A 272,474-nucleotide genomic window follows, 5' to 3' on the forward strand; every position below is an offset into this window, starting at 1 on the left:
CTTGAGCGGCAGGAGGCAGGGGCTGTCCCGGGCTAAGGCAGGCGGAGCTACGCAGAGTTTGCCCTTTCCTTTGACCTCAGCCATGTTGACCTCTCTACAGATCTGTCCTCTCCCTTCTTTTTATTGTGGTAAAATTACATAACATAAAATTTACCTTCGTAACCATTTTTAAGTGCACATTTCTGTGGCATTAAGCACATTGACATTGTTGTGGAATCATTGCCACCATCTGTCTCCAGAACGTTCTCATCTTCCCAAACTGGAACTCTGTCCTCATTAAACCCTCACTCCCCAGCCCCCGGCACCCCCCATTCTACTTTCTGTCTCTGTGGACCTGACGACTCTAGGGACCCCCTGTGAGTGGAATCACACAGTGTCCTTGTGTGACTGGATTATGTCGCTAAGCGTAATGTCCTCAGGGTTCATCCACGTTGTAGCACGTGTCAGGATGTCCTTTTTAAGGCTGAGTCATATTCCATTTATGGGTAGACAGCATGGTGTTTAATCATTCACGAACTGATGGACACTTGGGCTGGTTCCACCTGTTGGCTGTTGTGAATGATGCTGCTGTGTATATGGGTGTGCCCATACCCCGAGTCCCTGCTTTTAGGCCTTTGGGGTGTATACCCAGAAGCAGAATCGCTGGGCTACATGGTAATCCTGTACTTAGCGTTTTGAGCACCTGCCATACTGTTTTCCACAGTCCGCCTTCTTCTTGAATGTCCCCTTCACAGCCCTGTCCTTGTTTCCCTCCACCTCCCTGGATGCTCCTTCTCTGTCTCCCCTTCCTTCTCTGCCCCTTGAATGCCAGGGTCCCTCTTCTGTGGTCACTTTCAAACTGCCCTCCACTCTGGCTCTGGCTGGCCTTCCTGTGCTCCCATGAACCTCCCCTTACCCCCAGGTCACTCCATTCCTATCCCCAGCGCCTGGACAACCTCCTGCTGGCTCCTGTTTCTTCTGCCACCGGCCCCAAAGGTTTTCTTGTGTCTCTGGTTTTCATCCTCCCATCAATATAAACACATCAGGACAGCCTTTGGGTCTGGGCTGGGCCTCTCTTCTTCTCCCACATCTGGCCTCCCTCATAGGAGGCAGAGGTGGGAGCCAGGCCAGGGCTGGGGGTGGTGGCGGGGGTGGTGGGCAGCTGCAGCAGAGGCTGTCCCAGCTCCCCAGCAGCAGGTACCCTGAGGGAGCTGGGGGAAGGAGCCTCATCCTTTGCTTGGGAACCTATATGTTTCCTCCAAAATTTCCTGGGTGGGAAAGGGCGGGAGGCAGCCCCAGGGGACCTTTCCAGGCATCTGGCTAAACAGTATGCTGGCCCTGACACCCCGGAGAAGGTGCAATAAATCCAAGCTCCTGCTCCCTAGATGCTGGGGAGCCTTTGGGGATGGGCTCCCCCAACTCAGAACCAGAGGCGAAACATCCCAGGATTCCCCTTTCTTCAGGAGGGCGTATAGTGTGCAGTTTTAGACAGCTCCATGGATAAACTTTTTTTTTCGTTTTTGGGCAGCTGGCCAGTATGGGAATCTGAACCCTTGACCTTGGTGTTACCAACACCACACTCTAACCAACTGAGCTGTCTGGCCAGCTCAATAAACTTTTATCTAAAAAAAAAAAAAAAAAAAAAAATATATATATATATATATATATATATATATATATTTATTTATTTATTTATTTATCTTGTTGTGTGTTGGAAAAAGATAACACACAAGCTACTTTAAGCATATTGTTTCTCTGGTCCTATGTTGTCATGTAAAAAAGTGACTCGATTCAACAAAACAGGAAACAATAGGACATATGGTTCTTAAATGGCTGTCGGGGAGACAGACCTGAGGGAAGATTTGCATCCTTGCTATGTCTTTTATTAGCTTAGTGTGACCTTGGGTGAGTTCCTAAACTTCTCCAAGCCTCAGTTTTTTCATCTCTCAAATGGGCATATTGCTGCCCTCTTGCAGGATTGTGACGCAGGTAAAATGAGATGATGTCTGGGCCTCGCCCATGGCAAGCCCTCGATCAATGGAAGAAGCTATTGTTGTTGCTTTTGTATCTCAGGTTTTCATATTTCAGGAGTCAGGGCCCTTTCTCTGGGCAAGTCCAGGACAGCCCCAGATGGAATCACAAGATCCTCTGTCCTCATGCAGCTAATGGAAGGAGACAGACGATTAAACCCAGACATCGTCATCAAGTATGACAGAAGGTTCTGGGCAGTGAGCTGGGGAAGAACTGAGGGGGGACAGCTGACCCTGTCTGCAGAGTATCAGGGGGGCTTCCTGGAGGAAGTGACAGTGAACGAAGACTGGGGGAATGAGTCGGAGTTGGCTAGGCAGGCACTATGGATGAGAACATTCCAGTTGACAACAGAACAGGACGTCCAGAAATCTGAGAGCTCACAGTGTCCTCTAGCAACTGGCAAAATTTCCATATGGCTGGAGATGTGGAGGGTGGGAGACAGGGGCCAGATTGGCAGGCCTGGCAGGCCAAAGCAGAGATTTTATCTTGAAGTTTCCACCAGCGGTGATAGGGAGACCAAGGTGGGGGTGGGCTGGGGGCTGGCAGCTGTGATTTGTCTTTAGAAAGATTATTCCAGTTGCAGAGCAGGGTTGGGCTTGGATAGGTCTGGGATGAAGGCTGGTGGGCCAGTGAGGGTCCCTGTGCGTTTGTGATATCACCTAGGTAAGCCATGATAGTGGCCTCCCCTAGTCTGTGGCCAAGGGAGGGAGAGTCATGGGCAGAACTGAGGGCTCTTCAGGGGTCAGTGTTCACAGAAGTTGGTGACTGGTGGGAGATAGAGGGCGCAAGGACAGTGCCCAGGTGTCTGTCTCTGGTGACCAAGTGGATGACCATGACAGGGACACAGGAAGAGGGGGCAGATTCGCTGAGGGGCAGAGCCTCACTGGAGCTCCCTGCTTCCCCAGGGACCACCTTCCCTCCATTACCATCTTATTGATTCATTGTTCCTGTTCCAAGAGGTCCAGCTCCCTGGCAGGACTCAGAACTAAACCCCAGTCCTAGTCCTACAATTGTTTACCCCAGACCCTCCGTGACACCTGGACCAATTCTTTCTCTGCTTGGGTCTCAGTGTCTTCTACTATAAAATGACAGCAGTGGACATGTGGAATGCCTGGTAACAGATACTCCTTTCTTAGCTTAGTGGGCATTGTGAAATGCCACCCACACCCCCAGATTGGGGGCTAGGAAAGGGGGAGTGTCAGGTGTCAGCCCCCTGCAGGAGAGCCACATCCCTTCCTGGGCAGCCCACCTGCAATGACTGGCTGATGCAGGGGTGTAAAGTCCTGGCCATAGCAGCCCAGTCCACCTGCATCTGCTTCCTGGAGCCCCAACACGCACCACTTGGCCGTCTCTGTCCCTGGCAGAGCTGGGACTGAGCTATGGTTGCAAGACCTCTCTTCAGCCCCTGACCTTTCAGGATGACCCTCCTAGATGCCTTGTCCCCCCCCCGAGGGACCTTTCCAGAGGAAGGCTGGGCCTGTAACAAGGACCTTTGCCAAGACCCCAGCCCCACACCACAGGGCTTGAAATTAACCAAGCCTGCACTCCATCCAGGGGCCTCAAACCCTCAGGGTCTTCCCTACAAGGCTGGAGCCTGGGGCCCGGCCTCATCCACAGGCTCCTGAGACAAGTGCTAAGAGAAAGCGTAATGAGAGTAGAGGGTGAGGAGACAGGCTGTGGAGGCAGACTGGGTTTGAATCCTGACTCTGCCACTACGGGAACTTGGGCAAGTCAGCCCACCTTTCCAGGCTGCGTTTGGCTTTAATCAGTCTCCTTTCCTCCCTTTTTTTCCTTCCTTCCTTCTATCCATCTGTCATCTGTCCATCCATCCATCCTTCTATCCACCCTTCTGTCCAGTTCTCCATCCATCCATCCATCATCCCTCCTTCCCTCCCTCTTCTTATTCTGCAAAGAATTCCAGTTTCCTCATCTGTAACACGGGATAATGACTACTGTTCTCAGGGACAACTGTGTGATCTCAGAAAACCCTTATCTGCACTTGGCAAGTGACTTTGCCCCAGTGTTGATGAGGTTCCCTGAGATACCGCATGTAAAGTGCCTGGTAAATACGCCGGTGCTAGACAAGGTGGACTTTCTGCCTCTGTGGTCATCACTTCTCAGCCACCAGAAACCTGCCTGCTCATCCTCCATGGTGCAGAAGAAGTCTGGGTCCTCAGGCCTCCAGGGTCCGCTGCTGCTCTTGGTGGCCAAGGGTGCAGCTCCAGAGTCAAGGGGCTGGACACATGGCTTGGGCTCAGAGCCTGGTGAGAAAGGAGGGACAAGGTGTCAGGGCTATGCCGGGAGGGCCAAGGAAGCGAGGACCTGAGTCCTACGTCTGCCCCTGCTTTCCCTGGACCTCAGTTTTCTCATCTATAAAATGAGGTCTCAACAATCTTGAAGCCAACATACGTGCCACCTCTTCCCCATCCCGAGCCTATGCAGATGCTTCTAATCGATCTGGAGGCTCTTCCTTGCTGAGCCGTGTGTCCTCAGAATTCTTCCCAGGACACCATTTCCGGAAGCATCAGCAGTGGATCCAAGTTGACTTGTGGATGAAATTGATTTGTTATGTCTGTCTCGTTTGATAGGTGGTGCTAATAGGTCCGTAGACTAAATGTGAGTGCCTGATAACCACTTTTGGAGGAGAGTCTTTAATGGTGGAACTTCAGGCTATTTCTTTTTCTCTCCATATCCTCATCTCCCTATTAACCTTTGAGTCCCAAAGGCCCCAGAGTTTGGGGGACCTCCAGGTGGCACAGTATAGAGAAAACAAAGCTGTTCCTTCTAGGACCTGCTGCTACTGGTTGTGCAGGTTTGGGAAAGGCACCTCTGTGAGCCTCATGTCTTCACCTGGGGGGTGGGTGTGACAATGCCCACCATCCAGGGCTTTGGTGAGGATCAAGGGGCCCACAGTGCATCAAGCATTAACCCTGGGTATTTGGCCACTGTTGGCCACCTTCCTTGCCCTCTAGGTCAACAGGGTGTCCTGGCTTGATCCCAGGTCTTGGACTGAGCCCTTTTCTGTTGGAGGAGTGGGAGTCCCCTTCTCTGTCCCCCAGCCTCTATCCTGCAGCCAGAGCACATCAGCCCCTGCTGATTTGAGTTTCCATGGAGACCCCTCACCACCTGCAGGAGGAAGGGCCAAATCTCTTGGCCCAGCCCTTAATGTTTCCCAGGATCTGCCTCTGTGTCTTGCTCTTGTCTGCAGGACCTGCTGCCTGAGCCGACCCACTCCCCAACCATTCCTGCCCTAATGCCCTCTGTGTGAAGACCTCACCTCACCTCCTCCAAGAATCCCTGCCCACCCCCCTCCACAGGCCCTCATGTCTCTCTCGAGTGGGCATTTTGGTGCCTTGATATCTGGTCTCTCTTTTCCCCCTCCCTCATTCAACCCGTCCCACCTCCCAAACAAATCCCAGGCCCTGCTGAAACCAGGGAGGATAAATAAATGGAGGGACGGGTGTCTGGAAGGATGAATGGATAAACAGAAAGATGGATGGATGGCAGGAAGCATGGGTGGATGGGTGGGTGGGTGGATGGATGGATAGAAGGGTGGATGAATGGATGGAAGGATGGGAGATGGATGAATGAATGGATGGAGAGTGTCTGGAGGTGGCTTAGGGAGGTGGGTGAAGGGGGCAGAGAGGGAATAGACTGACGTTAGGGACACATGTAAGGACTGACCAGTTCATAGTAAGAGCAGTGACTGCTCAAGGTGGGCAGAGACGGGGGTGAGGAGTGGGATGGCAGACACCTTAGGAAAGTGCCAAGTTAGGCCCCTGTTCACTCTATAGTCGGGTTCCCTTTGGCCAGGTGACCCCATGTCATACTTCTCTGGGGAGAGTCCTAGTTCATGCTGCTGAGCTAGGGTAATTATTGACAGTACCCTCGGGGTTTCGCTCTCCAAATGGTGTAGGTTGGGAGATATATTTGGCAGCCACCCTGCCTATAACCATTGTTGCTAGCTATCCCAGTGTGGGGCGAGCAGAGCGAGAGGGACAGGGATGGGGCTGCCTGTACCCACTTCACATTCCCTCTCCTCTCAGCTGTGCACGTACAAACACTGCCCCAAGTTTTGGGGTCCTAAAGCTTATACAATGTGGGGAGGGCCTTCACTGAGAAAAAGAATCCAAAATTGCTAGGGCCTTTGGGAGGTACCAAGAACAGCAGAAAATAGCCAAGGCAGAAATAAACACACTTCAGAAACAGATGAATGCAAAGGAGTTACTTGAGCACATGCATGTATATGAAAAAATCCCCCCCAAAACAAAAAAACACCCAAGAAGATGGGGAAACAGTCTGGCAGTTTCTCAAAAAGTTAAGCATGGACTTAGCATATTCAACAATTTCCCTCCCAGATAGTTACCCACAAGAATGGAAAACATATGTCCACACAGAAACTTTCAAGCAATTATTCATAGCAGCATTATTTCCAGTAGCCAAAAGGTAGAAACAGCCCAAATGTCCATCAACAGAGGAATGGATAAACACATGGTGGTATATCACGTGGTGGAATATTACACAGCCATAAAAAGGAACGGAGCACTTACACATGCTACAACATGGATGACCCTTGGGAACATGTTAAGTCAAAGCAGCCAGTCAGAAAAGACCACCTATTACATAATTCCATTTACAGGGAATGTTCAGAATAGGTGAATCTATAGAGACAGAAAGTAGATTAGGGGTGGCCTGAGGCTGGTGGGAAGTGGAGGACTGTGGGGATGACAGCTAAAGGATATGGATTTCTTTCTGTGGTAATGAAAACGTTCTAAAGTTGATGTTAGAAATGGTTGCCCAACTCTGTGAATGTACTAAAACCCATCAAATTGTATGCTTTAAATGGGTGAATTCAGTATGAATACCCAATTTTGTACTCCATAACTATATATGATTATTATGGATCAATTAAGAAAAATAAAAAGAGAAAAGAAATAAAAGAGAGATAGTATAGTGTTTACCAGAGACAGGGAAAGGGAGGGGAGAGGGTTGATGGGGAAAGGCTGGTAGACAGGTACAAAGTTGCATAGTTACAGTTAGGTAGGAGGAGTAAGTTCTGGTGCTCTAGGGTGACAATAGCGAATAATATTTATTGTATATTTCAAGATACCAGAAAAGAGGATCTGGAATGATATAACCACAAAGAAATGATACATGTTTAGGTGATAGATATACTAACTATTCTGATCGGATCGTTATGATACATGCATGCGTCGAAACAACAAACTGTACCCCATAAACATGTACAATGATTGAAAAAAAGAGAGAAATGGGTGAATTGTATGGTATGTAAAGCTGTTACCCAAAAAAATCACTGGGGCTGTTTGCAGAGCTTGGGATGGGGCAAGTGCATCTGGGGCCTAAGGCTTCAGCTCCATTCACTTTACGGTAAATGCATCTCTGATGCCACCTTGCATCAACAGATGAATGGATAAACAGTGCCATGACAATGCCACCGCTTCCACCATCACCGCTTTCCCAGCTACCCTTCCAGGCTGGTTGGAGGGACTCTGGTCTGTGTCCTTGTTAAGCCTTGCGTCTCCTTTCTTCCCCATCCTGAAGCCAAAGAAGCATCTATGACTCAGGGAAATGTTGGAAAAAAACAAGCAGGCCGTGAAGGAAGAGGAAAGCCAGATGTGGCCATGGGTCCTAGAGGCTGATGGGAGCTTGGGAGGGGAGGGACCTTCCCATCCCTCAAGTTCACTAGAGGCAGCAGGAGAGGTTGCAGGGTTTGTCTGCTCCTCTGGGTGGGGCCTTTGCGGACACCTGAGGCCTCCCACAGCCTTCAGAGGTCAAAGGCAGAAACTCAGGCCCTGTATCTGTGAACCCTGAGTGTCTGGGGTTCAAAGGCCAAAGGTGAAAGGCCAGGACTGAGTTTAGTCTTTATATGAAAGCTTCTGACCCAAGAACAGGCTGGGCTTGACCTGATGATGGACTCAACACTGATCCTAGTTTCACAGTTTGACCCACAATCTTTGTGTCATAGACTGAGCCCTGATCCTGGTGTCATACACTGAGCCCTAATCCCTTTGTCATAGTCTGAGCTCCCATCCCAGTGCCACAAGCTGAATCCCAATTTTGATCACACATGGAACCCTGACCCTGGTCACAGACTGAGTCCTGACCCTGATGTCACACACAGAGCTCTGATTTTGGTGACAGACTCTCTTGATCTCCAAATTTTTGTCTTCAGTGACCTCTGGTCATTGCTGCCTGACATTCCCACCCACACCCCTACCTCAGGCTGTCAAGACCAAACCCATCATTTTCCATCTTCCTCCTGCATCCCCATATCAGTGTGACTGCACTGTCCTCCCAGTGAGCAGCCCTGTCAATTTCACCTCCATGACATTTCTCTACTCCATTTCCTCTTCTTTACGCTGTTGCTGTCTCAATTTCAGCCCCTATTATTTCTCTCCCTACACAACTACAACTGTCATTGTCATAGATGGAGCCCTAATCCTGGTGTCATAGCTGAGTCTTGACATAGTGTCATAGACTGAGCCACAATCCTGGTGTCACAGACACCCCCAATCCCCATGTCACAGACTGAGTCCCAATCCTGATGTCACAGACTAAGCCCCTATCCTGGTATCCTAGACTGAGCCCCCATCCTGATGTCATAGGCCAAGTCCCAATCCTGGTGCCATAGACTGAGCCCTGTCAATTGCCACCCACAATTGTTACTGACCCTCAGCCACCAGTTTCTTCCCTCCAATCCATCTTCTGTCCTGAAGCTGGTGTGTCTTCCTGGCATGACAGTCTGAGGGTCACTCCCCTTCCACTCTCCCCACCATATAGACTCCAGTCCCCTTAGAACGACATTCAGAGCCCTTTCCAGCCTGACCTCCAAGCTCCCCCTCACACAGATGAGCCTCCAACTCACCGTTCTCCTGTGTGTCTCTGTGATGTCCCCACAACTCTTTCCCACCCTTCCTGCCTGGCAACTAAGGGCTCTCTCAGGCTCCCTGCAGCCAGTTTAATCAGATGACTTTGAATTGCTCTGCACTCTTTATCCACACCTTGTTGCACTGTAATGACTTTACTTTCTCTCTCCTAAACCAGGGGTCTGCAAACTATGACCCATGGGCCAAATTCTCCACACTGCCTGATTTTGTAAATAAAGTTTTATTGGCACACAGCCACGCCCATCCATATAGTTACTGTCTATGGCTGCTGTCGCTCTACAACAGCAGAGTTCAGTAGTTTCATCAGAGACCATGCGGACTGCAAAGCCAAAGATACTTTCTCACTAGCCCTTTACAGAAAGGTTTGCCAACTCCTGCCCTAGAGCATGACGTATGTGAGGGCAGGGACTGTATCTGACCCACTGTCACATCCCCAAGCCCCAAGATCACTTCCTACATGCCTGGCCTAGAGCTAAAACTGTCATTTACTTTTCCTTCTTCTATCCTCGCCCAAACCTTGGATTCCTCACTTTATAGAAGAGGAAACTGAGGCTTAGAGAGGTGCACTGACTTTACCTAGGTCACACCAGGCTGGTACGAGCAAGGCAGAGCTAGGATTTGAAGCCAGGTATTCCAAATTCAAAGCAAGGGCTCACAACCACCAGGCTATCCTGTGCTGTGTTGGGTTGGGCACAGAAGCAGTGCCCATAAGTTTGCTGATGAACGGATAGATGGAAGTATGGATGGATGGATGAATGGATGGTTGGACAGATGGATAGATGGATAGATAAATAAATAAATGGATGGATGGATGACTGGATGGTTCGATAGTTAGATAAATGAATGGATGGTTGTTTAGTTGGCTGGCTAGCTGGATGGATAGGGGGATGGTCAGCTGGTTGGATGAATAAATGGGTAGATAGTTGGATGGATAGTGTCCAGAGGCAGGGATGCGTTACACTCAGGGGGAGGCATTCTGAGGGGATAAGTGTGTCTGCGTGTGTATGTGTGTGTGAGGCTGGATGTAGAACGAAGGGGAACAGAATTGTGGAAGAGAAGCCAGACAGGAAAGAAACCAAGGAGAGACACAGAATGCACTCAGTACATATGCACTTACTATAGATTGGGGAATGAATGAAAAAACATGGGCAGAATGGGTAAATGGAGCAGGCGAGGGAAGGGGCAGTGGGGAGGTAGGGACCTTCACTAAAGGACTCAGTCCTCCTCTCCCAAGCCTCTGCCCAACCCAACCCTATCATTTCCCCAGGAAATCCTTCTAGGCACCCAAACAACCAATTACACAGCTTAAGAGGGGTACACAAAGGCCATTCTTCCTTGCTTTCCAGGGATAGAACCTGAAGGGATGCTGTTAAGGAGTCGCTCTGCCCAGGGAGTTAAGCCAGAAAGACATGGGGCCTGAGCAGGGAAAGGGCTCTGCTGGGGACGGATCCTGCTCTCCACCCCCATGCTTCTCTGTAGGGAACTGCCAATCAGCCTGGATTCAGGTCCCAGGCAGACTCCTCCAGCACCAGACCCCGCAGCATCAGCCATAAAAGGGTGTAAGAGTCACCGTCGGTTCCCACAACTCACTCCCCCACCTGTCAGCCTGTAAATCACAGCCTCAACCTGCCTGGACAGAGACACAGGGTGGTCTGGACGGGTAGGAGTGGAGCAGCCTTTCACGGGACTTGAGTTCCAGGCGGGCACCTTGTTGATACACGGCGGATGCACAAGTTCTCCAAGATTGCCATCCACTGATCGATTTAAAAACCCTCCCCAGGCAATCCAGCTGCCCACCTCAGCAGCTTTGTCCACTGGTCAGAACACACCACAAAGGTGGTCTCAGAAAAAACTGGCTTCAGATCCTGGCTTCTCTGGGGCATACTTGCTGTGTGACCTTGAGCAAGTCACTCAAATTCTCTGAGTCCCAATGCACAAGGGCTCAACAACTGGCGGCAACTTCCATTATTAGGACTACTCTTTCTTCAATGGCATCTCCATTTCCAGGCCACCCTCTCTCTCCCCAGCCTCTGGGTCCCCTGATACTCCCATTTATACCTTGACCCCAGCACGATGCCGGGTATACAATAAACTTTCAAGGACAATTTGTGGAATGAACGAGCTAATGAATTGTCATACAGGCCCTTCCTTCATGGAAACTCATTGCTACCTTGAACAAAGTCTCATGCAGGTGACGAGATAACCCAGGAGGCAAGGAGTACATGGCCAGCTTCTACACCCCTGTCCCACACTGTCCCTCACCCCCACCCCACCCTGTGGACTCAGACAACATCTGGTTATCTTCAAGGGATAAACTCCTCCTGAGATTTAAGGAGAAGTGTCTCTTTGCAAATATAGCTTACCCAGGCCTTGGGGGACATAAAACAAAGGCGTCTCCAGCCCCCACAGAGGTAAACTGGGGCCCTGGGACCCTGAGGGGGTGGGTACCAGCCAATGTGTGTGTATGTATGTGTGTGTTTGAGGGGGTGTCTCTTCTGCCCGAGAGCCTCAAATCTCCCCATTTTGCTGCCACCCTGAGCCTCTTATCCTGCATCTGGTCCAGGAACGACAGCATCAAGGACCTCCAGGAAGTCACCAGGCTGCCCCTAGGGAGCTCAGCATCTGTGGTGGGAGAGTCGGTGCTCCTTCTGCAAATCGATCTCCTAAGACAAGTTTCTGGCCAAGCCAGGACAAGAAGGAGCTCCTAAATCCATGATGTCTCACGGGGGCCCCGGGAAATCAGGGGTCAGGGAATCTGGGGCCAGCTCAGGCAGTCTGTGCCCCAGCCAAGGAAAAACTTGAGGGGGAAAGGTGGGCAGGCTGTCCAGGGGTCCTCGCCTGGGGGGACGGTGCCTGGTCACTGCCCACTCCTTACCTCTCTTGAAGGCCCACCGCTTCAGCCACAGCTTGGAGAAAGCCGGCCAGGAGTGGTTGAGCATCGAGCCAGCCATGGGGTCTGCGTGTGTGAGAGTGTCTGTGCAGGGGATCACTGGAGCCGTTGCTGGGCTGAGGATCCCTGCCAGGATGGGGCTGCCAGCAGGAGGGGCGGAGACTGCCGCCAAGGTCTGCCAGACACATCAGCTGTTGGGAGCCTGGGGCTGAGGCAGGGGGACTGGGGTTTCCAGCTGGGGGGCCCAGGGACCCCCAACTGCGGGAAGAGGGCAAGTACTCCTTGCCCGCCACACCCCAGTCTTAAGGTCTGGACAAGATGTTCCCAGGAGAAAAGAAATACAGCCTAAGTCCTGAGGGGATCCTGGGTGTGCATGAATGTCTGAGTATTTGTGTGTGTGTGTGCCATAATCTTTTTTTTTTTTTTTTGATTTAAAAAATTTTGGGCGGCTGGCCAGTATGGGGATCTGAACTCTTGACCTTGGTGTTATAACACTGCACTCTAACCAACTGAGCTAACTGGCCAGCCCTCGTTGTCTCTGTGTGTTTGATGGCGCATTTATGCATTGGCGTATAGGGTGTGTGTTCTCGGCTCTGTGGGTGTGTGTTTGCATGCAAGTCTGTTTTTTTGTTGTTGTTGTTGTTGTTGTTTTAATAAGAAGTATTTTAACGTTTACTCGTACATGGGGGGTTAACAGTGTGTTGTTTCAATACATGTGTATGCTGCACAATGATTCACTTAGGGTAGGCAGCATAGTTTTGTACCTGTCAGTCCTGCGTGCAAGTCTTGAGTGTCAACTTGTCTATGTGGGGTTTATATTCGACTCTCCGGGTGGTGTTAAGAGGCTCTGTGATCCTGGGTGTGCACGTGTGTGCTGCCCCCTGGTGGTGAAAGCCCCCTTCCCTGCATTTTCACTTGTCAAAAATTCCTGGCTTTGGTCCTTGTTGACCCTACCCCACCACTCCCGGACATCCTTTCTGTGACTTCCCAGCTCCAAACCACCCTCACTGGTGAGAAGATCAAGGGCCTCTCCTTGCTCACCTCCTGGTCCGCCCTTACCCACTCCAAGGAAGAGCTATTGCCTCTTCTCTCTTCCATGACTCCTTAGTCCTCTTCCCTTCTCAAAGAGTTAGCGACACTCCTATCTTTACCTGTTGGACTCCACAGCCCACTGCAGTATTATTTTCACCCTCTTCAGTCTTATGGATCTCTGTAGCACTGAATCCAATGGGCACTTGTTAATTTCTCCCTTATTGGACACCTCTGACTCTTCCCTTCCTGAAACCCACCCTTCTCTTGATACCACATGCTCTACCTTCTTCTGCAGGCTGCTTCCTGACTTGACTCATCTTTCTTTCTCTGCCTGGACTTCATACTCTGTGGTCCCAGGGCTCTGTCCTTGGCTCCATGATCTCCTCACTGCCCCTGCTGATCCCATCTGCACCTTCCCCGTGACTTCAGCTATCATAGTATAAGCAGATGACCCCCAAATTGTTCTCTCACAAAAAGACATAGAAACACACACTCCATATTCCAACACCCAACACACTCTCAAGCACATATAGACAATGGCAGACACACACACACACAAGTAGACATACATTCACAGCCAGATACACGCCCACACACGCAGTTATACGCACACACATACATGGAAGTTCAGGGGACAGCTCGTGGAGATTTAAAAAACCACTTCCTGGGCTGTGCAATGGGTTTCAATTCCCCATCTCCTGCCACAGTCTTTCCCTGGACAAGCGACTTGAATCTTCCAGAACTCTGGATGGAAAGCAGATATGAGAACCCTAGGAAGTCTAGGGGACTAAAGGGGGACCTCCATCAAAGATGGTACCAATAGCAGAGACCCAAGAACCCAGAACCAGGGAAAAGACAGTGAATTTAGAGCAGACTTAACAATTGGGAGGCTTGCTCAAAATCTTACTTTAAAAATACAGCAGGGGCATCTATTTCTAATGATCACAGGCTAGCTTATTGCAGATTTACCTTTCCACTAAGAGCAACTAGAAATGCTGGACAAAATTGTAAGGGGAAAAACCCCACCCTCGATTTGAAGGCATCGGCAGCCAGGGCTTGGGGGATCAGGATCCTGGAGAGAAAAGAAACTTAGAGAGGTGAAGGTGACATAATACAGTCCTTTTTTCTCATAAATGAGTTGTTGATTTGAACAAATTTCTTGAGTAACTAGGAAGCAGACCAGAAAGAGGCTGAAAAGCTGAGTGTCGCTTTTGGAAATCTTATGGGACTGGGAAAACAAACATTGGAATTCAGGTCACACAAAGAGGAGAGGGTTGGGACCCCCAAAAGACTACACCCTAGAAGTAAGGAGAGTCCAGACATGGACCAACCCTCACTAAGACCAAAATCCATCTTCAAATCAGCTCACACCCCGAATAGATTAAAGAAATCTGCCTTTACTCTAACTGCCTGCCAGAAGCAAAAGTCAACCCTCTCTGGAGGAAAATAACACCAAGAGCCACAAATGATCTTTACAGTTTTTCACAATGTCTGGCATTCAATCAAAAATTACTAGGTATACTCGGAGACAGAGCCTCATAACTTAAATCCAAGAAGAAAAACAGACAACAGCAACAGACCCACTGGAGATGAAGATACTAGACTTAAAACAGCAAAATGTGACACAAAGATGGGTTAGTATGATATAAAAGGTCATGGGGAGGGGATAATTTCAGATGTCCCATTTATGCACAGGGTTGAGTGTACCCACCTACTGGACAGTTTTGATGTACACACACATATATAAACATTCATATATATATACATACATACATATATATATATACACATACATACATACATACATACATATATATATATACACATACATACATACATACATACATACATACATATATACACATACATACATACATACATACATATATATATATATACACATACATACATACATACATACATACATACATATATATATATACACATACATACATACATACATACATATATATATATACACATACATACATACATACATACATACATATATATATATATACACATACATACATACATACATACATACATATATATATATATACACACATACATACATACATACATATATATATATATATATATACACATACATACATACATACATACATATATATATATATATATACACATACATACATACATACATACATACATATATATATATATATATGTATGTAGCAAGTGGTAGAGGTGGGAGGTGGCTTCGACTCTGGTTCTATGGTCCAATTCTTATTTTACTAAGACCAAGAATTGAGCACAGCATTGCTAGAGAACTAGATCAAGAACATGTGGTTTCCACCTTGAGCTGTTGGGCTGGTTGTGAAGTTGTGGGGAGGAGAAGTATGGTGAATATGCTTGGATGGGGATAATTGGAGACAGAGAGCCCAGGTGAGGAAGACTTTGTGACTTTTTTAACTTGAATGTCTCAAGTTAAAATTTTCTGGTTTTATTATGTGTATGTGCCAGAAGAGAACTCCATGACATTTATGGCTTGAATTGTCTCCAAACCTGATGCTATTTATTGTCCATTGTAAATAACCACTTGGCCTGCCAAAGGGTGATCTTCTGGTCCTGAGTGTTATTAGTTGATGGAAATAGTAGGTGGAGGGTCTGGAAGGGGGTGCAGGGTGTGGAATATGCTCCATCTTGAAGAAAGTATCCACCATCTTGGAGAGGGCATCCACCATCTTGGAGAGGGCATCCACCATCTTAGAGTGGGAATCCACCACCTTGGAGAGGGCATCCACCACCTTGGAGTGGGAATCCACCACCTTGGTGAGGGCATCCACCACCTTGGTGAGGGTATCCACCATCTAGGAGAGGGCATCCACCACCTTGGAGAGGGCATCCACCATCTTGGAGTCGGAATCCACCACCTTGGAGAGGGCATCCACCACCTTGGAGAGGGCATCCACCACCTTGGTGAGGGCATCCACCACCCTGGAGAGGGCATCCACCATCTTGGTGAGAGCATCCACCATCTTGGTGAGGGCATCCACCACCTTGGAGAGGGCATCCACCATCTTGGTGAGGGAATCCACCATTTTGGTGAGGGCATCCACCACCTTGAAGAGGGCATCCACCATCTAGGAGAGTGCATCCACCACCTTGGAGAGGGCATCCACCACCTTGGAAAGGGCATCCACCATCTTAGAGTGGGAATCCACCATCTTGGTGAGGGCATCCACCATCTTGGTGAGGGCATCCACCACCTTGGAGAGGGCATCCACCATCTAGGAGAGTGCATCCACCACCTTGGAGAGGGCATCCACCATCTAGGAGAGGGCATCCACCACCTTGGAGAGGGCATCCACCATCTTGGTGTGGGAATCCACCATCTTGGAGTGCGAATCCACTATCTTGGTGAGGGCATCCACCATGCTGATCAGTGCATCCACCATCTTAATGAGAGTTTCTACCATCTTAGTGAGGTCTTTTATCATCTTGTTGATGGTGACTGCCATCTTGGTAAGAGTAACCTGTCTTGACACAATGGTTTCCCAGTCTGTGGAAAGGCAGATTCCAGAGAAACCCTCATGACAGGGTCCCATGAGTTCATTAGTGATCCCAGCAGAGACTGGCTGAGTTGAGCCGGCCAGAAGAAGCCCCCAGCTGACCCAACAAATCACAAGCTAAACGAGTGATTATTGTTTTAAGCTACTAAGTTTTGTTTTCACAGCAAAAGAAAACTGATACACAGCGGCAATGCAGAACATTCTGGTTATCTATTGCTGCATAATAAATTACCCCCCAAACCTAATGGATTAAAACAACAACACCTTTTTGTTATTTCTGAAGATTTCTATGGGATAGGAATTCAGGTGTGGCTTGACTGAGTGGTTTTCACTTGGGATCGCTCACGAGATTCTAATGAGACATGGGCTGGGCTGGACCATCTCGAAGGGGTCTTCACTCATGCGGCTGGCAAGACTCAAATGGCTAGGGTTCACTGGGCATCCCTTTTTACCTCTACATGTGTGGTCTTTTCTGATGGAGTCTCCAGCATGGTGTCTTCTGGGAGGCTGGACTTCTCACTTGAAGGTTCAGGACTCCAAAGATGCACATTGAAAGGGAAAAAGTCAGGAAGATGTCACCTTGTTTTTAATGATCTAGTTTTGCTTCTGCTGTACTCTATTCATTGAGAGAATCATGAGGTTTTGCCCAGGCCCAGGGGGAGGGGACTCTCCTTTCATCCCATCTTTTAATGAGGAGACAGAAGATTCTGGAAGACATGTGGGTCTTGAAATATTATTGTGGTTAGTCTTGGATAATATAACCTGTGCCCCAGGGCCTGAAGTTCATGAGGGCAGGCAGGTAGGTCTAGGCAGGGGTAAGACCCTAGGCAATGGGAGGGGTTGAACAGAAGATGCCAATTGAGAAACCAGAAGTGTGGGTCATGTCAACCTAAAGCCCAGGGGTGAAGTCATAGCAACACAAGCTAACGTTTCACAAGAGCTCAGCTTGTGCCAGGTGCATAAATAACTCAGTCTTCACAACCACTCTACGATGAGGTAGCAGTGGTGTTTCAATCACTCCCATTATACAGATGAGGAAACTGAAGACACGGGGAGGTCAAGTAACAAACATCTTAACACAGTGTCGCTCAAGTCAATGAATTCCTCCTCACCTCTGTTTTCATCACACAGGTCCAGACCATCACCTTATCCTGGACTCTTCCTGAAGCCCATTCCCACCCCATCCCCCTGCCAGGAAATGGTTCCGATCCCTGTCCCTGGGTATGCTTCGCTTTCTCCATCTGCATTGCCTTTGTCTAGACCTGGTCTGGCCACCATCACCTCCTGAGAAGGTCTCTCTCTGTCCCTAGTCTCTCCACTTCAATCCTTGGGGTTCCAAAATCTCTTCTTATATAAACCTCATGATTGTGTTCCCAACCTTCTGTGGCTGCTAAAACCCCACCTCTTTTGAGGAAGAGCCCACCTCAGGCAGGTCCAAGGAGCTGGTTGCTATCCCTGGTTAGGGATGGGACTCTTGAAGCAGCCCATCCTAGCGTACTTGCTTAGAGACTGGATCCAACATGAGTCTTTCTTTTGAGGTGTGGCACAGAAAGTTTCTTTTATTATTATCACATTTTTATTGTAACATAATCGATTGTATTTATCTGTAGGGTACAGGTTGAATACTAATACCTGTGTGCGACAGGTGATGCTCAAATCCGGGCAATGAATATGTTCAACATTATAGAATGTAATCATTTTTTGTGGCCTTTTACCAATTCCTCCCTTACCACCCTGCCCATTGCCATTTCTGGTAACCTCAGTTCTACAGAACAGAAAGTTTCTGATGGTACACACAAGTTGCATAAGTGGGGACTACTCAGGAAGCAAGGCTTGGGGACAAGGATGGAATATGAAGGATAAGGCAATGTTGACAATGTTTTCTGAGCTCCTGCTGTGTGCCAGGCACCACATTGAGATCTCACAGCAAGGCCTTATGATAACCCTTTTATGGATAAGCAAACGGAAGCCCAGAGTGGTTAAGTCATTTGCCCACAGCCACACAGAGGCAGAAAAGCCAATATTTGAACCCACATCTGTCAGATACAACCAAAATATCATCTACAACAGTGTACTGAGCATCAGCATGTGTCCAGCTCTGTGTCAGGGACTTGGGGGGATGGGGTCCAGGGAGACATGTGGACAGCCCAGACCAGACACACTAAGGTGTTGCAGTGGACATTTTACCAGCTCTTCAAGGCCTAGAGAAAAGGCTGCCTTCACCAGGAAGCCCTCCCAGAAGGACTCACAGTCATGGTGATGGAGCTCAGAGGTGGCTGATGGTGGGGGCAACCCTCCCCTGCCTTCCCTTGGTTGTCAAATCCTTTTCTTGGAACTGCAAGTGACCTGGCCTTGGAAAATTAGCCACCTGAGTGCAGCATTTGTTGCTCGCCCCCAGTATAATTCACCAGCTCTGTCCTCCTGGCTCCAGCCTTCCACTCCAAATTCACCACCTCCTGCCTCCAAGCCACTTTCCCAGAACCCAGAGTGCCTGAAGCCCGCCTCTTGGGTGTGCAGCGCTGGGGGCCGGGAGGAAGGAACCGACCTGGGTGTGCCCAGCACAAACCGCAGCCTTCCTCCCTGACCTCGCCCAACCCCAGGCAGCTGGGTGTAGGAGGCTCCCCAAGGTGGGCCACAATGGTGGGAGCCAAGAGGGTGGCTCCCACCTGGAGAGCTGCCTGGGTGGAGGGTGATTCTTTATGGAGGACCTTGAGATCGGAGAGAGGCCCTTCTCAGGGCTGGTTCTCAGAAATCAGCCTTAAGTGGGAGTTTGTTTTGAAAGTTAGATTCCCCGCCCTGCAGAGTCTGCCTCAGGGAGGTGCGTGGGGGACCCTGGAATCTGCAGTTGACTTTGCCACAGGGTGCCCAAGTTCTCGCATTGATTCTCTGACTCCTGTCCCCACACACGCCTTGGCTACAAGGGGCTTCATTCTCCTTTTCTGCCTACCTAGTTTTTCATCATGGACCCCGGCCCCTTGCCCTGGGGTGAACTCTTATGATTACAGACCTCCGTAGAAAAAATACACAGGTCAGATGGCTTTCCCCACCCACTGGGGAAGTGGGTTGACGGGAAGGTGGAAAGAGACCATGACGGTCTGTTTGTCCACTACCCCCCCACCGCCCCATCCCCGGCCTCCACTGCCGCTCTGTTCTTGCTGGTGCACCTGTCCTCCCCCTGCCCAGGATGGTTACTCACCGGATGGAGGTTAGTTTTCAGTGCTGTGGGTGTCCAGCCTGGCTACCAGCTCCTGCAGCTCCCATGAACCATGGCTGGGGTTTCAAGCCAGCCCAGGGGGTGCATTGGCCGGCCAGAGCTTGGTGTAACCACAGAGTGACCCAACACTACCTCAACTTCCTCTTCCTCAACCACCTGCCCGCGGCCACCTCCGTCCCCTGCTGTGGGCTGAGTCTGAGACAAGAACAGAGGACAGGGGTTCTAGATGCAGGGAACCCTTCCCCCACCTCTCAGCCCTGGGTGTGCAGGTGTCCTGAAGAGGGGGTGTGGAGAACTGTGGGGAGACTCTGCACCGTCTTCCCCACCCCAACAACTTCCTGCCGAACCAACTGCTGAAAAGGAACAGGGTGGGGTGGGGGCTCACTGGGGCTCTGGGTGCACAGACAGAGACACACAGGGACACACAAGTCACATGTATCCACAGAGATGCAGACAGACAGGCACATGAACAAACACTGGCACATGGGTACACACGGGGAGACAGAAATGCACATGGTTATGTGGACACACAGAGGCACGTGGATCCATGTGGTGTGCCAGTAACTGTTTACCAATCACCTCTCTGATTGGGAGCATTGGCTAATTCTCCTGGTGTAAATAATCTCATCATGGCTGATTTCAGCTAGCCAAATAATGTCACTGAGCATGGATATGGAAGGTAATGCCCAGACTTAGCTCTTGAGCTGGCTCCAGCACGTCACTGGAGTGGGCACTCAGACACATGGGTCCATGCAGAGAGACATGGTCCCCCTAGCACGCAGGGATGCAAACACACATGGGGCCAGGCAGATGGAGCAGTGTGTACACAGAGACCCACCACTGGGTGCACATGGGCACACGGTCTCCTTGAGAATCGGTGACAGGGCATGCCAAAGTGCACACGGGGGAGCAGACACAGCATCATGCCTGGAGACATGTGGGGCCACACACATGAACACACATGAAGGCCAGAGAGGATTAGGAGACACAGAGACCAGCACGGACAAGGGACACAGGTCTCGGCAATTCCTCAGCATGTGTTTGCACGTGGTCACACATGAACACATCTGCGTGGACCTGCAGAGACACCGGAGTGCGGATTCACACTCAAGTGCATCAAGGTCACAGACTCATGAGGCCCCCGCCCAGACCCAGCACTTAGTGGCAAATTGGAACCAGCTCATCTCGGCTCACAAGAGCTGATTGTTAAATTTGAGGAATTTCTCAAGCAGGTTGTTAAATGCAACCGTCATTTAAAATGTAATTATAGAAATTTACAATTAAATAAATTATGTTAGAAATACCACATGATCTCATGTATAGGTGGAATCTAAAAAAGTTGAACTCATAGAAGCAGAGAGTGAGATGGTGGCTGCCAGGGACTGGGGTGGGTTTGGGGATCCGGAGATGTTGGTCAAAGGATACAAAATTTCATTTAGACAGGAGGAATAAGTCCAAGAGATCTATTGCACGACTGACTGCAGTTAATAATAATGTATTATATAACTGAAAGTTGCTAAGAAGGTAGATCTTAAATGTTCTCGCAACAAAAAAATTTGTGAGATAATGAATATGTATATTAGTTTGATTCAACTATTTGCGAATATTAAAACATCATACACTGTAAATATATACAATTTTTATTTGTCAACTATACCTTAATAAAATAATGCCAAAAACCAAAAATCAATAAATTATATTAAAAACAAAAACAGTAACCACTTAAATTCATCACCATGTACTTAATGCTAATGAACTATACCCTTAAGACTAATTAAAACAGTAAATTTTATGTTACGTATATTTTACCACAATAAAAAAATTCATGATTATTTTGCTGTGTTTTTCTGTTGGCTATGCTTTTGAGGTTACTTATGTCTACTTTATTTCTACTGAACTTGTTTTGTGGACATAATACGAGGGAACCTCAAAAAGTTCATGGAAAGATTTGTATTATCTTTCAAATCTATTTTTCCATGTATTTTTTTTTGATAGAAATTAATTTTCCATGAACTTTTTGAAGTATGCTTGTATATAATGAACCGCACCCCATGGCACATCTCGTCCCAACTCTGTGTTCAGTGACATCACACTGGGAGCTTGAAATCGGCCGTGGTGAGAACATTTACACCACGGGAATTGGCAAACACTACAAATCTACACTCCCCCCACCTGAGAGCTGGTTGTTAAACATTTACCGGAATGCCACTGCCCACAGGTGCACACACACGGACTTGTGACACCAAAGAGCCACCCACAGGCACAGGGGCTCACACAGGCAGGCGCAAGGGCCCATACATGGATGTAGGGATCCACATACACACATGGGGGAGGGTCCTACAAGGAGATGCAAACACAGACACATGCTCATGGGCACAGGTTTACGCAGGAGCACGCACCATCATGTGGCCACACAGAATGGATGTGGGGACACACACACAATGAATGCCAGTGGGTATACATGTGGACTCATAATCACAGCCCCACAGAGACTCGAATCCATACACACGCACACACACGGGCAGATGCTGGGCACCTATGAGAATACCTGTAGAGACACTGACTTGCACACTGGTTGCCATGTGACCCCCCCAAAGTTACAGACCCAGAAGTCCCTCAACACAATCACTCACTCACCCATAATTACACATGTCCCTAGGACCATCCATAGAAACTTAGAAGCAAGACATACATGGGACACCAGGAGACAGAGTATACAGATCTGCACATGCACATTCTGAAACCAATTAATTATCTCTTTAATGCAATGCACATTTATTGAGTGCCCAGTGTATGCTGGGCACTGTGGCAGGCATGGGGTCACAGTGAACCAGAAACCACATGACCCCCTGCCGTGGAGGAACTCACAGTCCAGTGGGGGAGGCAAATCATGAACCAGGAAACAGACCCAGGAGGTAAATTCAGATGGTGTGAATTACCGTGACAGGAAGTAAACATCGTGATGTGACAGAGGCTGGGTGGGGGAGGCTGTTGCTTTAGCCGGGAAGCTCAGGGAAGGCCACTTGAGCTGAGATCTGAATGCCCAGAAGGAGCCAAGAATGTAAATCAAGATCTGGGGAAAGGCATTCAGGACAGGAGGCAGGACCGAGCTTGGGGTGTTTGAGGAACAGGAGGTGGCAGCATGGTTGGAGCCAGGCTGGATGGGGACAGTCACAGGACTGCTTGAGGGTGTCGTCCATGCTTCCCCATCCTCTGTCCCCACTGCCTCATCAACCGCTGCTGACATCTCCACTGGCCTCCTGGAGGCTGAAGCCAGTGGCTGTCCTCTTGGCTGTCCTCACCTGGCTCCCCTCCTGTTCCTTCACCACCCTGTCCCACCTCCAGGGAGTGTCCCTCTGCCTATCCTACCATTTCCTGCTTGTGTTAGTGGTAAAACACACATAGCATGAAATTTACCAGCGGAACCATTTTTACGTGCACAGTTCAGTGGTATTAAGCGCATTCACATTGTTGTACAATCATCACCACCATCATCTCCAGAACTTTTTCGTCTTGCAAAACTGAAACTCTGTCCCCATTAAACACTAGCTCCCCATCCCCGCTCCCCCAGCCCCTGGCACCCACCTCTCTTCTTTCTGTGTCTATGAATCTGATGACTCTAAGGACCTCCCATAAGTGGAATCACACAGTATTTGTCCTTTTGTATCTGCCTTATTTGACTTAGCATAATGTCCTCAAGGTTCATCCATGTTGGAGCGTGTGTCAGAATTTCCTTCCTTTTTGTGGCTGGTTAATATTCCATTGTATGGACGGATCACATTTTATTTATCCATTCATCTGTCAGTAGACGACTGGGTTATTTCCACTTTTGGCTATTGTGAATTATGCTGCAAAGAACACGGGTGTACAAGTATGCGCTCGAGTACCTGCTTTCAACTTTTGGGAATATACTGCTGGAGAGTTTTAAGCAAGGGCCTGGGAAATGATCCTGCTTTTAGCTTTAAGAGATGGCTTTTTCTTCTGATCGTAGAGGCTACCACTGAGTTTGCCACTAGAGGACAGCGCTTTCCCATGGCTTCTCCCCCGGGTGGGCTAAGACCACAGTGAGAAAACAGAAACACGTCAGGCTTGTGTGGAAAACCTGAAAGTTTATAGGGACCGGGTGGTAACCTGAGTTAGTGAGAAAGGTCCGTGATATGTGACACACAGGTGGCCCACCCCTATGTTGACAAGGTAGAATGAAATATTTCTGTGCTGCAGGAAAAAACTGAAAATATCTAGATGGGTTAAAGATGAAATATGAAAAATAAACCCATATAGATCATAGAAGGAATTTACAAGTCTACTTTAACAACTTAGAGTTGAAAACTTGTTTATTTCTTTTTTAAAACTAAGAGATGAAACCCAGAAGCCATGAATAAAAAGACAGAAATGTCTGATACATAAAAAAATCCATATAATCTTATCATAAAAATATAAACTAATTGAGGGAAATAATTTTATAAATTATTAAGGAAAATAATAATAGAGAAATATTATAAACAAAACCAATAAGCAAAGATCAACTGGTTATCTGAGAAGGGTCTGAACCTTTATATGTAAAGATTTTTTACACATTGATAAGAAAAAGGCAAACAACATAAATAGAAAATTGAGAAAGGATATGAGCAGGTGCTTCTCAGAAGAGCACAACAAAGAGCCAAAGAATGTATGAGAATAAATTCCCCGGGAGCCCAGAGAGTGCAAATTTTAGTAACAATGAGCTGTTCGCTTCACATCCAGGAGAGTGGCGACAGTGACCACAAAAACGAGACAACATATATCTGATTATCCTCTTATTATAGTTGAAATTATGTTGGAAATTAGAAAATTTATTTGTGAAATTTACAGGAAATTTGGCTGCAATTTCCAATATTTTCTAAAACTGAACAAAAATTTTCCAGCCATTGTCATAAAATATGTAAAACATAAAGTGATGTTAAAAACATCAAAAAGTGATAACACCTACTGCTGGCAGAGATGCAGAGAAAGGGTATCGGCACATAATGTCATATAACAGAAATCCTCCCCCTAACATGTACAAGCTATAACTGTTCTTAACTGAGGCTGTCCCTTAGCAGCTTCTGCTCTGTGTCACCTTGTTTATGAAGTCGAATTTACTCTTTAGGACTTAACTGTGATTTCCCATCCCATCTCGCGTAAGGTCCAAGCAAGAAAATACCCAGCAGGGTCCCATTTTCTGAGTATAAACCTTCTCCTTCTTGTGGTTTTTTTAAAAATTGAGATATGATTTACACATAGCACAATTCTAACTTTTTAGTGCATAGTTCTATGAGTGTTGACTAATCTATACAGCAGTGTAACCACCATCACAATCAAGATATAGAACAATTTCATTCTTCCCCCTCCCCAATTTCCTTATGCCCTTTTGTAAGCATCTTCTTTCTCTACCCTTGGTGGTCAATGATTTCTTCTCTGTCCTGATAGTTTTGTCTTTTTCAGAATATTGTAAATGGAATTGTATTATTTTTTAGCTTTCAAGTCCGGCTTCTTTCATTTAGCATAATGCATTTCAGACCATCCATGTTGTTGTGTGGATCTGTGATTCATTTTATAGCTAAGTGGTATTCCACTGCCTGTGTATACATCCACCCATTGAAGGTCATTTACATTGTATCTAGTTGTTGGCAGCTGTGAATAATGCCACTACAAACATTTGTTTCAAGGCTTCTGTGTAAACATAAATTTCCATTTTGTGGGGGAGGGGATACCTACTAGTGGGATTGCCGGGTCATTTGGCAAATGTACATTTTGCTTTTTAAGAAACATTGAACTTTCCCAAAGTGGCTGCACCATTTTGCATTCCCACTAGAAATGTTTGAGAGTTCCAGTTGCTCCACATCCTTGACAGCACTTAGAATTGTCATTTAGTAATTTTAGCCATTCTTATTGGTGGTGCTCTCTTGTTATGTTTGGGCCCCTTTATAGCATCAGAAAACTGATAGTGCATCACATGATCATCACTGAGGCTTTTAATATCCCTGGATGGAGAAGGGGGCACTAGAGCCTGCAGGGACTAAGAGTGTAGGGGTCTGGGTTCAACTCCTGGTTCTGCCAATTTTTTGTTATGTGTCCTGTGTGGGCAACTCTACCTATCTGAAGTAACTTCCTCTGGAATGTGACAACATTCCCATCTCATGGGATTATGTGAAATGATGCAGGTGAAAGCTTAGAAAAGGATCTGGCACATTGTATACACTGGCCAGGTCTTCTCATGGTTTTTCTCTGCCAAACTCTTTCCAGCCTCAGGACCTTTGCACATGAAGTCTCTTCTGCTGGAGTATTCTTCTTCAGGTCCTGTTTCAATGTGTGTGTGTGTGTGTGTGTGTGTGTGTGTGTGTGTGTGTGTGTGTGTGTGTGTGTGTGTGTGTGTAGACAACAAGCTAAGATTAGTTCATTAATGCCTTTAAATCCATTTGTATTTCTAACACAAAAGAGCACCTGATCACATTAGAAAAATAGACCTACATATGTTCAGGAGATATTATTCATTCAGAGAAGAGAGGGTCCCTAGTATACCTGTAGATTTAGGGATAGGGTTGCCAGATAAAATATAGGCAACTGTATGCCCTATATTCTTATTTGCCAAGTGTGGCAACCCTATGCAGGGACGCTTTGTGGTAAGCCCTGGATTCCCAGGGCATGTTTTCCCAATTAAGACAGTAACACGGGCTGGGGGTGGAGGGGGCTACGTCCCTCTTCCCCATCTACTCTTTGCTGAGGACCCACGCTTTTTCTGGCTGCTGGACCCTCAGAGAAACCACAAGGGACTTTAGAGGCTTCAACCGGAAAACCACATCTTAATATAACCCAAGAACTCAACATCCTTGTAACGAGATGTCCACAAAAGCGCACCGTCCTTTTCTTTCATACTTCCAATGGCAAGCCACGCCTTGAAGTGACTTTCAGGGCTGGCTCTGAATCGTAAGAGAGGGGTCACCACTTTCTGAGTGCTTTCCGTGCCGTTTTATTTAATCTCATTTTATCTTCACAACCATCCTGGGAGATGGGTGCTGGTGGCCCCGTTTTGCACATGAGGAAGCTGAAGGTCAGTGATGCAAGACTGTGTGACACATGGTCCTCCAGAGGACGCAGTGTGCAGAGCTCCTTAGAAGATCTGCCTTGTTAAGGACATGTTGAAAGAGACAACCACTGGACAGCTGTGCTAGCTGGGCACCCATATTGCTAACCTGCCTGCCTCTGCTAGTGACCTGGACCCATGTGCATAGTGAAGTGGACACTTTCTACCCATCACTGCACCCATGGAAGACACATCAGGGGACACAGGGCCATGCCGCAGCAGTTCATGAACTACATCTGGTTAAGATCGACAGCCTTCCTGGCATGAGGCCACAGGAAAATACTGAGCTATTGGGGACCCTGAGCCATGTCTTACCGCTCAAAGTCCCCAGCCCGGTGGCTGCTTCTTCCAGCCAAGACTCCCTCTTGAGGTTTGTCTGGGGTGTGGCACGGGCCATCTTTGGCTACTGGGTGGGAGTACACAGAGGCTGGGGAGATATGGTGCCAAACCCTGCTTTTTAGAAGTCAGGGTCGGGCTAGCTGGTTAGCTCAGTTGGTTAGAGCGCCACCTTATAGACACCAAGGTTAGGGGTTCAGATCCCCATGCCGGCTAGCTCCAAAAAAAAAAAAAAAATTAGAGTCATCTAGCAATGAGAGACAGTGAGCCCCTGATACTGGGGTTATCCAAGCCCCCTAGTAGAGGGAGTCTGGCTTTCAACTTCTAGAGTCGAATTCTGCCCTGGGCACCACTGAGAAGGTTTCCTTTTGGCTCATGAAGCTTATCTTGGCTAAGAGATGAGTGCAGAGTCATCTATGTCCACCTCTAATGTGAACCATGAAGGGCTACTAGTAAGTCCTTGGTAACTACCCACATCCTTCCACCATGGAACAGCAGTTAGGACACCAGCAGTTTGCCCCCTGCCTGTCACAGTCAGCCTGAAACCCATCTCCCCACTCAGGATACAGCATGTTAGTTGTTGAACCCCGACACTGAACCAGGCGTGGGAGGCCCTTACAGAGCTCATGTCTCCTGGGGAGACAGACAGGTAAGTACAAAGCATATGGCAGGTGCTGTCATGGGAGCCCAGGTAAGTGGCCCTTGAACCACAGACTTGGGAGTCCAGGGAGGCTTCCTCAGGGAGCAATGCCCAGTAGACACCTGAAGAATGACTGAGGCAGGGGACCTTTGCAACAAGCAGAGGGCCACAGAGGAACGATTAGTGGAATTTCACCTGTCCGCAGCAAGGAGAACCACTAGAAGGAGTGACCACAATGCAGGAAGCCAGAGACAGAGGCCACTGTGTGCTGGGTCCGAAGACATGGATTTTGAAAGAGTTTTAGGTTTTATACTGAGGGCAGTGGGGAGCCATGGGAGGTTTTATGCAGAGGGGTGGCAAGGTCTGGGCTTTGTTTTGGAAAGCTCTCTCTGGCTGGGAGTGGGGAGAATGGGTAGAGGGTTTAGTCCTGGAGGCTGGGAGGCTGGGACGATGGCTCAGTCATGGGAGGGAGAAAAGTGGGTGGCTTTGGGGGGAGGGGCTTCAGGAGGTGGGATGAGCTGGACATGGGGGAGGGTGAGGATGCTGCTTGGCTCTTGACCTGGTTCTCCAGTGGACAGGGCCTGGGTAGGCTCCAGGGCCAGCACTTAGGACTCATGCACGGCCTCAATTCCCACCTGCCTACAGATATAGCACCCCTGCCTGCTTCTCGCCATCTGCCTGTTTGCATTTCCCAAGCTTGGAATTTTCCAGCCATTCCTCTGGTCACCCTGGAAGGGTGAGGGCTGGGAAGAAGGTCCCCTACACCAGCAGCTGGCCCACAAGGAAAGGACGTTCCTTTTCCTCTGGGGGTGGGAGACTGTGCCAGGGACTCTGGGGACCCCAGAGGAAGGGCAGGGTGTCCAGCAGGCGGGCAGCTGGTCACAGCCACGGGGACCTCGTTTCCCATGCCCACATGGACTCAGAACCCTGCCAGGTGCCAGTGGATGAGGGCTCAGGAAGCCCAGGTCTCTGGTGGGGGGTGGGGACCCACGTTTGGGTCATCTGTACAGGCATGTGCCTGTCACCATGGGAGCAGTGAAGGAAGGTTACAGTGAAGGAAGTGATGGAAATATAAAGGAGATGAGGTTTCCAGGCACAGGAACAGCTGGTGCAAAGGTCCTGAGGCAGGTCTGTGCCTGGCATGTCAGAGGAACAGCTAGTAGGCCCGTGTGGCTGCAGCAGAGCGAGTGAGGGGGACGGAGGGAGCAGGAGAGGGCAGACAGGGGACGGGGCAGGTCGTGCAGGGCCTCATGGACCGCGGGGAGGACTCGGGCTTTCACCCCTAGGGAGGTGGGAGCCATGGAGAACTGTGGGCAGAGGAGGGACGGGGCCTGACACGGGTGCTCACACGCGCCCTCTGGTGGTTGCTTCGGGGAAGACAGGCTGTGGGGGCGAAGACGCAGCCCGGGACCAGGGCGGAGACTGCTCTGGTCCAGGTGAGCGATTTGGGGGCTGCCGCAGGTGAGGCAGTCAAGGAAAGAAGAGTCGTTGGATTCTGGATATATTGTGAAGATTGAGCTGGTGGTAAGATCTAAGACTGGGTTCAGTCGAGGATTGCGGACAGACCGTGGGGGCGAGAGAAAGCGAGGAGTCGAGGGTGACCCTGGTGGTTTTCAGCACCTGCGAGGGTGGGGGGAGGGGATTAGACTCTGGGTTTTAGCGTGTTGAGAACTCCACGCTTGGGAGACCCCCACGTGGAGGCGTCGCGGGAGCAGGAGGCCCTGCGAGCTGGAGTTCTGAGGAGCAGCCCGCAGGTGCCTTTGTAAGTCGTCAGCTCCCCTGACGTCCTCTGGGCATCTTTTTGTTACTTTGGGGATAAATTTTGCTCAGAGAAGTGCTGGGAGAGAGGGAGGTGAGGGTATCAAACGTGTGTTATGCGCCAGTCTGAAAGTCTCATTCTGACATCACCTTTTCTGATTCCTGAATCGAGTTCAAGCCCCCAGCCCCAGCCCCACCCCACCTTCCTGGGAATTTTTTTTTTTTTTTTTTTTTGCAGCTGTCCAGTATGGGAATCCGAACCCTTGGCCTTTGGTGACACCACACTCTAGCCAACTGAGCTAACTGGCCAGCCCCTGGGGGAAATCTTTGACAGCTTGTGTCCTTCTAGGCTATTCTGGCCAGTTGAGGTCTGTGTTGGCGGGTGGCTGGGTTTGCAGCACTGGCTCTGCTCTGTGCACTCCCCTAGAGCAAGATCCACCTGCTTTTAGCTCCCACTCAATCTCCAGAGGCCAGCACAGAGTCCGCCACAGTATACACAAGGTGCTTAATAGACAATAGTTGACATAAATCTGAAAAGTTGGTCCCTAGGGAGCCAAGAGGATGTGTGCATGGGTCTGGACATGCCTGTGTGTGTGCCACGGGTGTATGTGTATGTGCTGAGCATGTCTGTGTGTGCCTGAGGCTGATTAAGCATGCATGCTCACATGTGTGCACCTGTGCGCACATAAGTCTGTACCCGTGTGAACACATGCCCATACCTGAGCAAACCTGTGTGTGTGCCCACATGGATGTGTCAGTGCATAGCTGTGTTTGACCACATGGGCATTCATGTGTACCCCAGCATGTCTGTGTGTGTACTGACATGGGTATATGTGTACAAACGTGTTTCGGCATGTCTGTGCATGTGCTCACATGAATGCATACGTGTCCTCAACATGCCTATGTGTGTACACACGTGGGTGTGTCTGAGAGCATCAATGTGAGGTGCCCACATGCACCTTCAGAGCTGGGTGGCCTGGTCCCTGGGTCTGCATGGCCCTCCCCAGCCTTCACTCTGAGCCCCTCTGGCCTCCCCCAAAGCCAAATGCACCTTCAGAGAACCAGGATGCAGTAGAGGAAATCCCTCCCTGTGGCTTCCCGCCCTCCAGGTGGTTCCCATGGAGGGGTCCAGAGCTATCTGGAATGGGAGCAGTCTTCTTGGAAGGGGCCTCTGGCTCCCAGGGAGCAGAAGCTGGTACGTTCAGGGGCTGGCTCCACCGTCTGGAACAAGCTCCACAGTTCCAACGCCAAAGTTCAGACATGGAACCGGATGATAGCGATCTGTCAATAGATGGTGTCTATTGGATAGCTGGTGTGTACCTGGATAGCATGTTCACAAGGTTATGGCACAAGAATCCTGAGCACACACTGAGGAGCAGTGTCAATGCTATCCTCATTTCAGAGCTAGGGAGATGCAGAGGATTTAAACCCAGGCCTGGGTGGCTCTAAGCCAGTAATTCTCAACTGTGGGTGATTTTGGCTTCCACAGCACATTGGTCAATGTCTGGAAGTGATTTTGGTTGTCATACCTGGAGGGGTCAGGGGTGCTCCTGACATCCAGTGGGTTGAGGCCAGGGTTGCTGCTAAACTTACTGCAAGGCACAGGACAACCCCCCATGAAAAAGAATTATCCTGCTGCAACTGCCAAGAGTGTGGATGGTGAGAAACCTTCCTGGAAGTGTTTTCAAGAGCATCAAGGAAGTCAGACGTGACCTTGAAGTATGTGCTGACTTTAGAGACATAAAAAGTATCAGGAGTGCAAAGGACTTGAAAGATGCTTCATACACCCACAGAAGGGACAGATGAACAGCCAGTGAGCCCACAAAAAGATGCTCAGCACTATTAGTTATCTGGAAAATGCAAAATATTACCATCCACCCACCAGAGTGGCCAAAGTGAAAAATTCTGACAATACCAAGTGTTGACAAAGTTATGGAGCAACTGGTACTCTCTAGTTGTTGGTGGGACATTAGATGGTACAACCACTTTGGAAAAGTTTGGCATTTTCATATAAAGTTAAACATAGTTACTCTGCAACCCAGAAATTCCACTCATAAGTACTTACCTAAGAGAAATGAAAACTTGTGTTCACACAAAGACAGGTATGTGAATGTTTACAGCAACTTTATTCATGAGTGTCCACACATGTCTGTTCACAGGTGAATGGGTAAACAAATTGGTATATCTGTAAATGGAAAGTACAGCAATAAAAAGGAAAAAGGGCTGGCTGGTCACCTCACTTGGTTAGAGTGTGGTGCTGATAACCTTGATAAAATCAAGGGTTCAGATCCCCATACCAGTCAGCTGCCCCCCAAATAAAAATAAATAAAATAAATAAAAAGGAACCAGTTACTGATACATGCAACAACATGGATGAATTTCAAATGCACAATGCTGAGTGAAAGAAGCCAGGTATAAAAGACTACGTATTCTGTGATTTCTTTTATATGACATTCTAGACCAGGCAATGCTTATCAGAGGGAATAGAAATCATAATGGAAACATAAAATACTGTCCAAAAAAAAAAAAAAAAAGAAGGTACATTTATAGCTTGCTTAAGAGTTTTAATAGAAATAAATATAAAAATAAACATTAAAGAAAGAGAGAAAAAAAAGAAATCAGAATGGGGGTTCTCTGGAATTGGCAAATGGGATGGCGTATATCTCTATTTATCGGTTGACGGGAGGGGACATGAGGTTAATTTCCCTTGTTAAAGAAACCTATGATATTCTTCGATATTCTGTATTTTGGTAGGGTTGTGGATTACATATTTGTCAAAGCTCCTCCAACTGCACACACAAGATCAGTGCATTGTATTGGTATGTAAGTTATATCTCAATTTTGAGAATGTGCCCCTGGGGATGAGATAGCCCACAGGGTTCGTCCCTTCAGCAGTGCAGGACTGACCTTGTGGATAGGTGACTGTATGGGACAGACTGGGAACCCCGAGAGGCTGGCCTGAGGGTCGAGCCTCTGCTCAAATCTCCAGAGTCCTAGGCCTGCTTGGAAAAACCTGATCCTAATCTAGACGTGAATGCACACCTGTCCTGTCTCCGTCCACCCTTATTTATTATTGTCATTGTTATTTTTTTTATCATCATCTTCTGTCCCTTCCCTAAGTGTCAATTTTCCTACCTGCTCAATGGGGCAGATATTGTTGCTCCCATGTGGTAGAAAGAATAATGTCCCTGTTCTAATCTCCCAAACCTTTGAGTAGGTCACCTGACATGGCAGAAGGGACTTTAAAGATGTGATGAAGGATTTTGAGATGGAGAGATTATCCTGGAGTATCCAGGGGGCCTAATTCATCACAAGGGTCCTGATAAGAGCTGGCAGGAGGGTCAGAGAGAAGGAGATGTCGGGGTGGAAGCAGAGTTAGATTTGAGGATTGAAAATGCTTAACTACACAAGCCAAGGAATGCACATCCTATATATATATGTATAGGTATGTGGCTATAGATATATGTGCATGGAGATATAGAGATACAGGTACATAGATACACAGACATGTATGTAGATACACAGGTACACACACACACACACACACACACACACACACACACACACACACACACACACACACACACACACACACACACACACACACATATATATATACCTGGAGAGATATAAGACAGAGATGTAGGCATATGAATATATAGAGAGATACACATACATCCATCTACCTAATCTATGTCTGTCTGTCTATCCATCCACCTACCCGTCTGTGTTTGGTTCTATCTATCTCTCTATTCTTCTATCTATCTATCTATCTACCTATCATTTATCTATCTATCCATTCCTATCTCCTAGGCTGTCATTCATACAATGTCATTGTCAAACCAAGTCATGAAGTCACAAGACCAGCTCAGATTCAAGGGCTGGGGATGCGGAGTCCACTTCCTCACCGAATTGCCCAGAATTATAGTCATATTTTCTGATCAGCCAGAAGAGCCCTTTCCCCAACTTCGTCACCAGGGGCTTGGGGGCTTGTGGTGTTTCCCACAGGGAGGAGCCCAATTTAAACGCCTTTACTCCAGGATTCAGGGTTTTCTACCCACGGTTGGCACGAACACGTATGAAATATAAATGGCTTCAGTTTCTTAAGAACCCTCCCTCGGCGGCAGTCATTGCAGTGTGTATAACATATGGTCAAAACATGCAAATATTTTGAATAAATACGAGTTTTGAGCAGTTTCTCTCTTTTTTGGTTGTTTCCTTTCCAAACATGACTATCGTGGGAAAAAAAAGAAAAAACAGTCACTGTCATCTGGTGGAGGTTTCTTCCGAGAATGGGAAGGTGGTGCTGAACCTCCAGCCTCTTTCCTGGCAGGTGGGGGTGGGTGACCCCAGGGCCATGAGGAAGGACCAGAGGAAGGATGACACACTGACTGGTCAGGGTCCTTCCAGGAAGGTCCTTCCTGAGCTAGGCCTGGCGGAAGTTCCCACTGTGAACATTTGTGCTATGGCCACATCTGAGGGCCAGGGGACTTCCCAAAGCCCAGCCTCTGGGGCAGCTACAGCAGCTCTCACCTCTTAGAATAACAACTGTCACATTTATTAAGCATGGGCCATGTGCCAGGCCCAGGGCTGAGAAATAGTAAGTGTTGTTTTATGTCCTCCTCTCAACAAATTGGAACTCTGTCCTCCCACCCACAGCACTCCAGTCACACGCAAGCTGCTTCTCCTTTTCCTTCAGACAGACCTCTCTACAGTCCCAGGGCCTTTGCACATGCTGTTCCCTCTGCCTGGTGCTCTCTTCCCTCTGCCTTCCAGATCTTCCCAGCTGGCCTTTTCTCATTCTCCAGGCCTCAGGTCAAAAGTAACCCTGGACAGGTCTGCCTGAACACCCCCTTCCCTTCTACAATGGAGTCCCCCACTCACCCATTGCTCACTATCATGTTACATGGCACTGTTTTCTTTATTATATTTATGACACTCTATGAGTTTATTCATTGTTACTGGGCTTATTCTCTCTCTCGGCAGCTGGAGCGGAAGCTTTGCCAGATCAGGAAACTCTCTACTCTATTTCCAGCAGAATCCCAAACTCCACTTGTATCAGGCCCTTTCTGTTATTTGTAACAGAATCCCTGAAACTGGGTGATTTATAAGAAAGTGAAATTTATTTCTTGCAGTTTGGAGGCTGGGAAGTGCACAGTCCAGGGGGCATACATATCTGGCGAGGGCCTCCTTCTGGGTGGGACCTCTCTAAAGGGTTCTGTGGCGACTGGGGTGTCACATGGTGGGAATGGGCTAAAAAAGAGAGCTAAACTTCTCACTCGCTCTCCTTATAAAATCATTAGAACCATGCCCATAATAACTCATTAATTCATGAATGGGTTAATCCATTCACAAGGGCACAGTCCTCACATCCAGTCACCTCTCAAATACCTTCAGTGGATTTCCCACCCTCTTAACACTGTTATAACGGAAATCAAGTTTCCAATACATGAACTTTTAGGGGGCACACTTGACCCAGAACACCCCTATTTACCACCTATGTGGGAAAGTCGATTAACACCTGTGCCCCCTTTTTCTGGTCTATAAAATGGGTATGATATTAATTCTTAATTCAGAGTAAACCCACGTTAAGTGCTTAGAAAACTGTGTCTGGCATATGTGTGTTCAAATGGGATCCACGATTATTTGTTATTAAGTACTGAAAAAAAATCTCCATGGAACACTGCAAAACATGTACCAGGATGTCCCGTGCTGCTGAAGAGCTTGTAGATAATATGGAGCGTGGAAGAGATTCCAGGAGAAGAGACATGAGCAAACATCTTGGTTTACCAAAAGGTTTCTGGAACCTGTCAGTGAATCTCACTCACTCTCACTCTTGAATAAAGTGTTTAGAGTTTGTGGGGAGGAAAGAAGTGATCGCCAAAAGGAAACATGGCTTCATCAAGAACACACTAGGCTACATTATCCTCATTTGCTTTTTGGATATGGTACAGTCTAGGGGAAGAACGGAGCATCTGAATTTTAACACGTGTTTTGCAGAGTCTCCCGTTTCATCCCTCATGGACAACTGAAGAATCAGGGCGGGACCCAGGAAGGGATTTGCTAATGGATGTAATGGTCATTATAGTCATGGAGATTAGCCCCCACCATGAGTACAATGGCTTTTAAACTAATCTGGCTACTGTCACCAAACAATGCATTTAGTTCTGAGCTTCCTGGCAGCTAAAGCTTATAGGAAAATTACCCATCATTTGTCATTCATGTGGCTTGGCGAAAGGAGCCTTCCGGATTTGTCAGGAGCTACGAGCACATTCTGGGATCAAGCAAAGCTAAGAATGGGAATCAGACTTTTATCACTCCCACCCAGAGGAAGCTCTTCCTTCTTTCCCACTTGTGTTGATTGGCATTACCAACCTGCTGATCCCTCAAGGGAAACCTAGATTTCTAAAAGTTGATCTGACCACAAGACCAACCTATTGAAACACTCTCAGCCATTTCTCAGTTCCTCATTTCCAGACTCCACAAGCTTGGGATGCAAAGAGCATGTACTTTAGACTGACCACCTTGAGGTCCGAATCCTGGCTCTGCCACTTTCCAGCTGTGTGACTGTGACTAGAGAAGTTTTTTTGTTTATTTTGTTCTGTTTCTTTTTCATTTCTCAGAGTCTCTGTTTCCTAGTTGTGTTGCTGTGAAAGTTATAATAATGGGTAAAGCACTGAATCCTGAGGTTGGAACATAATTGTTGCATTTATCGTTACTACATCTACCAGCACCATCATCACCACCACCATGATCATCATCATTACCAACATCTTCCCCATCTCTCTTACCATTATCTTCACGATTATCATAATTATCATATCTACCACCACCCTCATCACCCCCACCACCATCATCACCAGCATCACCACCACCCTCATCACTACCATCATCACCATCATCACCACCATCACCATCACCATCATCATCACCATCATCATCACCATCATCACCATCATCATCACCACCATCATCACCATCACCATCATCATCACCACCATCATCACCATCACCATCATCATTACCACCATCATCACCATCATCATCACCACCATCATCACCCCCATCACCATCATCACCCCCATCACCATCATCACCATCATCACCACCATCATCACCACCATCATCACCATCATCATCACCATCATCATCACCCCATCATCACCATCATCATCATCACCACTATCATCATCATCATCATCACCATCATCACCATCACCATCATCATCATCACCCCATCATCACCATCATCATCACCATCATCATCACCATCATCATCATCACCATCATCACCATCATCATCATCACCATCACCATCACCATCATCACCCCCATCACCCCCATCACCCCCATCACCATCATCACCCCCATCACCATCATCACCATCATCACCATCATCACCATCATCATCATCACCATCATCACCATCACCATCATCACCATCATCACCATCATCACCATCATCACCATCATCATCACCATCATCACTACCACCATCATCACCGTCATCACCATCACCATCACCATCATCACCATCATCACCATCATCACCCCCGTCATCTTCACCACCACCACCATTGTCATCATCATCATGTCCTCTGCTGCCACCCTAACCACCATAGTGTTCACCACCAACACCATCATCACCATCATCACCATCATCGTCTCCACGACCATAGTCATCATCATCAGCATCTTCACCAGCATTATCACCATCATTGTGATCAGCACCATTATAATCATCAGCATCACCATCATTGTCATAATAGCCATCATCACCATCATCACCACTATCATTTTCATCACCAACACCATCGTTACCACCATCATTATTACCATAATTATTACTATTGCTGCTATTATAATGCTCTATCATTAGGTTCACAATGATCCATTTTGTGACAAGATGTCACACTGGTGTGAGCTGCTGGCTTCCTCCCCATGAAACCAACACAGGAAACACCACAGAAGAGAAGGGGAATCAAGGCATTGAAGAATTAACATAAAAACCATGAGAAACCCTGCTGGTGAAAAGTTCTGTGTGTTTATGGGGCTGCGACAGCGTGTAGGTCAGGAGGGAGACGAGGTGCAGTGGGGAGGTGGGTGGAAGGAGACTTGCATTCTCTTCGTACCTTTCCCCAGTATTGTCCTGGGAGGGCCAATGCTAGTCCCATGTCTCTGGAAGCAGACACAGAAACAGAGTTGGGGGTGCAAGATGTTTATTAGAGATCAACATCCATGAAAGGAAGAGAGAGGAAGCAGAATGGGGTAGAGGGGGAAATCAAAGTGTCGTGGTGATGGAGTCTAAGCCAACCCGGTGAGGAGCTGTGGAGTAAACACTGTCCATTGGAGTTGCCCTGTGGTCCTGGCAAAAACAATCAAGGCTTTACACTCCCGCTTTGCTCAGGCGCTGATGTGATCTGCCCAGGGGAGGGCATGTCCTAGGGCAAGGTGGGTCTCTGCAGCCTAGGCAGAAGAAGCTGAGAGTGTGAGGCTTCTGCCAACCACGCACCCCACAGCTGGGCGATGAGTCCTTCCTGGAAGCTGGACGTGGGTGGTACATCTCTGTACTATCTCATTCTGTCGCCACAGTTCTTGACTGTGAATGTACTCAAGTCCAGGATGCCTAAAGCTGGAGAAGGGACGTGAGGCCAGATGAAAACCCTGTGCGTAGGAGTTCAGGACAATGAGTGCAGGCTTTCTATTCACGCTTGGGCTTTCCTTTCTCCTCACTGTCTTCTCCAAACCCTAGAGATGGCGGAGCAAACCTGGAAAAACATCCCCCTTCCAGGGCTTCTGTTTGCAAAGAGTTTATAGGGGAACCCTGCCCACCAGAATTGCTTGGTGGGAATGGCTGAAAAGATGGGTTTGGGATCTGGGACTTACCCCTTCTCCTTCTCTCCCTGAGGAGGGTGTTATGCTAGTCTGAGCCCTATCTTCACTCCACATCTCCAGTCGGGGAAGCTGATGTCTCCAGGGGTACAAGCAGCTCACAGGTTAAAACAGCTAGATGCCCAAGGATTGCAACCCTAAGAAAGAAAGTCAACCAATTGCACAACCGGAAGCAGAATTGTTGACACAGACAGGTCAAGAATTTAAGATCAGCATCATCAATATCTTTGATGAATTAAGGGAGGTACTGGTGACGTGAAGGAGGACCAAGAAGTCATAATAAAAGAGTCCAGTGGAAATAATTGCAATAAAAAATATAATAGCTGAATACCAGGGTGAGTATAGTTGAAGAAGTTATAACGGACCCTACTTAGAGTTCCTTCCCTTCAGGAGAGAACTGGTTGCAAGGACTGAAGTCAGCTGACAGCCTCCAGATGCAGTGTTTTCAGGATCCACTGCAGAGTTTGAATAGAGGTGATACAGGAGGTGCTCAGTTTCCCTGGGTTCAGGTTTCAGGACACACCTCTGGGTTTCCAGCCACTCCCTGAGGTCTCAGGCCCCCTCCTCTGAGTTCTCTCCTGGAGGAAAGTTACTGTTGCTAGTTAGACCTATTTTTAGTACCAACACAGGGAAAATGAGACCACAGGGGGCTGGCTTATACAATCCAGTGGCTGAGCACGCTCAGGAGAGAGCACAGAATATTCTGGTACATATAACTGGAAACCACCCTTTAACTGAATATTCATTAGCAAGAGAAGCTATAAATGCCATATCCCAGGCGAAGGCAGGGTTGTTGCTCGCTTTCCTGCAGGCAACCCACACCTGGCTGGCTGAGGTGTGTATGCTTTACTCTGTATCGAACTTTCTTTCAGCAAGCAGCTGCTCATTCTCTTGAGCCAGCCTGCCCTTTGTACTGAACTTTACGTATGTTTTTCTTGCTTTTGTGTTAGACTTGATGTCTGTACTGAACTTACTTTTGTGTTAAAGTTGGTGTGGCCCCTGCTCCGTCTCTGGAGCTAGGCCACACACTCTGTGTGGAAACTGTATTTCTTAACTATTTTATTAAACTTGTTCTCACTTTCTTCTGTGACTCTGCTCTTGAATTCTTTCCTATGGCAGAGTCAAGAACCTGGTAAGAGGACAGGGTGGGTCGAGGCTGACTACCAGGACCCCTGGACACAGAGGCTTTGCTCTCCCAGATAGCTCCAAGCCAATGGGTGGGCATGGTGGGGTTACTGGGGTCTGGCCATTTCTACTCAATGTGGGACTCCTAGTTTGGCAATATTTGTGCTGGAGCTCCTCTGTGGTCTTGCCAAGGCTTTCTCTGAACTGTCGCCAGTTTGAGGTTCTTCCTGCCCAATTCTTCTGTTATCAGTTGAATTGTGTCCTGCACCGCCCTCTGCAAAGTTTATATGTTGAGGTCCTAACCGCTAGTACTCCAGAATGCAACTGTATTTGGAGATAAGATATTCAAAGAGATAATTACATTAAAATGAGGTCTTTGGGGTGAGCCCTAATCTAATATAACTCATGTCCTTATAAGAAAAGGAAAATACAGATACAGATATGTACACACAGAGGGGGGACTGTATAAATACACACACAGAGAAGAAGGTTATCTACAGGCCAAGGAGAGAGGCCTCCAGAAGAAGCCAACTTTGTGGACACCGTGATCTTGGACTTCTGGCCACCAGAATTGTGAGCAAATTAATTTATATTGTTTAAACCGCCCAGTCTATGGTATTTTGTTATGGCAGCCCTAGCAAACAAATACATCTCCTTCCTCCTTCTTTTCCTTGCAGAGTACCAGAGGTCTTCTGCTTCTAATTTGGAGTTTGCTTCCTAAAGGACCCGCCTAACACAATCAGCTTGAATAACTCTCCCAAGGGCAGCAGGAAAGGATAAAAAGCAGAAAGCACAAAAGGAAAACCCAGAAACATGGAAGACACAAATAGAAAGAATAATATTTGGAGAGTTGGAATCCTGGGAGGAGGGAAAAAGAAGCAATTGAAGGAAGGAGATATTTGAAGAAATAATGACAATAAATGTCCCAGATTTTTAAAAAACGGATGAACAATCTCACAGAGGATCAAACAAGATAAATAAGGGAAAAGTCACATAAGACATGTTACGATGACATTTTAAAAAATCCAAGAGACAGAGAGAGAGAAATTCTAAAACCACTCTGGAAATAAGAGAAGATCTAGAAAGAATTAAGAATTAAAAATTAAGAGTGAGATAGATAACATCCTTCTCAATATTGTGGCCTGACAATATTGCAATGACTAGAAATCAAGAACAAAAGGAGCTAAAAAAAAAAAAAATCTCTTATACCTGGAAACTAAAGAGAAACTATTAAAAACAGGAAAGAATGAAAAGGATATGCATTAAACACATTGGAATGGATACCGATTGAGGCAGGGATGTGCATGGAGAATAGAAGTAATAGAGAATTAAAAATGTATAAAAGACTGCGGACAGGTTCAAAAACCGGCTCTGGCGCTGCTTTCCATGTGACTCTAAATAAGCGACTTAACCTCCCTGAGACTTGGTTTCTACATCTGTAAAATGGGAATAATAATTTATACTTTATCGGGTTGCTGTGAAATGAAGACACTATATAATCGAAGTTTAGCCCTGGAACATATTAGGTGCTTTATTGCTACTTTAATTAAAAGGACTATAGTGTCATTACTTAAACGCCCTTTGTGAACTGATCTTGATATAAATTCCCAGTTTCATCTCTCCCCGTGTCCCCTGTATCCTCTTCCCTAATTCTACATTCCAGCCACATCAAATCACTTATAGCAGCAATGGCAGCAGCAGCAAACACAGCAACAAAAACAATGACTAACTTCCGCTGAGAACCTCCCCTGTGGCAGGCAAAAGCTAAATGCTTTACATCAGGGATCTGCAAACTTTTTCTATAAAGGATCAGAGGATAAACATTTTGGGCTATAATATTTTAGCTGTATACTCTCTGTCACAACTGCTCAACACTGCCATTGTAGCTCGAAAGCAGTTGCAGATACTATGTAAACAAATGGGTGCAGCTGTGTTCCAATAAAACTTTATTTACAAAAACAGGAGACGGCCCAGATATGATCCGTGGGTTCTAGTTTGCTGACCTCTGCCGGCGAGAACCAGCATGGCCTTGATCATCAGGAAACAGAGATGAATGAATGCATTTTGGCTCCAGTTCTGGTCCTGCCCCTGGCCCTTGCTGAGGCTCAGTTTTCTCATCTATTGAATGAAGTGATCATTCCCAGTTCCTCACAGAAGCTTTCCCATCTACCCCTTCCAAGGTTGCACCTCCGTTTCTTCTTTGTTGCATTTAAACCAACCCAGAATTATGTTCTGTATTTCTCTGCTTAGTTGTTTAATGCCTGATCCTACAATTGCAGTCTCTGTCTCGCTCAGTACTGTACCCCAGGTGCCTGGGACAGTGCCTAACTCATACTAAGGGCTCAATAAATACCTGTGGAATATTTTCAGGACTGTTGAGAAGATTCTGTATAAGCCCCTGGCACTGAGTAGATCCTCAAAGGCACAGAACAACTGGGGAGACTGAGATGATAATTAAGCCCAACATTCACTTTACCGCACTCCCCTGGCATTCAATGACAGCTGACCTCAAAACAGAATGAAGAAAAAAGCAACAACAGCAAAAACAAACAACCCAATTCAAAAATGGGCAGAGACTCGAGCAGATGTTTCTCCAAAGAAGGTATACAAATGGCCAGCAAGCAACGTGAAAAGATGCACAATATCTCTAGTTATTAGGGAAAAAGAAATCCAAATCACAGTGACATACCACTTCACACTCATTAGGATGGCTACTATAAAAAAATTAAAAACAACCAAAAAACCAAACCCAAAAAAGCCCAGAAATTAACAAGTTTTGGAGAGGATGTGGAGAAATTGAAACCCTCATGCACTGCTAGAAGGAATGTAAAATGTTGCAATCACTGTGGGAAACAGTCCTGTGGTTCCTTGAATATTTAAACGTAGACTTGCCATATGATCCAGACGTTCCACTTTTAGGTATATACCCAAAAGAATTGAAAGCAGGGCATCGAAGCGATATTTACATACCAATGTTTGCAGCAGTATTATTCACAATAGCTAAAATGTGGAAACAACACAAATATCCATCAGCACATGAACAAATAAACAAAATGTGGTGTATGCATATGATGGAATATGATTCAGACTAAAAAAGGAAGGAACTTTTGATACATGCTGCAACATCAATGAGCCTTCAGGACATTATGCTTAGTGAAATAAGCCCATCACAAAAGGACAAGGACTGTGTGATCCCACTCATAGGAGGTCCCTAGAGTCATCAGATCCGTAGAGACAGAAAGTAGAATGTTGGGTTCCAGGGGCTGCGGAGGGGGATGGGGAGTGAGTGTTTAATGGGGACAGAGATTCAGTTTGCAAAGATGGAAAGTTCTGGAGATGGGTGGTGGTAATGGCTGCACAGCAATGTGAATGTGCTTAATGTCATGGAACTGCATACTGAAAAACAGTGAAAATGGCAGATTTTATGTTATGTATATTTTATCACAATCAAAAAAAGAAAAACAGAATGAGGAGGCATTGTTGCTCAGGTTCTGGGATCTGCCTGCTTCAGGAAGCTTCTTTGGCACATCATTCTAGGATGTGTCCTGCTTCTGGAGTGAGGCTACAGATCTGCACACCAGGCTCTGCTGGGCAAAGGAGGTAGGAGCTGATTTCATGGAGACCACTCCCCACCCGCCACCTTCCTGAGTCTTTGAGAGTGGATGATTCAGCTGGAGGCCACATCGAAATCCCTTGGTCCTGGAAGATGGTTCTGAAAAAGGGTCCCAAGAGTGTCACCATGTGGACAGAGTAGGAGCAGAAGTGGAGAGAGGAAAAGGCTTCTATCACCCCCAGAGGCGGGTCTGAGCTCAACTCAGAGAATGCTCATTGACTCTTCTTCCTGCCTTGTGCTACAGGAGGGAGGGACATTGGACACCAAGGGAGGCTTCCTGGAGGAGGAGGCTACAACTGGAGCAGCTTGGTGTAGCGTGAGTATATCATGCTTGGCTATATGGTGAGCTATGTGATCTCAGATGTAAGTAGCATTCCTGAGGCTCTATGTTTCTAGCTATATCCCTGATGGAGTGTCTTGGCTGCTGTGTTTGTGATTCTTATGCAAAACAAATTTTAAGCAGCGAGCTGATTTACAGAGGCGAATGGACTTTAGGGTGGCCTGTAATAGCTGCCTCCTGGGATTCATGCCCTTCTGCAATCCCTTCCCCTTGAGTGGGAGCAGGATTTGTGACTTGCTTCTAACCAATAGAATAACAGCTAAAATGAAGGGATGTACGTGATTATGTGCACGTGTTTATGTTACATAAGAGGGTACCATCCTGGGAAACTTACTGTGCCTTGTTGCCTTTGAAGAAGCAAGCTGCCTAGTTTTAAGCTGCCCTTGTTGGGCAAGGAACTGAGGATGACCCCTGACCGACAGCCAGACAGAAACTGAGGCACTCAGACCAACAGCCTGCAAGAAACTAGATGCTGCCACACCAGGATGGAATCAGACTTTTCTCCAGTCGAGCCTCAGATGAGAACGCAGCTTTGGCCAGTACCTTGATTGTAGCCACATAGGTAAACTGTGCTTGGACACTTGACCCATAGAAATTGTGAGCAAATAAATGTGTATTATTTTAAGCTGCTAGGTGTGTGGTGATATTGTTACATAGCAATAGATACAAATTAGTACAAATACTCCTGTTGAGGGGTGGAGAACGGATCGTAGAGGTGAGGTTGGAAGCAGAGAGACTTGGAAAGAGGTTGCTGCATTAGTCTGTTGACGTTGGTGAGGACAGGGGGGTTGGAGAGCTGTCCAAAACTTGTACTCACTTGTTTTTTAGGGAAATTCCATTTTATTTGCAGCTAATCAATGCAATTCTTAGAGCATGGGCTTGCATGAACTTTTCTCATGAAACTGATAACTTTGGACAGAAAACACACCATCTACCTTTTTGGGTTTTTGTTTGTTTGTTTTTGCAAAATGAAGACAATATGTGTCCAAAGTTTAATGCCACGCCTGCACATAGTACGTGCTTTATTACTAATAGATTGTTGTGGGTCTGAGCTTCTTTTTCTTTTTTATAACACTGTGAAAAATTATATAAGCAATATATATCTATTGTGCAAAACCTAGAAATGCAGATAAAAGGAATAACTAAAAACCACTTTTGATCTTTCTGTTAACATTTTGGTATACATTTCCAGAGTTCTTATCTATGTCTGTATAACATATATTTAAACTCTCTTTAATTTTTTTTTGTAATAATTTTAGATTTACAGAAAAGTTGCTGCAGAGGTAATACAGAGAGTTCCCATATATTCTTCACCCATTTTCCCCTAATGTTACCATTGTACATAACCACGATACATTTGTCAAGAGTAAGAAATAAACAGTGGTTCATTACTATTAACTAAACAACAAATTTTATTCAAATTTCACCAGTTTCCCCACTAATGTCCTTTTTATTTTCCGCTTCAGAGTTGAATCCAGGATCCCATATAAATATCCCAAGTTCTATTCTGCCAATCCTCAGTTCTTGTACATTTTGCTTGTTCTAAATTATTCATTTTTATATACTATGCTGTGATCATTATCTTTATACACAACTTTTTACATGCATTATTCTTTAAGATGGTTCTTTGTAAAATTAGGTTTATTGAGGTATAATTTACATATGGTAAAATTCTCTCATTTTAGTCTGTAATTTTTTGAGTTTTCACAAATACATACAATGTATCACCACCATTATAATTAAGATACAGAATGTTCCATCACCCCCCAAATTTCCTGCAGGGTCCTTTGAAGTTAACTCCTTCCCCATTTTTGTGTGTATCAGTGGTTTGTACATTTTTGTTGTTGAATAGTATTCCAGTGTATGGACATACCAGTTTGTTTATCCATTCACCAATGGAAGGACATTGGGTTATTTTCAGTTTCCGGCAATTATGAACAAAGCCACGATAAACATTAAGGTACAAGTTTTTATTTGAACATAAGTTTTCCTTTCTCTTGAGTCAATACTTATTGCTGGATCATAGATATGAATCTTTGAAAGATTGCAGAGTAGCATGGTGTGCATGCTTTATACATAAAATAAAATTGACCTCAGAAAAGATTGACCTAATTTATTCTCTCACATGCATTGAATGCAATTAATTGATTCTCCCTATCCTCACTAGGATGGTTATACACTATGTTTTTGTTAAAACTCACCAGCACTGGGTATTGCCTTTTCCTAAATTGATTGGCAAATATTGCATATCATTTCAATTTTCAAATCTTTGACACCTGGTGAAGTTGAACATTTTCATTTATTTCTTAATCATCTCTTCTTATTGATTTGTAACATTTCTTACATATAAAGTATCCCTTGGCAAATATGTTTCAATTATTTTCTGGTTTTTCTTTTCTCTTTTAACTTTTTATTTATTTTTTTGTCCTTTTTTTGCGACCACGCTCAGCCAGTGAGCCAACCGGCCATCCCTATATAGGATCCGAACCCACGGCGGGAGCGCTGCTGCGCTCCCAGCGCCGCACTCTCCCGAGTGAGCCACGGGGTCGGCCCTCTCTTTTAACTTTTTAAAAATGATTCTTGGTCCCTAGAAGTTTCAAAATTTTGTCTACTCAGATGTGTTAGTCTTTTTCTTTATGATTTATAGCTTTGGTAAATATTATTTCTTTTAGAAGTGTGTTATTTCAGGTTTTTTTGCCTGCAACTTTTTTATCCATCTGGAATTTATTTGGTTGTGTTGGTTGAAGTAAAGGTCAAACCTATTTTTTTCCCCCAAATGATTAATGAGTTGTCCCAGATTTATTGAGTAAGTAGCTGTTTGCATTCTGATCTGAAGTTCTTTGTGTATAAATACCATCTGTTTATCTATATTTGGATCTGTTTAAGGATTTTCTGTTCTCTTCTATAAATCTTTCTACGTAGATGTACCATAGTGATAACTTCATAATATTCTTCCATCTAGGAATATTTATTGGTTAGTTTTTTACATCCCTTAAAAATTATATGATTTTATTCATATTAATTCTATAAATTGTCATTAAATTTATTCCTAGACTATACATATTTTGGGTTAATATTATACAAGTGGCCATTTCCCCATTATGTTTTCTGATTATTGCTGGTATTGTAGGAGAGCCATTAGTATTTAATATATTTATTTTGTACCTTGTTGCTTTCCTGAATTCCTATTAACGCTAATAATCTTTCAGCTAGGTTTTCTAGAGTAAATAGGTGAATCATCTGCTATAAGGATTAGTTGAGCTTCTTTTCTCTTGATACTTATTTTTTTCTTGTTATTACCGTGGTGATCAGAACATCCAAATATTAACTAATAATGACAACATATTTCCTTAATAAGAAAGCAGCGTTTCCTTGTTAAACATAATGTAGTGTTGAGATAGAACAATTGCTTATGAGGAAAGTATTAATTTTTTTTCATATTTAACAATTAATAGCAATAGCTACCATTTACTAGGTTCTTAGTATTTGCCAGGCACATTTCTAAGCACTTTGTAGAAATTATCTCATGTAATTCTTTCAACCAGCCCTCCCAGGGCTATGTAACTTCCATTTACAGAGGAAACTTAGGTTCAGAGAACCCAAGAAAACCGAACAAATGGAAAAATCAGGATTTAAACCTAGATAACAGAACTTTTGAGCCTATGTGTTTAACTGTATGGTATATCACCCCCCAGACAATAAAATACAGGCTTCCATTGCTAATTTAGTAAGTTTTTATATCAGGGATGGATAAAGATTTTACCAAACAACATGTGCTTTTTTTTTAATCATCTACTGACAATGAGTTTTATTTAAAAGATTTCACAATGTTTGGTAGACTGCTGGTGAATGGGGAAAAAAGTCCCAATTTGTAGCATCTGCTGATTCCTGTGGTGCAAATACTCCCACTGTGAATGGTTTCAAGCTATCAACGTGACATCACTGAATATGGAGTTGGGAAAAGATGGTCCCTGTTGGCTCGGGTGACCTATTCTGAGGCAGTTATAGTACATTGTTGTCCACACTGACTAATACTTGTGTTCCAGCATGAACCTCTATGGTGATAGAAAATGATTATTTTAATGCACATGCACATACACAATAGAGTGCATATACTAGATTACCACTTAACCCCCTACTGGTTTATATAAGAGGACCCCATCATAAAGCACATTAATATTTCAGCAGCAAATTGCATCAATAGTTATGTAAATACTATCAAGAAGCTCACATCACTTTGAGTCAAGTTGGTCACAGACTTAGTTTTGATGCCAAACTTACCCAAAAAACCCTGTGTGCAGAACTTTCTGGTTTTCAGCACTGTGGATAAGAGTCTGTGAACCTGTTTTATTTAATCCTTTATCTCTTGTGTGTGTGCGTGTGTGTGTGTGTGTGTGTGTGTGTGTAAGAGCTTGGTCTAACATTTTTTTTGGCAGGTTGTCAGATTTCATATCAAGGTTGGGCTGTTTGTAGAATGATTAGGAAATTTTCCATCTATTTCGGGAGTCTTCATCTATTGCTTGAGCTTTTGAAGGTTGAATGATGGCACAACCATTTGGAATCGGAGGGGTTTTTTTTGTAATATCTTTACTTTTTCCTGTTATTATTTACCCATCCAGGTGCTCTACTTCTCCTTGACTTAATTTTGGTCATGTATATAGTAGAAAGCTCTGTTTTACTGAGATTTTCAAACTTACCAGCATAGAGTTGTATGTCGTATTTTTAAATTTTAAACATCTCTTCTGTATCTGTGTTTGTAGCCCCCTTTCTATTTCTGGTTTTAGATCACTGCATTTGTTTTTTTGTTTGTTTTTGTTTTGTTTTGCTGTCTTTTGTTTATTGAGTAAACTGGCTACAGATGTGGCTATCCAGTTCCCAAATTCCTTTCATTCTAGCATTTTTATATGCTCTAAATGATGAAGTTCCACTTTTCACACTCATTATAAATTTGGTTCTCGGCTTTTTTTTGTTTTTCTTTGTGACTTCTTGAGTTGAATGTGCCAGGGTTTTATTTACTTCCATAGTAGCACAGTGAAGGGAGGAGTTCATTTGGGGAAGTGTGAGAGAGAAGAGGATCAGGGCAAGTAAACTTTAAGCTGGGTTTTGACAGATGAATAGGGTTTTCCAGAGGGAGAAGAGGTTCCCTTCAGTCGAGATAACTGCTGGCCACAGATGGATGAATGCTCTGCCATGTTTTAGAAAGGCGTACAATTCAATGTATAAATGAATGGCACAGACCTTTATTTGTGAATGACATATTTATTTGTGTGGTCATTTGCTTGAACTGTAAGCTCCATGAGGGCAGAGGGCATTGTTTTCCAGTGCCAACTCCAGGACCTGGCTGGGACCTCCCCAGCCCAGCGTGGGAAGGGCACCACATGGATTATGTTGTATTTAAAATAAAATGTCTTGGGCTGGCCACTTAGCTCAGTCGGTTAGAGTGTTGTGTTGTAACACCAAGGTCAAGGGTTTAGATACCCTCACTGGCCAGCAACCAAAAAATAATAATAGTTTTTTAAAAATAAAATTAAGTAAAATCCCATGGCTGCAGTGCTGAGAATGGACTCCAGGGGACAGGAGTGAACACTAAGAGGTCGGGAAGGAGGCGGCTGTGCAGTCTGTATAAGGAGATGAAGGATTTACAGAGAGGTGGACCTTTTTGGGCAGCTGTGTGTGTAGTGGAAATATTTTGGACCAAATGGTGACTCCATTGTTTTTATTTTTTAGTGGCTTTGTTGAGGTGTAATTGACATGCAATAAACTGCCCATATTTAAACTATAAAATTTGATGAGCTCTGATAATATTGGTACACCTGTAAAACCACCATCACAATTAAGATAATGGGCATATCTATTATCCTTAAAACTTCCTACTGTCCCTTGGTAATCCTTCCTTCCTGTCTTTCCTCTCTCCCCCAAATCACCAAAAACCTACAGATCTGTTTTCTGTCACTGTAAATTAAATGGCATTTCTAGTATTTTATATGGATGGACTCAAACCATATGTGCTATTTTTTTTTTTTTTTTTTTTTTGGTCTGAGCATGCAGTGTGTTCACTGAACATGATGATTTTGAGATTCATCCATACTATTGTGTGTATCCATAGTTTGTTCTTTTTTTTATTGCTAAGTAATATTCCATTTTACAGATATACCATATCTGTTTGTTCATTCTCCTGGGTTTTTCGTTTGTTTGCTTGATTGTTTTTTGGCCAGCCTTTTGTTATTTTTGTTTTGGTTTTTTTGGCAGCTGGTTGGAATGGAGATCCGAACCCTTGACCTTCATGTTATAAGGCTGCACCCTAACTAACACAAAAGCAAGAAAAACATACTTTAAGTTCAGTACAAAGTGCAGGCTGGCTCAAGAGAATGAGCAGCCACTTGCTGAAAGCAAGTTCGATACAAAGTAAAACATACACATCTCAGTCAGCAAAGCCCACGTGGCATCCAGGAAAGTGAGGGACAACCCCACCCTCTGCTGGGATTCGGCTTTTATAGTTTCTTTATCTAATGAATATTTGATTAAGGGGTGGCTCCCAGTTATGTGACATTTAGGCTTGCACATGCTCAGTCGGTCCCTTCCTGGAGCATGTGCACTGGTCAGACCCTATCACATGCACCAGCCATATTCGAGAATGTCTTGTGCTCTCTACTGCACGTGCCCAGCTACTGGATTTGCACCTTGTGGTCTCATTTTCCCGATGTTGGTGCTAAAAGTAAGTCTAACTGGCAACAGTAACTTCCTTCAGGAGAGCTCAGAGGAGGGGGCCTGAAACCTCAGGGAGTGGCTGGAATCCCAGAAACACGTCCTGAAACCCAAACCCAGGGAAACTGAACACCTCCTGTGTCACCCTGCTGATGGACAGTGAGGTTGTTTCCTTTTTTCATCTCTTTCAAGTGATGCTGCAGGAAACGTGCCATCTTTCAAGGTTTGGCAGTGGTACAGATGGAGACTACATCTCTTAAAAAGGTCGATCTCATAGAAACAAAGAGTAGAACGGTGGTTACTGGAGACTGGTAAGGGAAGGGAGGAGTGGGGAATGGGGTGGGAGTGGTCAATGGTTACAAAATTGTGGAGATATAGGAAGAATAAAATTTAGCATTCTACAGCAATATAGGGAGACTACTGTCAACAACAAATTACTGTATAACTTCAAGTAGCTAGTTGAAAGGATTTTGAGTGTTTTCTCAACACAAAGAGGCGACAGATGTTTGAGATGATGGCTATGCTAAATACCCTGAGAGGATCATTGTGCATTGTATAAATGTACCCACATATCACATTGTACTCCATAAATATGTACAATATGGATATGGATATATGGATATAGATATTGTATACATGCAAATGATCATTGGTCAATTAAGAAAAAATAAACTGAAAAGAAAAAAAAGACAGAAGTAGATTAGAGATTACCAGTAACTGGGGAGAAAGAATAATGACAAATTATTGCTTAATAGGTAGAGAGTTTATGTTTAGGATGACAAAAAGGTTTTGGAAATAGATAGAGATGGTGGTCACAGCGTTGTGAGTACATTAATTCCATGCAATTGTATGTTTACAAATGCTTAAAATGGCAGTCCTTATGCTATTTTTGTTTTACCACAATAAAAGAAAAAAGGAGACTGCATCTTTATTTTTATTTTTTTTATTTTTTTAAATTTATTATTTTTTTTTTAAAGATGACCAGTAAGGGGATCTCAACCCTTGGCTTGGTGTGGTCCGCACCATGCTCAGCCAGTGAGCAAACCGGCCATCCCTATATAGGATCCGAACCCATGGCCTTGGTGTTATCAGCACCACACTCTCCCGAGTGAGCCATGGGCCAGCCCTATTTCATATAATTTTTTTTTTTTTTTTTTTGTCTTTTTGTGACTGGCCGCACCACGCTCAGCCAGTGAGCGCACCGGCCATCCTTATGTAGGATCCGAACCCGGGGCGGGAGCACTGCCGCGCTCCCAGCGCCGCACTCTCCCGAGTGCGCCACGGGGTCGGCCCGGAGACTGCATCTTTAAATCACCATTCATTAATCAGGAGCACCCATTTTACAGATGTGGAAACTGAGGCCTAGAAAGAGACTGTCTCATAAGTGAGCAATAAAGATCTAAAATGTTTGTATTTATCTGTTAAAGCAACTAATCCAGTATTTCTTAACTGGGGGTGATTTTGCCTCTCAGGGACATTTGGCAATGTCTGGGGATGTTGTTGGTTGTCACAACTGGGGAGGAGGTGCTACAGGGGTCTGGTGGGTAGAGGCCAGGGATGCTGTTCAATGTCCCAAAATGCACAGGATGGCCCCTGTACAAAGAATTATCTAGCCCCAAATTTCTGCAGTGCCCAGGTTGAGAAACCCTATTCTAACTGAATGGACTCCTCAGTTGGGATAATTGCATTTCTTTTTTCTTGTGCTGGTGAGCACACTGACATCTCTGGGCCAAGGAGAGGTGAGTGCCTTTTCCTTTAGGACAAGGCAGGCTGAGTGTGGGAACCTACTCAGAATACAGACGCCTCATCAGCGACAGCTTGTTTTGGCCTTGCCTTACGGGTGGATAGAGGATGTGACTTCAAAACTGACCTTCTCCTGGGTTTGGATCATGCGTTGAGATCTCAGAGAACTGGAAAGAACTGGAAATGTGGGGCTGGGTTCTAGGAGCTTTGTTGACTGTTGGTAATCTGGTGGTGATAGGGGAAGAGGGTGGTGTTGTTACTAGGGCTGTTTGTGGTGGTCCATTTTTCTTTGCAATTTACAGAAGGCTCCTTTTCTTTCTTTCTTTCTTTTTTTTTTTGTTGTTGATCTTGAGAAATAATTCCTGGCCAGTGTTTCTTGAACATTTGCTAAATGCCAGGCTCTGCGTTAAGTGCACTGTCATTATCAACTCATTTAATCCTCAAGACAGACATAGGAGGTCAAATCTGAAGTCTTTACAATGGCCTATGAGAGACCACATTGTGTCTGAGGATCACCCCTTACCTGTTTCAACTTATCACCTCTCACCATTTATTCTACTTTGGCCACACCAGCCTCCTACTGTTCCTCCAACACACCAAGCACCACCCTGCCTCAGGGCCTTTGCACAGGCTGTTCCCTCTTCCTTGAATTCCTTTTCGTGATACCCACATGACTCCCTCACCCCCTTTAGATCTCTGCTCAAATGTTGCCACATCAAAGAGACCTTTCTGGATCTCCCTATTTTAAATTGCACCTCCTACTTCCCCACTGGCAACCTCTATCCCTGCTTTATTTTTCTCCATGGTGTACATTCAAGGCAACCTGGCCTCAGTGTTCACACATTAAACTTCATGCTACAAAGTAAATGGCTAGATTGTTATTTTCAGGTGTAATAGAAAAATACAACTTACATTGATAGTGGTGATATAAGGTTTTTTTTTGTTTTTGTTTTTGTTTTTAATTTTTTAGCTAAAATTATGAGTTGAGTTAAAGAAAAATTCGGGCCAACAATGGCCCAGGTGGTGTGCAGATAAGGCAGATGCTGTGATTGAAATTTGGTGCCCTGGTCATGTGCAGGGGGCTGTGATAGGAAGACTGAGCTTGGACTTGAATTGCATGGGCAAGGATGTACCCTCAGACCACATTGGGTCTGCAGGATGGCAGTGATCACTCAGCAGACCCCCCTAGTCTCCTGCAGACTTCTGGGGACTTCCTCACTTCTGAGGCTTTTTTCTCATTCATTGACCAGAGGGTCTTACCAACTTGGTTCCTTCTGCTGAAGGAACATGAATGGATTGAAGGACCCATTGAAGACAAAAACAGGCACCACCCTTTTTAGATATTATTATGGGCTGAATGTTTATGTCCTCCTCAAATTGATATATTGAAACACTAACCCCCAATGGGATGGTACTTGGAGATGGGGTCTTTGGGAGATAATCAGGGTTAAATAAGGTCATGAGGGTGGAGCCTTCCTGAAGGGATTAGTGCTCCTATAAAAAGAGATTCAAAAGAGCCTCTCTCTCTTTCTCCCTCTACCACATAAGTACACAGTGAGAAGGCGGCCATCTGTCAGCCAGGAAGAGAGCCCTCACCGGGAACTGAATCTGCCAGCACTTTGGTCTCAGACTTACCAGCCTCCAGAACCGTGAGCAATACGTCTGTTGTTTTAGCCACCCAGCCTGTGGTATTTTGTTATAGTAGCCCAAGTGGACAAAGACAGGTATCGACTCCAGGGTAGACTTGGGGGGAGTTTACCCATGAGTGCTAAAAAATGAGGAAAAGGAGACAAAGAGAATTGCAGTTTGTGGAAAGAGTTGAAAGTTTTTCATGGGGAAGCAAAAGGAGGCAGGAGGAGATTCTTTAAGACAATGAGGGTGTTTGGGGAAGGCAGGTAGGCTCTTGGGAGGCAAATGATGGAGATCGGTGAAGGAAGAGGGAATAAAGATGCTTGGAGCATCCTGCCCTGTCCTGGTCACCTGAGCCCAGGTGGGAGGGAGCAGATTTGAATGAGGCAAGAGAAGCTGCTTTTCTGGAGATACCAGCACCATTTTTTGAGCTACATGGACAGTCAGAAACACACACAAGGTATCTTGGGAGCCTCTGAGAACTGCTCTGCTCTCCTCTGTCATCTTATGTCTGGTCCAAGCCGTTGTCACTGTCATTGTCATGGGAATTGTATTTACAGACTGCAGTGGGTCACCCTGATTTGACTTTTTTTTTATTGTGGTAGAATATGCATAACATGAAATTTACCATTTTAACCATGTTTAAGTGCACAGCTCATTGGCATTGAGCACATTCACGTGGCTGTGCAGCCATCACCACCGTCATCTCCAGAACTTTCTCATCTTCCCAAACTGGAACTCTGTCTGTCCCCGTTAAACACTCACTCCCCGTCCTCCTCCCCAGCCCCTGGCACAACCCATTCTACTTTCTGTGTCTGTGGATCTGACGACTCTAGGGACCTCCTGTGAGTGGGATCACACAGTATTGGTCCTTTTGTGCCTGACTTTTTTCACTTAGCATAATGTCCTCAAGAGTCATCCACGTTACAGCACGTGTCAGGATTTCCTTCCTTTTTAAGGCTAAATCGTGTCCTACTGTATGGATGGACCACATTTGATTCATCCATTCATCCATCAGTGGACACTTAGGTTGCTTCTAACTTTTGACCATTATTCATTATTCTTTTGTGAACATGAGTGTACAGATATCTCTCCAAGACCTTATCTTCAACTCTTGTAGGTATATACCCAGCAATGGAATTGCTGGATGATATGGCAATTCTTTTTTTATTTTTCAATTCTAATGGGATATAAGTGAAATATTGATGTCATGTCTATAAACTGAAGATATTGTTAATTCTGAGGATCTACCTTTTTTTATTCAAATGTATTGTTTATGGGGTATGGAGTTGAATATCAATACAGGTATACAATGTGTGATGATCAAATCAGGGTAATTAGTAAAGTCATCATTATAAAACTTAACCATTTCTTTGAGATAAGGATATTCAATCTCTTCTAGCCATTTGATAACATGCAGTAAATTATTTTTAATTATAGGTTGATATGTCAATTCTATGTTTAACTTTTTGAGGAATCGCTGTACCATGCTCCAAGTGGCTGTTCCATTTAAGCTGATTCCATTCCACCAACAGCCAGAGTGACCTTCGAATAGAAATCATCCACCCATCCCTCAAGTGCTTATTGCCTACCTACTATGTTCTGGGATTAATGGAGCTCGGAACGGAGGATGCCAGCCCTTGCACAGCTTATGTTGGAGAGGAGGATTCAGGTGACAAAGGATGAAATAGGAAAACAGCACATTCTAAGGGTGATAAACACAAAGGAGAGAAACAGAGGAAGGAGGATTCAAACTTCTACGGTGAAGGGGTGATGCATATTTTAAATAGGGTAGTCAGGGAAGACACCTCTGAGAAGGTGACATTTGAGCAGAGACCAGAAGGAGGGGAGAGAGAGCCATGGGGATGTCTGCTGGAAGAGTGATCCAGGCAGGGGGAATGGTCAGCCTCACTCCACTCCAGCTTCAGTGCTGATCCCTACCCAAGCGTTGTCTCTCTTTATCTTTCCCAGAGCCCCAAGGCTGGCTCTTTTCTAATTCCCCACTTTAGAGAAGAGGAGCATGAGGTTGTGAGAAATGGATCTGCAGGGCTGGAATTGGAGCCAGTCGGAGCCCACAGCTGGGGGATGGAGCTGCTGGTGCATGAAAGACAGAATGACTGGTGGGCCATCCTGAAGGATGCAGAGGGACCGGGTCCAGGTGTGGGGGAAGGGCTGGCCCCAGATGGGAACAGGGAGGAAGGAAGTCCATCAGGAGGGTGTGGACCAAGATCCGGGTACAGGTTGGGAGGGCATGGGATGGCCCCTGTGACTTCTCTTCCTTTTGGGAATGAGAGGGAAAGCCACCAACTGGGTGTGTGTCAGGCAGAGGTGGGAGGTCGTGGGAGTTGAGAATGGAAGACATGAATCAGGTTGTGAGGACTGAGGAGGTTAAGGCTGGAATTAGAAAAGAACGTTCCTCAGATCTGGAGGTCATGTATGTACACTGAGCTGCAGTGTCTTATGCATCCCTGACAGTTGGAAGTCTCCTTTCTGGGCTTTCTGTGGCACAAAGGCATTCAGAAGACTGAGCCCACAGGAAGGAGGCAGGGCAGTGCAGTGGTTAGGACATAAGCTGTGGGGTTTGACTGTCACCTGGTGGGGTGCTCTGGAAGCAGACAGTGAGAAGGAGTTGGGATGCAAAATGTTTATTAGGGTATACAAGAAGACTAGGATGTGGAGAAATTGGAATCCTTGTGCATTGCTGGTAGGTATGTAAAATGGTGCAACCTCTGTAGAAAACAATGCAGTGGTTTCTTTAAAAATTAAACATAATTAGGGCCGAGCCCGTGGCGCACTCGGGAGAGTGCAGCGCTGGGAGCGCAGCAACGCTCCCGTCGCGGGTTCGGATCCTATATGGAAATGGCCAGTGCACTCACTGGCCGAGTGCCGGTCACGAAAAAGACAAAAAAAAAAAAAAAAAATTAAACATAATTACTGTATTATCTAGCAAATTCCAATTCTGCATATATGCACACAAGAATTGAAAGCGGCGTCTCAAAGAGATACTTCAACACCTATGTTCACAGCAGCATGATTCACAATAGCCAAAAGGTGGAACCAACCCAAGTGTCCATCAATGGATGAATGGATAAATGCAATGTGATTTATGCATACAATAGAATATTATTCAGGCACAAAAAAGGAATGAAATTCTGGCACATGATACAATGTGGATAAGCCCTGAAGACATTATGCCAAGTGAAAGAAACCAGACACAGAAGGTCACATATTGTTTGATTCCACTTATAGGAAATATCCAGAATAGGCAAACCCATAGAGACAGAAGGTAGATTAGTGGTTGCCAAGAAGGAGGGTGGAACGGGAAGCAACTGGTTAATGGGTGTGGGGTTTCCTTTGGGGGTGATGGAATGTTCTGGAACTAGATAGAGGTCATGGTTGCACAACACTGGATGTGCGAAATACCGCTGAGCTGCTCACTTTAAAATGGCTAATCTTCTGTTGTGGACATTTCATGCCAATTAGCAATGCACGCACACACACGTGCACATGTGTATCTGTTCCTTGGTTTGTCTAACTTTGGGTGGAGGTCAAGAAGCACTAATGGACTAAGGTCCATTTCTGTTGCTTATAACAGAATACCTAAAACAGGGTGACTTATAAAGAAATAAAATTTATGTCTCACAGTTTGGAGTCTGGGAAGTCCAAGGTCCAGAGAACACATCTGGTGAGGACCTTCTTGGTGGTGACTCTACAGTGATGCGGGGTATCACACGGTGAGAACGGCTCTCACTCGCTGTCCTTATAAAGCCATCAGAACCACGCCCATGATAACTCACTACTTCATGAATGGATTAATCTGTTCCTGAGGACACAGTCCTCACAATCCAATCACTCTCAAAGGCCCCATCTTTCAAATACCATCATCGATCTCCTACCCTCTTACCACTGTTTCAATGGGGATCAAGTTTACCACACTTGAGCTTTTGGGGGGCACATTTGGCTCATAGCAACTGGCTTTGCCTAAAGAGGTTTTGGCCACATGAAATGGAAGCGGGAGCTATTTCAAGGAGGGTGTGGACAATGAGCTACAGATGCTCCTTCACTTGCAATGGAAAGACGCCCTGATAAACACCCATCATAAATTGAAAATACAAGTCAAAACTGCATTTAAAACACCTAACCTACCCAATATCACAGCTTAGCCTAGCCTGCCTCACACGTGCTCAGACCACTTGCATTAGCCCACAGTTAGGCAAAATCGCCTAACACGAAATTTATTCTGTAGTAAAGTGTTGGATGAGTCATGTAATGTATTGAATGCTGTACTGAAAGTGAAAAGCAGAATGGTCGTATGAGTACTCAAAGTACAGCTTCTACTGAATGCATATCACTTTTACAGCATCACAAAGTCTAAAAATCGTTGGGTTGAACCATCCTAAGTTGAGCATTGTCTGTTTTTAAAATGCTTCTGACAGGCTGAGATGAATAAGGATCAAGACGTATACACTGGATACAGCAGCTATGACATCCTAGGTGGCTTTAGGAATAGGGCCCTGTGGTGCAGTGGGTTAAAGAGAAAATCAAAGGTGAAGATGTGTAGGCCGTGAGTGTGGACGACTCTTCAGAGAAGTTTGCCTTCGGAAGGGAAAAAAAAAAGAAGCTAGCAGGTAGAGAGGCTGGGCCAGGGAACGAAGGCAAAATTTAAGAATGGGACCCCATATTTATCTAAAAGAGTTGAAATCAGGCTCTCAAAGAGATATCTGCACTCCTGTGTCCACTGGAGCATTGTTCACAATAGCCAAGGTGTGAAAACAACCTACATGTCCATTGATGAATGAATGGAAAAAGAAAATGTGGTCCATCCATACAATGGAATGTGATTCAGCCTTTAAAAGGGAGGGAATTCTGACATGTGCTGCAACATGGATGAACCTTGAGGACGTTGTGCTCAGTGAAAGAAACCAGACACGATAGGACAAATACTGTGTGATCCCACTATAGGAGGTCCCTAGAATCGTCAGATCCACAGAGACGGAAAGTAGAATGGGGGGTGCCAGGGGCTGGGGAGGGGATAGGGAGTTAGTGTTTAATGGGGACAGAGTTTCAGATTGGGAAGAGGAATAACTTTCAGAGATTTGCTGTATTACGTTATTTCTATAGTTAACAATACTGTATTGTGCCCTTAAAAATCTGTTATAAGGATAGATCTCGTGTTAAGTGCTCTTACCACAATAAAATAAAATAAATAAAAATGGGACCATAAATTCCATAAATGGTATTCTGGACTGAATCCTCAAATTAAAAAAATGGACATCGGTAGAAAAACTGGTAAAATCTAAATAAAGTTGATAGCTTGACTGCAAAAATTGTGCTGTTGATTTCTTAGACAAATGTACTGCAGTTATATAGGATATTAACAGAAAGGAAGCTGGATGAAATGAACATGGGGACTTTCTGTATTATCTCTGCAACTTTTCTATGAATCTAAAATCATTTTTTTTAAGTTAAAAAAAAATTTTAAGGGGCCATCCTGTGGCTCACTCGGGAGAGTGAGGTGCTGATAACACCAAGCCAAGGGTTAAGATCCCCTTACGGTCATCTTTAAAAAAAAAAATTTTTTTTTAAAACCTTAAAGCAAAGGAGAGTGACTGGAGCCTTTTTTAGCATTTGAGAGGAAAGTCAATTTGGAGAGGGAGTCGCCTCCAGAGAGGGTGGCGGGATGCATGGAAGGCTTGAGGCTCCCTCCCTCCGTGCGAAGGACGGGGCTGTAAAAACAAAAGGACAAGAGCAGAGTCTGAGGGACTCAGATGTCTGGATTCATACTCCAGCTGTTTACTAGCTGTTGGAACAGCACCAAATTGAGTAATTGCTCTGTGCCTCAGTTTCCCCTCTGTAAAAAGGAGATGACTGTAATGCTGCCTACTTTGTTGGGTGACTCAAAGGAATTAAAAGGGCTGCATTTGTAGAGAGAATGCCTGGCATGAAACATGCACTATAAAAGTATGGGTTAAATAAAACAAAATCAAACTTGAAAAGTGCTGGAGACTAAGTATGTGTGCCCCTCCCCGCAAATTCGTATGTTGAAACCTAATCCCCAAGGTGAAGGTATTTGGAGATGGGGGCCTTTGGGGTGATTGGATCATGAGGGCTCCACCCTCCCATCCACTAATGGGATCGATGTCATTGAAGAGACCCAGAGAGCTCCCTCGCACCTTCCGCCCTGGGAGGACACAGCAAAAACACTGCCATTGAGGAAGCAGGAAATTGGCCTACGCCAGACGTTAAATCTGCTGGCATCTTGATCTTGGACTTGCAGCCTCCAGAACTGCTAGAAGTAAACTTATGTTATTTATAAGCTACCCAGTGTATAGCATTTTGTTATAGCAGCCTGAACGGACTAAGACAGACAAAAAGATGCAGTCTTTTACTCTCCATCTTACTGAATACTGATCAAACAAAATCTGTGGGCAATTTTATTTTCCCTACACCACTCATTCATTTAACTGAGTTGTATCAAACTCCAACTTTGTGCTAGGCAGGGTTTTAGGCACCAGAGAGGCAGCTTTAAATGAAACAAACTTGCATGTAAAATATTAGAGATGGACCAGGGGGATGGGTAGGGTAGGCAGAGTAATGGTCTTGCTCAGATTTCCAGAACCTGTGAATACGTGACCTTATGCGGCAGAAGGCACTTTGCAGATGTAATTAAGTTAAAGTAGCTTGAGGTGGGAGGTGATCCTGGATAATCAGATGGGCCAGTGTCAACACAAGGGTCCTTATAAGAGGGGCTACGAGCCAAGGCTGCAGGTGTCTCTAGAAGCTGGGAAAGGAGGAAACGCATCTTCCCGTGGAGCTTCCAGAAAGAACCAGCCCTACTGACACCTTGATTCTAGCCCAGTGGGACCTGTGTCTGATTTCTGACCTCCAGAACTGCCAGATAACGTGTTGTCTTAAGCCACCAAATGTGTGGTAATTTGTTATAGCAGCCCTAGGAAATGGACACACTCAGCATCAGTTTTCTGTTCTGTAAAATGGGCTCATACTAGTCAAACTCTGGCGAGTCACTATAAAATTCCATTTAGTCAACGCACACACGGTGCGTGTCGAAGACACTCAAAAGTAAGTTTTTTATAATTATTATTGCTCATGATAAAGCCAAAACCTCATTCTCTTTTTTCAGTGCTAACATTTTTTCAAAACCACTTTGGGGTTTAGGGTTTTTGATGCTGTCCTTATCGATTTTTGCCACTCTCCCACATTCATCCCTGTCTGTATGCCCTTGTTTCCACGTTTCCAAATGACTTTTCAGATGGGAAACATGCAGCCACTCCAGTTTCTATTTTAAGAAAGATGTTTTGCCCACAGTTCACCCTCGAAAATAAAGATTTAGAATGAGACATTTGAAACTATAGGACAATGTAATTTGGGTTAAAAATCATTTTATTTTGAAATGGATGTGGGTGCAATTGTATAAGATTTAGAAAATGGAGAAAAGAGCCAAAAGCTACCCATGCTTCCACCATTTCAGCACAGTTATTGTTAGTATTTTGGTTTATTTTCCAGTACCTCTTTCTCTCTCCAAACATAGCTGCAACCACGCTTTAAAATCTTTGTGTTCACTTAGCCTCATAGCACATACTAGTTCATAGCTGTCAGTTACCATGGCTATGGAACATTTCAGCAAGCGACTCTTCTGCAGTCTACCTAACCCACTGTACATACTCTTGCCTTGAGCTGACCAATTTTCCCAAGACGTGGTATTTATCCCAACCTCGCAGATAAGTGGCCAAGTCCATGAGAGCAGGAACCTTGTCTAATCACTTGGACATAGTAGCTGCTCAGTATATATTACTTGAATGAATTGAAATTGTGGGGTATTTTCCTCAGCCTGATTTCCTAGGGGCAGGATTCTATAGCAAAGATGAGTCTTGTTGTTTTTATTTTATTGTATTGTATTTCCAAACTGGTGGTGGCAACATTGGTGTAAAAGCAGGGAGCAAGAGGATGCCAGATTTGCACTAGATGGGCACACCACCAGAAGGTCCCTGGTGGTGTGCCGCAGGGCTCTTCCGCAGCCCCCCTGCATGTAGTATTTTTATTATCTCTGATCAGATCCTGTTGTTGTATTCTGCTCACAGCATTCATTGCTGTCTGCAGTTATCTTTCTTGCTCCTCCCCATGTTTATTACCTGTTTTCCATGACTAGAATGTCAGCTCCACAAACAACAAAAGGATATTGTTTGTTTTATTTAAAGTTACATCCTCAGGGCTGGCTGGTGGCTCACTCAGGAGAGTGCGGCGCTGGGTTCGGGTTCGGATCCTACATAGGGATGGCTGGTTCGCTCACTGGTTGAGCGTGGTGCTGACAACACCAAGCCAAGGGTTAAGATCCCCTTACTGGTCATCTTTAAAAAAAAAAAAAAAAGTGACATCGTCAAAACGGCCGCAGAATGATGTCCCCTCCAAAGATGTCCGTGTCCTAATCCCTGGAAACTGTGAATATACTAAGTTACATGGGAAGGGGGAATTATGGTTGCTGATCTGCTGACCGATGGGGAGATTACCCATGTGGACCCAGTGTAATCACAAGGGTCTTTAAATGAGGAAGAAGGAGGCATGGGATTGAGAAGCACGGAGTTGGCGGTGTGAGAAAGAAGGGTCCTGACATTGCTGGCTTTGGAGATGGAAGATTAATCCACCAGCCCCGGAATGTGGGCGCCTCTAGAAGCTGCAGAAGGAGGAAACAGATCCTCCCCTGGAGTGTCCAGAAGGAACCAGCCCTGCCCACACCTTGATTTTAGCCCAGTGAGACCCATGTCAGACTTCTGGCCTCCAGCACTGTCAGATGATAAATGTATCACTTTAAGTCACCAAGTGTTTGGTAATTTGTTACAGCAGCCACAGGAAACGGTACACTCAGCCTGGCACTTAGTAAATGCCCAATACATATTTGTTAAGTGAATAGTCTAAGGGGCGACCTCAGGACTGGCAACTGGAGAGGATGGAATAAACTTTAAGTTAAAAAGGGTGGAAGGCAGCCAGGAGCGGGGTGGGGATCTTGGAGTCAATGAGGGATGCCTGGTTCAGGGCAGCCCCTTAACCTGGGGCATGAGGGAGTGTGAAGATCCAGGTCAGAGCCCGCATATGACAGCCACATGGAAACAGGGCAGAAACAGGAAAGGGGCTTCCTGATCAACTTCCCCACACTTGAGTGCTGTTTTCACTGTATCCCATTGATTCCGGGTGGCTAATGTGTCTGAGACACGCTTTTCTTTTCTATTTCCTTTTTGAAATGAATAGACTTTATTTAGAGCTGTTTTAGGCTTGCAGAAAAGTTGATCAGAAAGTTCACAGAGTTCCCATATGCCTTCCCTCTTCCTTTCTCCTCTGTATTATTAGTAACATCTTGCTGGTGCAGTACATATGTTATAATGGATGAATCAATGTTGATACATAATTATTAACGAAAGCCCATAGTTCACATTAGGGTTCACTCTTGTATGTGCTGTGGGGCTTGACAAATGCATAATGACACGTAGCCACTTTGACAGTATCACACTGAATAGTTTCACTGTCTAAAAATCCTCTGTGTTTCCTCTGTTCATCTCTCCCTTCCCCCTAATCCCTGAAACCACTGGTCTTTTTACTGTCTCCACAGTTTTGCCTTTTCCAGAATGTCATACAGTTGGACTCATGTGACCTTTTCAGACTGACTTCTTTCATTTAACGATATGCATTTAATTTTCCTCTATTTAAAAAAAAATTTTGGTAAAATATGTGTAACATAAAATTTACCATTTTAACCGTTTTTATGTGTGCAGTTTAGTGGTATTCAGCACATTCGTATGGTTGTGCAGCCATCACCATCATCATCTCCAGAACTTTCTCATCATCCCAGACTGAAACTCTGTCCCCATGAAACACTCACACCCCATTCCCCTTCCCAGCCCCTGGCACCCCCCATTCTACTTTCTGTCTCTATGACTTTGGCGACTCTAGGGACCTTGTATAAATGGAATCATGCAATATTTGTCCTTTTGTAACTGGCTCATTTCACTGAGCATAGTTCATCCATGTTGTAGCATGTGTCAGAATTTCCTTCCTTTTTGTGATTGAATAATATAGTCCATTATATGTATACATTACATTTTCTTTATTCATTCGCCATTGATGGACACTTGGGTTGTTTCCACCTTTTGGCTGTTGTGAGTAATGCTGCTGTCAACACAGGTGTGCGACTATCTGTTTGAGATTCTCTTTTTAGTTCTTTTGGGTAGATACCCAGAAGTGGGATTGCTGGTTCATATGGTAATTTTATGATTAATTTTAAAAATTGTTTTCTAAACTGTTGAATTTAGTAGATGAGCAATGGCACCCACCTTAGTTGCTTTTATTCAAGTTTCCTTAGTTAAGTACAAAACTGAACATGTGGCCCTTGGCAGTTTTGTTCTCTTTTGGGAACAGTTCCTGGATACCTTTTGCTTGTTGTCTGGTGGGGTCTGTTTCTTCCCCCCCTTATCAAATTGGAAACACTCTTCATGTAATAAAGATCTGAACTTCCTCTGTGTCATGCATGTTGAATATATTTTCCTATTGTTTTGCTTCTATTTTCATTATGATCGTTTCTTTTTGGGTATGTTGACATTTTTATTCTCATGGAGTGAAATCTTGAAGTTGTTAACATTTCTTTGGTCACTTTATGCTCAGCAAGTGCTCTCCTTTGGAAGATGCATAATACCCAATTCTATATTCTTCTAGTTTGTTCTACTCTTTAAATTTTAATCTGGACAGTTGTATTTAATTATTTTTAATTGACACATACTAATCATACATATTTATGGAGTGCAGAGTGATATTTTGATACTTGTATACAATGTGTAATGATCAAGTCAGGATAATTAGCGTGTCCATCAATCACCTCAAACGTTTATTGTTGCTTTGTGCTGGGAACATTCAGAATCCTCTCTTCTAGCTATTTGAAAATATGCAATCAGTTATTTTTAACTATAATCACTCTACAGTGCTATAGAACACGAGGACTTATTCGTCCTATCTAGCTGTAGCAAATTATGTGAACATGCACTTTTAGATCTAGTTTTAAAAATCCATTCACGAAAGACTCAATAGATTTCCCTTCCAAGGTTACCAAATAATAATCCCCATCCCTTCTATTGAGTAATGGTGTTGGAGAAGATTTCTCTCTTTCTAACTGAGTGGGAGGCACCTTTAAAAAACAAATGATTAGAAATTGGGGTCTTTTTCTAGGTGAGCCCTTCTGATATATTGCTTCAACTGCCTATACTTGTGTTTATTTAAATTTATTTTAGTTTTATAGAATTTTAATATTTTAATATCTGAGAATGTGATTGCTTTCCCCAGTTCTTCTTCTGTTTGAGTTCTTTCTTTTCCATTCTGATTTAATTGTTCTTTTAGACCTGTGGTTCTCAGCTGGAGACACTTGGCAATGTCTGGAGATATTTTTAGTTGCTATAGCTGGGGCTGTGCTATTGGCATCTAACGGATAGATGCAGGGATATTGCTAAATGTTCTGTGATGCACAGGACAGCCCTCCATGACAAAGAATTATCTGGTCTTAAGTGTCCGTAGTCATAAATTTGAGAAACTCTGGGATAGATGAACTTCAGAATAATTTTCTAATAATCTTTTAGATATAGATTTTGATTTGAGTTGGATTTATAAATTATTTTTTTTAGTGGGGAGGGATGGCTTCTATACAATATTCTGATCTACCTAGAAATAAGGTATACTTGTATTTCTTTATTCATTTAAGCCTTATTTTATGATCCTCTATAAAGCATTATAGTCTTTTTCTTTTAATTGGGCGAGAGCCATTACTGTTAAATTCTTTCCCCTGTATTTTATGTCACTTTGTAGCTATGGTAATGCTGTTCTGAAAAAATGTAGCTGTTGCATGCTGATTTTTAAAAAGGGAACGAATGTACTGGTGAAAACAACTCGAACAGACAAAAAAAAAAAAAAGATTACCGGTTTCTTATGCATTCTTTAAGCGATATTTCGTGAATCTAGAAATATCTGTGAATGCATATATGTTAGTGTATGTTTCCACCTCCTTCTTCCCTTTTAAAACACAAATGGCAGTTTTCCATTTGTGTTTCTTCGTTTAATTTTTTTGTGTAATAATTTATATTTTGGAGGTTCTCATCTCAGGACGTGTAGATTTAGCTTGTTCTTTTCTTGAAAGGTCACGGTGTTCGACTGAATATTTTTCCAGTATTTATTTATGTTGGAAACACAATTCTACTTTAATTGTAAAATTTTACAAACTAATTTTTCTACCTAGATTCAGGCAACTGCCTCTCTCAGTGAGCAGGAAAAGGTCGTGTACATTTATGACAATGAAAAGAAATGCTTTGGAGAAATAAAAATATTTTGGATGGGTTTTATCTTTATTTTTCTTGAAAAGTACACTGGGAGTAGGAAAATAAAAGGGAAGGAAGATACCACAGTGGTAAATAATACTTTCCAAATAAGTCAGTAATTCTTCCTTCATATTTTTGACCTGATTCAGGTACAAATAGTTCTACACAAAAGCTTTTTCATCTTCTAAGAGTTTTATTCGTTGAGTCCATTTGATATTGAAACTCTCTGAAACCCTTTAAGAAGGTGTCTAATTTTGAACAAGACCCTGGCAGTATCAGAATTTATTTAAGTCTTATTTATGTTCCTCTATAAAGCATTATAGATCATTTTATTTTAATTGAGCAAGAACCATTGCTGTCAAATTCTTTCCTCTGTATTTTATGTCTCTTTGTAGCTATGGTAATGCTATTCTGAAAAAATGTAGCTGTCTCGTGCTGATTTTGGAAAAGGAGGTTAATATACGTGGTTAAGACAAGAGGAAGCCCATCATGCAGAACTTCCTGTGGGTTGCACTTCAGCCACAATGCAGCCTTCAGAAAGTGTGGATTCAAGTGCAGATTCAAGATGGGAGTGTGGAGTGGGTCTGATCATTCAACATCCAAGGGATAATGGATGATCATTCAGCCATAATATGGAATAAAGCTCTGACACACGCTGCAACATGGATCTACCTTGAAACCTGCATGCTCAGTGAAAGAAGCCAGACACAAAAGGTCACATATTATATGATTTCATTTATAGGAAAAGTCCAGAGTAGGCAAATCCATAGAGGCAGAAAGGGGATTAGAGGTTGCCAGGGGCTGGGGGAAGGGGGATGGAGAAATGGGTGCTTAATGGGTACGGGGTTTCCATTTGGGGTGCTGAAAAAATTTTGGAACTAAATAGTGGCAATAGTCGCACAACACTGTGAATGTCCTGCATGTCACTGAATTGTGCACTTTAAAATGGTCTCTATGTTGTGTGTATTTGACCACAAGAAAAAAATCAAACAAAAACAAAAATCCAACTTATTCAAATAAGAGCCTGAAAAGGAGATTTTAAGAATAAGAAAGTTCTGTGGAAGTGTTAAATATACCCCCTCTGGGAGCAGAACAGACAGACATCAAGCCATGTAAGTATAACATGCCTGTTTTTTAAATGCCAGTTTCACACCCTGTCTTTATATCCCTAAAGTTCCAAAAAAGAAAAAACCCATGAAAAAATATCAGAGAATATTGCATGTTACTATAATAAGTTGTTGATGCAAGTTATGCATGAGTGGTGTCTGAGAAGGAAGAAAAGAGAGACAGAAAAGGGAAAATTAAAAATATTTAAATTGATAAGGTATTTTGAAGAAAAATGTGAAGGTCTCCCTATTTCCTGGGGAAGACAAGGTATTTAGGCTATTTCTAGGCTCTGCTGCAATAAATATCCTTGTGAATACTTCTTTTTACACCTACGGGAGTCCGTCTGTGCAGTATAGTAAATTTCTAGAAGGGAGAAACTGGTGGTTGAACGGGTTAATGCAATCTACATGATGTAAGTCATTGAGAAATCACTCCCGCTGGTTGAACCAATTTATACCAGTGGAGAGTGTCTGTTTTCTCACAAACCTTCACATTGTATTTCCAGTTTTTCTGATTGTTGGCAAACTCCGGCCAGAAAGAGTTTGCTTTTTTTTTTTTTCCTCATGGAAAAAAAAATTAATCCTACGTACTATATATTGTGCAACATGATATAATGTACGACCTTGATCTGCTGCTTCAGTCACACATATTTTCCTCACTTTACAAAATCTGTCATTTGACTTGATGTATGACTTTTTAATTTTTTACTCTTTGTATCATCCTAGTTTCCACATAGCCAAATTTGTTCTTTCCGAATTTTAAATTGGGGGTTCATGTCTTGCTTAGAGAAACCTTCCTCACTCTGAAATTATAAAACAAAATTTCCATAGTGGAGTCTTATGTTTTCAGTTTTGAATAGCTGTGGAATTCATCAGATACATTTTAAGTATCGTGGAGATGTGCAGCCATCTATTAATAGACTGGACTCTGAATAGACGTCCAAGTATCGAACCATCTTTGCACTCCTGGTCCAGAGTTCTATCCTGGTATTGGTGCTGTGTTGTTTGAATCTTCTGCCTTGTTCTTTTTTTTTTTAAAATTAAATTTAAAAAACAAATTTTTAAAGTAAATTCTCAACTCTGGGATTTTGCACTGTTATTCATGAGTGAAATCAATCTGCAGGTCCCCTCCCCCTGTAAATTTAATGTATCAAAGCAGATTTCCATAAGGACACAGGGGTCAGGATTAACATCTGGTTTCCTGCTTTAATGAAATGGAAAACAACTCCTTTTAGGGTGACTATGCCAAAGGGACCTGCTAAGAAAAGGCCCCAGCAGTGTGCTGGGGGGTTCCCCTCAGGTCCTCCTTAAAGTGCACCAAAAGAGGAGTATTTGGTGCCTGTATTCGTGAATGATGAACTGGTCTCTTTTTCGATCATGCATTCAGAGCACAATGTGCTTAAATGTCGAAACCAAAGCGAATCTAACAAACTAAACAAAAAGCTCCAAATAAAATTTTCAAATTTTTTCTTTTAACTTTAAATTTTGACATGATGTCAGACTCCTAGAAAGGTTGCAAGAATAGTATGATCCAGATCTATGTGCACACTCTTCACCAGGATCACCAATTTTATCATATTCGATCATATCTGCTTTGTTCTCTCTCTGTCTCTCATTTTTTTTTTCTGAACCGTTTGAGAATAAGTTGCAAACATGATGCCTTTTTACACTTACATGCTTCAGTATGTATTTCCTAAAACCAGGGATATTCTCCTATGTGACCTCAGTACAATGATCAAAATTAATATTGCTTCACTACTGTTATTTAAGTTGACAGAACTTTTCCCTAATTGTCCCAGTAATATCCATTACAAAAGAAAATCCAGCATCAGTTGTGGTCACTTACTTAAGGTGGCGTCTGTCAATTTTCTCTACTCTAAAGCTACTAGTTTTCCTTTCCTTTGTTATGAAGAGTCTTGCAGAGATACTTTGGAGACTATGTAAATATCCCATTACTCCATGGTATGGTTTGGATGTTTGTCCCCCAAAGCACATATTGAAATCTGATCCCCAGTGTGTCAGTGCTGGGAGATGGATCCTAGTGGGAGGTGTTTGGATCATGGGGGTGGATCCTTCCTGAACAGATTAATGCCCTTCCTGGGGGTGGCTGGGTGGGTGAGTTCTCTCTTAGTTCCTGCCAGAGGCGGCTGTTAAAAAGAGCCTGGGCCCTCCCCTCTTTCTGTTGCTTTCTCTCTCACCATGTGATCTCCTTGCACATGCCAGCTGCCTTTCCACCCTCCACCAAGAGTGGAAGCAGTCTGAGGTCTGTGCCAGATGCAGCTGTCCCAGAATCATTTGCCAAATAAACCTCTTTTCTTTATAAATCACCCAGTCTCAGATATTCTGTTATAGCCACACAAAAATGGACTAATACACTCCTCATCGATGGTTCTTGCCTTAATTATTAGGGAGGAGATTGCAAAATGGTGATTTTCTACTTCCATCCCAATTATTTTAATAAAGACAGAAGTTGACTTGGGTTTTAGATTTTTTGGGGGGGTCGGGGCATCGGGAGTCTTTACAAAAGAAACACTCGGTCATTTTGGGAAGTGGTGGTGTCTTAATTTTCTCCCAGCGAGTCACAGCTGAAATCCTTTTGATCTTTTGACTTCATACCCGACACAGAAGTCCTGTGTTGTGAAGAAGTCGAGAGGGACAGCGTGTTCCCTTTTATGCCTTTTTCAGCACATGCTGCCCACCTGAAATTGTGGTGGCCTTTGGGGATCCTGTGGGTCAAGGCAAGCCCACCACTGTGGACAGGTTTGCACAAGAAGGAAGGGGACCGACATTTATCATATCCACAATTTTTGATGTCCTGGGGCTGCAGCTGCCTGCTATTTCTCCCCTGGGTCCATTCTTGCCCTACTGCAGACAGTGATATGTTATTGGAAAGAAAATCTGATTACATCACCTCTTTTATTTCAACCGTCTAGTGACTTCCCATTGCTTTTAGGTTAAAAGAACAAGAAAAACAAAAACAAGAACCTTAAAGCAAATCTTCACATGGCATATTCAAGGTTTTTCAACTTCTAGTTTCTGCCCTTGGATTCCGTTTCTCCTAGTCCTACAGCTACACTGCCTGGTTCAGTTGCAAGAAAGCCTGCCCGTCTTCCTCTGAGCCTTTGCACATGCTGTTCCCTGTGTTGAAACACTCCCCCACCCCCCAGGCTTCCCTTGGCTGGCTGCTCCAAATCACCTCCTCAGCAGACTCTTCCCTAATTCCCTCCACCTCCCCTCAACTCATAGCACACACGATTGATTATTTAATGGCCTTCCTCCGCACTAGATTGTAGGCACGACAAGGAAACGCATCATGTTTATTTTGCTCACTGTAAATCCGTTATTACTTCTTGCTTGTTGATTCTTCCGTTCAACAAATATTTATTAAGCAACAGACATGTCCACACTGGGGTAAAGCAATGAACAAGACTGATGAGATGTCTGCCTTCACGGGGAGGGGAGAAGAGACACAAAACAACTCCTAAGAATTTCAGGTAGAGATAAGCGTGGCATGCCGTGGAAATGACAGGGGACGGGAACAAAGGAATCAGGAGGAGGGATTGGCAAAGCATGGTCAGGGCAGGCTCACTTGAGCAGAGAGGTGAAGCCAGGCTCAAGGGTTCCAGGCAGGGGAAACCACCAGGGTAAAGGCCCAGAGGCAGGAACAGTTTGGGGTAGAAACAGGGGGCCCAGATCCTGGCAAACTAATATTTGTTCAATAGAGAGGATGAATGAATACCTTGGGTCTAGGGTTGTGCTGGGCACTTTCTCCAATTTTATTTCCCGTGCACCTCCCCAAAGTGGGCATGCAGGTATTGCCAAACCCGTTACACAGACGAGGCAGACCCAGAGACAGTAAAGTCACTGGCCCAAGACCACACAGGAAGGGAGGGGTGCAAGGACTCTATTCCCATTCAGTTCTGGCTTTGCTGTCCTTAAGGCCCCTTGCCCCCTTCAGTAAGGTGGGTTGACCATTTGTCATTCGAATGACGTTGCTAGACATTCAGACACACACGGACTGGTCTGTGCATTGAAAATCGGGTGTGTCCACTTGCGCCCTCTGTGAGGTCTCCAGAGCCTGCTTTGCTCTTTTAGGAGCTTCTGCACACACTCCCAGGTGTCGTTTCTTCAACTTGAACCATAGGCCACGCCGAAGGGCCCGGATCACTGAACGCAGGAGTGCACAAGGTGCGCGGGCACGTGGCTGTCCCCAGGGCCCTGGCGTGGCTCGCGGAGCTGGTCGTGGGCGCACGCGGGACTGGACCTGTGGGGGTGCCCTTGCGCTCTAGCCTGAGAGTCTCTGGCCAGGCCGGGACCAGGCGGAGGCGAGTGAGTCATTGCTTGCCTGGGCTGCAAATGTTAAGGGAGTGTCAAAACACCGGGTTACCGGGATTAATATTCTAATCCAATATTTTAAAAAACAAAAATGGATCCCCCAAAGTCCACGGTGAACAAAATAGCAAAGCGGTGAAGAAAGGCTCCTTCTCGTCGGGGCTGCATCTGGGGCGCCCCCAGGGGCTGAGGCTGGAGTCGCCGGGCTGCCTGGGGCGCCTGCTCGGCCCCTGCGCGCCCGGGGCCTCCAGCGCGGGGCCCGGCACGGGGAGGCTGGCGGGCGGGCGGGCGGGGCGGGGACGGGCGGCGCCTCCCTCGGCCCGTCCCCCACTGCACCCCCCTCCCTGTCCCCGGGCCTCTCCCGGGCGCCAAGTCCCTTCCGAGGCGGATCCGCGCCGCCTTTTCCTGCAGCCCGCACGGGGCCCAGCTGACGGGCCGCGTTGTTTACGGGCCCGAGCAGCCCTCGCTCCCGCCACCCGCCCGCCACCCGCCCGCCCAGGTGCCCGCCGCCGGTCCGCGCGTCCGTCTGTCCGCACGTCTGTCTGTCCCGGAGTCCGCAGATCGCCGCCCAGAGCGTGCGGACGGACCCCACCGCCGCCAGGCCGGGCGCAGCGCGGAGCTCCGGGCCCTGAGATCGCGGGAAGGGGCCCGGGCCGCAGTGGCCGGGGGGTCAGCGCCACCTCCACCGGGCCGCGCCACCGTATTTGCAGCGGCCGAGCCCGCGCGCCCTTCCCGGGGCTGTCTCAAGGGCCCCGCTCGGGCCGGGGCCGAGGTCCGCAGGCCGCCGGCGTGGAAGAAAAGGACGCGGGGTCCCCAGCGCCTCTCGCGGGCGGCCGCCTCGGAGCATGACCCCAGCGGGCGGGCGCCGCGCGCTTTGATCCGCGGGTCCCCGCGCTGCAGCGGCCATGGGCGCCAGGGACCCGCGGGGGGCGGCGGCCGCGCCGCTGCTGGTGGCCGTGGCCGCGCTGCTGGTGGGCGTCGCGGGCCACCTGTACCCCGGAGAGGGTGAGTCTGGGGGCGCGGGAGTGGGTGGGTGGAGAGGAAACCCCCCAGCCAAAATGAGAACCCTCCCCGGGGAGGGGAGTGGCGGTGGCCGGGATGGTCGCTCCGGCCCTGTGAGGGGCGGGAAGCCGCTGACCTTGGCCTTTGCCCGGCCAGGCTCGCTGCTCTGCGCCTCGCGTGCCTGACCTGAGCCCCGGGAACCTTGCCCCAGTGCCCGCCCCGCCGCGGGGGCCTCTCCGGAGCGCGCCTCCGACCCGTGCCTGGCCCCCTCCCAGCCCAACTCGCTCCGGAGACGCGACACGCGTCCCCTCTGGGTCGTCTCCGGTTCACTGGATCCGGACAGCCTCGACAGCCAAGCGCTCGAGCGCACACGGTTGGAAGCCACAGCCCAGGGTACCCTACTGGTGGGTGACCGCACCCCTTTTCCTTGAATCTAGGCTCGTTGGCCACCCCGGACTCCAGGTCCATGTTTACACTTTGGGGTTCTGTTTCCCGATGTCCCCAGGCCAACTCTAAAGCTTGGCAACAGCAGCAATTGTAGTAGCAGACTTAATGGCAGTTTATGATCATGATTAGTGTAATTAGTATCACTGTATGGCACAGTGCTGGTCCATCTTATCTCTCTGGACCATCACAGTGGCCCTGAAGGCTAATACTGTTGTGAACCCATTTTACAGAGGAGAAAACTGAGGCTTAAGTAGGACACATAACCTACTTGCCCTAAAGTCCATGCCAGGGTGAGGACTTGAACCTCTTTGTGTCTGGCTCTGCCCAAGCTCTGCCCTTCATGAAGGGGTCTTTACCTGAGAGGTCTTTGACCTTGAGTGAGCCTCTCCTACCCACTGACCTTATGGACCTTGTTCCTGGGTGTCCCTGTGTGGGCAGCAGACAGAGGAAGATCCCAACCCCAGTGTCCTCCTCAGGCTTAGTAGCAGGTACCTTTCTGGTTGTGGGACAAAGACTGAAGAATCATTTAAGAAGCTATAGTTTGGGTTTCCCACCCAGGGGGTCTGAAGCCGTGTTTTAAAAATATATTGGGTTACTGCTTCAGATTTCTCCATAAAAGGGAATTAATCATGATGAGGAAGGGGTCGGGGAGGGAAGGAATGGAATCTCCTAGATTCCCTGACAGTGAAAGATGCATGAGAAAGCACAGGCTCCGGAGTTGACCAACTGGGTTTGCTGAGTGGCTTTGCCAATTACCCAATGTCTAAAGGCCCCTGAGTGCCGGGGATACAGTAGGTGCTCAATGAAGGGTGGCAGGTGGTGTAGGTTCTTATTAGGAAAATCCAAGACAAGTTGTTAGACCTAAGCCAGACTTTGTGTGTGTGTGTGTGTGTGTGCGCGCGCACGCACGCGTGTGTGTGGTTCCTTGGTCTTCTGTTCCTTGTAGCTTTGGTAATTAATTGGGGATCTATGGCTGGGCTTTCAGGGTTTTACCATTTCTTTACATGCTTACAATTTTCACAAGAGCCAGGGGTCATGTTTGTTTTGTTAACTGCTACATTTCTAGAGCCTAGAACAGTGCTTGGCGCATACTAGGTGTTCAGTATTTGTTCCTGAATGGGGCACAGGCGGTAGAGCCCTTCTAGGTGCACATCATCTTAAGGAGCTCCTTATTCTCTGGATAATGCCTTACTAACAATAATAAGAGCTTTGCATATATAATCAGTTCATCCTTACCACAACCCTGTGAGATAGGGTTTATATCCCTTTATGCCGGTGAGGAAGCTTCACTAGATTAGAGCCAACAGGCGGCAGAGCTGGAATTAGAATCCCCACTAGTGTGGCTCCAGAGCACTGATTTCTTAACAAACCATTGTTCTTTTGGGTTTGAGCCTCCCCATCCCTGCTTGGAGTAATGGTTAACAATATCCTATCAAATAAATGTGATGTGGTGCCTCTGGAAGGGTTGGCGATGAGGCAAGGAACTTTCCAGATCATTAATCTCTAATGTTAACTCATATGGTATTTTGGTTGGGGTGGGGGATGGAGGGAAATCAGTGCAATTTTCAAGGAAGGAAGGACGCTTTTTGGGGATGTCATAGGAAGATGCACCAGGCCAGTTCATTCTTTTGTGGAGTCTTCATTGCTGTTCAGAAATGGGCAAGGGTTTCCTTCTGCATTTCTCTCTGGATTAGCCGGCCCTGGCCCAAGATTGCTCGTGGACATTGCAAAGTCGAAGGGTGAAGGCAATGAAGGATTAATGAAATAGGAACCCACACAGTTGGGAGTTCGGGAGGGAGGGTCCAGCAAGTCAGCTCATTAAGGCTTGAGATGCTCACATGCAGGTCCCCCTCATTTCTTACATCACCTCCCTGGGGGTATTGTAACCTTGCTTCTCCCCTGGAGACCTGCCCCTTGCCCCTTCCCCATTCATTCATAGAAACCATCAGGGTGAGCCCCCTAGGGTCCCCACCTCACTCCACTGCACCGTTGACTTTCATTCCTGTTTGGTTTGAGCAGAACTTCTCAACCTTGGCACTGTTGACATCTGCAATCGGATTGTCCTGGGCACTGTAGGGTATTGAGCAGCATCCCTAGTCTGCACCCACTCGATGCCAGCAGCACTGCCCTCGCTCCTGCTCGTGACAACCAAAAATGTCTTCAGACATTGCCAACCTTCACCAGTTGAGAACCCATGCACTGGGGCAGTTATTAACTTTTTCCCTGTCTGAGACCCTTACCCACCTGGGCCCTCACACTCTCCCCTCTCTTGTTCGTGCATCTTCATTTACCCACAAGCCTCTCTCTTCTTAGCGTATAAACACTCAATCCCCCCGAACCCCGTTACCCATACTGACCTCCAGCCTTCCCCTTCCAGACCTCCCCTGGCTGGCCCTCACTGCTCTTGCTATTTTACCTTTCACCCACTGCTCTGCCCACGGCATCTGGCTTGTGTCTGCACCGCTTCGCAGGTGGCTCTCTTGAAGGTAATCCTTCACCTCCCCGTTGCGTCTCCTGCAGCCTCACCTTGGTTGACTTCTATGGCTTGACACCAACCACCACCTCCCACTGGAGATGCTGGCTCTCTCTTCCTACAGGACCGGCCTCTCCTTTGACCTTCTCTCAGTCTACTTTTTAATTTACATATAGTTCGACTCCTTTGTGTAGAACAGAGGTGGGCAAACTATGGCCCTCAGGCCAAATCCCACTGCCTGTTTTTGTAAATAAAGTTTTATTGGCACACAGCCACAGTCATCTGTCCACTCACCATCTATGGCTGCTTTTGGGCTCTCACAGCAGAGTTGAGTAGTTATGACAAATTTCATGGCCTGAAAGGCCAAAAATATTTATGCATTGCCCCTTTACAGAATAAAGTTTCCTAACTCCTGATCTGGAACAAACTTCTTGAGGGTTTATTCGTGATGATATGCCTAATAGCTTGTGTGGTCCCAGGTACAATTCGAATGAATTGAGTTAAATGAAATGCCCAGGGATGCTGTCTTTTTCTCTTTACAGAGCAAGCCATGTTAGAAAAATTTATGTCATTTGCTGAATACAGGGGCTCCAAGGGTGAGAAAGTAAGAGTGATGTCCCCTCCTTAGCTGTGTGTGTGATTTTAGGATTTGTTTATTTAAACAGCCATATCGGCACTGAAAGAGGATTCTGTGCCGTCAGTCCTGCCTCAAGAACCTAAAAGGAAGTGGTGTATGCTGTGAGGTTTTTTTCGCAAGACCCTTCACGTTAATTTCTACTCATAATACATCCAGGGGTTGTGTGGTTCATGTTTTGCAGTTGGAGCGTATTTACAGTTTACAGTTTTTTAATTAAAATCATGACAAGCAATGCATTCTCATTGAAAAAAAAATTACAAAAGTATAGAGAGGAAAAAAACAAAAGTCCCCTTCAACACCATGTCCCCCAGATCCATCCCATTCCTTTCCCAGAAGGTGACTGTGCCATTGGTTTGGTGTCTATGTTTTTAACCTTTGAAAAATTTTATTTTTTAAAATTAACATACAGTAAAACGTCAAAGGGATACTTGCACTCCCATGTTTATGGTAACTCTATTTATCATAGCCAGGCTATGAAACCAACCTAAATGTCCATCGATGGATGAGTGGATAGGGAAAATGTGGTATATGCACATAATGGAATACTACTCAGCTGTAAAAAAGAATGAAATTCTGCTGTTTGCAGCAACACGGATGAACCTGGAGAAAATAATGCTGCGTGAAAAAACCCAGGGGCGGAAAGAGAAATACTGCATGTTCTCACTAATAAGTGGGAGCTGAATCCACAAATAAACAAATAAACAATAAAGAGAGACAGAGAGAGAAAGAAAAAAATCAGAATAATACGTCAAACTTTTAGAAGGAGAGAAAAGAACTGTGATTACTAGAGGGGGAAAGGGGGAGGGGAGACGGAGGGGGGTTAATGAGAAATTGGTTAATGGACACAAAGAATGATTATGTATTGTAATAATGAGCTAACTATCCCGATCTGACCGTCACACATTGTACACATCTATTGAAAGTCAACTTTGTACCCCACATTCATGCATAAGAAATTATCTTAAAAAATAAAATTATCGTATAGTGAAATTGACTTACTTTTTGGTGTACAGTTTTATGAATTTTAAGCCATGTATAGAGTTGTATGTCCATTCACACAATCAGGGTACAGAACAGTCTTCTCATTGCCCAGTCTCCCTAACCCCATCAACCACTGATGTCTCCACTCCTATAGTTTTCTCTAGACTTAAAAAAAACTTATAATTAGATTAATATTTCTAAAACTGAAAATTTTTATTTGCATCTAGCCTCATTATTTCCAGATCCCGCCTAATAGCTAAAATTTACTTGTAATCCCCAAATCAGTATTCATGACACATTCGTGGTCATTTGATGACACTCCAAAAATTGGAGTCTCAAATTTTAGGTTGAACAGGTTGGCACTCTGCCTTCTTGTTTTGGCTCTCATATTGTAGATTCATACAATTCTCATACTGAGGATTAAAACAACTGTCCTTTTTGTGGTATATTTGGTGCCATGTTTTTAACATTTTTGTGCTTTTTGTTGGTGATTAAGCTGTTTAATCACCCCCGAGTGTACTGTTGAAATGCTGTCTGGTTTCCTAGGGTAAGAAGGCTGTGATAATCTTCATTCAAGGCATGAGTTATAGTGACACTGGCCATGAGTTCAGTGTTAATGGATAAACAATATATATTAAATAAAGTGTCTTTCAACAGAAACACACATTAAAACAAGGTTATGTACTGATCCATTAATAAAAATGTTGTGGCTAGAAGTTCACAGGAACCTAACCCAGGATTTCCCATAGGAACAACAGTTCAGTATTCACAAATTCAGTGTTTGCAGAGACTTTTGTAGAACAGAACTTCTGCAAATAAGAATTGGCTGTAGATTGTCTCCTATCACTGTGGTTTAAAATTTGTGAATTCGTGTTTGTCATTTTTAATTCAAAATCCTTTGGAATGCAAATGCCCTTTTTGTTATATTTTCATCTGTGTGCAAATCCTTGGCTACCTCTTGGAAAATTCATGAGATGGCACCTAACCCCTGGCCCGTGTTTCAGTGGGGGGGGGGTCTCTGCGCTCTGCCAACCATTGGTGCCAGGGAATGCTGCAGTGGCTTTGGGGATTTTAGAAACATATTTTGTTCCCAGCAGAGCAAGATTTGCTGTTCTGTGTTGCCAAATGCAGATTGGTTCTAAGTTCCATTTGGGGCTCAAATTGGACACATGAGGATTAATATTTGATTTCAAATCTGGCTTTTTCTTCCAATTTCTTAAGGGCATGGTGTCTCATCAGGTTTATAGAAAAGCCCCTGTCTTGTGTTCAGGAGTAGCAGGATGTTATCATGAGAGTTTGATTTCTTACCTTTGCCTTTTGGGGAATGTGGAAAACATAGGTACTTTCCAAAACCGCATCTGTTAACAGCACAGAAGAAGGTAGTGGTCGGACATAGAAACCCAAGAGGGGAGGGATACAGCTGTTTTCTGACTGCCTTTCTGTGGTTTCTTCTTGCCACCTGTTCTAAGAAGGTAGCCTTTAGTTTCCTTCTCGAAGATCAGGAAAGATATGAGATGTTCCTTTCTAATCTTACTCAGTTGCGTTGTCTCAATGCCACCTGCTACATTTCTACAAAGTGCCTTTTTGGACTTGGAAGACTTCTCTTGGCGTTTTTTTTTTTTTTTTTTTTTTTTTTTTTTAAGATGACCGGTAAGGGGATCTCAACCCTTGACTTGGTGTTGTCAGCACCACGCTCTCCCAAGTGAGCCAACCGGACATCCCTATATAGAGATCCGAACCCGTGGCCTTGGTGTTGTCAGCACCACACTCTCCCAAGTGAGCCATGGGCCAGCCCCTTCTCTTGGTTTTTCTCTTCTGTCCTCTGTGCCCCGTCTGTCCCCATCTGTATAAATGAGGAAGTCTTCTCTGGCACCATCTCTCCCTGTCTGTTTAAATTTCCAGCCTCCTGAAATGGCATGGAAGTCTCCTGATCCTGTGGTTTGATGCTGGATGTTGTTAGGATTACAAAACTGTGTAATTGGCTGGAGAAATTAGACACTGCGGAGCTTTCAGGCCGGCGTATAGGAGATGTTGGTGTCTGGGTGGCTGTGGGACGTTAATCTTCTTCCTAGTCCCTTGTCAAATATCGCGCCCCCTACAGCGCCCCCTTCTGTCCTTTTCTCTTCCTGATTGCCCATCTTTCCTGGCAATATCACTTATTGTCACCGTTTCCACCAGCATCCATGTGGTCTCCCAAGCCCCAGATCCCATCTTCCTGATGCCCACCAGACCCACATCCCTGAGCACCCCAAAGCGCCCACAGACTCAGTATACCCCAAACTGAGCCTGTTGTCTTTGCCACCCGACTGGTCCTGTCTCGAACTTCCCGTGTTCATTAACAACCCCTCTTCATCCCGCCTCCCTCCTTTCTTCCACTTACCCTGGGTTCAAAGTCCTGTGTATACTCATTCCCCAGTATCTCTTTGGTTTTATCCTTCTTCTTGTACATGCTCCCTTTTCCCTACGCCATGCTGGAATGGTGGTTCCAGAATATTCCATTCCGTACCTTCTCTACACTGTTGCCAGAGGGATTTTTCTACTTTCCTGCTTTGGTCCTTGTGCAGCTACCAGCTAAATCCCTTCCCCCTCTCCTGAGCCTGACCTCCTTCTGGCTTGCAGACGCTGCACTTCCTTGGGGTTCCCTGTTTTTCATGTCTTGGCATTTTTGCACGCTCTTCTCCTTTTTTGCCCATTGACGCCCACTCTGTCCTCGTGGAAACAGGTCAGAGGCCTCCCTCCTTCCCTTTCTGACTTCATTGCTCTGTGATAGACTCAGCTTATATGTCTGGGGCCCAGTTACCCTTGGTCTGCCCACTGGGGATGTGTCCAAGCAAAACGTGGACTGTGTGGATAAATGAAATCACATGCCAGATGTAGGTCAGAGAAGAACTTAGTCCATGTTTGTTCAAAGCAGAAAGCAAGGTCTCACATGGAGGGGGCAGGTCTTGGAGGGAAATGACAGGAGGTGGCTTGGAGTTAGAAGCTGAATGTTTGGTTGGAGAAGAATCACTATGGATCTAATTGTATCCCTACCAAATTCGTATGTTGACTTCCAATAGGACTGTATTTGGATATAGGGTCTTTAGGAGGTAATGAAGGTAAATAAGGCCATAAGAGCAGAGCCCTGATATGATAGGATTGGTGGCCTTACAAAAAGCAGAAGAGACTCCAGAGATCTCTCTCTTTCCCGTGTGCCCAGAGGAAAGGCCACGTGAGCCCACAGCAAGAAGGAAGCTGTCTGCAAGCCAGGAGGAGAGCCCTCACCAGAAACCAACCATGCTGGCACCCTGATCTTGGACATCTTAGCCTCTGGAACTATGAGAAAATAAACTTTTGGTGTTTCGGTCTCTCAGTTTGTGGTATTTTGTTATAACAGCCTGAGCAGGTGAAAATAAGAATTGAAGTCAGAATTGGCTCTGAGACATGGAGTCAGGAACCCAGACAGGTAAGATGGGTGCAGGACCTTCTTTCTTTGAAATTTTGAGGTGCCCACCCATCATGCTTATGGGGTTCCTGCTGGCAACAGTCAACATCCTCAAAGAAGGCACCTGATGGCAATGGTCTTGGGATCAGGTGCTTAGAGGCATGTGGGTCTGAAGGATGGGGGCTGGTGGGGGCCTGAGCTGACGAGGTGGGCCAGGTTGGCAGATGAATATATCTGCCAACTTGAGTCCTCACTGCATAACTTGGGGACTTTGTTTAAAACGTAGACTCTTGAGCCTGGCTCCCAGAGAGATGGGTTCATTGAGTCTAGAGCTGGCCCAGGAATCTGCAGTTTAACATATACTCTCCACATCCCACCCCAGGTGATTTATATGCTGGTGGTCCACAGGGTGCACTTTGAGAGGTCCTGTGTGATGGCTCGGGGTACAAAGGGGCTTGGATGTTGTGAGCTGAATTGTGTACCCTCCCCCAAATTCATATGTGGAAAATCCTAACTCCCAGTATTGAGTGTGACTGTATTTGGAGACAGGGCATTTAAAGAGGTGATTAAGGTAAAAAGAGGCCTTTAGGGTGGGCTCTAATCTAATATGACTGGTGTCCCTATAAGAAAAGGACACAGACACACACAGAGGGCCGACCGTGTGAAGACACAGGGAGAAGACAGCCTTCTACACGCCAAGGAGAGAGGACTCAGAAGGAACCAGCCCCATCAACCACTTGATCCTGGACTTTCAGCCTCTATAACTATGAGAAAATTCGTTTCTATTGTTAAAGCCACCCAGACTGTGGAACTTTGTGATGGCAGCACAAGCAAATGAATATACTGCACTCCAGTCCCAGCTCTGCCTTCTCTTTGCTGTGTGACCTTCAGCAAGCCATGTCCCTCTCTGAGCCTCCATTTCTTTCCTCATCTAGTAAATCCTTGGTGACACTGTGTTTTCCCTTGTGTGCCTCCACCCCCCAGGCTATCTACTGCCCCTCCATGCCCAGTGATTCCCAGCAGAGCCCACCTCACATGCCGTGGCTGTCTGTTCTTCTGGATGTGGCTTTCTCGTGGTTACCCTGTGGAATCCTGTTTTTTTTTTTTTTGTGCTCACCTTTCCTGGTAGATCCATGATCCATGGAATTTGCAGGTCTCCTCTGTGACGTCACTGCCTTGTGAATGTCAAAGGTCGGACACCTGCCTTCTCTTCCCCAGGAGGGAGAATTCTTTTTTTTTTTTTTAAATTTTTTTTATTTTACTTTATTTTATTATATGGTGGCTGGCTGGTACTGGGATCCGAACCCTTGGCCTTGGTGTTATCAGCACCATGTTTTAACCACATGAGCTAACTGGCCAGCACTCCATGGAAGGAGAAATCTGAGGTGACACTTTTGGTCCTGAGTCTCAAGGTTTTCTTCCACGGCCACATCTTCCAACATTACCACGTCTTCCTTGCTGGGTCTTGGTGTGTTCGAAAAGTCCCCTCGATACATCCTACCAGCCTGATGACGTCGTGAGAAGTTTCTGGAAAGATGATGGTCTGGATGGCAAAGGTCCTATCCCAGCCCTCTTTCACCTGAACACCACAGATGACACTATTTTCTTCCTCCACCTCTCATCTTTGATGGTTCAGTTTTCACCCGCATCCTCTGTTTCCAGGTACCCCCCACTGACTGGCTGGTGTGGAGAGAAAGTGACTTTCCGTTCCATTCAAGTAACCTCCCTCCATCTGGGCTCACGACCCAGCTGCATTTTTTAGACCAGGAAAGAAATTGAGGCTCAGAGAAGTATGTGGCCAGCTGAAGGTCACACAGCAAGGATAAGGCTGAGCTGGGATGGCTTTGCTGGGGCTGCCATCACAAAGCACCCCAGACCAAGTGGCACACACAGCAGAAATTTATTTGCTCATCATCCTGGAGGCTGGAAGTGCAAGACCAAGGCAGGCTTGGTCTCTTCCAGGGCTCTTCTCAAGTCTCGTCTCTGTGGGCTGTCGCTCCTCCCAGCAGTGTGGTCACCTCTCCGACTCCTTCCTCCAGAGCTGGGAAAATTGTCCAGCCCCTCCCACCTCCGGTCCATCCATAAATCTCCTTCAGGCCAACGCCCTTTGCCAACCAAGCTCGCTCCTTTATTTCACGAGGTTCCTGGAAAAAATATCCCACGGCCTGAGTACTTCACCTTTTATGCATTTTTATCTCTATTAAAGAATGTTTGCAGCTTTTTGATTATCTGATTCAGTCTCAGAACCAAAATTCACAGGTATGAAGAGCTTTAGTAGCAAAAACGCTCTCTTCTTGTTCCAGCCACTTAGTTCCTCTCCCCAGAGACAACCAGTGTTGCAAAAACATTTTTTTGTGTGTTTACCTTTCTAGAGAATAGTATTTGCACATGTAAGCCAATAGGTCTATTTGTACTTCTCCACCCCACCTTTTTACATAAGTGACGCCATATCACAGAGTCTGGTCATCTCCTTGCACTTTACTGTTAATACATATCCTGGAGATCTTTCTGTGTCACCATGAAGAGTGTCCTTATTTCTTTTTACAGCTGCACGGTATTCCATCACGTCAGAGGTCCCCAGACTATGGCCTTTGGGCCGGATCCTGTTTTTGTACCGCCCCTGAGCTGAGAAGGGTGTTTAAAACATTTTTAAATGGTTGAACAAAAATTCAAATTTTCATTTTGTGATCCATGAAACATAGACACCATTCCAGTTCCAGTATCTCTAAATAAAGTGTTATTGGAGCACAACCCTCCTCATTTATTTATGTGTTGTTCCGTGGTAGGCTACAAAGACAGCATTGAGTAGCTGGGACCAGGACTTTACCTGTCGCCCACAAAAGTGAAGATACTGTCTCTCTGGCCCTTCACAGAAAAAGGTTGCTGACCCCTGCACGATACTCTTACTATCCAGATCTGAGCATGTGCCAAGATCACTTGTAGGGACCTGGTAAAAATGCAGATTTCTGGACCCCCTCACTAAGTTTCTGATCCAGGAGGTCTGGGGTGGGAGCCTGAGAATCTGCATTTCTCACAAGTTCCCAGGAGAGGCTGCTGGTCCAGGAACCCCGCTTTGAGAACTACTGCATCAAGGGGATGGACCATAATTGATTTAACTGGTCCCCTGTTGATGGGCAGCTATGTTGTGTCCAGTTGTGTGCTGCTGTGGACAGAGGGTTGAATGACCCAGCACCGGCACCATATTGCTTATAGGAATCTATGTGCAGGTTTCCAGAACAAGAGTTGCTGGATCCAAGGGAATCTGCCTTTATAAACACCCTCCCCCCATGGTTTTGCTACTAACTCCTCAACCCTATGCAGTCTGCATAGATCTCCCCGAGGACCTTAGGCTGCCTTCCCCATGGTACTTACTGTGTTCCCTGCTCCTCTTGCCTACTGTCCCTAACAATTCCAGGAAATTTGAAGCCCAGAGAGGTTAAGTCACTCACCTGAGGTCACACAGCTGCCAAATGGCAAAGTTGAGATTCATCCCTGGGCTGCATGCAGTTGGTTGTTTCACTACTTTGTCTTTTAACTCAGATGGCAGCTCATCACGGTTATTTAGATGTCTCTCTCCTCCACTGGCTGTCAGGCTGCGACCTTACTTATCTTGACATCCCCCCTGTACCCAGCATGACGCCTGGCACACAGGGATGCCCAGTAAACGATTATTGAGTGAATACAGGAATGGCTTCCACATGGCTGGCTTGCTGGTTCCAGGACCTGCGTTAGAATCCAGATCTCTGGGTGCTGCCACCTGCCACACCTCCTTCCATCCTCCTCCTTTGCTCAAATCCATTTTGAGAGCCATTTTTCCAGGCATTTGGAGAATCTTCAGGGTCTTTGATACCCCAGAATACCCAAGCTCTAATTTCTGAAGATGCTAAATTTGGAAATTGGTTTCATGTGGCTCATACTGGAGCTCACAGGTGTACAAGGCCAGATCTCCATTCTCACCTACTCTTCATCGCTTTTATCTTGCAGTTGTCATCGTTAACAGGTGAGGAAACTGAGGCACACAGAGAGGTTGAAGGTGTGGCCCACGATCACATGGCTGGCAGTGTAAGAGCTGAGGTGGGAAGCCAGATCTGTTGGGTTTCTAGTGTGCCCCAAAACCGGCACGGGTGGTGGCCCAACACCTGAACCCAGGACTTGTTGGGGCAGGGCCCCCTGAGTTTAGGAGGAATCTGTTTTAAGACTGGAAGGAATGCAGAAAGGAACGTGTGGGCCCCAGAAGAGGTCACCGGGGAGCGTTTTAAGAATGCTGCGATTTTAGGAATGAGACATTCACGATTCAAAGCAGAAAGTATACAACGCTTAGCATTGTAAAGCATTTTCAGAATCTTCTAGGGACCTCCTTCCCTGTCCCCCCAACACATCCCCTGTGCTGGTTTCATACTGGATAGAAAACCAGGGGAGAGGGGACACTTTCCCAGATGACTCTCATGCCAGACTTTTCTCCTCATGGAAAATTCTCAGATTCTTCTGGCTGAGGGGGAAATTCAGGACCAGCAGTGTCCAAGGAAACTTTAGGCTTTGTTCTACATGGTTCCACTCTCCACATGTGGCTCTTGAGCACTGGAAATTGTGGCCAGTGAGACTGAATTCTTCGTTTTATTTAACCTTAATTCTTTTAAATGTCAACATAAACTTTGTGTGTGTGTGTGTGACTGGTAAGGGGATCGTAACCCTTGGCTTGGTGTTGCCCGCACCTCGCTCAGCCAGTGAGCGCACCGGCCATCCCTATACAGGATCCGAACCCGCGGCCTCGGCGCTCCCAGTGCCGCACTCACCCGAGTGAGCCACAGGGTCGGCCCTCAACATAAACTTTTATTTAATGTTAATTCATTTAAAAATTTAAAAACCCAGTACTTGATTCTGTTACTGGAAAACTCTTGGGTATGTTTGAAGCAACTTGAGTATGTGAACCTGCATTTTCAATGATACCCATTATAAAATCTATGAAGTAGGCAGAACTGAATAGTTCTCATTGCACTGCTTGTTTAGATTTTAGTCCTGGCAGCATCTCCTCCAGGAAGCCCTCCTTGATTGTCCTGGACTGAGTCGAGTAGCTCATCTCTGCTCTCTCTTCTAGCCCCTGAAGCTCTCTTTGATGGCATCCTGCACAGTTATATTTTATTTCTGGGTAGTTTTTTAGCAATTGCCAGGCTGTAAGATCAGGGACAGCATCTGTTCTGTTCCTTGTAGTAATTCCAGTACCTTTAACAGTGTCCAGCATGGAGCAGGTACTCAGTGGATATTTCTTATGAAGGAATGAATGAAGAAACTTCTCTTGAACAAGCTCTGTTCAGGTTGTTACTGCCTGCAAACGATTTCGTTTCCTGATTTAAGTCGCATTTGCTGGCTTCTTCATTAGGCGTTTTGTAGAAAGAAAGAAGATGGTAACAATGTCGCATAGCAGTTACGAGCACAGAGCCTGCCTGCCTGGGCTGGGTTCCAGTTCTAGTGCTGTCCCTTCATGCTCAGCCCATGGGAGTCTTGATTTGTTCACCACAAAAATGGGCATAAAGATGGCATCTCCTCTTGGGATTATTTTTAGGATTTAGCACGATAACATGTGCTTCAGGGCCTGGCCAAGCGCTTTACACGGTAAGCACGTGGACAATATCAGCTGCCACCAGGATCTGTCTTTTCTTCTCTACCTGTGTTGCCATTGACCAGCTGCCACCTTATGAGCAGCATCCTTCAGTTCCCACCCAGAGGTATTAAAAGCCAGCAGAAAAGTGCCTCCAATTTCTGATGCCATTTCTAACATCCTCTGGGTATTTTCTGTGCCAACAGTAAACGGTTCTATTGTCTTTGACTAATAGGGACACATACGGCTTTCATGAGTTAAGAGTTAGATTCACAAGAGATTAAAAAAGAAGAGCAATTCTTCATGCCCCCTAAATTATAGCTATTTGATCTTCATTTATAACAACGTTAATGTGATAAAATTCACATGCTATACAATTCACCCATTTAAATCGTAAAATTTGACGGTGTTGAGTACATGCACAGAGTTGTGTAACCATCACCACAGTCAATTATGGAACATTTTTATGATCCCAAAAAGAATCCTTTAGCTGTCAGTCCTCATTTCTCCCTTTCCGCAGTCCCTGAAACCACTAATCTACTTTCTGTCTGTATGGATTTGCCTCTTTGGGACATTTCGTATAAATGGAATCATGCAATACGTGGTCTTTTGTGTCTGGCTTCTTTCACTCAGAGTAACATTATGAAGCATGTATCAGAACTTCTTCCTTTAAATGGCTGAATGATCTTCCTATGTATGAATGGACCACATTTTATTTACCCATTCATAGGCTGAGGTGAAGTGCTATCTCATTGCGTTTGAATTTGCATTTCTCTGATGTCTAATAGCTACATAATCTTTTTTTTTTTTTTAAAGGATGACCAGTAAGGGGATCTTAACCCTTGACTTGGTGTTGTCAGCACCACACTCTCCCAAGTGAGCCAACCGGCCATCCCTATATAGGGATCCGAACCCGTGGCCTTGGTGTTGTCAGCACCACGCTCTCCCAAGTGAGCCACGGGCTGGCCCAGCCACGTAATCTTTGATGCACGTTCGTGTCTGATTTGGGTTCTTCCACAGTCTGGGGCGCGTGGGGGGCAGGTGTTCCCTGCATCTGCAGTGAGTGCGCATGTGTGTGACATAAATATAGAGTGTGAGGCTCTGGTTTGAGAAGCTTTGGCTGAGTCCACAGCTATGAAGCCAGACAGAATACAGGACACCCTGTGAAATTTGAATTTCATACAAACAACAAGTGATTTTTGAGGATAAGTATATCCCAAGCATCGCGTGGGATATCCTCATCTTAAAAAGTATCCATTGCTTATCTAAAATTCAAATATAACTGGGCATCTGCATTTTTATTTGCTAAATCTAGCAATGCCGCCTGTCCCAGGTGGGCTGTGTGTCCTCGGGTGAGGGCTTTGCTCTTGGGAGCTCCAGTTTTCTCATCTGTGGGGTGGGGATGGGGTTTGTGAGGAGGCGTCAACAGCGCAGTGCCTGCCGAGATCTTGGCACGTGGAAGTTGTCGATGTGACGGTGGGGCTGGAACTGGTGTTCTTGTCACCTTGAAGCTGCCTCCCAGCCTGGGCTTAGCCTCTCTGGGGCTCCTGCTTGGTTCAGACCCAGGGCAGCAAGTGTCAAGGGGAGGGTGATGTTTTACTGGTGGCTGGGTGCTGGGCCCTTCCCCCCAGCTTCCTAGTGAGCGTGTGTGTGTGTGTGTGTGTGTGTGTGTGTGTGTGTGTGTGTGTGTGTTTTCCCTTGATTCAGCCAAATCCGTTCTGCGTTGACTGTGACCCAGGAACATCATTGCTTGTTTTTCCCAATTGTTAACTTTTGCTGTTTTCTTTCTAATTTGTGCTTCTCAGGGTGGATTTTTCAGAGGATTTACTCCTCATTTTTGGAACAGTCTGCTTGCCTCAAAGATATTGAGGGTAGATTTAGTGCCTTGGAACAAAAATAAGCAGAGGTTGTATACTGAGCCTTAGATTCCAGGTGCTGAGGGCTGTGGGGTGTGTGTGTGTGTGTGTGTGTCTTGGCAGGGAGAAGCTTTCTAAAGAGTTTGATTCTCACAAATGTTAAGTAGGTATGAGAGACACAGAGAGAAAGGTATACAGGGAAAAGAAAATCAGGGAAGGTTGCCTGGAGGAGGTGGCAATTGAATGGATTTTGAAGGATGATGGGTTGGATTTAGAAATAGGAAGCTAAGGGATAAAAGGCTTTGTCAACCAACAGATGGATTAGCCTGGAGATGCCCAGAGATGACTGTTAGATGTTTGGGAGAATGAACAACAACGGCAAAACAGGTGACCTTCACGGAGCTTCTTCTGTGTAATGGGCACTACTTGAGTGCTTGGCCTGTGTGATTTCACTTTTTCCTTCTCATAGGTCATGGATTAGAGGAACCCGAAGTTGTGCAAGGGTGGGGGGCAGGCCTGTTTAATGTGCTGCAAGGGATGGAGGGGCGGAATCTTGAGGGCAGGATCATGGGGAGCCACGGAGGGTGTCAGAGCCCGGAAGGAAGCATCAGGAGAAGGGGTGTGCAGGGTCCTTGTACAGTGGAGATCAGACTCTCCGGGAGGCCACACCCAGGTACAAGGACTTGACTGCAGTCCAGGAGGGCAGGCCGGGAAGGAGAGTCAGCCAGCGAGGTGGGAGAACGGACACAGAAATGGATCCAGCTTTCCTCACCCTATTTCCGATGCAGGCACCTTTATCCCCATAAACCATCTCCTGCAGATCTTCAGCAGGGATGCACTGGGGACAGCTCCCCTTTCTCCTGCAGCACCTACTGTGTTACCCAATCCCCTGTCATCCTATTGTCTCCATTGCCTCATATTAGAGGTGATGATTTTAAGACTGCTAACAGGGTTTGCCAAAGGAATTATTTTCTTTGCCTTTTGTAAGCAATGACTTTGGCACGGGCACTTTACAGGGAAAGCCACGCATCCATCAGGCTGGCTACAGAATGTGCAGGGCCCAGTGCAGGGTGAAAGTGCGGGGTCCACGTCACATGCCCCTAATTCTTCTAACCCATCCGGGGTGTGTCTGTTCACCTGTCTTGCTTTTCACCTGTTTTCACTTCTAGTGTGTCCTGGCATGGATATCCGGAACAACCTCACCAGGTTGCACGAGCTGGAGAACTGTTCGGTCATTGAAGGACATTTGCAGATACTCTTGATGTTCAAAACGAGGCCCGAAGATTTCCGAGACCTCAGTTTCCCCAAACTCATCATGATCACTGACTACCTGCTGCTCTTCCGGGTCTACGGGCTCGAGAGCCTCAAGGACCTGTTCCCCAACCTCACGGTCATCCGGGGTTCACGTCTCTTCTTCAACTACGCCCTGGTTATCTTCGAGATGGTTCATCTGAAAGAGCTCGGGCTCTACAGCCTGATGAACATCACCCGGGGCTCCGTGCGCATCGAGAAGAACAACGAGCTGTGCTACTTGGCCACTATCGACTGGTCCCGTATCCTGGATTCTGTGGAGGACAATTACATCGTGCTGAATAAGGACGACAACGAGGAGTGTGGGGACATCTGTCCGGGTACCGCGAAGGGCAAGACCAACTGCCCTGCCACTGTCATCAATGGGCAGTTTGTCGAGCGCTGTTGGACCCACAGCCATTGCCAGAAAGGTACATGGGGATGTGGGGCTCTGAGCAGTTTGTCATGCTCTGTTCTTAAGGCTTGGCCACTTGGTAGTGACCAGGGGACAGCAATTCGTGGTTCACTAGCCCAAGGGGTGCTCAGATAGTAAATAGTTTAGAGTTTGCAGGCCACACGGTCTCTGTTGCTAAGACTCAATCTGCCATTGTAGCAGGCGAGTGGCCACAGGCAGGTGTAAACAAATGGGTGTAGCTGTGTTTCAATAAAACTTTATTTACAAGAAGGCGTTGTGGGCTGGATTTTGGCCTGGGGGAGTTTGCCACCCCCTGTGCCAAACAGTGGATGCTGCTATGTGCCTGTTGCTTGGAAGTGGAGTCAGAGTGGAAGAATATGGACATGGTTTATTTATTTATTTATTTTTTAAAGATGACCGGTAAGGGGATCATAACCCTTGGCTTGGTGTTGTCAGCACCATGCTCTCCCAAGTGAGCCAACCGGCCACCCCTATACAGGATCCAAACTCATGACCTTGGTGTTATCAGCACCACACTCTCCCGAGTGAGCCACGGGCCGGCCCATGGACATGGTTTTTTAAAAAAAACAAGTTTAAGGGCCAGCCCGTGGCTCACTCAGGAGAGTGCGGTGCTGATAACACCAAGGCCAAGGGTTCGGATCCCGTATAGGGATGGCCGGTTGGCTCACTGGGTGAGCGTGGTGCTGAAAACACCAAGCCAAGGGTTATGATCCCCTTACCGGTCATCCTTTAAGAAAAACCAACACCCCCCCCCCCAAGTTTATGATTTATGTAGATGTCAAATTGCTCATAATAGACATTTGGGGGGAAATGTGTAAAGGAAAAAACCAAACCATCCATCTTCTTCCACAGTGAACATTGCTGATAGTAGTTTATTGGGCGTACCTCTTGCTAGTGGGTATTTGATAGATCTGTTGTGTCTTAATTTCCTTTCCCTTCCCTGTTATTGGGTATTTAGGTTATTTCCAGTTTTCACAAAGAGAGGGATGAATTGGTGTCAAAGCTTTATCTAGCGTTTGTTTCTTTAGGCCTGCTTTCCAGAAGTGAAATTTCTGGGTCAGAGGCTCATGATACGTATTGCCAAATGGCTTTCCAGAAATGTTGTACCAACAGACACTCCTCCAAGCATTGGATGAGAGGGAACACCTTGGCAGCTCTGAGTGTTGTTTGAAAATCTTTCATAATTTACTGGGAGGAGAGGAGCTGATGTGTTGTCATTGTTTTTATCTGCGTTTCTCTGATTGCTATCGGGGTTGAACCTTTTAAAACATGTTTATTTATCATTTAGTTTTTCTCTTCCTGTTCACATCCTTTGTCCATGTATCTTTTAGTACCTTTGTGGTTTTTGAAAAATTAATCTGTATGTGGTTTTCATTGATGAAGTCTATGAACCCTTTACCCATTGTGTTTTCAGACACTTCTGTTCAGTAGTGAAAATGCTCTGGGATGTGTTTTGCCAGGGAAGCTTAGAATAGCTATGGAGTTCACAGCTGGATTTCTGTATGTCCTTTCGGTACTTGATGCTTAGAAAGCCTTTTTCTATCCACAAAACCAAAAATTTCCCCCAATTTTCTGTTCTCATTTAATTACTATTATTTTAAAAACGTATTTATCCTCAACACTTGGGATCTATTCGCGTGTTTGATTCAGTAAGTGGTTGGAAGCATCAATGCTATTTTTTGCAGAAATCTACCCCTTCGTCAGTGTTTTGGGGTCTGTTTCTGGGTATCCATAGATGTGTTTGCCTTTCCCTGCACCAGGGCTGTTACTGTTCTGATCACTGTAGCTTTACAATATTTTGAAGAAGGCAATTCTGCCCACAGACTTGTTGCTTCTTTGTAGTTTCACCGGTCTCTTTCACACACTGTAAAATTCCCTGGGAAGAATGAGTGAAGGTGAGATTGAGGTGGGAAAAGGTGAGTGGATGGCTTAAGGGTTGTATTATAAGAGATAGGGGAGCAGAAAAAGGAGGGTCTTTTCACTTGAGCTCAAAGCTATGGGGAAGGCACACAGAGTGACTGAGTCCTGAGAAGAATCCTTGGAATTGGTGGTGAGGACTCCACCAGAGCCCCAGGCAGGAGCCCTTCCATGGTACGTGGTAGGATGTTAGGGAACACGGGAGGTAGGGTAGGGAAGGGAGATAGGATGCGACAATTATTATTATGTTGCGGAATATTCTCCAGAACATATTAGTAGGTCATGGATGAAGAAAGATAAATTATGACTGTGAAGGAGGTTCATAGATGGGGCAAAGTCTTGGAGGGAGTAGAGACCACCCGTGAGTTGGAAACTTCTGAACTGAGGGTGGGTGAATAATCTGGTGGGGGTGACAATCTAGATGAATATGGGAGATGGGAGGTGGGTTCACTAAAGGAAAGGGGAGAAGGGGATGTACAGGACTCACTGTATCACAAGGGTACACAGCCACAAGGAAAACACATTTATCCTTCTTTTAGAGACCAGAGAGGTTACTTATCTTGCCCAAGGCCACACAGCAAATAAAAGAACTGGGATTTTGCCAAGCCTGTGGGAGACACACAAAAAAAACACACTTTTTTTGGGGGGTGTCCCCTCTGTTTAGAAATGGGGGAGTTGCTTCTAGCTGGGGCACCAGGGTAAACAGCGAACATGTTTTTATTCCCATGCTGAGTTCTCCAAATTTAGGTGTTTGTAGTACTCCAGGCTCACCCATCTTGAGATATAATTTAAGACGTTCCTCTGGATTTATTTTTGTATACATTTTAGTCAAAACATCCAGACTTTATCTGCAGTTGAGTCTCCACTCCTGCTGCCTAAGGTTTTGAGCTGATATGTGTGTGTGTGTGTGTGTGTGTGTGTGTGTGTGTGTGTGTATATATATTTTTAAATCTTTTGTTATTGAGAACTGGGCTTGTTTGTCCAGTGCTGGAGGTTTTGTCACCTGGAAAGGTGTGCCCTTATGTATGGCTGTGACCAACACCAGGGTGCCGGGTTCCTGACACCTGATATCATCTTAGCCTCACATTGGTGGCAGGATCTGCTGGTAATGATGTCAAGAAATGGTTGTTTTTTGAAATGCCCTTGACTATTGAGTACAACTCAGCTTTGGCTCCCCCAGCCGCCCCCCCCATTTCTTTCTTTTTTATTTTTCCTCCAAGTCAACGGAAGGGAAACTTTATTGAGGTCTCTGGGCCATGGGGCTTGGGCAGGAGGCTGCCCAGTGGGGGAAAGAGGGGCCTTATTCGACTTTATTCCTGGGGGTGCATGTTTTTGGTGAGGCCGCACTTCTTGCCACAGGTGACAGCACGGGGGCGCCAGTGAGCACTACACCTGCAGCAGATCATCTTGGGGCGCATGTATCTCCGGGTGGGCTGGCAGGGAAGGCTGCAGGATGCCAGCCCTCAGGCGGAGCCCAGTGCAGGTGGACTCCTGGATGTTGTAATGGGCACAGCGCGCCTGCCCTCTGGCCGCAGGTATCAGATGCTGCTGGTCAGCTGCGATGGCCTCCTTGTCTTGGATTTTGACTTTGACGTTCTCAGTGGTGCCTTAGGGTCTGCACAAAGACCCACCCCTCTGCATGGTCACTGCCACCGACCATTTCAGCCATGTCCTTGAAGGAGCCCTCCAATTTCTTTTATTACGGTAAAACACATATAACATAAAATTTACCATTTTAACCATCTTTTAAGTGCACAGTTCAGTGGCATTAAGCACATTCACATGGCTGTGCAGCCATCACCACCATCATCTCCAGAACTTTCTCATCTTCCCGAACTGGAACTCTGTCCCCATTAAACACTCACTCCCCGTCCCCCTCCCCAGCCCCCGGCACCCCCCATTCTACTTTCTGTCTCTGTGGACCTGATGACTCTAGGGACCTCCTATGAGTGTAGTAATCACACAGTGATTGTTCTTTTGTGTCTGGTGTCTGTCACTGAGTACAATGTCCTCAAGGTCCATCCACGTTGTAGCACGTGTCAGAGTTTCCTTTTCACGGCTGAATCATGTTCCATCGCATGGGCGGACCACGTTTGGCTTATCCATTCATCTGTCGATGGACAGCAGGCTGCTCCCACATTTTAGCTACTGCGAATCCTGCTGGTGTGAACACAGGTGTACAGCTCCGGCTTTTAAAATGCTATGTTTATCTTGTTGCTGTGGATTTAGAAGCTTATTTAACATCAAGTGGGATTTCTGAACACAAAACAGACTGAATGAACCTTTAGTGGATACTCGTGTTGTAGATGAGAGAAACAGGCTCCAGGAAAACTACCTGTCAGCTCCTCTTTTCCCTTAGAATCATCTGACACACTTCCTCAAACACCTGTAGACATCGTCTTTCTCTTGCACACTTGCCAGCTTCTGGAAGCATCTGGAGGGGGGGTCAGCGTTTGGGGTGAGGGAGTTGGATGGTCCTCTGGATCCAGCTTAAGCATTCCCTGCAATGTCCACCCTTTCTTCCACCTGTCCCCTAAACAGTGATGATTTTGGCAGAGACAGCAAAGAAAGATTTTCAAAGGTTAAGGGAATTAAAAGGAAAAAAAAAAAGTGCTGTGTCATGTGCTGATGTTCTGTGGCCTGAGGATCTTTCTCTCCATCAACCTGTCTATGGATTTGGGGTGAAGGTACCAGGAGGGGCCAAATGAGAGGAGCCCTGAGTCGGGAGAGTCAAGACTACGAGGGTCTATGTGACCTGGCCCATGCAACACATTTATTGATGGCCTATTGTGTACCAGGCTCTGGAATACTCGGGACATAGGAGGGATCAGCCCCTGCCTCTTTGGAGTGGCCAGTCTAGTGGCAAATGCAGATATTGAACATGTGACCAAAGTCTTGGAGGGGGGAGAGTTCCAAGAGGCAGATCTCTGTGGGTGTAAGCAGAGATGCTGCCCTAAACTAGTCTTTAGAGTCTAGAACATCTCCCTCCCCGCAACATGGGAGTATTGTTAAGGCCCCAAAGGTCGGCCTTTTTGGAACCGTTTCCAGGTGGTTATGAGAAGTGCGTGGAGTCAGGCAGAACCGGCTTCGAGTCCCGTTGTGCCATTCACGTGTATTGAGCTGGATCAAGCCTCGGTTCCCCCATCTGAAAAATGGGGACCATTATGGAACCTTCTTCTTAGAATGTTCTGGAAGCTTCTACTAAGCAAGTGCATGTGCCCACTCTTTGTGGGCAGAACAGCCAAATACCTGCTGAGGCTCGGCCCCATTTCTGGCTTTGGAGTTGAGACAGGCAGAGGAAAGTCTACCATGTGACCTGCTGATGAGGGGTGGGTGCCAGGCCCACAGTCCCAGAGGAAGGAGCACCCTGATCCCTGGGTGCCACAGCTCAGAATGTGATGGAAACCCCCAGCTCTGGGCATTTTGAGGGGACCAGAAGCCACAGGACTTGCCTGACCAGCTGCTTTAGCCAAACTCACTGGCATTTTCTTTGTGGGAGGCCATCCCAGCTGCTCGCTGCCAGTCAGAGGGGTGGGTGAGGCCGGGGCCATGGCGGGTGTCACAGGAAACAGATCCGTGACGCCACTTAGGGATGTTGGCATGGAAGTGGGAGGGGGAGGTGGAAAGGAGTGGGTTGTTTCTCTTTGGGTCTGAGTTTAACAATCCTGGGTCAGACTGTCTGAAAGTTATGGTGCTCTATTAATAACATTAAATATCAAATATTTAAATGCATGCAGGTAAATGCGTGCTTTTGAAGGGTTTGATTTCAGGCAGAAATTTTAGCTTCCTGTTGAAACTTCCTCCTCCTCTTCCTCCTCCTCCCCCTCCTCTGTCACCTTCTTCTTCTGTTTTTTAATTTTGCTCTGATATTTTAATAATCAGAATATCTTTGCAGCAAGTGCTTATTTTATGCCAGCTGCTGTTCTGAGTGCTTCGGTTATAAAGCCGCACCAAAGCCTCCCAGAAATCTTTTTACAGTTGAGGTCACTGAGGTTAAGGAACCTGCCCCCACATGTTGCTAGTCAGTAGTAGAGATGGGATTTGAACCCTGAATTCCGGCTCAGAATCTGACCCCTTTATCTTTGTGCTTTCCTGTGCTCCTTGTGGAAAGTTGGCGAAGTGCAGAAAACTTAAAAAGAAAGAAAGAACGGAAGGAAGAGAAAAAAGAAACTGCATTTTCCAAAACTTTGCCCTCAATTTTCCCTAAATTCCCTAAAATTCTTCTGCCAATATTCTAGCCCCCTTGTCTCAGTCTGCTTCTTATCCTGTCTTGACTTATCTGCCTCCCCCATCAGACTAAGCTCTCCTGAAGACCTGGACTTCAGCATTTATCACTGTGTTTCTAGCACCTGTCATGGTGCCCGGCCCATAGTTAATAAACAAGGACATCTTTAGCACTCAGTACCAGTTAATGTTTATTGAGTACCTACTTTCTATATATAAGCACTCAGCAAGCGCTGCCTCATGGAATCCCCACCACAGCCAATGAGGGTATGTTATTCTCATTTTACAGAAGGGGAAACTGAGGTTTGGATAGTCATTGAGAAACTTGTTCCAGGAGACCTAGCTGGGGAATGGTTTGATTTCAGCTTTGCTTGATCCTTAACAAGAGATCAGCAAATTACAACCTTTGGGCCAAATCCAGCCCACCAGCTGCTATTTTTATATGGCCCATAAGATTGTTTTTTATACTTTCAAGAGGGTGGGGGGGAAAAACCTAAAGAAAAATAATACTTTGTGGCAGGTGAAAATTATGCAAGATTCACATTTCAGTGTCCGTACATAAAGTTTTATTGGAACACACCGTGCTTGTTTACTTAGGTATTATCTGTGGCTGATTTTCTGCTACAAGGAGAGAGTTGAGTCACTATGACAGAGATTGTATATTTCACAAAATCTGAAATATGTACTATCTGGCCCTTTATAGAAAAAAATTTGTCAACCTCTGTTCTTGGCTATGCACCTTATAAAGATGAGGGGGACACTCAGGGATGGGGGCTGTTTCTAGTGGAAATCAAGAGCACCCCAGCATCAGGTGGACACAGTCCACCTGCTGCTTGCTGGCACCGAGGGCAGGGGGCTGCAAAGCATCCTTGCCCCTCGAGAGTTTTTGGGTTGGCTGGGGAATGGAAGGTGGGAGTGAATTAACAGTTTAAGGCAGCCCAGATAGCAGCAAGTGTCACAAGTCAAAGCAACACCCCCCCGCCCGCCTTTCCCCTCCGAGTGAGTCATCGGACCGGTGGTTCTAAACATGTTTGCAGCCAGAGCACCTGGAAATCATGATGTTCTCTAGATAACACCGCAGAATATTGATAAATTAAATTCCTTCGTGACTATGTCACTGTAGTCCATGCAGAAAATAGGAAAGTCTAACGTGTGCACATGAGGATTGGATTTAAAAAAAATGATTGTGGAATCTGTAACATGATGGATCATTTGAGTTTTTCATTCATCTTTGTTCCTTTTTGTTTTGTCAAAGATCTTGCAAAAAAAAAAAAAATCTAGGAGAGAAAGAAAAAGTGCCACACTGAAAAAATTCCATGGTCATTGTAATTTCTTTTTCACCGAGGCCATTGGAAATTTTTAAATGAACTTTTAATTTTGGAGATGATTGGATTTTCTAGAGCAGGAAGGAACCAGCACTCTAGAGGGTATGTTCTGAGCTCTTCTCCCCAGGATTAATGATAAATTGCCATTGGCATTTGTAAAAGGAGAGAGATTATTCTAGATTGGAGTGACTAAGATGTGCTTTGGTTTGGGTGGCAAATGATTCTAAGAAAGAGGGAGCGAGGGAAGGGTGCTGCAGGTAGGTGGAATGGCAATGATGAAAGCACAGAAGAGATCTTTCGTGGAAAACAGAGGAGGCTGCCTCGTGCTACGAAAGGAGGCTCTGGATGTCATCATGAAGGTTACACTAGGGCTGTCTTTAGGACGGGCTATTTCCACCAATATTGAGTGAACAGCCATACTGAATCAGGCATGTTGATGAGACCCCAAAGTCCTTGCCGAGTTAGGGAGACAGTCAAAGAAATAACTGTAAGGTTATATAAGCCAGGTAGGCAGAAGGTGCTTTGATGAGTACAAGGGTGTATTGAAGAAAGGTAGACCAGTTGGCCGCGTGGTCACCAGACATACAGCTCTAAGTGCCCCACTTCCTACAGGGGGCTTAGGGATAAGAATTGTAGAAGGTGGGGGTAGAGTTAAATACATAATTATGGAAAGGTAGCTCCTGATGGCTGTCTGGTAACTTGGTAACTGGTCTGACGAGTTTTTCTTTTTCTCCCTCAAGGAGACGGAAATTCATTGACCAGTTATTTCCCATGGTGTCACCAGACCTTTTGTCAGAGTTGAAATCTGTTCTTTGGGATTGAACACCTGCAATGCCCCAGGGAGGTCCCAGCGACCTCAGCTTGTGTCAGGCTGGAAACCCGCGTGCCCCTGGGGTCTCTCTGTCTCCCTGCATGTTCCTGTGCTTGATCGAATGTTCTCTTTCTTAGTAAAGGGAGGTGATGTGGGTGCCAGGGTTGCAAAATTGTATCCCCTTTCCCCTCTCCCCTTTCGTCTGTCTCTTCGCTCTCCCTTCTCCCTCCGACTTTCCTTCCCCTCTCTCTCTCCTCTCTCTGTTTTGCACTTAGAATCTGAGCTAGCTCATGCTACACTGAAATAATGTCAAGAGTGGGAACACACAAGACAGAATTGCTTTCCTTGGGCCTATCGCCCAACCCCCATTGCTGGTCTTGGGTGGGGCTCTAGGAGGAGCAGCAGATTGAGCCATTTTCCTTCAATTCCAGCTCTGGGAAGTGGACCGAGATCTCCCAGCACAGCCTCACACCACAAGCGGCAGAGGCACTGGATTTAGCATGATCATCAAAATGGCAGGGGACACCTGGTAGACAAAACCCACAATTGTCACGTGCCTGGAGGGTTTTGGATAGAGACTCATTTGGCCGGTCTCTGCTTCTTGTTTTATCCTTGGCAAGGGAGGTTTGGGGGCTTTCATTACTCTTAGGCTCACTGGCTGCAGCCTAGAAAGAAGGTTGTTTGCTGGGCTTTATCTACTGAGTGTTTCCAAGTGCTCACCTACGGAGGGAAAATGTTCTCATTTGAAGATCTGATAGGGACAGGGTTTAAAGTGCTGGCACCTAGTTATGTGGACCTGGAGTGTGCAAAGCACCATGTTGTTTACTGATCACCTGTAACACTTGTGTGCAGGTGAACAGACCTTCTGTCACAGGCTACTTCATTGGCAATGAGGAAGTTAAGGGTTTTCACATCGGCAAAGAAATTAGATATCATAGCAGGTGATATACAAAGCAAAACAGGTTTGATCCAAATCAGTCAAGATTTCTTTTCTTTAAAAACAAAAGTCTTTTATTGTGATAAAATACACATAGGAGATTTACCATGACAGTTAGTACATTCACAATGCGGTGCAACCATCACAACAGTCTCGTTCCAGAACATTTCTGTCATTCCATCCAGAATCTCTGTGCCCATTCTTTACGTTCTCAGCCCCTGGCAACCATTAACTTACTTTCTGTCTCTATGAATTTACCTGTTCTAGATGTTTCATGTAAATGGAGTCATACAGAATGTGGCCTTTTGTATCTTGGCATAATGTTCTCAAGGTTCGTACACATTGTAGCATGTATCAGGACTTCGATCCTTTTTATTGCTGAATAATATTCCATTGTATGGATATATCATATTTTGTTGATCCATTTACTGATTGGTGGACATTTGGGTTGTTTCTGCGATTTAGCTATTGTGATCGATCCTGCTGCAAATATGCATGTACAAGCTTTGGTCTGAACACTCATTTTCCATTCTCTTGGGGATCTATCCTAGGAGTGAAATTGCTGGGTCATTTGGTAATTCTATGTATAACTTATTGAGTCACTGGTTTTTCTTTTCTTTTCAACTTTTTTTTTTTAGTAACCATTTTATTATAAAAGAAAACACAGATTGAGAAAACCACACAAAACAAATGGATAGCCTAATAAGTTACTCTAAGGTGAACACCCTTGTAACCCCTGACCCTGACTGAGAAATAGCACTTTGCCAGAAACGTCCCTCCCTCACCTCTGAAAGCCATCCCATGGGTCCCATCCCAGTCTCCTCACCCACTGTAGTCACTGTCCTGTCTTTTGTAGTGGTCACTTCCTTCTTTCTGCTATAGTTTTTTTCACCCAAGTGTGAATTTCTGGACAAGTATGTAATTGTACCCATTAAAAAAAAAAAAGGATATGTCTGTTTGGATCTAAAGCAGTGATTCTCAACTGAGGGTGATTTTGTCTCCCAGGAGACATTTGGCTAAGTCTGGAGACATTTTTGGTTGTCACAACTCAGGGGTTTGTGTAGGTGCTACTGCCATGTACAGGGTGGAGGCCAGAGATACTGTTCCACATCCTGCAATGGAGATTGAGCCTCTACTGCAAAGAATGATCTGGCACCATGTCGAGAGTGCTGAGGGTGAGAAACGCTGGTCTCCAGGTTCCCCTCCATCCTTTTCTTTTCCTTACAAGCTCCCTGTTGGAGAGCTGGGCTCTTTGTCCTGGAATGTGTCCTCCAGGCTGAGTGTTGGTGACCACACTCTCCTGGCACAGTTCAGCTCAGCCCTCTGTCCTCTGGACCCAGAGCCAGGGTCAGACTGTTCCTTTGTGGACTTGACTTAACATGTACCATCCCCACCCCAGCACTATTAGCAATTATCCATTTTGAAATTGTTTTTTATTTTCTTAATTTTTTTTCATTGTACATGTTTATGGGATACTGTGTGTTGTTTCAGTACATGCATACATCATATAATGATCTTATCAAAATAGTTAGCATATCTGTCCCCCAAACATTTCCTTAAGATTGCTGCTTGGGATTCCTTTTCAGTCATTTCAAGGGTTCCCTGCACTATAGGGTCTGGTATTTGAGAATTACTGTATTCTTTTGTTGGTATCATTTTCTTGGGTTTTCGTATTTCTAGTATCTCTACGTTGATGTCTGGTCATCTGGTAGAGCAGTTGTTTGTTCTTTTACTCTGGAGTGGGCTTTGAAGAAAGAGATGTCTTCTTTTTTCTGGTCTCTGCTGATGACTCTCCTTGTGTCAATGCAGTTGGGTGTCTGGTGGGCCACCTGCATGGTGGCTGTGGCCTCTTCTGCGGCGTTGAGCTGCTTTTGCAGCAGCTCTGGCTGTGGAAGGCCACCCATGTGGAAGTGGTGTTTTGGGCATGCTCCAGGCAGAGGGGACAGCCCTCGGCTCCTGTCTAGGGCCCCAGGCGTATTCTCTTGCCTGCTTCTGGATGGAGGGGTGTCACCCAAACATTTATCATTTCTTTATGGTTATAACACTTATGAGCCTCTTTTCTGGCTATCTTAAAATACACAATACAATATGATTCTCTATTGTCACCCTAGAGCACCAGAACTTATTCCTCCTGTTTAATATTGGTAGACCGGTACAAAATAATCCACTTTCAAAGATGATCATGCTATTGAGCATAGCTATGTGTGGTAATGTCTTCTTCTTCTTTTTTTTTTTTAAAATATCTGAGAATTTTGTTCTGCTGTAAAGTGGAGCTCAGTGCCCTCCCTTTTTTAGTTTATGACAAACAAGGCACAGACCAGACTTCATGATGAAACTTCGTGTTCCTTACAAAGGCAAGTTTTGCTATGAAAATTATTTTAAAAAGTGAGGGACGTATGAGGGTTATTTGCAAAGGAATTTTCCAAGGGTGAGAAAAAAAGTACGATTTGTGGTCATGCAGACCTGAGGAAAGAAAGATGCCCAGGTGGGGGTAAGTTTGATAAAGAACAAAAGACTGTCTTAGAGAAGCCAGTGTGGTTCAGAGGAAGGCAGGATTCTCCACACAATTTCAGTTTTGAAAGGATGCCTTTGAAAGGTACTGAGGTGTGGCTTGACTTGATTTGGGAGACGTCTGGCCATTAGAAACATTATATTTACAAGTGTCTTCTGTTGAGGATTGCAAATAACAGCAATGGGCATTTGAGATAATGAAAAATATGAGTTGAGTGGCTTGAGAAAGTGGTCACATTGGCACATTGGCCCTGAGGTCTTGGAAGGAAGGATCAAGGTGGCTAAAGTAGACCCAGGTCACAAGAGTTATAAACTCAGGACTGAAGAAGTCAGAAATGACATTGATGATTTTTTTCCCTTGACCTAAAGTGCAGATGTTGCAAACGCATTTCTAAGTTTTTCCCAGCTTGACAAAGGAGATCTTGAAATGGTACTAACCAGCCAGGAATGGTTGATGGAAATCAGTTCTTCAGAACTTGTTCTTGCTAACTCAGTAAGTGTAAAATGGCGCGAGTTGTCTGTTTAATTTATTTTTAGGGACAATAAAACATATATTTTAAACTTAAAAAAAAATTTTTTATTGTACATGTTTATGGGGTACAGTTCTTGTTTCAATACATGCATATATTGTATAATGATCTAATCAGCATAGTTAGTATATCTATCACCTAAACATTTATCATTTCTTTGTGTGTATAGCATTCGAGATCCTCTTTCCTGGCTATCTTGAAATATACAATAGCTATTGTCACCCTAGAGCAAAATTTTTAAAAAAAGCAAAAAACCTATTCTTCCTATCTAACTGTAACTTTGTAATTTTGTACCAGTCTACCAAATCTTCCCCACCCCCCATCCCTTTCCCTGCCTCTGGTAATCACTATTTTACTCTCTATTTCTCTCTTTTTTTCTCTATTTTAAATCTGTTTTTCTTGATTGACCCATGATAATTGTATATGTTTATAGAGTACGGTATGATGTTTGGGTACATTCACACTGTGTACAATTATCCTACCAGGTGTTTAGTACATCCGTCTGCTCTGGTTGGTCATAATCTCGCTTCCCTCATGGAATTTTCCCCTTAAAGTTCCAAATCTTTCAACTTTTGCCACTTCTCCTGGCTGGGTGGGTGGGATTCAGGGAAGGTATGATGTCGAGGGTCCTGTCTTTGATGGTGGTGGAGAACCAACCTGGCAAAATTGTGGGGTGTGCTGTCCAATAAGGTAGCTCCACCAGCCACATGTAGCTATTTAGGATGGAATCAATGAAACTGAAATAAAATTAAACATTGTTCCTCAGTTGCACTCACTATATTTAGACAACACAGAACATTTCCATTATTATAGAAAGTTCTATTGGGCAGCAGTACCTCAGAGCCTTTTATTTCATGATTAAAAATTGCTCTGGAGTCAGACAGACCTGGATGTGAATCCGGTATATGCTGTGTGAACTTGGACACGTTGTCAGCTTTTCTGAACTTCAGTTTCTTCTTCTATCATGAGGACATGATAAGGGAACCAGTCTCAGAGCTTTTTCTCAACTTTTAACAGATATATCCCCTCTTTTTAAAGTTGAATTTATTCATTTATTTTTAATTGACACATAATAATTATATACATTTATGGGGTACCGTGCGATGTATCCATACGGATGTTCAATGTGTAATAATCACATTATGCTAATTGGTTTATCGATCGTCTCAGGTATTGATCATTTCAATAAAAATAAAAATCCCATTCTTCTTCCCTACTTTGAGTTTATTCCCCCAAAATAAAATAGAATGTTGAGTGTTTTTTCAACCTCTGTTTCCCCTTGAAAGTCCGTGGAATAGGTGAAGGAGTGGCTTGGGAAAGTTGAGCACAACAAAGAGGCTTTTGTAGGTGTAACTGAGCGAGAAGTGGAAGAAGGAAAGGGGTGGGTGTGTGGACTGGGGCTGAGAGTGTCAGGTCTATGGGTGACCAAGAATGAGGAATGCCAGTCCTTTTCTGGCCTCTCCTCTCTGAGGAATAGGGAACCACACTTTTCAGTGTAAGCAGAATAGAATGGGTGGGGGTGGAGGGGAAGGGGACTCAGGATGGGGGATGGACCATGGGAGGGAAGCTCAGTCTGAGTCTGTCTTCCAAGCTCAGCATTGAGTGTCCTGGTCAATTCATGATTGCCAGTAATGGGAATCTGTTCAGACGGACTGAAACTATGGGGTCAGTATATGGTTTATTGGGACAACACAGGGCTTTCTCATGAAACTTGTATCAGCTAGCTTTTGCTGTGTAACAAACCACCCTGAAACATAAAGGCTTTGTATAACCATCATTTGTTTAGCTCATGATTCTGAGGGTTAGCTAGACAGATTTTCTGGTCCAGACCCACCAGTTGACCACAGGTACAGGCTCATCTCTCTCACATGTCCGGGATCAGCTGGTGGGTTGGCTGGTGGCTGGATGATTGAGCATGGACTCATTCATATGACTGGGGGTTGGTGCTGGCTGTCAGCTGGGATGCCTTGGTTTTCCACCCTGTGGCTGCTCATCCTCCAATTGGCTAGTTTAGGCTTAGATTGCATGGTGGTTTCAAGGTTCTAAAAGCAGCAAGAGATCAGTCCCTAGTGCACAGGGGCTTTTCATGTTTATGTTTCCACCATGTGTGCTAACATCCCATTGGCCAAAGAAAATCACATGGCTAAGGTGAGCTTGAAGGGGGAAGGAGGGATATAAACTCAACCTTTTGATGTGATAGGATGAATTTGTGGACATTTTTATTAACTGTTATAAAATTCCAGGATGGGAAACAGGGTGGGGCTCATAAAACATTTTAGCCAAGATTTAGAAATCAAATGGACATCAGGACTCTGTATGGTGTGACTGAGAACATTAAATGATTTTTCTGAGTAGTGATTTAAACCCCTGAATTCTAATTATTGAATAACCAATTTCTTGCCCAGTGATTCTTGATGTTTTCTTTATCATGTATGAAATTCCATGTAAGGTCTGCTTCTGGGATATCAATTCTACATTATTCATCTATGTCTATTCTTATCTCAGGATCATTCTGATTTAATTATTATAGATTTAGAACATATTCTTTTAAGTGCTCTAGCTCTTTTCTATTGCACTTTTAAAAAATGTTTATTTGTTTTGTTTTTATTTTTTAGTGGCTGGCGGTACAGGAATCCGAATCTGTGACCTTGGGGGTTATAAGGCTGTGCTCCAACCGACTGAGCTAACCAGCCAGCCCCAAAATGTTTATTTTTCTTCTTGAACATAAGAATCTCCAAATCTATCCCCTCCAGTATGCACAAACCCTGCTGAGATATTGATTTAAAATTTTAATTAAAAATTTAAATCCATAAATTAATTTGAGAAATCAATGTCTTAGTATTTTTCCCTTTTTATGCAGGTATGTGAATCCCTTTTCCATTTCCCTAAATCTCTTATTTTGTCCCTTTTTAATATTTATCCTGTATATTTGTTATGATGATTTCTGATTCCTGTATCACAGAGTTTTCACTACTAATTTTTGCTACTGTGAATAGCACATTTATCCTGAATTTAGATCCTTTAGTGAAATGATTCGTAGGTTTTAATTTTTTAAAAATTCATTGTATGCTATTTTATTCTCTACAATTCGTGGTCATCTAAAAAAATTATGTCTAAAAGTCATACCTCTCATTTCACTTTTAAATCTTATTTTATTGACTGGGGCTTCTAGACTAATATTAAATATTTAACAATGGTGTTACCTGACATCCATGTTTAATAGGTTTCCTAATACAAAATCATCCTTTCTTTCCTGTGGTAAACCCTACTTGGTTGTGATGAATTATTCTTTTGGCGTAATGTTAAATTTGATTTGCTAGGTTTGCTTTGTTTGGGTTCTTGGATTTTTGCCATCTGTGTTCATGAGTAAATTTGTGCTATGTTTTTAGTTTGTTTTATTTTGCAATCTCTTCATCAGGTTTTATTATCAGATGGTCTAGCCACATAAAATGAATGAGGCAGATTTCTATTTTAAATGTTTTGGAATTATAGCATCAGGACTAATAATTCCTTGAAGAACTGAATATTTGTTGGAAAATCTTATGTGCTAAACTCTTAGGGAAGTAATTCTTTGATTACTTTTAAAATTTTTCATACTAGCTTGTTAGAGAATTCAGCCTAATTTTTTTTTTTTAACCTCTGGTAAGATCTTTTTGAATCAACTTTTGTGATTTATAGTTTCTTAGAATCATCTCATTGAGATTTTCAGATTTAACAGCATGCTTTATGCCTGCTGTAATCTTATTTGTATATTCTCTTTTACACCTATTTATCATTAAAAAAATTTTTTTTTTGCATACGCAAAAATTAGCAGAGATTTGCTGATTTTGCTTTTCTTTTTTTAAGAGCAGATCTTGGATTTATTTATCAATTCTGTTTTTTCACAATTTAGTTGTTAGTGTTATAATCTTAATTCTTTTCATTTTAAGATTATTCTGAGCCAGACTCCTGCTTTCTTTTTTTTCCCTGTAGTGTGTGAAATGTTTAGACAACTCACCAGACACCTAAATCCTTTTTGGAATAAATTGGGGAATTAATGAATGAAGAATCTAATCTCATTCTTTCAATACAATTTAAGCTCCCTTCACCCCACCCCCTGCCAAGTAATGGACTTTATTTTTATAGCAGTGTAAGGTTTACAGAGAAATTGAGCAGATGTGTGCATAGTTCCCATATGGCCCCCCACAAACACACACATACACCATTTCTCTTATTCTTAACATGTTACATTAGTACATTTGTTACAATTATGAACCAATACTGATCTATTATTATTAACTCAGTTTTATGTTATGGTTCCCTCTTTGTATCAATTACAGCTTTTAAGACCATAAATTTACCCCTGAGTGCAGCTTTGGCTATATAACATTCTTGTTTTCACTGTTTTCTAAAGAGTTTGTGATGATAATTTTAATTTGTTATTTTTGATCGTCATTACCATGAAAGCTGCTATTGAATGCCTACTCTCAATCATTTTGTATAAATTGTATCATTTAGTCTTCATAGCCACTCTTGGAATTACAGACTGACTTATCATAGCAGATGAGACCAGCCTGCAAGAGAGGTTAAGGGACCGGCTGAAGGTCACACGGATAATGGACTGCGGGCAGGGGTGGGACTGGAATTTAGTCTGTGGTCTGTTTTGATTCTAAACCATGTGCATTTTTAACTATGCTACACTACCTCTCCGGTTGAGTGAGTTTTAATCACTAGTTGTTAGGGTTTAAAAAAAAATTAACTTTTCATTTTAATGGGTTGTCTCAATCTCTAGTTGACGGGGTTTAAAAAAAAATTAACTTGTTTTGAGCGATGGCCCCGACTGTGACCTGTAGTTTCTGCATTTTATAATTGCCTGTGGCTTCTCAGTGGCTGAGTGACTGTTCAGTCGCTCTCTGTAAATGTTGCACGGAAGCTTGAAGAGTAGGTGGATTTAGAATCAGAGTTCAGAACCTATAGCTCCACAAGGAAAAATTTCCCCTGGCAAAATGTGTCTCTCCCTGGAATAAGAACTCTCCAGAAACAATCCCTAACTCACTTGCCTCCCAAGACAGCTGGAAGCAGTTTTTCCAAATACACTTTCTTATCACGTGCTTGTGATTTTGTCATACTGGTTTAGAAGAGTGAGGGTCTGACCAGTTCTAAGCTTGACCAATGGACCCACCTGCCGTTTGGCTCGTTTCTATTTCTGGGCTTTGCTGTCAGCACGAGGATGCTGAAAAGCCAGTGTGACTTGTGACTTGCTGTGACGTAAGGCAGTCAGACCTTTCCTTCAAATTGGGCTGTGATTCATCTTTATTTTTATGGGGCTGTATCACGTTAGAAATATTACAGTAGGAGTTTTCATTTGAAATCTAATAAGGGTTTTAATCTGCCATCTGGAGTCTGTGTTCCTTGTACTTTTTTATTGTTTATGACTGAGTGGTGTTTTGGGGGGGGGAATGGGGCTATGGGTTTGGTGATATTGCTAATATCTACCCAGAAGATCTATCCTATTTCCCCAAACCTCATTTTCTCTGCTTTGGCCAGAATCCGAGAATGGGGTGCTGCTTCTGAGATACACAACATACGAACGTTTTCAGTTTCACAATTTTTTTTTAAAACATGGAATCATCCTAGATTTTGTTTTATTTAACATAGAATCAAAGATTGGTTTCAAAATGTTTTAAAATTAAATACTGGATGCAGAAAAAAGAACTAGATGGAGAAGGGATGTTTGTTTTCTAAAGTCATTAGCAATTAAAAGATTGTTAATGTTTACTCACATTCATAGTGAATAAACATGTGCCTTTTTAAATTTTTAAATTTTTTTATCAGCATCCTTCCCCCGAATTCATAATGTCTGACTTTTTAGTTTTAATCCAAGTGAAGGATGTGGGAGGGTGTATCATTGTGGCTGTTTCTTGACCATTCACGTTGTTTAGTGTTTTCTTCTTTTTTTAAACTTAATGTGTGTAGGCAGGGTTTCTCAACCTCAGTAGTATTGACATTCTGGGCTGGATCATTCTCTCTGGTGGGGACTGTCTTATACATTGTAGGAAGTTTAGTAGCATCCTGTCTTCTCCCCACTAGATGCCAGTAGTACCCCCAAGTCATGACAACCAAAAATGTCTCTAGACATTGCCATATGTCCCCTGTGGGGCAAAATCCCACTCTCCCTTCCCTGGTTGAAAGTGCTGCTCTAGAGCAAGTGCTCTTGTTATCTTCACGCAGTTCACAAAATAGCAATTTGCTGTTGTCCATGTAAGCCTCTCCATGGGTCACATCCCAACCCCAGTCCCCTTTGAATCCCCCAAAGTAACCACTGCCTTAACTTTTACAGTAACAACTGCCTTGCATTTCTGTATAGTTTTCCACCCACAGTTGCATTCCTAGATAATATAGTTTAATCTTGCTCACTTAAAAGAAAACATTTATGATATCTTTTAAAAAATGCGTCACCTTTATTTCATAAGTTATCCATCCATATTTATTTCAGAAAAAATAGATAAAAATATTAGATCACCTTAATATCTACCCCCTCCCAGAACTATAATGTCTTAATTTTGATGCAAAATCTTCCATCATTGTCTCTGCACATGTACATGTCAACTAGAATCATATTATGCATTCAAGAAAATGAGGCACCGTGATGCCCTGTGATATGTTTGTTGCAATCTGCCTTTTTCTCTTGGATCCATGAAGATCCTCTTTCTACATAAATAAGAGCCTGTTATCACATTTTAAATTCCTGCATTGGTGGCCATTATGAGGTTGTTTCCAATTTGTCATTGGTACGAAAAAATGCTGTAACAAAAACTTAGATATTTATCTTTGTTGACTTTTCTGATTGTTCTCAACTTCTTTTTATCTAGCCCTATTGAGATACAATTTGCAAACAATAAAATGCACACATTGTTAGTACATGGTTCAAAGAGTTTTGACAAAGGCGTGTACCCTCGTTACTACTGCCCCAGGCAGGATAGAGATTATTTTCATCACCCCAGAAAGTTTTGCTATTCTCTCCCTGTTCAATTCCTCCAACCCTAGGCAACCAGTCATCTGTTTCCTGTCACTATCGATTAGTTTTGCCTTTTCTAGAGCTTTACACCCATAGAATCATATGATATGTATTCTCTTTTTTTTTTGGAGGCTGGCCAGTTTGGGGATCTGAACCCTTGACCTTGGTGTTACCAGGCTGTGCTCTAACCAATTGAGCTAACCCGCCAGCATCTGTTGTTTTTTGATCAGCATGATTTCTTCTTAAGTCAGGGTTGGTTATTTATAATTTCCTTTTGATTCTCTTCTAACCTTCCAATTCCTCTCCATGTATATTTTTTTGCTTGCAATTTATCTACTGAAGAAACTGAGCCATTGATTCGTGGAATTTCCCTCATTCTGGATGTTACATGTTCCTCTGTCCTTGGCATTTCCTGCAGATTGGTAGCTGGATCCAGACACGGGGTCAGATTTGGGTTTGATCCCCTTTGCAGGACTCTTAAGTCATGCTTCATGTTACTGTGGGGTGAGGAGGTTTGGGGCTGATGAATCAGAATGACATCGGACAGGTGCAGCGAGAATGCAGGTGATATTGGAATGGGAGGTAGGATTGTTTGGGAAGCAAGACTCATTTAAGTCATTCAAACAATCCTCTTTGAGCAGTGGTGGATAAGACATAAAGTCCTTTTCTCCACGGCGCTTGCAGCCTTGGGGCTTCAAGACCTTATTTGTTCACCAATAAATAATTATCCAGGATCTCCTATGTGGTAGGCACTGTATTAAGGAGGGGGAACCTAAGGATGAATTTCTTTCATTCATTCAGTGAATATATTTTCAATACCTCCTCTGTGTGCCACCTTCTGTCTGTAATCTGTGTGTAATCCTCATCCCAGCATGATGATGTGGGGATTATTTCCCTAATGAAGAAACCTGAGATCCAGTCTGGTTCTGGTCTTAGCAGTCCTCATGCTGTGTGTATTTTCTCAGGATGACCTTGTATCAGTTAGCTTTTGCTGTGTAACAAACAATGCCAAAGAAATACCTGGCTTAGATCAGCAAGAATTTATCATTTCTTCTAATTCTGTGGGTTGGTCGAGCAGGTCTACTGGTCTGGGTCAGCTGAGCTGGGTGGGATGGGCTTGCTCACCTGTCTGGCTGTTGGTTCAGTATCAGCTGGAGTGATGGAGTTGATTTGGCTGTGTGTGTCTTATCCTTAAATAGGCTAGCCTGGGCTTGTGCAAATGGCAAGGTACCAAGAGCAGCAAGAGAGGGCAAACCCCAATGTGCAAGCATTTTTTGAACCTCTGTTCACATCGTGTTTTCTGTGTCTCATTGGCCAAAAGAAGTCACATGATAAAGCCCAGAATTAAGCTGGAGAGGATTACCCAAGAGCATGGATTGGTGGGGAGAGGCAAGGGGAATCATGGTGGGGCTGCTTTTTTGCAAAGGCTTAACCATAGATGTCTTATTCCCTGACTTGATCTACCCCCAGCAACCTTGGAAGCTGCAGTGCCCACTTACCTGCCAGATAGTTCAACAAGGATGCCCAATAGCACCTCAAACTCGGCAGGTCCTGAACCACACCCCTGATCTTTGCCTATTGGGTGTTCTAGTTCCTATTAATCTCACCAGCATGTAGTTATTGGGGCATTTCAGTGACATCTGGCTTCTTCTGCTTCACATCCAAGTGCTCACTCTATGCTGGGCACAGTTCTAAAAGCCATATCTATCTATCTAGCTATCTCAACACAATTTCTCTTCTCAACAACCTAAAGAAGATGCTACACTTATCCCCATTCTACAGATGGGGAAACTGAGCTCAGAGAGCTTCTCTAGGATCACAGATAATGCTCGGAGTCTTCTTACCTTTGTGCTTTTCTGGGTCTAACACGTCTGCGATCTTGGGTAAGTAGCTGAATACCCACAAGCCTCTCAGTTTCCCCATCTGTAAAATGGAATCATGATACCTCCTAAAGGCTGTTGAGAAGGTTGGTGGGTGACGTAAGTAGTGCTCAGCAGTCAGTTTGTAGCCCCCAAGGCATCTTGTCATCTGAAAGCTCTGTCGTCCCCTGCTCATGGACCCCATCCTGGGACCTCCATTCCCCCTGATCCCGGCAGGAGCTATTGGCTGCCTTTGTCTTCCTGTGTTTTAGGGACCAACCCCAATACCTTCAGTGGACTGTCCTTGAATTTTTCTGCTTTTACCATCAATTTTCCATGTATTTCATCTTCAAGGGCAGTTCCTGGTGGTCACCCCCTTTAACTTACTTGAGCGGCAGACTTGCTTGATTCTCTTTTGTGGCGCCTTATGCCTAGCCTCTGAGGGAGAATATTTTAGTGTCCCCATTTTATAGACAAGAAAAACTGAGGCACAGAGAAGGTTGCCCCGCCCAAGTCGAAGCTTCTGCACCTGCTCTCTGCAATGTGGTATGCATTCACTATATGCAACACTAGAGTAGGGGGCGATATCAACCCTCATGAGTCCCACTGGGTCCCCACCTTGGCTGCTCACCTGACCATTGGTGACTGTAACTGCCTTGCAGGGTTGTTGTGGGAATCGATTACAGTATGCTGTGTAAAGCTGTTTTGTCAGCTTTGTGAAATCCTGTACAAATGTGAGCTGAAACCCAACAGGGTTCCTGTCCTGTTCCCTTATTTTGTTTTCTTTTTAATAGAACAAAGTATAGGTTGCATAATCCCTCTCTGAGATGGAGGAGATAGAATCGCAAGTGGGTATCATGGCCCTGTGGCAGCCCTTGGCATGTGTGTGTGTGTGTGTGTGTGTGTGTGTGTGTGTGTGTGTGAGAGAGAGAGAGAGAGAGAGAGAGAGAGAGAGAGAGAGAGAGAGAGAGAGAGAGAGAGAGAGAGAGAAGAGAGCATGCTGGGTGGGTCTCTCTGGATGCCACAGGTGCCCTCGTCCGTCTTGTCTGGAATGTCACATGGAGGTAGTACCCCATGGCCAACCACCTGAGGCTCTCCAGATAGATTCTTTGAGCCCCCCACTGAGTTTAGTTACCAAACACACTCTTCCTGTGCCCTGGGGTCCTTCTCGTTGAGAAAATTCAGAGTGCCAGTGTCAGGAGGGTGACAGCAGGGTGCATGTTGGGTTGGTGGCAGTCATTTTGGGTAAATCAAGTCAAGACTTTCCACATGAGCAGAGAAAGAGTCTGGTGGCCTTGGGTAGGTGACTGACATTCTCAGGTCGATGCCAATGGAAAGGACAAACACTTGAGCCATATGTCTTCATGCCAGACCTGCCCTGGCTGCAGTCCGAGGCTGAGCCATGGGGATACACATGTGTTAGGTGGCTAGGCTTCATCCTCTGGGACCTATGATTTTGAGGGGCAAATGGGGCTCACCTTTATTTAATTTACTGTTTTTTTGATTTGAAAAAATAGTACAAATATACCGTATGTTTCATCTATATAGAAATACAAGGGTATCTCAAAAAGTTCACAGAAAAATGGAATTAAAAGATAATACCAGTCTTTCCATGAACTTTTTGAAGTACCCTCATATATACTTACAGGCTGAATTGTGTCCCCCAAAATTCTTATGTTGAAGCCCCAGCCCCTAGTACCTCCAAATGTACTTGGAGATGGGGTCTTTACAGAGCTAATTAAGGTTGCATGCGGTGGTATGGGTCCTAATCTGGTATGACTAGGGTCCTTATAAGAAAAGGAGATTAGGACATGGGCAAACACACAGAGACCACGTGAAGACACAGGGAGGAGACAGCTGTTTACAAGGAAAGGAGAGAGGCGTCCAAAGAGACTGACCCTAGGGACATCTTGATCTTGGACTTCCAGACTCCAGAACTGTGAGAAAATACATTTCTGTTGTTTAAGCCACCTGGTCTGTGGCACTTTGCTATAGCAGCCTGAGCAGACTGGTGTGTATACATATACACCCACACAAGTATGTTCATGGGCTGCCATGTTTGTTTACTTTTACATATGTGCGTATGTATGTACACATGTATTTAAAGTGATAAATATTTATTACTTGAAGGAATGAAATATGAGATGCAGTTAGAGTTCTTTGTCATTTTTCCTTACCACATTCCCTTCCTTTCTCCCCAGAGGTCACAACTGTCTTGCATTTGGTACATAAACTTCCAGCCCCTGCGTATACTGTACTTTGACAAATAAAGTTTGTACAAATAAATGCTATATAATAAACTTTTGGATATTCCAAATATATGCATGAATGGAAGCATTTTCCTGTTATTCCTTAGCCTATACTGTGCATTTAGAATCTGGTGTGTATTTTGCACTTAAAGCACATATCAATTCTGGCTGCCCACATTCCAAGTACTCAATAGCCCCATGTGGCTGGGGGCTACCATTCTGGAGCATAGCTCTAGTCCTCAAAAATAATCAGAGCTCCCCTTCACCATGCATATATATATTTTTTTCTGTGTGAGTAAAATTTCTACACATGCTGCATGCATTCTTTGGCAGCCTGCTCTTCTTTTTTTCCAGTCAATTTGTTCTTTAGATTTATGTCTCTTGATGCAGTAGTGCTGTTTCATTCATGTTAAGTGTGACTTAATATTCTGTTGTATGAATAGGCCACAGTCAGCTCACCAGTGCCCCTAGTGAGGGACATTTAGATTGTTTCCAGTGTTTCTTTGATAAACAATGCTGCAATGAACATCTTGGTGTGAATCTCCTCCTACCCATCTGTGAGTGGTTTTCTAGGATTGATGTTCAGAGATAATGTTATGGGCAATGGGGTATGTGCATTTTCAGGTATACTATATACACCCAAACTGTCCTCCAAAGTGGCTGTAACAATATATGAAGATACTTCCAAAAGTCTGTGGCAATATAGAATTAAAAGATATGAACTTTTTGAAGTACTCTTGTACAGTGATGCCAGTAGTGCATTAAAATATATGCCAAATGTTGGCAAGGCTGTAGGAAAATTATGCTAATTTCTAATGCATGAAAATTGGTATCCTATGGTTTTCTTTTGCATCTCCCCAATTCCCGGTGAGGCTGAGCCTCCCTTTGCGTACTTCTCTGCCATGTCTTCCTACCTCTTCATTTTCTTCCACTGGGAGGTGTTTTGGGGTGAGAGCTGAATCTTCTTCAGGAACCCAGTGCTGGCAACGATCACAGAGAGACACACAAAGGATTGAAATGTCAGGAACACCTCACGGCTCCCACTGCATTTCTCTGCCCAGTGTTTCTATGTGTGTTCTGCTTTGCTTTTCTCACTTGAAATAATGAGCCAGTAGAAACCCAGTTGGACCAACAGCCATTCAATTGTTTTTTTTTTTTTTTTTTTTTTTTTTTTAATTATCGCTTTGAGATGCTGGAGTTTGCATGACTTTTAGTTGCTTTTCTTTAAATCTTTATTTTTAAATGTTTTGTTGTGGTGGTAAAATATGTGTAACACGAGATTTACCGTCTTAACCGTGTTTAAGTGCACAGCTTAGCAGCATTAAGCACATTCGCAGTGCTATGCAGCCATCACCACCATCATCTCCAGAACTTTCTCATCTTCCCAAACTGAAAGTCAGTCCCCATTAAACACTCATTCCCCATCCCCCTCCCCAGCCCCAGGCACCCCCCTTTCAACTTTCTATCTGTAAGAATCTGACGACTCTAGGGACCTCTTACAGGTGGAATCATCTAGTATTCGTCTTTTTGTGACTGGCTTATTTCACTGAGCACAGTGTCCTCAAGGTTCGTCCATGTTGTCACATGTGTCAGAGTTTTCTTCCTTTTTAAGGCTGAATCATATTCTGTTTTACAAATAGACCATATTTTATTGATCCATTTTTATGTTTATCTGTTGATAGATGTTTATCTGTTGATAGACATTAGGGCTGTTTCCATCTTTTAACTATTGTGAATCACGTTGCTAACATCATGGGTGTGCAAGCATCTTTTAGTGGCTGTTCAAGTTTTAGGGACAGATAGCTACAGTGCACCCCCTGCTAATCCAAGCCAGAGGCCCTTGAGAGGGACATCTTAGCTCTTGAGAGCCTCTGTTCCAGCAAGGAACATAGAGGGAAGGAAGGACAATGCAGTGTCACCAACCTGGACTCTTGAGGTTCTTTGAAGGCTGAGATCAGATTCATGGCTGGGTTCATTTTTCTTTCCTATTTCTTGTGGCATCAGTGCAAAGCCCATCTCTTCGCCTGTGGACATTTTCCATGTTGATGTGGAATGTGACATTTTCCCAGGAAGGTGGAGCTTTATTTTTCTCTACTGTTCCATTGACTTTGGGGTGTTGAGAAATGGGGAGCCTCCTTAATGTGGGAGGGAAACAATTATGGATTTAATGTGTGATTCCATGTTAGATCCTGGTGTCTAAATGATTTCAGGGCTTGCTTGGCCAGGTCAAGTCGGCGCCAGGAGGATTCTTGTTCCAACTTTCTTCTGGGAGACCAAGGAGTATACAAGCAAGTCCAAGAAGGAAGAGGATCTTCCCTTCTCTTTCGTGCCTTCTTTTTCCTGGTTTTGCACGTAACTGCAAGTTTTGTGATAAGAGGAGAGAGCCCATTGCTCATTTAATTAGCTCCAAAGTGTAGGTCTGTTTTTTGTTCAATCAACTTTATTGAATGAATGTTTAATGGGGACAGAGTTTCAGTTTTGCAAGATGAGAAAGTTCTGGAGATGGACGGAGGTGATGGTTGTATAACAATGTGAATGTGCTTAATGCCACCTCGTACATTTAAAAAAGGGTGAAAATGGCAACTTTTATGTGCATTTTGCCACAATTTAGAAAATGCACCCACTTAAGTGTCCAGTGGGATGAGTTTAGATGAAGTGCACATCTGCCTGATCACCACCACGATCACGATATAGAATGTTTCCCTATCCCTCAAAAGTTCCCTCATCTTGACAGATGATTTCCCCTCTCGGGTATTCATTCTCCTGCTTTCTGTCACTATGAATTGGTTTTGCCTTTTCTAGAGCTTCACGCCAACAGAATCGTACCATATATGCTCCTTTGTGTCTGGCGTCTATCATTCAGCATAGTGTTTTAAGGTCCATTCTTGTTACCACATGCATAACTAGCTTGTCCCTTTTTGTTACTCAGTAGTGTTCCACTGTATGGAGAGATGGCATTTTGTTTTTTCCATTTTACTTGCTCAGGGACTTTTGGGTTGCTTTCAATTTTAGGCTATTAAGCGTAAACCTGTTGTGAACATTTGTGTAGACCTACGCTTTCATATCTCTCGGGTGCATACCCAGGAGCGGAATGGGTGGGTTGTGTAGTAAAAGTGTGTCTCACTTTAAGAAGTGCCAGGCTTGTGTTCTTAGCTGGAACATTTCCACCAGCAATGTGTGAGTGTTTTCCTTGCTCCACATCCTCGTCAGCACTTGGTATTGTCAATCTTTTTAGCATTAGTCATTCTAGGGCCGGCAGGTTAGCTCAGTTGGTTGGAGCATGGGCTGGTAACACCAAGGTCCAGGGATCGATCCCTGTACCCACCAGCTGCCAAAACAAACAAACAGAAACCTCAGCCATTCTAGTGAGTGTGAGATGGTGTTTCATTGTGGTTCTAATTTGAACTTCTCTGATGACTAATAATGTCGTGAATCTTTTCACGTGAGTATTGTTGATCTGTGTGTGTGTGTTGTGGAGTGAAGGTTCAAATTTGTTGCCCATTAAAAAAAATCGGAGGCTGTTTTCTCATTATTTATGCATTTTGGAGTGAAGAACACAGTCAGAGGTATTGTGAATATTTTCTCTCGTGTAGTGGCTTGGCCTTTTTATTTTCCTAATGGTGTCTTTTGAAGAGCCAGCCAGTTTTTCACAGGGTGCTATTATTAATTTAATTAGCTATGCATTGTGGTTCTGAAAATCTTTCATAAGCTCTAGCCCCAGATACACGAACATTTGCAGAATTTTCTTCTCCAGAGTCCTAGAAATTCTGTCTCCTGTGACAGAGTTTAGAGCAATGATTTTAGGATGGGTTTTCATCTTTAAGCGCAAGGAGTGTGAGTTTAAGAAGCTCAAGTCTGTATTTAGAAAGAAGGAAGCATCTTGGTGACCCAGTGACCTTCTCAGGGTCTTTAAGGGTAGAATAGCTTCAGGTTGAACCTTGTCTTGTTTTCACATCGTTGAAGTCTAAAACTTCAAGGGTTTAAAGTTCGGCACGTTGGTGCTGAGGCCGTAGTTAAGGCTGACTGATGAAAATCATGATTAAACACCGGCTCTCATAAACATCTGTGACAAAACTATTTCCAGAAATATTTTTTAAAAGGGTTTAAAAAAGAAAACCCTTGTTTTTATGATCTGAAGATATGAAAGTGAGTATTTTGAAATTTCCTCCATAGGTCCTGATACTCTGATTTGTTAGTTTTCTCGTTCTTTTCTTCCTGGATATATCGTGTCATGAAATATACATATGGTAAGTGCATAAACACTGGTACGGTTTAGCAAATAATGAAAAGACAGTCCAACTTAGGTTGAGTGGCGGAAAAATCTCAGCTCCTTAGAAGTTCCCCCATGTGTCCCTCTGAAATCATAACCCTCTCCCTCTCCCAGAGGTAACTGTTTTTTTTTTCTTTAAATGACCATGAAGACTCTATTTTTAGCAATTTAATGTTGACCCAGACACAGTGCCGCACATGTTTTGAGTGGGTCAACATCATTCTACACACTGTATGAATCTTTGCAGCCCAGTGTGGAGGATTCTGTTGCATTTTTTTCTTCTTATGCCTCTTAGTTGGGTCCCATGTTGATAGTGACTTAATATCACATTTCAAACACAGAGTGTGTATAGCACCGTGTTTAAAGGATACACTGTGCTATGTCCTGGGGAAATCCAGAACGAAGAAAGCAGTAAGTACTAATACATAAAGGAGCTAATAAGAACACAAAGCTGTACTTTTAAAATGGTTTAGAAGTTTCTGTCACTAGAATTGTGTCCACCAATATCAAACTATCAAAAGTAAGGACGAAAAACCAAACAGTTCTGCAACCATGTCCGTAGACACACTTCATCGTAATGATAAAGGGCTCAGGTGAGTCTGAATGTCAGTCTACTGTGAACTGATGATAATCCAGGGAAGGCTGTTTATTCTTTTTGGGTCTCTGGTTTCTTACCTGTAAAAGGTAAAATATAATCCATGCTTCCTTGTGGAATTATTATAAGATTTAACTGAGATATTGCACGTAAAACATTTAGCACGTAGTACACTCATTTAGAGCCAGGAAATTACAGCTCAGCTTAAGAAATGTGAAGAAGAAAGCAGTTGAACATAAACCATGTTGAAAAAATACTTGCCCATTTTCTTTTGTTAAGAACAAAACATATTGCAATGCGTACATACACACGTGCACACGCATACAGAATGTATACTCTGTAGTTTAGGATTACTAATGAACTTTGTTATTAGAGGCAGAATAAATAGATTTTCCAATAGTTAGGAGGAAAAACAAAAGAGGGTTAGCTTTCCTGGGCTGCTCAAAAGTTGCAGGGACTGGACATCCTGGAAGTGCAGAGTGGCAGGGTTGCTCAATGGGCAGCACATATTTATGCATATTGGTAGGTTTCTGTTATTGACGGTGTGGCTCACAGCACTTGGCTTCAGGGCTTGATTGTGGAAGTTTCTGGAAAGCCACAGTCCTGTTTTATTTCTTTATCTACCTACCTAGCACATACCAGGACACACAGAGCAGTATTATGGTTCGTAACCAGGGCCTACCCCTTCCTAGCTGTGGGACCCTGAGCAAGTTACTAGAATGTTCCAGGGTCCCTCAGTTTCCTCATCTGTACAATGGAAATAGAAATTCCTCACAAGGTCGTTGTGAGGATCTAAGAAGATAATGCAGGAGTGATAAACACTGTAGTTACCTTGTTGCTGTTATTGTACTTACAGTTATACATTGTGGTCATATTGTTGCTGCCGTTATTTCTTTTCCTTAGGTTTAACAATGGAGATAGTTAACATACAATTAAATGCACATATCTTAAGTGTTCACTTCAATGAATTTAGACACTCGTGTAAACACCACCGAAAACTAGATAGAGAACAACTGGAGAACCCAGGGAGAGCTCTGTGCGTCTTTCCAATTCATCCTCACTGCCCCTGGGGATGTTGTCTTATTATGATTATTATCATCATTATTGATGGTTCCATGCACTTTATTTTTTTTGAGGAAGAGGAGAGCAGAGAAAAAAAGGGGCAGGAATTCTTGTCGTGTCACGCTTCTCATGAAAATAGAAGTCATCTCTGTGACCCAGCCTGAGACACGGCTTAAGAAAAGAGTTGTCTGGAAAGTTTAAGAGGTGTTGGCAGGTTGTGGCAGATGAAATTCACTGCCAGGAGCAGTTAGGATCCAAAGACCAATCACTTGAGTGTAAAAGGATGTGTGGCAAGTTGTTGGTTGGCAGATATATAACTCCGACACCCAGTGACTCTGAACTCTATCACAACAACACAAAGTGTTGGAGCAAACACAATATTCACAGAAGCAAGTTTAGGATCAGGAACTTTTTTTGCTGAACTGCCAGAATGTTCCATGGAGATTCCCTGCTTTCCAGTTTCCTCGGCGGCACAGGCTGCACCAAGTAAGTGGGCAATTCTGAGTTTCCAGAATTCAGCAGGCTGGAGTGGCTCATGGCTGCTGGCTGTGGATCCAGAGGCTTCCCCGTGCCTGAGCCAGCCCAGGAGGCTGGAGGCTTTTAAAGCCATAGCTTTGGCTGTAGACACATGTTACTTTGGCATCCACTTTGTTGAAAACACATTCCCTAGATAGTTTCTCTTCTGCACAGACCTCTGAGGTTCTTGGGCATGCTGGAGAGCCTTGCTTGGTGAAGAACAGCCTGATTTCATCTGTCCTAGGGGAGACCACCATGAGCTAATGTTTATGGAGGGTGGGGTGTGAGGCTGGGAGCTAGACACTTTGCAGGGATTCTCTTGCCACCTCTTCAGGGACTCAGGAAATGGACACCATTATGATTCCCAATTTACAGAAGAAGAAATTGAGGCTGAGAGTTATATCAGTACCACACTCAAGGTGGCCCAGCTGCCACCAAGATAGGCTGCCACCTTTGCTGAGAGCTCATAGCCTGACGTGGGTGGAGAGCTGGAAACCTTTCTCTCCTTCACCCCCCTCCCAATCAGTCACTGAGACCTGTCCTTTTAACTCCTTAGTTGCCTTTCAAATCCATCTTCCCTGCCAAAGCTGCTCATTGAATGACCTGTGCGTTCTATCCACCTACTATGTGCTGGGTGCTATGTGAGGTGTTGAGGACGCAGCCAAAAACAATATGGATAAAACTTTCTGCCCTCACGAGGCTGACATTCCAGCTGGGAAAGGACAGATGCTGTCAATAAGCCGTAGGCCAGTGAGATTCTATATCACACTCACTAGGATGGTTATTATCAGAAAGACAGAGAATAACAAGTGTTGATGAAGACGTGGAGAAATCGGAACCGTTGTGCATGGCTGGCGAGAATGTAAAATCGTGCAGCTGCTGTGGCGAATGGTATGGCGGTTCCTCAAAAAATTAAACACAGAATTACCATATGACTCAGCAATACCACTTCTGGGTAAGTATCCAAAAGAATTGAAAGCAGGGTCTTGAGATATATTTGTACACCAATGTCCATAGCAACGCTATTCACAATAGCCAAGGTGAACCAACCCAAGTGTCCATCAGTGGACGGATGGATAAATGCAACGTGTCCATCACACACTGGAATAAGATTCAGCCATAAAAAGGAAGGAAATCCTGACACACGCTACCACGTGGATGAACCTTGAGGGTATTGTGCTCAGTGAAATAAGCCAGTCACACAGGGACAAACACTGTGTGATCCCACTCACAGGAGGTCCCTCGAGTCGTCAGATCCAGAGACAGAAAGTAGAATGGAGGGTGCCAGTGGCTGGGGAGGGGGACGGGGAGTGAGTGTTTAATAGGGACAGGATTTCAGTTTGGGAAGATGGGAAAGTTCTGGAGATGATGGTGGTGACGGCCACTGAACTGTGCACTTAAATATGGTTAAGATGGTAAATTTTATGGTAGGCGTATTTTACCACAACTAAACAAATAAATTTAAAAAGAAAAAAGAAAGAAAATAAGCTGTCAGCCATGGGAAGAAGTTGGGATTTCATTTTAGAGGGTTGAGAAGCCATTGGCAGACATGGATACATCCCGTCCCACTTTAGAGCTGTGTGGCATTTTCATCTTTCGGGTCTTTAACATCCACTCTGTGACTGCAATGTGGCAGGTGGAGTGACATTCAGTGGACAAAGTCATGAGGAATGGGTGAAGGAAGTGGGCACTTTTAAGTCTGCCTGGGGAGGGGTGGGGGGCTGTCAGATAGGAAAGTGGAGAAGACAGAGGCAGCGAGCTTGGGTTCAGTTACTGTTGGACTTGCTGTGGTCAGGAGGTGGCATCTGCCACATCCTGGGTCCCCGCCACCGCGGCCTGATGGTTGGGCTCTGTTGTGGGTTGGATTGCATGCCCTATCCCCTGCCAAAGCCGCGTTGAAATCCTAGCCTTCGGTACCTCAGAATGTGACTGTATTTAGAGACAAGGTCTTTGCAAAGGTAATCAGATTAAATGAGGTCATTAGGGGGAGCCTTAATCTAGTATGACAGGTGTCCTTATAAAAAGAAGAAATTTGGACACAGACACAGACACACATGGGGGGAAGCAATGTGAAGAGACACAAAGAGAAGAGGACCATTTACAAACCTGGAACGGATCCTCGCTCACAGCCCTAGAAGGAGCCAGCCCGGCTGACATCTCGATCTTGGACTTTGGGTCCCCACGACTGTGAGACAGTAAATTTCTGTGGTGGGAGTTTGTTACGGCTGCCTTAGCCAACGAATATGGGGTCGATCTCCAAAAAGAAGTGGGTTAAAAGCCTCAAAGAGGCTTATGGGGTTGGGGTCTAGAGTTAACACATCTCCTAAATCTCTTAAATTTGGACCCATGCTTCTATTGGCCTTCCAACGGTGATTTTACCGTGGCTTCTGTTCTGGAAAGTTCTTTGTCATCACACATGTAGAAAACATCCATTTAAGTTTTTGTTGTTGTTAACAGTTCTGGTGTTTCACACACAAAGGGGTTTACTGGACCTTTGCTGAGAGGTGAGGATGTGACATTCTCACCTTGTGCGGTATCATGGGTTGAATGCTACCTTCCTGGGAGAGCCATATTTCCGTTATTATTATTATTATTATTATTGTATTTAGCAGGGTCTGTTTTTAGAGTCACTTATTCAAAACCATCGACCTTTGCATTTCTTTTTGCCTCCATGTCCCAATTAAACTGATTGTAAACTGATTGTAAAAGTATCTTCCAGAGGAATGCTTCCTTCCCGTTTTTCGAAAGCACCCTAGCTTTGTTTATTCTTCCAAAAATTTAGAAAATGTAGCCAAGTTCCAAGAAAGAAAAAGGAGAGAAAGAAAAAGAACAAAACAGTCCCTGAGGCCCTTTGTGGGTTTTTACGGTGGGATGTTAAATTCATTTGGAGAGAAGAGGCAGCTCGACAGTGTTTACTTGTACTATCCCACGTCATGAATTTCCTCTCCATTTTCCCAAGTGTTCTTTCCTATTCTTAGAAATGTTTTGTGATTTTTCTTCAGACACAATCTGTCCACTTCTTGTGAGCATTGTTCTTAGGCTGGCTGGCTTTCTATCTCTCTATTGCTCCTTTCTGCCCTTCGTCCATCCACCCATTCTTTCATGCATCCATCCATCCATCCATCCACCCAACCATCCATCCATCCATCCAACCATCCACCCATCCATCCATCCAACCATCCACCCATCCACCCATCCAACCATCCACCCATCCATCCATCCAACCATCCACCCACCCATCCATCCAACCATCCACCCATCTGTCCATCCAACCATCCACCCATCCAACCACCCACCCATCCATCCATCCATCCAACCATCCACCCATCCACCCAACCATCCAACCATCCAACCATCCATCCATCCATCCATCCACCCATCCATCCATCCAACCATCCACCCATCCATCCATCCACCCATCCATCCATCCAACCATCCATCCATCCATCCATCCATCCATCCATCCAACCATCCACCCATCCACCCATCCAACCATCCAACCATCCACCCATCCAACCATTCAACCATCCACCCATCCAACCATCCAACCATCCATCCATCCGTCCATCCGTCCATCCAACCATCCATCCAACCATCCATTCTCCTGTCTGTCTACATTCCCATCCAACCATCTACCCATGACCCACCCATCCCTTCATCCCTTTTAACCATTCATCCACCCATTATTTCATTCATTCATCCATCCATCCACCTACCCATCCACCAATCCATCCATCCATCCATCTATCCACATATTTATCTAATATGAGAGAGATTTTTAAAAATCATTAAAAGTGGTTATTTTCCAGAATAAGGGTCAGGGATTGTGTTTTCTCTATTCACTGCTACCCCATTAAATGCTTACTAGTTCTAAAAGCCATGTGGTTGATTCCCTTTAATTTCCCAGCTCTATAATCATAGCATCTGCAGATAACGAGGATTCGCTGCCCTTTGACAATAATTATGCCAGTTATTGCTGTTAACCTTGTTACAGCAGGAACTTCCAGAACACTATTAGATGTCAGAGTCAAATGTGGTCAGCCTGGGCTCACTTCTGATTTGAGTGGAATGTCTCAATTGTTTTACTGCAGAGGATAATTATATAATTGTTAATACTCTTGACCTTCCTGTTTTTAGCCTCACTTAGTAAATGTGGCGTGATCATGAACTCTTGAGTGTCTCATATGTCCAAAAGATACAGACGACATTTGTCCGTTTATAAGGACAGCACATTCATTTTGTTAAGCTGTTAAAATAGCCTTGAAACCCCTCTCCCCAGTTTTCAGGCAGAGTGTTGGTTTGTGGCCTCCTGCCAAATGGCAACATTCATTCTGGGGTGGCTTTTCCATGGAGGGTCTTGAGGGTACCCTCTGGACCCCATATCCTCACTGAAGTTAGAGTAGGTTTCAGAACCACCCGGCAAAGTAATGGACAGAGAAAAGTGGCCTTTATGAGTGGGACTCATTGGGGCCAATCGGGGTTGTTTCTTGTGCCCTGAGAGAGGCCTCATTTTGGGGATGGTCTGGTTTGTTCAGCGGTTTCTCTGGGTGATGCCACCCTAGTTTCTGTGTTGAAATATGACCTTAGTGGAAAGGTAGTGGTCTGAGACTACCTTGTTTCTGTTAAGAAAACAAAAAAAAATCACCTCAGGATACAATGTTAATGATTGGTGATACATGTCCGTTTTCAGGACAACCAAAACATAAAACAAAACAATTGCACTGCAGCTGTGGTTTTCACTGGGGTGGGCTGCTCTTCTAATCCCTAACCCTTCCTGGCTTGATGGAGAAATTGTTTTGTAACTTGCAAGGGGATATGCAATCTCTCCTGGTCCTGTTGGTGAAAGGGGAGAACCACTCTAGGAGTTGTTCCTAAGCTGCCTTAGAGTAGTTAGAAAACTCTAGCATGCTTTTGAAAATGCAAGTGATCTTTAGACAAAACGCAAAACGTCCACTCAATTGTTAAGCATGCAGCTCTTTGTCTGGAGGAACTGTCTAGCAGCAAAGAATGAATTTGTTAATTTTTTGCAACAACCTATTGACTGTAAACCAAAAACGTATATGCTTGAAAACTCAAGCCATTCTAGAAACATCTGTGTTTAGCACCTCGAGAGCAAAAGTCACAGAATGTCTGACGCTTAATGTCAAGAGGAAAGGATTTCATGCGGCCCTGTGGCTGACTTTCCTTGTTTCATTGGTTTCCAAGGTAAGATTTGAACTGTTTGCTGAAGGAAATTAGCGCAATGAGTCCCCTTTGGCACATATTTCTAGAGTCCAAGTGGAGCTGCCGAGAAGTTGCTCAAGCACGAGAGTCGGGGGTGGGGGGTGTCCCATTGGCTTAGAGGATTTTTATCAGCGTTTTTGCAGTTTGGAAACCTCTTTGGAAAGGGGTTGTATGGAGGTAAAACTGGGCTGGTTTCTAGGATTTCCTTCCTTTTTCAGACATTTTTTTTTTCTAGTGTAGCAGCCAGCTCTTAGAAAGATGAGACTTTCCCCCTAACTTTGTGTCGAAGTTGGAGACATCGTGACTTTGGATTTAATGCAGCAGAGGAGGGGACTTCCTATTCTGGGACAGGAGTTTTCCTTCTTGACCCTGTGGACACGTGGGGCGCGTGGACCCTGTGGCAGGGTCGTCCTGGGCATTGTAGGGGGTTGAGTAGCATCCCTGACCTCTACCCACTTGATGCCAGGAACATCCCCCACCCTCCCCGTTGTGACAACCACAAATGTCCCCAGAAATTGCCAAGTGTCCCCCAGCGGGGCAGAATCACACCCGTGTAAGGACCAGCGGACTAGGATGATGAAATGTGGAGCAGCGGAACCTACTCTGCAGATATTCTCTGCTTCTTTTCATGGCAAAATGGAAACCGGGAGCCAGTTGTCAGCCACGTGGGTAGACTCCATGGCTTGGCATTTCTGTGCTGCTGACTTTTGACAAAAACCACACCCCACCCTGGGACACCCAGGAATCTGAGGAAATATGATTATAGTCATTTAATGTGGGTGGCTTTATCTATTTCCCGGGTGCCATGCTAGGAAGTAAGGACACAGCAGCGGGGGGCAAAACATACAGGGTGTGCCCTCTCGGAAGCCATTCATTAAACACCGAATCAATGACATCGTAGACCAGAGAAGCACAGGGTGAGAAGCAAATTTATTTGGTTGGGGGCTGGGAACTCAAGCAACCCTAAGCTGATCTGGAGAAAGTGTCTGGGAAGGGGACCGTCGATGTTTTCCCCTGAGGAATCATCTTATATCCAGGGTGACAACTAGTCTACAGTGACATTGATTGAGTGTCTGGTGGCTCAGCCAGTCACTAGCTGTGTGACCACAGGCAAGTTACTTAACCTCTCTGTGCCTCAGTTTTCTCATCTATAAAATGGTGATAACAGTAGTGCTTACGGTTGTTGAGAGGAACAAATACTTAATAATCAGAGCAGTGCTTGGTAGAGGAAATTCTTAAGCGTTACGTAGTATATGGGGACAGCCTCTCCTTTTGGTCTCCAGTGTCCTACTTTCTTTCCTCTGTCACCCATGAGCACCCCCTACCCTATGGTGCAGTTTGGCCAAAGGCAGCCAACTTAAGCGACAAACGGAACCTGGATATTTAACAGGGTTTGGAGTCTTTCTTACAGCTCCATGTCTCTGTGAAAAGAGCCCTGGGTTTTTTTGTGCCTGAGCCCACCTGCTATGGGTTAGCTGGGACCACCTCCACTTTCAGACACCAGCTTCCTCGAAACAGTCCTTGCTGTATTTAACCACAGTGTGTCTCCTCGGACTGGCATGTCCTATGGCTTCTCTGCCTCGAGCAGTGCCTGTCCTCTGGCAACAACAGTGTCTGTCTTTGTGCATTCTTTTTCCTCTGGTCGAGATGTGGCTTGGTTGCCTGGAGTGGGGCTGTCGGCGAGTCTTGGCTTCATGGAAGCTCCTTGTCCCCACGGCTGAAGACGTGGCTGCACACCCAGGTGCCCTGACGCCACTGAGCTGCCCGTGAGTGGGTTTTCTGAGCTCCCCTTGTTTACTTCGCTGCACGCTTCTGTTTGGGCTCTTGTGAAATTGTTGGCAGAGGAAAAGCCGAGTGAAAAACAGCCCTGCTTGGTGTTGGGGCTTGAGGTGGATGGAGAAAGACCTGAAATGGAGATTTGCATTAACTGGTTTGCATGTGTTATGAGACTTCATCTCTTTTTTTAATAACTGTGTGCCAGTCTGTTCTGGTGGCTCAGAGGAAGGAAGATGTGACACTATGGGTCTAACAGAGTAACAGAGACAGCAGATGAAGGGCTCTGAAGCGCCTGGGAACATCCACAACTACTCTTTATTAAGCCCCTACTGTATATAGTCATTGAGCACATACTATCTAAAGGCACATGGTTTTCATAACAATCTTTTCATGGAGCTAGGATTTGAACCCAGAGTCTGTCTGGCTCTGGAACTCTAGCTTTTCCTACTATACTCTGCCTTATAGAGGAATGGACCTTTTGTCCTGGGTTTTGAAGGATGCATAGGAGTTCGATGAAAAAGAAGCACATTGACTTTGGCCTCTTGCTTCTCCTAGAATTGCCCAGAGGCCAATACCTGGCGGCCAGAATTAGGTCACTAGGGTGACTAACTCATCCCAGTGTGCCCAGGACTTTCTTAATTTTAGTATGAAGAGCTCTGCATGCTGGAAAACCCATCAGACCCAGGCATACCAGAACAGTCGGTCACCCTAGGTTTTGCCCAGCAGCAGAATTTCACACCAGAGTCTGGAAACTTCTTGAATTCTCTTTTACTCATCCCTGATGATGGTCACGTCCCCAAATCTTCCCTTGTGTCTTAGTGTTGGGCTTCTCACTCAAGACGCTTCCATTTCTCAATTTGTGTGAGAATCAAATGAGTTAATTAGGGCTTGTGACACATTAAGTGTAGCACCTGGCACCTTGAGTTTTAGCCATTTTTTCACATTTTTTCCCTCTTTACCTTCTCTGTGTGGAAGCTGGCCCCCCCATCCCTGGAGTAAGGAGGCTTCTTTGTACCTATAGCCTCCTCCAAGAAACATAGTTACCTCTGGCCATGCCCTCCCCAAGTACATAGCTGTCTCCCTCTGCCCCTCCCCCCCAGGAGCGAGGGGTGGACACCATCATTGTCAAGTAGGGAAGCCAGGTGGGTACAGGGGGTGGGGGACACATGTCAAAGGCCAAGCATCTATTGGAGCAAATAGGAAATGGGTTCAGGGTTAGGATTTAGGGCCAAGACATCTCGAGATCATCAGAGGCCAGGGATCTGAGTACAGGCTGCAGCCCAAAGTGCCACGCTGGGCCAGATGTTGGTGAAGAGTCCTTTCTCTTCCCACGTGCTGCTGCCATCTTTCCCTTCCTGTTACCGATATCAGCTGAGCACCAGTCTCCCCTGCTCATTTATTGAGGACATGGGATCGGAGTGTCCCCCAGCCTTCACCCCCCTGGAATCTGACCCAGCCCTTCCCAAATGTTGTTCTGCAGAAAAATGATAGCAATGAATATTTAGCAGGTGCTTGCTATGTGCTGGGCACAGAGCTAAGTCCTTTATGTGCTCAATTGCACTTGATTCCTACAACAACCCTAACAAGTGGGAGGCTTGTAGAAGTTGAATTATTTGCAGAAGGGGACACAGCTAGAAAAGGAAAGTTTTAAACTCAGACAGTGTGGTGCCAGAGCCCATGCAACTTTTTCTCTAAGGGGTCAGGTAGTAAATATTTTTGGCCCTGCAGGCCGTATGGTCTCTGTCCTGACTACTCAATCTTACTGTTATAGTGCAAAAGCAGCCATAGAAAACGAATAAATGAATGAATGAATGACAGGGCTGTGTTCCAATAAAACTTTATTTATAAAAACAGGCAGAGGGCGCCAGAGTTTGCTGGCCCCCAAACCAGGCTGAAGAAAGAACCACACCAACAGGCCTCAGGACATTATTCCTTGTGTTGTCATTACTGAAGTGCAATGAACTTTTAAGTTGAAAAGTTTTAAAGTTTTTTCTTAAATTTTAATGTTTAAAATTGATACATAATAACTGTATGTACTTATGGTTAAAGTTTTTAAGTTTTAAAGTTCCTAAGGATGTCAGACCTTCTCCTTGAGTTTGTGGTTTCTCCCCAACACACAGAAGGACAGGTGAAGGGGACCACAAGGGGCCACCTCCCTGCACAGGAAGGAGGAAGCTGTCAGAAACTTCAGACTTGTTATGGACAAACCCTACACACGCTTCCTGGGTGGGACACCAGCCCAGCTACTTAAGTGCGCTTACAAACAGATCGTTTTCATTTGTTCATTCAAACTTTTAAAAATAAATTTTTGTGTGTGTGTTAAGTTGTAATTTACATTAAGTAGAATTTATCCTTTTTAGGATACGGTTCGTTGAATTTTGACAAATGTATAGTCACGTAACCACCACTCCCACAATCAAGACAAAGAATGGTTTCACCCCCCAATTCTCCTGTGCTTTTTTGTGGTAACCCCCTATTTCTATCCCTAGCTCCAGACAAAACTTCTTTGCTCTCTGTCCCTATGGTTTTGGCTTTTCTGGAATGTCATGTTCATAGAATCATACAATATGTAGGTGTTTGAACATTCATTCACTTTTTAGTGATGTTTAGCAAATGGTGCATATCGTTGGGCATGATTGTGAGACAAGACTGGTCTATGAGAAACTTAAAACCCAGAAGTGGAGATTTGGGATACAGTAGGGTGAATTTGAGCTGAAAAAGAGCCCAATGGGGGGAAGTGGCTATGGGCTGGTGTTACCCAGTAGAAATTCAATGGGAGCTATGTAAATGATTTTAATAATATATTTTATTTAACCCAGTATGTTCAAATGATGATTTCAATATGTAATCAGCATGAAAATTATCTAGAAACGATGTCCAACATATGCACTACAATAAAATAATACTTCACACAATGCAGTCATTAAAATGAAATGTGGTCTTGCCAAAACCATACCACTGTTGTTAACAGAAAAAAATTTTACACTGTTGCGGTTTTTACATTTAAATTTAAATAGTTAAAATTCATTATAGTTAAAAATTCAGTTCCTTAGTTTTATGAGCCACATTTCATGTGATCAGTAGTGGCAGGTGGCTAGTGGCTGTCATCAAAGATGGTGCAGATACAAAACATTTCCAGAAAGCTCTGCTGGACAGTGCTGCTCTAAGTCATTCCTCTAATTTATACATTGTGAAAGAGAGTCACAGAGAGGGACAGTGGGGGACGTAACAACAAGAGACATTATTTAATCTTCTAATGAACTAGTAAAGTATATACACATTTAATCTTCTAATGAACCAGTAAAGCAAATTACATGATCCTGGTTTTAATGATATAGAAACTATACTGCTCTCTATACAGTTAAATACCTTGTCCCAGTCCCCACCATGGGTAGATGGCTAAGGTGAGTGAGATTGCTCTGACATCACTGTCCCTTTGGCCAACAACTTGTATCCTCAAACTGCATCCCCAAACCATTTCAGGGTATGGTTTTTTCCTGGATTTGTCCCTTTTTTTGGTACAAAAGGATGCTGAGCTCCCAGCATTTATAATGTGGATTTCTTATTTCACTTGTTTCACTAGGTGTTTTCCTGGAATTGATGATTTTTACTGGTGGGAAGGTCAAAATGTATAAATCTGGAGAGGTGCCATTTAGTAAGAATCTCTCCCTTTATTGGAAAGTGGCAAAGTTGGTAGGATGATATTCCTAGGGTAGCCATACTTTAGAATTAATTAAATACTTAAGTAATTTAATACATTCAATAAACCATTAGCTAAAATATTAAGTATACTCCCATTTTTGATCATATTAAATATTATGTTACCAATACAATTTTATTTAGTTTTATTTATTTATCTGATTATACATACATGTGGGATACAATGTTGATTTGCAGTAATTGTGTACCGTGTACAGTGGTTAGATCAGTACAGTCAGCTTATTCATCATTACAATACGCAATCATTCTTTGTGTCCAATAAAATTTAAGACAGAGTAATAATAATGGCGGCGGTATGGAGGGCTTACCAAATGCTAGATCTTGTGCTGTTTCATAGCTACGGATCTTCCCAGTCACCGCACAAAATGTGCTTTGTTAGTAGTCACAGTTTTTAAAATGGGTATAACAAGACTGAAGCTACTTAGAGGTGGCACAGGTTATAAAAACAGGATTCACTTTTGCCACCAACTTGAAAAGGAGGTCAACAAGACCACCCATCTGTGGCGAGGGGACATTCATTTTTGCCCACAGTGTTCTGCTCCTGGAAATAGGACCACATGTCACTTGGGAACCCACCCCTTCTGCCTGTAGATCATGTAGAGTGGATTCTACTCTCACCGTCACGGGGTGGGAATGTGATTCAGGCTGAACCAATCAGCTTCCTTTATTCCCTCAGCTTCTATGATTGGTCAGGGGGAGGCATGTGACTCAGGCTGGGTCCAATCAGCTTCCTTCCTCCCTCCTGAGCATGTGGCCCAAGACGGCACCGTAAGATTCAGTTCTCTGAATCCCACTTTGGTGGGAGCCATGGAAAGAAAGATTGTTCCTTGTTAGATCTAGGGTTGTGAAGATATGATCTGGGTGCCACTTGTCTCAGATTGCTGCCAATATGGAGGGAATTAGGGCTGAGAAAAAGAGAAGCACACACAGACTCCCTGCAAGACAAGGTCCCCATGATATCATTTGGCACCTGGATCTAGCTGTACCTGAAGGCATCCTTGTCCTGTGACTTGTCAGTTACACGACCCAGTAATTTTCCTTTTTTTTTTCTTGCATAAGCCATTTTGAGCTGTTTCCTCTTATCACAAAATGAGAGAAGCCCTGCTAATCCAAGATATAATAAACAATCAAATCAACATAAGAAAGGCAGAGAGCTGCAGAATGCCTCTGAGTGGCTTCTAGTCCCTGGCCTTGGTCAGTGGTGGTAACCTGGAGCCCAGAGCTCCAGAGGTCAGTGTAGGTGTTGGGAAGGTTGTGGTCAAGGGAAAGCGACATATTCCGTCCTTGCAGCAGGCACTCCTGCAGTTTTATTTTGGATCCTGTGTCATTCCCCCAGGTCCTGAGTACCCCAGCAAAGACCTCGCTGATGTCTTGGATTATGAGTCTTTTTTTTTCAAATGCATTTCAAACGTGTCTGAAAACCACACATAGTGACTGCTGAACAGGACAGTGAATGGTTTATGTCCCTCCCTTGTTGCCACCATTAAGCCGGTTGCCTGCCACTCTGCCATGGTCCCTGAACTAGAGTTCACGGGCCTCCTTCCTGCTGCCTCTGAGCCTTTGCACTTGCTATTCCCTCTTCCCACAATGCTGTTCCCTGTGATCATTCCTTATGTAATTTCCTCCTGTTATCTTTGCTCAAACAAGAGTCAAGGAGTTTGGTGTGCAGATGCTCTGAGAAAAACTCACAGTTTCTAATCCCATGTCTGCTCCTTTAGGGTTGGGTGACATTGGGCAGTCGGTTGATTTCTCTCAGATGCAATTTATTCCATGGTAAAATAACAGAATCTACTCCCTGGTTATTCAACTGCAGCCCTGTTGACATTTGAGGCTGGATCATTCTCTACGGTGGGGGGGTTGTCTTGGGCACTGTTGGGTGTTTATAGCATCCCTGGCCTCCACCCACCAGGTGCCAATAGCACCCCCATCCCATTTCAGTTGTGACTAGAAATGTCTCTAGACATTGCCAAGTATCCCCCCGGGTGCAGAATTTCTCTCCCACCCTGCATTTCCCTTATGAGCGTGTTGTTTATTTGCTCACTGGTTTGTAGTCTCTCTCTGACTGCAAGGCAGGGCCTCTACTATCTTGGTCACTGTCCTATCCTTCCACTGAGGCCCTGGCCCACTCAGAGCTCATCGAGTCCTCATTGACTGGATTGTGGGAGCTGAGCAGTGACCTGGGTAGGAGACTGTGTTGAGAGGCTGAGACACGTGGAAGGAACTGTTGGGATTGTCCTGAGCAACCGACTCTTGGATGCCAGGTTTCTGTTTCATTCTTGGGGACTTATCTCAGCTGAGCAAGGGGTACATGGGAACTCTCGGTATTAGCTTTGGCTTTTCTTTAAAAAAAGAAAAAGAAAAGAAAGAAAGAAAAAGGTGAAAGGTGCTACGCGATGACTGCTGCTGTCACAAACATTTTGTGGCTGGAGGAGGTGAATCCTGGGAAGGGTAAATGTGGTCAGTTGAATCTTGGTTCCTCCAGAAATGCCCCCATCCTAATCCCTGTGACCTGTAGATATGGCACCTCACACAGCACAAGGCTCTTTAAAAATGTGACTAAGTTAAGGATCTTGAGATGGGGAGATTATCCCAGATTATCTGGGTGGGCCTGATGTCATCACAGGAATTTCTTCTTCAGGGAAAGAGAGTGAACGTTCAGGGAAGGCAGAGATTGGAGAGATATAGACAAGGAAAGCCAGCAGCCCTAGACTAAGCTGAATTCTCGCTGGAGACTCCAGGAAGAAATAGCCCTTGATGACACCTTGGGTTTATTTAAAACTCGTTCCAGGCTTTTAACCTCCGGAACTATAAGAAAATGAGAAATTTATGTTGTTTTAAATTTGTGGTCATTTGTTACAGTGGCAATAGGAAAGAAATTCAGAGGGAAAACAACAGCACTTGGGTCTGGAAAGCACTCCCTGTGTGAGTCTCCAGCCAGTGACAGGTGCTGGGGCGGGGGCCTGGCAAAAGGTGGATTTGAGGCCCCTGCAGCCTGGTGGCCTCGCTGTGGGTTCTGGGGACACCTGTAGTGATTGCCTTGGATTGGTGGCAGTTTATTCTTTCCCAGATGTCCTGCATCCCAGAACTCAGGGCTCAGGGACATCCCCATTGCTTCCTGATTATCCTCTGGGTGTCTGTCCTGCTACTGTCCCCTTCTCTCAGGTTCTGGCCCATTCTGCCCCCAGCTCCTGGCACACAGTGGGGGCCCAGAGATGGTCTGATTTGTACCACAGAGTGTCAGGGAGGTCCAGGATCCCAGTGAATATTCTGGCTAGGGTTTCAGACAAACAGTCAGTCAGTCAGTGACTTCCATTGAAGAATCACCACCTTCCCCTGAAATGAGACCATGAGATTAGAAACCTGTTTCAGTTCCCATCGGGAATTCCCAACAGGCATTGTGATCTGAGCACTTTCAGAGAAGTAAGATGGGGAAACAGAAATGGGGGGCGTTATCCGAAAAGGACGCTCAGTAGTTTGCAGGGGATGCTGACTTCTCGAGCAAAGCATTGTGCTTGGAGTCTTTTTCTGTCATTCGAGTCATACTGAAGTAGCTCGGGGACAGGATATTGAATGAGCAGATGTGAGTGTTGGTGGAGACCGCGCACCCGTTCAGCTTGGATCCAGAGTCTGGGAGATCATTCTGGTGTTTCAGGAGTGATTCTTTCCCCCAGATATAGACAGTGACACAAGGGGATAAAAACAACAAACCACGACCTTCCCTGGTGTCCTTGCATGAAGCATTTGACGATCTGGAGGAGGCCTGAGAGTGTCTGAACCGACTCGTGTTCATTTTCCTTGAACAATCGTAGACTCCAGAGCCTGTGCTCCTGGGTTCGAATCCCGGTTGGACTTTTCTTGCTGTGTGACCTTGGGCGCTACTTAACACTTCTGTTTCCTCTTCTGTAAAAAGAGGGATCAATAATCGTACTTGCCTCATACGGTCCCTGAGTCGACTAAATAATGTTTGCAAATCTCCTGCCACACTGCTAACGTGGTGTAGATCTAGCTCTGTTATGGCTCTGTGGGCTCAGTCTATGGTTGTTTTAAAACCCTCAAATGTTGTGTTGAAATCATGCATGTGGACAGCCAGCCCACCAGCGGAGAATGTCATTTTCTATCCTGGGTAAACAGGGGAGAGAGAAATGAGGACCTCGGGCCAGGTTAGAGAGACCTTGCTCGGTGACCTTGAAAAGACTTCTGAACTTCAGCGCTGACGACTGTTTCCCTCCTATCAGGCAGTCGGCGACCCAGGCGCCTTGAGGTTTCTGTTGCCCCCAATCCGTTGGTTTATTTGTTCAGCAAATGTTTGTGGAGGGCGGGCACAGGGAGAAATATGAACCAGGCTTCTCGCCGGACGTGCAAGTCAATGAAAAGGCATCGGAAGAAATGGGTTCCAGGCTCCAGGGAGGAAAGGAGGTCATGACCTTCCTCTGGGGAAAATGTTTCTTTATCTACCTGGTTTGCTTCTCAGACTGAATCTCCTCCTTCCAATGAGTAAGGGGTTTGATTACAAAGAGAAAATGTCCTCCTCAAGTGGCCATCCTTAAAAGGCATTTATTAGGGAGCTGATTCATGAACTTGCTTGGCCAGGCTGGCCATAGCCCACCGGTCTTGGGTTTTGGGAAGTTCACGTGTCTCTATCCTGTTTATTAGCTGTTGTTTCCTTTTAAAAACTCCATATTAACATTCACCTCTTCCAGGAAGCCTTCTTAGATTTATAGAATTTCGTCTCTTTACTATTAGTTCCATTTTAGCTCTTCGGATTCTCCTGTATGTGCTGTTGAACGTAATACCTATGATTGTAAAGACTTTTCATTGTGTGACATGATATATCACAGGAGCATCGTCTGCTAATTGAGAGTTTGTCATTTTCCGGTTGCTTGCCACGCTTTGGCATCTTTCTTTGTCTAATCAGGGGCTGTGTAGTGATTATTTTATTACCTCTCCCACCCACCTGATGGGAGAAAGTGAAACCCAGGAACTTTGACATATTTGCCCAACTTCACAGAAGGGTGGATTTGGTCATCGAACGTGGGTCTGCCTGACCCTATCCTCTAAGCTCTTTATTCTAGTTGGTTTCAGTTCTGCCCCTCCTGGACCCTCCCTAACTGGGCTGGAAGCCTTGAGTCCTGCCCAACCCCCGTTGTCTCTCAGCCCAAAGCCTGTTGAACACACTGTGTGTTTCCATTGAGGTCCTGTGACCATGACAATTTCCATGTGCTGTCTTGATGGTCATGGGCAAAAACACAGAGAGACACACCAGAAAGTAGAAGGAATTTGCTGGAAGACAGGAGGTGTTGGAAGAAGTCAAGAATTAGGAAGCCTGGGTTTGAAGACTCTACAGTGTGGACATTAAAAGTTAAGAGTCCAGAGCTAGACTGCCTGGGTTTAAATCCTGGCTGCATCCACCATGTCCTTGATGTGTGGTCTTGGGCCAGTTACTGAATGTTCTCTGAGTCTTAAAACCCAACTTCACATTGACATCTTGCACACATGTGTCCAGACCATGCATGGGCAACAAATAGACTTTCCCTAACATGTTGGCAGAGTAGAAAGCCCTGCTAGTCCCTGTCTCCTGGCTGTGTGTGTCCTCAGCCAAGTCTGTCTATGAAGAATGAGAAAACCTAACCATTTCTCAAGGCGACTGTGGGAACTGGAATGGACAATGGCATATGAAATTTCTCCAAAAATATCAAAGACAGACCTCAGGAGGGCCTGCGCCTGCCTCATCCTCTCACACAGGGCTGTACTGATTTTTTGACTTGCTGTTCAGCTTTTTCTGTCTGAAGCCTTTCCCTGCCAGGTTTGGGTGTTTGTTGGTGTTGCTTTTCTTTGTGGGTAATTTAAGCAGCCCATGCACTTGGCTATATGGATTATCCTGCTTTCAAGGTGTGCAAACGATTTGTAACCTTGGCTGCTGAAATCATCCTCTTTGAGATGCTCTTTGTCTCGATACGTTAAGAATCTGCAAGGAAGAACTTATCCTGAGCATTCCTCGGCAAGAGAAGCATAGGGAGAAAGGACACTTAATAATAATTCTTTGCATATTTCAGCAAGGGTGGGTTCTTGCAGTGCCCTGCAGTGGTTTGAGCTGACACAGGACCCTCATTGCTGGCCTGGGACTCTCCCATGCTGCAGGAATTCACTAAGGGGCTGGTAGAAGGTGAAACAGAAGGAAATGGAAACTTCTCTCTGCTTCTGCCCAACTGCTTGGCTGGAAGCATCATGAGGTCAATGCCCACGGGTGTCCTGTTGCTGCTGAAGGGCTCGGCAGTTAAGTGACTGGCCCTCAGCAAAACCCAGGTGGGTAGATGGTGCAGTGGATTCCATGTGTGTGTGCAAGGTGGAAGCTGAGCTGGAATTGCAGGGTGTGGGCTCTGGGGACAACTGGAAACTGCCGTGTGACAGTAGGGAAGCCTGGGGAGTGGGGCACCGGGGCCCTTGAAGCTGTAAGTCAGGGCTGGACAGACAGACAGATAAATGGACAAGCTCAGCCGTTTCAGATCTGTCCACTTCCCTTGATTTCCCTCTGTCTTTGAAAAGGGTCTCATAGGGGATTCTATGGCATTGAGTGGCAGAGACCAGGGACTCTGCTCAACATTCTGCAAAGCACAGGACAGTCCCCACCACAGAGAATGATCCGGCTGCAAATGTCAACAGTGCTGAGGTTGAGAAACTCTAAGACAACAGTGATGGTGGAACGATCCATCCCAATCTTTACTGGTCTGAGTCTGTGACTTGGGAAACTGCCCCAGAGTTACCAGGTGTGGAGTTGGCAACAATAAAGGGAGAAGGGGACCTAGCCCATGGTCCTCTCCTGCCCCAGACAAACCGATATTCCCTCCAAAGCTCTGTTTGGCAGAAGAAGTGTTTGTTGCCTTTTGCTTGTGGTATCTCCCTTGATACGCTTTGTGGATTGTTCCAGATCTCGTTGATGTGGATGGCTTCCTATCCGCATAGCTTTCAGTCTGTGGGAGAGAAGGCACCTGCTCAGTTCTTTACTCTGCCGCTGTGTAAATGTGGTTGTGCATGTTTTGGTTCATGAGGGGTCACTGGATCGGGCACTTTTCTTTTGTTGTTAGTCAATTTAATTTGTTACTAATAATAACATCCGGAACTTACCTGGCCCCAGGTCATTCAGGCTTAGTGGAATGCAAGTCCTTTTCAAAGGCTGGCTCCTTTGGAAAAAGCAAAGGATGGAAGAAAATCTTTACGTGGAGCAGAAGGGCTGGTCGTTGGACAGGGTAACCTCCTGAAAACCCAATTTCGTTTATTGCTAAATAAACCAATGAGCTGATCCCAAGTGGCCAAGTCTTCCAGAATCGCCTAGTTGTATCAAGAACAGTTTGGTGGCATTAGGCACCCCCAAACTCTATATTTTAATGCCATATTTAAAAAAATCAAAATGACTGCCAAAACATCCAGGATGAACAAAATTTCAAAAATTTAAATAAAGACGGGATCCGACGTGCTCACCCTAATCATGGCCCTGTCCGATTCTATATTTAAAATTTTGATATTTTGTGCATCATGGACTTTTTGGCCTCAAATGTGATTTTTTAAAATATTACATTAAAATATTATTTATCTTGATGACTGCTTTGGCACTGCCTTAAACTTTGTGCCCAAGGCAAGCGTCACACTTGTCTATTCCTAGTCCCCATCTTGAGGATTTGGATAGTTTTCTCAGACCATTCTTCAGATAAGGAATCCGAGGCACAGAGAGGTTAGGTTTTTTTTCCGGTGGTCACACAGCGAGTGAACAGTGGAGCCAGGGTTTGAACCCAAGCAGCTAGACTCCAGAATCCATACTTTCCTGGCTCTTAGGTTTTTGCTAATTTCCTAAATTTGTGTTTGCTTCAGGTGGGCTGAGTTTTCCCTGTTGTTTATGGAGAGGAAATACTCCTGTTTCTTTTTGGCTTTTACCTTCTTGAATTAAATTATGGCCACATAGATGATTCAAAACCACCTCACTTCATTGCTCAAGCTGTGAGATTTCTACTGACCTGTGTCTGCCCTTCCATATTTTTTTAATTAAATATTTTTTCTACTGCAGTAAAATATACATAACATAAAATTGACCATTTTACCATATTTAAGTGTACAGTTCTGTGATGTTCACATCACCACCATCATCTCCAGAACTTTCTCATCTTCCCAAACTGAAACTCTGTCCCCATGAAACACTCACTCCCCAACCCCCTCCCCAGCCCCTGGCACCCCCCATTCTACTTTCTGTCTCAATGGATCTGACAACTCTAAGGACCTCCTATGAGTGGAATCACACAGTGTTTGTCCCTCTGTGTCTGGCTTATGTCACTGAGCACAGTGTCCTCGAGGTTCATCCATGCTGCAGCACATGTCAGAATTTCCTTCCTTTTCATGGCTGAATCATATTCTACTGTATGGATGGACCACATTGTGTTAATCCATTTATCCTCTATTTTTTTTAAAAGGGCTGTTATGTGTACAATGGTCAAAAACATTTATGAAGAGGTTTACAAGGAAAAGTAAGAAAGGACCTAACATATCTACCCTCACCCCAGAGGCGACCACCCCTCCAAGTTTCTTGTGTGTCTCCCCAAGGAGGAATTCTGCACACACATGTATACACGTGCCAAACACATCTGTTTACCACATGTTTTGCACAAATACACTCTTCTCACAGCTCTTCTCCTTGACTGTCTCCGTCAATAACACTTCTTGGGAGTCATTTTGTCTCTCTCTCTCTCTCTCTTTTTTTTTTTTGTGGGCACATTCATTTGTAATGTATTTATCCAGTTCACAATCAATGGACATTTCCAGCTCTTTGTTATTATAAAGAGCAAAGCAATGACTGTCCCCCTACTGGAAATGCACAAAATTTTTGTTTTGGGGGTGCTATCCCTGAATGCTGAGAACATTTAAGACCTTGCTCTTTGAATTGGAACAGGGTGGACAAAGTAGTATTCAAAGATGGGGGTGGTGCAAATATTCTGTGTTTTAACTCGCACAGTATTCAAGCATTATTTTTATATTCTCAAACCTATGTGGATCTATTATGGAGTAAAACGCACACTTTTATGGAGTTGATCTCAATGTTTACATACATGGAAGAGTGGAAGCTGGAGATTTCAAATAAATGTCTGGCTTATGTAGGCTGCTTGAGGTGAGGAGGGGGTTATACATTTATGGGTCTCTGCAAGGTGTGCTTGGGAGGAGCTAAGCCTTGATTAAGAAGGTGATGCTCTAGACCCAAGTACTTTATTTTTGATATTTTGCTTAAATATGGTATTTTTTAAAACCCAGTTTTTTTCTTGAAGAGATACTAGCCTTTTAAAGAAGGGGGGAAAAAGAGATTTTCTGATATAAGATCAGTTTTTTGAAACTTCAACTATTTCATGTGTAACAGCCATGAGGAGTGTCTTTAGGCTCTACCAAACCTTCAGGCCAGCCTCGTGAGACTGACCTTCATGGGCTCCAGGCACTTTTGCCTTTATGGCCTTCTTCCTCTATAAAAACAAGAAAATATTTTAAAGTAATAAAAAAAATAATAAGGCAGGATTCAAGCTCTTGCTTGAACCAAGCTGGCTGTACTTCCAAGTTCCAGGTGTGGGCTGCAAACTTCTGTCTTCCACAAGCAAACATCAGGCCCTTTCCAAGGTCAAGGCTCTTATATTTTGTAATAGTTATGTGTTTCTTAACCACTTAACTTGTGCAAAACTGTGTTACAGTTTTTATTAGATTCCTATCTTACTATGTGTCGCTGATGATGTGTTTGATTGCTATGACCTAACTCTGTTTTTTCCATACAGAGGTGATTTTTTAGAAATACATGGGTCCCACTGAAGCAGAATGAACTGTACTTCATTTCCCAGATAGTGATGGGGGGTTGAGACATGGTATTGCCCTATCACCCAGCTAATTGCCTGTGAAACCCCCATTTTGTCACCTCTGCATTCTTGTTTTGAGCTGGCCAAATTCTTAGCCTCGGTGAGGATGTTGTTAATATCAGTAGCTACTGTTCGTGGAGCTCTTTGGAGTCTGGCAGTGAATGAAAACCACAAGACTGCCTGCACATTCCAGAGGGCTTGGCACTCAGTAAACACATCAACAAACAGATGGACAAGATAATTTCAGGTGGCCTTAAGTCCTAGGAAGGAACTCTGCTGGGGTAAAAAGATGGGGTGAGAGGTGCTCCTTTTGATAGAGATGCTGGGGGATCCCCCTTGAGGCTGGCACTCAAGCTGAGACCATAAGGATACAGGGGCAATCACTGTGGGAGGAGCTGGGTGGCTGAGTTAATTCTAGGTGGACAGAACAGCACGTGCAAAGGCCCTGAGGCAGGAAAAGACCTGGCCATTTTAAAGAACAGGTTTTTATTGCCTGGTTAGTTTGTGCCACACCTGAGGCATGGCATTTAGGAAAGCTCGTGGCCAGGATTATTGCTTCAATTCCTGTATTACTCTGTTTGTGCTGCTATAATGGAAATACCTGAGACTGGGTAATTTATAAAGAACAGAAGTTTATTTGGCTTACAATTCTGGGACAGCTGCATCTGGCACGGGCCTCAGGCTGCTTCTACTCATGGTGGAAAGCAGCAGGCAGCCAGCGGGTACAAGCAGATCACATGGCGAGAGGAAGCAAGAGAGAGAAAGGAATGAGTGAGTAAGTGTTGGTGCCAGGGTCTTTTAAACAACCAGCTCTCATGGGAACTAATAGAGTGAGAACTTACTCATTAATCCCCCCACCTAGGGAGAGCATTAATCCATTCATGAGGGATCCGCCCCCATGAATCAATCAGTTTCCAACACTTTCACACTGGGGATCAAATTTCCACACAAGTTTTGGAGGGGACAACACATCCAAACTCCATCAATCCTCAATCCTCTTTGTCTGGCACTTACCTTAGAAATAGGCATTGAAAATTTTGATCACAATTCACTTAAATCTATACTTAAGTGAGATAAGTGAGATCTACCTCACTTCCTGTCTGGCGAGGTGAGAGTTGCATGTTGTGAGGATTAAAAGTGACACCGTATGATGCAAATCTGGCATGTTACCTGGCACAGAGGAGGGCTTCAGAAACACCAGCTTCCTTTCCCTTAAATTGTAAATCTAATGAGAAATCACCACTCAGGAGTTCACAGCATCTTTCATGTGGGAAAGGCCTCTTATCTAATGTAGAAATCCACCTCCTATGGGGTGGCCCCTCTCAGCAACTCCACAAAGTAGGTGGCCTGATGATTCAACATTTTAAAAAGGGAGAAACTGAGGCTCAGATAAGTTAAGCAACTTGGCCATTGCCCCAGCATCAAGGAAGTGGCAGATTTCACCCCAGCTATATCTGATTCTGCAGCCTTAGCTTCTAACCACTAGCCTGCCCTACTCCAAATAGAGTACCAAGTGGGGTCTCCTAAACCCCCGTCGGTTTTAGCAGCAGCCTCCTCCGGCTCTCTTGGAGGGGTCACTGGCCCAGGGTCCCTTGATTCAGCTCTTATGTTGGCCATTCCCAACATGTTTTTGGTTTCTTATATGCTTGAGAATTGTTCTTTGAAGCTGGTCAAGGTTATGATGCTGTGTGTGTGTGTGTGCGTGTGTGCATGTGTGTGTGTGTGTGTGTGAGAGAGAGACCCCATTTTTCTAAAGCTAAATTTCTATTTGAGTATCTGCTATTTAATTTTCCAAGGATTTTTTATTTTTATTTTTTGGTTGCTAAGGAAAGTGCATTAACTTTTATCTTTGCATCCTGCAGAACTCTTTGTGGATAATGGGCAGCCAGGAATTGCCAAGGAAACAGATAGGAAGGAAATTCAGGGGGGACTTTAATGTGAGATGCAAAAAAACACCTTTGATCTTTAGATTTCAAAGTGGAGAAACTCGAAGTGAAGGGGGGGTGGAATTAGGAATAGACCCAGGGAGGCTGACCCTGCAGTTCCTTCTGGCAGCTGCAGAAGGTGTAGCTACATTCCGCTCACACACAAGGTATATTTGCAGGGCGCAAGGTCAGTGGGTCTCAGGGGGGGCTGTTGTCTTGGCCTCAGATACATTCCAAGCAGCAGAAATTTGTGAGCCAAACACGAGGTGGTTTTCTGGGGGTTACAAGGGCAGGAAGGGAGATAGAGGCAGTTCTTCGTTGTAAATCCCTTTCCATGTCCAAGGCCAAGCTACCTGCAATTCCCCTTTCCTTAACCGGGGTGCAGAGACATAACCAGGTGGGTTCATGCTTTCTTTCCTGTCGTAGCTTTATTTTCCCATGTGAGAATTTCCTTTCCAACTTCCGTGTGCTCCGTTCGGTTTTCCTCGGTATCTGTGAGTGTGAACAAACTCAGCTACGCCTCCCACTTTGGGTCTAGTTGGAGCCCAGATTCACTGGAGGCTCAAGTTCTCAACCTTCCATAATCACAGACCTGGGGAGGAATGCACCCAATAGCCCTCAAATTATGGTTTCCTTAGGATGCTATTAAATCTCGATTTCTGAGAGGAAAATTGGGCATTTTGTGTTGGTTTTTTTTTCAGTTTCAGGCTCTAGCATTCTGCTACTGTGGGTGAACGCCTCTAGAAACTTCTAAGTGGTTTCAAAGGGCATTTCGGTGTCGTCGGGAAGTGTGGTTATTTTATGATGTGATATTCGGGCTTTAGAAAAGAGCCAGTCGCCTGTTTTATTTAGACCCCCTGACAACTCTCTTGGGCTGTTTCCTTTTGGGGAAGAGGTGAGTGTAGTTGATGGCAACATGGAGAGATTGTGGGTTCAGATCCGAATAGACACATAGAGGTGTCGGGCTGTGACTTCTGGGCTGGATCGTGGGATCCTGGAGGGCAGGGACAGTCCGGATAGTTTCCACCTCCTGTGCCTGGCTTGGGACCGCGAGACACAGAGCAGTATATAATTGCATTTGCTGAAATGAATGCAGTGCAGTGACCGGCTGGATTTCCAGTTACCAGCTCAGGTCACCAGCAACGCCAAGTCTGCCTCCTATACCTGGATGATTTGGGAGCAACAGAAGCGTGGAGGCGAACACAGTTTCTCCAGGAATGCCTCAAGGGGAAGGAAACTAAAGTTGCTTCGTGCATGCTTTAAATTGGATCGTTTAATCCATCCAACCCTTCCTTCCCCACAGGAAGTAGGAGGTTGTTAGCACTATTTTGTGGAGGAATCAAAGCTGAGAGATGAGGTACCTGAAATCGTTGGTACGGATGATGCCTTTTAAAATCCTTTCTTGGTCCCCGTCGGGACCAAATGCTGTGTTGAGTACGTCTTGTGCATCATCCCATCTGACTCCCAAGGTACGGTTACCGCACCCCTATACACTTGGGGAAACCAAGGCACAGACAGCAGAGTTACATGACCAGGAAGTGGCTGCACCCACTCAAAACTCAGATCTGCCTGAGTCCCTAATTCCTTGCACCCCACACTCTGGTGATTGAGGCTGTGGATTCCAGGTCTGAGGGATGCACCTCAAAAGAGCAGATTTGGACAATGTAGAATTCCTCTGAGCCCATCCAACTGCACACATCCCTGGCTGCTGGGATGATGGGGCTGGAAGATGTCGCCAACTGGCTGTCTGTCCCTCAGCTTGATTGCATGGCAAAGATGGAGAGGGAAGGTGGGGGCAGGGACATACACCCAGGATGTTGGCATTGGGCTCTCTGGCTGTTCAACGCAAGAAACTAACTCTTGGGCTTTTATAGAATAACCTTGAGAGGAAATTAACAACCCAGGCGTGTTATAGCTGCCTGTGAACTTGCTTCCAGCACGGTCACAATTTGTAACTAAATGTTCCTGTGCTCCATGTGCCAATTTCTCTGTCTCCGCTCTAGGCTGTGTCTGTTGTGATCACCAGCTTGCGTTCAGAGCAGAGGCTGGTGCCTGCCACTCTGTAGGAGCTCAGATCTGTTGGTTGAGGAAACTAGATATTATTAGATGACGGGACTAGCAACAAGACACGTTTTACTGCCTAGTAAACTTTTAAATTAGGAAACAAAGGGTTTGTTAGAATATGGTTGTCCCAGTAAGCCAGAGAGCCTATGAGTAAGGGTCAAAGGGGTTTCCAGGGAATCTCCATGGTGCAGAAAACAATCTACCTGTACATAAATACAGGCAGGGTGTGGACGTTGATGATCATGGTTGGGGAAACACAATTTCTTTGTGGTTGTGGTATGCATGTAAAAGAGGATTTTTACCAATAAGCTTTCTTCTCATCGGGTGACTTAGTTTGGGTGTGGAAATGCTACTCATCTTTCTTAGATGATATCCGGCACCCAGTCTGATAAGGAAGCATTCCCAGGGCTTTATTTTCCTACTTGCATTTTCTCCAGTGTGCACTCGTGCTCACCAGCATAAATAGCGGTGGAGCCAGGAAGTTCCAGGTGTCTGGGCTGTTTGCTCAGGTAGATGGAGTACCACAAAGTGAATCTGAACAGCTAGTGAAGTCTGAGAATCCAGAGGAAAAGGGGCAAACACATTCTCATGGCCAGAAATGGATTTTCCCCCCAATCAGAGAACTCCATCTTTTTTTCTAATAGAATAGCAGTGTCTGAAGTGTGTACACAGGGAGTGTCCCCCAGGAACACAAGGCCACAGGCTCCTGGCAGAGAGATAACACACTGCGTGTCTCATTGTTTCTAGAGTGAAACGTAAAACAGCCATTCTGGCTTCAGAAACCAACCCAACCAGGAAATAAGCCAAAAGTTGTCTCCGCTCTGTCAAAATGGAATTTGAAATAGGTATATTTTCATTCTGACTTAGGATTCTATCTCACGGTGTCTCTGCAGAAATTAAGTACATTCTAATGTTTACTTTTGTCCTTTAGGAGTTGAGGAAAATTATTTCATTCCCTATCCCTGTCCCTAAAAATTCTTGTTAGTTTGTGGGTACAGCAGCTCCCAGAAGCTGGGTTTCTGTCGACCTGTACACATTGGAGACTACCATGGACTTGTTATTGAAAAGCCTCTGTCATGTGAACGGAACATTTTATGGTTGAGATTGTCCCCAGGGAAACAAACTGTCCTTGCAGTTCAGACCTTCCACAGTGACCGAGTTCAAACTCTGTCCTTCTCCAATCCCACTTCATTGTTCCCACGAAGGCTGTGGTTCTCTCTCCCACTACCACTAGAAAATCGTTATACCTAACTTCAAAAGTGACACGGAAAACTTAAACATGTGGCTAAACATGAACAGAGAAAAATAAGCAAAGAATTCAAGGCACAAGGCATTATCAGAAAAAAGGAGAGTTTTTGCATCACTTGAAGAAATAATCCTTTGTGAGGATCAGTTAGACTAGAATCTGACTTTCGGGAGCAAATTGTCAGAAATACAGTGAGAAACAGAGAAACCTGGGGTGGGGGACCCCAACACAGCCATCATTGTGTAGGTAAGAATTAAGCAGCAAAGAGTTTGAATAATATCATTGCTAAGATCATGGTAACGATAACAGAGCTTTGGATTAGGCAAACAATACACATTTTTAAATGCTCTTGGAATATTTAGAAAAATTAATCATCTGTTAAGTCTAAAAGAAAACCCCCCAAAACAAAACAAACCAAAAAACCCAATACATTCCAAAAAGCAGACATTGCACTGGCCTTAATCTCTGGCTGAAAGTAAGCATAACTGGAAATTAATGTTTAAAAGCTTAACCAAACAAGTATGCAAGACAAACTCCTACCACTTGATAATTTTACAAAACAACCCCCTCTCTCCCCGCCCCCCAAACTCAACTTTGATTAAGGAGGATCTCAACAGTACAGGTTTAGACTATTAAGACACTGCAGATTTGGAGAAAAATGCACAGCTTTAGATGATTATATAGAGACATCACAAAAATGAGACAAAGAATGAAACAAACCTCCACAGGAGGAAGGAAATAATGAGTAGGGGTGAACTGATTAGAAACCAAATAGAACCGATAAGTTCAAGAGCTGGATCTTTTAGAGCTGTGCTGTCCAACAGGGTAGCTCCTAACCACATGAAAATTAAGTTAAAAATTCATTTTGTCTCACTAGCCAAGTTTCCAGTGCTCAGTGGCCACATATGGCTAGTCACTATCATATTGGACAGCAAAGATGCAGAACCTTCCCATCACTGCATAAAATTTATTGGACAGTGCTGTTTTATAGAGAAGAATCAATATAGTGTAACTAAGAAAAAAGGGGTGGGGACATATGTTATATATAAGATTTAGAAACAGATGTAAATTAAAATCCATAAAAATGTTAAAGATAGCTCTATTAATAATTTTGAAAATATTAAGATAACTTCGTTTACTGATTTAAGTGCTAATTTTATTTAAATTGTTTCCCTTTGTAATAAATCGAGGCTCTGAATTTACCCCCGAGAACAGCTATGCCTGTATCTCTTACATTACACTCTCTAGCTATCATTAATTTCTAAATAGCCTGTAAAATTTATATTGACTCTAGAAGCAGCAAACATGAGTAGGCTGAAACTCAACAACTTTAAAAAAGTTACCCCTATAGTTAATTGCCTAAAATGTGTATGTATTACACATGTAAACGTTAAGGAAAAACTTTTAAAAATATCCACAATGAACAGAGGGCCTTGCATCTTTGCAAAAGTGATTTTCAGCACTGGCTGGGGTGGTTTGAGTTGTGACATCTGGCAATCACAAACACAACCAGTATTGTGCAGAAGCCTGGCTCTCCACCCTGACGTGCTGGACTCCACATCTCAAACCTAGATTGTCCACATCTGAGCACCTGTCTTCTTTTGTCTGTTGTTTCTCTCGTGAGTCATGTCCAGCTGCCCATGGTGGAAACTTGGGCATCAGCCAGTTGATAAGTCCCGATAGCTCCACCTCCCTGATGGCTTCAGAAACCAGTCTCTTTCTCCCTGTTTCTTCTGCATCCTGTCTTTCTCCTCTATCCACCACAGAGGCAGAAAAGCGACCCCCAGATGTGGATCTGGTGGTGTTCTTTCTGCCTGAAGTTCTGCCTTGGCTCCTCCTGTGGGGGTGAAATCCAACCCCTTTGGCTCCCTCATCTTTCCTCTCTGACCTCATGTCCTATACTTCTCTCCCTGTACTTTGCCCTTCAACAACTCTGACCTGTTTATACTTACCTGAACGCAGCCCTGATGATTTACACATTTGCATGGACTCTTCTCTCCTGCTTTGATAAAGCTAGTCACCTAATCCCCCCATATACATATACACATACACACATATACATATATATATTATTATTATTTTTTTTAATGAGATTTATTGTGTACCTTCTGTGTACAGGACTCTGGGAACTGGTAATAAGCAAGACAGACAAGGTCTTTCCATTATGGGGCTTATTTGTCTCTTCTGTGTGTCCTGGGAGGGTAGGGACAAGATCTCCATCCACTTCTGCATCCCCAGTGTCTAGATGGGGCCAGATCTGGATGGGGAACAGGTGATCAGAATTCACAGTATAACTCCACGATACCACATCCAGTCCCAGTCTCTCAGGGAAACCTGGGTTCAAGTGATAGCTGAACCTCCGGTTTATTGGCAAAGTAGCCCTCTGTGCCTCAGTTTCCCCACTTCTAATGAGAATGGTTGTTTGAATAATAGAGTTAATAAGATCTTATTAACCGATATGGGTTGGATGTTGTATGCTGCAAATGAGGTACACATTTTATAGAGCATTCATGCGGTGGGGGTTAAATGAAATAATGTCCATTCCCTGCCTCGGTTTACTGGGACTGCAAATACACGTGGAGCACTCACGTCTTCAAATGCAGGGAGAACACTGGCTGGAGGGCACCCCCAAAACCTAGCCTGTAGGTTTTAAGAACGTAGGAGTATTTACGATGATGGTCCTTGGTTTTCTGGGAGCGTGGTGGAAAGCACCGCCTTGGGCATCCCACCGCACCCCCGCCACGGGGGGATCTTGCTGTATGACCTTGACAAGCCGCTGCCCATCTCTGGGCCCCTCCTCGGCCGTCCGGGGCTTTGCCACGCGGTGACCTGACCTCCTCCCGGGCACACGCCCAGCGTCGCGCGCAGCTACAGTCACCCGGGTGGATGCTTGATGCACCCGGCACGCTCGCTGTCTCCTTTTCCTTAACTTTTCCCAAAGTTCCGCCCCCCGTCACAGGCCCGCTCTGCACCGTCTGCACCCACGACAGGGCCTCCCGGCGCCACCCCGCCTCGCTCCTCCCGCGCGAACCGCCCGGCTGCGGCCACTGCAGGAGCGCGAGTCGGGCCCGCAGAGCCTCGCGCCTCCGGGGGCGGGGCCGGCGCCGGGCAGCACGCCCGCCCATTGGCTGAGCGCGAGGGCGGCGCTGCGGTCGCCGCCACCGCCCGGCCCGGATTCCACGGAGCGGAGCCGCGGGCTTTGTGGCGCGGACGCCGCAGGCTGGAGGGGGCGGGGCCTCGCGCGCCCTGGGCCCGCCCCCCCATGGACACACACTCGCACGCGCGCGCGCGCCTAAAGCCGACCAATCCTAGGGCTGCCCTCACGGGGAGGCCCCTGCAGCCCCGCCTCCTCCGTGGCCTCTGCTTGCGCGTATTTCTCCGAAGAGTCCCGCAGCTTGCATTGGGTCGCCCCCGTGGAGACACACCCACACGTTTGGCCGGCTCCCGTGGACACACACACCCCCACACCCACACCCACGCGCGCCGAAATGGCCAATCGTGACGCTGCCCAAGCAAAGAGATCCCTTGAGAGTCAGCTGTTTGTCTGGTCTCTGCGCGCGCCGTATTTCTCCAAAGAGCTGCGCAGCTCAATTCCTAAAGGCGTCTCCACGTGTGGGGGGCGATATTGTCAGAGAAGGAAAAGGGGGCGCTTCCCCGCTTCAAGGACACATGCCTCTACGGTCGCCGCTGCTGACCACCCAGCTGGCAAAAGGTCACCTCCTGCCCTCAACCCCGCCATTAAATCATTTACTAGGTTCCAAAGGGAGGAATTTGGCTCCGGGAATTCGAACCTCTGAGGTCAGGGTCGGGGGCGAGCGTGGGAGAGAAAGGCTTTGAATGGAAACAAAGTAAATTACTTTAAGGAATTTATAAAATTCCCCAATTTGAGAGACAGCCGCTGAGCGTTGTCGTGAATGTGCCCGCAGGCCCATGACGCAACGGTTCCGTGTGGAAATTTCTGGAAAGCAGTAATTTTTCGAATAATACATCTTGAGGTGGTTTTTTTTTTGGTTTGTTTTTTTGTTTTTTACCTACAGGCTTTGGAAAGGGATGTGACAAAATGTTACTAACCTATGTCGTGCGAATGCATGACATACATTAGTGGTGTTTGTATTTTGTTTTGTTTTGTTTTTACCATGCAGCTTCTTCATTGGGAAAATACAAACTGATTTGAATTTTAAAAGGGAGGCAAAGAAAAAAAAAAAACTCAGAGTGGCTGCCTTTTTGTGAGCACGTGTCATTGAGAACACGGGGCTCTGTCTCTTCTTGCTTTTGACACGTTTGTTGCTTTTCATTTTGATACAGTTGCAGGTTTACAGAAAAGTTGGCAGAGTTGTACCTACATTTATCAGTTGTTTACGTTTTTACCCTATTTGTTTTATTTTCTCTGTAATACATGTATGCACACACATTGTATACTTTTTTGTTTTTCTGAACCATTGGAGAGTCAGTTGCAGGTATGATGCCCCCCAGTTCTTCAGTGGGTGTTTCCTAAGAACAAGAAAATTCTCTTGTACAGTGACAGTACAATGACCAAAATCAGGAAATTAACATTGATTCAACATCCGGTCTCTTTTGTGAATCTCATCAGTCGTCTCAATATTATTTTTCAGTGATCACTTTTTTTCCTTTTCTGGGTTTCAATCCAGAATCACACTTCACATGTAGTTGCTATGTCCAAAGTCTCCTTTAGTCTGAACAGTTCCTTAGTTTTCTGTCTTTCGTGACATTCCCATTTTTGAAGAGTATAGGGCAGTTATTTTATAGAGTGTCCTCAAGTTGGGCTATTAACCTTTAAAAAGAAAACTACACAAATATTGTGCCCTTCTCAGTGTACAATATTAGGCAGCACATGGCAGTTTATCCTACTATTATTGGTGATGTTATTTGAAACATTAATGACTGGAATCTTTAAGAAGAAATACATTTTACCTTATGGCTCAGTACACAAGACGTGTATACCTGAAAGAAAAGTTTCACCCAACAAGATTTCTTCTTGCTACTTTCTTGCACTCTGAGATTTTCTGTTTTCTTTTCCTGCTTCAGGAAGGGGTGCTGGTGGGGGTGAGAACAGTGCTAGGCTGAACTTGAGGGCAATGGTGGGGTTTCTGTAGCACCTACATTCTGATGAGTGTTCAGTTATTACAAGAACAGATATCTTCTGCTCTACAAGTGTCTATTACAGTGCCTGGAACACTGGGGCATTCAATATATATAGTCGTCCCTCAGCATCCAAGGGGCATTGGTTCCAGGACCTCCCCCAGATACAAGAATTGGCAGATGTTCAGGTCTGTGATATAAAATGGTGTAGTATTTGCATATAACCTATACAATCCTCCCATGCACTGTAAATCATCTCTAGATTACTTATAATACCAAATATAATATAAATGCTATATAAATAATTGTTATACTGTATTGTTTAGGGAATAATCATAACAGAAAAATGTCTGTGCATGTTTAGTACAGATGCAGTGTGGGGTTTTTTTTCTGAATATTTTCAGTCCGAAGTTGGTTGATTTCACAGATGTAGAACCCACAGATATGGAGGGCTGACTGTCTTTGTTGAAGGAATGAAAAAAAAAAAATGCCAGCTATTTATTAAGTAGTCCATAAAAGAACATAGCTATTATGAGAATATGCCTTGCCCCTGAGTCCTTATGTTGATTTTGGAATAAGGCAAAAATGATTTTAAGAGAAGCTTTGTAAAATCTTTCAATGATGCTTGTTAGCTATTCTTATACTAGAATACTGGGGGGTAGAATCAGGACTGATTAATAACATTTGCTTATTGTCTGGCAGAGGCTTTTTCTTTAAAGTGGATTTTCAGATATATGTCAGTTTTGAAAGAATAGTATACATACATAGTAAAAAATAAAAATCAAGTTGGGCACATTTCTTATGTCCCTTCCAGAGGGACAGTTTTCCTAATTGTCCTTTTCTTTTTCCCCATTTTTGAAGTGTAATTTACATACGGTAAAATTCATCCTTTTTAGTGTAAAGTTCTTTGAATTTCAATTGATAGATGTATATCACCACCACAGTCAACATGCAGAATGGTTCCAGTGCTCTCCCATTTCCAGAATTCCCCTGTGTGCTTTTGTAGCCATCCCCTCCCCAGTTCCAGCCACTGGGACCACTGGGCTGTGTCCCTTGTTGCTATAGTTTTGCCTTTTCCAGGATGTCATATAAATGGAATCATACAGTGTGTAGCTTTTGAGACTAGTTCCTTAAACTCAAAATAGTGCATTTGAAATGTCATTCATGTTGTCATGGTAGGAGTGTTTTATTCCTTTTTATGGCTGAGTAGTATTCCCTTGTATGGATGTACCACAGTGTGTTTATCCATTCCCCAGCTGAGGGACATTTGGGCTGTTTCCAGTGTGGAGTGATAACGAATGTAGTTTCTATCAATGTTTGCATGCAGGTTTTTATGTGAACATAGGTTTCCATTTTACCTGGGTAAACCCCTAGGAATGGGATTTCTAGGTTGTGCGGTAAGGTTAAGAAGCGTATGCTTAATTTTATCAGAAATCGCCAAACTGTTTTCCAAAGTAGCTGTCCCATTTTGCATTTGCACAATAGGTGTCTCTTTTTTCCACAAATGAGCTAGACTCCTTAGACACTGCTGTGCACCTTGCTTTTTTCACTTAACGCTGTCTTGGAAGTGATTCCAGCATCAATGTTCATAGGTCTATCTCCTTTTTTACAGCTGCATACTATTCCACCTCCTTGATTCACACTCAGTTATTTACCCAGTCTCTTGTGATGGATGTTTAGGTTGTTTTTAGCCTTTGGCTCTTATAAACACAACTGGCTAAGGTTCAACAGCGTGAAGACTATCCTCATCTAGGTGTCTGTGTGCACATGTGCCCTCCTGTCTGCAGGTTAGTTTCTAGAAGGGAAAATACTGGGTCTCTTTGCTTTGAACCACCTGCCTTAAGCAAGTTGTAGTTTCTGTAGACCTTCTGTCTAGGGAAAGTGCCCTTTAGTGGGGGCATTGTACTTACTTTGGAGGGTCCACCAGAGGATTCTGACACAGTTACCTTCTTCTGCCTCCACCAATGTAAATTTTAGTCTTCAATCTTATCAGCAGGGTATAGTGAAAAAGCCACTCCAAGCAAAAGTTTCAGAAAGGCAGTGGCTGCTTCTGCTCATGTAACTGAGAGCTTCTGGAAACTTTAGGGAGAATTGGGGAAATTTGGAGTAGCAGCCCAAAATGGCTTTGCAGGGGCGATGAATGGACAGAGAACTTGCAGTTTTAGAGGGGGGAGGCCTGGGTAGATGTCCCCTGCACATGCAGTATGCAGGAGTCCTTGGAAGGTGTGACAGCTCTGGATCGCTTGGCATCTTCACCAAAAGGCTGCCATCTTCTCTGGCAGCAACAGCCTGGGTGCTGACAGTCCATAACCCAAACCAGAAGTGGGCTGAGAACTGACACTTGGGCTGGTGTGTGTGAAAGGGATGAGATGAGGGGCCCAGGGAGAGGAAAGTCAACCCCTTCTCTACTGGGGCTGTTTCTCATTTTGCAGAACATATGGTTTTCATAATGTCCACCCTTTGCAGTCTGTCTCTGCAGAGGCAGCCACTGTTTTGTGGCTCCATCACTTTCGTCCTTGTCACTTTCCACCCTGGGCTGCTTGTGATCTTCATGTGGAGCTCTTTGTGGTCTCTGTGACAATTAACTGCTAGAGGGACTAGTTTGGGGAGAGAGGGGATTTTGGAACCTTCTGCACCCATTTAGAGAACTCCCACTAAGTTAGGGGGTAAAGTGGTAGCCCTGAGTGGCATTTCTACTTATTCCATTTTTCACTGACAAATGATAATTGTATGTAGTATATATTTATGGAGTTCAGTGTGATGTTTGAATATGGGTTTACATTGTAGAATGATTAAATCATACTAATTAACAAATCCATCACCTCCCATACTGATTTTGTGTGTGTGTGTGTTGAAAACATCTGAAATCAACTCTTTAAGCAATTTTGAAATATATGATGCATTATTATTTGTTATAGTTACCATTCTGTGCAGTCACTGAAGCTCATTCCTCTTAGCTAATTGGAATTGGTATCCTTTGGTCACCATCTCCCCACAGAGTGGGAGACACGTGGAGTTGGTTTATAGTTATCAAAGTACAGTCTTCAAAGAGTTAAAAACAAGACTCATGCCAAAAAGTGAAAACACAGGTTAACACGTTTATTTCACCTTTAATGAGGGCACAGCAGGATGGTAAAACAGAAGTGTTTCTAATCACTGAAGTAAGATGGCAACGTTAGATACAAGACTGCTTAATGTCCTACAGGACATTAACACTGTAATAAAACTGTAATCTTTGGGGGTTATCTTTTCTACTAGATAAAAATGATTTGCAACATATGCATGTGTCAGTTAATGTCTAACTTCCCAGAGTCTAGGCCCTAGTAGAAACAGCGAAAGTGATCACAGGTACATTTCGTTAGTGCAGGGGTGGTTAAACTATCTGGCCCGTCACTTGCCTTTGTAAATAAAGTTTTATTGGACACAGCTGTGCCTCTTCATAAACATGGTCCATGACTGCTCTCATGCCATAATGGTAGAGTTGAGTCTTTTCAACAGATACTGTATGTCCTGCAAAGCCTCAAATATTTGCTTGTGGCCCTTTGTAGAAAATGTTTGCCAACCCCTGTGCCAGAGAATTAAATAATCCTCAGATGGGCCTTTTAGACAGCTCTCCAGTGTAAGATGGAAAAGTCCTGTAGGCAGCCTCTGACCTCATTTACAAGGGTTGGATAATTTTTCTTACCATTGTCTGGGCCGGAAGGCTTATGTGTTTGAGAGGTGTTTGTTAGGTCTTTGATGACGCCTCTTCTGAATGAAAGGGCTGACTCTCTGGTGTAGCCTCCGCCCAGGAAATGGGTCCCTTCCTGTTATCCGTGTGCCTTGCCAGAGAGCTGGGTCTTTGTGGGCCCTAGGTAATTGCTGTCTGCCTTATGTATTACTTCCTCCAATTGAATTTCAGCCCTCAAGTTCCCACAGATGTGTCACTATTGAAGATGATGATAATAATGATACTTCCACTGGCTAACTTTTATCAAGCTTAAAAATGTATCTGTCAAAAAATCTTGTGTTTTGCCCACATCCTTCCATTTAGAAGAAGGTAGGGGACTCTTCTTATCCCCATTTTGCAGATGAGAAAACCGAGGCTGCCATTTGTTCTTTAGAGAAATCTTTATGGCATGTCTGTTTAGGTGGCAGCGGGTGTCCTGTCACCAAAGCCTTGTCTGCGTGGATCCTGGAGACAACCACAGTCATTCTTGAAGCCCAGGAATGTCAGATTTAGACCAAAAGATGGAGATTACAGTCTTGGCCCTGCTGCTTTTCAACTAGGTCCATCTTTTTGCCTCAGTGCAACAGAGAAAATGTTATTTACCCCACTCCCTGCCAGGGTATTTGTTCAAGTTAAGTAAGAACCTAATGAGTGGCATGCAAGCCCTAAAAAAAACCCCACAGACATTGGTGGGTTTCTCCTCTGCATTCCATCCTGCTCCTCTTAGAGCTTCTTTGTTCTTTTTGGATCCATGTAAAAAAATAAACGTATGCACATGTGCATATACACTCCAGATATTGCGTGTAATTTTCCAGGGGGTTTGTGGAACTCCTGCAACTGGGAGTCCCTGGGCGAGTTCTGGAGCCCGAAACTGCACCTGACACCCAGAAGGAGCTCAGCAGACAGTGTCCATTTAGATAGAGGGGGAAGGACTTTAGAGCTGTTGCAAGTCCCCAATTTTTAGCCAGTGGCTCCAGAACTCATCCAAGGCTCTCCTTCTATCTAAAAGGACACATGTCTGCTAAGCTCCTACTGGGTGCCAGGCCCAGTTTTAGGAGTGGGTGCACTAAATGGGGAACACACATGGCCCTGCCCTCTAGGACTCTCCTCTAGACAGCCAGTCAAAAGCACCCAGGATCATTTTTTAAGAGTGATAAGTGCTATAAGGAGAATGTAATAAGATAACGTGTTAGAATGTGGTTTGAGAAGGAGGGGCAACTTCTGCTTGGAAGGTCAGGGAAGGACTTTGTAAGGAGTTGAAACCTGAAGGACAAGAAGGGGTTGGCCACGAGGATACAGAGGGTAGGGTGCTCGGGCCAGCCAGACAGCATGTGCAAAGGTCCTGAGGTGGCACTGAGCCCGGATGTGTGAGGGGCAGAAAGAAGGGCATAGTGAGGCTGGTAGAGACTGGACCCCAGGGGGCCTGAAGGCCTTGGCAAAGAGTTTGTTTTTATTCTCTAAGCTTAAGCTGTCCTATATAGGAGCCAGTAGCCACCTGTGACTATTAAAATTGAAATTGCAATTAAAATGAATGAAAATGAAATGCAGTTACAAGTTTGGCTCTTCCGTAGAAGCTGGAACCCTTGTACATTGTTAGGGAATGGTAAAACCGTGCAGCCGCTGTGGGAAACAATGTGGCTGTTCCTCAAAAAATTAAATGTAAAATTACTATACAATCCAGCAATTCTGCTTCAGGGTATATACATAAAAGAATTGAAAGCAGGGACTCAAAGAGATGTTTGTACTTCCATGTTCATAGCAGCGTGATTCACAATAGCTAAAAGGTGGAAGCAGCCCAAGTGTCCATCCACAGATGAATGAATATACACAGGGAAGGAAATTCTGATACATGCCACACCGTGGATGAACCTTGAGGACACTGTGCTCAGTGAAATAAGCCAGATGCAAAAGGACAAACACTGCGTGATTCCATTCATAGGAAGTCCCTAGAGTCATCAGATCCATAGAGACAGAAAGTAGAGTAGCGGGTGCCAGGGGGCTGGGGAGTGTTTAATGGGGACAGAGTTTGAGTTTGGGAAGATGAGAAAGTTCTGGGGATGATGGTGGTGATGGCTGCACAGCAATGTGAATGTGCTTAATGCTGCTGAAAAAACTGTGCACTTAAAAATTGTAAAGATGGTGAATTTTATGCTGTGTATATTTTAACAGAATTTTTTAAAAAAGTTTGGTTTCTCGGTTGCACCAACCACATTCAGTAGCCACAGGGGAGAAGTGGCTGCTGTGCTGGACAGAGCAGAGAGAGAACATTTCCGTTGTCGCCGAAAGTGGGATCAGACAGTGCTGCTCATACACAGATGCAGCTTCCAGGGCCACTTTTGTTGCCTGGTCCAGCTGGGGGGATCCACTTGGTGCAGGAAAAGTTCACTGCAACAATGATAGAGTCTGAGGATTTGGGGTGAATAACACTCGCCGGCTTCCAAATCACCTTTCAAACTGTGCAGGGAGTGAGGGAAGAAAGCACCTTCTCGAACAGGCCATGCACATGGCCGAGGGCTGAAAAGCTGTCTGTCCAGGGACGAGTTTGCTGACAGCCTGGGAAAGGTAGGGCACAGGCCAGATGCCGAGGCACCGAAATCAAGAGGTAATTAGGAAGTGAGTAGTGAAATATCGGGAGAAAAGGCACATGTGATAAGCTGCTGGTACAAGCCAGGGTGGAGTCCAGCCTTCAGAGGACGAATTCAGCTGCATCAAACAAAAAAATTCCTCCAGCCTCAAATTGTATGCTCAGGCCCTGCCCTCACTTGAAGAGCCTTCTTTCTTTCCATTCACTCTCTCTTTTTCATCCTTCAGGTTGCAGCAGAAATGTCACCTCCCCTTACCACCCAGCATGTGCAATTACACATTGGCCTATTTAGATAACTAATATGCCTCCTCCATTAGACTTTGTGCCCCCAAAGGCAGGGTCTCCGCCCACCTTTTTTCCCTACAGTGGCTGCAGAATCTAGATCGGTGCAAGCAAATGTCTGCTGAAGCAATCGATAGCTTTTGGGCCAGTTACTTAACCTCCCTGTGCCTTGGTTTCCCCATTTGTAAAATGGACAAAATGGAGATAACAATGTGTCTATAAGCCGGGCACAGAAAGAGAAATACCACACGTCCTCACTCATAAGTGGGAGCTAAACAATAAACAAATGAAAGAAAGAAAGGTACAACAATCACAATACTATGTCGAACTTTCAAAAGGAGAGAACAGAACTGAGGCTACTGTAGGTGGGAAAAGGGGAGAGGATAAGGGAGGAATTGGTAAAGGGCCACAAAAAACAATTACGTTGTAAAATGTCAACTATGCTAATTATCCCGATTTGAGCATCACATGTTGCGCACAGGTGTTGATATTCGACTCTGTATCCCACAGATAGGTAAAATCAACTCTGTTACAATAAAAAAAATTTTTTGAAAACAATGTATCTACTTCACAGTTGGGGTACAATGGGGTGCTGGAGCCCACTGTAAATTTGCAGGAAATTTGCAAGCTATCTGTTAAACACAGACATTATTAAAAATTAAATTATATGAATCTGCAATTAAATTATGTTAAAAAAAAAAGCAAAGGTAATGAATTCTCAAAACTCACCATTTCTTAATTATCTTATCACATTTTTCCATTATTTGTGCTTTTAAGGTTATTTACTATTATTGCATCTATAGTAGATATATGAGTATATATTATATCTATTATTGAAAGTGCTATCTGGTGGTGTGCTACTGTGTATCTCTTGCCAGCTTTATGTTCAGTGACTTCATGTTGGTAGCCTGAAATCGACCATGGCACAAGTATTTACACCATTGGCAAATGCTGAAAGTCAGGGCCTCTTGGCCGCCCTGCCTCAGGCGGTTGTTAAACATTTATGAGCACACCACTGCCTTGGGTGCTTAAATGATTTAATAGATGTGCCTGGCATGCAGCAAGTGCTATAGAAGTGTGGCTATTATTGTTATTATTTTGTTTGGCTTCCTCTCCCTTGTCCAGGACTGCTGCATGTGCAGACAGGAATTGGGCAAATCCACTGATCAGCTGTGTTTTCTCTGTCTCTCCAGTTTGCCCGACCATCTGTAAGTCCCACGGCTGCACTGCCGAAGGCCTTTGCTGCCACAGTGAGTGCTTGGGCAACTGTTCCGAGCCCGACGATCCCACCAAGTGTGTGGCCTGCCGCAACTTCTACCTGGAGGGTAGGTGCGTGGAGACGTGCCCGCCCCCGTACTACCACTTCCAGGACTGGCGCTGCGTGAACTTCAGCTTCTGCCAGGACCTTCATAATAAATGCAAGAACTCGCGGAGGCAGGGCTGCCACCAGTACGTCATTCATAACAACAAGTGCATCCCTGAGTGTCCTTCCGGGTACACAATGAATTCCAGCAAGTGAGTCCTGGGGGTGGGTCTGGGGGGCAGCAAAAGGGATGTGGGTTTGGTAAGGATGGTGTTACCTGTTGACACTGTGTGCAAAACCAGAGTTCATCAGCTACAAGTCAGGTTGCTGGTCTCAAATGCCATTTTTGCCTCCAGTTTTGGTCCTGGGGCTTGGAATAGGCGTCAACAATCTTTCCTTTAAAGGACCAGATAGTAAATATTTCCAACATCACGCATACCATTTCTAAGCTTGCTGTGCTTAGCTTTAGGACAGAAAATATAAAGACAGAAGTCCTTGGTTTACCCTAAAACTGATGGAGCTGCCTCACTGGACACCAAGAAAGTATCTGAGGTTTTTCATGTCTTTTCCAATCTGGAGCTGGACGATGTGTGGAGATTAGCCCAGAACATACCGTCTCAAGGAGGAAAGAGACTCACATTATTCTCAGGGCTTTGCTGTTCTTTGAAGAACAGTGCGATTGAATCATTTCCTACCATTTGGGTGAGAAGTAGTAGGGTTTTCTCTCTTCGGCGATGAGTCAGATTTCCTACGCACATCACAGACTTTTTGTTCATGTTGTTAGCTTCCTAGATGAGCTATTTCAGTGTCTCAGGGCTGTAACCAAGTTTAAAGAATCTGTTTCCTGGTTTTTGTGTTGAGGGCTAAAAAAAAAAAAACCACCGCAAAACAACACAAAAACAAATCAGAAACAGACGCACATCGGGAGGCCTTGAGTTGACCTGCTTACGTAAAAATCTTCCTCTTCAGACTTGAGAATTAGCCAAGCGAGACGGTTCTGGTGGGAAATTTTATTTCCCTGGGTGGAGAGGGCGGGAAGGAAAACAATCTTTATTTCAGTTCTTACGAACCTCTTTTCTAGTGTTGGTGAAACCCGAAAAGTACAATATGTTTTGTTTCACTCATTTTTGATAAAAACCTGTCAAGTGGTTTGTTGACCAAAAATAGGCCTCTATGAATCACCTCTGCATGCCAGATAGAACTTTTTTGGGCCAGTTTATCAGTAAGTTTGGAAAAGTGATCATATTTGTTTTGATTAATTTCTGCTTTTTTCACATTTGAAATAAAGTGTGGGTATTAACATCTTCCGGTGAGATGTTTGTTTAAAAGACATTGGCTTTACATCAAAGGTATTTTTTCCCTCACCGTAACTAAGTCCTGAGAAATATAACAACTGTCTTTGATATTCTCGCTGATGTAGCCCCCAGAACAAAAACCCTAAGAAATCGACAGCACATCCCTTGACATCTGGGATGAAGACAACATGAGAGATGTGAATATAAGGACACATCACAGCAGTGTTTTTACTTAATATGTTTTTTAAAAAAAAATTAGTATTTTTTTCCTTCTGAAGCTTTTCTTTAATTTTATGAAAGACTTTATAGTACTGTTGCATTTTCTGATGTGGTTTGATATCAAAGAGGGCCAGATATGTTTTCTTCTATTCTGGTGGCTTGTCTGGGAAATAGTTCTTGATGTTTTCAGAGCAGAGTTCTAGGAACCCACGTGGATTCAGTGGGGAAAGCAGGAGGTGCACTTTTCTGTGATGAAAAGGACCAGATATTTGGGGTGGATGTTAAGTTTGCAAAGGAAGGGGGGAATTACCCCAAATCTTTAACTCTTTTCTTTCCCTCTCTCACACCTTCCTGTTTAACTGAGGTCTCAAATCCGTCCACAGCTCCATCTGTCTCCCTGTCATGTTGGACTCAGTCACCTATAACAGTCTCTTTCCTCATCTTTCTTCTTGCATTCCAGCTACAATGGCTAAAGAGAATTTTTAAAAATGGCCATCTGATCATGCCGTGTCTCTGCTTCAAACCCTCCAGTGGCTCCCCAAGACATTTAGACAAAATCCAAATGCCTTCCCTACGAGGCTCTCAAGTTCTCATTTTATTCCAGTCCCCGGTCCCCATAGCCACATAGGCTTTTCCTCCAGCTGGCTAACTTCATTCATTCCTCTGAGCCTTTGCACAATGCTGTTCCCTCTCCCTTGAATGCTCTTTCCTTTTATCTTTGCATGACCGACTTCCCCTCCTCGTCATTTAGGTTGTAGCTTAAAAGTCACGTCCTTGGAGAATCCGTCTCTGTCTGACCACTCAAATCACACATCCATTCACTCTCAGGTACATCACTCATTTTTAAGTCTTCCTGGCTGATATTTTTGTTGTCAATGTATTTATTCTCCCCAACCAGATCATAAACTTCGTGAATATATCAGTTAGCTCTTGCTGCATAACAAACAGCTCCAGTGCTTAGTGGCTTAAAACACTCGTTTATGAGTTCTAATGATTTTGGGGGTTGACTTGGGGTTTGTCCAGCCTGGGCCAGTTTAGCTATGGCTGGATGGTTTGGGATAGCCTCTCATGTCGTAGGTGGGCCTCTGGGGCCTCTCTCCATGAGGTCTCTCTCCTCCTAGAGCCAGGAAAGGTATGCTTCCATCTACATGTACTTTTCAAACCTCCGCTAATATCCCGTTGTGAAGCAAGTCACATTGGCCAAGCCCAGATTCAATAAGTGCAAAAAATAGACTCCACTTCTTGGTAGGAGAGGCTGCAAAGAACTTCAGAGAACTTGTGACCACTTGGAATTTCCCACTGGGAAAGTAGATGATCTGTTTTGTTCAATTATGTGTACCTGCAGCTTAGAGCAAGGGCTGGCAAATGGCCAGATAGTAAATATTTTCAGCTCTGAGGGCCATATGGTCTCTGTTGCAGCTACTCAAGTCTGCCTTTGCAGTGCAAAAGCAGGCTTAGATGGTACACTACCCAATGGATGTGGCCATGTTCCAATAGAACGTTGTTTGCAAAAACAGGTGGCCAGCTGGATTTGGCCTGTGGGCCATGGTTTGCCAACCCTGGCTTAGGGTATCACTTGCTGCATAATAAGTGTAGGGCAGTAAAACCCAAACATATGGTCACTATTCTGTTTTCACCCCAGCTGTTCTAGCTCCAGCTGGGTGCACTGAGGTGCAATTCTGATACTAACCAGCATGAGCATCACACCCCACAGGTTCAAGCCTCAGTCCTCTACAGGACTGCTCTTCAGACACCAGCTGCACTTTGGGGGTCCCCAGGCCACCCACACTTCTGACTGACTGGCTACAAATTTGGGGGTTTCCACAAACCCTTTGGGTTTGATAATTTCCTAGAACAACTTGCAGAATTAAAATAAACCTTCTATACTTACAATTATAGATTTATTATAAAGGATACACACAGGGCAAGGTCTGGGAGATCCTCAGACATAGAACCTCCACATATTTTCCCTGTGGATTCACAGCACATCACCCTCTTGATGCATTGATGTGTTCACCATCAGGAAGCTCCACTGAGCTTTGGTGTCCAGAGATTTTATTGGCATCTCATTCCATTGGCATCATTGATTGACTCATTGGGCAAGTGATTGAACTCCATCTCCAGCCCCCTCCCTCCTCCCTGGAGGTCAGGTGGGTGAAAACCCCAAATCTCTAGTCACATGGTTGATCTCTCTGGGGACCAGCTCCCATGCCAAAGCTATTTAGGGGCTGGCTGACCCCATGTCACCTCAACATGTAAAACACTCCTAACAAAGACATTCTTATCACTCAGGAAATTCCGAGGGTTTTTGAAGCTCTATGCCAGGAACTGGGACAAAGACCAGATCTATTCTTTATTATACCACAATCACAAAAATGATTCTGAAGGGCTGAACACACAGGGGTGTGGAAGGAACAGCAGTTGTAACAATGACTCCACTCATACAGAGTGATCGTCCTAGCGATGAATGACGATCTTTGTTTCCCAGGTGCTAGGTGCTTTCTGTGGTATGTATCGGCTAGTTCTCATCACAGCCTGTGGGGTTGGTGCTGTTTCCTCATTTTACAGACAAGGAAAGTGAGACTTTGAGAGCTTCATAGTTAGGAATCTTGTGGTTTCATGTGACAGAACCTCAACTCAGACTGATTTAAGCAAGACTAAAGGAGTTTATTGGTGCCCATAACCAAAAAGTTCAGGGAACTGCTTCAGGTACAGCTGTATCCAGGAGCTCAAGCAATGTACATCACCCATCTCTTTCTCTCCTTTGACTTTATTCCATTCTCTGTTGGTTTTGTTTTCAGGCAGCTTTTCCTTCACCTCTTGCCCCATGGTAGCAAAATGGCAATATCATCTTTTCTGAAGGAATACATTTTCTTCTTCTAGGAGGTTCTAGCAAAATTGTCACTCCACTGACTTGGGTTGTGTACCCACCTCTGAACCCCCAGGGGGATAGAAGAAGGTACATAGCCTGGCTTGGGTCTTGTGCCCCATCTAGATCTAGAAGGGCTTTGCCAGCCAAGAGTTGATGTCATGGACCCCATGTAGGGAAAGGCTGGTTCCCAAAGGCTGATTCCCAGGGGCTGTGAATTCAAGGGGAGCAGGCTGCAGGCAGACAAAGCCAAAGGCTGCCCGAGTCACCCACTATCAAGTGTGAGGTGTGTTACAGCTGTGGTCGCATCACACCCCACATTGAAAAGCAAACATCCTGTCTTCTTGGAGTAACAGGCAAAATTCTGCCACATCGGGGTAACAGCATCAATTATGACACTTTGACATAGTGTGTGTCCTGCGTAAGGCTCATCAACTCAAAGAATGGCGTAATTCCTGTTACCGTGATAATGCCATGAGTCCCATCACTTTGATATAATGATAGGGTGGAATGTAGTCCTGTTTCCTTGGGATGTAGTGTGAATCCTATCCCATCCCATCAATTTGAGGTAAAGTGTGAGTTTTGTTTCTTTGGAGTAAAGTCATGAGTTCCCTGACTTTAGGGTAATGCTGTGGGGACCTGCCACCCATCACCATCGGGTAATGGCATAAGCCTGTAACTTCAGGCAGTGTTTCTCACCTGGGAGTGATTTGGTCCTCTCCCCTCCCCAGGGAACATTTGGCAATGTCCAAGGACATTTTTAATGGTCACAACTTGGGGGAGGGGGTGCTACTGGCATCTACGAGGTGGAGCCCAGAGATGCTGCCCAACCATGCACAGGATAGTCTCCCCACCACAGAGAATTATCTGGCCCTGAATGTCAACAGTGCTGAGGCCAGAAAACCCTGCCTGGGGATAACGGTGTCACTTGGGACCCTGCAGAGTGGGCTGTCTGCCATGTGGGAGGAGCCCTGGGTGCACTGATCCCTCTCTCCTTCATTCTCAGCTTGATCTGCACACCATGTCTGGGCCCCTGTCCCAAGGTCTGTCACCTCCTAGAAGGCGAGAAAACCATCGACTCAGTGACGTCTGCCCAGGAGCTCCGAGGCTGCACTGTCATCAATGGGAGTCTGATCATCAATATTCGAGGAGGCAGTGAGTGTTGAGGGTGGGGGGCAGCCTGCTGGGCTCCATGCCCCTGTGAGCTCTGACCAGGGAAGGAAAACAGGCCAGGCTTTGCTGCACGCTCCCAAGGCAGTTTTAAAAGCATCATTCAGTGACTCTCCCATTAGTAGAGTCACGCCAGGATTTGCCTCAAAACCTGAAATGAACTGCCTAGTGCCAGCCCCACCTGCCCTAAGATTCTCATTTTCCAAGTTGAGAGTTGCAGCATGAGAAATCTGCATTTTTAACAAGTGGGAACCATGCCCTATTGCAGGTCTACAGACCACGTTTCCAGAAATACCATCTCAGGCCAAAAGGCATTCTTTATTTATTCAGCAAACATTTATTGAATACTTACAGTGAACAAGTCCTTGCTGTGATGGATCTTACAAATCAGATCAACGCATAGCGTAAGCTCAGGTGATGGTTCATGCTATGAAAGAAAGCACAGCAGAGTAATGAATGGCAACTTTTTCCTATAAAGGGCCTTATGATAAATATATTCAGCTTTGCGGGCTGTATAATCTCTCTCGTAGCTACTCAGCTCTGCTGTTGTAGCGTGAAAACAGCCATAGACACACGTCAACAAGTGAGCCTGGTTCTGTTCCAATAAAACTTTAATTGCAAAACACATAGCATTTGGCCAGTGGGCTGCAAATGGATTGCCAACCTCTGAAATAGAGAATAAAGGGGGTTGCTATTGAAGAGAAGTTTCTGGTCTGGGGAGGGATGCTTTGAGATGGCAGTGGAGCAAGCCAGGTGGATATATGGGAAAATAATATTCTGGGCAAAAGAGGCAGCCAGTGCAAGGGTCCTGGGGCAGGAGTGTGCTTGGCCCCTTTAGGGAATGGTAAGAAGTTCGGATTGCGTCCTAACCACGGTGGGTTTTGAGCAGGGAATGTTGAGATCATTAGCAGCCTATAGGTTAACTCCCCACCATGGGAAATTATGAGATTAAAATATTCCTGTAGAAACTCACTAGAGGTTCTCTCCATTTCTTAGACAACCTGGCAGCTGAGCTGGAGGCTAACCTTGGCCTCATTGAAGAAATTTCAGGATACCTAAAAATCCGTCGATCCTATGCTCTTGTGTCCCTTTCTTTTTTCCGGAAGTTACGTCTGATTCGAGGAGAGACCTTGGAAGTCGGGTATGTGGGCCTCATTCTGTGTTTGTGGCCCGAACGCTAACCATGAATAGAAAAACTCAGGGTTGTTGTTGTTTTTTTTTTTTTTTTTTCTTTAATTTATTTTTTTTTAAGTTTACTTGACACATTGTAATTATTCATACTTACAGTGTGTAATTTAATGTTTTGATACATACATGTGTTGTATAAGGATCAGGGTTGGGTAGTCCACGTATCAATCATCTCACCTATTTATCATTTCCTTGTTGCAAAAGTATTCAGAAGGCTCTCCTGTAGCTACTATTATACGATTAAACTAAACAAACAAACAAAAACACAACCCACACACTTGCTAGAAGGAAGTGCCTGGCCAAACCTTGGGAGAAAGGAACTTGTGCTGGAATGTGCTTAAAAGTCCATCTAGCCAAAAAGTGTAAAACCCATTTTATGGTCATTCTTGAGAAACTGAAGGGGGTACCGCCCAGCCCTTGTGTCCTCCAAGGGTGCTGGCTGGAATTTGCTAAATAGAGTGTCCATCTCTCTGGGCTGCATTGTGAGTGGCTCATGAGCCTGATGAGGACCCTGTAATTGCTGCATCCGGAACCTCTCCTTCCTGGGTTTTCTGGACATTGACCACATCTGCCCTTGTGAGATGCTCCTCTTCTTTGTCCCATGGGATTCTACACCTTCATGGTGTTTTCCCAGCCTCTCTGTTTCCTTCCTCATTTTTCCTCCCAGGCTCTGCTTTCTCCACCTGCCTTCGAGAGTTGGTGTTCTGGGCTCCCAGCCTTGGCCCGTCTCTCTGGTAATCTCCTCCTACCTGTGCTGAGGCCTCCAGCCCTGACTTTGTCCCTTGCCCCCAAACCTGTCTCTAGCTGGCCCTGAGTGACCTCCAGGAGCCTCAAATGCAATGTGTGCAAAACAGAGCTCCCCTTCTTACCCTGTGTCCATCTTCATTTTGGGGATCCCCTCCCTCGAGGTCCAGCTGATCCTGATTCAGTTAGTATAAAACAACAGAATCTGACTGTTATACACAGATAGAGGCTGACTCGTGGGGAAGACTTCTGAGGAAGGCCATCCAGTGATGCCTCCAGGGCCTCAAGTTCTTTCCATCTTTGGGCTCCTCATGGTCACAGAATGGCTGCCTCACCCCCAGCTTCACATCTATAGGACAGGCTGGCAATGGAGAAAGGTACAAAAGGACATGCCAATCAACACTGTTTCTTAGAAAAACTCACCTAAAGGGGCTGGCCAGTTAGCTCAGTTGGGTAGAGCACAGTGTTGATAACACCAAGGTCAAGGCTTTGGATCCCTGCACCTGCCAGCCACAAGAAAAAAAACACAACTCTCCTAGAACCTCCCACACTCTCATCGTCAGCTTGGTTTTTGCTTCTATCTTATTTACCAGAACTGGGTCACGTGGCTACCACCAGGGAGGCTGAGAGAGTGACTATTTAGCTTTTCCAGCCTCTGTCGTAAAGGAAGGCATGAGAAGAGGGCTGTAAATGGCTTTTGAGAAACCAGTCCACTGTACTGCTTAGAAGGCCTCAAATCACTCACCAGCTTGTGTTGATATTTCTACCACAAAACTGCCTTTTTGCTAAAGCTCAGACCTTTCATTTGAATTGCTCCATTGCCTCCTAGCTGGGCTTTCTAGAACTAGACCAGCATTGCCCAACAGAAATATAATGCAGGTCACAGATGAGACCTTACATGTTCTAGTAACCATATTTTTAAAACGTTAAAAGGGACAGGTGAGAGTAATTTTACTAATGCATTGTTGCTTAGCTCATTGTATGTAAAATGTAATTTCAACATGGAATCAGTATTAAAAAACTTATCAAGAAGATCTTTAACATCCCCATTTTTTTGTACTAAGTCTTTGAAATCTGTTTGTTTGTTTTTTTTTCTTCCTTCCAGTTCAGTTCAGAATGGCCACATTTCAGGCGGTCAATAGCCACACGTGGCTAGTGGCTTCTATATCAGACAATTCAGGCCTAGACACTTCTGTTCTCCCATTTATCATGCACTGGTAACTCATAATTGTTCTAAGTCATAGGTCTGATAAGTCACTGAGCTGATATAAAACCTTCAGTGACTCTCCTCTGCCTACCCAGGCAGGTCATGCATTCTTGGTCTTGGTCTGGAATGCAATACATGAGCAGATTTGATCTGTTGTAGGCTGTCCAGCAAATTTCTGCATCTGTCGGTGAAAGAAAGCTACTTTGCTCTTCCCTGAGCCCAATTCAGGTGCCTCTGTGTCTTTAATCTTTCCTCTCTGCAAAACCCATTTTTCAGTCCATCACAGTCTTATCACTTCCCTTCAAGACTGAGCTCAGATCCTGGCCGTGAAAACGTCCTCAACTTCCCCCATCCCTCCCATTCAACAATATTTATTGAGTGTGTACCAAGCAAATGGTTAGTATTGGGGATGGAACAAGATCAACTCTGGGCATGGCCCTGCCATGTTGGACTTGGGGAAGACCAGCCATTGAATGACTAGCTTTGTGTGTGTTTCCATAGGAACTATTCCTTCTATGCCTTGGACAACCAGAACCTAAGGCAGCTCTGGGACTGGAGCAAACACAACCTCACCATCACTCAAGGGAAACTCTTCTTCCACTATAACCCCAAACTCTGCTTGTCTGAAATTCACAAGATGGAAGAAGTTTCAGGGACCAAGGGGCGCCAGGAGAGGAATGATATTGCCCTGAAGACGAATGGGGACCAGGCATCCTGTAAGTGGTGCTCCCAGCCCATGAACCAGATAATGCACCTGCCCTCCCTCACCCACCATGCTGGTCCCTGGTTGGGGGGGTGTCACTGTCCCCTATTTAGCTACAGCAATTCATTGTCTGGAGGACAGGTTTTGCACGTCTTATCTCTGTGTCTACTGTACCAAATGCAGTCCCTGATACTGGAGGATGCTGCATAAGCATTGCATGAATGAATAAATGAATGAATGAATTGGTTGATGGATGGATGGATGATGCTTCCTTATATATGCACTGGGCTGATGCTGAGGGCTTCAGTGTTGGGTAAAATACATGTGCCCATCTGCGTCCTCCTGGAATCAAATGCCAGGATAGAGTTAGACACGCAGAAAATGTATTGAGGATAATGTCCATGAAATATAAAGAGGAGATGGAAGAGGAGCAGGCAGGGAGGGCCTTCTGACGACAGTGTGGGTCTGACCTCTGTGAACAGAGAGGAGGAAGGAAGGAGGATAGGGCAGGGAGAGCCTCAGACAGCCGTGCCTCCTTGAGTTTTGGCTGAGCCCTGGGGGAGCTCCAGGCAAGTTTTCTGCAGAGGAGTCCTGCATTGGGTAGGAATGGCCAGGCTCCCTTGGAGCTCAGTCATGAGTGGGGGGCTGTCCAGAGAGAGCCAAGCCTTGGTTTGAATGCTACAGCTGGAGGCTGTCAGCTGACTGCACTCCCCTGACAAATTCTGAGCAGACAGCTGCCAGGGCTTCTGTAATACCCCCTTGGGGACTTAGTTCCTCATGGCAAAACATAGTCTGAAGAGACAGCTAGGTTGGGGTGGAGTTTAAGAGAGGATTTGCATTCTCGGCAGAGAGAATTACTCAGATGTGTCTCTCCAGGGTATTGATCGGCACGCTCTCTAAGTGCATGTGCTGAATTTTTATTTGCACTTAATTTAGGTACATGTCCTGCCATGTCAGGCTTGCAAGTCCATGTGCAAGATGAAATTGTGTCAGGACAAACGTTGCTCTTGAAAATCCCCGCTCCCAATAACTACGGGCCAGTTGTCCTCGTGTTGGCATGGATTGCCGCTATTCAGTTGAGCAAGTGGTTGCCCCACCCCCTCTCATACCCCCCGAGGAAGTGTGGGATCATACACTTTGGCCTAAAACTATTCAATATTAATGTAGCCTGTTTTGGTTTGTTTGTTTGTTTTTTACTCTTCTAGGTGAAAATGAATTACTTAAATTTTCTAGCATTCGGACAAGTTTTGACAAGATCTTGCTGAGATGGGAACCATACTGGCCCCCTGATTTCCGAGACCTCCTGGGGTTCATGCTCTTCTACAAAGAGGCGTAAGTTGAAGAGTAGAGTTCGGGGAACTGTGTGGGGATAAGGACCAGCGAGTCCCGTGCATGTTGCATGGGGGTGTAGACTTTCCCTCTCCGGTTCCTCTCTATTTCCCTCGTCCTCATGGAATAAATATCATAGGTTGCCTTTTTTTGTTTGTTTGTATTTTTAAAAACGTTTTTTAATCTACATGTTAATGGGGGGCAGTTTGTTGTTTCAATACATGCACATATTGTTTGATGATCCAATTAGAGTAGTTAGCATGTCTGTCACCTAAACATTTATCGTTTCTCTGTGCTCATCACATTCAAGATCCTCTTTTCTGGCTATCTTGAGATATACAATACGATATTATTAGCTACAGTCATCCCAGAGCGCCGGAACTGATTCTCCGGATCTAATGTAGCTTTTTAACTGTGTACCAGGCTACAGCCTTGCCCTGTCCTCCCGCTTCCTTTCTCTTTCCCAGCCTCTAGTAACCTTTTACGATCTCACCAGGTGATTGTGTACAAAGCCAATAACATCCCCTTTTGTCAAAAGCCTGAAACTGAAGCATGCAGGTTTCTTTTGGAGGACTGGCCAGTTTACGAGAGCAATAGCCCCTTTTGCCCGTCCTGTGTAGACATCTCTCAGCAGCCAGGGGCGCAGTCTCCTGAGTAGTTTTTTTTTGAAGATTTATCTTTTATCTATATTTTATGTTTTTCCAACATTTTTTGGATCGTGGAAAAATGGACCTAACATAAAATTCACCATCTTAACCATGTTTAAGTGCACAGTTCAGTGGCATTAAGTACATTTACATTGTACATCGTCGTGCAACCATCATCATCCATCCATCTGCAGAACGTTCTCATCCTCTGAAACAGAAATTCTATACCTATTAAATGTTACTTTTTTTTTTTTTTTTGGCAGCTGGCCGGTACAGGGATTGAACCCTGGACCTCGGTGTTATCAGCACCATGCTCCAACCAACTGAGCTCACCGGCCAGCCCTTTGTGTTGAAATTTTTAAGGTCGTGGAGGTGGTGATAGAAGTAATATTAACAATAGTTCCATCTGTCAGGATTTATCATGTGCTGGGCTGGGAACTCACACACATTCTCTCATGTAATCTTATCAATAACTCATGAGGTAGTTACTGCTGTTACTATTATTATTATATAATTGAGATGTCAGGGTTGGCAGTCTCCTTTTCTTTGGCTGTTCTGCTGTCATGTTTCCCTGTGACATCAGATTGCTGGGTGAACAATATGCAGACTTACAGGGTGTAATTTTTCTGTGTTACTGAACCCAAGTCGGGCTGCCTATCCCCCAAACAAACAAACAAAAAGACCCAAAAGTCAATGTTGGTGATAAGGAAAGCCAGCTTTATTCAAGACCAGTGACCTGGAGGAGATAGGTGACTAAGCCATCTCTGAGACTCAGATTTACTGAGGGTATTTTAAAGTGGGGATTGACAGAACATGGGAAGTGAAAAGTAGGAGGGAAGGGACATGTAAGGGGCTGGGTGCAAATTCTCACAAGGTTCTGTCCAGCTTCTGTTTTCGCCCTTGACATTGTCTTAGGGTCCTGCAGGATTTTGATTTGCTCCAGGGTGGAGTCAGCATAGCTTTATCAATGTCTTTCCTGGTTTCTTGGGGTCTGGATAGTACGTGCCTCATGGCAAGTTTGCAGCTCCAGGCTGACTGGAAAACAACTTTACATTTCTGTAAATCATGTCATCTTGCCCTGTAACCAAGGTTTAAAATATCAAATAACCATGGGAAAAGAGGGAACTCAGAGAAATGCACGCTACGAAAAAAACTGTGTTCCTTTAAAATTTTTTTCCCACAGCCCAGGTGGTTTTAGGTCTCGACATGACTTTAGTCCTGCTTACTCCAACACCTGGACCCTGTCTCTATGGCATACAGAGCGATAGTCACAAAGTGATAACCACCTTCCCCTATTTTATCTTGAAAGCCCTTATCAGAATGTGACAGAGTTTGACGGGCAAGATGCCTGTGGCTCCAACAGCTGGACAGTGGTGGACATCGACCCACCCCTGAGGTCCAACGACCCCAAGTCACAGAATCACCCCGGGTGGCTAATGCGGGGTCTCAAGCCCTGGACCCAGTACGCCATCTTTGTCAAGACCTTGGTCACCTTTTCCGATGAACGCCGGACCTACGGGGCCAAGAGTGACATCATCTATGTCCAGACAGATGCCACCAGTAAGTGTTTCTTGTGAACGTGAATTTGCACGTGAGTTGAACACCTTACCTTTGACAGGTGGATGCAGCGAGGTCATATAAAATGCTCCTCTGTGTGTCCATTGGCTTTTAAAGAAGCTGGGTATTGAGGTTTATGATTTCAGAAGATGAGGGAGTAGCAACCAGCCACCTGAGGGGGCCTATCTATCTGTCTACGTATGTTTTCATCCTATTCTGAAAAAATTTCTAATATTCACAACATAGAAAGAAGAATGACCCCATGTAACCATCTCCTTGCTTCAACATTTGTCATTTTTGTTTTATCTCTTCTCTCCTTCCCTGCTCCCCCTCTTTTTATTGGGGGGAATGGAGTATTTCCTAGCAATTTAGCTATATTTTTATAAAGCCTAAGTCCTTCCCCTATAGCAGTAGTTTTCACATGGGGATAATTCTGCCCCCTCCAGGACATGTGGCAATGTCTGGAGAAATTTTTCGTCATCACAGCTGGGGAGATGGGACGACTGACATTTAGAGGGTGGAGGCTGGAAGTGCTGTTCCGTGTCCTGCGATGCACAGGACAGCTCCTCATGACAAAGAATTATCCAGCTGCCATGTCAGTAGTGCTGAGAGTGAGAAAACCTGTCCTATAAATCAGTTCTAGCTTCTAAGGCTGGTCCCCTTTCATCCTGTAGCCTCCAGCAATATCTAAAGACTCCAGAGTTTCTGGAAAGTTCCAGCTTCCAGTTCTTTGTACACCCTGTGCCTTGAGAGCCTTACCCCCACCCCCTCACCAACTCCAGCCACCTCCATTCGTGAGGGGAAGGTTTTGTGGAGCCCTGAGGTGGTATGTTTTTGAAGGGTGTTGGATGTCTCTCAATGCCAGGACCAAATGGCTTCAAGCTTGCTCTGTGCCTGGGTTCAATCTGGAGCAAATGCCAGCCAGAAAATATGAGTTTACTGGTCTCTTTCCACTATTCTCTCTTACCAGCAGCATCTTCCCAGTACCCAGAACAGACAGAGTTCGGCTCATGTCTGAGCTTGATCAATGTTTGTTGCCTAAATGGATGAATGAATGGCCACATAGCCTGAGGTACAAGCGGACAGTAATTTGGTCACACAGGCCCTGACTGGGCGAGTGTACCCCGTGTCTCCAGTTTTCTCCAATGTTAAATAACACTGCAGTGAACACACTCATGATTTCTTTAACTTGAGTGTGCCTTCCCCTCTTACATCCACCCAACAACTTACACACAAATCCTCACGGTGGACCCATTTTATTTCTCCATTGCAGATCCTTCCGTTCCCCTGGATCCGATCTCCGTTTCTAATTCCTCATCCCAGATTATTTTGAAGTGGAAGCCCCCCTCGGACCCCAATGGCAACATCACGCACTACCTGGTTTTCTGGGAGAGGCAGGCAGAAGACAGTGAGCTGTATGAGTTGGATTATTGCCTCAAAGGTGAGCATCGGTGGCGCTGGGGGGATCGGTGGGTTTTACACACACACCTGACCCACCCGGCTCCACGTGCAGGAGGCAGCCCTGTCTTTTCTCAGAGCTCATGCAAATGCACTGCATTCTATTTCATATGAAAACACACATATGCATTTTTGAACATCATTACACAAGCACATACTATAAAGACCCGTGTCAAAACCAGATCTTTTCCATGTCTTGGCACCATTTCCCTCTGGAATTTTCTCTTCTCCCACTCCCTTTCTTTCTCCCCCCTCACGCTGATGGGGATGTAGCTGTGTTAAAACATTCAAGACTTCTGTGCAAAGCTAGAAACACAACCAAGGGTGTCAAGAGGTTATTGACAAAGTCAGGGATGGATTTTGTCCTCACTGAGACCCTTTAGTTTTAAGGATTGGAGACAGCAAAGAGCAATAATCTATCCCCACTCCTGTGCTTTCTTTTTCTTTTTTTTCCCCCCAATTTATTTATTTATTTTTCTAAATTGACAGATGAAATTGTATGTATTTATCATGTACAGCATGATCTTTTGACATATACAGGCATTGTGGAATGGTTCAATCTAGCTAATTAAATGCATCATCTCACACAGTTATTTCTGTGGGGACAACACTTAATATCCACTGTCCTAGCATTTTTCAGGAATACAACATGTTGTCATTAACTATCGTCACCACGCTGTACAATAGCTCTCTGGAACTTATTCCTCTCATCTAACTATAGATATGTATTTTTTTGACCAACATCGTACCAACTCCCCCCACCCCATGTGCTTTCTGTTAAAAATTTATACTAATGACAGTTTTTTTTTTTTCAGTCTTTACTCTTGTTTACTTATCAGGCTTCCATCCATTTGAAGGAAAATGGAAAAATATTTGAAGCTTCAAGCTAGTTTGTATATATTCATTTAAAATTATGTTAAAACTTTTTATTTAAAAAACAAAAACAAAAAACCCCAGCAAACCAGAGAAACAGCAGTCAGTTTCGTTTCCTTAGTTTTTTGGATCTGTTTATCTTTATTTCATTTTCTTGAGATATTTTCACTTGGTGATAGATATCCTCAGACTGTGACCTTGGAGAAGACCAGGGCAGTGCTCGCGAGGTGTGGCCAAGGCCAGGAGCGTGAGGTCTGCTCTCGGCTCAGCCCCTGACCTGCTGTGGGGTTTTGTCCAAGTCACTGAGCAAGTCACTGTCCGCCTCCTTTCTGGGAGAAGGGGTGGGAGGACAGATGATCTCCGGGAGCTGTCCCAGCTCTAAGATCATGTGCTATATGTATGCCTGTGACATCATCCCCGCCTGAGCCCAGGGTTGCAGACATGATTTATCTCCTCGGATGCTTTATATAACTCAAGAGCAAGCCAGTCATCGGCTCAGCTTCCAGAGCCGTCGGCCCCACATTTGAGTAACCAAAACCACGAGCTAGAGCTGCCCCTAGCAATGTCAGTCAAAGGCTCTTCTTTCTTTCTTTTTTTTTTTTTTTAAAGAGCAACAACTTTTATTCTGAAGTTTTATTTGCAATGATCACAAAGTTTATATAATTAAAAGTAAACTTGCTAAGGACAAATACTGTGTGATTCCATTCATAGGAGGTCCCTAGAGTCGTCAGATCCACAGAGACAGAAAGTAGAATGGGGGGTGCCAGGGGCTGGGGAGGGGGACGGGGAGTGAGTGTTTAATGGGGACAGAGTTTCAGTTTGGGAAGATGAGAACGTGCTGGAGATGACGGTGGCAATGGCTGCACAATATTGTGAATGAGCTTCATGCCGCCGAACTGCAAGTACACTTAAAAATGGTTAAGATGGTACATTTCGTGTTATGTTTATTTTACCAGAATTTAAAACAAACACGTGCAAAATCAATAAACTTACTAACCATGACCAGTAGTAGTTTCCTGTTAGTATCACCAGTTTTTTTTTTTATTGTGGTGAAATATACATAACATAAAAGATATTATGTTAACCATTTTACTACTCAGTGGCATTAAATACATTTCTAGCAGTGGCTACTAGAAACGGGTACCAGGTATCAGGAATGATACCTGTGCCCAATCAAACATCACTTTCTCTCCAGAAAAATAGGAGGAGAAACCCCCTTTACAAAGGAAATCCTACGTTTTTCTTCCATCCATAATGCTGTAACTAGCCCCCCTCCCAGTTAACCCAGCCAGGTTATTCGGTGTCTATTCATGAACGTAAGAGGTATTTTTAAGAGTCCCTTGCAGGCTTTCGAAGCTGTATAAATACTTGGGCTTCGAGTGGATACTCACCGACCGCAGGAAGGTACTTGACGTACTCGTTTAGAGCTCACTGTCTACCCCTGAGGCATTAAAGTGGAAGGAAAAATGGAATTTCTTTTGCTCAGCAGAACTAGCAGGTACCAGGCACTAAGAGGGCTGGAGAGGTGCATCTGGAGACCAGCATGGGTTTTGCCCGTGGGGATTTGATCGACGGGATCGATCCCGAATCATCTGGGATTTGACCTCAGAGGTCAAGACATGGCCAGCCGTGGTACTTAAAAAGCAGTTTTGTATTTTAGGACTGCTACCTTGAGAAGGTGGTGTCTTCCTTCTTTTTTTAAAATTCCCTTTTCTATGCATATTTGAAAAGTTTCTTCCTCCGTCACTTCTCATGTCTTTAACGCAGAGTTTCTCTACCTCGGCGCTGTTGATACCTGGGGCTGGATCATTCTCTGTGGTGGGGGCTGTTCCGTGCACTGTAGGGGGTTGGGCAGCGTCCCTGGTCTCCTCCCACTTCATGCCAGGATCGCCCCCTCCCCAAGCTGTGACTACCACAATGTCTCTAGATGTTGCCCGTGTCCCCTAGGGGTCACAATTGCCCCCGGGGTGAGAACCACTAATCAAGTCCGATGTCTGGATTTGTGAATGGACCCCTTTAAAAATTCCATGTGGAATTCTGCTCTGCTTTCATCATTTTATGTTTCTGTGGTTGATTGATTGACTCATTCATTCATTCATCTGTGACCTGGACCCTGATCCTTTCCCAGCCCCACCTCTCACCGTTCTCTCCCTCACCTCTTTCTGGCTACAATGTTTCCTTGGTTGTTTTTGACATGCCAAGTAAATTCTTACCTCAGGACCTTTGCACTTGCTTTTTGCTCTGTCTGGATTGCTTTACACCAAGATATACGTATGGCTCATTTCTTACTTCAGTTCAGGATGGCCCAATGGTTACTTTCTCTGAGACCACTCCATAAAAGAGCACCCCGACATACTCTCTGTCCTTTCGCCCTGCCATCTGATCCATGACTATGTTTTTACTAGTTTATTGCAGAATGTTAAGTTCCATGAGGACAGAGACATGGTTGCTTTACAGTCTCCAGTCCTGTGGTTATGGTTTCCAACAGTTTTGTTTTGTTTTTTAATGTTTACATAGAAATTTATTTTCTCAACATAGAAATGAAGGAAAACATCACAAATTAAAGTTAAAGTCAATTGATAAGCAACAAGTTTAACCCTCAAAGTTTAACATCCTTAATGCCCAAAAGAACTCTTAAAACTGAATTAGAAAAATCTAAGCAGAACTTTGGTGAAGGACATGAGCAGGTAAGTCAAAAACCCTAAAGAAACACATGTGGTTCCTAAGTACATTCTAAGATATTGTGGGGTGGGAAGGGGACAGGGCTGACCCTCGGCCCCACGCAGGAAGGACCCTGGGTGGCTGGCTGCATTGCTTGCCTGGTGTCCGACAGTTCCTAAAACATGCTGAGACATACATCTTCTCAGTTAACATTTCTTTTTTCTTTTCCCATAAAAATTGCATTTATTTATTTTTGGTTATACATATTTATGGGGTACAGACTTGACTGTCAGTATTTGTGTACAGTGTGTGATGATCAAATCAATATTATTTGCGTGTTCATCATTGTAGATCATAATTACTCGTTGTGTCCCTTACCCAATCACTCTCTAACCCCTCTGCCCCTTTCCCACCTCTAGTCACTATAGGTCTGTTCTCTCCTTCCGAAAACTCATCAGTCGATGTTTCTAAGACCCTCTAGAGAGAGGTTTGATTTTTCAAAGTGGAACTTGAGCCCAGGCTCTGTCCCTTGTGCCCAGCCCCTCTGAGAAGACGCCCTCCGCTCTGTCTGTATTGTGCGTTGTGCCGGGGGGACTTGAGCGCCCTTGTCTGCCTTTCTCTAGGGTTGAAGCTGCCCTCTAGGATGTGGTCACCGCCGTTCGAGTCTGAGGATTCTCAGAAACACAACCAGAGTGAATACAACGAGTCGGCTGGTGAATGCTGCTCCTGCCCGAAGACCGACTCTCAGATACTAAAGGAGCTGGAGGAATCCTCGTTTAGGAAGACGTTTGAGGACTACCTGCACAATGTGGTTTTCGTCCCCAGGTCAGGACTTGGCATGGCCCTGGGCTCTCTTGGGGTGTGTAGATGGCTTAGTGTTGTGGGGTCATTCATTAGGGAACAAGGTGAAGGACCCAGAGACCGCAGGAGGGTGGCCGGAGTCCAAGCTGAGCCCTTTCTTGGAAGGAGGAAGAGGATCTTGTGATTTCAACAGGAACTTTACCAGGAAGAGCAAATAATCACACAAAAAGGGAAAATTTACAAAACCCAACATTTGCTTTCCCTGTTTCTCCTGAACCAGTCTCTGTCTGAGTTCTGAAACAAACTCCATTAGCTTATTGGGGCATATCTTGAGAAATGCTTGCCCGGCATCCCATGCTTGATTTATTGCTGAGTCTCAAACTCAGTGCATTTAAAAAAAAAAAAAAATCCACGTAACCTTCTCATCCTTCTAGAATGTTCCACAGCATCATCAAAACCTGGAGGCTTCTCCTGAGTAAATATATTGAATTTCCTTTACCGAGTGAGGGGACTTAATGAGGTATCTCTGGTGCACTGAGAATTTGCAGTAAAAATTACTTTTGACGTTTTAACCCGTCTTTACCTTTCCTGCAAGAAAAGACGCGTAGGTAAAAGGCACATCCTGTGGGTCACTATTTTTGTTTGTTTGATTTGGGCTGAAAATAGGAATAGACATTTATAGATACAGGTCAGATGGGTCCTTTCTATGTGCATTTTTCTGCTTTAGTGCTGGAGTAAATGGCAGAGTGGTTCATAGTGGGGACTTTTGAGGTTGACTGCTTGCGTTCCCTGCCCTTCTACTTACTAGCTTGGGCAGGTCACTTCACCTCTCTCTATGCCTCAGTTTCCCCATCTGTAAAATGGACATAGTAGTAGTTTCTATCTTTTAGGGTTATGAGATTGGATGACTTAGACAGAGATCCTCAACCTTGACACTGTTGACGTTTGAATCCGGATTATTCTCGGTGGTGGGGGACGTCCTGTGCATTGTAGGTGTTCAGCAACACCCCTGGTCTTCACTGATACCGGCAGTACCCCCACATACCCCCCGGTCAGTCATGACAATGAAGCATACTTCCAGAAATTTGCAAACTGTCCCGTGGAATGTGGGCTTTGAGTGTGGACTGGTGTGCCTAGAGCTGGGCCCCCTTTCCCTAGGACTTCAGCAGGTGACTACCCAGAAACATCTGGTACAGACTGAGGATCTCTTATGCTTAGGACCAGAAGTGTTTCAGATTTTGGATTTTTCCCCCAGATTTTGGAATATTTGCAGAATACACACTGGTTGAGCATCCCTAATCCAAAAATCTGAAATCTAAAATGCTCCAATGAGCCTTTCCTTTGAGCATCATATAAGCACTCAAACAGTTTCAAATTTTGGAGCGTTTTGGATTTCAGATTCTGGATTAGAGATACTCAACATGGACAACTGTCAATTTCCAAAGTGGATCGAAACCCCACAAGGCTTACCTTGGGATAGAACAAGGTTCTAAAATGTGTTTGCGCAAACATCCATCAATGCCACTCATCTGAGTAGACTTTTCCCAGAACTATCAATATGTAACATATCTTTTTTTTTTTTTAATCTTTCTTTTCTTGCATTTTCCCCCTATGACCCAAAGTCCAAAAGAGCATTTGGTGGTACAGCCCAGGCCTCGAAGCAGTTACTGTTTTACTGGTTAAAAATAAAATGCTGCTGGACTTGGAGAAATGGCTGAGTATGTTGTAATGTCTAAATGTAGTCAAATTTGACATCCCAGGAGAACCCAGCAGACTGAGTCTCTGGGGAGTATTATCTCTGTTTTCCCCCTTCTTGCTGGATTCCCTGCACCTGCTGGGGAAAGTGTAATTTATTTCCACCAGCAAGTGGTGAGAGTGAGTGGCCAGAAGGCAGGGTGCTCTTGCTTGGACAGAATGTGGCCTCTAGGGTGTCACACAGTCCAGAGGTCTGTCTGACGAAGTGGTTGGTTTTGTTTTCACAGAAAAACCTCTTCAGGCACTGGTGCCCAGGACACTAGGTATGACTCACCTGTGGGACATCCGCGTGGCCCCCTGTGTCTGCTCAGTGGCAAGGCCCGGCGGGGCAGAGGGCATGACATGCACCTCGGAGATGTCAGGGGTGTCTGTGGCTTGTTGCATGCATCTGGCTGCTGTGCTGAGACCAGATGCTTCACAAATTCACAAATTAAACGTCTTCACTCTGAAATGGGATGTGGGCATGAATGTAGGGAAAAAATCTAAACTAACACACTCTTCCTCAAACAGAGAATCAAGGGAATTCTTCCTGGCCATCTCCTCATGCCTCCTGTTTCCCACACCTGTTCACTCACTAAACATCTCTCCACACCTACTGCATGCATTTGCAGAACCATGACCAGCCCTGGAGTCTGAGCTCCACATGGCAGGGTGCCATGCCTCAGCAGCTCCTCCTTTATGGGAGAAAGTTGATCTGGAAGCAGAACATTTTTAAGGGGAGTCGTACGGCATAGCAAAGGAGTGCCGTGTCACTGAAGTCCATGGAGGAGAGACAGGGACATTTCCCTTCTACTGATATCTTAAAGAATGGAGAGGTGTGGTCCTAGAGGGGAGAACAAGGCAGGAAAACTTGGGGAAAGGCAAAGAGGTGGGATGGGTCATGCATTCTTGGGAGGAACAGGAGGTGAGATTGGAAAGGCATGTTAGGGCCACGTGGAGGGATTTTCTCTTATCAAAGTGTTTGTTTATTTATTTATTTCCAGGCACTTGTGTGTTAGCCTGATTTGACCTCTAGTGGCCATTTGGAATATCATCTGTAGTAAAGAAAGAGCTAGGAGTCTGTAGCCTTGGTCCAAAGCAAAATTTCTTAATCTCAGCCCTATTAAAATTTGGGGCTGGACATTCTCAGTGGTGGGGACTGTTCTGTACACTGTAGGATGTCAGGCAACATCCCTGACCTCTGCCCATTCGATACCAGTAGCATACTCACCCCCAAAGTAGTGACAGCCAAAAATATCTCCAGACATTGCCAAATGTCCCCTGAGATTGGGGGGCAGAAGTACTCCTGGTTGAGACCACTGGTCTAGTCTGAGATTGTTGATAATAAAATTCTGTCTATGTAGGGAGTAAAGACTCAGCTGATACTCTGTTATGAGGGTCTTTCACTACTGTTGGTGGTTTTTTGGATAGAGTACTTTAGGTATATACAATCAGCCCTCTGTAACCGTGGGTTCCATATCCAAGTATTCAACCAACCTCAGATTAAAAATATTTGAAAAGAGGACTGCCCAGTTAGCCCAGTTGGTTAGAGCGTGGTGCTGATAAAACCAAGGTCCAGGGTTCGATCCGTATACTGGTCAGTCACTAAAAATTTTTTTTTAAATTTTTAAAAAAAATATTGCATCTGTATTAAACATGTACAGACTTTTTTTCTTGTCATTATTTCCTGAACAGTACAGTATAAGAAGTATACACAGCATTTACACTGTATTAGGTATTGTAAGTAACCTAAAGATAATTTAAAGTTGTGGGAGGATGTGCATAGGTTATATGTAAATACCATGCCATTTTACATCAGGGGCTTGAGCATCCATGGATTTTGGTATCCGTGGGAGATCCTGGAACCAGTCCCCTAGGGATACCGAGGGACGACTGTATACACATTTGGGCTGTTTGATGAGACCATTCCACATCTCCAGTTGTTCAGATACCAATTTCTCAGTGGTTATTTGAGAGTCACCAACATCTTGGTTATTTTTGCCAAGCCCATTTGTGCCTGTGCAGAAATGTTCTGAATCATGCTAATATGGATATATCTTTGGCTTGACAAATAGTGGAGCTGTTTTCTTTTCCATCCAAGAATATCAGTGGTTCTTTAATACAAAAAGGACAGAGAGAAAATCTTAATGAATTACCCCAAAGTAGAATTTTTTTCTTGACCACGTATCTGACTGCTATGAAATAAAAACTATAAGTTAACTTCAAAAATTTGAGCAGAAAACTCTATCTCCTGGTGGTTAAAAGTCAAACAATTATCTATTAAGTCAATATGAAAATTAACTTTTATTAAAGTCCATTTGGAAATAGTGAAAATGTGAATATCATATACCTTAACTTGTAGGTTATATGCAAATTAGTAGACTTAAATGGATTCACAAATTAAGAAAAAACTTAAAAATGTAAAAATATGAATGTATTAGAGAAAGAGGATAAAATCAATAATCTAAGCCTGTAGTAAATGTAATGAAAGAAAAAATACAAATAGCTAGAAGGAAAGAAGGTGATATAAAACTAGGGTCAGAAGAAAATCTTAATATGAGTTCTCTGGTTGAATATGTGCTATGAAATTTGAAATTTTCAGTGAGGTGGAAAAATTTAACTTGTCTAAACTGACCCAAGAAGAAGCAGGAAAATTAAGTAGTTTAGTGACCTAGGAAAAAGTCTAAAAAATATGTGTCAGTTAATTTCCTCAAAAAAGTCCTTGGGCCAAGAGAGTTTTACAGATAAGTTTTTCCAAATTCTGAAAGAGCAACTATTTCCTGTAATATTGAAACTGTTCCAGAGCATAAGAATCTATTAATCCCAGTTCATTTTATGAAACTAAGATAACACTTTTAGTAGAACCTAGCAAAAATACTATACTGATGGAAAACCACAGGTCATGCTAATAAGTGATTGTAGAATCAAATGTCCCAAATAAAATGCTGCACTGGCAATATCATGTATCGTAGAAATGCAAGAATGGTTTAAGATCAGAAGATCTGATGATATCTGTTTCATCAGGAGGCCCAGTAAGAAAAATTATATGATCTCATTCAATAACATTAACTAAAAATTCCTAACTTAGAGAAAGGGGAGGGGAGAGGCCTCTTATAAAACTAGCCATAGAGTACTTTTTCAACAAGATCGATATTACCTAGATTAAACCAACAGTCAAGCTGACATCGTTCTTAAAACCATTTCTATCAGAGTTAGGAACAATCTCATCATTACTAATTAACATTTCTCTGAGCATCTAGCCAATGCAATAAGACATGAAACAGAAATTAGAATTGTAAAGAATTGAGTTAGGGAAATAAAGTAATTGATATTTTCAGACAGTCTAGTGCAAAAGTAGGCAAACTATGGCCCTGAGCCAGCTGCCTACTTCTGTAAATGAAATTTTATTGGAATGCAGCATCTGTTTGTTTACATATTCTCTGTGGCTGCTTTCAAGCTACAATGGTGGGATTGAGTAGTTGTGGTAGAGGTTATATAGCCTGCAAAACCCAAGTATTTATTATCTACCTGTTTACAGGACAAGCTCATTGACCCCTTTTTAGTGTATTTCTCAAAAATCGAAGAAAACCAACTGTGGAACTTATAGAACGAGGGAGAGTTTGAGAAAGTAGGGATAATATAAATAAGGAAAGATTTGGTAGGTATACTAGCAATAATTAGAAAATAAACTAGAAGAGAAGGTCCCTTTTATAATTGCAATAAAACCTTAGTACACATTGTAATAGCTCCATCTAGAATTATCTGTAAAGAAAAAAATTTTACTAATATATAAAATTTTATAAGTAAATCAAAAGACTGTGTTTCAAATCATTTCAAGGAAGCTCACCAGCAAATAGCTCACCAGCAAACTGGGGTAAATTGCACAACATTGGAGATAAAGGGTTAATGTCCTTAGTGAGGAAACAATGCAGGAGTAGCAATAAGGAAAACACTGGAAATTCATGGAAAAATAGGCAAAGGACAAGGAGGGACAATTCCCTGGAGAAACAAAAAGAACCAATAAAGGAAAAAATAGCTCACACTCTGCAGTATAAAGATCTGCAATGAAAGCAGTGGAGTGATTGCATATTTTTAATCTCTCAGATGGAAAATATGTGAAAACAAGACAAAAGGAAAAACAACTTTTATCCCTCAGGGTTGCTGAGGTTATCCTGGGGTGTGGTCTCACGGGCCACTGGTGACATCACAACTCAATATAAAGTTTCCAGACAACAGTTTAGCCATATGTATTAAGAACCTTTAACCTAGTGATATTTTCTTCTAGGAATCTACTTTTGGGAACTAATAAGACAGTCAGACAATGATCAAAGCAATATTTTTAATAGCAAAAAAAAAAAAATGTGGAAATACTCATCTTAGAAAACCAGGATGGTTAAGCAAATAATGGTTCATGCATTAAATGGAATATTTATAGCCATGAAATGTTTTCCAAGTTTTCTGCAAGGAGCACATATTCTTTTTTTAATTGAGGGGGAGAAAACCCTAACATTGAGAAAGAAAAAACTGGAATCCTGTCCTACTTAAGACATTATGTTTTAAGGAAAATACTTAACAAATGCTTCCAATATAACAAGTGAAAAAATTGGGTCATAAAACTGGCTTGATCCTAATCATTCCTATACATATTATTGATAGGAACAAAAATCACCCAAAGGAAGCAGTGGGCAGTGGGATTACGCGTAATTTTCATTTTTTTCTTTATACTTTTTTTGTATTTTTGAATTTGTTGGCTATCAACATTTATTTCATAATATGTCTTTTTTACGGAGTGGGGAGAGGTGTGACAATTGAATAGATGTTTCTTGGGGTTAGCCTCAGTCGCCCAAGTGATAAAATGCCGTTACCAAGAATTGAAGCTTCGTCTTCATGTCACACAAGTGCCCTAAACAGTCACAAGAAGAGGCATTTCTCCTGTTTAAACTGATGATGCTGGTTAGTAGCTTGGGCTGCTGGGCAAATGCCATTTGGCAGAGCTTTCTGAAAATCTAGACTCTTCCGTGCTTTGGGGATCTTATTTTTAACACTGACCTTGTGTGCCCTGTTAATCTGCAAGACAAAAACCTGAAATCAAGCATGCTGAGGGGAACACTGTTGTGTATCTACTATTGATGGCCCTGAAGCCTCTTATACCTGACGGGGTGGGCCTGCCATAACACCTAGGAGGATTACAAGGGCATTTTGAAAACTTCTCTGGGTGGTAATTCCTGGTAATCTGCATTTTAATTCATGTGCCCCACCTCCGCAGCCCAGTCTTTCCTAATGATTAAGCCTTTTATTCTCCAACATCATTTTTTTAAAGACGGTGATTGCATGGCCACATATGTCCCATTGTCATTACAGACCATCAAGGAAACGCAGGTCTCTTGACCACCTCAGCAATGTGACAGTGGCCATGCCCACAGTACCAGTTTTCCCCAACATCTCCTCAACCAGCGTGCCCACAAGCCTGGAGGAACACAGGCCCTTCGAGAAAGTGCTGAACAAGGAGTCGCTGGTCATCTCCGGCCTTCGCCACTTCACTGGCTATCGTATTGAGCTGCAGGCTTGCAACCAAGATACCCCCGAGGAGCGGTGCAGCGTGGCTGCCTACGTCAGCGCCAGGACCATGCCCGAAGGTGGGATTGCTCCCCCAGGGGTGGGCACTTCACAGGGCAGGAGACCTAGGCTGACCAAGGACAAGCCCTTCACCCTCTAGTTAGCATCTATGTGTTCTTTAACTGATTTGCCTTTATTCCTTTAAAATTACAAGTTGTACACGGCCATTATGTATACTTCAGAAAATACACACAAGCAATAAGAAAAACCTAGCAAAACTAAGAAACGCATATCTGTAGCGTGTTACAGTTCTTCAGAGAAACAGAACTGACAAGATGAATGTGTCTGTATATGTCTGCACAGTCGGCCCTCTGTATCTGTGGGTTCTGCAGTAGCGGATTGAAAATACTCAGGAAAAAAACAAACAATAAAAAAACCAATAAAAACCCAACATTAAAAAAAAAACACCCTAATAAAACCAACAATTCAACAGTAAAAAAAATACAAATAACTATTATGTCTAATAATATACATTACCCTTACTCACCCGAGTGATAAAATTCCTTTACCAAGAATTGAAGCTTCATCATTCATATCACACAAGTGCCACAAGAAGGAGATACATAATGTATATTACAATATAACAAATGTATAATGTATAATGTAAAACAGTATAGCAACTATTTACATAGCATTTACATTGCATTAGGTATTATAAGTAATCTAGAGATGATTTATTGTAGGGGAGGATGTGCATAGGTCATATGTGAATATTATGCCATTTTCTATAAAGGACTTGGACATCCAAGGATTTTGGCATCTGTGAGGGTCCTGGAACCAATCCCCCATGGATATCAAAGGATGACTGCATTTACAGACAGACAAGGAGAGAGAGAAAGGGAGTGGGATTTATTTCAAGGAATTGGCTCACGAGATCATGGGATCTTGGTAAATCCAAAATCTGCAGGATAGGCTGGCAGGCTGGAGATGCAGCAAAGAGTTGCAGTTAAGTCCAGAGACCGTCTGCTGCAGAATGCCTTCTTGCTTGGGAGGCTTCAGTGATCGGATGAGGCCACCTATATACGGAAAGTCATCAGCTTTACTCAGTCCACTGATTTAAATGTCAGTCTCATCCAAAAAAGAGCTTTACAGAAACATCTAGAATAATGTTTGACTGAATATCTGGACACCACGGTGCAGCCAAGTTGACATAAAATTGAACATCGCACACAGTAAGAAAAATAAAAGGTAGTCACCCCTGAACACCTGAGATGAGCCCTGGCTAGCCTTCGTTTGTATATTAACATTTTTTTTTTAAGTGCTTATGCTTGCATACTTAGACACACACATATTTACGCAAATGGATTCACAGTATACAAACAATTCTTTCCCTTGTTTTCAGTTTTATAAAATTGTGGCAAAATACACATGAAAATGTAGAATACACATGAAAATACACATGAGAATCACAAGTAATGTGAAATTTACCATCTTAGCCATTTTTAAGTTCGGAGGGATTAAGCACATACACATGGTTGTGCAGCCGTCACCACATCATCTCCAGAACTTTCTCATCTTCTCAAACTGAAGCTCTGTCTCCATTAAACACTCACACCCCATCCACCTCCCAGCCCCTGGCACCCCCCATTCTACTTTCTGTCTCTGTGGATCTGACGACTCGAGGGACCTCATATAAATGGAATCACACAGTATTTGTCTTTTTGTGACTGGCTTATTTCACTGAGCACAATGTCCTCAAGGTTCATGCATGTTGTAGCATGTGTCAGGATTTCCTTCCTTTTTTTAAGGCTGTGTGATATTTCTATAGACAATTTTTTTTAAACTTATTTTTTGGGGGAGAGGCACATACAAATATGCCATCTTAATGGCTGTATAATATTCCATTTTGTGGGCATGCTATCATTTTTGGTTTAAAAGCCCTTTTTACAATGTTGAAATCTTCAATTTAAAAAATAACACTAGGATGACAAGCTTTATACACTTGTCCAATTATTTCCTCTAGATCTATTTGTACAATTGGAGTTGCTTGCTCAAAGAATATGCAGTAAATGTTATGGTCTGCTTTTATCACATGATCATCCAGAAACATAGTATTCATTTATCTGGCCCAGCTGGTTTCTTTTTTGAAATCAAATTTCTACATATACCGAGTTCCATTCCTGGACTCATGCTTTCTTGCCTTAAATGATCCGTTCATTATTTTTGTACCTTGGTACCATGCTGTTTTAATTACTACAGTTTTTCAAACAGATTTTATTGAAGCGTAATTTACATATCCAGGTGGCCCCTGACTTACGATGGTTTGATTTACGATTTTTTGACTTCATGATGGGTTTATCGGGACGTAACCCCATTGTTAGTTGAGGGGCATCTATAATGAAATGCACAGATTTTATGCATGTAAGAAATTCCATAGGTAACATTTATGTCCTGATTTCAAATAAAGAAATGCAGAGATGGAGAGGTAGGTCCGAAAATTTATATCAACCCTACATTTGTGTGTGTTTTCCTCCAACAAAAATAAAAATAGCCATTATTTACTGAGCACTTACATATCATCCATGTTTGAGACGCTTTCTACATAATAGCTCACTTAAACCCAAATAAGTCTAATTCATAGTAGGGTGCCAATGTCACTTTCCTTGTTTTAGTAATGTACTAAGCTTATGTGGGGGTCGGAAGTTGGTTGAAATGTCTGCGGAAACTCTGTGTAATTTTTGCAACTTCTTGTGAGTCTAAGATGACTTCAACACAGAAGGTTTATGAGGAAAATAACCCATTTAATCTTCCTAACAATCCCATGAGGTGAGTTTTATGGGTTCATTCTCCAATGAGGAAAATGGGATGTGGGAATATTATGTAACCAGCTCAAGGTCGCTCGGCTGGTAGGTGGCGGTGGTGGGGTTTGATCCGAGAGTTACACCCCTGCCTCTAACTGCCGCTCCTTACAGCCAAAGCTGATGATATTGTTGGCCCCGTGACCCATGAAATCTTCGAGAACAACATCGTTCACTTGATGTGGCAGGAGCCAAAGGAACCCAACGGTCTGATTGTCCTGTACGAAGTGAGTTATCGACGATATGGCGAAGAGGTAAGACCCTTGACACTTGGGCACGTGCCGTCAAAGTTGTCTTTGGGGCCTCCTTCCTCTGCTTAAATGCTGGCCCAGACACTCCTCGCAGCTAATGATGTGCTGTTAGGACTCAGGGCCTTGACACATGGCTTTCCAGGGAGATGGGACAGAAATGCTAACCTATAGACTTTTATTTCTTTCTTCAGTTTCTCACGTTGCTTTTCAGCAAAATCCTCTAAGTCGGATGATGGCTGCCCACATTTGTGTTTCTCCCGCCGTGACCAGAGACTCATTTTACTTTAGAGAGATTTATTTGAGTCTGGGAATGAATCACTTAAAACCTTAATAAGTCCTTCTTGTTGGGTGACTGCCTTCAGTACCTGATGCTGTGCAAGTTGATGGGCGAATGTAGAGATGCATGAGACGAAATCCAAGATGGAGATTGAAAACAGTATCTAAATTATCTCAAAGCCTCACCGTGTGCACCATGCATATTAAATGCTATGTGTGCTGTATCTCATTTATCATATTTTATCACCTTTAAGACGTTAGAAGAGGCCTCATTATTTTTACAGGCTGCTAAGAAAGAAAAGGGTGCTGGCGGTTCTGATTGTAAGAAGTCGTTGCTTGTAAGATGCATTCACATTTCAGTAATGCCAACACGTGAAAATAATATACCTCTTGGGACAGAGGATGTAAAATTAATCCTCAGAGTATCCCAGTGGTCTGGGTGCCAGAGCTTCCAGAGTTTAGGTTACTGTCCAAGGTCTATAAGAATAGAGTCAAGATTTAAATCCAAGACTAATATTCTGATCCTGGGGTCAGCACATTTTTTTCTGTAAAGGACTAGATGTTAAATATGTTTGGCTTTCAGGCTAGACAGTCCCCGTTGCAACCATCAACTGCTGTTGTAGAGTAAAGGCAGCCACAGATGATATGTAGACAAATGGACGTGGTTGTGTGCCAATAAAACTTTATTTACAAAAACAAGCGGTGTGCCAGGTTTAGGCTGTGGGCTAGATTTTGCCAACACCTAACAGGGGTTATAGCAAAACTATACAATTTCCTGGAGCTTTGGGAGAGAGTCCTCCTATAATCAAGGGGACCTCCCTCCATCGATCCCTCTTGGGACCGTATCACTCTTGGCATCCAAATATTCAGCCTTGACAATGATTCAGAGCTGGCATCAGCACACCATGGCCTCTGGGCCAAATATGGCTCACAGCCTGTTTTTATAAAGCCTGCAGAGAGGTGTAAAAAGAAACAAAGAAGAATGTGCAACAGAGCCTATGTGTGGCCCTTTGCAGAAAAAGTAAATTTTAGGAAATAGAAATGCCTTTACTGAAATTGTCATTTTCTGCTGATTTTGGGTCCTGTTTGCTAAATGAATGGCCTGATTTGCCTTTTTATCAACATCCATTTTAAAAATAAAATTTCCTACCATACAGAGCTCAGCTAGTTTTACATTTGCATAAACTTGCTTTGCATCTAATCTGTGTTCACGTGTTTTCTTATGCCTAATGATGCCTAATGAATGATGACTTGTAGTAGCTGCATAAGATTTAATCTCATGATTGAGCTATTGTTTATTTTCAAACATTTTGGTTGCCTCTGGTTTTTACTGTAGTAGGTAATACTAATTCTATGTAGAATGCAATTTAATTCTTTGGATTAATAGCTTTAGATATTGTTTCAGTCAGCTTCTGCTGTGTAACAAACTGCCCTAAAAGTTACTGATTTAAAACAATGGACATTTATTATTTCTCTTCATTCTGTGGGTTCACAGGACAGTTCTTTTGCCCTGGGTTGGATTGGCTGGGGCTGGATAGCCTCACTCTCATGTTTGGGGCTGCAGCTGGGGACTCTTGGGGTCTCCCCTCATGTGTTCTCTCATTGCTCAGGCAAAGAAGGTCAACCCCCCACATGCAAGCCCTTTTCAAGCCTCTGCATCACATTTACTCAGGTACCATTGGCCAAAGTGAGTCCTGTAGCCAAGCCCAGAATCAGTATGGGAGAGGACTGCTCAGGAGTGCATAGGTATAGGGAGACATGATTCATTGGGGGCCGTGATTGCAAAGTTTATTAATATATTATCTTATATGTATGAATCCCATGTGTCCTAGAGAAATAATTCAAATTTGGAGGGGGACGTCAAAGCTTTATGCACAAGATTTTTATCACTAGCAAAAAATGCAAGCCGCTAGATGTCCACCTGTTGGAGAATGGATACACAGAAGAGGTGTATTAGTCTGTTCTGTGTTGCTATAACATAATACTTGAGGCTGGGTGATTTATAAAGAAAACCAAAATTTATTGCTTTCTGTTTCTGAGGCTGGGAAGTCCAAAGTGCATCTGGTGGTGGCAACAGCGACCCAGGGGTCTCACATTGCAAGATGGTGGAAGCAGAGACAGCAGAGAGAGAGAAAGACAGATTCTCCTCTTTTTTTTTTAAAGCCCTCAGAACCACACCCCTGACCACCATTTTTAATCCATTCACTACTGCACAGCCCTGCAATCTAATCACCTGTTCAAGGCTCCACCTTTCAATTACCATAATAGGATTTCCCACCCTCTTAACAGTCATAGTGGGGGCTGTTTCTAATACATAAAACTTGGGGGACACAATTCAAGGTTCAATGAGTTTTGGGGGGACATGATTCAATCCACCACAAGAGGGTGTATCCATAAAACTGGTGCAAGTACAGCCATTTAAAATGATGTTTGGGATGACCTTTGGTGTCATGTAGAAGTTGAGATTACAGGTTCTGGATTTTAGGTCCTTCATGCTGTTATCTCCTATCTTCCACCAGCAGTTAAGAAACTCCCCATGGAAACTAGCTTATGACAGAGGGGAAGCTTATTAGCATACATAACTGAACTGCTGAGGGAGCTTCAGGCATGGCTGGATCCGGGATTCCTTTGGGTCGGTTGCCTTGCAGTGGGCCCAGTAGCTCCTGGCTGCCCTCCTGTGTTTTCAGTCGTTCCAAACCTCATTTCCTATCAGTGTGAAACCTAGAGGAAGAGAGTCTGTCACAGCATCCCAGCCAGACAGAGGTCATCATGTCATACCCAGTGACCAATCATGTGACCACAGGAGTGTTGCGTGCTAGTTGGCTCAGGCATGAGGGTTTTTTCTATAACAGCTTTGAGATATAATTTACATACCATAAAATTCACCCACTTAAAATGTACAATTCATTGGTTATTAGTACATTCACACAATGTTTAGTTGTGCAACCATCACCACAATCAATTTCAGAACATTTTCATCACCCCAGAAAGAAACCCTGCCCCTCTGAACTGTCACCTTGCTCCATGTTCCCCGTCTCCCCTCTCCCTGGACCCTAGCAACCACAAATCTGTTTTCTGTCTCTATGGATTTGCCTGTTCTGGACATTTCACGTAAACGGATCATATGCTATGTGGCCGTCTGTATCTGGCTTCTTTCACTGAGTATAATGTTCTCAAGGCTCATTCAGGTTACAGCGCGTGTCAGTACTTCATTCCTTTCTATAGCTGAGTAATATTCCACTGTGTAGATGGACTGCATTTTGTTGGTGCACTCATCCATTGATGGGCATTTGGGTTATTTGCGTCTTTAGGCTGTTACCAATAATGCTGCTGTGAACATCCGTGTATAGTTTTTGTGTAGATGTATGTTTTGCATCGGGTGTACATCTGGAGGTGGAATTGCCAAGTCCTAGGTCATTCTACATTTAACGTTTTGAAGAAATGCCAAACTCTTCTAAAGTGACTGCCCTGTTTTACATTCCCGCCAGCAGTGTGCAGGAGTTCTGTTTTCACCACATCCTCGCCAACACTTGTCAATGTCCTTCTTCTAGCTTCCAGCCGTCCTCGTGGGTGTGAAGTGGTATCTCGTTGTGGTCTTGATTTGCATTTCTGTGATGGCAAATTTCAGGCTAAGTTGTGTGCCCTTCTCTGAATCAACGGGACCCTTAGGCTTCAGGCGGTCTGAGTCACAGCCCTGGAACTAGGGTGGGGTTGAGGGTGGGAGGTGAAAGCCACTGGAGGAGGAGAAGCTTCCAAAGGAAGTTCAAGGCATTGTTGGCAGAAAGAAGACTATGGATTCTGTGTAGTGAGCAATATGTGTTTTCGCTGCAGATCCTCCTTGATTTATTCCTGCTGCTGTGACCAACTTGTTCCCAATTGTGCAGAACTTTTTGGGTTTGAGCACTGAAATCCCACATCCCAGGGATCCTTTGTTCCTGGGCAAAACAGGACAACTGGTCATGCCTTTGCTGTTGGATTTAACCCTAATCCTAACTTCTCCCCACTGCCTTTAACTAGCCCGTCTCTCCTGTTCCTGGGACCTGAGGGTCACTGGTAGGAATCCCCAACACGAATCCCCACCAGCCTCTGCCCTGCATAGCCTAACCCCAATCCCAGACAGACCAGCTGTATCCACCCTTGAGGGTAGCAGAGGTGGGGGGAGAAAATTAGGAGAGAGTGAGAGGTTACAGTCATGTTCTTAAAAATCTTTTCATAGACACTGATTTTTATTATTTCTGACATTTTCCTTAATTGCCTAGAATTGCTTTGATAAAGAAAAAAGTGACATAAAACTTTCTTTTATATACACAATTTATCCTGTTGGGGCATAATTTTAACACATTTACAAAATTCTCTCCTGCATTTTGTGGGAGGCGGTCTTTTTTTTTTTTGCTAGTTTAATAGGCAAAATCACCTCTAGCTGTTGGACTGCTTTGCTTTGGAGTATCTCCCTCTCAAAGCCTTGCATTAAAATCATGTGTCCCCTCGCCACTTCCTCTTCCCCTCCCCACTGTCATGTACCGTGTCTCTAGAGATCACCCCCTCCTCGGAATGATCCCCCATTTCTTCTGTGCTCATATTCTTTGCCTCAGTATCTTTAGGAGTTTTGGAGTTCTCCTGTTTGCACAAACTTTTATGCAACTGGCTTCTTCACCGTTGATCAGGTTTTGATCTTTTTCTGCATTTATATTTTTCTTTGTCGGTGTCTATGGAGAGTGCTTTGTCATGTTCTGGATCTTTCCATCATACTCCCTTCTTTCTTCCCACCCCTCGAGGGGTAAATGGGTCTGGGGTAAATGACCAGCATTAGAGGATATATTTTCCCCTGTGTCCCAGATAGCAGCTACCTCTGGTTTCTGTATTTGCATATTTATCCCTTTCTCATTGGTGACTCATTCTACTGGGAAGAACCTTTGGATGAGAGTTTCCCTGCCCCCATCCCTGCCACCAGGCCAGTTTGTTTTCTTGCTATTATTGTCACATGATAAGCACGGGGTTTTTTACATTTCTTTCTCTCCTTTCCTCCTCAAACCCAAATTTTCCAGCCCAGTTCTCTGCATTCACTATGAGCTTGGAACGGTTTTGGAAAGTTTTCAGAGATTTGGCCTGATGCTTGCAGGTTCATGAGCCTTTTGTCTCTCCTAATAAGTTCTGGGTTTATCACTAGTTACGTGCTTATCATGGGGTGTGTGCCCCACTTTATTTATTTCCTGTCCTCTTAGCAGACATTTGGGTGGATCCCAACTGTTTTTACAATGACTAAAAATCAAAAGGCAGCTGCAGTTAACAAAGTACTTTGTATCTTTGAATAGCTAGTTAAGATGATGTTGAATGTTCCTACAATGAAGGGACAAATGTTTGAGGTGATAGATACACTAGACACCCAGATATGATCATTGCACACAGTGTGAATATACCCAAATATCATATCGTACTCCATAAATATATGCAATCATCATGGGTCAATTAAGAAAAATAAATTTAAAACAGAAAAAAAGAGTAGAACAGTGGTTACCAGAGGCAAGGAAAGGGAGTGGGGGCGGGGAAAGGTTGGCAGACTGGTACAAAGTTGCAAAGTTACAGTTAGACAGGAAGCATACGTTCTGGTACTCTGGGGTGACAATAGCTAATAATATTGTATAGTATATTTCAACATAGCCCGAAAAGAAGATCTTGAATGTTATAACCATAAATAAATGATAAATGTTTAGGTGATAGATATGCTAACAATTCTGATTAGATCATTATACAGTATACGCAAGTACTGAAGCAACAAACCGAACCCCATTAACGTGTACGATGAAAGAGCTTTTTCATTTGTCCTGAGACATGAAGTCCATTTATCCACGTGTTTCTGATGAGGCAGAGGCCGGGAAGAGCTTGAAATGTGACTTAGGCCACGAGGGTCTCTTTGTTCCTACCCGTGTCTAATTATGTGAAAATATCCCAGGTGGTCTCAAGGAGAAGTTCTGGAGCCAGATGGTTCTGAGTTCAAGGGCTGGCCCTATCACTTCCCAACTGTGAGATCTCAGAAAAACCCTTTCATTTCCTAAACTGGGAGTCGGTCGGCAAACTACATCCCACGGGCCAGATGTGGCCACCACCTGTTTTTGCATGGACTGCAAGCTACGAATCACTTTTACATTTCAAAATGAGTGGGGGAAAAAAATCAAAAGTAGAGTAAGCAGAGATACTAATCAAAGAGTATGTAGTTTCAGTGAGGAGAAGTGAGTTCCAGGAATCCTTTGCACTGAACAGTGACTATAATTAATAAAACATGTTTCAAAATTGCTAAGAATAGATTTTAAATGTTCTCACTAAAAGAAATGATAAGTATGTGTGGTGATGGGTAAGTTAATTAGCCTGTTTTAATCATTCCACAACGTATACGTGAATTGTAACATCACACTGTACTCCAAAAATATATGACTATACTACTATTAGTCAATTAAAAATAAAATTAATAAATTTTAAAAAGAATAGTATTTCACGACACATAATGATATGAACTTCACCTTGCAGTGTGTACCAAGTTTTATTGGCTTGCAACACCTGTTTATATACAGATGTTACAGATATGTCTATGGATTTGTTTACTATCTGGCCCTTTACAGCAAAGGTTGGCAAACCTCCATCCTAAGCCTCGGTTTCCTTGTCTCTGTCACGAGGCTAATGGTACCTAGGCCACAGGGTTGCTGTAAGAATTAAATGAAATGATCTGGGTCAGATACTTGGCTTATGGCTTACGAAGGTTGGCTATTATCAGTTCTGATCACCTCTGCAATTGGTACCTTATCCATAGTGCTTGGGTTCTAAAATCCCCCAATTCTTAAAGTCGCTTGTATTTCATAATCAGATTGTGCTTTGCTGCCTTGGTGTCATCTCTGAGCAAGATCTTGGTGGTGACGTCCCCGCTTGGGACAGACGCCTCCAGCTGTGCAAAGGTCATCCAGCCTCTTCCTCCTTCCTTCCAGGAATTGCACCTCTGTGTTTCCCGCAAGCACTATGCTCTGGAGCATGGATGCAGGCTGCGAGGGCTGCCACCTGGGAACTACAGTGTGCGAGTGCGGGCCACTTCCTTGGCAGGCAATGGCTCCTGGACAGAAGCCACCTATTTCTACGTGACAGACTACCGTAAGTCTGCAGAGCAACCTCAAGTGTTTGAGTCTGAGCTTGGCGCTGGGTATGGTAGAACATTTCAGGGGATGATCCAGGGATATTACGGGTGCTAGACCTGGGTCTTAACCCCTGGGTTCATTGGCTGCTGCTGTGTGACCAGGGCAAAGTGCTTGCCCTCTCTGATCCTGCACTTTCTCATCTGTACATGGAGATAATAACAGGACCCACTTCAGGAGGTGGAGGGAGGTTTCAATGACATAAATGCTATGTGTCTGGCACAGGGCACCTCGGGATGAACACATTAGATCCTGTTACTATCTGCTGCTAGTGTCTCCATCTTTGTTATTAGGATTTTATATCTGCCAAAAGTGGTATTGGGATTGAGACTAGGTATGAAATTTGCAGCATCCCGTGCAAAATAAAAATGCGGAGTTCCTTGCTTAAAAGGTAGTACCAGTTTCAAGGGGGCAACAGTGTTGCATTGAACTGAGAGTGAGGCCCTGCATGATTCCCTGGGTTGTGTGCCTGTAACGCCAGCCCTGGGTGAAGAAGAAGAAAGCTAGCAGTGGGCAGTGGTCTGGGCGGCATGGATGTATTTCCAAAATACAGACCTCCCAGTCCACTCCTGGGCCCACCAAGCCAAAAGGTATTTTAGGCTGTCTGGAAAATAAGGGTTTGGGAGGTCAGCAGAGAGAGGCTCTGGGACAAGAGAGGAGAAAGTTTGGCTTGTTCCAGGCTTGGATGTGATTTTTGATGTGAACGTAGATGTGAACCCATTTTGATGTGAAGTGTATATTTTCTTATTCCGTTTCAGCAGATGTCCCATCAAATATTGCAAAAATTATCATCGGCCCCCTCATCTTTGCCTTTCTCTTCAGTGCTGTGATTGGAAGCATTTATATATTCCTGAGAAAGAGGTGAGTGCAGAGGTGTGCTGGTAAATGGTTAACAACCGGCTGTCTGGGGAAAATAGTATGCCTGGACATACGTATAAGCATATCTAAGTTTGTTTTAGATTTACTGAGATAGGACATGTAACATGCAATTTACAGATAACAGTCATAATGCAATATACAATACTCTTTATTGTCAATTCCGTCTTGACAGTTGATTCTCGCGGTATGCATTTGTTGATTTTTTTTTTTTGCCCAAACCTTTATATCTGTAGTCAACCTATGGCTGCAATTGATAAACAAGTATAGCTCCACTGTGTTTTTGTTTATAAGACCAAAATGAAATAAGATAGATGTGGGTACTTCAAAAAGTTCATGGCAAAATAGAATGGAAAGAATCTTCTCATGAACTTTTTGAGGTGCCCTCGTATATATTTATCAGTGATATGAGAAACTTCTTCGCCAGATCAGATAATAATTTTTAAATATCAGAGCTCTTAAAAAGTTTTTTTGTGCTATTTGCTCTGTCCTGGCTGCAGACATGACATACTTTTAAGTTTAATCTGCATTATTAACATTTTTCCCATAACTTTCGCAAGCCTGGACGAACAACATAACAATAAATCCAGTCCTGACTTACAGTGTTTGCCTATTTCTGTGATGTAAATATTCCCACCTCAGCCAATTTCAAGCGACAGATGTGATGTCACTGAGCTCGGAGCTGGGCAGGGATGATGACAGCTCACTGCTGTGTGGGATTTCCACCATACGGGTACAGTAATGTAAATAAAGGAGATCATGTAAATAACCTCAAGAACTTTGATTGTAGCAAAATGTAATGGGATAGTTAAGAAGGGATGATTTTTGAATATCTATGACCTATGCTTTTGGTATAATTTATTTACTCATTAGCTTATATCATTTAATTTTTAATGGCGGTTGTGTTTAACAACCAGCTTGTAAATTTCCTGAGCATTGAGTAATTGTTTCTCAGCAGCTGGGATGAGCTGGCTCCAGAACAATATCAGGTGAGTAGCTTTTAGGTGTTACATGGACAGCCATGAGTTATAATAAAAGCCACCCAGGGAGGGGTAAGTGTTCCACATTGATGCTTCCCCTCAAAAGGTAATGGTTCCCCATGCCCACCTTAGACTGTATCTGGGATAAGTGTTGCCATTTGCTTTGGGAAGGCTTGTAACCTATTTCTAGAGACCCTCAGTCCCATGAGAATCTCAAACTGCTGTGCCTCCCTTTTTCTCTTGCAGGCAGCCGGATGGGCCGCTGGGACCGCTGTATGCTTCTTCAAACCCTGAGTACCTCAGTGCCAGCGATGGTGCGTACTGCCCCCTTCCCAGACCACTGATGTTAGGTTTCCTTTGCCATCACCATCAAATGAGAGTGGAAGGTGACACCCTGGGGAGCCCAAGGAAAGCCCTCTAGTTCATTGGAGCTTACCGATCTGAACTTGCTGCAGAAACCTTACCGTGAGCAGTGGGACACCTGCTGTCCGGCACCTGCTTGGGTGGGCTGATTTGGCTGGTCTGGGACTTTTGGGCTGGGACAAGAGGCTGAGAACCTCGTGCCGCAGCAGTGGGAGTGTGGAGGCAGAGAGCACCGAGGGTCAGAGCCAGAGAGCCACGTCCAAAAGTGCCGTCCAAGCTGGGAGGTGGGAATCGAAAGCCAAAATGGGAGACTAGGGGCAGACAAGAACCGGAGACAAGACGGGGCAGGTGAGAAGCTGGGTGGCTGCTAGGGACACATCTGCTGAGGGTGGCAGCTGAACGTGGATGTGATGTTGATGCTGGTGGTGGGAGGGTAAGACCTCGTCCATATTGTCCTTGATTGTACCTAAGGGCAGTGACTGGTGCCTATAGAGAAGGCCTGGCTGTTCCTTCAGAGGTGAAGGCATCCGTTGGATGACATGATTTTAAAGCGCTTCATGCAGCTAAACTCTAAATGTGACTTTCAGGACATGAACGTGATTGGCCAGAGGGTGCTGCCTTGGGATGTGAGGGTGGTGTTTTTGGGGTATCCGGGATTTGTTTTAATCAGGTGTTGTAAGACACACAGACACAGGGATGACTGTCATGAGGAAGAAGTTTATACTCACAGATCCCTAGAAACAGGAGGCAGGGCCACCATACAGGGCCACACAGGAAAGCACCAGGGTTGGTCAGGAGGCAGAGGGAGCGAGCTGGAAATACGAGCCCTTGCTGTGGTTTCCATGGGAAAGGACAGGTGAGGCAGGGTCAGCAGGGTTAGGATTGGCTGCTCTGGAGAACTGCAGCAGGCTCTGGGGCATAGGGGCTGTCCACAGCTGTCTGGTGCCTGGTCCAGGGGTGATTAGGGCAGATGGATAGTGATCCAGAGCGTGAGAGCCTGGTAGAGGAAGTGCTTAAGGTGTGGGCTCTGGACTGGTCGGCTTGCATTTGAAAGGCAGGTCCTTTACTATCTCTAGGAATTGTCTAACCCTGGGAGAAGCTGTCTCTGCAGGGTCAGGGACGCCTCAGATTTCAAAGCATCAGAAGACAGAAAATGTGGTTATTGCAGGTGGGAAGTTGCAGGGGAAACAGGAATGGGGGGAAAGCAATCGTAGATCCAATTGGGAATGGTGCTGTTACCACATATAGAGATGAGGAAGCTGAATGTTAGGGCTGCCCTTGAGATGCCCAGTAAAGGGGATGGGAGCTCAGGCTGCCTTTCTATCCTACCGCCCTGCTTCCTTCTGGGAATGTGGCAGTGGCGGAGGGCACAGGGATGTTGAGGTGAAAGTTTGAAACTGGGGTTCAGGGGTCTTTAAGGCAGGGAAGGGCCCGGGCTCAGGGTCCTGAGGGGCAGGGAGCCCCTACTGAGCACCTGTGAGTTCGTCTGGGTGTAGAGTTCTCATCTGATCCAAGGATTTTGCATGATCCATTGGTGATTGTATGAGTTAGTTATGGCTGCTGAGACAAAGTACCATGCTGCGTGGCTTAAACAACGGAAGTTTATCTTCCCATAGTTGGAAACTCGAGATCGAGGTATGGTCAGGGCTGATTCCTTCAGAGGCCTCTCTCCTTGGCGTGTAGATGGTGCCTTCTCCTGTGTCCTCACATGGTCGTCCCTCTGTGGGTGACTGTGTCCTCACCTCTCCTCTTTTTATAAGGACACCAGTCATACTGGATTAGCGTCGCACCCTAGTGACCTCATTTAAGTTGATTATCTCTGTAAATATCCTATCTCCAAATACAGTCCCATTCTGAGGAACTGGGGGTTAGGTCTTCAACATCTGAATTTTTGTGGGGGACACAATTCAGTCCCTACAGTGAGGGTGCAGAGAAAGGCAGGAACCAACCACTTTGGCTTTTCTTATGAGGCTTTTGTGCATTATCTGTGACTCATTTGCCATGTAACAAGCCACCCCAGATTTAGTAGCTTAAAACAACCATGATTTTTTAGCCCAGAATTTGGTGGGTCAGTCACCGGGGCTGGGCTCAGCCGGGCAATTCTTTGGTCTCAAGGGCTTGCTCACATGGCTGCATTCTGCTTGTGTGTCAGCTGATGTTGGGTGGTCTTGAATGGCCTCACTCACACATCTGGTGGTCAGAAGGCTGGGTGGTCCTCAGTGGGGACTCGTTTGGGGGTGGCTGAGCCTCTCCAGTCTCTCCACATGGTCTTTCAGGCTCTAACAGTAGCCCAGGCTCCATTCCATGGTTCTCTGTGAGTTCCTGCAGCAAGGAAGGGCAATCTCCAGGACATTAGCCCATCCCCAGTCTCTGTGTGGGTTGTGCTTGCTAATTCACATTGACCAAAGCAAATCACAAGTCTATCCCTAGGTTCAAGGGGTGGGGACATAGACTCCACCTCTTTATGGGAAAGGCTGCCAAGTACTGTGGCCATTTATTTCTTTCCAACTTATTACAATCTGTCCCCCATCCCATTAGCACTTTGCAGAAATGACACCTTCAGAGGAGAAGTAGCATCGTTTGGTAGCAGGGGTCTGAAATCAGACAGGAAGGATGGGGATGCAGGCCCAGCTCAGCTGTTATTGGCCAGGATTCTGGACCAGTTGTGGCTCCTTCCTGAACCTCTGCCGTCCCGTCCATGGGGGCAGATGCCTGTCCTGTTCTTCACTATATGCCCAATGCCTGGCCCAGGTCCTGGACCACACAAGTCACTTCCTGAATATTTGTAGGGGATCTGGGTGGGAAGTGGTTTGGACCCCTGAGGGATCGGCCAAGAATGCTGTGTAGATAAGTGAGAAATAGTCTTTCCGAGCTCTGTGTACGTTCCGGACGAGTGGGAGGTGCCTCGAGAGAAGATCACCCTTCTTCGAGAGCTGGGGCAGGGCTCCTTCGGCATGGTGTACGAGGGCAATGCCAAGGACATCGTCAAGGGCGAGGCAGAGACCCGTGTGGCAGTGAAAACGGTCAACGAGTCGTCCAGTCTCCGAGAACGGATCGAATTCCTCAATGAGGCCTCAGTCATGAAGGGCTTCACCTGTCATCATGTGGTGAGTCTGGCAGGGACGGGATAAAGCCTTCCTTTCATGCCCCTTCCTTCGCCCCACCTCCACCTACTGCACAGAGGGACAGAGGACACTGGCTGTGGACCCTTGCCCATCCTCCACTCTGTTAAGCCTCCTATCCTAAAGACGTGGGGAGGGGGTCCCTCCCTTCTCCAATCCCATACTCTCCCACCTCACCTGGAACCAAACTCTATTACTGTCCCGTTGCTTTCTGGAATCTTCCATTGCTTTCCAGAATCTTCCATCACTTTCTGGAATTTTCCATCTCTTTTCTTGGTTTCTGAACTACGCAGAAGTCTATCCCATTCCACCTTCCCTCATTCCTGTCCCCGCTTGAAGCCAGCACAAACTCTTCCTGCCTTTCTACTCCCACAGTTGATTTCCCTTTGGGACCCTGGGTCCTTTCATCCTTGCCATGCATGTTTATGGGGTACCTAAAGCCCTGTTCTTGTCCCTGTGATGTGTCAGGTTTCTACTCTCCTGAAGCTTCCAATACAGCAGGTGGAGACAGACTCCAAACCTGACACATTAATTATGTCACACGTTAGGAGAAAATGCTACAGAAAAGTGAAAAAAAGAGAGGAGAGGAGGGTTGGGGGCATGTTTGAGCAAAGACTTAAAGCGTATGAGGAACTGAGCCATGTGGACATGGGAGGGAACAGAAATTCAGGCAGAGACAACAACTAATGCAGGCCTGGAGGTAGGAACATGCCTTGTGTGCTCAGAAATATTAAGGGGGCTGGATTTGCCTTGGGATGTCACTGCATGTGGGTGGGTCTGTTTGCTCCCCCAAACTAGGACTGACCAGTCCATCCAAGCACAGGATGCTGTCTGTAATGTAGACATCAGACAGGCAGGCCACGGTGAGTTGTAATCATCCCACAGATCCTCATCCAAGAACCCCCATGCTTACTCTGCAGGTCCGCCTCCTGGGGGTGGTATCCAAGGGCCAGCCAACGCTGGTGGTGATGGAGTTGATGGCTCATGGAGACCTGAAGAGCTTCCTCCGTTCTCTGAGGCCAGAGGCTGAGGTGAGCTGCTTACAGGTTCCCAGCGGGGCACCCACCCCCGGCCACAGGCACCAGTATCACTGAACACAACCTCATGTTTCAACTTTAGAATAACCCCGGTCGCCCTCCCCCTACGGTGCAAGAGATGATTCAGATGGCAGCAGAGATTGCCGATGGCATGGCATACCTTAATGCCAAGAAGTTTGTGCACCGGGACCTCGCAGCTCGAAACTGCATGGTTGCCCATGATTTTACCGTCAAAATTGGAGGTTCGTCTGGCTTTCTGCTTTGAAATGTACAACCTAGGCCAGGTTTGATTTCACAAGGAAGTTTTCAGTTAGAAAGAAAAAAAAAAAAGGAAATTTTCTATAAGTTACTGAATCTTTTCTGATAGTATAAAGGGACAGGACTTTGGATGGGGATCTGATCTTCCAACTGTAATTTAATTGCACTTGTTGATAAACTCACCCACTTATTCACTCCTTTAAAAAATATGTGTGTGCCTTGTATGTGCTAGACAGTGCAGTAGGTACTAGAGTAGCAACCCCAAGTAAATCACCATGACCGTGCCTTCGGGCAGCTTGCAGTCTTTATCTGCACTATACAGCACAGTAGGGTCACATGTGACCATTGGCATTTAAATCAAGTAAAAATAAAAACTCCGTCAGTTTCACTGGGCACATTTCAGGTGCTTCATAACCACCTGAGCCTGGTGGCTCCCCTATCAGGCTCTGCAGGTATAGACCACGTCCAGCATCGTAGAAAGTTCCACTGGACAGTGCTGCTCTAGGTAAACAATGAAATAGTTCATGTGATATAAACAAGATAATGAAGACTGGGCAAAGAGCCTCGAAGGAAACAAAGAGCCTCGTGATAGAGAGAAATCAGGGTCAGAGGCTAGCGCAGGAAAGACCTCTCTCTGTAAGGAGGCCAGATTTCAACTGAGACTGGCAGGATCAGAAGTTGACCTGGGGAAGCTCATCCCAGGGGAAGGGTATAGCCCATGAAAAGGCCGTGAGGCTGGAAGGATGGCTGACGTGGTGTGAATAGAATGAACGTAGAGCAGCATGAGATGTGAGGTTGAGGAGAGAGGCAGGAACCAGACCTGGAAGGGTCTTGCAAGGCATGGTAGCGTGTTATCCTGAGTAGCCAATGGGAAACAGGAAGGGGAAACAGGAAGGGATGTGATTCTGTTCATGATTTGTTATCCTACTTTAGCAATGGGAAGCAGGAACGGACATGGGCAGTGGGCTGTCAGGGTCAGGGTGAAAGAAGGACTCTGCAGATAAGAGCCAGGGCAGAGTCAGAGTAATGGAAAGGAATAGTCAGATGAGAGAGAATGTGGAGGGAGAATGGGTGGGACGGCTGCTATCTTGGATGTGGACTTTGAGGAAAAGGCAGTGGTCAAAGGAGGGTTCCAACTCTGGGTTTCTGGCTGGGCAGCCGGTGGCTGGTGGGGAAACAGCAGGTTGGCTGGAGAAAGTCCAAAGTTCAGTTTGGGATGCCTGTGAGGGTGCGGGTGGGAAGGAAGCCTTGTTGAGAATGGGATTCCCAAGCTTCGGGCCAGAATGTCACTTCTTTGTTATGTGGTACCTCCTCTTTTCTCCTGTTAAATCGTGGCCATCCTCTTCCTCCACATCCCATGAGTACCCTCACAATTTGCTTTCACTGGATTTGGCCGCCACCCAGGTGAGCACACACCTGGGCAGGTGAGCACACACCTGGGCAGGTGAGCACACACCTGGGCAGGTGAGCCACTTCAAGGGCTCTGTGAGGGGCGGGGCAGTCAAGATGGCAGACACTAGGGCAACAGGCTGAAGGTTAAGAGCGTGCAAACTGTTTGTTGCCAGACTTTGGAATGACCAGAGACATCTACGAGACGGATTACTACCGAAAAGGGGGCAAGGGTCTGCTCCCTGTGAGGTGGATGGCACCAGAATCCCTGAAGGATGGGGTCTTTACCACTTTTTCTGACATGTGGTGAGTTGTGCGTGGATTGATGGACAGTCTTGAGTGTCAGGTGCCCCCGCTATTGTGACTGGGAGGAGGGGGCAAAGAAAGTCTGTCTTCTTCATGGCTTCTCCATCACAAAAAAACCAGGGCCGGCCCATGGCTCACTTGGGAAAATGTGGTGCTGATAACACCATGGCCACGGGTTTGGATCCTATATAGGGATGGCCAGTTAGCTCACTGGCTGAGCGTTGTGCTGACAACACTAAGCCAAGGGTTGAGATCCCCTTACCGGTCATCTTTAAAAAAAAAAAAAAAAAAAAGTGATGTCCTGTCTGAGGACCCTTGTATGGCTACCCTTACAGGCATTTATAACCTTCAGCATTAATTGTTTTATTAACTGGACAGCCAGGTTCTACCAAGCCAAGAAAGTGTGCATGTGTGTGCATGACACTGTGTGTGTAAGGGTGTGTGTTTTAATGGCTTCTTTCTTACTACTCTCCAATGACATTGGCAGGTCCTTCGGCGTGGTCCTTTGGGAAATCACCAGCCTAGCGGAGCAGCCTTACCAAGGCCTGTCTAATGAACAGGTGTTGAAATTTGTCATGGATGGAGGGTATCTGGATCAACCCGACAATTGTCCAGAGAGAGTGTAAGTGTAGAGGGTGTGCACTGTGTGAGGTGTTCATTAAAAAGGCATTGCCCTTTACACATGTGTTTGCATACATATGTCTACATGTATCTTTGTGTTTGCATGCTATATGCCTATATGTGATTGTTTGCATAGCATATCTTTACATGTATGCTTTTGTTTGCATATCGTATGTCTACATGCATGCTTGAGTTTGCATGCTGTATGTCTACATGTGTGTTTTGTTTGCAAAACAAGCATATCTTTACATGTGTGCTTTTGTTTGCATGAAATATGTCTACATGCGTGTGCGTCTTCGCATATCATATCTTTATATGTATGCTTGTGTTTGCATATTGTATCTTTGCATGCACACATATTTGCATATCATGTTTACATGCATGCTTATGTTTACATATCATATATGTATAAGCACACTTGTGTTTTATATTATATCTTTACATGTATGCTTTTATTGCATATCATATCTTTGGATGGTCATACAAGAAATCCACAGCAGTGCTTACCTGAAGAAAAGGGAACTGGGGTGGGAGAGAGACTTATATTTAACTATTTATTCTTTATACACTTACATATCCCCCCCAAATATTTTTGTTTTAAATTTTTGTTGTAGGATCAAATGGACAGCACACATACATGTCATTAAACATTTGGAAAATTGTTTATCCTCAGTAATAGTCCATTAAATATAGAGTAAATAAAGAAAAGTAGTATCTTCCAAAATTGGCAAAAAAAAAATAAAATAAAAAGAAAGGAAGAAAAAGAGTTTTAATAATCAGTACTACAGTGCTAGCAATGATATGACTAAATAACCATTCTTATTGCTCTGCTGTAATAGCTACTCAGAAAAATTATTTAAAGTTGCAAAAAAAGTTGAAATGTTCTACATGTCCAGCAATATGAGAATTGCTATGTAAATAGATAAATTAATATGATATAGCAATTGAAAATTCGAATGGTGCTTATACAAATATGCTATAACTCAGTGGATAAGCTTAGTTAAAGTATTAAGTAGAAAAAGTGCGTATCTGTTACCACTGAAAATGTGTCCATATAGAAAAGACAAAAGGTTATAGCTGAAGGAGAGCTGTATGTGGCTTGTATTTTCTCTCTATTTTTGCGTGTTTACTGATTTTCAACAATTAGCCTTTATTATATATAAAGTCCTTTATCAATGTTTATTAAGAAAAAATTTTGCCCTTCTGAAAATTCATGGAGGGAGGTCATTTTAATGCTTTGTCCCCAAAAGAATAAAACATCAACTTAGAAAACCTAGTATGAAGATACTTTATACATTAAAAAAGTATGAAATAGAAACTCTGAGCAGAGTATTTCTAAACATGTCTCATGAAGGTCTTTTCCTAGCTGTACCAATTAGCAGCCAGCTTTAGTGCCAGTATCAGGGAAATTAAGTAGGCTCTAGGGCAGGGGTTTGCAAACTTTTCCTGTAAAAAGCCACATGGTAAGTATCTTCAGCTTTGTGGGCCTTGTGGCTCTCTGTAAAAGCTACTCAACTCTGCAGTTGTAGCTTGAAGGCAGCCATAGACATTACATACATGAATGGGTATGACTGTGTGCCAATCAAACTTTATTGACAAAAACACTCAGAGGGCTGGATTTGGTCCAAGGGCTGGAGTTGCCAACTCGTGCCCTAGAAGTTGTTACAGAGGGGAGAGAAAAGGTAAAATTGAAAACACAATTCCTGTTCCTGTTCTAAGTGCTTTTGGCTGAATAAAATGGTAGCCTGGAGGTCCCAGGACAGCCTATGAGGTTGTGGGACTGGGGTCCTGTGTGTTGCTAGGTCCCAGGACAGCCTGTGAGGATGCAGGGCTGGGGTCCTGAGTGGTGCTAGACACTGGCATGTCTCCTTTGGGCAGATACGGTGTGGCCCACCAGGCAGGGGCTGGTCCCATGACCATGGCCACTCAGAGTGGGCTTCCTAGATTCAACCCACACAGCTGCACCCACCAGGTCCCAGGCGTCCGTCCCATCCCTAAGGGTCTTTAAACCTAGAAGAATTGTTGGTGGGCACAGGGAAGCCTTTCCAAGCAGTCCTAGGTAGGAATGAAGCCTTATGAAATGTACCAAATGGGGGGAAAAATCAGCGTTGTATAAAATGATGAACCATGCTCAGCTCTGCTCAGGAGATGCCCACCTTGACCTGGTTTGGGGATGAGACAGCCCCTTGGCTTTCTTTTCAAAACCGTCTTCTGGCATCCCTAGAATTGCCTTTCCTGCCTTGACAATTGCCCGCACATGTGGCCACCATCCGATGCGAGCACTTGCCATCTGTGGGTGTCAGCTGCAGGAGCGAGGGGCAGGGGAGCTGCTTGGCCGGGCCCCCAGACTCATCACGACGTGTCCCTCTGTCCCGCAGCACCGACCTGATGCGCATGTGCTGGCAGTTCAACCCTAAGATGCGGCCGACCTTTCTGGAGATTGTCAACCTGCTCAAGGATGACCTGCATCCCAGCTTTCCAGAAGTTTCCTTCTTCCATAGCGAGGAGAACAAGGCGCCCGAGAACGAGGAGCTGGAGGTGGAGTTTGAGAACATGGAAAGTGTCCCCCTAGACCAGTCCTCACACTGCCAGAGAGAGGAGGGTGGGAGCCGGGAGGGCGGGTCGTCACTGGGCCTCAAGCGGAGCTACGAGGAGCATGCCCCCTACACCCACATGAACGGGGGCAAGAGAAACGGGCGGGCCCTGGCCCTGCCTCGGTCCGGTGCCTCCTAACAGCGCCTGTTTGGGGAAGGGGTTCCTGTCTTCACTCTCCTCGGGTTTGGAAGCCTCCAGAAAACTCAGGGTTCTCACAATGCTACCACAGTGTCCAACGGAGCTCAGAGATCGTTCCTATCCATTTCTGTCCCCCTTAGGACTTAAATCACCCTTGTTTGCCAAGTTAACTAGTTGTCAGAGGATTTAACTGTGAATGAACCTAGAGGGGAAGGGGTTTCTGCAGCCGCTGCCCTTTTGGCAACCACACTTTCAAACCGGGATGTTCTTTTTTTTTTTTTTCTTTCTTTCTAGTAGATTGAAAGAAAGCACCTGTTTTTACAAAAATCTTTTCTTGCCCCTCCCCCCCCGCACTGGTGACTGAGCTACAGTATAAAACATAAAAGTTGTGTGTGGAACAAAAGTTTGAAAGAAAAGAAAAAAACAACCCTATTCCAGCAGAATTCCAAGCTTTACAGGGTGGGCGTCAGGAAGGTTTTTCTTATCCAGGCTGAAGGATTTGTTTCCTCTTCACAAAATCAGTTCCTCAAATTGACCAATAGCTGCTGCTTTTATGCTTTGGATGAGGGTCTGCAGCCCCGCGCGTGCTCTCGGGTGTCCACGCGCAGGTGTGCGCCCGTGTGCAAAGGGTTCGTGCCGGTGGATGCTTTGGGAATTTGCTTGTGAAGGTTCTGCTGTTCTCAAGTGCATGAACTCGTGTTCCCCTTCCTCCTTCTTTCTTACTTACTGGGAGACTGTGCCCTCGACAGATTCTTCTTGTGTCAAAAGTCTAGCCTCTTACTTCACTTTGGCGAAAAAATGTTTTCCAGGAGCTAAGGGAGGAGCATTTGGAGTGATCGTGGATCTTTTCAAGACCAAATAAAGCCAGGGCAAAAAAAAAAAAAAAAAAAAAAAAAAAAGTGCAAAAAGCAAAACAAACAAAAAACCCAACTTCAATGACAAAGAGTTTTGAGAATATATTTATAACATATTTAATTTTTAAAAATCTTCAGCATTAGCCTCATAAGTTATTGACTATTTCCCGGGGAGGGGTGGAGTCGTGGGTTGGTCCGTTTGTGTGGTCTCCCTTGAGTGAGACCCAAGTGACCTCTTTGTTTGGTCTTAAAGGCATCCATTTTCTGGGAATTAAGCCACATTCGCTGCTAACCCTTTTGGACGTTGTGAGGCCACAGTGAGCGTGTGACTGGGTTTTATGGGTGGTCTGATTTGGATACCGAGGTCTGGTGGAAGGTTCCTGCTCAGATAAGCTCACAGCTACCTAGGGCTGAGCCCGTCTCCATGAACACCTATGTTGGTCTCTTGGTCCTCTGTGTGTACCTCACATGGTGTTTCCTCTCCTGGGTGTGCACGTCCTACACTTATCGTGCAAACGCAATAGTCAGATCCCAAAGGGCAAGAACCTGGACGGACTTTGAGAACACTAAGCCGTATAAAGAAAGATGCACCCAGAATATCTTTTGGTCCCACCCATCCTTGGAACATGTGACATCCTCAGTACTGAACTCCCAGAAGCTGCTCTGTGCCCAGGGACCTCAGCTGAGCCAGGTGTGGTGCCTGAGCAGAATTCTCAGGTGCTTACAATGTTGCGACCCCTAAGAGGGTAGAGTCTGGAGGAGACACTATTAAAGACCTTCACACCACCGAGAACTTCCGAATGGGTGTGAATCCACAGTTTCTTCTCTTTGCAAAAAGAATCACAGCTGCTCAAATAAAGAACACAGTGAACTCATGACTTTGGTTCATCAAAAATCATCACCCACGGGTTATCCCTGAGTGTATTTTCTCACAAGTTTTTGATTGCTTCCTTCTCTTCTTCTCTTAAGAGTTGTGGGCTTAAGAACGGAATAGAGACATAATGGCAACCTCCAAGCCCTCTCAATTCTTGATTAAGAACACAGGTAGACACAAATCCCGACTGTTTATTGCTATCTTATTTATATGATTTGAGAAATGACGGCATGTAAAATATTGCTGGGGAGCCTCGGTGATCGGGTACAAGAAACAAGAGTACAGAAATTATTTTCGCCAAATTTATTTTGTAAATATGAGGGTCTGTACGTAAATTAAAAAACAAACACGTAGATCTAAGTATTTTGTTCTTTTTGCAGTACATTTGTAGTGGTCGTATACCACACTAGCAGCAAATTTCACACTTTTCTAATTCTGAAAGGTTTTCTTATATTAGGGGGAAAAGTATTTATTTTAATATATAAAATCACTCTAAAAATCACTTTCGTAAAAAATGGAGCGCATGTACATTTTTATCAAACAAAAATAAACAGGTGAATGTTGGGCAGTGATTTTTTTTTTTGGAGCACAGTCTACCTCAGTGTATTATTAGGGTGTGTGGTTCAATAACAGACACCTTTGAGGCTTCAGAACTCTGCCTGGATCTGGTCTGAATCAGGGAAAATGTGCATCGGCTGATTCTGAACGCCAGGGACTAGTCAGAATTTTGAAGGAGGGAGTTGGGATGGAGAAGGTATGGCCTTCATGTGAGCACAGATCCTTTTTTCCTTGACTGATAATATTCTTCTCTGAATTAAATCTTTTTTTTTTTTTTTTGTCATTTTTGTGACCAGCCGCACCGCGCTCAGCCAGTGAGCGCACTGGCCATCATTATATAGGAACCGAACCCGTGGCGAGAGCGCTACTGCGCTCCCAGCGCCGCAGTCTCCTGAGTGTGCCACGGGGTCGGCCTGAATTTAATCTTTATAAAAAAAAAAAAGGGGGCCTCTGTTAATATCATGCTCCCCAAACATAAACCAACTTTCAGACTGTCACGATGTATCTGATATAGGGGACACTCACACCAGTGTGGTCTACCTTCCTTTGGTGAGAGGGGGGTGTCCCATTTACTGCTGGGGCAAAGACAGGCTTTGGTTTAGAGCTAGAATCCCCACCTGACCCACTGAGTCCCTCTCAAGTGAGCACGAGTGAGCACTGATACTGTTTGGACTTGTGTGGTTTTAAGGACATGTGAAAGTCTAGGCAGGGTGAGCAGGGCTGTTGTCATACTTGCCAAACCTGGCCGCTCCTGTACTTCTAGGCATCACCCTTGTAGACACTCTGGGCAAATGGGATTTCACTGATTTTATTTAGCTGTTTCTACTGCTTTGGTGAAAACAGAAAGCAGCTGTTGGGTCCCAAGCCTTCTTTACCATCAGAAAATGTTGACTTTGTAACAATAGAACTTTGGTCCTAGAAAATCACGGTTGTCCTGGGAGTTTGTAGTGATGGGTTACAAAAAAGCAACAAAACTGACTCAAGTCAGCACTTTTGTTGTTTTTAAAGATGTCCCACTATTATTAAAACCCTTTTCGTTACTGCTGTGAAATCCACACAGTAGTTTCTTCTTCCAGGAGGAGAATACAAACACATCATTTTTTCCCTGGATCAGTGATCTCAAACACATGTCAGAAAATGTTCGTATTCTGGGAGCTGTCTTAGGTGCTGTCCTGTCATTTGAAGCTGGTGGGGGTGGGGGGGGGTTGCAGGTTCTCTGGATATATGCTGAGCACAGTTGAGAGAACATGTGGAAATTGATGTAAAGGTCTGCACATACAATCCTGTGACCGTTGGGGACTATGCTGCCAACTGATGGACAAATCTTCCATTGTCTCCCACCAGGGCAGATGGTCTGCCATGAAGTGTGCTTATTGGGTTGCGAGGTGTTTATTTGTAACCTGCTGTAAGGCTGCTCAGTAGTCAGCAACTCCATCAGGGCATGGCCCATGCTGGCCATCCTGGCAAATAAATGAATGTGCTGTAGGTCCAGCAACAATCATTTTTCTAATTTATGGTGGGTGGCAGTTTGGGGTTAAATGTCTTTTGGATGCCACCTGGGGAGTCCTTGACACCTTAGACTCTTCAGAAACGATGGTTTTTTTTGGGAGTGGGGAAGGAAGAATGCTGATTTTATATTGATAACACACATAGAGTGGTGTCACTTCAGAAAATCTTTCAGAATGTTCTGCAGAATGTTAACTTACACCAGAGGTGAGGTTAGGGATGGGAAGCACAGATCGGTGCTTGTTCTTTAGAACACGTGGAAGAATGTGATGGACCTTCAGGGGCTGCAACTGAAGGCAAATGTTTCCTGAAGGGTCCTCAAGAAGCAGATGAGAAGAACGACTTTTCGAGCTCACTGTCACCTTTTAATACCAGTCAAGGTTCAGACCAGCCACCAGTCAAATTTTTACCTGGGTGAGGGCCATAAAAATCCTTGTTTAAAAAACAGGTCATGAATCTGCGGCTCTGGGGCTCATTTGAGATGGAAGGATTAGCCCCACAATGAGTGAGTATCCGTGTACATATTCAGGAATGGTTTGTTTGGTCTTTACACTTTGCGACAAAGTTGCTGTTCCTTGCCCCCTTGTGTGTCTGGGTGGCCTCGACCCTGTGTGTCAGCAGTTCGGGATCAAATGTGCTGCAGCTTTTGCAGAAAACAACTCAGAAACACGAAAGCCACCAAAAGCTCAATTATTATTTTTTCAATGTTTTCCTACAAGAGCCAAGTAGCACCATGTAGAGAATATGCCTTTTTTTTTGAATATTGAAATCATTCTGCATGTAAAATATGGGGTAATTACCTGTTTATATTAAAATTCTGAATAAATTATCTGAGAATACTCTTGTTTTTGTGTGATGTCCATGCAAGGACTGGTGGCCCGTGTGGGGATGTGGCTATAGGGTGGACTATGTTTAGGGAAACCTCTCGGGAACTTGTGGGGACCTGTTCTGAGATGGTGCAAGCCCCTAGATTCTTCAACACATGAAGCTGGAGATTAAATAATTGCTACAGGCAGATCTCATGATCTGCAAGTACATACATGTACAGCCAAAGTGGTAGTATAAATATTGCACTATTTCTGTACCAGTTGGTAAGTAAACTAAGGGGTTCATTCCAGAAATATAAGGAGAACCTCGAGACTTTGCTGTGTCTTAACTTGCTGAAACCTTACATGTTAAATATTTTTAATGTCATCCTGGGAACAAAGACCTGCCCCTAAGGTGGGCAGGCAAGTGAGTCAGCAAGGTGTGGGCCATGGATTGAAAGAGCATTTTGAACAACCTTTCTTGAGTTGAATACAAGGTGTGGTGTGTAAGGAGACAGACTCCCCACCTTCAGCTTCCTGTGTGTCTTTGAATGAGTCACAGAATGTCGAATGTTAGCATTTGCTGCATAACAAAACAGCTCTAGAACTTAGTGGCTTAAAACCGCTAACATTTATTTTTTACAGTGTTGGCTGGGTGATTCTTTCTTCTGGTCACAGCCTCACTGCTGTGTCTGAGGCCTCTGCTGGAGTAGCCAGAATTGCTCATCTTCCAGGAGGCTAGCTCGGGCCAGTTCCTAGGGTGGCAGTTGCAGCGTCCCCACTGCAAAGGGAGAGCAAGTCCCGATAAGCAAATACTTTCTAAATGTCTGCTGTGTGCTGTTTGCTACTGTCCTGTTGCCCAAAGTCAGTCATCTGGCCAATCCCAAGGATGTGGATACAGGGAGATGTGAAACAACACTTTATCCTTCTATTGAAGGTGATAGATCTTACATGACATGACCATGGTGAAATTAGATGAGGCAACATCGGTTCTCCATGCTCCCTCCAGGATGTCCTTTCCACACCCCCAAATGCACCCAAGTGCCCCATTCTCAGAGAAATCTATGCCATGCTAATTGATGGTGTGGCAGCCTAAACTGTGTCTCTCTGGGTTTGGGAAATTCAATGTAAGTCTCTTGAAAGATGGAAAATGCTTTCCTCCCAAGGAAAGATTCTCAAAGGAAGCTTTGGTCTGAGGGTGGGTAGGCAGGTAGGTGGTCTGTCTGCTCAGAGGGGCTACTCAGACTTCTTGAAACTCCTGGCCAAGTGACCACAGTGCAGTTAGCAGACTTCCTTGGGCCCCAGTCTGGAGCAGAGGGTGTCTGCCATTGGGTTTCTAGAGCTTCCCCCTGGGCTTTGGGTCTCTGTGTGGCTGCTGTCAGAATGCCACCTGTTAACAACTTGAGTGTCTGTCTAGGCCATACCCAGGCTCCCTCAGTGAGCACCTATGGAGCAGGGCCTAGGAACCTGCATTTTAACGACCTACATTTTCCCCCCATGAGTTCAGCTGATTCAGGACACAGAAACTTAAGGTTGCTTCCATTCTGTCTTTGCCTGTGCAGGGTTTCAAAATATGCCAATCCCAAATATACCACTTTGGTATAGTGATTATTTTGAGTTAAAGGTGCTTGAGAAATAGCAGATGTGGGCTGGCCAGTTAGCTCAGTTGGTTGGAGCATGCTGCTGAGAGCGCCAAGATCCAGGGTTTGACCCCTGTACTGGCCAGCAGAGGATGAAATAAATAGAAAAATAGCAGATGTAAGAAGCACATGCTGACCTTCCCCCTTCTTCCTGCAAACAGAGACGAAGCTCCCCTGTGGAACAGAGGAAGAAAGACGTTCTTATCACCAGAGATGGGGAATCGAGGCCAAAAGATTCCTGTGCAAATAAACGAACTTTTATCTTCCTAGTCACTTCTCCACAAACAACTGCCCCAGCCCAAACCCCTGTGTCTCATTATGTTTTCACAATTTACTTCTCTTTGTCCAACATAGTATATAAGCATTCAGGTCTAAATGCTTCATTGGGTCTTTGTCTTTCTCGAAAAAGTAAAAATTACTCAATAAAATTTTTACACTTTTGTCCCGTTAACCCGTCTTACGTCAGAGTCCCTAAGAGGGTAGAGGAGAAATTTCACCTTGCCTGGCCCCCCAAAATTTTATTTGACTTAGTGGTTCAGGCTCCAGCTCCCAGAAGCCTTCTGTCTGGTTTTGCATCCTGGCTCGGACACAATTAGTTGTACGAATCTCCCTGTGTTCTGTTTCCTTATCTGTAAAATGGGGGTGATAATGGTCCCTGCTTCTTAGAGCTATTTGTGTGGGTAAAGCAATTTTTAACAGGCTGTGGCTAAACTAATCGATGGTGACACAGGTCGCTATGGGTTGCCTCTGGTGGAGATGATGGAGCCTTGGCTGTAAAGGGGCACATGAGAACTTTCTGGGGTGATGAACGTGTTCTCTTGATTGGAATGGTAGTTACATGGGTATGTTCATTTCTCAACTCATTTAATAGTACACTTAAATCCTGTGCCTTTTATTGTATGTAAATTATACTTCAGTTAAAAGAAGTTGAAATTAAATAAATAAAACAGTGCCCGGCATACACTAAGCACTCAATAAGTATTAGTCGTTGCTACTACTAGCACCAGCATTTACCATCACCACCATCACCATCACCATCATCAAAACCACCGTCACCCCATCCATCCATCCACCCATCCCTCTTTTCTTCCTTTCCTCTATCCATTTATCCACCCATTTGTCTGTACACCTATTGTCTATCCATCCATCTGTCCATCCACCCATCCATCCATTCATTCATCCATCTATCCGTTCACCTATTCACCCATTCATCTAACTGTCCATCCATTCGTCCATCCATTCATCCATATCTCTGTCTGTCTGTCCATTTGTCCTCCATTTATCCATCTATCTGTCCATTCACCCAAGTCTCAGACCCTGGCAGGCTGAGAAAGCAGGGCCCTTGGCTTTGGTTTCATAGTCCACAGTCTTGTAACCAGAGGAGGAACCCTGTCTAGGCTCTAGGTAGGAACAGAGAGGTGGGTGGTTGAAGCACTCAAGGTTGGGAGCCAGGAAGCCTGAGTTCTGGTCCTTGCTCTACCCCAGGTGTGTGTTGCATGACCATGGATGAGACAGTGGTCACCAGGATAGTGTACATGGGAGAGGATGCACATGAAAGCTTTAGTATCTCCAAAGTACTCCACAAAAGAGGCAAGCAATACTCTTAATAGGGCTGACATGGTTAGTAGGTGGTCTAGACCATGAATGGTGTGGTCCAAGGTTGCCAGCTGTTGATCTCCAGCCTCCTTGAAGGCTGCTGACCCATCTCCTGCAGCATAATTCCAGCCTCCTGAAGCTGACTGTGTGGCCTGAAGGCAACCCACCCAGCATCTTAAACCCCAAGACCTCTAGAAGACTTGTTATAATCAGAGACCCACAGGATGCTACTGTCGTGGATGCTGTGGTGGACGCCGAGCTGGATCCAGTGTCGTGGCTGCTGTGGTGAATGTAGCGGATGCTGTGGTGTGCCACCCACATCACCTCTTCAGAACCCAGTTGCCTACTCTTCCAGCTGCCAGGAAGGTTGTCTGCTGGGGGTGCACAGATGAGTCCCTCCTTTGGAACTTTCCTAGGCTTAAGGGAGTTGCTTTGTCAAAGGTTGTCACCTCCCAAGGGGCAGTCACATCTAACAACTTGTTGATTTGGGGTACAAAGCCCTGGCCCTTGTGCCTAAAGGCACAACATGGATTTTATTGTGTCTTTGGTCCCCTTCACCCCCAAAGAGATATGTTAAACTCTTAACCTCCAGGACTCAGAATGTGACTGGATTTGGAAATAGGGTCATTGTAGATGTAATTATTTAAAATGAGGTCACACTGGAGTAGGGTGACTGGTGTCCTTATAAAAGGGTAAGATTTTGACACAAACACACACACAAGGAGAACACCATGTAAAGATGAAGGCAGAATTGGGGGTGATGCTTCTACAAGCCAAGGAACTCTACAGATTGCCAGCAAACCACAGAAGCTAGCGGAGGGGTCTGGAACAGGTTTTTCCACATAGCCCTGAAAAGGAACCAGCCATGCCAATGCCTTGATCTCAGACTTCTGGCCTTTAGAACTATAAGACAATAAATTTCTGATGAAGCCTCCTAGTTTGTGGTCATTTGTTACAACAACCCTAGCAAACTAATACATACAGGACAACTCTGATAAACCACCTTAGTTTTAATGCCCCCAAGGGATCAGGTAAGGCATTGGTTGCAACTGCTTTAAAGTTTAATTTCTCCCTTGGCTCAGACAGACTTGCCTTACTGCCTTACAGGTGTTGGCCCCAAGCTGTCCTGGATAAACTTCCTGCATGTAAACCTCCATCTTTGTTTGCTGCTGTGACATCCCCAATACTTCGTGGCTTAAAACAACAAACAGGTATTATTTCATCTGGAGGCTTGACCAGGGGAGAATCTGCTTTGAAGCTTGTTCGGATTGTTTGCAGAATTATTTATTATTATTATTATTTCTCACCATTGCATGAGCCAGGCAGTACTTATTCTAGGCTGGTATATCTGATCTCTTGGGTCAACCGATGGCTTGGCTGGGGCTGACTGATCCAAGATAGCTTTACTTACCTGTCTGATGGTGACAAGCTAGTGAATCTCGGAGTCTTTCCCCCAAGGAACTCAATCTACCACAATCAGAGATATTAGGACCTCAGGGAGTCTCATATACAGATTTAGAAACTGAGTCAGAGAGGTGAACTCCCCAAGCTCACACAGTGAGTTGCTTTGTTTCACATTTTGCTGCTGATATACCTCTTCTGTTCCAGCATTAGCGAGAGACGGGGTAATGCCCTTATGAGGTTTCTGAGCACAGTCCCTCCATGGCTGCCCCAAAAGAAACAGAACACCAGATAGTAGTAGAGGAAGACAGAGTTCCTATTGTCAGGGGTATCACTGAGGTATGAACTGATTTACAACAAGGCTTCCACGTTAGAGATCTGTGAACTGGCTAGTTGTTCACCAGGTGATCTCAAACAATTCCTTAAACCTCCCTAAGCCTGTTTTCTCATTTCCCAAAGGAGACCATCAAAGAGCCTCTCTTGTAGGGTTGTTGTGAGATGAAATTAGACAAGACTGAAAAGGTGTTAAGCACAGAGAGCTCAAAGAGGTGTTAAGCTCAAAGAGCAAAAAATCCTGTTGTAAATTACCTATGGAAGGGGCCATGTAGCAGGGAACTATGGCAGCTCCTTGGACCTTAGGGTGGCCTCCAGCCAAAGCCAGTAAGCAGCTACCATCATCATCCCTACAACTGGAAAAAAAAAAAAAAAAGAATTCTGTCAACAATCTGAATGAGCTTCAAAGCAGCTTCTTCCATGGTCAAGTCTCCAGATGAAAACACAGCCCCCGTGACACCTTGATTACAGCCTTTGGAGACCCTGAGACTTAGCTAACTTGTGCCCAGGCTCCTGGTCCACAGAAATTGCAAGGTCATAAGCATGTGCGTTGTTTTAAGTTGTTTAATATGTTACACAGTAATAGAAAACAAAATACTGTAGTGACCTGATTTGAGGCATCATTTAGATTGAGGTATTTCATGTATGGCACATAGAGGATCTTTCCTAAGTGTTCAGTAACATTCATCATTGGCTCCTGACATCATCTCTGTGCTCATCTGCACACTTCCTACCCCAGAGAGTGACCCTGAGGTGCAAGTCCCAGCTGCCCCTGCCTTGGGCTGTCCCATACCTAGCCTTTAAAGATGGAGACATAAATTCTGGACTTGACAGACTCCAACGCCAATGTTCCAGTGCCACCTTGTGGTTTTAATCGGTTTTGGCAAGTTATGTTTTTGTAGGAAGTTGTCCTTTTTGTGTAAGTTTTCCAAATTTGGGGCCTGGGGTTCAAGATAATCTCTTCATCAATTCCATCTTTGCAATTACGTTCAGATTTTAATTCCTAATTTTTTAGTGATTTTTAATTCCTTAATCACTCATGTTAAAAGTTTGTTGATTTTATTAGTTTTTTCAGGGTGACTTTCATCTTTGTTATTTTCTCTATTGTATCTGTAAAATTTTATGGTTCTGTGCTGTTTATTATTTCTTCCACTGTAAGTGGGTTTATTGTGTTTTTCTGTTTATAATTTCTTAAGCTGGCTATTGACCTCAAATACTTTTGGCCTTTTTTTTTCCCTTTTCAATTGTGGGCATCTAAGATTCTACATTTCTACGAAAAATAAACAAATCAGTAAAACATATAGTATGTTAGAAGGTAATCTTTGCTATGGAGAAAAATAAACAGTAAGTGGATAGAGAGCGTATTGGTCCGTGTGAGCAGCCGTAACGAAATACCACAGCCTGTGTGGTTTAAACAGCAGAAAACTATCTTCCTGCACTTCAGGAGGCCAGAAGTCCCTGATCAAGGTGCTAGCTGATGGAGCTTCTTGGAAGGGCTCTGTCCCTGGCTTGCAGATGGCCACCTTTCTGCTGTGTCCTCACGTGATCTTTCTTCTGGGGTGAGTAGAGAGGGAGAGATCTCTTTGGTGTTTCTTCTTATAAGGACACTGACCTACCAAACCTGAGCCCCACTCTCATGACCTCATTTAGCCTTCATTTCCCATCTCCAAATACTGCCACCCTGGGAATTGGGGTTTCGACTAAGAATTTAGGGGTGGGGGACACAAACATTCGGTCAACAACAGGGTGTATGGAAGGGGTGCAATTTTAAATAAAATGATCACAGAAACATTGACCACTAACCTGAAGGAGGGGCAGGAGTGAGCCACAGAAGTTTCTGAGGGGAGAGTATTCCAGGCAGAAACTCACAAACACAAAAGTCCTGATGTGGGAGACCAAAGTGGCTGGAGCAACGTGAACAAGAGAAGTACAGGTGTCCCTTGATTTACAGTGGGGTTACGTTCCCATGAACTCATTGTAAGTTGAAAATATTTTAAGTTGAAAATGCATCTAGTACACCTAACCTGGTGAACATCATAGCTTAGCGTAGCCTACCTTAATGGGCTCACAACACTGATGTTAGCCTACAGTTGGGCAAAGCCATCTAACGCAGAGCCTTTTTTATAATAAAGTATTGAATATATCATGTAATTTATTGAATGCGGAACTGAAAGTGAACAACACAATGGTTGTATGGTTGAAGTACAAGTTTTACTAAATACCTATAGCTTTCGCACCATCATAGTTTAATAATCATACGTAGAACCATTGGAAGTTGGGGACCATCTGTACCACATCAGTTCAGAGATCTGATTGCAGGCTAGACGGTAGAAGGTCCCACGGGCCACTTTGAGAATGTCAGCTTTTACACATAATGTCATTTACATTTTAAAAGAACCTCTTGATGTGTTGTGCTGAGAACAGACTAGAGAAGTGCAAGGGAGAAGGTAATAGACCCGTTTGGAGGTTACAGGAATAATCTCGGTGAGGGATGATGGTTTGGAACAGGTGGCTGGGGAGCAGAGGTAAAAATTCCAGATATACGTAAGGTTAAGCCAAAAGGTTTTGCTGGTGTATAGGATGCATTCTGTATCTAATCATTCCAGTATCTGAAGACTCTCTGGGTCTACTCGGACAGTTGTTTCTCTCTCTTTGTGGGTCTGATTCCACTTTTGATTTCGTAATCTTTTTTCCTCAACTCTATTGCAATGTTTGATAGTGAGCTTCTGTTCACTGAAACTTTATTTGTAAGTTTTTGGTTTTTCTTTTTTTTTTTTTAGTCTTAGATTTCTTTGAGAGTGTTATTTGCTTTTGTTTCGGCACGTGTGGGCACTGCTGACCTGGGGACACTTGAAACGGAATTCTTGTCTTAGGTCTTTGGGGCCTTACAGGTGGTGAAGATTCAGACCCTAATTCCACGTTGGTATTTGCTCTTAGTTTTGAATTTTCAGGGAAGACTTGTCCCTACTACCCAGAGCAGTTAAGGAATGCAATATACTGGCTGGTTCCTTTTAAGGGAGTGGGTGTCTTTTCAATTTAACTTTTTGCTAGATCTTTCAGTATCTAGCTTTACTGTCTCCTATTGAAACAAAATCCTAGATCAATGAAGATTGGTAGGACTCCTTAGGGAGGTTGCAATCTTTACTCGTTTATCTCTCTGCATTGTTGTGGGTTTTTGTTTGTTTGTTTGTTTGTTTTGGTTTGGTTTGGTTTTTTTGGTCAATTTGCCTTTCATTCCTGTTACTTCATTGAAAAAACATTTTTTCTAACCATTATATTTATAGCCTTTTTACGTGTTCTGTAGTGGGAGTATTTACCTGAGTAATTAGCCTTCCGTGTTGCCATATACAGAAGTCTCCCTATCTTATGTTAATTATTTTGTGGACTTCTTCCCAGCTGACTCAAATGTTCCCTGTATTACAAAGAAAGTGATGCCCAAAGTGCCTAAAATAATCAGTTACAAAATTTCCATTGCTCACTGTGATCAGTGATCACAAATGGAGGGGCTGTAATGTCTCCACAGTTAAGGAAATTTCCCTTGTTCCAAGTGATTAATTTTATTGTTGGATTCTAAGTGATCAACTTACTGTTCTTAATGGGAGGACGAGAGGAACCAAATGCTAATTGGCTCAAATGTCTAATTGATGATTATTGTTTTCAAAAGATGAACATACGTTAACTGTCAGGGAATCATTTTGAAAAGGGCTTAAAGCCGTGGAGAAATAAAACAGAGATTACTCTGCTGGTTGGTGCTAGCAGACAGCATGCTGCAGTGATTAAGTTTTGCTCTGTTGTCATGTTGTGAGCAATTAAACAAGCCTGGAAGGTAGATGCTTTTCTTTCATTTAACTCCAACACAAGGGTAGTTCAAAAAGTGCGTGGAAAAATGGAATTAAAAGATATACCGATCTTTCCATGAACTTTTGGAAGTCGTCTCGTATACTGTAACGTTTTCTTTTTCTTTCTTTCTTTCTTTTTTTTTTTTTGGCAGCTGGCTGATATGGGAAACCGAACCCTTGACCTTGGAGTTACAAAGCTGTGCTCTAACCACCCCATCTAACCAGCCAGACTGTGACCAGTTTTTAAGGCTCGTTGACACCATGCTGTGATCCAGTTTCTTCTTAGGCACCACGGGTCCATTAGCATCACCTGTTATCAGAACAAATGCAAATTCATGTCTCTCCTATCGATACCTATACAGAGTATTCCCATTTTCCGCTTTTGTTTTGTCACTATTTTGTAAAGGTTTCAATGAGTATTCTGGTACACAGGGCATCACCCTTTGTCTACAAGGCGGCAGGAGGTGGGCGAGGCTGAGGAGGTCACGGGGGTAGCAAGTGGGGCCCGCAGGGTGGAGAGGGGCTGGCGTGAGCCGCTGCTTCCCCATGCAGACAGCAGCAGGCTTTGCCTCTGAACATTTTAGCATACATATCGTAAATTAGAATTTGGGGCCAGAGACCTCCTTCCAAGGTGGCTCATTGTCATGGCTAGCAATTAGGTGCTGGCAAGTGGGATCCTCTCCACCAGGCTGCCTGGGTATCACCATGTCGTGGCAGGTGGCTTCCGCTAGAGGGAGCATTGTAAGAGACCGACCAGGAAGCTTCAGTGTGTTCTATGATGCTATGTCAGATGTCACACGCTGTCGTTTTGAAGCACTGTATTGATCACCTGGGTCATGTTTGATTCAATGTAGGAGGGGACTACACAGAACATGAATACCAAGTGGCAAGGATTCTTGGTGGCCAACTTACAGGCTATCTAACACGCCTACTCTTTCTCCCGACTGCCTTTTCTCATGAGCCCCAAATTCCTTTTCTTCTGCTTCAGCTTGTCCTCGAGAGCCTGGTTTTGTTGTTGCTGTTTTGGGCCTTGGGAATTCATCGCCTGGTTTGGGACAACATGGAAGGCCTCCTTTTTCCATTTCTCTCTCTTTTTTTGTGGATGGCCAATCTGAGCTCTTGAACTTGGTGTTATACGCTGTGCTCTAATCAGCTGAACTAACTGGCCAGCCTCTTCCATTTTTTTCTTATACTACTTGCCTGTCTCTACACCTCTCAGCCTGACCCTCACCTCCCTCCTTCCCTTTCCTCTAGCGCCCCTGACCAGTAAATGTTCTGAGTCAGCTGGGGACACGGCAAATAAGAGGGGCCTGCTGAGTGCAGGAAATATTCTGAGAAGGTTTGATTGCTGGTCCCTCATCACCTGCTGCACTATGGGGTGGGGGGTGTCTTCTGTCTTGTCAATGCCACTGTTGTCTTTCATGTTCTGAGTGGGGTCCCCAACATTCCTTGGGGAAGAGGATATTTGGTTTAACGGGGCTCTTATCAATCTGTAACTTGGGAACAGAGATATCTGTATTGCAAGGGGTGGCTGAAGAGTTGCCTGTTGGGGCGCAGGTTGTTCCTTGTGTTTGGGACAAGGGGTCACCGCAGAGGCAGTCATCTCATTTTGGGAAAGATTTGAGGATTTGCATCTGGGCTTCCCTCCTCATTTGTATGAGAACGTTGCTTGCTGATGCTTCTCTATCAACTCTTATTTGGGGATAAGAAACAGAGAGAGTTTTCTGAGAATCTCTTTGTCACTTTTGTTGCAGAACGTGCTAGGTTGCCTGTTGATATTCTGATCATTGCTTGTCTTAGGGTGCCATTGCTGGGGGTACTTATAAAAAGTATGGAAAGACAAGGGATGCAAGTTGGGATTGTGTTGGGTGCCCACACAGGGGTGCCTCTGATGGTAGCTGTCACGCCCCCTTCCAGGCTGCTGTGACTCAGAAATGTACCCTCCTGAGCATGTGGGCAGCGTGAAGGGGCTGGTCAGACGAGGTGGACTTGGGAGATAATGCACAGCATGGCTCAGGGCTCAGGGCAGGAGACCACTCACTGGCCACCTCTTCCTGGGGTACTACGATGAAGGTCTCAATCCCATCATTGTCTTTGCTGCCTGCTTTCATCTTCTGGACAGCAGCTCTCCCAACTACCACTACCTGTAAGTAGTGGAGAACCTCTTCCTGTAAGTCACTTGCCCTCTTGGAGAACCTCTTCCTGTAAGTCACTGACCCACTGTGGGCAGCCTGTGGCCAGCCACTGACAGCTCTGGGGGGATGTCCAGGTTGCTGGTGGGGCCAGGCTGTGAGAACCACGCCACAGGAACACTGATTTTCCAGGACATGCTTTTTGATTTCCCTAGAGTTGGTAATCACCTGGGGTTTTTGTGTCTGCAACTCCTTTTCTCCCAGAAGCTCCCCAGCAGAACTGACTTCTCCACTCCTGTGGCTGCTGCCACCCAGCTGTGGTCCTGGCCTCTCTCTTCTTCAGTCCATGGGGATCCCTGGGATGTAGCTCCTATTTCTTGGGTCCAGGTTTCCCTGTTTCTTGGTTTGCTCCCTTTTGGGGGGTGGGGAATGTGTGCCCCCTAGGGTTTCCAGAGAGAGCATGTTCCTCCTACCCTCCTGTGTAAAATTGGTGGTTTGGCTGAGAACAATATTCTGGGAGGTGGATAATTTCCTTTGCCCCATGTCTTTCAGCTTCCAGTCTTGGGCAGCTGAATGTTCTGAAACTGTCCTGCCCTTTCATCCTCTGCTTGTCAAATGTTCTCTCTCTCTCTCCCTGGAAGCTTGTGGAATCTTTTTACCCACATCCTGCATTCTCATGGCCTTGGGCTTTGTATGGGGCTATTTTAACCAACTGTGCTGGGCACTTGGTGGGCTCAATTGTGTGTTCTCTTCCTGGCAAACTTCTTTGAATGATATAATTGGTGATTTCTCCCACTTTGGTTTCTCTGTTCTCTCTTTCTGGAACACTTTCTTGTCATACGTTGCATTTCCTGGGAGGATACTCTCATTTTCTTGCCTTTTTGTCTCCTTTTTGTCATTTCATTCTACTTTTCGGGAAATTTCCTTTACTTTTTCTTTTTTTCTTTTTCTTTCTTTTTCTTTTTTTAAGATGACTGGTAAGGGGATCTTAACCCTTGACTTGGTGTTGTGAGCACCACACTCAGCCAGTGAGCGAACCGGCCATCCGTATATGGGATCCGAACCCGGGGCCTTGGTGTTATCAGCACCACACTCTCCCTAGTGAGCCACGGGCCGGCCCCCTTTACTTTTTCTTCCAGCCGTTCTGTTGACATTTTGACTATCAGATTTTTGATTTCCAAGGGCTTGCTCCTGTTCTTTGATTGTTCCCTTTTAAAAGGCCAACTTATCCTTGTTTCCTGGCTATTGTGTCTTCTGTTATCTCTTTGAGGATAATATACATAAGAGTTTTTTCCAGAAATGTTCTCTCTCCTCCAAGTTACTTTTATTTTCTCTTTGTGGGTTTGGGTCTCTTCGTTGGCTGACATTTATGAGTGGAGCGCTACAGAGGTGACAGAAAGCTCCTTGCCCTGAAGGCAGCTCCCCTCTGGGGCCATTATGGGGAAGCCATGTCGGGCTTTAAAAACTAACGCCACCTTAAGTGACATTACAAGTGGATTAACGTGGCAGACAGCACCGGGAAGAAGTAGGGTGGGAGTGTCTGTGGGAATCTTGCCTTAGCCTTTAATTGGTGACACTTGTGAACACTGCATGATTGCCATAGATAGGCATTGAGACAGGACCCTTAAGCTGATTGGAGGTTGTAAAAAACCTGCCTTCCCCATTTGCCTTTAAAAGCAAGTGCTTGTGTGCTAATAAACGGAACTGCTCGACAGAACCCCCACTGTGTCTGAGTGTCCTTTAACTGGGCTGGGCTGGGGCCAGCGGTGTGCTCACCTCTCTTCACGGCTCTCTTCCCCCGTCTCCTTCCAAAGGGGGCAGGAGGGAAAGAGGAATCCCGGGCCATTCACTTGCCCACCAAAAGCAATGAGGCTAGGGCTGTTTGGGTCAGCCGGTGGCGGACCTGACAGAGCCAGCCACTGTCGAGGAATCCCCAGACATCGACAGCCTCTGCAGGGCTTTTCTCACAGCCTGGTGGCCAGTGCTCTGGAAGCCGAGAGAGGGATGGCATCTGGGGTCACCATCCTGTGGATGACTTTCGTTTCATATTTATTTTATTTTATTTTATTTTTTGGCAGCTGGCTAGCACACAGATCTGTACCCTTGACCTTGGTGTTATCAACACCACGCTCTAACCAAGTGAGCTAACCAGCCGGCGCAGGACTGTTCTCGGATGGTGAGTGTTTGCTGATTGTCCATTGAATACATTTCAACGTTGTCAATGGGAGAAATAGGGACACCCTGTGAGTGATGGCCCAGGACACAACACAGGCGTTCAATAAACATATGTTAAATGAATGAGTAGATGAAAGAGAGGTCGAGGAGAGAAGACATCCCAGAATGAAACTTAAATGTTAAACTTGTATCCATGTGCAGAAAAGCATTTTTAAAATGAGCATGGTCCTGACCTGGGAGCAGGGAATGAGGGCCCTTCGTTTACAATGACAGGGACACTGGCAAGGCTCATTTGGAAGGCAATTTGTTGCATGTATGTTTCACACACCTTAATATATCCATGCCTTTTGGTCAAGAAATTCCATTCTTGGGCATATTGGAGGGACAAAATCCCAACTGCTTAGGAACAGTGTGTTGTGGTGTAATTTATATACAAAAGCAATGTAAATGTCCACTAGTAGGGGAATAGTTAAGCAACGTCCCCCAGAACATTCATTTGATGGAATATTATGCAGCTATCAAAAACTCTATATCTCTTCATAATAGCTGAAAAGTAGAAACAATTCAAGTGTCCATCAACTCATGAATGGGTAAACACAATGTGTATCCACGTATTGGAATATCACTCAGCCATGAAAAGGAACGAGGATCTGACACACACTACAACATGGATGAACCCTGAACACGTCACGCTCAATGACAGATGCCAGACACAAAAGGCCACATAATGTGTGATTCCATTTCTATGAAATGTCCAGAACAGGGCAATTCACAGAGACAGAAAGTGGATTTGTGGTTGCTGGGGGATGGGGGAGGGGATGAGGAGCAAATAAAGTAAAAATGCAAAGCACGCAGTAAACAGGTGATAAATCAAAGTTGTTATAATGTCAAGTGAAGAAAAGCAGGAATCCAAATGGTATAAACGGTCCATCCATAAGAAAGATTGCATTAAAAACTAACAAAAAAACAAAAACAGCTGAAGGGACATAAAGCATTAATAGCAGTTGAGTGTTTTGTTTTCCTTTTTTAATTTTTCCGAATTTTCCAAGTTTTTTATAAGGGGAGAAACCAATACATTTTTTAAAGTTTATTGTGATAAAAAAACACGTAGCATAAAATTCACCCTCTCAGCCATGTTTAGTGCACAGCTCAGCGGCATGAAGCACATTCACATGGTTGTGCAGCCATTGCCACCATCAACTCCAGAACTTTCTCATCTTCCCAAACTGAAACTCTGTCCCCATGAAACACTCAGTCCCCGTCCCCCTCCCCAGCCCCTGGCACCCCCCATTCTACTTTCTTTCTCTGTGGATCTGATGACTCTAGGGACCTCCTGAGTGGAGTCACACAGTGTTTGTCCTTTTGTGTCTGGCGTGTGTCACTGAGTACAATGTCCTCAAGGTCCATCCCTGTTGTAGAGTGTCAGAACTTCCTTCCTTTTTAAGGCTGAATAGTATTCCGGTGTGTGATGGACACGTTCTGTTTATCCATCCACTGAGGGACACCTGGGTTGTTCCACCTTTTGGCTAGTGTGAATCATGCTGCTACCAACATAGATGCACAAGTATCTATTTCCCAATACATTTTATTTTCAAAACTTGGACAGACATGAGCAGGAAGGCATCACCCAGATATCTCCTCCACCTTAATGAAAAACGTGGGTCCTCTGGCTTGTTCGCTCAGCAGAGCCTCAATCTGCTTTCATGAGACATCTTTCAGCCCCAGCCCAGCTAAGGAGGCCACCAGGGAAAGCATGGAGCCAACACTTCCCCTAGCAAGCCGGGGAACTGGTCGGGCCTTGGGGATGCTCCCTGGACCATGGATTGGGACCTCCCAGGGCCGGGGCACACGGTGCATCTAGGCAGCCACCTTTCCATGCTATCAGTGACCTTCCAGATGGAGATGACAGATCTGCCTTTCCCTTTCCGTGTCTCCTGCCAGATTCAGCTCCAGCTCTGCCCACACGGCCACGTCACCCCTCCCACACTCACCAACATCTCCTAGCAACCAGCTCGCTGCCTGCATCCTGCAGCCTGAGGTCCCCATTAGCTCGGGTTCTCTGGGGGGGCTTCTCCAGCCCCAGCAGTCTCGTGTCCTCCTGCCACCACCGGTCAGCCCTTGGGTCCACTGCCTGGTGGGACGAGGGCTGTGGCAGGGTGGGGGAAGGGGAGATGGCCAGAGTGACTGCTCTTTAGGCCTTTAGTGAGTGGCACTGCCCAGACAGCTCACTCATCTGGACCAGATCTTTCCTAACTAGCTGCTTGGTTTTGCTATTGTGTTACCGAAACTCAGCTTTTTGGCGTGGCTAGGAGGGCTGACTTAACTCTTTGTCACTTGGTTGGTTTTCAGCCACCTGGTGGGGAGGAAGGAGAGCGTCTGCCTCCACTGGGAGCCAGGGACAGAAGCGTGGGCAGGGGCAGGGAGGCGTCTGAGAGCTGCCCCGCCAGGATGTGAGGGAGGGAGTCAGTCTGTGAACGCGGCCCGCAGTTCTGCTGCACCTGCCATGTCCCTCCCTGTCACCAAGGCAAGCCCCTCCTCCTTTCCCTTTCCTTTCTTCCCACTGTCCTAGCTGGAGTCTCTCTCCTGGGTCAAGATGGAAAGAAACAGTGTCCTCTTCACTGCTGGGAAGGGACTCTCTGAGTGTCAGAGTAGGGCTCGAAGCATCTCACACCCAGATGTACCCAGCTGCTGCTGTGTGCCTGGCCTGCTCCACACCTGCAGATACAGGGCGAGCAAGGCAGACTCGCTTCCTGCCCACAGAGAAGTCATGTCCTCGAGAGGAAGGCAGACAGGTCATTTTAATTGGCAATATGTGGCATAACGACAGCAAATAGGATTACGTGACAGGCTGAGGCAGTCAGGGAGGCCTCTCTGGGGAGGTGACATTTCAGCTGAGACCTGAAGGACAGGAGGAAGAGCAGACCAGCAGGTCAGGGGAAGAGCTCACCAGCCAGAGGGAACTGCATGTGCAAAGGCCGTGGGGTAGCTCAGCAGAGACAGCAGGTCTGAAGTGGAGAGGTCGAGGGAGAGGGCGGCAGATGGGCTCTGTGGTTTTGTTGTTGTGGTGGTTGTTTTTAAATATCTGAACCTCTCCAGTCAATGTTTTATTTATCATTATTATTTCTGTAGCTGGCCAGTGCAGGCATGGAAGCCTGGACCTTGGTGGTGTCAGCACCACACTCTGGCCACCTGAGCAACCAGCCAGCCCGCAGACTGGTTCTTGTGGGGCCTTGTTGGATCTGGGGTTTTACACGCAGTGCAGTGGGGCCTCTCGAGGGTGTGAGCAGCGAGTGCCGCTGGGGCTGGAGAGAACAGAAGTGGAAGAGACAGGATTTCTAGATGGATCGGCTGCGACTGCAAAGGGATCCAGGACTCCCTGGTGGTGGTGGCGGTGGCCAGCCTGGGCAGCTGCTGGGTGAGTGGCCGTGTGTGGGGGCTGAGGGTTTAGGGAATTTGGGGAGCTCCCCTGCATGAGGTGCAAAGAATGGGGGAGAGCAGGAGAGAGGCCGTGCGGGGGAGGAAGCTGGGCAGAGGGACCTGCACCCGTCCCCATCCCCATGCCCAGTCTGTGGCTGTGGCCAGGACCAGCTGAGGGGCTGGCTCTGCCTGTCAGTGTTGTAGAGATGCCCATAAGAGGCAGGGGTGCCCACTTCACCAGGAAGGGGCCCCCTGGCAGAGAGGAGCAGCCTGCCTGCCTGGGGGGTCTGAGCGGTCAGGCCCCAGGGAGCCATTTCCTATTTTGACAGATAATGTGCCTGCCTGAAAGAAATGTTTTGGCCGAGGGATTGAGGAACAGAGGCCCGAGGAAGGCGGGCCCTCCCTTTGGCCTGGGCCTGAGAAGGGGTTCCCAGTGGTCTCCCTGTCCCAATCCCTCTGCAACCAGCCCATGCTCTGTGCCAATGACAGGTACCAGGGCCACGGCCACCCTGTCCCTGCCCACCCCCCCCACCCACTCTCCACCCACCCAACACTGTGACCCAGCAGATGTCAATCTGTAACCCTTCCACCCTCTGAGGTCTGCCATGAGACTCTGCGGACACTGTGGGGGAGGTGCAAACTCAGCTTTGCCACCCCCTCCTCCAGGAAGGCTTCGGGGGCCTCCTGACTCTCTCACTGTGCGTGGTGGCCCCAAATCTCCTGGAGCAGCCCAGGGACAGTCCTGGACAGTGAGGCCCAGTCCTGGGTTATGGGATTCATTGAGACAGCGCTTCTTGGCCAGATTTCTCTGCGCCCACAGGGGACCCCTGTGTGGGGATGGCCTGAGAGTGCCCATACATGAGGAGCAGCCACTGGGCAGCCCCGACCCCTCGGACCCCCTCTCTGCCAGTGCTCAGGCTGCAGAGCCTCCGGGAGTGAGGCCTGCTGGCTTGAGCCCCCTACCCAGGACCAGAAGGAGGCGGAGGGCCCGATGTCCAGGGTCACCTGTCCCCCGAGTGAAGGACTGCATGGCCCATGCCAGAGGACGGGCAGGTCTCCTGGATTCCCCACCCCTCCATTTCCAGGTAGCTCTACAAAGACATCCAGATGCTGGCCACACACGGGTGTCCCTGAAACATGTAAAAATGGAACAGAATGACTCGAGTAGCCACAGATCACGTCTGTCCAAGGATGGACATTTCTTTGTCAAAAAAATTCCTCACAAAGGGAGAGATTAGGGTGAGATGCAGTGGGGACCAGGCAGGGGTCCCCCATGTCCACCTGTGCCAGGAGGTGCCTGCCCATCCTGGACCCTGCGCCCACGAGGGAGGGCACGGGACCCCCTGCCCCAGCCTGGCCAAGACCTACGTCAGGAAGGGAGGTTGGGAGGGAGGGCAGGCAAATGGCAAAATCCATGTCTCAGTGACAGTCACAGAGAGACCTCTCTCTGTAGAAGGCAGTCAGTGGAAAGGGGTGGGGGCGTGGGGGGCTCTGGGGTCAGGGTCAGACTGTGGGGTCACAGATGTGTCTAGGTGGTGGCCCAGCAGGGTCTGCCTGGCCCTGTGGCCCTTCACAGGCTTTGGAGCTGGGAGGTTGGTGGCGGTCTGTTGGGAGCAGGCTGGGTTTGGGGCCTCTTGCAGAAGCAGGCCCCAGGCCTACACCTGGACGGTGGCAGGGGGCCCATGCTCAGGATCCTATGGATCTGCTGGGAGGCCAGCATGTGCTGGACATGCTGTGGGAGACGTGGCCATCACGACAACACTCCCGGCCACTCCTGGGGCTGTGGAATACCCAGGAGGCCCGTGAATGGGGCCGCAGGAGGTCCAGCTGGGCCTGTTCTGGGCCCTTCGGGACAACCCTTCTTGCAAATGCCAAGCTACAGTCACCCCAGGATGAGAGGAGTTTCACTGGGAATCGCCCAGTGCCCTGTCACCCCTCGGAGCACCAGCTCTTCCTGCCTCACTAGAGGGACCCAGATCCTGCAGTGCAAGCAAGTCCACTCGTCCATTAAAGCCAATTCACAAACGTCAGATGCAAAGTGATTTGATTTTTGTACCACTGGGAGACTTTTCTTATCCACAAATTTGCAGACAGGGAACCTACAGGGGACGCTGGCCGTGCCCTGCCCTGGTGCTCGAGGCTGGCCAGGCTGGGCCACACTGTGTGTTTATGGACCACAGTGGGTGGGGGGGATCCCAGGAATGTCCCAGCCAGTGAGATCCTCTGAGATGGCTCTGAGCACTGGCTCAAGGCCAGGCTGGCACTGACACCCACAGCCACCCTCCTGTCCCCACACAGCTCTGTAAGGAGGGAAGGGGAGTCCTAGACTACTTAAGGGGGTGGTGCTCAGCTGCAAACAGGGTTGGGATCCGGGTGCCACCCCCGCCTGGAGTCAGGTGGCCTTGGGGCCCGGCCTTCCTACCTGGGCACTGGCTGTCACGTCCTCCTGCTCCTGGAGGTCACAGGCTTGAGGGCATGCATCTGGTCTGTCTCGCATGGATCCTGGAGTCTGGGCCCGTCTTCATGGGTGGAGGTGAGGGCAGCAAAGAACAAGAGAACACCTTCATGAAAGAAAGCCGATGACACTGCCACTCTGCCATGCCAGGGGACCCCAGGGGGTCTGCTCCTGTGCCCATGGCAGCCCTGACCGATGGGCCACACTGGGCCAGCCCCCCCTCGGCCAGCACAAGGTCCCACCTGGGGGCATGCAGGAGTCCCCGATAGCCCCACCAGACACTCTGGCCAGGGCTCCTCCTGGCCATGTGCCTGTGTGTGCACGTGTGTACATGTGCCCATGTGTGCATAGATACACAGCTCCTGCGAGGGGCCCAATGCTTTATCCTCCTTTTTTCACTTCATGTCACCCCATGACACTAGCAATTCCTAGCAATTACTGGAGTTTGGAGAATATTCCTAAAGACTATTCTGGGAAGTTCCACGGTGGCTGACACTCCAGGGAGTTCAGGGGTGCAGGGTGTTCCTGGCACCGGCCTTCACTGTGGTTGATGACCAAGGCCCTCGTGGCCCTCTGGCCTCCCAGCACTGTCTCCACTCCCCCTGGTGCTGCAAATCTGGCTTCAAGTCCCCCGTGAACCCCCGTATCCCATAACTCCATAAGCGCTCATAACTCAATAAGGACAAGACTAGCAATCCAATAAAAAACGGCCCAATGAAATAACAGAGTCAGCAAAGACAACACAAATGGCCCTTTTACACAATGACACAAATCACCCCCATAGTCAGAAAGAAGCAGATTAAAATTATGAGTTGTCACTGTCAACTGTGTGAAGGACGAAGTTCCAGTGGTTTCTGTAGCAGCCCAGCCTCCCCGTCCATCATCACCAGCCTCAAAGTCACCTGCATTCACCTGAGCCTAGCCTCCCACCTGAAACGCACCTTCCTCCCCATCCCGAGCCCCTCCACATCAGGCTCCCTGCTGTGAAGTGGCCCCTGGGGTCTCTGCTTCCACCACAGGCACGGGTGCACTGCCGGCTTTCCTACGGCCTTAGCCATCTTTGTGCAGCTTAGGACCTGTCTGTGCAACTGGGCTGGGAGTTTCCAGAAAGCAGGGCCTGCATCTGAGCAACCTTTAAACCCCCATGGCAGTTAGCAGAAAAACGTCATGTTACCAGTGTTCAGGAAATGGGAGAATAAGTCAGTGAAGTCACAGCACATCAGTCCCCTGCTTAAAACCCTCCAGTCTCCTCACTTTCCTGAGAATGCAATCCCACCTCCCTGTATGGACTTCAGGCCTGGCTTGATCCAGGTTCTCGTCCCCTCACACCCACCTCTCCTGTCCCCGGGCCTCCTGCCTGTGGCCTCTGCAGGTGCTGGGCATTGTATGTGGAATACCCCCACTCCCACCCCAGACAATCCAACACCTCGTTGTTCAGGTCTTGCCTCACGTGTCCCATCCTGTCAGGGACACATGCATCCCCCGGTCCTGTGTGAAGGAGCCCCCACTCTCCCCAGCTGCTGTCTACCTGGCACCCAATTTTTATTTCCTCGCAGAAGATGAACTGAAGTTAACTGGCTCCTGTGCCCATTTATTCTGTCTCCCTAACCAGGGTCTGTCTGGCCCCCCACACCCAGTGCACAGTGGACGTGTAAGAGGAGTGATGCTGAATTTAGATATTTTGAACCTAAGATGGTCAATTTACTTTTTGTGTGTGTGTGTGTGTGTGGCTGGCTGGTATGAGGATCTGAGCCCTTGACCTTGGTGTTATGACAGCACATTCCAACCAACTGAGCTAACAGGCCAGCCCCCATTTACCCTTTTTAATGGCAGGTTACATTTCTGTTGGGTGGATGTCACATGAGTTGTGATTCCTCAGTGGAGGGACATTTAGATTGTTTTCAATTTTTTTTTCAGCAGCTGGCCGGATAGGGGGATCTGAATCCGTGACCTTGGGGTTATAAGGCTGCATGTTTTTAAGTCTTGAACTGAACTCTCTTCATAAAGGGACCCTAAAGTTGCTAGCCCTCTCTCTTTGTGACTATAAACTCTGGTTGGTTTCTAAAAGTGATGTCTCTTGTTTCTTAAAGTTGCATAAAAACAAAGTTACCCCCCATCTGGGAGCCCAAGGGGCTCTTGGGAGCAGTTGGTGGCCAGACACCAAGGGGACTTTACCAGGAGCTGCAGGGCCAGCTGCTGGGCGATCCTCCACAGCAGGGCATGAGTGGGCTTCTGGGAGCACAGCAGGGCCAGGTGCATGTTCCTGTCCCCCCGCAGCAGGCAGCCTTCCACCGGGATGCCGACCCACATGACGCCCTTCAGGATCCGGGCCAAGGGGCAACGCCATTGTCCAGACAAAGCCATTAGGGAAGGGATGCTGGGTACTCCAGCCGCTCCACTCACAAGCTGCAGGGACCCTGGCAATTTGTGGAGCAGCCTCTGTGCCTTGATTTCCTCATCTGTAAAATGGGACCAAACCCACTTTGCAAGTCAGAGGCACTTGCTGGGATGAAATGAGACACCATGCGATACATCTAAGAGGTGCCGATGCCGGTGGGAAAGGACACTGGCCTTCCGTGCAGGGCTGCCCGGTCAGTGCCACACATCAGGTCACTGGACAGCAGGCGTACCCATCCTCTCCTTACACCTCACGAGTTATGACAGCTCCATGGCTCAGAGACTTTCCTTTTCAGGGTTTGCTGCATCAGGGCTGGCGGCTGGCTCAGCTGGGCAGAGCGTGGTGTTGAAACACCAAGGTCACGGGTTCAGATGTCGCATTGCATTTTGGCTTCGCTCTGGCCCCAGAGGTGGATGTGACAGACTGGGGAGACTCTTCTGCTTAAGCTGAGGGGAGGGCTGTGGGTGTCCATCATGTTAGGACAGGTACAGGACACGCATGTCCTTTTATACAGACCAAATGCTAAGGTAGAAGGAAGCCACCCACACTCGGCATAATCACCCAGGCACAAGAGGCCACATAGCGTGTGATTCCACTTACACGAAACGTCCAGAACAGGCGAATCCCCAGACATGGAGGGTGGGTTAGTGGGTACTTTAAACGAAATGGGAGTGAGTGTTTAATGAACAGGGTGTCATTGTGGGAAGATGAGAAAGTTCTGGAGATGATGGTGTGATGGTCACACGACAATGTAGATGTGCTGAATGCTGCTGAACTGTGCGCTTAAACACGGTTAAAATGGCGAAATGTATGTTATGTGCATTTTAGCACAATAGGAAATTGTTGAAAAAAGGCAATGAAAAAGTAGCTACTGAGAGAGGAAGGCCTTGGGACAGCTGACCCCCTTGTGGGTGATTTAAATCGTGTGACAGCTAACCACCACAAGGGGGGCTGTCTCATCTCCTGATAATCATGGTGATTCACTCGGGCTCTCAGTGACATTATGTCCCCTGATTGCTTAATCACTCTGTGAGGTGGGGAGGACACCTCAGAACCTCACTGAGCTTCCTTTTGCAGGTGAGGAAACTGAGGTTTACAGGGATGATGAATCCTTCACGAACTCCATTTTTGGATGCACCTCTGATAGCAAAAGGGAGTGTCTGCCGTTAGAACAACAGCTGTCACCAGCTGCCACCGGACCTCACTTGGAGCCTCAAAGCTCAGGCTCTGAGATTTGGGGAACGCCTCAGCAGGCCACAGGGTGTTCAAGGCTGATCAGAGGTGGGGGCTCCTAGTGGCCCATTTACCATCTTTCCCCTCAACAAACTGGAGGCTCTGGGCTCCTGCTCCGGGTTCACACTGCAAGCCCACCCCTGCATCCACCGGGGGAGGAAATGCTTGGTCCTTTTCCCTCAGAATGTTGCTGATCCTCCCCGAGGGCTCGAGCAAGCTGGGGACACAGAATTTACTTGGTAGGTGGAACAGACAAGAGAGAAAAATGGATAGATGCCTTTGTTTTTCATAAATCACATGAGAATGTGGGAAATGCCTCCTCTAAATTAGTGGTTCTGAACTTTGTGTGCACAGAAATCAGCGGCAGGGTGGAGGAGCAAGGGCTGTAAAAATGCAGAGTCCCAGGTCCCAGCCCCCAGCCTGACACCATGACACGGCAGGTCCAAGGCAGGGCCCAGCAATCTCCACCGTGAAATATGGGTGATGGGATGCCACACACTCACTCTGAGTGACACAGTGAGACATGGCTTTTGGGACACTGGGTGACTATGGCTCTTGGGACAGGAAATCTCCCTGACACCCACCACCCTGTCCCTGCAGCCCACCTTCTGTGCCTGAGGCAGAGCCCTGGGAGGCAGAGGCGGCCTGGGTCTGCTCACAGATGGACAGCAGGGCCTCGTCTTCCATGGCAAAGTACATGGGCACAGTGGACTCCATGACCAGCATCTCAGGCTCCATCTCCAAGAATTGCTGCGGACAAGACGCTCATTTAGGACAGGGCACAGGAGGGCATGGTGCCCCCCAGCTGTCCTTGGAGGGCAGGCAGGCCCCAGTGAACCACCGAGCACTAAGTCAGCCTCAGGAGAGTGTGAGCTTCCCCCACCCCAAGCCCGTCATCTGCAAGAGCGTCCCCACCCGGGGTCTCCGGTGTGATCCTGTCAGCCTGTTCATTCAGAGCAGCCTCTCTCCCGCCTGGCAACATTGACATTTGGGCCAGCTCCTTCTAAGTGGTCGGTGTCCTGGGTACAGCAGGTGCTGAGCAGAGTCCCTGGCCTTTACCCACTCTATGCCAGAGCACCCTGTATTAGTCTGTTTGTGTTGCTTATAACAGAATACACAGAACTGGGTGATTTATAAAGAAAAATGAAATTTATTGCTTGCAGTTTCTGAGGCTGGGATGTTGAAAGTTCATCTGGCGGTGGTGACAGTGACCCAGGGGTCTCACATTGCAAGGTGGTGGAAGCACAGAGAGACAGACTCTCCTCTTCTTTTAAAGCCCTCAGAACCACGCCCGTGACCACCATTCTTAATCCATTCACTACTGCACGGTCCTGCAATCCAATGACCTCTTCAAGCCTCCACCTTTCCATTACCCTTATAGGATTTCCCACCCTCTTAACAGTCACAGTGGGGGCTAAGTTTCTAACACATAAAACTTGGGAGACACAATTCAAGCTTTAGGGAGTTTGGGGAGGACATGATTCAATCCACTACACACCCCCTCCCCAAATGCCCCTCTGGGGGCAGAATTGCCCCCAGAAGAGGACCAGTGGTGATAGGGAACAACCATCCCACTTTCTGAAGGGCTCAGAGAGGTCAAGCGACCTGCCCAAGGTCACACAGCTGACATCAAATCCAACAGGAGTTTCTGGACCTGTGCCAGGGGGTCCCCAGCCTGTGTGGGGAAGGGGCAGGGGCTCACCTGGATAACGTCCTGAGGCACGGCAGCCATGGCCCATGGCAGGTTGATGACCAGGTCACCCGCCGACTGCCACAGGGCCTTCTGGTACTGCTCGTAGAAGTCCACCAGCCGCATGAGGACACGGCGCCAGCTCAGCACGCCCGCATCTATGGTGCGCGCCTCCGTGTTGAGCACCGTGTTCCAAGTGCCTGTGTGGAAGGGCAGAGTCACCCTGGACAGATGGGCAGGCCAGGCAGGGGAGGGGCAGATCCGGGACCGGGCATCCATCCAGATCCGGCCCCAGCCCCGGATCGAGACATGGGCCTTCCCTGGACACAGGGCCCTCACCTGGGGGACCACTGACTTCGGAACATCCCAGGTGACCCCAGCCTGTCACCTGCACATCCTGTTACAGCCCACACACCCCACTGCCCATGGATCTAATGACACTTTAATCCTGAGAAGTCACAGACTTTCTGGAGTAATCACACTCCCCCCGACTCATGCAAAAGTTCGCCTGTAATCCTATACCAGGGCTGCAAACTTTCTCTGCAAAGGGTCAGAGAGCAAATATCTCCAGCTTTGCAGGACACCAGCAGCCACAGACAGCAGGTCAACTGACAGGTGTGGCCGTGTGCCAGCAGTACCTGATTTATAAAGACAGGAGAGGGCTGGACTTGCCCCCAGGCTGCACTTACTCTGCAACCCTTGTTCTAGAGTGTTCTCAGCCTGTGAAGTCCCCCTGAAGCCTGCTCCTGGACCCCAGGTTAAAACCCCTGCACTAAGCAGCCACATCACAACGAGCCCCTTGGACCTGTTCTCGCTGACACCACCCTCATGACCTTGGAAATTGAAACCCAGGGGCGGCACAAGCCCAGTAGCCCCCGCTGTGATGTGTGTCTGGGGCGGGGATGGGGAGACAGAGTCGCAGGGGAAAGCCCCGGGTGCCACTGCCTCGCTGGGCAGAACCGGGCCACCCTGCGTGGCAGGGCGAGAGGTCCAGGACGCCGTCGGAGCCGCACGCGGGGCTCGGGGCTCGGGCAGGAGGCTGCAGGGGGAGCCCAGGGCGCCGGGAGGGGCCGGAGCCAGGCGGGCGCCGCCTTCTGACGACGGGGCCGTGTGCGCGCGCCCGCCTCGCGGACCCACCTCGCGACGACGCTCGCGCTCCTCCGTCTGCTCGGCCTGGTCGCTTCTGGGGCCAGGTCGTGCCTTCCCGGGGCTCCAAATGCCCCAAATGCCGCCACCGCGGGAGCGCGGGAAAGACGCCGGCCCCGCCCCGCCCCGCCCTCCGCGCCTTCCCATTGGCCGCCGCCGCGCCTCCCGCCCAATCGCGGGGCTCGGCGCCAGAACTCGAATCTCCGTTTGCGTCTGAATCTGGCGGACACGGCGGTTGGCGACGCGACCCGCTGTGACATTCGAGTTCATCTGATTCTCTTTTGCACAGCTCTGTTATGCCTTCGAAATAGGATTTTTACGCTTTATCTGGCTTTTTCCTGGTCACCGTGTTGAGCACTGCGCTGCTGCAACATCTATATACTGACCGACCAGCTGAAGTCACGGCACATGTGTTTTTGGTTTTGTTTTCGTTTTTAAAGACGACTGGTAAGGGGAGCTTAACCCTTGACTCGGTGTCCTCAGCACCACGCTCTCCCGAGTGAGCCACGGGCCGGCCCCCACATCTGTTTCGGGACAGCTTTTATTGAGATGGATTGTCCACGCCACACAACTCGCCCACTTACAGTGTGTGACTCGATGGATTTTTGCAATCATCACAGCAGTTGTAGAACTCTTTCGTGACTCCAAAATGAAAGCCCTTAGCCATCATCCCCAATGATTCCACCCCTCCAACCCTAGGCAGCCATTAACCTCCTTTAGTTTCCTATACATCTCATTTTGGACATTTAGTCAAAAGGGGATCATTCACGATGAGGTCCTTTGTGACCAGCCTCTTTCACTGAGCAGAATGTTTTCAAGGTTGATGTGTAGCTGTAGCAGGTGGCAGCACTCCGATGCTTCTGCTGACTGAATCATGTGCATTTACATATATATCCCACATTTTGTTTATTCATTCATCACTTCATGGACACTTGGCTAGTTCTACCTTTGGGCTACGGGGAATAATGCTGCTGTGACCATTTCTATTCAAGGTTTTGTGTGGATGCGTAGTTTTATTTCTTTTGGCGTATACCTAGAAGTGCAATGCCTGGATCCTACGGTAACTCCACGCTGAATCATTTGAGGAACTTTCAGGCTGTTTCCAAAGTGGTTGCACCACTGTCCAGGTTTCCCAGCCGTGTGTGAGGGTTTTAATCTCTCCGTGTCCTTGCCACACCGTTTTTATGCATCTTTGTGACTATAGCCGTGCTAGTGGGTGTGAAGTGATATCTCATTGTGGATTTGATGTGCATTTCTCTGATGACTACTGATGTCAAGCACCTTTTGATGTGCTTATTGGGCATTTGTATATTTACTTTAGAGAACTGTGTGTTCAGATTTTTTGCCAATTTTTAAAAATGAGATACTTATCTTTTTATGATCAAGTTGGGATAGGTTTATATAAATATTCTGGATACAAGCTCCTTATAAGATATATGACTTGTAAAAGTTTTCTCCAATTCTGCGGTTTTATTTTCACTGTCTTTCAGTTTTCTTTTCACTTTCTTGATGGCATTCTTTTTAATTTTGATGATGTTCAGTTTATCCATTTTTTCTTTCATTGCTTGTGCTTTTAATGTCATGCCTAGAAAACCGTTGCCTAATCTAAGATCCTGAAGATTGACACTTCTGTGTTCTGAGAGTTTTATAGTTTGGTCTGGAGGAGCCCAAGGGGAAAGGCTGATGGGACCCAGAGCCCATTCTGGGTGGAAGGGGGTACCGTGGGGTGTGAGAGGAGGAGCATCTGGCAAGCAGGATTGACCTGGATGGGACCCGGTTGGGAGGGGACAGCTACGCTCCCGGGATCAGTGAAGACACCCTTGAGGAAGGGGGCGAGTGGAGAAGCATCTGGAGGACTGGACGGGGGTCTTTGGAGGTGGTTTCTGGGATGAGAAAGTCTGGGGCAGAGCTGTGAGGAGTCTGGAAAGGGACTGTAAAGTGACACACTTGCCTGCTGTCCATTCCTCACCCACCTCCTGAGCCCTGGGGCCTGAGGCCCCAGGTCAGGGGTGAATGGGCACAGGAGGGTCCAGGGTGGGGGCTGGAGAACGGCCTCTCTGCTCTGCCAGGTGCCTCAGATTCTGTGACGGCCACCGTGAAGGGTCACACAGAAGCTGCATGGGCACCAAGTGACAGCCCCGCCCCTTTCCCCCAGGGGCCCCTCCCTGGGGTGGGCGGGGCCGGCTTTCATTGTGACTCCACCCTTCCCTGGGTTCTGGCCACGCCCCCATTCCGTCCATCTTTCTCATCCACCAATGGGCTGTGAGCATTGAGGCCACGCCCACCTACCTGTTGCCTAGCACCGGCTGCTCCCAGCTGCTCTGGCTCAGTCGCTGTTCCGTGCCTTAGCTGGAGGGAGTGACTGTCCAGTGCTTAGACATGATAAGGCGGAAGTACCCCTTTCCTTTTCCCTGCCCCGAAATGTCGGAGGAAATCCGACAGGAGAAATTGGCGAGGGCCAAGAAGAAGGTATAACATGCTGGGTCGCAGCCCCGGAGCCAGCCCGAGGCCCCTCCTATGGTGGGACAGGGGCAGGACTCGGTGTCACTTCTGAGGCACACGGGGATTGCCCCTCTGTGCCTCTTGACTCCCCCCACCAAAGTCTTCTCAGCCATCCCTGCCCCCTCAGCTGCCCAGACCCTGCCCTTGCCGGCTGTCCCCGGGTGACTTTGGCCATTAAATTTACTTCCAGGGCTCCCCACCTGGACTCAGCCCTGGCCTCCTGCTACCCCAAACCAGACCTTCCTGGGCTCCCTGGCTCCCCTGGGTTCCCGTCTCCAAGGACCTCGGTCCTGGCTCTGTGCTCCACTTCCCCACAGTGTTGCAGTGACTCTGACATTGGTAGGAAGGAGTGGAATGTTGTCACCTCACAATCCCATTCCAAACTGTCCCAATCCCCGTGGGAAGTGTCGCAATCCCTCAGGAACTGTCATTACTGCCTGGGAGGTTTCTGGTTCCCCTTCCCCCTTTTACTTAGACGTTGCCTACCTAAAAAGCCGGCACTTCACCAGTGAGCTCAAAATGTTGACAGTATCTCTGGGTGACCATTGGGAGAACGGGTTCGGTTTGGTTTTTTCCTGGGTTTCTACTCTCTAGAGACACTTAACAATTTATTTCTGAGTCTGGATCTCACCTTAGAATTGCCTAGGATTCTGGGACCAGAGCGCCTTTCAGTCACTACTCTCCGGAGGGAGATGTGCTTATCTTCTGTGGGATAAATCCTGGGCAACTGAACTTCACAGCTTGAATCTTGCCAAGATCCTGTCGATCTGGGGTGCCACAGGACTCAGGGGGCCTCTTTCTGAAGCATCAGATTTGCTTGATTCTCTTGAAAGAGAAAAATCCTCTTAATGTACTTAGGGGTGACATTCACCTGGATTTGTAAGATCATAATGCACTTCTCTGAAATGATGCTGGGGTTGTCCTCTTTTTGTGAGGTCCCCAGATCCCTAGGGGTGTGCCCTCATGACTTCTGCCATTAGGGCACATTGACATAAACGTTTGAGAAGTACTGGGGTGCAGCTCTCAAAGCTCTGTGAGGGAGGGCCCCGATGTCTGATTTGTATTTGGCCCGCCGGCAGCTGCTGATTCATGACAAAGCCCCAGAAGACTGAAGTTCAATTCCATTATTGCCTTTTTCGAATCATGCTATCGGTCCATTTCTTCAGCCATTTGGTGATCATGACAACACCTTATAGGGTTGCTGGTGGCATTAAATCAGACGGTAGAAGTAAGAATACTTTGGAAAACCTGTAAAGTAGGTGACAAACATAGGGGCTTCCACCTCTCCTGAATATTACTGCTTTTCCTTTTCACAGCTGAGAGAGTTCCAATGGAAAAAGGGCCTAGCTAGGACTGCTGAGGGAAAAAACACCAAAACTGGCAGTAGGCCCCAGCCCAGCATTTGTGAGAGGTGCCAGTCACCTCAGGAGGTGAGTGTTGGCTAGTCAGGCTCCTGGGAACAGGGGCCTTAAGGAGCAGTAGGGGGTAATGGTAACGACCATGGAAGAAGTGTCAGAGACTGGGTAAGAAGTCTGGGTTGGAATCCTACATCTCCCTCTGCTCGGGATATGACATAGGACTCTTCTCTGAGCTTCTCCCTTGAAGCTGTGCACACAGATGGACCACGAGCTTAGCTGTCTCATTGGATCCTGTTGCAGGAAGCACAGGATGATGTTGACAACACCAAGGCCCACGGCTAAATCCCTGTACTGGCCACCACCAAAAAAAGAAAAAGTGCAGGATAAGAGCTGCGTGGGAGCCGAGGGACAATGGGGAAGTGAGACCTTGAGAAGTGGGCACAGAGGGGCTACAGGAGGAGGGATTGGTCCAGGTTAGGAAGAAAGGACAGCAGAGGGCTTAGCCATTGAGGGGCAGAGCACCTCCATGTGTGCTCATATCTCTTTCAGCCCCCATCATCCATCACTGGGGAGGCCTTGAGGACTTCAACATACATTAAGTAGCTGGAGGTAAGTGCCCTCCAGGCCAGCCACCAACCACCTCCGATGCTGGGGGCTGGGGACCCCCCTGCCAACTCAGACAGCCACAACCCAATGTTGACAACACCAAGGCCCAGGGCTCAATCCCTCTACTGGCCACCACCAAAAAAAAAAAGTGCAGAATGAGAGGTGCTCGGGAGCGGAGGGACGATGGGGAAGTGAGACCTTGAGAAGTGGGCACCGAGGGGCTACAGGAGGAGGGCCTGGTCCAGGTTAGGAAGAAAGGACAGCAGAGGGCTTAGCCGTTGAGGGGCAGAGCATCTCCATGTGTGCTCTCATCTCTTCCAGCCCCCATCATCCATCACTGGGGAGGCCTTGAGGACTTCAACATACATTAAGGAGCTGGAGGTAAGTGCCCTCCAGGCCAGCCCCCAACCACCTCCCATGCTGGGGCCTGGGGACCCCCCTGCCAACTCAGACAGCCACAACCCAATGTTGTCAACACCAAGGCCCAGGGCTCAATCCCTGTACTGGCCACCACCTAAAAAAAAAGTGCAGGATGAGAGGTGCTCGGGAGCAGAGGGACGATGGGGAAGTGAGACCTTGAGAAGTGGGCAGAGAGGGGCTACAGGAGGAGGGCCTGGTCCAGGTTAGGAAGAAAGGACAGCAGAGGGCTTAGCCATTGAGGGGCAGAGCATCTCCATGTGTGCTCTCATCTCTTCCAGCCCCCATCATCCACCACTGGGGAGGCCTTGAGGACTTCAACTTACATTAAGGAGCTGGAGGTAAGTGCCCTCCAGGCCAGCCCCCCGACCATCTCCCATGCTGGGGGCTGGGGGCCACGCTGCCAGCTGAAACAGCCAACACCCCCACCCCTAATGATCGCTCTCTCTACCTCTCTCCCAACCCTCCTCCAACTCCTCCTCTCTTCATGTGCCACAGAGCCAGTGCCTAGTTCTGCAGGCAGTCCTGGACTCCACCTATGCAGTAAAGAACTATATAGAGAGTGTGGTGCAGGAACTGGTAAGACTCCAGTGGCATCCCCTGTTTCCACGCTGCCAATCCTGGGCTCCAATTTCCCCTTGGGGCTTTGAAGAAAAGGGGCTGGGGGTTCCTGTGCCAAGGGAGAATGGGGTGCTCGGTGGCCTAGTTCTCAGCAGGAGGGACCCCAGACCATGCAGCATGGCTCTTTCTGTTGCTGACCTGCCTGCCCACTCTCTTTTCTCCAGACACCCCTGCTTGAGTCCTTGCCGCATGGGCTCTGGGCTGTTGCCCTGTTGGAAACACTAGGCTGACAGTTGTCAGGAGCCCTGTGTTCCCACCCTAACTTAGTTCCTGCTTTGCTTGGTCTTTGGTTTTGGACAAGCCACCTCTCCTGCCTGGGCTTGAGTGTCCTGAGATAGAATTAGAGGGTGTCAAAGGTCCCTTGCAGCTCTAAGAATGAAAGATTTCTAGGCACACATGAGACATCAGGGAGACAGGGATCTTGCCTGTCCTTTTCATTCCTGGATCCCTGCTATTAAGATCAGTCCCTGTCCTTAGTGTGTGGTTCGTGGTGAATACATGGACCCTTGTGAATCACAAGCTGGGAGAAGGGTAGTCTTTCCTTTCCCAGCTTCCATTTCTAGAGGTTTCTGTGGTTGTCATGTAAAGAGAATCAGGATTCAGATGTTCAGCTCTGAATCCAACAAAGACCCCAATTCTCTTTCCTTGGGAGTTCAAGGACAGTTTGTCCATTTGCGTCCCCATAGGGTCTGAGAGCTTTCCCTTGAAAATCCATTCCTGGCCCCACCACTTCCCAGTCTGGGGAATGAACCTGAGGGGACAACCTCAGTCACCTTCCCGTGACTCTCCACATGGAAAATCTGGCACCAGGAAACTGGATGAAGTGGAAAGAGGGACATGATTTCTTTGTTCGCTCCTTCCATGTCTGATGGGTTTGGGGACAGTCTGAGATGGAGAGGCCACAGGCTCGTCCTGCCCACTCCCAACCTGGAGAAGGCTCCCCCCTGCACCCCACCCTCAGCACCATGGGGTCCCCGAGGATCTGGTCTCCCTGGTGGGCCTGTCCTGGGCCATTCGTGGCATTCCTGGGGCTCGTCCCTTGCTGTTCCATCTCTGCTTCCCTGGTAAGAGATGTTTCTTTCCTCTTCCTACAGAAGGAGAGTATGTGTCAGCAGCTGGACTCCGTGCGGGAACAACTGCAGGTGAGTGGACTCTATGGCATCCCTCATGTGCCCTAGAGAACCTTCCTGTCCCTCTCTCACCACCTGTTTGGCTTTTCTCCCAACGGCTCAGATTCGGACCAATGCCATCTTAAAGTCCGAAAAGGAAGAGATGGAGAGAGCCCTGGCCGATGCTCGTCAGGAAGCCCGGCAGAAAGCAGGTGTGGATCTGGGCAGCCTTCCTCCCTCAACCTGGTGCCTTGACAGGCCTTCAGGGGAGTCCTTTGGGTTCCATCTTGACCTCTGTCATTCCAGGAGAATGTCAACATCTGCGGACCTGCCTGGACTCCCGGGAAAATGAGATCCAACAGCTGCAGGGGAGTCTGACCGCCTTCTCCACACGGCAGGAGGACGCCGAGAGGGTGAGTCCCGCCACCTGCCCTCACGCTTGCCCCTCCACCCCCAGGGGGAAAAATGGGCTTAGAGAATTAGATGGACCTGGATGTTCACATCCCAGCTGTACGTGATCTTAGCACTTAACCTCTAATACCTTGCATTTCATCTACAAAATGGAGCTAACGATAGTAACTCCCTCCTGTGGTGGTTGTGAGGATTCGATGGATTGTTAGCACGGTGCCTGGTGCCGCACGCAATACAGAGTCAGACCATGGTGATGACAGTCCTAACAATGGCAACGTGACAGGCTATCCCTGGGCCTCCGTCGGCCAGCTGTCAATCAGATCTCTTTCCCTGCCTCTTCCACCCTTACTGAGGTCTTAGGAAAAGCAACTGAGAACATGGGCTTGGAAATGCCTTGAAAAAGGTGTCAAGTGTGATTCAGGGGGAGGAAAGGTCACCGCTGAACGGTTGCTGTAGGTGTCAGTGTTCGTGTGCCCCGACTCCATCTTCTCCCTGCCGAATCCTGACTTTGCCTTTCTGTATTTGCAGTCCTACCGCAACCTCAAGAGCGAGCGAGATGCCCTCTTCCTTCAGCTGGAGGACAACAAGTAGGAGGGGGACGGTGGGTGGCAGGTCTGGGGGGGCCTCAGCATGGGTGTTGTGGTGGGAGGTGGGAGGGTAGAGGTGAGCACGATGAGGGGGACGCACAGGTTTGGACACGTGCAGAGCCAAGCTGTGGCCCCAGCTGTGCCAGTGACTCGTGTGTGGCCTCAGGCAATTCATGTCCTCTCTGTGGACAGGCACTTGAGAGTCCAGGTGTCCCCTTCCCATGCCATAGTCCTCTGGTTTTGTGGCAAAGTCAGTGCATTGATGACAAAAGTCGTCCTTTCTTTTCCTCGTCCTTTACATTCTCCACCACCTCTGGCCACAGGAACAACTATGAAGTCCTCAAGTACCAGCAGGACCAGCTGAAGGGCAAGATTCGCGTCCTTGAAATGGAGAAGGCGGCCTTACAGGTCCAGGTGAAAACGGTTGAAACGTCCAAGCTCCTGCCAAACCAAGTGAGTGGCTGCAGCCCAGGGGGTTGGTTTTATGGTTGTGGGGTAGAGAGGAGGGTGGCAGCCTGTCCCTCCTGCAGCCACTCCTTACACGGCTTATGCCCCTGTGCTCTGGGCAGGTGCACACTTCAAGCTGAGCTGCAGGCTCGCGTCATTGGGCTGGCATGTCACCCATTCTGCCTGCGTGTCCTCCGCACTCACCCCCTGGGCCTTTGTTCCCCCACCTCTAAAATGGGGTGCTGGATACCTCACACGAAATGGTACAGGGAGGGCCCGCTGTGTGCCTGTGCCGTGCCCCTTCCCTGTGCCGTGGGTCTCCGGCTGCATCAGGTGGCCACCGACTGCTTCTCTCCATCCAGACCAATTAGAACATGGAGGTCCCCAGTGCACTGCATTCAGGGCAGCATGTGAAGATGGAGCTGGCTGAGAAGTTGGGCCAGCTTCGTGAGAAGCTGGGAGACCTAAAGGACATGGGAATCCCTGCCCCATTCAGGAAGGGCTAGGAGACAGGCACCAGCCTCTGAGGGGGGGGTTCCAGAGCCAGCACAGAGGCAGCTCCAGCCTGGGGGACAGGTGACCCCAGTCATGCACTGCAGTCCTGTGACTATTCGTTGCTCTCTTCCTTCTGACCACACAGCTGCCGCAGAACATACAGAAATGCCAGGAGAACCAAGGCTTCAGCAACAATCTCTGCTTTCCATTGTTTTATCGAGCAGAAAAGTATTGTGACAGTAACATCATGGACATCTGAGATGTGGGGCCCAGGGCTCTGCCCCCTCCCAGTTCCTGCTACCCTGTCCTTGCCACCATGTCTCTGCCACCCTCTTCCTTCCACCCTTTCCCTGCCACCCTGTCTCTGCCACCCTGTCCCTGCCACTCCTTCCCAGTCACCCTTTTATCATGTTAAGACCCCTGTTCTTTAAAAAAAAAAAAATAATAAAAAAAAACAAAAAAAGGAAAAAAGGAAAAAAAACTTAAAAAAGAAAAGGAAAAAAACAAAAAAAGAAGACAGCACCCAGAAAACACCGAAAAGAAGAAGACAACACCCTGAAAATACTCAAAAGAAGACAACATCCAGAGAACACCCAAAAAAAGACAACACCCGGAGAACATCCTAAAGATGATAGCACCCAGAAAACCCCCAAAAGAAGAAAACACCGAGAAAACACCGAAAAGAAGAGAACACCCAAAAGAAGATGACATGCAGAAAGTACTCGAAAGAAGACAACCAGAAAACACCAAAAAGAAGAAAACACACAACCCAGAAAAAAAAACACACGGAAGAAAACACCCCCCAAAAAGGAAGAAAACCTTTACAAAAAGAATAAAACCCAAACATAAAGAAAAACTGCCCAAAAGAAGAAAAATACAAAACCCAAAAGAAGACAACCGCAACAAAAAGAAGAGAACCCCAACGGAAGGAAGAAAAATGCCCCCAAAGTAAGAAAACCCCAACAAAAAGCAGAAACCACCCCACATGAAGGAAACCCCAACAAAAATAAAACCCCACTGATAAGAAGATAACCTCTCAGAAAAGAAACCGTCCAAAAGAAAACTGGAAAAGTAGAAACACCCCCAAAAGAAGAAAACAGCAACAAAGCGAAAAAAACCCACAATAAAAGAAGAATCCCACAAGAAGAAAAACCCCAGTGAAAAGAAGAAAGTGCCAGCAATAGGAAGCCCCCAAAGAAGAAAATCCCAATGAAAAGAACAAAACCATAACAGAAAGAAGAAACACCCCCCACAAAAAAGAAAAGTCTCTACAAAGAAGAGAAACCTCTGAAAAGAAGAAAAACTTCCAGAAAAGAAGAAAACCTCAACAAAAAGAAGAAACCATGCACCCCAAAAAGAGAACCCCCAAAGAAGGAAACCCTAGCAAAAAGAAAAACCCCATAAAAGAAAAAAACACCCAAATAGAAAAAACTCCAATAGAAAGAAGAAAACCCCCCAGGAAAACAAGAAAACCCCCCAAAACGCCCCAAAAGAAGAAACCCCCAAAGAGGAAAACCCCAACAAAAGGAAAACTCCAAAAGAGAACCCCCAAAAAGAAAACACCCCAAAAGAAGAAAACCAAAAACTCCCCAAGAAGTAAACTCCCACAAAAAGAAAAACCCAGCAAAAAAAATCCACACAGAAGAAAACCCTAACAACAAATAAATAAATAAATAAAAATCCAAAAGAAGAAACCCCCTAAAAAATGTACAAAAATGTACAGAAATATACAAAAATCAAAAAATGCAAAACAAACAAACAACAACAACAACAAAAAAAACAGGAAAAATACTAAAAGAGAGAAAAAGAAAAAAAATAAACATAAAAGAAGAGCCAAAAATAAATATGTAAGAAAACAGGAAGAAAAAAGAAAGAAAGAAAGAAAGCAGCAGGGTGCCCTCACCAGTAGTCCAGCCTCAGGGACCCATAGGGGAAGACCAGTAGAATTGGTCCCTTGGGCAGGCCAGTCAGGGGGCCCCTTAATGCTGGGGCAGGCCAAGGAAGCACTTGGGGCAGGCCTGGCAGGCTCTTAGCAGAAGGGGGCCGTTAGCACCAATCAAGCCAAGGGGGCCCTGAGGTAGGCCATTCGAGGGGAGTCCTTAGTGGAAAGGCAGTCCAGAGAGTTGGCTGGGGGTGGCGGGGGAGGCACTTAGCAATATTTTATCATTTATACTTGGCCAGAAAATTTTCTTTTTCATTAAAGTATCAAACTTATTCATAAAATATCTATTTTAATAATTATCCTTATTTTTGTACTTTCTTCAAAATCTACTTTACGTTTTTCTCCACTCCCACATTTGTGTATTTTTATTTGAGTCATAGTTATTTAATTAAAATAAAGACTGAAAGTGAATACATGGTTTTTGTTTGATTTTTATTTTTCAGATAAACAGCTTTCGGATTTATTAGTCTGTCGATTCTGTCATTTCCCCTCTCTGGATCATTTGATTTCATTTTTCTGTGTGTGTTCAGCATATCCATTCTCCTGTGAATCTTAGGTTTGTCGTTATTTTCCTATGATGAATAAGTAGTTCTAGAATATTTTGATATTTATTATGTAATTATGACATATACGGGTGGGAATTTGCTTTAGAAAAGAAATTTGACTTTATCTCCTTCGTTTCAGCAATTTAACTACGATGGACTTTAGTATGATTTTCTCTTTTCTTTTTTATTCCCAGTTGGGGTTTGGTTCTTCAATCTGTGGATTGACGTATTATACCCATTTTGGAAACCCTCCATGTCAGTGACACGATGACACCCACCCAGAGGGTCCTCATGGGACCTGAGAAGGCGGGTCAAGGGCCCTCACTGTGGGTGCATCTGCAGACTGAACCGAGATGGGGTCCGGCCCCGTGGGGGACACACAGACATACCGGGGCCACTCTGAACGCGTCGTAGTGGGCCACGATGATGATGGTGGGAAGGTCCTCTCCACCCAGCCCCGTCAGCCGCCCCTGTGGAGACACAGCCTGTGAACGGCCAGCAGGGCCTGAGGCTGCCCGGGCTGCCCCCAGGCCTTGCCACTCCTGGTTCCCACTCGGTGGGAAGACAGAGCAGGGAGTGACCCGAGTGTGGGTCTGGAAGACCCCTCCTGCAGCGGCCACATGGAGCCAGGACTGCCCTTGTTCTGACACCTTCTGGGGCACCAGATCCCCACGTGAAGCTCTTGCCGCAGACTCTGGGAGCCCCAGGGAACTCCCCCAGGGAAGAGGTGGATGCCAGGGAGGAACCCACCAAGGCCCCCTGTTCTACTCACAAAGTGTTAACAAAAGCGGGGGGGAGATGTGATGAAAACAACTTTCCTGTAGGAAAGAGATCAGGCCCCTCACCCCAGCACTTGGGCTCTCCGAGATCTGTGCCCACCCTATTCTGCTCTAGCTGGGGGGGGCCAATAAACTTCCCATAAAGGGCCCCTCATCACCAGGGGTCAGCTCCCGCACCTGGCCTCCAGCATCAGGGGTCAGCTCCCGCCCCTCCCCCGCCCGGCCGGGCGCCCTCCCGTCTGTCTCCTGTCCCTGCTTCAGCTGGCGCCGGAGCCTCCTCGGGGCAGTCCCCTCAGGGACTGACTTCCACCCGCACGGTTCGGGCTCCATTCCCCCCACAGGCCCGGCGCCCGCTCCCACGTCAGGAGCCCCTTCTTGCCCCCCGTGACAGACACGAGTGCGCTCTGCGGCCATCGGAGCCGGTTCGCACAAGACGCCGCCCCGCCGGCTCCTCGCGGCGCGGCTCGGGGCGGAAGGAGGGCCGGGCCGGGCGCGGGCGGCGCTGCGGGGCCGTGATATGAGGTAAGAGCTGGCGCCCCGCGCGCGAAGCCATAGTAACCGCCCGCCGCCACCTTCGCGAGTCCCCCGAACGCCGCCGGCCCGTGAGATGCCCCGCCCCGGAGCCTCAGGCCCCGCCCCTTACCCGGAGTCGCTCCTCCTTCCCCAGTCAGACGCCCGCTCTCTCTTCAAGCCCCGCCCACGCCACAAGCTCCGCCCCGACTCGGAGACGGGACCTTTCTTTCAATGACTGTGCATCCGGCGTCTCTGCCTCTCGCCGCGCCCTGCGTCGTGGCCCCGCCCCTTCCTCAGCCCGTCTTCCCGTTGACCTCTCGGATGTGGGGTCGCTGCACCGCTGGCCAGCCGTGAAGGCGGTCTTTGAGGCTCCCCTCTCGGGGGCTGGTCCTTCGGTCCTGTGGGCTCACCTGCCGGTCCCCTTCTGCCTGCGGCCCCTCTTGGTAGAGGGTGGCTTTACTTTTTGCCCCGGTTGGGTGGGTTTGGGAGCCCTGCTCACCACCTCCTGGCTGGGTGAGGTTTTGCTGACACAGCCAAGGCCTGCATGTCCCTGCGGCGTCCCCCTGGGGGCCAGCCTTTACGTGGGGACTTCTAAAGTCCCACGCAGCACCCCAAATTCAAAACCTTGGTACCTCTAAATGGATGTTTCACAGCCATGGGCAATTTGCCCCCAGAGGACACTAGGCAATGTCTGGCGACATCTGTAGTTGTCAGGACTGACGAGGAGGGTGCTCCTGGCATGGAGTAGGTGGAGGCCAGGGACGCTGCTCAGCACGTGCAGGACAGCCAAACCACAGAGCGTGATCCAGCCACAAGGTCCGCAGTGCCAAGGGGGAGAGACCCTGGTGTAAACGTAGCTCGTTTTGAGAGATTTAAGGAGCCACCTACTATGGGCTCGGCCTTTGGAGGATGCGGTACTGAGTAAAACTCACATTATACCAGACCTCCAGGAACTTAGAATCAGACAGACAGATCCTAACCAAACTTTTCATTGCAATTATGGTGCTTTTCAAATTAATAACAGCTTCATGGAGCGATAGTTCATATACCATACAATTCACTCACTGAAAGCATGAAATTCAGTGGGTTTTAGTGGTTTTATATACACAGGGTTGTATACCCATCACCACTATCAGATTCCAGAACATCTTCATCACCCTACAAAGAAATCCCACATCCATTAAAAGTCCCTCTCCCATCCCCTCCCCCAGCCCCTGGCAACCACGAACCCACTTTCGGTCTCGTGGACTGGCGCGTTCATATAAATGGAATCCTACACTGTGTGGCCTTTTGTGTCTGGCGTCTTTCACTGAGCGTGATGTGTTCAAGGTTTGCCCACGTGGTAGCGTGTGTCAGAGCCTTGATCCTTTTCATGGGCGAGTCATATTCCAGTGTGTCGATGCACCATATTTTATTTATTCATTCATCAACTGACACGCATATGATATGTTTTTGGAAGTTGGGAACCTATAGAGTGCCAAGAGAGTATAAACCCACCAGGCCCCAAACCAGATCAGCGGTATCATGGAAGGTGTTTAAGCTGAGAGTTACATAGGAGTTACGGAGGCTGGGGGCTTCTTGGCCCAGCCAGACATTTTAACTTGTAAGACTGCCATGGGTCACATTTGTCACCTGTGACCTTGGAAGACACCAGATATTTTTCTTCAGTGGGAAGCGGTCTCTGTACAGCCACTGAGGTGACAGATTAGGTGCCAAAAGTCAAGTCCAGTTACATTACAACTGGACACTTACATTACAAGTCCGGTTATGGCAAGCCTGATCAGGGGGACCCTTAGCTGCAGGTGAGGCCATCGGTTCCCTTAGTGCCAGGCCAGGCCAACCCAGGCAGCAATAGGGGCAGGCCAAATAAGGGTCCCTTTGTCAAGTTTTATAATTTATACTTGGTCAGGAAGTTAACTTTTACTTTAAAATATCAAATTTATTTATGAAATGTTTATTTCTTAGGTATCCTTATTTTCATAGTTTCCTTGGGATCTGTAGGCACATCATTTTTTTTCACTCCCACATTTGTGTATTTTTATTGGAATCAAATTTATTTAATAAAAATAAACACTGACAGTGAGGGCATGTTTTTTGATGGATCTTTATGATTCAAATAACAAGCTTTCGGATTTATTGATCTGTCAATTCTACCATTTTCTCCTGATAATCTGATTTTTTTTTTTATGTTTAGTATATCCATTCTCCTGTGAATCTTTGGTTTCTTATTATTTTCTTAATTTCTTATGATGAATAAATAGTTTTAGAACATCTTAATTTTTTTTGTTTAGTAATGACATATAAGGGAATGAATTTGCTTTAGAGAAGAAATTTGACTTTATCTAATTCCTTTTAGCAATTTAACTATAATGGACTTTAGTATGATTTTCTCCTCCTTTCTTTTTTAATCCTAGTTGGGGGTTTGCCAATCTACTTGGAGTTTCTTGAGTCTGTGGATTGACGTATTGTACCCATTTCGGAAAATCCTCAGGCATTACACCTTCAGGGATGGCTTCTGCCCCCTTCTCTCTCCGCTCTCTCTACACACACGCAGTTGTAATGAGGCTCGTCCAGCTCTGCTTCTTCTGTCTTCCTCAGGGAAGGCCCATCAGAGACTCGGATGGAAAGTCTAGTGGGTAGCTCTAGTCAAGCATGAAAGACTGTGGCAAATCCACTCGTGACCTTTGGAGGTTTCAGCTTGCTGCTTTAGCCCCCATGCCCTGCAGCTTTCAAATGATACCCGACACTGGGTAATTTATAAAGAACAGAGGTTTATTTGGCTTACGATTCTGGGACAGCTGCATCTGGCATGGGCCTCAGGCTGCTTCTACTCATGGCGGAAAGTGGCAGCAGCTGACGAGCACAAGCAGATCACATGGCGAGAGGAAGCAAGAGAGAGAGGGGAGGTGCCAGGGTCCTTTAAACAATCAGCTCTCGCGAGAACTAATAGAGCGAGAGCTCACTCATTAATCCCCCTCCCCCAGGGAGAGCATGAATCCATTCATGAGGGATCCGCCCCTATGACTCAATCAGTTTCCACACTGCCACATTGGAGATGAGATTTCCACATGCGTTTTGGAGGGGACGACACATCCAAACTCCATCAGGGACCAATCAGCAGCCCTGTCCCTCTGGGGAGACATTCTGTCCCAGGCACTTTGAGACTCAGGCAGATTTTACGCTGACTTGTAGGAACCCTTGGCGCATCTCCTCATGCTCCATGTTCTTCTCCACAACACACAGAATGTCTTGTGGAAAACGCCAGCCACACCGGGAGACAGGAGGTGCTCAGTTTCCCTGGGTCCGGGTTTCCAGATGTGCCTCTGGGTTTCCAACCACTCCCCAAAGTCTCAGGCCCCTCCTCAAGGCCCTCCCCGACAGGAAAGCTACCGCTGCCAGCTACACCTATTTTCAGCTCCCGGGATCAGTGAAGACACCCTTGAGGAAGGGGGCGAGTGGAGAAGCATCTGGAGGACTGGACGGGGGTCTTTGGAGGCGGTTTCTGGGATGAGAAAGTCTGGGGCAGAGCTGTGAGGAGTCTGGAAAGGGACTGTAAAGTGACACACTTGCCTGCTGTCCATTCCTCACCCACCTCCTGAGCCCTGGGGCCTGAGGCCCCAGGTCAGGGGTGAATGGGCACAGGAGGGTCCAGGGTGGGGGCTGGAGAACGGCCTCTCTGCTCTGCCAGGTGCCTCAGATTCTGATACGGCCACCGTGAAGGGTCACACAGAAGCTGCATGGGCCCCAAGTGACAGCCCCGCCCCTTTCCCCCAGGGGCCCCTCCCTGGGGTGGGCGGGGCCGGCTTTCATTGTGACTCCACCCTTCCCTGGGTTCTGGCCACGCCCCCATTCCGTCCATCTTTCTCATCCACCAATGGGCTGTGAGCATTGAGGCCACGCCCACCTACCTGTTGCCTAGCACCAGCTGCTCCCAGCTGCTCTGGCTCAGTCGCTGTTCCCTGCCTTAGCTGGAGGGAGTGACTGTCCAGTGCTTAGACATGATAAGGCGGAAGTACCCCTTTCCTTTTCCCTGCCCCGAAATGTCGGAGGAAATCCGACAGGAGAAATTGGCGAGGGCCAAGGAGAAGGTATAACGTGCTGGGTCGCAGCCCCGGAGCCAGCCCGAGGCCCCTCCTATGGTGGGACAGGGGCAGGACTCGGTGTCACTTCTGAGGCACACGGGGATTGCCCCTCTGTGCCTCTTGACTCCCCCCACCAAAGTCTTCTCAGCCATCCCTGCCCCCTCAGCTGCCCAGACCCTGCCCTTGCCGGCTGTCCCCGGGTGACTTTGGCCAGTAAGGTTACTTCCAGGGCTCCCCACCTGGACTCAGCCCTGGCCTCCTGCTACCCCAAACCAGACCTTCCTGGGCTCCCTGGCTCCCCTGGGTTCCCGTCTCCAAGGACCTCGGTCCTGGCTCTGTGCTCCACTTCCCCACAGTGTTGCAGTGACTCTGACATTGGTAGGAAGGAGTGGAATGTTGTCACCTCACAATCCCATTCCAAACTGACCCAATCCCCCTGGGAAGTGTCACAATCCCTCAGGAACTGTCATTACTGCCTGGGAGGTTTCTGGTTCCCCTTCTCCCCTTTACTTAGACATTGCCTACCTAAAAAGCCTGCACTTCACCAGTGAGCTAGAAATGTGGACAGTATCTCTGGGTGACCGTTGGGAGAACGGGTTCGGTTTGGATTTTTCCTGGGTTTCTACTCTCTAGAGACACTTAACAATTTATTTCTGAGTCTGGATCTCACCTTAGAATTGCCTAGGATTCTGGGACCAGAGCGCCTTTCAGTCACTACTCTCCGGAGGGAGATGTGTTTATCTTCTGTGGGATAAATCCTGGGCAACTGAACTTCACAGCTTGAATCTTGCCAAGATCCTGTCGATCTGGGGTGCCACAGGACTCAGGGGGCCTCTTTCTGAAGCATCAGATTTGCTTGATTCTTTTGAAAGAGAAAAAACCTCTTAATGTACTTAGGGGTGACATTCACCTGGATTTGTAAGATCATAATGGACTTCTCTGAAATGATGCTTGGGTTTTCCTCTTTTTGTGAGGTCCCCAGATCCCTAGGGGTGTGCCCTCATGACTTCTGCCATTAGGGTACATTGACATACACGTTTGAGAAGTACTGGGGTGCAGCTCTCAAAGCTCTGTGAGGGAGGGCCCCGATGTCTGATTTGTATTTGGCCCGCCAGCAGCTGCTGATTCATGACAAAGCCCCAGAAGACTGAAGTTCAATTCCATTATTGCCTTTTTCGAATCATGCTATCGGTCCATTTCTTCAGCCATTTGGTGATCATGACAACACCTTATAGGGTTGCTGGTGGCATTAAATCAGATGGTACAAGTAAGAATACTTTGTAAAAACTGTAAAGTAGGTGACAAACATAGGGGCTTCCACATCTCCTGCTTTTCCTTTTCACAGCTGAGAGAGTTCCAACGGAAAAAGGGCCTAGCTAGGACTGCTGAGGGAAAAAACACCAAAACTGGCAGTAGGCCCCAGCCCAGCATTTGTGAGAGGTGCCAGTCACCTCAGGAGGTGAGTGTTGGCTAGTCAGGCTCCTGGGAACAGGGGCCTTAAGGAGCAGTAGGGGGTAATGGTAACGACCATGGAAGAAGTGTCAGGGACTGGGTAAGAAGTCTGGGTTGGAATCCTACATCTCCCTCTGCTCGGGATATGACATAGGACTCTTCTCTGAGCTTCTCCCTTGAAGCTGTGCACACATATGGACCACGAGCTTAGCTGTCTCATTGGATCCTGTTGCAGGAAGCACAGGATGATGTTGACAACACCAAGGCCCAGGGCTCAATCCCTGTACTGGCCACCACCAAAAAAAGAAAAAGTGCAGGATAAGAGCTGCGCGGGAGCCGAGGGACAATGGGGAAGTGAGACCTTGAGAAGTGGGCACAGAGGGGCTACAGGAGGAGGGCTTGGTCCAGGTTAGGAAGAAAGGACAGCAGAGGGCTTAGCCATTGAGGGGCAGAGCACCTCCATGTGTGCTCTCATCTCTTTCAGCCCCCATCATCCATCACTGGGGAGGCCTTGAAGACTTCAACTTTCATTAAGGAGCTAGAGGTAAGTGCCCTCCAGGCCAGCCGCCAACCACCTTCCATGCTGGGGGCTGGGGTCCCCCCTGCCAACTCAGACAGCCACAACCCAATGTTGACAACACCAAGGCCCAGGGCTCAATCCCTCTACTGGCCACCACGGAAAAAAAAAGTGCAGAATGAGAGGTGCTCGGGAGCGGAGGGACGATGGGGAAGTGAGACCTTGAGAAGTGGGCACCGAGGGGCTACAGGAGGAGGGCCTGGTCCAGGTTAGGAAGAAAGGACAGCAGAGGGCTTAGCCGTTGAGGGGCAGAGCATCTCCATGTGTGCTCTCATCTCTTCCAGCCCCCATCATCCATCACTGGGGAGGCCTTGAGGACTTCAACATACATTAAGGAGCTGGAGGTAAGTGCCCTCCAGGCCAGCCCCCAACCACCTCCCATGCTGGGGGCTGGGGACCCCCCTGCCAACTCAGACAGCCACAACCCAATGTTGACAACACCAAGGCCCAGGGCTCAATCCCTCTACTGGCCACCTCCAAAAAAAAAAAGTGCAGAATGAGAGGTGCTCGGGAGCGGAGGGACGATGGGGAATTGAGACCTTGAGAAGTGGGCACCGAGGGGCTACAGGAGGAGGGCCTGGTCCAGGTTAAGAAGAAAGGACAGCAGAGGGCTTAGCCATTGAGGGGCAGAGCATCTCCATGTGTGCTCTCATCTCTTCCAGCCCCCATCATCCATCACTGGGGAGGCCTTGAGGACTTCAACTTACATTAAGGAGCTGGAGGTAAGTGCCCTCCAGGCCAGCCCCCCGACCATCTCCCATGCTGGGGGCTGGGGGCCACGCTGCCAGCTGAAACAGCCAACACCCCCACCCCTAATGATCGCTCTCTCTACCTCTCTCCCAACCCTCCTCCAACTCCTCCTCTCTTCATGTGCCACAGAGCCAGTGCCTAGTTCTGCAGGCAGTCCTGGACTCCACCTATGCAGTAAAGAACTATATAGAGAGTGTGGTGCAGGAACTGGTAAGACTCCAGTGGCATCCCCTGTTTCCACGCTGCCAATCCTGGGCTCCAATTTCCCCTTGGGGCTTTGAAGAAAAGGGGCTGGGGGTTCCTGTGCCAAGGGAGAATGGGGTGCTCGGTGGCCTAGTTCTCAGCAGGAGGGACCCCAGACCATGCAGCATGGCTCTTTCTGTTGCTGACCTGCCTGCCCACTCTCTTTTCTCCAGACACCCCTGCTTGAGTCCTTGCCGCATGGGCTCTGGGCTGTTGCCCTGTTGGAAACACTAGGCTGACAGTTGTCAGGAGCCCTGTGTTCCCACCCTAACTTAGTTCCTGCTTTGCTTGGTCTTTGGTTTTGGACAAGCCACCTCTCCTGCCTGGGCTTGAGTGTCCTGAGATAGAATTAGAGGGTGTCAAAGGTCCCTTGCAGCTCTAAGAATGAAAGATTTCTAGGCACACATGAGACATCAGGGAGACAGGGATCTTGCCTGTCCTTTTCATTCCTGGATCCCTGCTATTAAGATCAGTCCCTGTCCTTAGTGTGTGGTTCGTGGTGAATACATGCACCCTTGTGAATCACAAGCTGGGAGAAGGGTAATCTTTCCTTTCTCAGCCTCCATTTCTAGAGGTTTCTGTGGTTGTCATGTAAAGAGAATCAGGATTCAGATGTTCAGCTCTGAATCCAACAAAGACCCCAATTCTCTTTCCTTGGGAGTTCAAGGACAGTTTGTCCATTTGCGTCCCCATAGGGTCTGAGAGCTTTCCCTTGAAAATCCATTCCTGGCCCCACCACTTCCCAGTCTGGGGAATGAACCTGAGGGGACAACCTCAGTCACCTTCCCGTGACTCTCCACATGGAAAATCTGGCACCAGGAAACTGGATGAAGTGGAAAGAGGGACATGATTTCTTTGTTCGCTCCTTCCATGTCTGATGAGTTTGGGGACAGACTGAGATGGAGAGGCCACAGGCTCGTCCTGCCCACTCCCAACCTGGAGAAGGCTCCCCCCTGCACCCCACCCTCAGCACCACGGGGTCCCCGAGGATCTGGTCTCCCTGGTGGGCCTGTCCTGGGCCATTCGTGGCATTCCTGGGGCTCGTCCCTTGCTGTTCCATCTCTGCTTCCCTGGTAAGAGATGTTTCTTTCCTCTTCCTACAGAAGGAGAGTCCGTGTCAGCAGCTGGACTCCCTGCGGGAACAACTGCAGGTGAGTGGACTCTATGGCATCCCTCATGTGCCCTAGAGAACCTTCCTGTCCCTCTCTCACCACCTGTTTGGCTTTTCTCCCAAAGGCTCAGATTCGGACCAATGCCATCTTAAAGTCCGAAAAGGAAGAGATGGAGAGAGCCCTGGCCGATGCTCGTCAGGAAGCCCGGCAGAAAGCAGGTGTGGATCTGGGCAGCCTTCCTCCCTCAACCTGGTGCCTTGACAGGCCTTCAGGGGAGTCCTTTGGGTTCCATCTTGACCTCTGTCATTCCAGGAGAATGTCAACATCTGCGGACCTGCCTGGACTCCCGGGAAAATGAGATCCAACAGCTGCAGGGGAGTCTGACCGCCTTCTCCACACGGCAGGAGGACGCCGAGAGGGTGAGTCCCGCCACCTGCCCTCACGCTTGCCCCTCCACCCCCAGGGGGAAAAATGGGCTTAGAGAATTAGATGGACCTGGATGTTCACATCCCAGCTGTACGTGATCTTAGCACTTAACCTCTAATACCTTGCATTTCATCTACAAAATGGAGCTAACGATAGTAACTCCCTCCTGTGGTGGTTGTGAGGATTCGATGGATTGTTAGCACGGTGCCTGGTGCCGCACGCAATACAGAGTCAGACCATGGTGATGACAGTCCTAACAATGGCAACGTGACAGGCTATCCCTGGGCCTCCGTCGGCCAGCTGTCAATCAGATCTCTTTCCCTGCCTCTTCCACCCTTACTGAGGTCTTAGGAAAAGCAACTGAGAACATGGGCTTGGAAATGCCTTGAAAAAGGTGTCAAGTGTGATTCAGGGGGAGGAAAGGTCACCGCTGAACGGTTGCTGTAGGTGTCAGTGTTCGTGTGCCCCGACTCCATCTTCTCCCTGCCGAATCCTGACTTTGCCTTTCTGTATTTGCAGTCCTACCGCAACCTCAAGAGCGAGCGAGATGCCCTCTTCCTTCAGCTGGAGGACAACAAGTAGGAGGGGGACGGTGGGTGGCAGGTCTGGGGGGGCCTCAGCATGGGTGTTGTGGTGGGAGGTGGGAGGGTAGAGGTGAGCACGATGAGGGGGACGCACAGGTTTGGACACGTGCAGAGCCAAGCTGTGGCCCCAGCTGTGCCAGTGACTCGTGTGTGGCCTCAGGCAATTCATGTCCTCTCTGTGGACAGGCACTTGAGAGTCCAGGTGTCCCCTTCCCATGCCATAGTCCTCTGGTTTTGTGGCAAAGTCAGTGCATTGATGACAAAAGTCGTCCTTTCTTTTCCTCGTCCTTTACATTCTCCACCACCTCTGGCCACAGGAACAACTATGAAGTCCTCAAGTACCAGCAGGACCAGCTGAAGGGCAAGATTCGCGTCCTTGAAATGGAGAAGGCGGCCTTACAGGTCCAGGTGAAAACGGTTGAAACGTCCAAGCTCCTGCCAAACCAAGTGAGTGGCTGCAGCCCAGGGGGTTGGTTTTATGGTTGTGGGGTAGAGAGGAGGGTGGCAGCCTGTCCCTCCTGCAGCCACTCCTTACACGGCTTATGCCCCTGTGCTCTGGGCAGGTGCACACTTCAAGCTGAGCTGCAGGCTCGCGTCATTGGGCTGGCATGTCACCCATTCTGCCTGCGTGTCCTCCGCACTCACCCCCTGGGCCTTTGTTCCCCCACCTCTAAAATGGGGTGCTGGATACCTCACACGAAATGGTACAGGGAGGGCCCGCTGTGTGCCTGTGCCGTGCCCCTTCCCTGTGCCGTGGGTCTCTGGCTGCATCAGGTGGCCACCGACTGCTTCTCTCCATCCAGACCAATTAGAACATGGAGGTCCCCAGTGCACTGCATTCAGGGCAGCATGTGAAGATGGAGCTGGCTGAGAAGTTGGGCCAGCTTCGTGAGAAGCTGGGAGACCTAAAGGACATGGGAATCCCTGCCCCATTCAGGAAGGGCTAGGAGACAGGCACCAGCCTCTGAGGCGGGGGTTCCAGAGCCAGCACAGAGGCAGCTCCAGCCTGGGGGACAGGTGACCCCAGTCATGCACTGCAGTCCTGTGACTATTCGTTGCTCTCTTCCTTCTGACCACACAGCTGCCGCAGAACATACAGAAATGCCAGGAGAACCAAGGCTTCAGCAACAATCTCTGCTTTCCATTGTTTTATCGAGCAGAAAAGTATTGTGACAGTAACATCATGGACATCTGAGATGTGGGGCCCAGGGCTCTGCCCCCTCCCAGTTCCTGCTACCCTGTCCTTGCCACCATGTCTCTGCCACCCTCTTCCTTCCACCCTTTCCCTGCCACCCTGTCTCTGCCACCCTGTCCCTGCCACTCCTTCCCAGTCACCCTTTTATCATGTTAAGACCCCTGTTCTTTAAAAAAAAAAAAATAATAAAAAAAAACAAAAAAAGGAAAAAAGGAAAAAAAACTTAAAAAAGAAAAGGAAAAAAACAAAAAAAGAAGACAGCACCCAGAAAACACCGAAAAGAAGAAGACAACACCCTGAAAATACTCAAAAGAAGACAACATCCAGAGAACACCCAAAAAAAGACAACACCCGGAGAACATCCTAAAGATGATAGCACCCAGAAAACCCCCAAAAGAAGAAAACACCGAGAAAACACCGAAAAGAAGAGAACACCCAAAAGAAGATGACATGCAGAAAGTACTCGAAAGAAGACAACCAGAAAACACCAAAAAGAAGAAAACACACAACCCAGAAAAAAAAACACACGGAAGAAAACACCCCCCAAAAAGGAAGAAAACCTTTACAAAAAGAATAAAACCCAAACATAAAGAAAAACTGCCCAAAAGAAGAAAAATACAAAACCCAAAAGAAGACAACCGCAACAAAAAGAAGAGAACCCCAACGGAAGGAAGAAAAATGCCCCCAAAGTAAGAAAACCCCAACAAAAAGCAGAAACCACCCCACATGAAGGAAACCCCAACAAAAATAAAACCCCACTGATAAGAAGATAACCTCTCAGAAAAGAAACCGTCCAAAAGAAAACTGGAAAAGTAGAAACACCCCCAAAAGAAGAAAACAGCAACAAAGCGAAAAAAACCCACAATAAAAGAAGAATCCCACAAGAAGAAAAACCCCAGTAAAAAGAAGAAAGTGCCAGCAATAGGAAGCCCCCAAAGAAGAAAATCCCAATGAAAAGAACAAAACCATAACAGAAAGAAGAAACACCCCCCACAAAAAAGAAAAGTCTCTACAAAGAAGAAAAACCTCTGAAAAGAAGAAAAACTTCCAGAAAAGAAGAAAACCTCAACAAAAAGAAGAAACCATGCACCCCAAAAAGAGAACCCCCAAAGAAGGAAACCCTAGCAAAAAGAAAAACCCCATAAAAGAAAAAAACACCCAAATAGAAAAAACTCCAATAGAAAGAAGAAAACCCCCCAGGAAAACAAGAAAACCCCCCAAAACGCCCCCAAAGAAGAAACCCCCAAAGAGGAAAACCCCAACAAAAGGAAAACTCCAAAAGAGAACCCCCAAAAAGAAAACACCCCAAAAGAAGAAAACCAAAAACTCCCCAAGAAGTAAACTCCCACAAAAAGAAAAACTCAGCAAAAAAAATCCACACAGAAGAAAACCCTAACAATAAATAAATAAATAAATAAAAATCCAAAAGAAGAAACCCCCTAAAAAATGTACAAAAATGTACAGAAATATACAAAAATCAAAAAATTCAAAACAAACAAACAACAACAACAACAAAAAAAACAGGAAAAATACTAAAAGAGAGAAAAAGAAAAAAAAATAAACATAAAAGAAAAGCCAAAAATAAATATGTAAGAAAACAGGAAGAAAAAAGAAAGAAAGAAAGAAAGCAGCAGGGTGCCCTCACCAGTAGTCCAGCCTCAGGGACCCATAGGGGAAGACCAGTAGAATTGGTCCCTTGGGCAGGCCAGTCAGGGGGCCCCTTAGTGCTGGGGCAGGCCAAGGAAGCACTTGGGGCAGGCCTGGCAGGCTCTTAGCAGAAGGGGGCCGTTAGCACCAATCAAGCCAAGGGGGCCCTGAGGTAGGCCATTCGAGGGGAGTCCTTAGTGGAAAGGCAGTCCAGAGAGTTGGCTGGGGGTGGGGGGGGGAGGCACTTAGCAATATTTTATCATTTATACTTGGCCAGAAAATTTTCTTTTTCATTAAAGTATCAAACTTATTCATAAAATATCTATTTTAATAATTATCCTTATTTTTGTACTTTCTTCAAAATCTACTTTACGTTTTTCTCCACTCCCACATTTGTGTATTTTTATTTGAGTCATAGTTATTTAATTAAAATAAAGACTGAAAGTGAATACATGGTTTTGGTTTGATTTTTATTTTTCAGATAAACAGCTTTCGGATTTATTAGTCTGTCGATTCTGTCATTTCCCCTCTCTGGATCATTTGATTTCATTTTTCTGTGTGTGTTCAGCATATCCATTCTCCTGTGAATCTTAGGTTTGTCGTTATTTTCTTATGATGAATAAGTAGTTCTAGAATATTTTGATATTTATTATGTTATCATGACATATACGGGTGGGAATTTGCTTTAGAAAAGAAATTTGACTTTATCTCCTTCGTTTCAGCAATTTAACTACGATGGACTTTAGTATGATGTTCTCTTTTCTTTTTTATTCCCAGTTGGGGTTTGGTTCTTCAATCTGTGGATTGACGTATTATACCCATTTTGGAAACCCTCCATGTCAGTGACACGATGACACCCACCCAGAGGGTCCTCATGGGACCTGAGAAGGCGGGTCAAGGGCCCTCACTGTGGGTGCATCTGCAGACTGAACCGAGATGGGGTCCGGCCCCGTGGGGGACACACAGACATACCGGGGCCACTCTGAACGCGTCGTAGTGGGCCACGATGATGATGGTGGGAAGGTCCTCTCCACCCAGCCCCGTCAGCCGCCCCTGTGGAGACACAGCCTGTGAACGGCCAGCAGGGCCTGAGGCTGCCCGGGCTGCCCCCAGGCCTTGCCACTCCTGGTTCCCACTCGGTGGGAAGACAGAGCAGGGAGTGACCCGAGTGTGGGTCTGGAAGACCCCTCCTGCAGCGGCCACATGGAGCCAGGACTGCCCTTGTTCTGACACCTTCTGGGGCACCAGATCCCCACGTGAAGCTCTTGCCGCAGACTCTGGGAGCCCCAGGGAACTCCCCCAGGGAAGAGGTGGATGCCAGGGAGGAACCCACCAAGGCCCCCTGTTCTACTCACAAAGTGTTAACAAAAGCGGGGGGGAGATGTGATGAAAACAACTTTCCTGTAGGAAAGAGATCAGGCCCCTCACCCCAGCACTTGGGCTCTCCGAGATCTGTGCCCACCCTATTCTGCTCTAGCTGGGGGGCCAATAAACTTCCCATAAAGGGCCCCTCATCACCAGGGGTCAGCTCCCGCCCCTCCCCCCATCATCAGGGGTCAGCTCCCGCCCCTCCCCCGCCCGGCCGGGCGCCCTCCCGTCTGTCTCCTGTCCCTGCTTCAGCTGGCGCCGGAGCCTCCTCGGGGCAGTCCCCTCAGGGACTGACTTCCACCCGCACGGTTCGGGCTCCATTCCCCCCACAGGCCCGGCGCCCGCTCCCACGTCAGGAGCCCCTTCTTGCCCCCCGTGACAGACACGAGTGCGCTCTGCGGCCATCGGAGCCGGTTCGCACAAGACGCCGCCCCGCCGGCTCCTCGCGGCGCGGCTCGGGGCGGAAGGAGGGCAGGGCCGGGCGCGGGCGGCGCTGCGGGGCCGTGATATGAGGTAAGAGCTGGCGCCCCGCGCGCGAAGCCATAGTAACCGCCCGCCGCCACCTTCGCGAGTCCCCCGAACGCCGCCGGCCCGTGAGATGCCCCGCCCCGGAGCCTCAGGCCCCGCCCCTTACCCGGAGTCCCTCCTCCTTCCCCAGTCAGACGCCCGCTCTCTCTTCAAGCCCCGCCCACGCCACAAGCTCCGCCCCGACTCGGAGACGGGACCTTTCTTTCAATGACTGTGCATCCGGCGTCTCTGCCTCTCGCCCCGCCCTGCGTCGTGGCCCCGCCCCTTCCTCAGCCCGTCTTCCCGTTGACCTCTCGGATGTGGGGTCGCTGCACCGCTGGCCAGCCGTGAAGGCGGTCTTTGAGGCTCCCCTCTCGGGAGCTGGTCCTTCGGTCCTGTGGGCTCACCTGCCGGTCCCCTTCTGCCTGCGGCCCCTCTTGGTAGAGGGTGGCTTTACTTTTTGCCCCGGTTGGGTGGGTTTGGGAGCCCTGCTCACCACCTCCTGGCTGGGTGAGGTTTTGCTGACACAGCCAAGGCCTGCATGTCCCTGCGGCGTCCCCCTGGGGGCCAGCCTTTACGTGGGGACTTCTAAAGTCCCACGCAGCACCCCAAATTCAAAACCTTGGTACCTCTAAATGGATGTTTCACAGCCATGGGCAATTTGCCCCCAGAGGACACTAGGCAATGTCTGGCGACATCTGTAGTTGTCAGGACTGACGAGGAGGGTGCTCCTGGCATGGAGTAGGTGGAGGCCAGGGACGCTGCTCAGCACGTGCAGGACAGCCAAACCACAGAGCGTGATCCAGCCACAAGGTCCGCAGTGCCAAGGGGGAGAGACCCTGGTGTAAACGTAGCTCGTTTTGAGAGATTTAATGAGCCACCTACTATGGGCTCGGCCTTTGGAGGATGCGGTACTGAGTAAAACTCACATTATACCAGACCTCCAGGAACTTAGAATCAGACAGACAGATCCTAACCAAACTTTTCATTGCAATTATGGTGCTTTTCAAATTAATAACAGCTTCATGGAGCGATAGTTCATATACCATACAATTCACTCACTGAAAGCATGAAATTCAGTGGGTTTTAGTGGTTTTATATACACAGGGTTGTATACCCATCACCACTATCAGATTCCAGAACATCTTCATCACCCTACAAAGAAATCCCACATCCATTAAAAGTCCCTCTCCCATCCCCTCCCCCAGCCCCTGGCAACCACGAACCCACTTTCGGTCTCGTGGACTGGCGCGTTCATATAAATGGAATCCTACACTGTGTGGCCTTTTGTGTCTGGCGTCTTTCACTGAGCGTGATGTGTTCAAGGTTTGCCCACGTGGTAGCGTGTGTCAGAGCCTTGATCCTTTTCATGGGCGAGTCATATTCCAGTGTGTCGACGCACCATATTTTATTTATTCATTCATCAACTGACACGCATATGATATGTTTTTGGAAGTTGGGAACCTATAGAGTGCCAAGAGAGTATAAACCCACCAGGCCCCAAACCAGATCAGCGGTATCATGGAAGGTGTTTAAGCTGAGAGTTACATAGGAGTTACGGAGGCTGGGGGCTTCTTGGCCCAGCCAGACATTTTAACTTGTAAGACTGCCATGGGTCACATTTGTCACCTGTGACCTTGGAAGACACCAGATATTTTTCTTCAGTGGGAAGCGGTCTCTGTACAGCCACTGAGGTGACAGATTAGGTGCCAAAAGTCAAGTCCAGTTACATTACAACTGGACACTTACATTACAAGTCCGGTTATGGCAAGCCTGATCAGGGGGACCCTTAGCTGCAGGTGAGGCCATCGGTTCCCTTAGTGCCAGGCCAGGCCAACCCAGGCAGCAATAGGGGCAGGCCAAATAAGGGTCCCTTTGTCAAGTTTTATAATTTATACTTGGTCAGGAAGTTAACTTTTACTTTAAAATATCAAATTTATTTATGAAATGTTTATTTCTTAGGTATCCTTATTTTCATAGTTTCCTTGGGATCTGTAGGCACATCATTTTTTTTCACTCCCACATTTGTGTATTTTTATTGGAATCAAATTTATTTAATAAAAATAAACACTGACAGTGAGGGCATGTTTTTTGATGGATCTTTATGATTCAAATAACAAGCTTTCGGATTTATTGATCTGTCAATTCTACCATTTTCTCCTGATAATCTGATTTTTTTTTTTATGTTTAGTATATCCATTCTCCTGTGAATCTTTGGTTTCTTATTATTTTCTTAATTTCTTATGATGAATAAATAGTTTTAGAACATCTTAATTTTTTTTTGTTTAGTAATGACATATAAGGGAATGAATTTGCTTTAGAGAAGAAATTTGACTTTATCTAATTCCTTTTAGCAATTTAACTATAATGGACTTTAGTATGATTTTCTCCTCCTTTCTTTTTTAATCCTAGTTGGGGGTTTGCCAATCTACTTGGAGTTTCTTGAGTCTGTGGATTGACGTATTGTACCCATTTCGGAAAATCCTCAGGCATTACACCTTCAGGGATGGCTTCTGCCCCCTTCTCTCTCCGCTCTCTCTACACACACGCAGTTGTAATGAGGCTCGTCCAGCTCTGCTTCTTCTGTCTTCCTCAGGGAAGGCCCATCAGAGACTCGGATGGAAAGTCTAGTGGGTAGCTCTAGTCAAGCATGAAAGACTGTGGCAAATCCACTCGTGACCTTTGGAGGTTTCAGCTTGCTGCTTTAGCCCCCATGCCCTGCAGCTTTCAAATGATACCCGACACTGGGTAATTTATAAAGAACAGAGGTTTATTTGGCTTACGATTCTGGGACAGCTGCATCTGGCATGGGCCTCAGGCTGCTTCTACTCATGGCGGAAAGTGGCAGCAGCTGACGAGCACAAGCAGATCACATGGCGAGAGGAAGCAAGAGAGAGAGGGGAGGTGCCAGGGTCCTTTAAACAATCAGCTCTCGCGAGAACTAATAGAGCGAGAGCTCACTCATTAATCCCCCTCCCCCAGGGAGAGCATGAATCCATTCATGAGGGATCCACCCCTATGACTCAATCAGTTTCCACACTGCCACATTGGAGATGAGATTTCCACATGCGTTTTGGAGGGGACGACACATCCAAACTCCATCAGGGACCAATCAGCAGCCCTGTCCCTCTGGGGAGACATTCTGTCCCAGGCACTTTGAGACTCAGGCAGATTTTACGCTGACTTGTAGGAACCCTTGGCGCGTCTCCTCATGCTCCATGTTCTTCTCCACAACACACAGAATGTCTTGTGGAAAACGCCAGCCACACCGGGAGACAGGAGGTGCTCAGTTTCCCTGGGTCCGGGTTTCCAGATGTGCCTCTGGGTTTCCAACCACTCCCCAAAGTCTCAGGCCCCTCCTCAAGGCCCTCCCCGACAGGAAAGCTACCGCTGCCAGCTACACCTATTTTCAGCTCCCGGGATCAGTGAAGACACCCTTGAGGAAGGGGGCGAGTGGAGAAGCATCTGGAGGACTGGACGGGGGTCTTTGGAGGCGGTTTCTGGGATGAGAAAGTCTGGGGCAGAGCTGTGAGGAGTCTGGAAAGGGACTGTAAAGTGACACACTTGCCTGCTGTCCATTCCTCACCCACCTCCTGAGCCCTGGGGCCTGAGGCCCCAGGTCAGGGGTGAATGGGCACAGGAGGGTCCAGGGTGGGGGCTGGAGAACGGCCTCTCTGCTCTGCCAGGTGCCTCAGATTCTGATACGGCCACCGTGAAGGGTCACACAGAAGCTGCATGGGCCCCAAGTGACAGCCCCGCCCCTTTCCCCCAGGGGCCCCTCCCTGGGGTGGGCGGGGCCGGCTTTCATTGTGACTCCACCCTTCCCTGGGTTCTGGCCACGCCCCCATTCCGTCCATCTTTCTCATCCACCAATGGGCTGTGAGCATTGAGGCCACGCCCACCTACCTGTTGCCTAGCACCAGCTGCTCCCAGCTGCTCTGGCTCAGTCGCTGTTCCCTGCCTTAGCTGGAGGGAGTGACTGTCCAGTGCTTAGACATGATAAGGCGGAAGTACCCCTTTCCTTTTCCCTGCCCCGAAATGTCGGAGGAAATCCGACAGGAGAAATTGGCGAGGGCCAAGGAGAAGGTATAACGTGCTGGGTCGCAGCCCCGGAGCCAGCCCGAGGCCCCTCCTATGGTGGGACAGGGGCAGGACTCGGTGTCACTTCTGAGGCACACGGGGATTGCCCCTCTGTGCCTCTTGACTCCCCCCACCAAAGTCTTCTCAGCCATCCCTGCCCCCTCAGCTGCCCAGACCCTGCCCTTGCCGGCTGTCCCCGGGTGACTTTGGCCAGTAAGGTTACTTCCAGGGCTCCCCACCTGGACTCAGCCCTGGCCTCCTGCTACCCCAAACCAGACCTTCCTGGGCTCCCTGGCTCCCCTGGGTTCCCGTCTCCAAGGACCTCGGTCCTGGCTCTGTGCTCCACTTCCCCACAGTGTTGCAGTGACTCTGACATTGGTAGGAAGGAGTGGAATGTTGTCACCTCACAATCCCATTCCAAACTGACCCAATCCCCCTGGGAAGTGTCACAATCCCTCAGGAACTGTCATTACTGCCTGGGAGGTTTCTGGTTCCCCTTCTCCCCTTTACTTAGACATTGCCTACCTAAAAAGCCTGCACTTCACCAGTGAGCTAGAAATGTGGACAGTATCTCTGGGTGACCGTTGGGAGAACGGGTTCGGTTTGGATTTTTCCTGGGTTTCTACTCTCTAGAGACACTTAACAATTTATTTCTGAGTCTGGATCTCACCTTAGAATTGCCTAGGATTCTGGGACCAGAGCGCCTTTCAGTCACTACTCTCCGGAGGGAGATGTGTTTATCTTCTGTGGGATAAATCCTGGGCAACTGAACTTCACAGCTTGAATCTTGCCAAGATCCTGTCGATCTGGGGTGCCACAGGACTCAGGGGGCCTCTTTCTGAAGCATCAGATTTGCTTGATTCTTTTGAAAGAGAAAAAACCTCTTAATGTACTTAGGGGTGACATTCACCTGGATTTGTAAGATCATAATGGACTTCTCTGAAATGATGCTTGGGTTTTCCTCTTTTTGTGAGGTCCCCAGATCCCTAGGGGTGTGCCCTCATGACTTCTGCCATTAGGGTACATTGACATACACGTTTGAGAAGTACTGGGGTGCAGCTCTCAAAGCTCTGTGAGGGAGGGCCCCGATGTCTGATTTGTATTTGGCCCGCCAGCAGCTGCTGATTCATGACAAAGCCCCAGAAGACTGAAGTTCAATTCCATTATTGCCTTTTTCGAATCATGCTATCGGTCCATTTCTTCAGCCATTTGGTGATCATGACAACACCTTATAGGGTTGCTGGTGGCATTAAATCAGATGGTACAAGTAAGAATACTTTGTAAAAACTGTAAAGTAGGTGACAAACATAGGGGCTTCCACATCTCCTGCTTTTCCTTTTCACAGCTGAGAGAGTTCCAACGGAAAAAGGGCCTAGCTAGGACTGCTGAGGGAAAAAACACCAAAACTGGCAGTAGGCCCCAGCCCAGCATTTGTGAGAGGTGCCAGTCACCTCAGGAGGTGAGTGTTGGCTAGTCAGGCTCCTGGGAACAGGGGCCTTAAGGAGCAGTAGGGGGTAATGGTAACGACCATGGAAGAAGTGTCAGGGACTGGGTAAGAAGTCTGGGTTGGAATCCTACATCTCCCTCTGCTCGGGATATGACATAGGACTCTTCTCTGAGCTTCTCCCTTGAAGCTGTGCACACATATGGACCACGAGCTTAGCTGTCTCATTGGATCCTGTTGCAGGAAGCACAGGATGATGTTGACAACACCAAGGCCCAGGGCTCAATCCCTGTACTGGCCACCACCAAAAAAAGAAAAAGTGCAGGATAAGAGCTGCGCGGGAGCCGAGGGACAATGGGGAAGTGAGACCTTGAGAAGTGGGCACAGAGGGGCTACAGGAGGAGGGCTTGGTCCAGGTTAGGAAGAAAGGACAGCAGAGGGCTTAGCCATTGAGGGGCAGAGCACCTCCATGTGTGCTCTCATCTCTTTCAGCCCCCATCATCCATCACTGGGGAGGCCTTGAAGACTTCAACTTTCATTAAGGAGCTAGAGGTAAGTGCCCTCCAGGCCAGCCGCCAACCACCTTCCATGCTGGGGGCTGGGGTCCCCCCTGCCAACTCAGACAGCCACAACCCAATGTTGACAACACCAAGGCCCAGGGCTCAATCCCTCTACTGGCCACCACGGAAAAAAAAAGTGCAGAATGAGAGGTGCTCGGGAGCGGAGGGACGATGGGGAAGTGAGACCTTGAGAAGTGGGCACCGAGGGGCTACAGGAGGAGGGCCTGGTCCAGGTTAGGAAGAAAGGACAGCAGAGGGCTTAGCCGTTGAGGGGCAGAGCATCTCCATGTGTGCTCTCATCTCTTCCAGCCCCCATCATCCATCACTGGGGAGGCCTTGAGGACTTCAACATACATTAAGGAGCTGGAGGTAAGTGCCCTCCAGGCCAGCCCCCAACCACCTCCCATGCTGGGGGCTGGGGACCCCCCTGCCAACTCAGACAGCCACAACCCAATGTTGACAACACCAAGGCCCAGGGCTCAATCCCTCTACTGGCCACCTCCAAAAAAAAAAAGTGCAGAATGAGAGGTGCTCGGGAGCGGAGGGACGATGGGGAATTGAGACCTTGAGAAGTGGGCACCGAGGGGCTACAGGAGGAGGGCCTGGTCCAGGTTAAGAAGAAAGGACAGCAGAGGGCTTAGCCATTGAGGGGCAGAGCATCTCCATGTGTGCTCTCATCTCTTCCAGCCCCCATCATCCATCACTGGGGAGGCCTTGAGGACTTCAACTTACATTAAGGAGCTGGAGGTAAGTGCCCTCCAGGCCAGCCCCCCGACCATCTCCCATGCTGGGGGCTGGGGGCCACGCTGCCAGCTGAAACAGCCAACACCCCCACCCCTAATGATCGCTCTCTCTACCTCTCTCCCAACCCTCCTCCAACTCCTCCTCTCTTCATGTGCCACAGAGCCAGTGCCTAGTTCTGCAGGCAGTCCTGGACTCCACCTATGCAGTAAAGAACTATATAGAGAGTGTGGTGCAGGAACTGGTAAGACTCCAGTGGCATCCCCTGTTTCCACGCTGCCAATCCTGGGCTCCAATTTCCCCTTGGGGCTTTGAAGAAAAGGGGCTGGGGGTTCCTGTGCCAAGGGAGAATGGGGTGCTCGGTGGCCTAGTTCTCAGCAGGAGGGACCCCAGACCATGCAGCATGGCTCTTTCTGTTGCTGACCTGCCTGCCCACTCTCTTTTCTCCAGACACCCCTGCTTGAGTCCTTGCCGCATGGGCTCTGGGCTGTTGCCCTGTTGGAAACACTAGGCTGACAGTTGTCAGGAGCCCTGTGTTCCCACCCTAACTTAGTTCCTGCTTTGCTTGGTCTTTGGTTTTGGACAAGCCACCTCTCCTGCCTGGGCTTGAGTGTCCTGAGATAGAATTAGAGGGTGTCAAAGGTCCCTTGCAGCTCTAAGAATGAAAGATTTCTAGGCACACATGAGACATCAGGGAGACAGGGATCTTGCCTGTCCTTTTCATTCCTGGATCCCTGCTATTAAGATCAGTCCCTGTCCTTAGTGTGTGGTTCGTGGTGAATACATGCACCCTTGTGAATCACAAGCTGGGAGAAGGGTAATCTTTCCTTTCTCAGCCTCCATTTCTAGAGGTTTCTGTGGTTGTCATGTAAAGAGAATCAGGATTCAGATGTTCAGCTCTGAATCCAACAAAGACCCCAATTCTCTTTCCTTGGGAGTTCAAGGACAGTTTGTCCATTTGCGTCCCCATAGGGTCTGAGAGCTTTCCCTTGAAAATCCATTCCTGGCCCCACCACTTCCCAGTCTGGGGAATGAACCTGAGGGGACAACCTCAGTCACCTTCCCGTGACTCTCCACATGGAAAATCTGGCACCAGGAAACTGGATGAAGTGGAAAGAGGGACATGATTTCTTTGTTCGCTCCTTCCATGTCTGATGAGTTTGGGGACAGACTGAGATGGAGAGGCCACAGGCTCGTCCTGCCCACTCCCAACCTGGAGAAGGCTCCCCCCTGCACCCCACCCTCAGCACCACGGGGTCCCCGAGGATCTGGTCTCCCTGGTGGGCCTGTCCTGGGCCATTCGTGGCATTCCTGGGGCTCGTCCCTTGCTGTTCCATCTCTGCTTCCCTGGTAAGAGATGTTTCTTTCCTCTTCCTACAGAAGGAGAGTCCGTGTCAGCAGCTGGACTCCCTGCGGGAACAACTGCAGGTGAGTGGACTCTATGGCATCCCTCATGTGCCCTAGAGAACCTTCCTGTCCCTCTCTCACCACCTGTTTGGCTTTTCTCCCAAAGGCTCAGATTCGGACCAATGCCATCTTAAAGTCCGAAAAGGAAGAGATGGAGAGAGCCCTGGCCGATGCTCGTCAGGAAGCCCGGCAGAAAGCAGGTGTGGATCTGGGCAGCCTTCCTCCCTCAACCTGGTGCCTTGACAGGCCTTCAGGGGAGTCCTTTGGGTTCCATCTTGACCTCTGTCATTCCAGGAGAATGTCAACATCTGCGGACCTGCCTGGACTCCCGGGAAAATGAGATCCAACAGCTGCAGGGGAGTCTGACCGCCTTCTCCACACGGCAGGAGGACGCCGAGAGGGTGAGTCCCGCCACCTGCCCTCACGCTTGCCCCTCCACCCCCAGGGGGAAAAATGGGCTTAGAGAATTAGATGGACCTGGATGTTCACATCCCAGCTGTACGTGATCTTAGCACTTAACCTCTAATACCTTGCATTTCATCTACAAAATGGAGCTAACGATAGTAACTCCCTCCTGTGGTGGTTGTGAGGATTCGATGGATTGTTAGCACGGTGCCTGGTGCCGCACGCAATACAGAGTCAGACCATGGTGATGACAGTCCTAACAATGGCAACGTGACAGGCTATCCCTGGGCCTCCGTCGGCCAGCTGTCAATCAGATCTCTTTCCCTGCCTCTTCCACCCTTACTGAGGTCTTAGGAAAAGCAACTGAGAACATGGGCTTGGAAATGCCTTGAAAAAGGTGTCAAGTGTGATTCAGGGGGAGGAAAGGTCACCGCTGAACGGTTGCTGTAGGTGTCAGTGTTCGTGTGCCCCGACTCCATCTTCTCCCTGCCGAATCCTGACTTTGCCTTTCTGTATTTGCAGTCCTACCGCAACCTCAAGAGCGAGCGAGATGCCCTCTTCCTTCAGCTGGAGGACAACAAGTAGGAGGGGGACGGTGGGTGGCAGGTCTGGGGGGGCCTCAGCATGGGTGTTGTGGTGGGAGGTGGGAGGGTAGAGGTGAGCACGATGAGGGGGACGCACAGGTTTGGACACGTGCAGAGCCAAGCTGTGGCCCCAGCTGTGCCAGTGACTCGTGTGTGGCCTCAGGCAATTCATGTCCTCTCTGTGGACAGGCACTTGAGAGTCCAGGTGTCCCCTTCCCATGCCATAGTCCTCTGGTTTTGTGGCAAAGTCAGTGCATTGATGACAAAAGTCGTCCTTTCTTTTCCTCGTCCTTTACATTCTCCACCACCTCTGGCCACAGGAACAACTATGAAGTCCTCAAGTACCAGCAGGACCAGCTGAAGGGCAAGATTCGCGTCCTTGAAATGGAGAAGGCGGCCTTACAGGTCCAGGTGAAAACGGTTGAAACGTCCAAGCTCCTGCCAAACCAAGTGAGTGGCTGCAGCCCAGGGGGTTGGTTTTATGGTTGTGGGGTAGAGAGGAGGGTGGCAGCCTGTCCCTCCTGCAGCCACTCCTTACACGGCTTATGCCCCTGTGCTCTGGGCAGGTGCACACTTCAAGCTGAGCTGCAGGCTCGCGTCATTGGGCTGGCATGTCACCCATTCTGCCTGCGTGTCCTCCGCACTCA

General features: G+C 46.1%; 1 protein-coding gene across 6 annotated transcripts; it reads left to right on the forward strand.

The window, feature by feature from the left end:
* The first annotated feature begins 71,711 nt into the window (after positions 1-71,711).
* On the forward strand, positions 71,712-227,586 carry INSR (insulin receptor). Of its 6 annotated transcripts, XM_063112522.1 has the most exons (24): positions 71,713-72,278; positions 88,859-89,410; positions 157,913-158,234; positions 163,412-163,560; positions 164,572-164,716; positions 167,216-167,430; positions 168,623-168,749; positions 170,703-170,953; positions 172,224-172,391; positions 176,566-176,767; positions 178,726-178,761; positions 183,839-184,113; positions 187,006-187,145; positions 194,393-194,552; positions 195,355-195,454; positions 196,696-196,763; positions 199,675-199,919; positions 200,855-200,965; positions 201,054-201,213; positions 202,795-202,924; positions 203,412-203,546; positions 205,924-206,083; positions 223,896-223,993; positions 227,250-227,586. In XM_063112522.1, exons 1-23 carry the CDS (start codon positions 72,179-72,181, stop codon positions 223,950-223,952), a joined length of 4,008 nt encoding a protein of 1,335 aa, XP_062968592.1. In that variant the 5' UTR covers positions 71,713-72,178; the 3' UTR covers positions 223,953-223,993; positions 227,250-227,586. The 6 variants fall into 6 exon arrangements, with proteins under 6 accessions (XP_062968588.1, XP_062968592.1, XP_062968593.1 ...); XM_063112518.1 differs by lacking the exons at positions 223,896-223,993; positions 227,250-227,586 and adding an exon at positions 212,678-213,300 and having other exon boundaries at positions 71,712-72,278; XM_063112523.1 differs by lacking the exon at positions 227,250-227,586 and having other exon boundaries at positions 223,896-224,115.
* Positions 227,587-272,474: the final 44,888 nt, after the last annotated feature.

Source organism: Cynocephalus volans, chromosome 10, assembly GCF_027409185.1.
Source record: "Cynocephalus volans isolate mCynVol1 chromosome 10, mCynVol1.pri, whole genome shotgun sequence".
Taxonomy (NCBI): Eukaryota; Metazoa; Chordata; class Mammalia; order Dermoptera; family Cynocephalidae; genus Cynocephalus; species Cynocephalus volans.

Coding starts and splice junctions, on each gene's coding strand:
- INSR (XM_063112518.1), top strand. CDS start 72,179: ATGGGCGCCAGGGACCCGCGGGGGGCGGCGGCCGCGCCGCTGCTGGTG. Junction 89,411..157,912: donor CCACAGCCATTGCCAGAAAG/GTACATGGGGAT, acceptor CTGTCTCTCCAG/TTTGCCCGACCATCTGTAAG. Junction 178,762..183,838: donor ACTGGTGCCCAGGACACTAG/GTATGACTCACC, acceptor TTGTCATTACAG/ACCATCAAGGAAACGCAGGT.